Raw genomic sequence first — 288,358 nt, 5'->3', positions numbered from 1 at the left:
TATATTGGTCAGAAAGTTCTCATTAAAGCTCATTCATTGTCACATAAGAAGAAACACTTGAGTCACAAATTCTTTCTAGTTTACAATGTACCTTACAGAATCCTACGTATACCACATGTTAATTGCGTTGAAGTTGAAACTCTGCGTACTAGGAAGAGTAAAGTTTTACACCACATTTCACATGTAAAACCGTTTATTGAAAGATAATCTGCTTTTTAACTTTGTCTTTGCCATATAACTTTTCACTTTACATTACTAGTATGCTTTGTCAGACGTAGAATCTGTTAACATGCAACAATGTTTGAAGTTAAATATCCGGTCAAAAACCAAGAGAACTTATTTAAACAGAAATTACGAATGCATTGTCATTGTGAACAGACGACACAGTGTTATTGTGTGTGTACATTCTTGCTTGTTAGTTGCACGATTACGTAACGACTATAAGGCTCACATACTTAGAACATATACTGCTAATGAGATTTTAATGCAACATTTTGGTTTACTTGAAAATACATTCTGGATTTAAAGTACTTTCTGTGAGATACCAGATGACTCAGTGGTTAGTTTATGTGACAGCTACACGATTTTATCACGACGCTACTAATGAGTGACAATTTACAATGTTGCTTTTGCGGTGTATCTGTTTTATATCTGCGCAGTTTTTCTGAATTCTTCTGGAAAGTAAAACATGTTTTAGTAGTAACTTTTGTGGTATAGCAACAATGAGACAGCGTTTTTCGTGGCACAACAATACGTTACTGTACAGTACTTTCTTCATCACGCCAATAAGCATAATAACTATGATATCTATACACAAAGCATTTCACTTTTGTTTATCATGAGGTAAGTACATTGACTTCTGCAGAACTTAGCTTTCGGAGGACGATAACTACGACACTTCCACAGAGATTATCTTACAACAAGACGCACAGTTTAGCGCTACAGTACACGTATTTGAGTGATTAATTTTGTACTTAAAACATTTATTTTTAAAGATATTTGAAGTACAATGATAAAAAGGTTTTCCGTGATACACTTCATTCCATTGCTGTAATCTGTAACACCTGAGGGTATAATTACATTAATCCTCAGGGGGGTACACGCTTACTTTGTGTACCATGTGTTTGGCAAGCACAAGGAGCCGTAGCTAATATGATATTGGCTTATACAACTTTACACATTGGTACCATATTTCTCTAACACATAAATTACACAGCTATCTTATCATTTAACTGGAAGAGACAAACATTTATTTTACTACATCAGTGACAGATGTTTACGTAATTACACAGTTGAATGACTTCACACTTATGAAACTGTATTTTGATTGTACTTTGTGAACTGTTCATATTTTTTTTTGGAACCATTGTGATACTACAAGTGCTTTGAATGATGTATTTGGTATGGGATCATGATTTTTAAAGTACGTTTGAGGTAGATGACTCTTTTGACATGAGCAGAGAATTTTTTTAGGTTTTGAAATTATTGGAGGAAGCTTCGACGATTTTGAGAATTGACTACGATGTTATCATATTATTACGACGACGATGTGTATTATGCTTTGAGATATGTTTATGATCAATACGATGATGCTACCGTATATGAGAAATTTGATTACGCTGCTACGTATTTTTTATGATGAAATATTAAAGAAGTGTCGACGAATATGTATCTGTGTGATAAGGTAAGGAATAGTAGTGGTTAGGGACTCTGATTTGTGGAAAAGGTTGTTGGAAACCGAGAATCGTACTTTAAGAGTTATGAAATGTGTCTGTATGCGATATATATTTATATATATTTACAGGATTTTGTTTCTACAGATTTGAAACGCAAATTCTCGACCTGTGAAATTTTTATATGAGACTGTCACTGTAGTGCAAACTGGTGTCGTAAATATTTCCGTAAGAAAGTTAAGTGACCACCTGCACGTAATGCATCATGGGCACCCAGCTGCGCGACAGTCGCCTGGAAAAAAGCGTTGTGTGTACCTTTCAGAGGCACAGGTGGAAAAAAAAAAAGAGACCATTATCCTCGCTATTGACATTCCTTTGTAGAAAGTATCGCAAATACGACACGCTCATATTGAAACATATACTGTGGAGCTCTTAATTTATGATATTTACTAAAATTCCTAATGAAATGATGAGAAACATTTCACGGCTATTGTCTTGCTAGTTGAGAGAAATGCCATATGGCTTGCTTTGTGTATTTATTTACTCATTTTGTTTAATATCTAGTTTCTAGCTGCACTGCAGCATTGGTTAAAATAAAATTTAGTAGATGTACTAATACAGTTATTTTATGCCTACAGATCCAGTCAATTATAAATTTATGATCTACTTCCAAGAAAACGAGGGCACATAAATAGACATTTCCCTTCACAGGAATTGCATAAATAATTTTTTTTACGATTTGGTAACTTATCTGCTAGCGTAAGTTCTTCTGATGCATCACCCTAGTGTTAAGATGTGACATAGGTATTAAACATGGCCATTTTTACTGTAATATTTTTTCTGCTTGAGCTATGTCATGTTTAGATATAAGTTATTGCATTTGCTGCTGCTGTTTGCCAGGCATAGTGCTACTAAATTTCACTTTACATTACTCTGTTAAGCCAGTTTTACTACTGATTTATTTTTCTTATTGCTGCACATTGGCTCATATTAGTTGTAATTTTGCATTTTATCTGTTAATTTATATTTACTGCTGCTTGCTTTGCAAATTGGCATTTTTTTGTCATTGCTGTTTGTGTTAATTTGTTATGTGCTGCTGCATTGCCTCATCCCTTGGTATATATATATCTGAGCTCAGTAGATTTAAGTTAGCTTAAGAGGAGGTAGACTATATAAGAAACTAACTATGATGAATTGGAAGAAATGCATTGAGAATCTATAAGAAAATGGTTTGGCCAAACAAGTAGTGTACAGTGGAGAAAAATTATTTTTGAAAGAGGATGTGAACAGAATTCAGAAAGCAGGCTTAGATAGGACTTTTTGAGAATAATGTTGAACGAAGGGAGATCTCCATGCAAAATACTGCAGTAAAACAAACCCTGTCCTTTCCTTTTGTCTTATCCCTCTATGTGTTTGTGTACCCTTGTGTATTTGTGTTTTTCCTGTCTTTATGTGTTTAGCTGATGTTGTTATGTTGTAGAATTTTTCTAATACTATGTTAATTACTTTGTAAAGATGTTTAGACATTATTTGTTATGTTTTGTTTTAATGCTCATGTGTAAAGTTGATGTTTCCAAAGTTATTCTGATCTTTTATGTATGTTCTCATGTCATAATTCCTGTAACACTGATGTATATGTTATTTCGATTCTCTTGTAAAGCCTGTACTACAAATGTTATCTGTATTGTTATGTTCTTGAATGATGTATTTTGTACCTTTGTAATTGTATTCTCGTGTTATAAAATTGTAATTGACACCGGTTCATCATATTATTAACTTGTAAGTTACATTTCACTGCACATGTTTCTGTTGGTCATAGTATATGCACAATATGTGAAAAAAGAGGACTGTTAGTGCTCCCATGTGTGTTGATAATTCAGCAAGGGACTGGATAACAGCATTGCTGGTTCTAAGGACAATTCCAAAAACTTTGTGAGTGCACAAGTGGTGGTTATGGACTTGCTATATTCTCCGCAAAACTCTTTGATGGTGATGGTGCACCTGCACAGTCACAACGGATGGCTTCTAGCCATCTCTACAAGGACTACAGTGGGTCTGCATCTTTGATGGCCCACCGATACCATTATTTCTACAAGGAGTACGGTGGATCTGCACGTTTGATGGCCCACCAATACCATTATCTCTACAAGGACTGCAGTGGGTCTGCACCTCTGGTGGCCCACCAATACCATACTCTCTACCAGGACTACAGTGGTCTGCTCTGTGATGACCTACCTACCAATATTCTTCAAAACTTCGACTGGCTCTGCTGTGGGTTTGCTCTGTTGTGACCCATTACCTGACAGCATGTCAAGAGTCAGCATTGTCTTTCTGATGGAAGGACAGCACAACTTCTTCAAGACTGCATGGAAATCCACTTCTCCCATGTGCATTATCTTTTACTGCTCAGACTTTGAGAAAAACACTGCAATTTTACTGTGTTGAATGATCAGGTCGGTCTTTATGGACTGTGAGAAAATTTTAGCTTATGACCAACATTGAATCAATAAGGGTGTGCATTTGATATCTTTGTTATTGTAATTATGAAAAATTTTATCAAATCATTATTGACTACTGTCCAAAACAATTTGTAAAATTTTTTGTGGGGAGCATGGGGGCTAAAGTAGGCTGTTTGTGTTTTCTTATTGGCAATGTTACGTAGCGCTCTGTATGAAAATCACTGGCTGTGCTGTGTGCAGTCTGTGGCTAGTTTGCATTGTTGTCTGCCGTTGTAGTGTTGGGCAGCTGGATGTGAACAGTGCGTAGCGTTGCACAGTTGGAGGTGGGCCGCCAGCAGTTGTGGATGTGGGGAGTGAGATGGCGGAGTTTTGAGAGCGGATGATTATGGACAGAGACGGTAAATTTGTGAGACTGGATGTCATGAACTGCTATATATATTATGACTTTTGAACACTCTAGAGGTAAATACATTGTTTGTTCTCTATCAAAATCTTTCATTTGCTAGCTATGCCTATCAGTAGTTAGTGCCTTCAGTAGTTAGAATCTTTTATTTAGCTGGCAGTAGTGGCGCTCGCTGTATTGCAGTAGTTCGAGTAACGAAGATTTTTGTGAGGTAAGTGATTTGTGAAAGGTATAGGTTAATGTTAGTCAGGGTCATTCTCTTGTAGCGATTACTGAAAGTCATACTGCGTTGCCTTAAAAATATTGTGTGTCAGTTTAAGCACAGTCTTGTATAATTTTTCAAAGGGGACGTTACAACTGCTACATTTTTTAGAACGCGATTCTGCTGTCTGCTGAAGTTATCAATCTAATGGAACTTTGAACATAATTCCCTTCATTTCTCAATCCAAAATAGTCACTTGTGGAAAAAGGGCTAACTTCTGCTACATTTTGTTCTTTTCCGGTTTGATAGACGGCCAGGCACCAGATGCATCTCGAAACTTCTGTGTTATGTAAGGGGAGAGCGCATCGTGCCAAAATACGTCAGAAAAGTATTTACTACATTAGCCGTCGTATGGTAGTGGTTTTTTTATTCTTCTTCATACCTTGTTTGACAGCTTTAGCTCAAAATTTACCTGTCAGCAGCGGAAAGCGGCGTTACCTGCTGTGCAGTATTGTAAGTTTTGCACCATTGCACTATGAGCCGAAAGTATTTTCTTGCGATTTTCTTATCGATGTTTGATCTGACTGCTTGTAGCTCTTTCACAGAATGGATAAAAAGGTTGCAGTCAGATGTACTGGAGCTGCGAACCACAACAGATGCTCTTTCAGGGGTCAGCACATTACCACAGAGCTAGCAAAGAGGTGTAAGTTCTGGCTTCCTCTTAAGAGGCAAATAGTGGCTAGAACTCGTAAACCGCTATTTAAAGGACGAGAATAGTTGCGATTTCCACGTGCAACGACTTTCCTGGGCTGAAATCCGTAAATTTGCAATCTTTTGTTACACTTCAAGCAATAATTACTCAGATTATTCAATCGAAATGACATGAAAAATCAAGTGAACTTTGAGGCTTAATTCCGTGCACACCAGGAAGCAAGTTGCCGATCACAGCGTTGCCAAACATATCTTGCCTTGTTGCCAAATCTCAGTTACAATACCAGCAGGAAGAAGATGAACCGATGTGATTCTACAGCGGGCCTGTTAGTGACCATAGCTGGCGTCTCCAAGTCGCAGCTGCTACGGCCTGGAATACACAATGCGTCTGATTCCCATTTCTGTTACTAGCTTTAGGGACTTGAGCGAAGTTACTACAGGCCTGGTAGTGACCATAGTTGGCGTCTCCAAGTCACAGCTGCTACGGCCTGGAATACGCAGTGCGTCTGATTCCCATTTCTGTTACTGGCTTTAGGGACTGGAGCGAAGTTACTAATAATACTGAGAACTGACTGCAAACTAAGCATCATAAATCAGTAACTCTTATAATTGTTTTCATATTTCTTTCGTCAGTGTACTCAAAACTAAGAAACTCATTCACAGACGTTTTCGTGCCTCACCGATAGTCGAGCACAACAAACAGATCAAAATGAAAATATAATGTGTGTGTGTGAGAGAGAATTGAATCATGGTATGTAGCGAAATCTTTCATTAAAATGACACGTTCCACATCATTAGGAAATGTCCTATTCTTGATCTATGAAACAAGTATTAATCTAATTAAATCTAATCTAATCTATTAATATCATATTGCTGACAGGCCATGAAGAGCCATGAATTACCGAAATTTTCGCCAATATCAGTAACCAAATCTAAACTTGAAAATAAAAGACGGCAGCTTTTGTAATAAACCGGGACCCTTTCGCCCCTGTTAACTAACCACGAAAGATGTCTGATATACCTCCATTCATGAGTAACAAAGATGAAGCGCTTGATGTGAAGTTCTGTGATGGAGATACGAACCCAACACGTAATCGGATTGTTAACTAAGTAAAATCAAATGTTAAGTATCGGTTTTTCTTACCAGCTGCTAGATGTTTGGATCTAAAATATGGATACAAATCATTTTGCCTGAGCGACAATCGAACAGCACACCTACCGCATCATCCACGAATATAGCTTCAGCATCAGTTGGTTACTCACCAACAGTAAGATGATTGCGTGTTTCACAAAGAATAACAACACCTATTGCGATTGTTGGGAACACATGAACAGACATTAAAAACGCATGTTAATTTCCACTAGCAGGCAGGTGTGCACTTGATGGGGCTTGAAATGAAATTATGAATATTTTTGTACTGGATCAGGATTCGGACCCACATACTTACCTTTGGAGGAGACCTAGAGAAGATTGCAGTCTTGGGAAAAGGAACGAAATGATTGAACTATACTGTTCCGAGAGATTCAGATCCTCGGAAGAGGAGATACGAATTTGAATCACAGTCCAGCACCAAATTTTTCAACGTCTATATTTCAAAGAAGTACAAGTGAAATAAGAGCCCTGTTCCTTTAAATAGCTAACGGTTCATCAAGTAAAATAAAATTTTCTAATGTAAGTAAGTTTACTGGTGACAGTATTTCTGCTTACCATGACTTCCGTCTATGTCATTTCCCAACGTAAACCGCCTCTGCCGAGTTGGTAATGAAGGAACGTGATGTTTAATGCGGATTCTGTATTATAACGTCTTTTCTTTGAGGTCACCAGAGGTAAAGTAAATCTGTTTGTGCCTCTTAAAAGAAAAGGCCTGAACCCACGCATTGCACCTGTGATAGTTCGTTCCACCAGGCCATTGTGGCCACATTTGCCAGTAACGGATGATGTGCGTAGCTTAGAAAATTAGTCACGGTGGAAAAATTGCAAGTTTATTAAATGGTTAAGGAGAAGCAAGCTTCTGACGCGGAGATTATGCTGTTCTCATGTCAGCAGGATGTAAAGACTCTATCCTCTATGTGAGGACATTTTGAAATTTTCACTAATTCAGCTAATTTCTTAGTTCAAGGAAACCCACTGTGAAGTTTGAAGTGACCGCATAATTCGATTATTACCGTCATTATTACTATCATTTTCTTCATACCTCTGCTGGAACACATGATTACTATCATTTTCTTCATACCGCTGCTGGAACACATGATGCCTTTTGGTCATTATAGAAGTAATTGCTCAAGAACAGGTTCTTTCCCTGTGTACGGAATCCTTTTCATGTTAATATCAAACATCAGCAATTACTCGTAGATTACATTATAACTAAAGTAATTGATGAAGACGTTACTTTATAAGAAAAACGCGCTGCCTTTCTTCATTTACTTGCGCTTAGAAATGGCTGTCGAATACTGCCAAACCAAAATCCTAAGGATCGTGCTGCCTTCCGACATAAGCCGCTGTCAGTTCTTCCATATGATTTGGTCGACGTGACGTGACCTGTTTCATGTTGTGTATGGCAGAATGTTTTAGAAGATCAATTGTTTTCCTTTGCAATAAACAGAAGGATTTCATTCTAAGCTATCCACGTTCAAAATTTTCGCAATATTATTTCAAATTTAATATTCGCTTCTATAATGTAGGAAAGTATTTCGCAGTTGGAAAACCCGCATCCGACTCATTGACCTTACACTTAGTCGCTGACCATAAATTCTAGCTCAGAGTGACACCAGATTAAGTAACCTGATGTAGCGAAGACTGTTTGCCAGTGCTCTTTCTCACCGGAAAATACGCAATTCACTCATTGGGCTATATAATTATACTGTAACAGTATTTTCTGTGTGTATACAATGAATACGGATGGTAGAATTTAGTGGTTCTCTCTCTTCCACCTCTGTGTACAATATGCCTCACCTAAACGGGCCCTTTAGCATTATATGCTCTGGGCAGTGCAACATGATACTGACAACAGTAATGTGCTTATACTGACAACTTCACTGTTCGTTTTACGTGATTTTGTAATCATTTAAATAAAACAACAAGACCTTCCAGCGGGAGACATTTCATCCCCCTTTTCCTTCTGTGAAATTTGTCAGTAAGCTTTTCGCCTTCCAACCAGCGACATGCGGCAGAGTGCGGCCGGTAAACGATTCACAAACCACGATTTAGTGCCGTTAAGACGATTTCTTTAAACATTGTCGTAGCTGAAGGAATTTAGTTTCTTCTTAAGTCCTCTTGTGCAGCAACGTTCACAAATATCTCAAATAGGAAAATCTCTTTATCCAGGTATGAATGTTGTAAAACAAACTTCCCACAGTTTGCGTCAGGTTGATCTTTTCGTCTGATAGCACTGCGTAAGTATTTTGTCTAAGAGGTACCACAAGTAGTGTTCCTGTAGCTGTGGGAATCGTTGGTTGAAAACGAGTTTAACACCAATGGGTACAGTACTGCTAAATATTCAAAATTATTATCAACTTAAGTGTGAGTTCATGCACAAACAGATTTACTTTACGTCTGGTGACCTCAAAGAAAAGACGTTATAATACAGAATCCGCATTAAACATCACGTTCCTTCATTACCAACTGGGCAGAGGCGGTTTACGTTGGGAAATGACATAGGCGGAAGTCATGGTAAGCAGAAATACTGTCGCCAGTAAACTTACTTACATTAGAAAATTTTATTTTATTTGATGAACCGATAGCTATTTAAAGGAACAGGGCTCTTATTTCACTTGTACTGCTTTGAAATATAGACGTTGAAAAATTTGGTGCTGGACTGTGATTCAAATTCGTATCTCCTCTTCCGAGGATCTGAATCTCTCGGAACAGTATAGTTCAATCATTTCATTCCTTTTCAAAGACTGCAATCTTCTCTAGGTCTCCTCCAAAGGTAAGTATGTGGGTCCGAATCCTGATCCAGTACAAAAATATTCATAATTTCATTTCAAGCCCCATCAAGTGCACACCGGCCTGCTAGTGGAAATTAACATGCGTTTTTAATGTCTGTTCATGTGTTCCCAACAATCGCAATAGGTGTTGTTATTTTTTGTGAAACACGCAATCATCTTCAGAATGAGATTTTCACTCTGCAGCGGAGTGTGCGCTGATATGAAACTTCCTGGCAGATTAAAACTGTGTGCCCGACCGAGACTCGAACTCGGGACCTGTTGGTGAGTAACCAACTGATACTGAAGCTATATTCGTGGATGATGCGGTAGGTGTGCTGTTCGATTGTCGCTCAGGCAAAAAAATCTGTATCCATATTTTAGATCCAAATATCTAGCAGCTGGTAAGAAAAACCGATACTTAACATTTGATTTTACTTAGTTAACAATCCGATTACGTGTTGGGTTCGTATCTCCATCACAGAACTTCACATCATGCGCTTCATCTTTGTTACTCATGAATGGAGGTATATCAGACATCTTTCGTGGTTAGTTAACAGGGACGAAAGGGTCCGGGTTTATTACAAAAGCTGCTGTCTTTTATTTTCAAGTTTAGATTTGGTTACTGATATTGGCAAAAATTTCGGTAATTCATGACTCTTCATGGCCTGTCAGCAATATGATATTAATAGATTAGATTAGATTTAATTAGATTAATACTTGTTCCATAGATCAAGAATAGGACATTTCCTAATGATGTGGAACGTGTCATTTTAATGAAAGATTTCGCTACATACCATGATTCAATTCTCTCTCACACACACACATTATTTTTTCATTTTGATCTGTCTGTTGTGCTCGACTATCGGCGAGGCACGAAAACGTCTGTGAATGAGTTTCTTAGTTTTGCGTATTCCAGGCCGTAGCAGCTGCGACTTGGAGACGCCAGCTGTAGAATAACATCGGTTCATCTTCTTCCTGCTAGTATTGTAACTGAGATTTGGCAACAAGGCAAGATATGTTTGGCAACGCTGTGATCGACAAGTTGCTTCCTGGTGTGCGCGGAATTAAGCCTCAAAGTTCACTTGATTTTTCATGTCATTTCGATTGAATAATCTGAGTAATTATTGGTTGAAGTGTAACAAAAGATTGCAAATTTACGGATTTTAGCCCAGGAAAGTCGTTGCACGTGGAAATCACAACTAATGTCGTCCTTTAAATAGCGGTGTACGAGTTCTAGGCACTATTTGCCTCTTAAGAGGAAGCCAGAACTTGCACCTCTTTGCTAGCTCTGTGGTAATGTGCTGACCCCTGAAAGAGCATCTGTTATGGTTCGCAGCTCCAGTACATCTGACTGCGACCTTTTTATCCATTCTGTGAAAGAGCTACAAGCAGTCAGATCAAACATCGATAAGAAAATCGCAAGAAAATACTTTCGGCTCATAGTGCAATGGTGCAAAACTTACAATACTGCACAGCAGGTAACGCCTCTTTCCGCTGCTGACAGGTAAATTTTGAGCTAAAGCTGTCAAACAAGGTATGAAGAAGAATAAAAAAACCATTACCATACGACGGCTAATGTAGTAAATACTTTTCTGACGTATTTTGGCACGATGCGCTCTCCCCTTACATAACACAGAAGTTTCGAGGTGCATCTGGTGCCTGGCCGTCTATCAAACCTGAAAAGAACAAAATGTAGCAGAAGTTAGCCCTTTTTCCACAAGTGACTATTTTGGATTGAGAAATGAAGGGAATTATGTTCAAAGTTCCATTAGATTGATAACTTCAGCAGACAGCAGAATCGCGGTTTAAAAAATGTAGCAGTTGTAACGTCCCCTTTGAAAAATTATACAAGACTGTGCTTAAACTGACACACAATATTTTTAGCGCAACGCAATATGACTTTCAGTAATCCCTACAAGAGAATGGCCCTGACTAACATTAACCTATACCTTTCACAAATCACTTACCTCACAAAAATCTTCGTTACTCGAACTACTGCAATACAGCGAGCGCCACTACTGCCAGCTAAATAAAAGATTCTAACTACTGAAGGCACTAACTACTGATAGGCATAGTTAGCAAATGAAAGATTTTGATAGAGAACAAACAATGTATTTACCTCAAGAGTATTCAAAAGTCACAATACATATATAGCAGTTCATGACATCCAGTCTCACAAATTTACTATCTCTGCCAGATCATCCGCTCTCAAAACTCCGCCATCTCACTCCCCACATCCACAACTGCTGGCGGCTCACCTCCAACTGAGCAACGCTAAGCGCTGTTCACATCCAGCTGCCCAACACTACAAAGGCAGACAACAACGCAAACTAGCCACGGACTGCACACAGCACAGCCAGTGATTTTCATACAGAGCGCTACGTCACGTTGCCAATAAGAAAACGTAAACAGCCTACTTACACAGTGAATGTACTCGAACTCGCGTCATCATATCGACAGTGCACGACACCGACACTGACCCTTCCCTACTAGCTCACGTGCAGTTACTGCGGCTCCAGAAGTCAATAACAAGTCCTCCAGGACTTCCGCATTGCACAGTGCTGTGACATAATGCATATGGCCGGGTCTAGACTTCTGAGAGACAGACAGTTACAGGTTTTCTTTTGCACTGCACGACGTTTTCAACAAACAGATAGCGCAATAGAGTAGCTCAAGTGGAAAGGAACACTTCCTAATTAAATTTATGCACCCTACACTGTTGGTAGCTCTGTGTCGGTGGCAGTTACATGATTGTATTTGGGTAATTACAAAATAGAGTCGAACGTATGCAGTGGGTAGCCGAGCCAGCTAGTTCATGGCGGTTCGGTCAACCAAGTAAATGAATGTAGTGAACATGCTACAAACCACTACAGGGAACCTGTGTGTCAGAAGTCTCATCCAGTGTGGCGCAACAGCGTTACGGTAGAGGAATGACTCGTAGGGAAGATCGTTCGGTGGTCTGTTGGATTGATGTTCGGTTTTCATTCTTGTAGTCTGGGTTCGATTCCAACTTCTGCTGATGGTTTTTCAAAGGGTCAGACATATTCTATTCTCTTCTGCCTACGCCAAGTGAAAAAGGTATAATAGCATTGTGGTCTGAACTTCACATAAACGTGATATTCTTTGTCTACCGAGTAGACGTTAGGTTGAACCACAATAAAGTCAGAAGTGGCGATGTGTAGAAACTCTGTCACCAGTAACCTGTCTTATACTAGTTATTTATTTCTAGTGACGAAACAAACGCTACGTATGGTCACAGGACACTTATTCCATCTTTTATTTGAGCTTCTGTGTGTCGATAAAGTTTGTTCTGGACTGGGAATGCAAGTCAGACCGCCCTTAACGTGGAATTTGATCCGTTCGGGTCAATACGGCTCGACTACAATTTGTCGTTTGTTCAAAACTGTAGATTCCTATTTCCACATATTACGCTTGAATGGCCCGGCACTAAAGTTTTCATTATGTGTCATCAAGCTCTAGCATGAGAATACCTATCCGCTGGTGGATAATAATTTTGATTTTTAATGTATTTTCATTCGTTGTCAACACTAACGATATCTGACGTTTTTGACTCCCAGTGAGACACAGAACTATTTGCGAGATCACTGTAAGTTCAAGGATGTTATTCCGAGCTGCTGGTGGAGAAAACTTCGCTAGCTGACGTCTCTTTGTGTGTAGTCTACAACGACATGTGTGGGGTTCGATTCCCAGTCAGCACTGAACTCTTCGTCATATTATTTCTAGTTCAAACATGCTCACATGTCGCTGCTGGAGTAACAAACCCATATTAGACGTTCGTTTTCTCTAGAATATAACAACGATAGGTGCCGGACTGGAGTCCAGGGAAGGAAAAAATTAATGTCTCGTCTCGTCACTTCAGTTAAAACATCTAGCTACTGCCAAGGAAATCCGATATGTCACAGTTGGTTGTGTTTCGATATCAATCCGATTAGGTCCTGGGTTCGAATTCCTGTCCAACGCAAAGCTTTACCTCACGGCATTTCAAGTAAGTTACTTGTGAAGAAGCAATATTTACCATTTCTCGTAGTTCGTTAACAGGGACAATAGATGCTGGATAGTAATTTGCGTCCGTTAAAATGTTTACGCTATGTAATTTAAAGTTGATATTTACTAACTGATACTGTCTAAAATCGAGGTATACCACTCTCGGATTGCCTTGTCAGGAATGAGTGTTAGTTTCCGTCAGTCACGAAATCTTTGCTTAGTCTGCATGACCTGGGTTTGAATCCATATGCACAACGAGACGGTTCCTCGTGTCATTGAAAGTTCATACATATTCTCAACTAACTGCTCGTGAATAACTTAAATTTGTAATGTCATTTGGTGTTAAATAATGAGAACGGTATGTTACTTTGAAGAGGAAATCATGACTACGGCGAACTTACTACGTGCATTACCTATCTGACGTAATAATGAGAGTGGTAACATTTCAAGTATGTTATATATTGCAGTATATATGAGCCTACAAACATTAAGGACACTCTTACTTGTCATAAGGTGTTCCCTGATATTTTTGGTATCGTGGTATTACTTTACAGGCCGGCCCGTGTGGCCGTGCGGTTCTAGGCGCTTCAGTCCGGAACCGCGTGACCGCTACATTCGCAGGTTCGAATCCTGCCTCGGGCATGGATGTGTTTGATGTCCTTAGGTTAGTTAGGTTTAAGTAGTTCTACGTTCTAGGGGACTGATGACCACAGATGTTAAATCCCATAGTGCTCAGAGCCATTTGAACCATATTACTTTATATCTTGAGTTATTGCGATACAGAGCATTGTTTTCTAGTGGTGACTTGTTGGAACCATTTTCAATAGTCAAACGACTGTACCGAGGAGCGATTAGAGCACCTGCTAGACAGCTACGTTACGTGGGTTGCTTGCGAATCAGGGGAAATGCAATTCAGGTCGTTCGGATACTTTTGAGCACGACTGGACGTGTTTGAGAGCATATTTCAGAGAGAGAAAATGTGTGAGCAATAGGCGTAGCTAATACAGTTGATGATAGAATGTCAGGACGCAAATTGAGTTTTGGTAAATCTGAGCCTTCGTATATTTCGAATAATACTTGCAGACAAAAATTTTTCCGCCATATTTACAATCGATGAGTGGAGGCACTTCATACAATTGTGTTAAAAAGAAAATTATAAGATTCTGGTAATACCCTTTAACTGATATATAGCACGGATCTCTACGCCTATCCAGTCTTGCACTCGCTAAGTAACTGTTACTGAGTTTCAGACTTCTGACAATGTCTCGACAGAGAAGGCATTTCTTTGCGGGGTTTGGAGAACTTGCGCGCGTGAGACTGCTATAGCATCTACTTCACACATGCAGTGCAGTTGTGGGAAGCAGATTTATTTTCACTAGATGCTGTAAAGAATTGTCTGTCCTAGTCAGTCCTTCAGCGCATCGTCGGGAAGTAACTTCGGAGGCAGTGAAAACGAGAACCGGATCCTTGTGCGTCAAGGTGATTGTACATTACAAGCTTTTTCAGTGTTGTGACTGTATTTTTGGAGAAAAAAGTTAATCGGGATAACAAACCCTAACAATCATGGTGACTATAGCTGGGATCAAGAACGATGGCAGACGAGTTTCGACTTGCCCTGCGCATCTACGCCACGCTTTCTCAGACAGCCAATGAGCGTTCATTAGAGTTCTCTGCGTTCTGCTGGCAATATCGTAGCCAATGCGAGTACTTAACGTGATTGCAGCGAGTTATTTAGTAAATTTTTATTCCATTAGTTGCGAGTTGTCGCTGCGGATGGTGGTGTAAGCAACAAATTCTGCAGAAGCAAGTGAGAGACATAATTTGCAGTATACGCACTTCCTTCAAGCGCAGAGCACGTGTATTCACCTATCGCAACTGTGGCTAGCAGCCGACAACGATGCAATATCCGCCCGTCTCTCGAGCTACGCGAAACGCTATCGTTCGTGGAGCGGACTATAATTTCAGATATGCCCTCCATTATCAAACCATCTCCTGCAACGTAAGTACTGAAGCGTAATATAAATAGTTGTTGTTGCTGTGGTCTTAAGTCCAGAGACTGGTTTGATGCAGCTCAATGCTACTCTATCCTGTGCAAGCCTCTTCATCTCCGAACGACTACTGCAACCTACATCCTTCTGAATCTGTTTAGAGTAATCATCTCTTAGTCTCTCTCTACGATTTTTACCCTCCACGCTTCCCTCCAATACTAAATTGGCGATCCCTTGATATCTCAGAACGTGTCCTACCAACCGATCCCTTCTTTTAGTCAGGTTGTGGCACAAAATCCTCTTCTTACAATTCTGTTCAGTACCTCCTCATTAGTTATGTGGTCTAGCCGTCTAATCTCCAGGATTCTTCTGTAGCACCACATTTCGAAAGTTTCCATTCTCTTTCTGTCTAAACTGTTTATCGCCCATGTTTCATTTCCATTCATGGCTACACTCCACAGAAATACTTTCAGAAAAGACTTACTGACACTTAAACTTATATTCGATACTAACAAATTTCTCTGCTTCAGAAACGCTTTCCTTGCCATTGCGAGCCTACATTTTATACTCTCTCTACTTTGACCATCATCAGTTATTTTGCTCCCCAAATACAAAACCCATCTACTATCTTAAATGTCTCATTTCGTAATGAAATTCCCTCAGCATCACCTGATTTAATTCGACTACATTCCATTATTCTCGTTTTGCTTTTGTTGATGTTTACCTTATATCCTCCTTTCAAGATACTGTCCATTCCGCTCAACTGCTCTTCCAGGTCCTTTGCTGTCTCTGACAGAACTATAATGCCATCGGCAAACGTCAAAGTTTTTATTTCTTCTCCATGGATTTTAATACCCACTCCGAATTTTTCTTTTGTTTCCTTTACTGCTTGGTCAATATACAGATTGAATAACATCGGGGACAGGCTACAACCCTGTCTCACTCCCTTCCCAACCGCTGCTTCCCTTTCATGCCCTCGACTCTTATAACTGACATCTGGTTTCTGTACAAATTGTAAATAGCCTTTCGCTCCCTGTATTTTACCCCTGCCACCTTCAGAATTTGTAAGAGAGTATTCCAGTCAACATTGTCAAAAGCTTTCTCCAAGTCTACAAATGCTACAAACGTAGGTTGCCTTTTCTTAATCTATCTTCTAAGATAAGTCGTATGGGCAGTATCGCCTTGCGTGTTTCAACATTTCTATGGAATTCAAACTGATCTTCCCGAGCTCAGCTTCTACTAGTTTTTCCATTCGTCTGTAAAGAATTCGTGTTAGTATTTTGCAGCTGTGACTTATTAAACTTGACAGTTCGATAATTTGCACTGCTATCGACACCTGCTTTCTTTGGGATTGGAATACAACTAGTACATTTGCAAACAGCCACAAACGGAAGTCACGAGTAACACGTACAAAATCATCCATAGCGTATTAACAGTGTTTCTTTCCAAACACCATCAGGAGAAAAAGCATTGTTATTTCGCTATACATGATTTTGTACATGCCACTCTTGATTGCCGACTGTAACTATTTGCAAATGTACTAGTTGTATTACGTTTCTGTACTTACGGTGCAGGAGATGGTTCGATAATGTACACCATGTCCGAAGCTAGCCACTGCAAATAAAGGATACTTGTCATCGCAATTTCGAGACAATTTCAAGTAACAGTTTTAACTAAAATGAGTTACCGAACCATTTTTTCTGCATCATGCTGGAGGTTCATAAATAAATTTTGAAATTTTGTCGACAGGCATAGGATTAATCCTGACTACTGAAAAACATGCTCACTTTATTCATAATAATTGATTGCTCCATCACTGTTTGGTAGAACAACTTCATAGTTAGAAACCAAAAGCTCAGAAATGTGAATGTTCTACAGTAGTCCGCAGCTCGTGGTCGTGCGGTAGCGTTCTCGCTTCCTGCGCCCGGGTTCCCGGGTTCGATTCCATGCGGGTCAGGTATTTTCTCGGCCTCGTGATGACTGGGTGTTGTGTGATGTCCTTAGGTTAGTGAGGTTTAAGTAGTTCTAAGTTCTAGGGGACTGATGACCATAGATGTTAAGTCCCATAGTGCTCAGAGCCATTTGAACCGTTTTTGTTCTACAGTATATTGTTAATTTAGTTAACAGCTTTTCGGATTATTTAATAATCATCAGACAATAATCGTTGTCCAATAATGACCTCTTAAGCCAAAACCACTTAACTACAATAAATAAATCATACTGTACAATATCTACAATTTTCTGCTTCTTATGTATTAAATTACTCATTTGGTTTTACTGATAAGACAATGGGATCTATATGTGAGAAGAGAGTATATTATGAAATTATTTCAGGAACAAGTGCTGAAATCCTTTTTGGTAGATGGACAATAGAAAGGGCCTAATTGCGAATCTGTGTGTTTTTATATTATACAGGCTTTTCAGTTAATGTATACATAGAGCCTGATAGTAGCTGCACAGCACAAGGTTGTATAACAGTCTGTTATTAACAGACATGCATTTTGGTCTTCCCACACCACACTTCTGTTATTTATGAACGCCCCACTGAAGAACAAAAGGACATGAAACGCTCGACCGGAATTAAAAGACATACACTTTGTAATCGATTTCGGTACTAGTGTAGTACTCAAAGAATTGAAATGATTTCTTTTACGTCATTTGCTCGCTATAGAAACACCTTTCAGATTTTGATATCACTTGTGGTAGCCCCGAAGATTTTACCTTCGCCAGGGTTTCTGCTTCATTCGTTATAGTGGAGCAGCATTGACAGCTGGGTTTTACCCAGTGTTATTGTGCGCTTTTCAGTTGAATTTTGGCATGCTTCCTGTTTGCACACCAAACTTCCTCGAAAATCCCCTGACGCGCGGTCCGCTGATTCCATTCATCCTGCAAGCTAGCGTCACACCCCACGTTATGAAGAGACGTGATGTGGATACATTCAACTGTTAAGCGACAGAGCGCATGAATGCAACGGCGCGTCCTTGCTGTCTCCATTCGAGCACCGATCACGGAAGATATTACAAATGATTCAGATATTTTCCACCGAATGTCTGTTTAATGACAGTTGTCATCGCACAAATCTGTGGCGCAGGTCCTCAACAATTTATCGAAAAAATTTGATTGTTTTGTACGAGTTGGAGTGTACAGTAGCACTATGCAAAAATTTTTAGTTCCTGTGTCGGCTGTTGCTGGGATGGCAGGAATATTTTTGCACTGTACTTTAATGAATTGTGTACCGTCACTGCAATGTAGCACAGTAGTAGACTGTTACTTTTTGAACGTTTTTTGTAACCATTTATAATATCTACTAGATTGGACCAGACACCATTTGTTACCTTTAACAAGGTGATTAGAGTTGGAACAGTTTTTGACCTGCTTGTCATGCTCGTGACCGTAACGCGTGGCTGTGGATGGAGATGGGATGCGTCCCTTTTCCGTTCTATAGTTGTGATTGCAATACGCGTTCAGATGGTGAGTATGGAAGTTGGTTCATCAGGCACATGACAATTTTGTTACTTATAAAGGGGATCTATATTCCTACTCTAACAAGATTAACACTGTAAACTCTTTTCTATGCAGTTTTATTTCGTCAAATAGAACATACCGTTTCCTCCGTGTACAGCAAGAAGATTCATTCTCAGCAACAACCCTGACTCAACTGATAAAAGCCAAAACTCTTCTCTATATTCGTTCCACCATGAGGCGTATTGGGATTATCACAGAATTAACTCGTAACGTACAATAAATGTGGCACCAACTCCGCTTGCAGTAAGCAAATTCGTCCTCAGTCAACTAAAATTTACTTTTCAATGCATCTACATCAACATGGATACTCTGAAAATCACATTTAAGTGCCTGGCAGAGGGTTCATCGAACCATCTTCACAATTCTCTATTATTCCAATATTGCATAGCGCGCGGAAAGAACGAGCACCTGTATCTTTCCGTACGAGCTCTGATTTCCCCTATTTTATTGTGGTGATCGTTTCTCCCTATGTAGGTCGGTGTCAATAAGATATTTTCACGTTCGGAGGAGAAAGTTGGTGATTGAAATTTCGTGAGAAGATTTCGTCGCAACGAAAAACACTTTTCTTTTAATGATGACCAGTGCAAATCCTGTATCATTTCAGTGACGCTGTCTCCCATATTTCGCGATAATACAAAACGTGCTGCCCTTCTTTGAACTTTGTACTCCGTCAGTCCTTTCTGGTAAGGATGCCAAAGCTACGCAGCAGTATTCTAAAAAAGACGGACAAGCGTAGTGTAGGCAGTCTCCTTAGTAGATCTGTCACATGTACTAAATGTCCTGCCAATAAAAAGCAATCTTTGGTTAACCTTCCCCACAACATTTTCTATGTGTTCCTTCCAATTTAAGTTGTTCGTAACTGTAAAACCTAGGTATTTAGTTGAATTTACGGCTTTTAGATTAGACTGATTTATCGTGTAACCGAAGTTTAACGAATTCCTTTTAGCACTCATGTGAATGACCTCACACTTTTCGTTATTTAGGGTCAACTGCCAATTTTCGCACCATTCAGATATCTTCTGTTTTGATCTTCTGATGACTTTATTAGTCGATAAACGACAGCGTCATCTGCAGACAAACTAAGACAGCTGCTCAGATTGTTTCCCAAGTCGTTTATATAGATAAGGAACAGCAAAGGGCCTATAGCACTAGTTCTGTAAGTACTTGTGTGTTGATTGATATTTGTTATGTGCTACGCGTAGAGATTTGTTTTGCAAGTAAATGATACTACTAAAAATCACAGTTTGCATCTCCGAGATGCAAAAATATGGTGTGTATTCTGCCTAAAATTGAAGATGCTAATAACAAATTTGATGGTGTACGTACTTGCGATCCATGAGTTCCCTACTTGTGATAGAGATTTACAAAACGATTGTTGTGAATGAATACAGTAACACGGATTCTTGCGGAAAGTATAAGATCTAGACGTAATATACTATAGTACTGTATTGAAAATTAGCGCAGTAATCTCACATTTCGATCGACGCTTTTCTTGCCGTATCTTGGGCTAACCATTTACAGAAATTTACAGCGATGTCAATGTGATATAAATGCAAATAGTTTGATATTTGCTCGGATACGACATTTCTGCATTTTTATTACTTGTACTGTAGTCGCATGACTATGTATTTCTTATAGTTATCTGCAAATCTGCTGTTTCTAGTAGCTTTGTTATATCTGTCTTACTTCATTGATTTTTATGGTTTTTTTTATTCGAATGATATCTCAACATTAGTCCCCATTTATGGCAGTGCACTCGCACTTGAGAAAAGAGGTGTTCAAAATCCCACCCAGTGAACTACACCTATCTTTTTTCTAGTATACTTCAATCAGATGACGTGAATACCGGATTATTCCTTTGAAAACGGTATTTCCTAGCTTCTGCTCTACCGTTGTTGGGTCGGGGCTTGTCCTCTCTAATGACATCACTGCCGGGATGTTCAATCTTAGTTTTACTTCCTTCGCTCCACATTTATAGATTACTGTTACCTCAGATTTCTTCCTCAGTTGTTTCTTATGGCGTGTATGACTTTCCGTCGAACCGCTTATCTAGATACGTTTGTAGACTGATGCGTCGAATCAGATGGAGGTGTGCGACAGGGACTCATTTATTATCTTCATTTTGCAGACCGTCGACATAGCAATTACATTTTACACTTCTGTCTCTTCCATTTACAATGCTGCAGATGCAGTTCACAGCTAACTTCTAGCTATCCGGTTGCTCTGTGTGTGTGTGTGTGTGTGTGTGTGTGTGTGTGTGTGTTTCCTGATTTGTGACACTCTACATCTACATATATACTCCGCTACCCACCAAGCGGTATGTGGCGGAGGGCACAATTCACGCCAAAGTCGTATTTCCTCCCCTCTGTTCCACTCGCGGAACACATCACCAGATCTTCATTTTCTGTTATAGGGTCGGAATTATTGTAGAAGATAACTCGGAGCTGTACTGGAAAGTTCATCATTATACAGCCCGTAATGAAAAGGTATCAGGAGTACTTCGTCAATTTTGTTCGTCAGTCATTGTAACACTTCTCGAAGAAAGTATCACACAGGTAGACAAAAATCCCACCAACAAATTTCGAACTGAAATTAAAGCTGTCCCAGACATAAGACTCTCTTGCCCACTGAAAAAGAAAAACATTAGTGTAAATGCATGAATCCAGTACCTCCACGCCGAAGTTTACAGGTAAAAGCTCACAAAAAGATCTCATCTCAAACTCAATGTATTATCCAGGCTATAAGATTCTACAGAACTCAACAAGACCCTAATGGACAATTTCGGGTTTAATTAATCCGTAAATAATAACCGCACACCTGCCAATGACCTGAAACACATGCACATTACTAAAAAATTAAACAAATTCTCTAGGTTTGGTTTGTTTGGGGGAGGGGACCAAACAGCGAGGTAATAGGTCCCATCGGATTAGGAAAGGAGGAGGAGGAGATTAGTGTTTAACGTCCCGTCGACAGCGAGGTCATTAGAGACGGAGCGCAAGCTCGGGTGGGGGAAGGATGGGGAAGGAAATCGGCCGTGCCCTTTCAAAGGAACTATCCCGGCATTTGCCTGAAGCGATTTAGGAAAATCACGGAAAACCTAAATCAGGATGGCCGGAGACGGGATTGAACCGTCGTCCTTCCGAATGCGAGTCCAGTGTGCTAACCAATGCGCCACCTCGCTCGGTCAAATTCTCTAGATGCAATCAGCTGCACACTATCATCCCCTATTAATGATGCAATAAGTGTTACTATAGGGAACCTAATAAAGGAGTACAAAATAGTGACTGACGCAGCAAACTATTTTACTTGTATTGGAGAGCTCGTCTTCCTGAAAGAAAAAACCGACTTCAGTCCTCATAAGCCTAAGTCGTTGTTTCTGTGTGTGACTACTATCTTTGAGTCAACTTGGTGTTGTGGCGCACTGGTTATCCTGAGCACTATTTTCTCAAGATTTTCCCATGCATTAATACATTACTAGCCGGGTTTTAATTTTCCATTTCAAATACATGGTTTGCAAAAGCTCAGACTTAAAGAAGGGGATCAGCCTTGGTCTGTTGAGGGGAACCTGTTGGCATTCAACTGGAGTGATTTCAAGCAATCACGGAAAAGCAGAGAGCGGGATGGAACTTGACGATTAACTAAAAATGGTTCAAATGGCTCTGAGCACTATGGGACTCAACTGCTGAGGTCATTAGTCCCCTAGAACTTAGAACTAGTTAAACCTAACTAACCTAAGGACATCACAAACATCCATGCCCAAGGCAGGATTCGAACCTGCGACCGTAGCGGTCTTGCGGTTCCAGACTGCAGCGCCTTTAACCGCACGGCCACTTCGGCCGGCTGACGATTAACTGATATTGTGTAATGAACCGGAACTGAAAACTCTGAGGCTCGTCCATCAAGCATATTTCTCTTACAGGCTTAGATATCGAACAAGACTGCTACAGTGCGGTCGAATTATCATCTCTCACAGCCCCAGGAAGCTGAGTTTAAGGAAAATGAGGGAGCAGAAACACCGGGTGTACTTTAGGGGTACTATCTGTACGACTATGAAATCGATTTAGAGAATCACACAGTGGAATTCTGATCATAATGACTTTTACTTCACTTCATACTACGAGCGAACTACTGAATTAGTTAACACAAAAAATACTCTAATTCTCGACTGTAATTTAACTTAAACTCACCTACTATCTACCCAATCGAAACTCCTCACCTTGCGACAGAAAACCCACAATTGTCTTGTACTACTTAAACTACTAGCAGGCCTATACACAAATTTCACTCCTACGTCATACTCTACAGCTACAAGACCTTAATTCGACCTAGCCTCTCCTTTGCCAATTCGGTATGGATTTTCGTGCCGCCAAAATGCTCTCACTGCCTCCAAATCCACGTCAAGCAGTCTGCCTCGTTTCAGCTCCTGCCTGAACTTTCTCCGTGTGTTATATCCTATCTCTTTCTCCACAGTGAAAACCACCGGATCTTCTACAATTACCGTAAAGTTGATGCCAATCACACATCATATCCCAACGAAACTTTGACTACCTATTTCTACCTGACGATGAAATTCCCACACTCTAAGAACCTGGATCAAGGTCTTCATCACTTCGTTTCCAAAACACTCAACCAGAGAAACCGCGTACTTTCTTCTCACTTAATTTTCAAAATCAGCATTCCCCCTTCTCATCCATCTCTACTCCCCATCCCTGCTCATCGATGGTCACACAACCATGCATCATCGCTATCACCAACAATGTAAAAACGTCGTTGGAAAACGTCAGTTTTTATGTACGTACTCATCATGACAATAGGCCTAGTTGCTTTACAAAAATCTCATAGAAAGTCAAGTGCACATTTATTTATGATCAACGTGTAATGTTAACGCTTTTAATTGTTTTAAGCGCTTTATTGTTTAAACATCTTTGGCTGAAGAGTGGGTGTAAATGCTATTGCTGTCAGCCAATATTTAGCCCGTGGATGAAAGAGAAGAAATAACAATGAAGAAAAATAAAACTGGAAATACTAATGCGTCACATTTCGAAAGCCAAGAGTATCTAATACAAAGCTGTCCAGTTCTGAATGACTATTAATAGAATAAATTAAATTTTTAACCCTCTCGAGTTGACGGTACTTCCTTCAGACTTTCAGGAGATAATAGATAAATATTCCTTTTGTCCTGTTAGCTAAGTTAATATACGTTGCTCTGTGGCTGAGTAACAGATTTATTTAGCTGTCTTATACATAAGTAAACATCATGCTGGAATTATTATGTTAATGTGAATTATCACAGATTCCCTCTCATTCAAGATACTTCAGATGAACATCAAGTGGCTCTTCGGGAAAGACGTCCTCAGTTTCTCACCCCACCCTACTCCAAACAGAGAGTGGGTGTAAAGGGATGGAAACTTAAATTAAAGCTTAAGTTGAATTCTTGTGAGCGTTCGTTTTAAACCAATTAGCATCGAGCACATGATTGTAAACCCTTACGAGCTACCCGTCATTACAAGAAAGAAACGCAGTGGCCCGTCAAACTGTTATTATCTTTTACGATACTGTACTGGGTGCAAAGCTCAAAAGCTGTCATCGGCAGCGTTTATCGGAGCGACAAGTTCGTTAAGGAGCATGCGGTAAACCGGACGCTCTGCTGCCTTCATTGCTCAGCGGTTATGAGTCAGAAGGAATGAGCAACAACCGGCGGTGAGCCACGGCAGATAACCAAACAGAACGCCTTCATTAGTTGTGCTTTAGCAGTCGTTTGTCCGCAGCGAAAGTCTGCATCATCCCAGCTGTCCTACTAGGTACTACACAACCCACTGTTTACTGTAGCAATCATAACATTGAAAACAGATCTGTTTCTCTTATTCCCCTTGCAGAAACGACAGCACAGTTCTGATGCAGAAGAGTGTAGTCAGTTTCTTGCCTGAAACAGTTTATTATAGTTACTTGTAATTGTTCCATCTATGACATCTATACCGTGACTGCCAGTCACTAACGTTAATAGTATAGTTGTTGTGATATGCCCAGTTCTAGCTGATTTGACAAACCAGCAAGAAAGACTTTCTATAATTATCTCCAGTGATTTTAACGACTGTAAAAGGTGGCTCTATAGAAAGATGGGAGGAGACTGCTCAGTTGGGAGGACTAAGTGAACCAACCAGAATAGATTCTAGTGTCCAGTTCAGACGTTCAAACAGTGCCGCAGTTAGTACCAACTTGATGGATAGCTCTGTGAAGAACAAATGTGAATGAGCTGCTTATCGATGCGAACTGCAAATGGCTTTGTGAATTGTGTTCTGTCGTATAGAGAGTACGCGTGTTACAGGTGAGACAAACACTGACTCACTGCTAAATAACGATATCACACGGATACTTGAGAGTTCTGTTGGCACATAATCGGCCTGCGAACTGGTCGTGATGATCCCAGACTCAGGTCTCGGTTGAGACTATTCTCTGAGCAAAGTTCTGCCCAGGTTTAACGCTTTTCATCTGCTTTATCAAATCCATTAGATGCACGAAGGTCACGTCCACCTCTCTCAGCCCCCGGTACTAGATATCTGGCTAGATATACAAAGGCATGGATCTTAGAAATCCAACTGATTCTTCTACTCTGTTACTTATCGAAAATCATTTGCACACCTTTCGGAAGTTGTTGTTGTTGTGGTCTTCAGTTCTGAGACTGGTTTGATGCAGCTCTCCATGCCCTCTTTCGGAAGTAAAAATAGGTTAATGAATTTGGAAACAGAATAAAATATATCAAATGAGACGCAAAGGGTTATTAAAAGGTATCATCTGTTTCTTTAAAACAGCTTACATGGCGACGTAAACATACGGCGTCAGTTATATCGTCATGTAAACTGCTTTACATGTCTTATGACACCTCATAATGGTCTGAAGACCGCAACTAGTCGGAAGAAAGAAGCATCTACTATCAGCTCTTGGGGGCGAACTGCCACGTTTTATTAAACAGTTGCGTACTGTGATATACCACCTACACAGAATATATTCATTTTCATTTAAGTCCTATTAGGACCTTAGCAAGATCATTTTCTATTTACTTTCTTTTGGAAAAATGAGAAAAGAAAAAAAAGTTGTCTTGCTCGGTAAATTCTGCGAGCATATCGTCTCTGTCGTATCTGGGTATCTCCCACTATATAAAATTTTGTTTCACACCTAATTTCAAATGAAAATGGTCCTTTATTGTATTGTCGTAGGAGTTTGCTGCCATTTATCAATTGCGTTTTCTGAAATAATTACACTTACTTCCTGGCACATTTGCAGAACTTATACCACGGACGAAGTATGCTCTTGTCCCAACTACTTTGTAAGCGTGAAAAATCACGATTTCATGAAAACGGACACGTCTCTCTGATTGTGTTATTATGAGAAATAATGAAAGAAGAAAGATTAGGATATAAATGCCGTCGATCTCGGGATCGTCATAAGCGAAGTACTTTGTCAGTTGCACCTAACATTCCGACGCGTGGGCTTCAGTGAAACCCCATAAAATTTCAATGAGGATTACCAAATCGGAATTTTGGCTTTGTCTCCTTATTAGGAGCAGAACGTCTCAACCATTTCGTTAACCTGTTTCTGCAGAATCATTATCATTAGCTTAAATCCACCTTAAGACGTCTAGAACAATCAATGTGGAACGAGGTGGGATACTGAAGTACTGAGAAGTGATGATCTACGATTGAAATTCTCTAAGTGCGTGGATACTGCGGAAATGAATATTACAAACTGGCAGTTTAGCTGAAGAGGAATCGGTATGACTTAAAACGACAACCACGGAAATTGGACAGACAAATATAGGCATAAGGAAGGTAACCGAAAAGAATCATCAATAACAGAAGAAATACTTCAGTTAATTTCGTTAATCATAATCGATGTTTTTGGATAACTTGCAACAGTATCATTCGTGATTTAAATAATGAAAAACTGCAACAGTTACTTATTTCTCATCCATAGCACAACGTGTCTCTAGAATTTATTCTCACTTTCAAGTGCATTTATTTGCATAAATATTTTTTGTGATGTTTGCATGTGTGATTTTCTGCCTCTCTTGCGCTGTAGTTGTCTTTTTGAGGTTACACTACAATCGGAAAATCGGACAAATGAACCTTGGAATGTTTTTTGATTGTAAATAATAGAGATAGAATTTTTGTTTTTCCGGTACAAGTAGTGTGTCTTCTTCATTACACAGAATATATATACATCTCTCTCTCTCTCTCTCTCTCTCTCTCACACACACACACACACACACACACACACACACACCCAAATCAAACTTTCACTATTTATTTTCGTAGTCAAAACATGCTACAGTGATATTATGACACTATGGTTTCACAAAGCCTTTATATACAATCAGAGGTGTTACATTTTTAAGGATTACATTATATACACAAAGCCGTCAGTCATCAAATTTATTCTAGCGCTATTGACTGTTGAACTATCGATTGTATTACTGTTTCGTTATGAATGCTGAGTAGAGTCTATGGCTGTAATATATACATTTATGGCAATTACTTCAGTTATCATATGAGGAAGAAAAAATTGGAAAATTAACTGTTTCGCTATCTAGTTTATCATTGTAAATTTTTTCTCTCTGATTTTTGTGATGTACAGAATTTTCCAGTTCCACCATTACATCCATTGTATGTGATATTTGGAAGTGGTGGAATGTTTTAAGATCTCTTATACGTTTTTGAATGTGTGTCCGGAGTTTTTGTGTGTTGCTGTTGCTGATTTTGTAAATACAGTTGATTGACTCAAGAAGCAAGTGCAGAAGTGTTCAGGAAAAGACAGGAATGTTGTTGTGGTCTTCAGTCCAAAGACTGGTTTGATGCAGCTCTCCGTGCTATTCTATCCTGTGCAAGCCTCTTCATCTCCGAATGACTACTGCAACCTACACCCTTCTGAATCTGCTTACTGTATTCATCTCTTGGTCTCTCTCTACGATTTTTACTCTCCACGCTGCCCTCCAATAATAAATTGGTGATCACTTGATGCCTCAGAACATATCCTACCTACTCATCCCTTCTCCTAGTAAAGTTGTGCCACAGCTTCCTCTTCTCCCCAATGCTATTCTGTACCTCCTCATTAGTTACGTGATCTACCCATGTAATCTTCAGCATTCTTCTGTAGCAACACATTTCAAAAGTTTCTATTCTCTTCTTGTCTGATCTGTTTATTGTCCATTTTTCATATCCATACAGGGCTACGCTCCATACAAATATTTTCAGAAAAGACTTCCTGACATTTAAATCCATACCCGATGTAAACAAATTTCTCTTCTTCAGAAACGCTTTCCTTGCCATCGCTAGTCCACGTTTTATATACTCTTTACTTCGACCATCCTCAGTTATTTTGGTGCCCAAATAACAAAACTCATATCCTACTTTAAGAATCTCATTTCCTAATTTAATTCCTTCAGCATCACCTGATTTAATTCGACTATATTCCATTATCCTCGTTTCGCTTTTGTTGATGTTCATCTTACACCCTCCTTTCAAGACATTGTCCATTTCGGTCAACTGTTCTTCCAAGTCCTTTGCTTTCTATGATAGAATTACAATGTCGTCGGCAAACCTCAAGGTTTTTATTTCTTCTTCCATGATTTTAATTCCCAGTCCAATCTTTTTTGGTTTCCTTTACTGCTTGTTCAATGTACAGATTGAATAACATCGGAGATATACTACAATCCTGTCTCACTCATATCTCAACCACTGCTTCCCTTTTACGCCCCTCGACTCTTATAACTGCCTTCTTGTTTCTATAAAAATTTTAAATAGCCTTTCTCTCCCTGTATTTTACCCCTGCCAGCTCAGATTTTCAAAGAGGGTATTCCTGTCAGCATTGTCACAAGCTTTCTCTAAGTCTACAAATGCCCATACAATTAACCTAGCTTCTGAGATAAGTCGTATGATCAGTACAGCCTCGCGTGTCCCCCATTTCTACGGAATCCAAACTGACCTTCCCAAGGTAGAAGCCTTCTACCAGTTATTCAATTCGCCTGTAAAGAATTCGTGTTAGTATTTGGAACCGTGACTTATTAAACTGATAGTTCGGTAATTTTCGTACCTTTGAACAACTGTTTTCTTTGGAATTGGAATTATTGTATTCTTCTTGAAGTCTGAGAGTATTACGTCTGTGTCATACATCTTACCCACCATATGTAAGAGTTTTGTCATGGCTGGTTCTCCAAGACAGTTAGTAGTTCTAACGGAATGTTGTCTACTCCCGGGGCCTTGTTTCTACTTAGGTCTTTCGGTGCTCTATCAAATTTTTCACGCAGTATCATATCTCCCATCTTATCTTCATTTACTTCCTCTTCCATTTCCATAACATCGCCCTCAAGTACATTGCTCTTGTATATATTCTCTATATAATCTGCTTTCCCTTCTTTGCTTACGGCTGGTTTGCCATCTGAGCGTCCGCCACCGGTAGCTGAGTGTTCATCCCGACAGACTGTCCGATCCTAAGGGCCCGGATTCGATTCCCGGCTGGGTCGAAGATTTCCTCCGCTCAGGGTCCGGGTGTTGTGTTGTCCTAATCATCATCATTTCATCTCCATCGACGCGCAAACGGTCTACCCGACGAGAGGCCCTAGTCACACGACATTTACATTTACCATCTGAGCGCTTGATATTCATACAGGAGGTTCTCTTTTCTACAAAGGTCACTTCAATTTTTCTGTAGGCTGTATCTACCCCTAGTGATATATGCTTCCATGTCATTACATTTGTACTCTAACCATTCCCGTTTAGCCGTTTTGCACTTTCTGTCGATCTCAAGTATTCCCTTTCGCCTGCTTCATTTACTACATTTTTATATTTTCTCCTTTCATCAATTAAATTCAGTATCTCTTGTGTTACCCACGTGTTCCTACTAGCCCTCGTCCCTTTACCTACTTGATCCTCTGCTGCCTTCATTATTTCGTCTCTCAAAGCTGCCCATTCTTCTTATACTGTATTCCTTTCCCCTGTTCTTGTGAATCGTTCCCTAATGCTCCCTGAAACTCTCTACAACCTCTAGTTCTTTCAGTTTATCCAGGTCCGATCTCCTTAAATTCCTACCTTTCTGCAATTCCTTCAGTTTTAATCTACAGTTCATAACCAATAAACTGTGATCAGAGTTCGCAACTGCCCCTTACAAGACAAGACTACAGCAATATAATTCACTAATGAATGAAATAAATAATAATATAATGAAGCAAAAGTGGAGTAGCTACAAGAAAATGCGAGGTAATCGAAAACGCAACCTTTGTTGAAATTAAAGTGAGGATGTCAACGTTAAGAGTGCAAGAAGAATTGAACTGTTAAAAGCAGAGGAGAGAGCGGATTGACAGAAAGTATACGATAATTGTCCCTACAAGGGACTGTCGGCTAAGGTGATAGAAGAAGAAATGGAAGACGATTCGGAAGACAGAGGTGATGCTGTATTACAGCTAGAGTTGGACAGAGCATTGATAAACTTACAATCAAATAAAGCAGGAGGTATGGTTGACATTCCTTCCGAATTTCTAAAATCTTTGGGGGAAGTGGCATGCAACGATTGTTCAGGCTAGTGGTTAGACCCTTTATCACTAAAGAGAGACCATGAGACTTTCGGAAAGATGTCATCCGCAGAATTACGAAGACAGCAATGGTAGATAAGTGCGATATCTATAAAACCGTCAGTTTAACAGCTCATGTATCCAAGATGCTGACAAGAGTAAAGGCAATCGAACATCTGTTTGACGACGATCAGTTTGTTTCTAGTAAAGGTAAAGGCAGTTTTGACATTGGAATTGGCAATGGAAGCAAAACTTGAGCAAAATCAAGCTACATTTATAGCACTTGTCGACCTAGAAAAACAATTCGACAATGTAATACAGTGCAAGATGTTCCAAGTTTCACAGAAAAATAGGTGTAAGTTAGAGAGAAAGACGGGTAATACAGAGTGAGTCAGAAGGGGTGATAATATTAGTGTTTCTGAATAAAAAATGTCATATAAACATATGTCCAGTGCTTAACAGTTTGTAACCTCCCCACAGAAATATTAAGTAAATGAACCAAGTGTAACCTCAAAACGGAAATAATAATTAAATGAACTTTAAATATTGTAACCTCTGAACAAAATTGGTTCCCATTTATAACCTCTGTGCAGAAATACATTAACATTTGATGTACCCACAAAATTCTTTTCCCGTTTTGTGTTAAGTTCGAAACAGAAAAATTAAAAAAAAAACAAAATAAAAAATATTCAGCAACCTGGTAAATTTTAGGACGACAGCAGCGCTGCGCCACGGCCCTGTATTCTGAATAAAAAAGCAAAAATTCTTACCTCAAAAAAAAAAAAAAAACCGGCGAATGTATCTGCTCTTACCAAAAAAAATTTTCGGCACAGCTCCGTGCAATGCTGGCGTATGCTTTGTGATTCGTGAAAGGAATGATCATGCATTGGATAAATTCTTTACATTGAATTGAATGCTTTTCTTTTTGTTTTATTTTTTAAACAATTACTTTGTTGTTGTTGTTGCGGTCTTCAGTCCTGAGACTGGTTTGATGCAGCTCTCCATGCTACTCTATCCTGTGCAAGCTTCTTCATCTCCCAGAACCTACTGCAACCTACATCCTTCTGAATCTGCTTAGTGTATTCATCTCTTGGTCTCCCTCTACGATTTTTACCCTCCATGCTGCCCTCCAATGCTAAATTTGTGAGACCTTGATGCCTCAAAACATGTCCTACCAACCGATCCCTTCTTCTAGTCAAACTGTGCCACAAACTTCTCTTCTCCCCAATCCTATTCAATACCTCCTCATTAGTTACGTGATCTACCCACCTTATCTTCAGCATTCTTCTGCAGCACCACATTTCGAAAGCTTCTATTCTCTTCTTGTCCAAACTAGTTATCGTCCATGTTTCACTTCCATACATGGCTACACTCCATACAAATACTTTCAGAAACGACTTCCTGACACTTAAATCTATATTCGATGTTAACAAATTTCTCTTCTTCAGAAACGATTTCCTAGCCATTGCCAGTCTACATTTTATATCCTCTCTACTTCGACCATCATCAGTTATTTTACTCCCCAAATAGCAAAACTCCTTTACTACTTTAAGTGTCTCATTTCCTAATCTAATTGCCTCAGCATCACCCGATTTAATTTGACTACATTCCATTATCCTCGTTTTGCTTTTGTTGATGTTCATCTTATATCCTCCTTTCAAGACACTGTCCATTCCGTTCAACTGCTCTTCCAAGTCCTTTGCTGTCTCTGACAGAATTACAATGTCATCGGCGAACCTCAAAGTTTTTATTTCTTCTCCATGGATTTTAATACCTACTCCAAATTTTTCTTTTGTTTCCTTTACTGCTTGCTCAATATACAGATTGAATAACATCGGGGAGAGGCTACAACCCTGTCTCACTCCTTTCCCAACCACTGCTTCCCTTTCATGCCCCTCGACTCTTATAACTGCCATCTGATTTCTGTACAAATTGTAAATAGCCTTTCGCTCCCTGTATTTTATACCTGCCACCTTCAGAATTTGAAAGAGAGTATTCCAGTTAACATTGTCAAAAGCTTTCTCTAAGTCTACAAATGCTAGAAACGTAGGTTTGCCTTTTCTTAATCTTTCTTCTAAGATAAGTCGTAAGGTTAGTATTGCCTCACGTGTTCCAACATTTCTACGGAATCCAAACTGATCTTCCCCGAGGTCCGTTTCTACCAGTTTTTCCATTCGTCTGTAAAGAATTCGCGTTAGTATTTTGCAGCTGTGACTTATTAAACTGATAGTTCGGTAATTTTCACATCTGTCAACACCTGCTTTCTTTGGGATTGGAATTATTATATTCTTCTTGAAGTCTGAGGGTATTTCACCTGTCTCATACATCTTGCTCACCAGATGGAAGAGTTTTGTCAGGACTGGCTCTCCCAAGGCCGTCAGTAGTTCTAATGGAATGTTGTCTACACCCGGGGCCTTGTTTCGACTCAGGTCTTTCAGTGCTCTGTCAAACTCTTCACGCAGTATCTTATCTCCCATTTCGTCTTCATCTACATCCTCTTCCATTTCCATAATATTGTCCTCAAGTAAATCGCCCTTGTATAAACCCTCTATATACTCCTTCCACCTTTCTGCCATCCCTTCTTTGCTTAGAACTGGGTTTCCATCTGAGCTCTTGATATTCATACAAGTGGTTCTCTTCTCTCCAAAGGTCTCTTTAATTTTCCTGTAGGCAGTATCTATCTTACCCCTAGTGAGACAAGCCTCTACATCCTTACATTTGTCCTCTAGCCATCCCTGCTTAGCCATTTTGCACTTCCTGTCGATCTCATTTTTGAGACGTTTGTATTCCTTTTTGCCTGCTTCATTTACTGCATTTTTATATTTTCTCCTTTCATCAATTAAATTCAATATTTCTTCTGTTACCCAAGGATTTCTATTAGCCCTCGCCTTTTTACCTACTTGATCCTCTGCTGCCTTCACTACTTCATCCCTCAAAGCTACCCATTCTTCTTCTACTGTATTTCTTTCCCCCATTCCTGTCAATTGTTCCCTTATGCTCTCCCTGAAACTCTGTACAATCTCTGGTTCTTTCAGTTTATCCAGGTCCCATCTCCTTAAATTCCCACCTTTTTGCAGTTTCTTCAGTTTTAATCTACAGGTCATAACCAATACATTGTGGTCAGAGTCCACATCTGCCCCTGGAAATGTCTTACAATTTAAAACCTGGTTCCTAAATCTCTGTCTTACCATTATATAATCTATCTGATACCTACTAGTATCTCCAGGATTCTTCCAGGTATACAACCTTCTTTTATTATTCTTGAACCAAGTGTTAGCTATGATTAAGTTATGCTCTGTGCAAAATTCTACAAGGCGGCTTCCTCTTTCATTTCTTCCCCCCAATCCGTATTCACCTATTATGTTTCCTTCTCTCCCTTTTCCTACTGACGAATTCCAGTCACCCATGACTATTAAATTTTCGTCTCCCTTCACTACCTGAATAATTTCTTTTATCTCGTCATACATTTCATCTATTTCTTCATCATCTGCAGAGCTAGTTGGCATATAAACTTGTACTACTGTAGTAGGCATGGGCTTTGTGCCTATCTTGGCCACAATAATGCGTTCACTATGCTGTTTGTAGTAGCTAACCCGCACTCCTATTTTTTTATTCATTATTAAACCTACTCCTGCATTACCCCTATTTGATTTTGTATTTATAACCCTGTAATCACCTGACCAAAAGTCTTGTTCCTCCTGCCACCGAACTTCACTAATTCCCACTATATCTAACTTTAACCTATCCACTTCCCTTTTTAAATTTTCTAACCTACCTGCCCGATTAAGGGATCTGACATTCCACGCTCCGAACCGTAGAACGCCAGTTTTCTTTCTCCTGATAACGACGTCCTCTTGAGTAGTCCCCGCCCGGAGATCCGAATGGGGGACTATTTTACCTCCGGAATATTTTACCCAAGAGGACGCCATCATCATTTAATCATACAGTAAAGCTGCATGTCCTCGGGAGAAATTACGGCTGTAGTTTCCCCTTGCTTTCAGCCGTTCGCAGTACCAGCACAGCAAGGCCGTTTTGGTTAATGTTACAAGGCCAGATCAGTCAATCATCCAGACTGTTGCCCCTGCAACTACTGAAAAGGCTGCTGCCCCTCTTCAGGAACCACATGTTTGTCTGGCCTCTCAACAGATACCCCTCCGTTGTGGTTGCACCTACGGTACGGCCATCTGTATCGTTGAGGCACACAAGCCTCCCCACCAACGGCAAGGTCCATGGTTCATGGGGGGGACAATTACTTTATATTATAAAAATTATTATTGGGGCATTTTTTAAAAGAAATTGGATGACAGTTAACATACATTACTAGATATGCGCAAGGCTGCTTCTTTACCTTCTACAATAATACTCATCCTCCACAGTCCCGACCAGAGCAGACTGCACACAAGCGCAGACACACGCAGACTCCTGCCGACTACTGCCGACTCACGCAGACTACTGAACACTACTGCCGACTAGCGACAAGCAACAACTGACTACATACTGCTCTCTGGTCAGAGACTCTCCTCTGCCTTGCCTATTGCAGGCAGCGCATACATCGCATACCTCTTACAAGTTCTGGGGGAAACTAATGAAAACATTGGAGAACAGGAGAAATGCATGTTGTTGTTGTTGTGGTCTTCAGTCCTGAGACTGGTTTGATGCAGCTCTCCATGCTACTCTATCCTGTGCAAGCTTCTTCATCTCCCAGTACCTACTGCAACCTACATCCTTCTGAATCTGCTTAGTGTATTCATCTCTTGGTCTCCCTCTACGATTTTTACCCTCCACGGTGCCCTCCAATGCTAAATTTGTGATCCCTTGATGCTTCAAAACATGTCCTACCAACCGATCCCTTCTTCTAGTCAAGTTGTGCCACAAACTTTTCTTCTCCGCAATCCTACTCAATACCTCCTCATTAGTTACGTGATGTACCCACCTTATCTTCAGCATTCTTCTGTAGCACCACATTTCGAAAGCTTCTATTCTCTTCTTGTCCAAACTAGTTATCGTCCATGTTTCACTTCCATACATGGCTACACTCCATACAAATACTTTCAGAAACGACTTCCTGACACTTAAATCTATACTCGATGTTAACAAATTTCTCTTCTTGAGAAACGCTTTCCTTGCCATTGCCAGTCTACATTTTATATCGTCTCTACTTCGACCATCATCAGTTATTTTACTCCCTAAATAGCAAAACTCCTTTACTACTTTAAGTGTCTCATTTCCTAATATAATACCCTCAGCGTCACTCGACTTAATTCGACTACATTCCATTATCCTCGTTTTGCTTTTGTTGATGTTCATCTTATATCCTCCTTTCAAGACACTGTCTATTCCGTTCAACTGCTCTTCCAAGTCCTTTGCTGTCTCTGACAGAATTACAATGTCATCGGCGAACCTCAAAGTTTTTACTTCTTCTCCATGAATTTTAATACCTACTGCGAATTTTTCTTTTGTTTCCTTTACTGCTTGCTCAGATTGAATAACATCGGGGAGAGGCTACAACCCTGTCTCACTCCTTTCCCAACCACTGCTTCCCTTTCATGCCCCTCGACTCTTATAACTGCAATCTGGTTTCTGTACAAATTGTAAATAGCCTTTCGCTCCCTGTATTTTACCCCTGCCACCTTCAGAATTTGAAAGAGAGTATTCCAGTTAACATTGTCAAAAGCTTTCTCTAAGTCTACAAATGCTAGAAACGTAGGTTTGCCTTTTCTTAGTCTTTCTTCTAAGATAAGTCGTAAGGTTAGTATTGCCTCACGTGTTCCAACATTTCTACGCAATCCAAACTGATCTTCCCCGAGGTCCGCTTCTACCAGGTTTTCCATTCGTCTGTAAAGAATTCGCGTTAGTATTTTGCAGCTGTGACTTATTAAACTGATAGTTCGGTAATTTTCACATCTGTCAACACCTGCTTTCTTTGGGATTGGAATTATTATATTCTTCTTGAAGTGTGAGGGTATTTCGCCTATGTCATACATCGTGCTCACCAGATGGTAGAGTTTTGTCATGACTGGCTCTCCGAGGCCATCAGTAGTTCTAATGGAATGTTGTCTACTCCCGGGGCCTTGTTTCGACCCAGGTCTTTCAGTGCTCTGTCAAACTCTTCACACAGTATCTTATCTCCCATTTCGTCTTCATCTACATCCTCTTCCATTTCCATAATATTGTCCTCAAGTACATCGCCCTTGTATAAACCCTCTATATACTCCTTCCACCTTTCTGCCTTCCCTTCTTTGCTTAGAGAAATGCATGTGATAGTAAATAAAACACAGTGATCTAATGTTTTGTTTAACTGTGTACATTTGCTCACAAAAGATGTTCAAAAAGTCCTCCGTCAATTAAAATGCATTTTGCAGCTCTTGTGGACACCTGCTATATTGCTGATCTGAGCTCATTCGTACGGGCCTTTACTCGAGCTCGCGCTTGTAAAATACGAGCTAGAAGTTCGTCCTTTGTGTCCACTCTGCACTTGTAGAATTTGCTCTTATGCCAACCTCACAAACATTAATCTAAGGCAGTAAGATCGGGTGACCTCGGTGACTGGTCCAACGACCAGGATATGTTTCAGTGAGGTACTGTGTCACTGGCCTTAAGGAATGTGCAGAAACTGCGTCGTGCTGAAAGTACATACGACGGCGTGTTGGTAAAGGAATATCCTGCAAGTATTCTGGTAACACATTTTGAAGGAAATCAAGATACCGTACTCTATTAAGACGGTTATCTAAAAAAAGTAGATCAATTATTTGGTCATGAATAATACAGCACCATACGTGGTCAGAGAAGGCAACATTTCGTAACCTAATTTCGCTTTGATTGTATTCCCACGTGAGTGCTGGTGAAGGACATGCAACTGACAACTGTATGTCGGATTCCGTTAAGAAAAGGGCATATGTCCGTTTGAAGTTTTTCGTTCAGAATCACCAATAGTCACTTCTCAAAGCATGTACCTTTCCTCCTGATTCACCCTGTGTATAATAGCAAGAAGAAAGACGAAAAAACAGAAGCACGAAGAAGTGCTCACATTAAATATGTTTTCGAAGAGATGCAGTTATTCGGTCCTACTGCTTAATTTATACATCGAAGAAGCAATGACGGGAATGAAATGGGAGTAAAATTCAGGGTGGAAGGATATCAGTGACAAGATTCACAGCTGAAACTGCTATCGTCAGCAAAAGTGAGGATCTATTAAAGAGAATGAACAGCATTATGAGCCCACACTGTGGATTGAGAGTAAACCGATGAAAAACGGGAAGTTGTAGAAATGAGATTAGTGACAAATTTAAGGTATGAAGTGATTCTCCGCAACATCAGCGAAGAGAGGAACATGTGGAAAACACTGACTAAGAGACAGGGTGGTATTGATTAAGACACCAAAAAATAAATTCCGTGGTACTTAACTGAGCAGTGGAAGGTAAAAGATTTAACGGAAGGCTGAGATTATAAATAGTTCCAGCAAATAACTGACGAAGTTGAGTGCAAGTGTTGCTCTCAGATGAAGAGGTTGGAACAGGATACACACAGGAATTTGCGGCGGGCCGCATCTGACCTGTCAGATGACTTTTTTAAAAAAATCTGTGCTTTCTTTGATTCAGTTGTTTAACGGCATAGCAACTCCCAGAGAAGAATTATTAGACTGAATTTCGTTTGCCCTATCGTAAATCCATGTACGTTTCGTCTCTGATAAGTTCCGATGAATAATTCAAGGAGGGAAAGCCTAATGATTGTGTTCAGAGTGCTGAAATCGTGCTGCAGTTTTATAATTATAAAAGTACTAGCTGCGTCGCCCGGCGTTCCCCGGAATGTTTATTATTTGCTATACAAAGTGATTGGCGCTGTACCCTGTTGATACTCATAGCGAATGCAAGCTGCGTAGAAAACTGCAATCGCTTTAAAACGAAGGGGAAAATTTGAAGGTAATCGGTCAAGTAAATTTCGTGATGTTTGGTAACAATGTTTATCCTTTAAAATTATATGTAGCTTTGTTTGTTGAAATTATATATAGCCTACGTCCGTAAAAGTGGGGATTGTGTAGAAATTTGAAGTAAATCGGAGAAGAACTTTCAAAGATATTTGGTAACAAGCTATCGCCTATATGTATTACATACATATAAGTTTCAAGTCAGAATACGAAATCTTATGTAGACAGTGATCTTCCTCTTGTCTCGAAGAAAGTGTCCAAAGAAGAATACAAACAAACGGACACTCTTCTTCATATATATATATATATATATATATATATATATATATATATATATATATATATATATATATATATGAATATTAGAAAGAGCCTTATTCACGAAAATATATATTTTGGAAACAGACTGCCTTACTGCCTTCCGTTTCGAAAAGATTGCGAGAATTGGTGAGAAGATTCTGGTTCATGTAGCTCCCAATATTTTTGCGGACCTGAGAGGCGTAGGTTAATAAGTCATTTGCTGACTTCATTGTTTCTTAACTGTCTCGGTGATCTCAGTTCTGGAGGAAAAATTGTGTATGGCGAAAGATTGGAAAGCCTGTTTGACAACAGGTGAGGCGGGTGCAATGCCCTCGACAGCGCACTCCCCCTCCTCCCCCCCCCCCTTCCGCCACCCACGGGCGCACGTGACAAGGGGGTGGGCTGGATTGCTCGCCTCGTGGCAATTCCACCGGGACCTTAAATTGCCCGCCACACTTCGCTAAAACATACTTTCATTCCCCTAGCACCCATGTGCCGCTGCCCCTGGAAGCTATTAAAACCGCAAGCCCAGAGCACTGTTTTTTCAGACTATGTTTACTGTACTTCTAGGCCCTTGCAAATCTAGGTAAAATAATGATACTTCACACTGTCTCATCTACGCAGAAAGACACTGCGTGTTCCAAACTGTTTATTTATTGTTCATTACCTAAGTTAACTAGGAGCTAGTGCGAAGTGAGGTCAGTTGCCTGTGCTGGAGACGTTGTCATGCTGATGGTATGTAAGATTCTGGCGGACCTTCCCAGGGTTTCTTGCGTGGGTGTTCAGTGATGTCATCCTTCACGGTTTTGCTTTGGATATTATTCTGTCACTAATCAATTTTGCGAAAACGCTTTTTCACTTCCGGATACTTAATTATTCGTCTCGGCCAGTACAAATTAGTTTCATTCATGATAACTAAAGATAAATGGAACAGAAGGGTGGCAGTGTTCGGTAAAGAACTAGTGAAGGATGTTTACATGTGGCACGAAGTTGTTAGATAATTGCATCTAATACAACGCAACACAATAGTAAACTAAAATTAGAGCTTTTATTTAACAATGAAATTCGCCAACAGTCGAGCAATTTAGAAGTTATTTTACTTTGACCACCAGTTTCCACACTCCATTTGCCTTATTAAGGCCCCTACATAATACAAAGAGTATACTTGTATATCAAGGTAAACTGCAGCAAGCTTTACAGAGAGTGACGGATAATAACAAAAGCACTTAAAACTAAAAAATGAAAACAGGACCGTTAAGATAAACTTCTGTGTACATCCAGCACAACAGAATGAAATGCGTACGTACTTGTTAGTCACGAAACTATTTAACATCACGGATTTATAAGAGAACATGCCAGACATTAGAAAGACCAGAACTAGACAATATACAATCAGTAGCTCCGCAGAGCAAAGCTTGTCAAACTTTTTAAAGTGAAGTCCTATGTAATTCTTATAGATGAGGACCTATCCACATTTAAGGCAAAATGCCACACTGTAATCTATGAAGTACACAATAACGTGCATATAAACGGCCTTATTACTATCACAACTGCCGCGTGGGATTAACCGAGCGGTCTGGCGCTGAAGTCATGGACAGTGCGGCTGGTCTCGGCGGACGTTCGAGTCCTCCCTCGGGCATGGGTGTGTGTGTTTGTCCATAGGATAATTTAGGTTAGGGACTGATGACCTTAGCAGTTAAGTCCCATAAGATTTCACACACATTTTACTATCACAACTGGTGACTTTTACCATGCGACATTTAATATTAAATGAGGATAAGTCCCCTATACACTAGGTGTTTTCTCATCTATAAGAATTATATAGGTTTTTATTTTTTTTAAATTGACATGTATGCACACATTTTATTCTGTTGTGCTGAATGTAAACAGAGATGTATCTTAATGGTGCTATTTTCATATTGTAGTTTTAAGTAGTTTAATTATTTCCAGTCACTCCCCGTAAAGCTTGCTGTAGTTCACCTTGATATACACTCCAAGTATACTGTCTTTTATTGTGCAGGGGCCTGAAGACGGCATAATGGAATGCCGAAACTGGTAGTGAAAATAAAATAAAATAGCATCTCAATTGTACGGCTGTTGGCGACTTTCGTTGTTAAATACTTGACCAGCCGCTGTCCCCGGTCCACAACGGATCAATAGAGACCACAATTATACCTTGTCGACGGTAAATCTGAAATGAGGAAAACGATATTTCATACGACTGTGGTAGTTCAACAATAGTGTACAGTACATTACGACTTTCGGACAAAGATTCTGAAACAATAAGTGCAACAACAGAGATGCTGAACAGTTACTTTTCCGAATTTCAACAGGAGGAGACACGAACAGACTTCAATAGGCGTAATGGAAAAAAATGGAAATTTGTGGTAAGGACTATGGGACCAAACTGCTGAGCTCATCGGTCCCTACGCTTACGCACTACTTAATCTAACTTAAACTAATTTACGCTAGGGACAACACACACATTCATACCCGAAGGGGGAAGCCTCGCGAACCGTGACAAGGGGCCCCTAGACCTCACGGCTACACCGCGCGGTTAGTCGTAAAATTATAGATGTACTTTTGTGTACTATTATGCAAACTATTTTAATAACACAAACAGACAAGGTGAGATATCAGTTTTAAAAACATAGTGTAGTGTATTATATGAGTTCGTGATGTCTGTTCCCTCGGACAAGTCGGAAAGAACAGACACCAGGCGGAATCCGCAGCTGTGAAACACGTTACTTAATCTGAAGGAGGGGGGTGGGGGGAGGGTGGGGGCGGGGGGGGGGGTGAAAGGAGAGGGAAGGGGTATTGATATCAGCTGCATCAAGACTTTGTGTGGCATCAGTGGCGACGTGAAAATGTGTTCCGGACAGGGATTCGACTTATTTAGGAAGAAAATATGTAAACTAATTTGACGATTTGGCCATCTTAATACCATTGTGACTCGCCAGAACTACGACGGGCTGTGCAGAAGTTTTCCTATACTTCATAGCACCTACGTTTGTCGGTGCGTCTGTGTTTTTGATTCTGTGGAGAAGGGTAAACAACAGAGAGTTTCATTAGGCAGATGCAGTGGCGCATTAATACTCAGATATTATAATTTCTCAACTTATATTTTACGTTTCACACATTTATAGACATATTAAGTGTATATATACTCCTACAGCCATGTTTATTACGTAAGTATGCTTAGCGTGGAACGGCACTGTTTGCTCCGTCTTCGTAAGTGATGGTGTCTGTTCTGGTCACCTCTAGCAAGTTGGAATTTGTATGATCTTTGTTTAGTTTAAATGCTAATGCGTTCTTTCACGTATGCCTTGGTAAGTCATACTATAAAATTGTTTTCAGCTGGGGAGTGGTATCAACTTTAATAATATTTCATTTCTTTAACTCGATTATTTTGTCGTTCCGCAGCATAGCGATGGGAAAGTACCGTGTCCAACCTATATATCATTTCAGTTGGCGTGGATCTCTTAGATGTGAATTTATCCTATATTTTGTATAAGCTCGTGTTAGAACTCTTTTCTGTAATCAGATGTGGTTTCATTTCGCGAATTTCGTGTTCATTGTAACGTGTGAAAGTGTGATTGTAACCATGCGCTTCTCATGTGATATATTGAGCGTTCTGCTTCGGTTACTCGTTCTTCTCTTATTGTAATTTGTTTTAACAACTTTCCGTAAGAGTGTAACTTTGTTTTAGTCGAATATATTTCATTAGTTTTGTGTCTTACATTATGCCTGTTATTTGAATTATGCCACGTGCCTTTCAAACACGTGGTGAACGCTTGGCTCAGCGTTATTATTTATTCAAGATCGTTGTTCAACCTTTATTTCAAATCATGTGTCAGTTTGTTTTATTTCTAAATGTTTTCGTTGTTTTCGTATTTTCTAACCGGGGAATGTGTGTGCGAGCTAGTGACTACGCGGTTGAACGGTAAAGCTACACACTTCAAAAAAAGTTCTGTATCACCTCGGATCCGAGAGTTACGAAACCTGTACAGAAAACTGGAATAGAGATCAACATAAACATCATTTCCGCACTTTTTATTGCTCATGAAAATCACACACTGCATGTTGTACTACCATACAGCTAGGCCTTCAATGGTGGTGGTCCAGATTGCAGTGCACACCGGTACCTCCAATACCCAGTAGCACGTCCTCTTGCACTGATGCATGTCCGTATTCGTCGTGGCATACTATCAGCAGGTCCATCAAGGGACTGTTGGTCCACATTGTCCCATTCCTCAACGGCGACCCCTCAGAGTGGTTGGTGGGTCACGTCTTCCATAAACAGCCCGTTTTTAATCTATCCCAAGCATGTACGATCGGGTTCATGTCTGGAGAACATGCTGGCCAGTCTAATCGAGCGATGTCGTTATCCTGAAGGAACTCATTCACAAGATGTGCACGATGGGAGCGCGAATTGCCGTCCATGAAGAGGAATGCTCGCCAATATGCTGCCGACACGGTTGCACTGTCGGTTGGAGGATGGCACTGACTTATCGTACAGTCGTTACGGCGCCTTCCATGACCACCAGCGGCATACGTCGGCCCCACATAATGCCACCCCGAAACAGCAGGGAACCTCCACCTTGCTCCACTTGCTGGACAGGGTGTCTAAGGCGTTGAGCCTGACCGGGTTGCCTCCGAACACGTCTCCGACGATTGTCTGGTTGAAGACATACGCGACACTCATCGGTGAAGAGAACGTGATGCCAATCCTGAGCGGTCCATTCGGCATGTTGTTGGGCCCATCTCTACCGCGCTGCATGGTGTCGAGGTTGCAGAGATGGACTTCGCCATGGGCGTAGAGGGTGAAGTTGCGCATCATGCAGCCTATTGCGCAGAGTTTGAGTCGTAACACCACGTCCTGTTCAAATGTTCAAATGTGTGTGAATTCCTGTGGGACCAAACTGCTGAGGTCATCCGTCCCTAGACTTGCACACCACTTAAACTAACTTGTGCTAACGACAACACACACACCCATGCCTGTGGGAGGACTCGAACCCCCGGCGAGAGTGGCCGCCCTTTCCAGTCGTGGCCACTCCGCGCGGCCGACGTCCTGTGGCTGCACGAAAAGCATTATTCAACATGGTGGCGTTGCTGTCAGGGTTCCTCAGAGCAATAATCCGTAGGTAGCGGTCATCCACTACAGTAGTAGTCCTTGGGCGGTCTGAGCGAGGCGTTTCATCGACAGTTCCTGTCTCTCTGTTTCTCCTTCATGTCCGAATAACATCGCTTTGCTTCATTCCGAGACGCCTGGACACTTCCCTTGTTGAGAGCCTGTAACACCAATATCGATTGTAAGTAGTTTATACTGTGTAATTCTATGTATGTGTCCATGAAGTGGTTGTTCTTTGCTGATTAAGTTCATTGAGTTGTGAAAGGAAAGTTGATATGTGTAACATATGTAACATAAAATCTTAAAAAAATGTTTAAAAATAATGACATTTTGTAAATTATGCTTGTTTATAAAAGAGAATTTGTAATTTGAATATTGTTTCATACTTAGGGAAATTGCATGATGTAACTCAAAAGACGTAGGGAACCCTCTCCGCTACGGAAGAGGCTTGGCGCGTGGGAAAAGGTGGATCTGGAGGTCAATCTGGGCGGCAAGAGAGAGAGTGCATTACACAGTCAGTGGCTAGTCGTTATACTGTTAACAACACGGGTGCCAAGTGGGGCATTTTGGAGCCAATTTATGTTGAAATTGCCTCGGATGCGGTTTTGGCTGTCGTATGGTGCTCTTGTTACCATGGAATGGCTCTGAAATGAAGGAAATACGTCGCCAAGAAGAATTTATAAAGAGCATTCGACTCTAAGAGCATGGGACCTCTTAGCCGTCAAGTGCTTGCCACCATTGTTGCGCCACTGCTCCACCAACTGCAGGAATTCAGATATGTATTAGAGTATGGACCAGTTTGCTTGTGTGTGAGTGTTTTTCAATAATAATGTCAATGATAAAAATTTGTGTATGAACTCTGAAACTGCCCTTTTCATGGAACCAAACAGGGTCCTATCCTAATCGTGTTAAAGACCGAGTATCCTGTTTATGAAGAACCACTAACTTATTTCTATTTGAATGTGCCTAAGTTTCACTGTTAAAGCATATAAATGTTGCTAGTTAAATTACTTATTTCACAGTTAAAGAGAGAGGCACACAATTTATAATTTACAAAAAAACTTTATTTTCCTTTGAATTGTTTCTACTTTGAATGTGCCAAGATTTTAGTGCTAATGGGCATAAATGTCATTAGTTAAAATCACTTGCTTCACAACTAATGAAAGAGGCACACATTTTTGAAACTGCTTGAAACTTAACTTTACCTTGAACTCATTTCTGAAGTTAATTAAGAATATTGTTAGTGTAAATTGCCATAAAGCATTGAAAGATAAATAACCTGAAGTGGAGTTGGAAATCAGTGTTAGTGTGATGCAAATTGCTTATGAAATGTGTGAATAGTTTGCTTATAAAGAAGTGACTGTTTATGGGTACCCACAAGTTAATTTAAATAGTAGTTTTGCTAATGAAATATGAAACATTTCCACAGTAGAGTCAATATAAAAAGTCTATATACAGTGTCATTTAATTGCATTAGTTAAATCAGGACTCTGTTCATGCTCAAATTTGGTCTTGTGATGCCTTTGATAACATTTGGTACGGAATCGGTTAATGGTTGAGATGATAATTATTATTAATAGATGTATAGAGCCATTTGTCTTAGTGTGTTTGCCAATTAGGCGACTGATAACTACTGCTATCTACTGTTCAGTTCGTCTGGTAGTTGTGTGTGTTCACTGCACTTTACAAAGAAAGAAGAAAAGAAAGTTTCCTTTCGTAAAATTATAGTTAAATTATTTGAACTTAATATTCTAAATTATTATGCCTAATTACGCTGGCGACCGTATATTCATTCTTTTATGTGAATTTAATTACTTTCTTAACTTCCAAAAATTAAGTCTTTCAGTTTTTCTACTAATTGCAATTGTGCGAAATCATAGATAGATACCTTCTGTCCACTAGTCAACACCGCCAAATTTTAAAAATTCATCGCAGAGGGTAACGCTAGTTGTAATGAAATGTTATACTAACGCGGAATTGTAGCGCATGCGTTATACTTGGTTTCCCTGTGACAAGACTAGAAGTTCGGTTAACAGGGAGCTTAAATATTATACAAGGGCAATTGCCTTATAAGGCCTTCCTGGCACAAAGTAACAATGCGGAAGCGATCGAACCGCCGAATTGACCGTCTAGGCATGGTTGAACTACAGACAACACGAGCCGTGTACCTCCTTCCTGGTGGAATGACTGGAACTGATCGGCTGTCGGACTCCCTCCGTCCAATAGGCGCTGCTCATGCACGGTTGTTTACACCTTTGGGCGAGTTTAGTAACATCTCTGAACAGTCAAAGGGACTGTGTCTGTGATAGAATATCCACGGCCAACGTCTGTCTTCAGGACTTCTGGGAAACGGGGTGACGCAGAACTATTTTTGATGTGTGTAATTGCTCCTTGGCCCATTTTGCACGAATGTGGTGTACTGGATTATGCTTATTGTTTCTTCTCTGTGCGTGTGTGGATTATTGGTACGGATGGGCATGTGCGTGTAGTTTGACGAATCCTTCCTTTCTTATGAACCCTATTTTGTTCCCATTTGTTGCGGTTCGGTTTATGAATTAGGTACTGTAATGAATATCAAGCATTCCTTTGCAAAATCCGTGAATAAATGTGCAATAGTATCTCAACTGTGATACTAATCTTACTTAGCATAATTCATATATTTCTGACCTGTCCTCTTTAAGGTCGCCTGATTACCTATGACGGTTTGATTTTTTAATATTTTATATGTTAATCTGAGAGGCCATAATATAAATTTAATGAAATCAAGGAAATAACTTTCCTGACATTTAGTGTAGTATTAGTTGATTTAATTACGCATCAACTCATAAATTTAGCTGATCGAAACTTCCTCCGTGCAAAAGAGCACTAGACTCGCTTTCATTCTACCCTCGAATGGATTACTTAATTGAAAACGGATAAGTATCATTCAAAGTATCTCGATGTAGAGCGTGTTTCACCACTTTCACTGTCGTCTGAATCTCGCCAAATACACAGAGTCTGCCCCTCTTCTAGAATCTACCAACTCCTTACACATGGCGATTTTGAACAGTTTGGAAAAACTGCAAGAAGTGGTCCGTCCAAGGATATGGAACAATTACGGTCAACCAACAATCTCTCTCTCTCTCTCTCTCTCTCTCACACACACACACACACACACACACACACACACACACACACACACAAAAGTGATTTCCATTTCAGAGGCTGTTTTATGGAAATTAACAATCCGGAAATGCCACATTTGTGACAAGCATTGGCGCGAGCGGTTTACTTAAACATTTTAGTGTAACCAAGATACTTCGGAAAATATGTTAGTTTTGTCATTCACTTCTTTCACAGAGACCATTGTGGATGCTTTAACATGGTATTTATTCATCTGGGCGTTTATTTTAGTTGTCACTTTCCATATACATCTGTATCAGGAATTTTGTTTTGATGTGAAACTCATGTACCAGCGATTTATAGACAATATAGACTAATCATCAGGTACACAACGTGCCTTAGATCTCAGTTTGACAACGGAGTGAGTAAGACAGATGTAAACAAGTAAGTACATTTATGTGACAAAGATTGCGAAGGCCATTTACTATAGCAGACCCAAAGAAATTAAAAAGACTTTTGCTGGACAGGAATTTTACATATTGTGTGGAACGGGTCTGTTGCTGGTCGAGCAAAAGGCCAACACGTGAGTGTAATTGTGCTCTTACGTATGTTAGTACTGTTTTACCTTTTTCTAGATTCATCTTCGTAAAAGCTTATCTCACTCCACACAATATACAAAACCAAAACAGCAACCACTGTGAATAAACACATGCAGACCTAAGAAAGCCATTGAAATACGCTATATTTTCTTCGTCAGCCGCAGAACGGCTTGCACCAATACAGAAATAACTATCACTGGATGGAAATATATACACTACAGCCGTCCGTGGTGGCCGAGCGGTGCTAGGCGCTTCAGTATGGACCCGCGCGACTGCTACGGTCGCAGGTTCGAATCCTGCCTCGGGCATGGATGTGTGTGATATCCTTAGGTTAGTTAGGTTTAAGTAGTTCTCAAGTTCTAGGGGACTGATGACCTCAGATGTTAAGTCCCATAGTGCTCAGAGCCATTTGAACCATATACACTACAATAATTTCATACTAACGATGTTCGATAGCTGCCGACAGACATTAGTTTGACTGTATCGCAACTGATAAAAGTGAACAATAAAAATAAATTTGCATACTGTGTATCTACGATTCATGGGTGAAACTGTTAGAATCTGTGTCCTTGGAGAATCGTAATACCGCTGAACTTGTGGTATGTATCATAATAAGAACGAAATCACCCAGTAAATTTTAGAATTTGTTTTGATTCTGGTTGTATGTTCTGTGGATCATAGTTTCTACCTCTCATTATGATGTGGAACGAGTCAGTTTTACAATTATAGCATACTTTATTTTAAAAAATTATGGCGACATGCTGACCTTTTACATGATTTGCTGTGTTATTTCTTATTTAAATTAGCTTGGAATTGGAATTCGTGTTTCTGGAGCCAAACTGACGCTACACATTTTGACGCGATTTTTTTCGCTGAATGGACAATGCCTGAAGAGTACTGTGGAAGCAAATTGTCAGTTCCAAAGCCGGAGCCACATAAAGAAATGAATCTCGTAACACTGACAGCCCAATTTATTATATGCAGGATAAGCGGTTTCGAGTCCATATTGCTGTAAGCTTAATATGATGTTTCAAAATGAAAGATGAGATAATTAGATCTTATTATCAACAAAGTATGTACGATAAAGACATTAATACAAAGTACAGTAAGAGACAGATTAACATTTTGTATTAATATGCAATTTACATGAGCCCCTCTGCGTTAAAAGCAAATGTCAGGTCGGTACCCTACGTCGTGCCTCACATGAGTAGTCGCAGCAACGTCAATATTAATACATCTGTGTTCCTGAAGTGACTCAGCCATGAAATGTTTAATAATTATTGTTGATAATCACAAGGTATGAAGTATAATGACTTCAGAGAACACAGGCAACGAATATGTTAAACACATATGTCTTACTGGAGGAAAATTTCATATCTATTTTGTTTTGAAACAACAGCGTACTCTTTCTTTCCCTTGAACTAGACCGTCGTGTTGGGACTGAAGTGAGTGGTAAAGAACATAATACATTATAAACTTCTGATGGATGTAATGGATGATGGAGCCACGTTCCTCTCAACGTGGGTCAGAGCAAGTCGGTAATTACACGGCAGTTAACGGCAATCTGACTATACAGAAGTAAAGGACGGCTCTAAAAAGAGCTGTTCCTGATTGGCGGTAATAGAATAAAAAAGTTTCTACACGATTTCCTAACAGCAGAAATGATACCTATAAATTTTACTCCAGCAGATTACGGGAAATTAAGAATTTAGGGGCGGAGATGACAAGGACGGTGAGCAATTTCTCTTTCCCCTCAAATGAATCATATAGTGAGTCAACCATCGTATACAAAATAACTAAACAAAACAGCTGGAAATCTCTCAAATAAAAGGGAAAGCAAATCACGATTCGGTAGAGAAATGTATTCTAGGAACACTCACATATATATGGAAAGAGCGAGAAGACTGGTCGAACTTCCAGAATGCGAGAGAAATTGCTAGCAAAACGATCAGAAATGCCAAGAGAAGTAGATGGAATGAGAAACTTGGAGAAGCAAACACAGCCTTCAAGAAACACAAATCATGAGTCTTTTTCATAGAAATGAAAAGCAGAATTAAAGGCTTCGAGGTAAAAGAACCCTTCGTAATAGGACAAGACGGCACAATAGAAATTGACGAGAAAGAGATGTGCTAGGAAATGGCTAGGTATTTTAGGGATTTGCTGAATGCAGAAGCACCAACAGTAAAGTGGGCACACTTAATCTCTAGGGAGGAAAGTCAGGATAATCTAAAGAATGTACCAACCATTGCAGCAAAGGCCGTTAAAAACCTCAAAAACAACAAGGCATCAGGCAATGATGGTATCTGTGCTGAAGAAATCCATTGGGGTGGGCCTGAAATAGAAAGAAATATGTACAATATAATAATGGATATTTGGAGAAGTAAGAAAATACCCATAGACTGGAAAGAAGCCATTGTAATACCACTAAACAAGAAAGGGGACAAAAAAGAACTGGATAACTATAGGGGAATCTCTCTCTTCAACATATGGTACAAGGTTTTGTCGAGAATCTTGGTGATCAGAGCTGAAGAACAACTGGGGCCGATAATAGGAGAGTACAAGTGTGGCTTTAAAAAAGGGAGTTATTTGGAAAAAAGCATAATAGAACACAGACACAAGAAAGGAAAAAAGACAATAGTGACGTTTGTGAACTTCCAAAAGGTCTTCGATTCAGTGGACAGAAGTACTCTGCTTGATGTGTTAGAAGATAGAGGACTGGATGCTACAACACACCCAATAATAAAGGAAACGTTAAGCGACACTATTGCCAGCATCAGGCATAGCAGTACGCTGTCAGACAGACAGGAGTCCGGCAAGGGGATGGACTGCCACCAATTTTATTTAACCTGGTTTTGGACGAAGTAGTGAGACAGTGAAGACAACTAAATAGTAACCTGAAGATCAAAGGTGTCCAAATAGTGTACCATATCAAACACAATGCAACAGTGGACTGCCTGGCATAAAAATCTAGCCTAAACAGCAGAAAATGTCGGACTGAAGATTGCACATAAGAAGACCAAGACATTGAACACTGAATCTGACTGGAAGATTGGTGGCCAAGTGGTTGAGAATGTCAACAGTTTTCGTTATTTGGGGGAGAAGATAACTGGTGGCATACAGAGCAACAGTAGCCCAGTAGACAGGGCACAGCTTTTGCAGAAGCTTAGGTATGCAGTGAAAACATCATATGGCAAGAAAAATCTGTCACTGAATACCAAATTGCGACATTACACAGCATCTGTAAGAAATGCATCAGAAACGATCACACTCGCCAAGAGAGCTTGTATACAGTTGAAGAAAGAGGAGCGGAAAAGTTTGAGAGACGTATGGGGCACCAATAAACATGGGGATATCTGGATACACAGAACACGACAGGAACTGTATGAAAATATTGAACCCATATCGAGCGAGGTACGGAAGAGGAGTTACGATTTGTTGGGCACATCATGAGAATGGACGAGGAGAGGTTGACTAAGAAGATAAGGAATGAAAAATGTCATACGGGAAACAACTGGGTGAAGGAAGTCAGAGATGACTGGAAGACTGTAGGAATAAAAGAAAGGAATCTGCAGGCAGTAGTACAGGACAGGGAGAAGTATAAAGGGTTGGTGGCTGGTCGCAAGTGGCCGGACACCGAAATCAAAGTTATCTTAAAAAAAGACGAAAGAAACAGAAGAAGCGAGAGAATGAAGAGGTATTGGGAAGAAAGAAGACGTGCAAAACAAGCCGCACGTGATCCTGAAGGGTCCTAACGAAGCAGAAGAAGAAGATATGGAAAGATGAATCGTAAAGTAGATAGTTTTCACAACAGGGCGTACTCCAGTACACTACACGTGGTATCGAACCATTTCACGATCGATAGTCACATTCATGTAAGACCCATGAGCAACATGCTGACATAAAGTAAGTGAGAAAGAGTGTATTAATTCGGAAAAGCAGAAAGCATCGATAACTCGTTACAGGACAAGGCACATCGATATTCCACCGATACATGTCATCCAGAATACCACCAAAACTAGCTCAAATGCCAATTTTGGCCGGAACCAGAGGACAAAGACCAATGCTCCTGGCTAGCGCGAGAATTACTTACTAGCGGAAACAGCCCATTGACCGTAAGTTGTAACAGGCCACCCAAAGATAGTAGTCTGGTGATAGCGACATAGCACTATAATGGCCAAAAAGAGAGAGAGTCTGACGCTTTTAAAATAGAACATGCAACAATAAAACAGTTGTTATCACTCAAATATTTGTAAATAAGGAAACGGATTTTTGTAAAAATGACAGCAGAGCTCACATTATGTTTCACATGGAGAGAGACATAGGTGTCGCATTTTCAGTAAGAAACACAGTCTAGGTTGCATTGACGGCAGAAGCATTATTTTCGGGTTTCGCCTTTTTGAGGCATCTTCAGAATTTCTGCATGGGAAAAATTCATAAAAACAGGTTAGGGGTGTGGTCCTGTCTAGCATGAGAAAGTGGTAAACATTTTTAAATTCTATGTAAAAAAATTTGCCATCTTCACATGCTAGATAGGACCATACCCCTAACCTGTTCTTTATGTTGAAATTATGAAGATGCCTCAGAAAGGCGAAATGCTTCACTAAAACTTCTGCTGTCATTGCAACCTAGAACGTTTTTCTCACTGGCAATACATCACTAAGGCTTTTGCACCATGGTGGTAGAGTGTGAGGGTTTATATAAATCTAGCAGACTATTGTGCAGATATGCTCTGTCTTGATTTCGACAGGCCAAAATATTAGTAACCCGCTTGGAAGAGCACACGTTGCTTTGGAGCGTTGTAGTCGCTGTAGAACTAGTACCAGGCCGTCATGTGACTTTCCAGAGGTGACGTAAGTCATTGCAGCGAAGTGATGTATTGCCTCCACTGAAATGTATGGAATCAGCACAGTAACAATGATCAACGTGGAGACGTGACAGAAAGGCAGAATCGAGCGAGGTAGCGAAGTGGCTAGCACACTGGACTCGCTTTTGGGAGGACGATAGTTCAAATCCGCGTCCGGCTATCGAGATCTAGGCTTTTCCGCGATTTCCCTATCCCGGGATGGTGCTTTTGAAAAGGTACTGCCCATTTCCTTCTCTACCATTAAACCAATCCAAGCTTGTGCTCAGTCTCTAATGACATCTTTGTCGACAGGACGTGAAACCATAATTTCCTTCTTTTTTTAGAATGGCAGAAGGAGCTATGGTGATTGCATGTGCCCATATCCATAAACTGAAAAAGTTGCCCGATTTAATAGTGTGTTAATGCAGTCTGTCCGACGTTCCTAAAAGAAATTTTGTACCACTCGCAACCACGTAACATTAAGGTCGTAAAAAGGAAACCTACACCGACAGGGATTAGAGACCAATGTTGCGCCTTGACCGTGTCAAGGATTTAAAACCCGACAGGAATTGCTGCTGTTAGTGAATTCAGGTCGATTCCAACCACTTTCAGAGCGAACACAGCAAATAGAACAGCATGAAGGTCAAGTACCTTGCAATAGGCCGTTGTTCACAGCGGCACAAAAAGCTGAACGTCTTCAGTGGGCCAAGCAACATAGAAATTGGGCAGTAATTGTCTGGAGGTATGTAGTGTGGTCTGACAGTACGGAATTTAGCAGCTGTTTCAGATGAATCGGAGCCGCCAGTGCACCACCGTCTCAGTGAGGCTCTAAACCCTCAGTGTGAGGTTATCGTGAATATGAACCAGAATGTCTATTACGACATTCTCGGTGACCATGTGTTGTCGTTTCAAAAAAATGGTGCAAATGGCTCTGAGCACTATGCGACTTAACTTGTTAGGTCATCAGTCGCCTAGAACTTAGAACTACTTAAACCTAACTAACCTAAGGACATCATACACTTCCATATCCGAGGCAGGATTCGAACCTGTGACTGTAGCATTCGCGCGGTTCCGGACTGAAGTGCCTAGAATCGCTCCCCACCGCGGCCGGCTGTTGTTGTTTCAGCCGGCCGGAGTGGCCGTGCGGTTCTAGGCGCTTCAGTCTGGAACTGAGCGACCACTACGGTCGCACGTTCGAATCATGCCTCAGGCACGGATGTGTGTGATGTCATTAGGTTAGTTAGGTTTAATTAGTTCTAAGTTCTAGGCGACTGATGACCTAAGAAGTTAAGTCGCATAGTGCTCAGAGCCATTTTTTGTTCAAATGGCTCTGAGCACTATAGGACTTAACATCTATGGTCATCAATCCCCTAGAACTTAGAACTACTTAAACCTAACTAACCTAAGGACATCACACAACACCCAGTCATCACGAGGCAGAGAAAATCCCTGACCCCGCCGGGAATCGAACCCGGGAACTCGGGCGTGGGAAGCGAGAACGCTACCGCACGACCACGAGCTGTGGACCCATTTTTTGTTGTCGTTTCTTCACCATATTTATGATGAGTGTGTTGTGGACAGACCCATCTCCCAAAGTGACAATGGCCTTGTTAATGGGACTGAAAGCTTATGTCCCTGATTTGACATACGCCCTGGCATTCTATTCCACCTCTACTGGTCCACCATAAACCCAATCTTAACCCATGAATACGTCTGGAATTGTATGGAAGGACTAATGCCACAGCATGTGAAACGTAGCAATCAACATCTCCGCAATCTGGTGGCTCTAAAGGATGAGTTAATTTATGAAAAGCTCAGCTGAATATGGCGCACATGAAACGAGGACCCTCTTGCTCGTGCTACTGAGGCTACTGTGTTGGTCAGCGGCTGCCGTCCAGAACGCAGCGTTCAGAGCACAGCATTCCGTTTCCGAGTTGTAGCGACTTAACTTTTTGTTTCAAATGTGCATTTCAGTTTACAATCTTAAACCTCTTGCCTATTTGTACTTCTATTAGACACAGTTTCGTGTTTAAACTACTGACTAGTGTACATTTGCGCCATTTGTTTTCCGTAAGGCGTTTGTTTTCGTGTGAGTAGACAGTTACAACTGTAGGATTTGTTAGTTGGTTAGCAGCTCCCGCCTAGGGAGCAGCGCTTCAGAGTACAGCGTTTTGTTTGTGAGTTCCGCTTTTAATCACAGTTTAATCTACAGTTCCTCTCACTTAGGTTGCAGAGGGACTGTGATTGCTGAGTTCAGATACACGCTGAGTTATTGCCCATCGCTCGCAGCACCAGGCGCTTCTGACTGCTGTCGCACAACTTGAGACTGTTGCCAATGGTCATCGCTGAAGGGGGGAGGGAGGGGGAGGGAGGTTGGGGACAATGCCCCACATGTCCCTCGATCGGTCCACTACTGTGATGGCTCCGCGTACCGCCCACACTGAGGATGATCCTTCATCCGTGGTCGAGTGGGAAGTTGTTACAAGGTGTGGCAGGCAGCGAAAGACTTTCCGGGGAGACGATTAAAAGGGCCTCCTTGGTTCGTCTGACGAGCAGAGTTCGGGTGTTACCTTTGGCTGACCAAGTCCCTGAGCCAGATGATGTCGTTCGCCGTGTTCCGAAGGAAGCTTCCGGTCTGCAAGATATGGACATTCATGGAGGCTGCGTTTACTGATAGTTTGGAGCTCCAGTGTCAGACACTTAATAAACCCATTAGATATGTGGCTGTCAAGGAGGGGAAGAAAACCAGAGTACACTCTGGATGCGGAATGAGCGCTTCGAGATGCCATGAGGAGTACAAGGTGGAGCCAACTGCAGATAACGATTTGTGTCGCTTTCAATCAGAATATAATCTCTCTGCTTTTGGGCACCTAGCTGAAGCGAAGATTATCATCCTTGCTTGAAGGCTGAGCTCACCATCTGTAGCATCATCGAGAGGACCGAATGCTTACCTTTGGTACAGAGTCCAATGGAGGGTCTGAATCAGAGGATTAGACGATTCTGCTATCGTGTGAGCTGTAGATTTCTTGACTTACGCCATAGAGAGGTGGAGTTTCGGATTAAGCTTAATAGGTCGGGTGTCCACTACAAGCAGGAGGCTGTAACACGGGTAGCGGGAGTTGTATGGAATGGAGTGGGTGGTTTTTGAGAGTAGAGTGCCTTGGCAAAGTGCATAAAGGATTTCACTTTCAAACGGTGCAGGACGAACACAGGAAGAGGGTGGACTTAGCAACAATCAGTACTGTAGTTGTAAACTGCCATAGCTGTGGTGGGAAAGAACCAGAGCTGCAAGCGCTAACAGAAAGCACTAAAGCTGAAATCGTTATAGGTACCAAAAGCTGGCTAAAGCTGGAGATAAGTTCAGACAGAGTTTTTACAAAGGACTTAATACTGTTTAGAAAGGATAGATTAAATACAGTTGGTCGTGGCGCCATTGTTACTGTTAGAAGTAGTTTCCTTGCAGCGCAATGGAAGTAGATAGTTCCTATGAGTTAATATGGGTAAAGTTATACTTGGCAACCGAAATAAATTAACAACTGATTCCTTTTACCAACTACCCGACTCCGATGGTACAACTGCTGAAAACTCGAAATGAAACTTGAGTCTCATCACAAGTAGATACTCCCCTCCCTGGTGCTTCAATCTAACACTGTTTGCTGGCGAAAATACATTTTAAATGCTGGTAGATATAAATATATAAAACATCTTCAGATACTGAACTACATGCTTTCTCCGAAAATTATTTTCAACAGTTAGTTTAGGAGCTCACACGAAGTGTAAATGCTTGCGAAAATATATTTGACCTATTAGCAACAAAAAATCCTGACGATATAGGGAGCATTTCATATACATCTACATTTATACTTCGAAAGCCACCCAACGGTGTGGTGGTGGTGGTTAGTGTTTAACGTCCCGTCGACAACGAGGTCATTAGAGACGGAGCGCAAGCTCGGGTTAGGGAAGGATTGGGAAGGAAATCGGCATGCCCTTTCAAAGGAACCATTCCGGCATTTGCCTGAAACGATTTAGGGAAATCACGGAAAACCTAAATCAGGATGGCCGGAGACGGGATTGAACCGTCGTCCTGCTGAATGCGAGTCCAGTGTGCTAACCACTGCGCCACCTCGCTCTGTGTGTGGCGGAGAACACTTTCCGTGCCGCTGTCATTACCTCCCTTTCCTGTTCCAGTAGCGCATGGTTTGCGGGAAGAACGACTGCCGGAAAGCCTCCGAGCGCGCTCGAATCTCTCTAATTTGACATTCGTGATCTCCTCGGGAGGTATAAGTAGGGGGAAGCAACATATTCAATACCTCATCCAGGAACGCACCCTCTCGAAACCTGGAAAGCAAGCTATACCGCGATGCAGAGCGCCTCTCTTGCAGAGTCTGCCACTTGAGTTTGCTGAACATTTCCGTAACACTATCACTCTTACCAAATAACAATGTGACGAAACGCGCCGCTCTTCTTTGGATCTTCTCTATCTCCTCTGTCAACCCGATCTGGTACGGATCCCACCCTGACGAGCAATACTCAAGTATAGGTCGAACGAGTGTTTTGTAAGCCACCTCCTTTCTTGATGGACTACATTTTCTAAGGACTCTCCCAATGAATCTCAACTTGGCACCCGTCTTACCAACAATTAATTTTATATGATCATTCCACTTCAAATCGTTCCGTACGCGTACTCCCAGATATTTTACAGAAGTAACTGCTACCAGAGTTTGTTCCGCTATCATATAATCATACAATAAAGGATCCTTCTTTCTATGTATTCGCAATACATTACATTTGTCTATGTTAAGGGTCAGTTGCCACTCCCTGCACCAAGTGCCTATCCGCTGCAGATCTTCCTGCATTTCGCTACAATTTTCTAATGCTGCAACTTCTCTGTGTACTACAGCATCATCCGCGAAAAGCCGCAAGGAACTTCCGACACTGTCTACTAGGTCATTTATATATATTGTGAAAATCAGTGGTCCCATAACATTCCCCTGTGGCACGCGAGAGGTTACTTTAACGTCTGTGGACGTCTCTCCATTGAGAACAACATGCTGTGTTCTGTTTGCTAAAAACTTTTCAATCCAGCCACACAGCTGGTCTGATATTCCGTATGCTCTTACTTTGTTTATTAGGCGACAGTGTGGAACTGTAAAACGCCTTCCAGAAGGCAAGGAAAATGGCATCTACCTGTGAGCCTGGTTCTTACTTTTTCTGGGTCTCATGAACAAATAAAGAGAGTTGGGTCTCACACGATCGCTGTTTCCGGAATCCATGTTGATTCCTAAAGAGTAGATTCTGGGTTTCCAGAAATTACATGATACACGAGCAAAAGACATGTTCTAAAATTCTACAAAAAAAAAATGGCTCTGAGCATTATGGGACTTAACATCTGAGGTCATCAGTCCCCTAGAACTTAGAACTACTTAAACCTAACTCACCTAAGGACATCACACACATCCATGCCCGAGGCAGGATTCGAACCCGAGGCCCTTAGCGGTCCCACGGTTCCGGACTGAAGCTCCTAGAACCGCTCGGCCACACCGACCGGCAAATTCTACAACAGATCGATGTCAGAGATATAGGCCTATAGTTTTGCACATCTGCTCGACGAACCTTCTTGAAAACTGGAACTAACTGTGCTCTTTTCCAATCACTTGGAACCTTCCGTTCCTCTAGAGACTTGCGGTGCACGGCTGTTAGAAGGGGGGGGGGGGGGGGGGGGCAAGTTCTTTCGCGTACTCTGTGTAGAATCGAATTGCTATCCCGCCAGGTCCAGTGGACTTTCCTCTGCAGTCTAGGGGACTGATGACCCCAGATGTTAAGTCCCACAGTGCGCAGAGCTATTTGAACTATTTGAACAGCTTTGGAAAAAAGGTGTTTAGTATTTCAGCTTTACGCGTATCATCCTCTGGTTCAATGCCATTATCATCCCAGAGTGTCTGGATATGCTGTTTCGATCCACTTACTGATTTAACGTAAGAGCAGAACTTCCTAGGATTTTCTGTCAAGCCGGTACAAAGAATTTTACTTTATATTCACTGAACGCTTCACGAATAGCCTTCCTTACGCTAACTTTGACATCGTTTAGCTTCTGTTTGTCTGAAAGGTTTTGGCTGCATTTCAATTTGCAGTGAAGCTTTCTTTGCTTTCGCAGTAGTTTCCTAACTTTGTTGTTGAACCACGGTGGGGTTTTCCCGTCCCTCGGCACGTACCTGTCTAAAACGCATTTTACGATTGCCTTGAACGTTTTCCATAGACACTCAACATTGTCAGTGTCGGAACAGAAATTTTCGTTTGATCGGTTAGGTAGTCTGAAATGTGTCTCCCATTACTCTTGCTAAACAGATAAACCTTCCTCCCTTTTATTATATTCCTATATACTTCCATATTCAGGGATGCTGCAACGGCCTTATGATCACTGATTCCCTGTCTTGCGCTTACAGAGTCGAAAAGTTCGGATACTGCGATTATTGGTCACATGGTCGTTGTAGCGAGATTAACCACAGCAGCATCCAAATCCATCAAAATATTCATTTTAAAAAGCAGATAAAGTTTCTTTTGGTGTCTACCTAAAATAGAGACTTCACTCCCTCCCTTTTAACTACGAAAGTGTAGACGAGATATAGCTTAAATTCAAAGAAATAATATCTGAGGCAATTGAGCGATTTATACAAAATAAATTAATAAAAGTTTGTGCCGATCCCATAGTACACATAACAGGAGAGAACACTGTTGCAGAAGCAATGAAAACAGCATGACAAATTGAAAAGAAATCAGTATCTCCAAGATGACAATGTTTCACTGAAACTCGAAACTTAGAGCGGACTTCAATACGAGATGTTTTTAAAAGTTTCCGCAATGAAACTTTGTCTCGAAGTCTGACAGAAAATCCAAAGAGATTCTAATCGTATGGAAAGTACACCAGTGATGAGACACAACCGGTATCTCCACTGAACAATATCAATGGTAAATTACCGATGACAGCGCCACTAAAGCGGAGCTATTGACAAAGTTTTCAGAAAATCCTACACCAAAGAAGACGAAGTAAATCTTCCAGTATTCTAATCGAGAACAACTGCCATCATAAGTAACTTAGAAGTAGATATCCTCGGTGTAGCGAAGCGCCGGCCGCGGTGGCCGTGCGGTTCTAGGGGCTTCAGTTCGGAACCGCGGGACTGCTACGGTCGCAGGTTCGAATCCTGCCTCGGTCATGGATGTATGTGATGTCCTTAGGTTAGTTAGGTTTAAGTAGTTCGAAGTTCTAGGGGACTGATGACCTCACATGTTAAGTCCCATAGTGCTCAGAGCCGTTTGAACCGTTTTGTAGCGAAGCAGCTTAAAGCAGTCAATACAGACAAGTCTTCCGGTCCACAGCATCACAATGAGGTTCGTTTCGGATTGTATTGATGCAATAGCCCCATGCTTAGCTATCATATACAACCGCTCCCTCGACGAAAGATCCGCACCAAAATACTGGAAAGTTGCACAGGTCACACCAGCACTCAATACAGGAAATAGTAGTATTCCGCTGAATACACACACGTATCACTAACGTCGGTTCACATTACGATTTTGGAGCATAGACTGTGTTCGAATAGTATTAATTACCTCGAAGGTAACGGTCTGTTAACACACAGTCGGCACGGATACAGAAATGTTCGTTCTCGGGAAACATAACTACCTCTTTATTCGCACGAAGTAATGAGTACTTTCGACAGGGGATCTCAAATTAATTCATTATTTCTTGACTTCCAGAAGGCTTTTGACACCTTTCCTCACTAGAGACTTCTAATCAAATTGCGTGCCTATGGGACATCGCTTCAGTTGTGCGACTGGATTCGTGATTTTCTATCAGAAAGCCACAGTACGTAGTAATCGACAGAAAATCATCGAGTAAAATAGGAGTGATACCTGGCGTTCACCAGTGTTATAGGCCCTCTGCTGATACTAATCTACAAACGATTTACGAGATAATCTGGGCAGCCCTCTTAGATTGTTTGCAGATGATGCTGTCATTTATCGTCTTGCAAAGTCATCAGAAGATCAAAACCAATTGCCAAATGACCTATTAGACACGGTATCTGAATGGTGCGAAAGATGGCAATTGTCTCTCAGTAAGGAAAAGTATGAGGTTGTTCACGCAAGTAGAATAAGAAGTCCATTAAATTTCAATTACACGACAAATCACACAAATCTAAAGGCTGTCAGTTCGAATAAATACTTGAGAATTACGATTAAGAACAACTTGAACGGGAACGGTCAGATAGATGTTATGGGGAAGGCAAACGAAAGACTGTGTTTTATTGGCAGAGATGCAACAGGTCTACCTAAGAGACTGCCTACACAACGCTTGTTCGTCTTGTGCTAGAATACTGCTGTACTGTACGGGATCCTTACCAGATAGGAATGACGGAGGAGATAGAAAAAAATTCAAAGACGTGCAGCTTGTTTTGTGTTATCGTGAAATAGAGGAGGGTGTGTCGCGGATATGATAAGCGAATAGGGATGGCAATCATTGAAACAAAGGCGTTTTTCGTTGCGGCGAGATCTTTTCACGAAATTTCAACTATGTGCTTTCTCCTCTGAATATGAAAATATTTTATTGTCGCCATCATACACAAGGAGAAATGATCATTATAATAATTTAAGAGAAATCAGAGCTCGTGGAGACAGATGTAAGTGTTCGTTTCTCCCACGCACTGTTAGAGAGTGCGGTAGAAAAATAGTTTGAAGGTGGTCCGATGAACCCTCTGCCAGGCACTTAAATGTGAATTGCAGAGTAGACATTTAGGTTTACAGTTCAACACTAAGAGCCGGTGTTAGGCTATATTAACATGGAGACTATCGGCGAGGCTGATTCTGTGTGCAATGTCCTTAACAGTAGAACGACGGGAGAGACGTAGAAAAAGGACAGTGTTCCTCATAGCGTTTTACTGGGTTTGGTTACTCAATGATGCATTCCAACAGGAATAAAGTGGAAGTATGTTATTGGAAGGCGGTAGGAATAGGAGAGTCTGGTTACTCAATGATGCATTCCAACAGGAATAAAGTAGAAGTATGTTATTGGAAGGCGGTAGGAATAGGAGAGTCTTTCGGGATAAGAGGTTTTCTGCAGTAAAAACGAACGATAAAGTATATAATACTTGGAACATACCTTTCGGCGTGCCAGAATATTTTATAAGTAGATTCTTATACTGAATATATTGATTATGATTGGAACAACTTGTGTGTTATTAAAATATTTCGTCTTGGATCGTAAACCAGATAATAATATTTCATTCAACTTATAGAAAAGAAGCAGTGGGATTTAATAGTTAAGGAGCGTAATAGAGGAAAAGAGGCCACTAGTGACAGATGAAAGTGAAGTACTATGTCGACCCCAGAAATTAAAGCGCAGATGAAACTTGGGTTATTATTCAAAAACGCATTCAGTGAGGAATCAACTCGAAGAACGAAGCTGGAAGTCACTACGAGCAGCAGACTCTTTCGAAAGAAATGACAGTAACACAGACAGTGCTTGAGAAAAAAAGACAAGCACGCAGAATGGGAGGAGGAAGGGAAGTTTCATGGATTAAGCGAGCATTTGATTTTATTTCAGTGATAGCAAAATCCGGCAAAACTTATGAGGAACCTGGCACCATAAGACCACTTATCAGAACGACACTGTGCATCATCTGGCCTAAATGCATGCACTGATTGGGCCGTGTTGCAGCTCGCATTGGTGCCGTTGGTAGGTTGGCATCGTGTAATAGGGATAATGGCGTCTCGTTTTCTTCTTGTGTTTACTGGTGCCACTGCGTTTGCTAGAGTTGTCTGTCCGCGAGTGGCAGCAGCAGCGGTTATCGATATCTAGTACCATGGTACTATCTTTGGAAGAATGTCAAGTGTTTTCCGGGTCGGGTGTGTGGGGAGTTCGGTTGGGACGGAGCAGCAGCTAGCACTGCTGGCGGCACGCAGGGACTGCCGGATCGAGGGGCTGTAGTTGCGAGGGCCACAACCTCATTGTCCACCGGACCCAGGACGTTTAAGTTGAGTGAACACTAACCCAGTAGTGAAACCTTCACTATTTTGAGATCGCGCCGTTTGTTCGCTCGTTGCTGCTCGCAGGGCCCCTGAGACGAAGAGCAATGAGTGGAGTGTGTGGAGTTGGTGAAATTAATTAGCCGTCCTCCACGTCTTATTACTTATCATTGAATTCCTTGTATTTATTGATGAAGTTCAACCAGCGGTATTTTTCTGCCTAGTGGCCGCTAACGCCCCAGTTACCTGCCCTGGAGTTCAGCGTATTTTCGCGGCAGCGTACATTTCCTCGCCTTGCCGCTGCTGTCTGGTAAGGCGTGTAGTTCGACAGCCTCCTTCATCGTGGTTCGGATATTTTGTTCTTTTGGACTACGTTGGTCGTAGTGGTTCCTTCTGCTTCTGGATGTTCTAAACACCGGACTCTGAAGACGCAGTGCTGTCTGTCGGTTCCGCCTTACCTGGGTTATTCCATCGTTGTGTTGTTTACCAGACGTTAGGTGATTTTGCGAGAGCGTTGGTTCGTGTTTAAACTCTCACTAGTTTGAGTTGCCATCCAGTTAAGTGAATACAACTCTTGGCTGCCTGTCTCATCGGTTACGAAGTTGACCGACTTTCCCAGGCTGATCCTTGGAGCACTGTCTGACGCCCACTTCTCTTTTCGTTTGAGCAGATTGTGATAATTTTTTTAAAATTTTTTTGAGTTATTACTATTGGCACCTTCAGCCGATAAATAATTTGAATTTCTGGCCAATAAGGCCAGCAACTTGCTTAAGAATTTTTATTAGAGCTTGTGTCTTAACAGTCAAATTTGATAATTGTTCCTTATTGTCTACCTCATTGGCAATTGATTCCAAATGAAGTGTACGTCATTTTTAAAAAAAAACAGCAACAAATGAGGAACCAACGGTAACTGAGTAAGGCCTCGTCCACACCGAATGCTGCCTTTCCCTAAGTCCCATGTTTCACTGATCCGGTTTGGAAGGGAGTCACAAACCGCTGTATCCTCTCCTGAGGCAAGCTGTTTGGGAACTCCTGTAACTGGTTGGTTGGTTGGTGTCCTGGATGCTGGCACTGGGACGGAGTTGAGAGCTTGTTTGATGCTTGTTCCGTCGTTGAGAGATCGGAATCTTGCTCCCCACGGCGGTACCTCAATGGTTCAACATCGCACAGTTCATAGAAACACGTGCCACCTGTGGACGTGCACTAACCTGTTGTAAAGTGGGGCCACGGTACTGTCGCGTGAGAGATAACACATGGAGACGCATAATGTCCGTGGCGTACGATGTGACGTTAGAGCTCCTTCAGTCACTACCAGCTGTGACATGACGCCCGAAGCAACACGGCTATGCCTCTGAAAAACATTCGAAGAATGGGATGTTTCCCTAGGTATCCACCATCGACTCCATTCATCAGCAGTCCATGCTTTCCACTCCAAACGCAGCCACTTGTGTTGGTGTACTAAAGGCACCCTACACACAGGACAGAAATTTCCTAGTCTGCCTGCTACCAGTTTCCAGCCACCAGTGCGGTTGACACAGAATGTTACAGTTAGTCCATTAATTATTCTCTGATTTCAAGAACACATGTGAAGAGGTTATGATATGCCTGGCGCACAATATGTCGACTCCACATTGCCGTGGTCAGACGTGGTCCACTGTACCCTTGATGACGAGTAAGCCTGCCGCATGTTCCTATTTAGTCCACCATCGAGTCACTGTCACATCCGAATAGCCCACAAATCTGGATATTGCACGTTCCAACCAGCTGGCCAAATGGAGGCCCTCAGCGATGCCCCTTTTGACTTCATTCATTGCTGACAACTCAGTCCTTCACAGTGACCATTCAGTAGCTGAATCTGTGCAAGCCACTTATTATAACCCAACTGGGGATGGCGTCATCACTAAACGTGAACAACGCTTATGCGTTGGGGTAGTCATTCCACCCGTCACAGAGGATTGTAATATTTTATATACCCATCGACGGTGTGTACGTCTATGCATTTACGTTGATCTCCGACTATGTCTTCTGGTTGCTTCACTTTTTTTTTGTCAGGCAGTGTATGACAATATGCTACGGTACAAGTTAACCAAATAAAAAAAGAATACATGGTACTTGAATGGTGTGGTCTGCTGTTACGCTATCCAGTTCCAGCCCAGAACAGCAGCAATCAGTAGCGGCGATGGCACGCCGAGAGACCCCTGCGCTGTGCCTGTGAAAGAGGAGTGTCTCGCGGCAGACAGCCACAGACCGAGTGAGTCAGCAGCAGCAGTAGCGGCAGGGTCACGTGCCAAGCGCAGCCTTGATCCCGCGCCTGCAGTCAAAACAAAGCGTCACAGCTGGCAGGTATTATCCACAAGGTGAAGCAGCACTGTTACACAGGATGCGATGACGCTGTATTTGCGTTTAACGTTTATGCTTATGTCACAAGCCGGCTTTGTACCTAAACGTCGGAAAATGTAAGGAAGTGACAGAGTGGCAAAAAGGGCCAATCCTGTTTGCCGGTGCCCGTAGCCACAAGGTTGTGCAATTTTCTGGATTTGTCTACGAGCAGCAGTGTGAAACACATGACCACGAAACACGACGTCAGAATTGTAGTCGAAGATCCTGACTAAGAGGGACAGGAGGCGCGATTCACGGCTTCTGAATCGAACCCGACAGGAATTGCTGCAGGCAGTGAATGAAGGTCCATCGCAAACTCTTAGGGAGAGAACATTGCAACGGGAACTGCGTGTAATGAACATTTGGTCTCGTCACATCGCAAAAAGGCCATTGCTCGAACAGGCACATAAAGAGGACAACAAAGAAGTTGATCGAGCTGGAATAATATGGACCGGTTTTTTGAAAGCTCCCCCACCCTATTACATCTCGATTGGGCTGAAAAATCATCAGACTTGAGCCCCATATAAAATTTGTGGGCAGGCTGATATAGCGGGTAAAACGCCAACATCAACATTCCCGCAGTTTGGCGGACCTGCATGATAAAATCCTCAGCGATTGACTTAACCTGGAAGAAACGTACCTACACAACCCTGTGGACTCATTTCCTAACTGAGTACAGGTGGTTATCAAGTCTAGAAGTGGAATCACACGGTATTAAATTATTCTTCTCTTGATTTTTCTAGATTAACTGTTTTTTTCCGGTGAGCTTATTTTGTATTCGAGCAGAAGGCACCACAGGTACAAAATATTTCATGTCATTGCACTTGATTTGTGAATGACGAATGAAGATACAAATAAGTAATCGAAACTAGGCCGATATAATAACATCTCCAGTATGTAGTTATTATTTTTTGTGCCGCGGGGAGTGGCTGCGCGGTTAGAGGCGCCATGTCACTGATTGAGCGGCCCTTCCCGCCAGAGGTTTGAGTCCTCCCTTGGGCATGGGTGGGTGTGTTGTTCTTAGCATAACTTAGTTTAAGTAATGTGTAAGTCTAGGGACCGATGACCTCTCAGCAGTTTGGTCCCTCAGGAATTCACACACATTTGAACATTTCTTGAAACAACCATGAGAGACTACAAGAAATCCCGTGTGTCCCCAACGCAAGTCTAGTAGTTATCGTTACGTGCCGCTTATGAAGATACGTTTTGTTTGAGGATCATCGCTTGCAGAGCTGCTCAGATCTTAGTCGAGAAAAGGTATCAGTAGAGAGTGAAATACAATCATATTCCTTACGATTAATGAGCGATATTTCTGACTGGCTAATGAAAGGGCACTGTTTGTTGTGTTGCGAAGAAGGGCAAGAAATGTCGCACATATTATGATATGACAGCATTGCTGGACTGCTGTACTGTTGTCCGCGGAGGCTGCATATTTTCGTAGTTAGCGCCTGCCATTCAGGATAGCTGTAATTCGTTGCACTCTATGTATATTGCTCATGACACGTCTTATACACTGAAGCGGCAAAGAAACTTGTACAGGCATACGTATTCAAATACAGAGGTGTGTAAACGGGCAGAATACGGCTCTGCGGTCGGCAACGCCTATATAAGACAAGAAGTGTCTGGTGCAGTTGTAAGATCGGTTACTGCTGCTACAGTTATCAAGATTTAAGTGAGCTGGAACGTGATGGTATAGTCGGCGCACTAGCGATGCGAGACAGCATCTCCGAGGTAGCGATGATGTGAGGATTTTCCCGTACGACCATTTCACGAGTGTACCGTGAATATCAGGAATCCGGTAAAACTTCAAATCTCCGACATCGCTGCGGCCGGGAAAAGCTCCTGCAAGAACGGCACCAAAGACGACTGAAGAGAATCGTTCAACGTGACAGAAGTGCAACCCTTCCGCAAATTGCTGCAGATTTCAATGCTGGGCCATCAACAAGTGTGTCAGCGTACAAACCATTCAACGAAACATCATCGATATGGGCTTCGGAGCCGAAGGCAACTCGTTTAACCTTGATGATTGCACTAGACAAAGCTTTACGCCTCACCTGAGCCGTCAACCCCGACGTTGGACTGTTGATGACTGGAAACATGTTACCTGGTCGGACGAGTCTGTTTTTAAATTGTATCGAGCGGATGGACGTGTACAGGTATGGAGACAACCTCATGAATCCATGTACGCTGGATGTCTGCAGGAGACTTTTCGAGCTGGTGGAGGCTCTGTAATGGTGTGGAGCGTGTGGAGTTGGAGTGATACGGGATCCCTGATACGCCTAGATACGACTCTGACAGGTGACACGTACGTTAACATCGTGTCTGATCATCTGCAAACCTTTGATGTCCATTGTGCATTCCGACGAAATTGGTCAATTCCAGCAGGACAATGCGCCACACCACACGTCCAGAATTGCTACAGAGTGGTGCCAGGAACAACACTCTTCTGAAATTAAACACTTCCGCTGACCACCAAACGCCCAAGACATGAATATTATTTTATACTAAAAAAACTAAAAACCCGCCTCGATTGCGAAAAAAGCGCTTAACACCAGGTGCTTTTTTCGCAATCGAGGCGGTTTTTTGGTTTTTTAATATATTAACCAACGATTGCTGACGCGCTGCGATGTTGAAGGTTCATGAATATTATTTATCATATCTGGGATGTCTGGCAATGTGTTGTTCACAAGAGGTCTCCACCCCCTCGTACTCTTACGGATTTATAGACAACCCTCCCGGAATTCATGGTGTCAGTTCCCTCCAGCACTACTTCAGGCATTGGTGGGGTCCATGCCACGTCTTGTTGCGGCACTTCTGCATGCCTGAGGGCGTCTTACGCGATATTCGGTAGGTGTACCAGTTTCTTTGCCTGTCAAGTCTAGTTGAGACTGAGTGTGTGTATATGCTCCTTGGAGTCAGTACCAGTTAATAATAGACTGCCTTGTCTCTCTCGTTAAGTGCCACCTAAAAATATTTGTTACATTACGCACTGGCTTCACAGAACATTTACTTTGCACCGAAGAAATGGTTCTTGAGTCCACAGGAATAGTTACACGGCGTTTAAAAAATCTCATCTGATGTCACAGTGCTATATCTTATGGGAACCAGTGAAAAAAAAAAAGCTCCTGCTGGAGCGAAAAAAAGGCGATATGTTCCTCTTTAAGAGACTCTGACAGAAAAGTGGTGACCCAGCTACCTCGATACTAGTTCCACGTTCTTCACTAAAATTTTTGAATGATAAGCATATTCGAGCTAAGGCAAAATAACCACCTGAGATGCACAATTTGCATGAGAAGTGTGATATGTTAAAATGTTGGCCCTGTACTCTAGGATTGCTACAGTATCCAGCACTTCCGACAGGTATACAAATAGTCGGTAGGTCAAGAGTTCCCAAAACATATGGCCCCTTATCACCGTGTTCAATAGAACAATAGAACCGCAGATATGACCCCCCAATGGTTCAAATGGCTCTGAGCCCTGTGGGACACATCTGAGGTGTCATCAGTCCTCTAGAACTTAGAACTACTTAAACCTAACTAACCTAAAGACGGCACACACATCCATGCCCGAGGCAGGATTCGAACCTGCGACCGTAGCGGTCGCGCGGTTCCAGACTGAAGCGCCTAGAACCGCTCGGCCACAACGGCCGGCAGAATGAGAGTGACTTGCAACAAATCTCACATATAATTTCATATCTTTACGAAACGTTTAGACGCTGAGACCTTCCACGTAAAAGGAAAAATAGCTTATCTCCTACCAGTACTAAATTTTCGATGTTCATGCAATGACAGTGCCACATCAGCCATGACGGTTTAATTTATTACGTCTTTGCTGTTAACTCTATTCGTAACATGTTTTGCATACAATATTCACATGAATGACTGATCAGCCTTGAAAATTATATCATTGTAAGATACGTCGTTCAGGAGATATGATGTCATAAACACTGAGATGCTTGAGAAAGCATCGCATCACGCAAGAAGCTTTAATTTATTACTCCTTTACTAGTGGCTCTATTCGTAACGTATTTTCTAGGCAGTATTCGCATGTACCGCTGAATATGTCCGCAATATTATGTCATTTTGCGACTCATAGTTCAGTAAATACGACGCCATAAACATTAAGCTGCCTGAAAACGAAACTGCAGGGCGAAATTCGGTAGAGATACAGGTGAAACTGTGTACAAATATGAGAAAGATGTGTGAAATACGTGTGATATGTGCGTACGTGGGCGAAGTCGCGGGTAAAAAACTGCTCCTGAACCCCTAAATAGATTACAACCAAATTTGGTAGACGTACTATATGACATCTGCAAAGAAATACTGTGGGTGTAAGAACCACCAATCTGCTACTGGGTGGTGGTGATAACTTGGTGATGGGCTGGAAACGGGGAAGGAGGAGAGGGACACAGGGAGAGGGAGGGGCAGATGGACAGAGACAGGGGGAGGAGGTGACAGAGGGAATGGAAAGTATGAGATGGAGAGAGAGACGGCACAGTATATGGACAGAGATGGGGAGGATGAGAAGGTAGATAGAGAAAGAAGGCAGGAGGTGGAGGTTGACTGACAAAAGGGGGGGGGGGTGGTCACAGAGCGGGGGAAGGAAAAGGTGGATACTTAGCTAGACTAATGCAAATTTAAATCTAACCAAGTCTTTTCTGAAGGTATTAGTGCGGTCTTGTAAGAAAGTGAAGTTCAGACGATAAGAAATCCACAGAACAAGAGAACAGAAGCTTTTGGAATGTGGTGCTACATAAGAATGCGAAGAATTAGGTGGTTACATCGAGTAGCTAATCGAGAGGTACTGAACCAAATTGGTGGAAAAAGGAATTTATGGCACAACTTGATTAAAAGTAAAGACCGCTTGGTAGGAAGTAAACGTCCATATTGGTAATGGAGAGTAGTGTGGAGAATAAAATTGTAGAGACAGAGCAAGACATTAATACAGTAAGCAAGTTCAAACGGATGTAGGCTGCAGCAGTTTCTCGCAGATGAAGAGGCTTTCAAGGGTAGACTAGCGTGCAGATCCGCATAAAACCGGTCTTCGGGCTGGAGACCACAACAACAGTAGCAACAAACATTCCTTCAAGGCAAACGTTGCGTACTGAGTGCCTGTAAGTCAGAATTTGTTTCTTTAATTCCAGTAGATGATCACAAAAATTGTAGTTTCAGTCCATGACGGCCATCTTCAGAGCTGACTAAAATATACGAAGCCTTACATCTGTATATATAAAAGGCAATGTGCTGACTGACTGACACATGATCACCCAGCACTACTGATAAGGAAAGAAATGTGAAATTTGGAGAGGGCGTTGATCTCATACTTAGGCGTCGTTCAAGAAAGGATTTTTTGAAATGCCTTCCCTAATGGGGTCAGATGGAGGATGAAAGGTTTGTTGAAAAATTTCGCTGATAAGCAATTTTGAAGCTAGACGTACGAAGATTGGTATTTGGTATAAAGAAATGCCCGTTTCAGCATTTTTGGAAATTTGACCCCTGAGGGGGTGAAATAGGAGATGAAATTTTTTATGGAAATATTTGATCATGCAAGCATTTTTGAAGCTAGATCTATGCAAGATTTGTATTTGTCTTCCCTGTTATAAATAAGAAAATACCCACTGACTGTTTTTGGAAACTCAACCCGTAAGAGTGTGAGATACGGGGTGAAATCTTTTATGAAAATATTACATTGTGATCTATGAAACCTAGTATTTGACTTCTCGGTTAGAGATGAAGAAATGACGTGTCCCACTGTTTTTGGAAATTCGGCCTGTAAGGATGTGAAGTATGGGATGAAAATTTTAAGAAAATATTTCGTTCTATTAAAAAAAAAAATATTTTAAGCTGAATCCATGGAAATTGGTGATTCAGTTCTTGGTTGGATACGAGGTGTTCAAAAACTCTCTCCGCATTGCCGCATGATTGTTAGCCGAGAGTACCGTGTGCAGCAGTGAATATACCGAAATGAAACTCAATGAAATACAAGCTATTACTTTATTGAATATTCATTTTACTTACAAATTTTCACATTAAATGTTAAGTGTCCCCCCCTATTGTTGAATACACAGTTCGATTCGTCTAATCATGTTTCCAAACACAAGCTGTAACATTTCTTCTGTAACAGAAGCAGTGAAAGTGGCTATTGCAGTATTCAGTTCATCGATGGATTTTGGATAGTTTTTATAGACAGTTGCTTTCGCTGCACTCCAGAAGAAAAAGTCAGAGGTTTTACGTCAGGCGATCGTGGAGGCCAAAGTCCCTGTGAAATTATGCGATCACCAAAAACATCAGCAAGCAGTGACAAATGGTTCAAATGGCTCTGAGCACTATGCGACTTAACTTCTGAGGTCATCAGTCGCCTAGAACTTAGAACTACTTAAACCTAACTAACCTAAGGGCATCACACACATCCATGCTCGAGGCAGGATTCGAACCTGCGACCGTAGCGGTTGCTCGGTTCCAGACTGTAGCGCCTAGAACCAAGCAGTGACATTGAAACGCGAGCTGTGTGCGCGGTTGCACCATCTTGTTGAAAATAACCGGCTAACAATCATACGGCACTGCGGAGAGACTTTTTGAATGTTGGGAGAGTCCACTTGAAGGGAAGTGACCGAGGCAGGCGAACAATCATATGGCACGCGTGTCTGACAATCATAATACGGCTCTGCGGAGAGACTTTTTGAACACTCCAAAAGAAATACGTGTTAGAGGCATGTTTAACAAAAGCTTTGGACTCCAGCTACCAGAAGCACCGGATGATCAAAAAGTCAGTATAAATTTGAAAACTTAATAAACCGCGGAATAATGTAGATAGAGAGGTAAAAATTGACACACATGCTTGGAATGACATGGGGTTTATTAGAACAAAAAAAAAAGTATTGCTAGACGTGTGAAAGATCTCCTGCACGCGTCGTTTGGTGATGATCGTGTGCTCAGCCGCCACTTTCGTCATGCTTGGCCTCCCAGGTCCCCAGACCTCAGTCCGTGCGATAATTGGCTTTGGGGTTACCTGAAGTCGCCAATGTATCGTGATCGATCGACATCTCTAGGGTTGCTGAAAGACAACATCCGACGCCAATGCCTCACCATAACTCCGGACATTCTTTGCAGTGCTGTTCACAACATTATTCCTCGACTACAGCTATTGTTGAGGAATGATGGTGGACATATTGAGCATTTGCCGGCCGTTGGTGGCCGAGCGGTTCTGGCGCTACAGTCTGGAACCGCGCGACCGCTACGGTCGCAGGTTCGAATCCTGCCTCGGGCATGGATGTGTGTGTTGTCCTTAGGTTAGTTAGGTTTAAGTAGTTCTAAGTTCTAGGGGACTTATGACCTCAGCAGTTGAGTCCCATAGTGCTCAGAGCCATTTTATTGAGCATTTCCTGTAAAGAACATCATCTTTGCTTTGTCTTACTTTGTTATGCTAATTATTGCTATCCTGATCAGATGAAGCGCCATCTGCCGCACATTTTTTGAACTTTTGTATTTTTTTGGTTCTAATAAAACCCCATGTCATTCCAAGCATGTGTGTCAATTTGTACCTCTCTACATTATTCCGTGATTTAATCAGTTTTCAAATTTATACTGAGTTTTTAATCACCCGGTACATTCGGAAATGACCATGCTGCTATGGAATTAGTTAGCGTGAAAAGTCTTGGAGGTGTCGCAATTTGTGAACAACATAAAAATTCGATTAAAAAAGAAAAAAAGATAAAAATAAAACAACTGTGAAGACAATGCAGTCTACGCGAGCTACGCAGCGGGCATTAAGCTGGTTATTGTAGTATAGCTGAGCGAAAGTTGCATCGTCGAGAGGTATAATGTTAGAGAGTTATTTCCATTGACATCTGCATAGTGAATACTACAGATAGTATCAATGCAGAGAGGAGTCAGGCATTTTTTCGCGTAAACACAAGACTGTGACACGTAAGGCAGGCCTGGTGAGGCGACGTAAGGCGTGAGTCACGGCAGACTGTTGGCAGAGACCAGACAGAGTGCCGGTGACGAACTGCGAGCGTTGGGGGGCAGATAGCGCGCGGCGAAGGGTAGTCAGTCCAGGACACCACACTTGCATATCAGCTCGCCGGCCGTTGACCGCTGTTTGTCCGCAGGTGACTGACTGCATGCGCTGTTTAAGCCTTCGAAGCACAGGCGCAATCGACAAACTGAGTCAGCCAGTGCGATCGCGTCCTGGCACCAAGAGCTTCTCAAAATCGAAACCCCGCTCTTGAGGTCAACTGTTTGCTGCCTGGAAGGCTTGAAATTCTGTTAATTGTTCTTAACTTTTATTAATAACAACCTTTCTAAATTGGTGCTGATGTATAAGTAGGGTCCACAAGCTGAAAGTATCTTCTAGCACAATCATAACGCTGCGCGGAATGGCCGCTCGGTTAGAGGCGCCATGTCACGGATTGCGCGGCCCCTCCTGCCTGAGGTTCGACACCTCCCTCGGGCATGTATGTATGTGTGTGTGTGTGTGTGTATGTGTGTGTGTGTGTGTGTGTGTGTTGTTCTTCGTATAAGTTAGTTTAAGTAGTGTGTAAATCTAGGGACCGATGACCTCAGCAGTTTGTTTCCTTAGGAATTCACACGCATTTGAACACAATCATAACAATACCAAAGCATTTTCAAAAATGGTTCAAATGGCCCTGAGCACTATGGGACTTAACATCTGAGGTCATCAGTCCCTAGACGTAGAACTACTTAAACCTAACTAACCTAAGAACAGCACACACATCCATGCCCGAGGCAGGATTCGAACCTACGACCGTAGCAGCTGCGTGGTTCCGGACTGACGCGCCTAGAACCGCTCGGCCACAACGGCCGGCGACGCATTTTCCGTAATATGTGAACACGGAGAAGGGGTACTTTACAACCACACCAAAAAAGTTTTTAAAAGTACAAATTTCGTTAACTGTCTTTGAGTTTTACACACAACATAATTTTTAAAGATATATAAATGTGTAACAAGGATCCTGAACTTGAAACTGTGAAAATGACGAGTGTTACGAAAAGTCACATTCATTACTATGAGTTAAGTTCAAGGGTTGCGTTTTACTGAAAATTCAAGCCGGCCGCGGTGGCCGGAACCGCGCTGCTCCTACGGTCTCAGGTTCGAATCCTGCCTCGGGCATGGCTGTGTGTGATGTCCTTAGGTTAGTTAGGTTTAAGTAGTTCTAGGTCTAGAGGACTGATAACCTCAGATGTTAAGTCCCATAGTGTTTAGAGCCATTTGAACCATTTTTGAAAATTCAAAACAATTAGGGATCTGGTACAATACATCATTAAAAAACAATACTTAATTTATTTCAAAATTTTAAAATATAAACTTCATGACTATATTACGATACTACTAGAAGGTGGGCATAAAATACCCCTTCTTGATATTGTTAAGGTATTTAATGGCCTGAAATTCACAGCTAGGTACCTTAAAGAAGCACTATGATTAGTCCAGTCGACACTGGAAACCACACGCGGAAGAAGGATAGACTGTTAGACGTGAGAGGCCAGACGGCCCGTCTGACTTGGCAGTGGTAGGAGCGGTGGCGACAGCTGCGGTGAAACCTAAGTATTCGATTAGGTATGAAATGCTACGATAATCATTGACGGCTGATACTACTCTGTACTCACAGAGAATTCGAAAAGCCAGAAATGCATGGATGACGACAATAAATAAAGAAGTGTATCTCAATACTGGAGTGTGTCAGATCACTGGCAAGGTAACATCAACAACTTCACCTCATATCTGAAGGAGGAAAAATGCACATCTGCAAGATATCACAACCAGGAATCTATCCCGAGCGAAAATTGAGGCCATAATTCCAACAGGACAAAGCTCTACCCTTATGAAGATACAGATTCTAATCTTCGGTGCGCACCGTTTATTTTGTCACTCTCTCCGCCACACTGCAGCCGCCTAATGCTAGGGCGCCAAGTAGCGCACAGTGGAGTGACAATCAGGGGCCTACTATTCACGTGATGTTGAAAGTGAGGAAGAGGAGAGGCGAGTGGACACATCTGTCGAATGTGTTTCGAAATCTTTTTCGATGACACACGTTACTCTATGCAAAAAACCAGTAAGTAATACGACAAAGTAATATGTCAATCTCACATACATATACACTCAATATTATTTTACCAGTATCTGATACTGACATTCAGCAGTTCTATACGCTTCAAAGCGAAAGTGAGTAAACCGCATCCACGGAAGAATTATTATGGAATAGAGTTGATGGTTTTCGATTTATAATTTGATCACGCCAGTCGCGCTGAAGAATAGCGCATCTCTTGCAAACGTATTTTTAAAAATTAAAATAAACAAATGCACAACACTGATTACACTAATTAAATACAGATAAGCTACTTCTTTGATGAAATTCTCATCCATTTTGGCCGAGCGGTTCTAGGTGCTTCAGTCCGGAATTGCGCTGCTGCCACAGTCGCAGGTTCGAATCCTGCCTCGGGCATGGATGTGTGTGATGTCCTTAGGTTAGTTAGGTTTAAGTAGTTCTAAGTCTAGGGGACTGATGACCTCAGATGTTAAATCCCACAGTGCTTAGAGCCATTTGAACCTCATTCATTTACACTGCACTCGTGAATCGCAATATAAAAATGTTCAGAGTAAAGTGATCTCTGTCACCAGATAGAGGTTAGAAACAGCGATCTTTGACACAAGTGTCACAACAGTATTTCACAAACTTCTAACATAGTTCTTGTACAGCATTGGTGAAGTTTTCCTCGTTATAAAATGCATTTTGAAGAAATGCAGACAGTTTTACCCTTTTTTTTTTTTTTTACTAAATGCCGTTCGTTAGTTTCAACATGTTGCTGACTTGTATTTAAAAAAATATTTTGAATTAATATGTTTGAGAGCTTATAGGAAACGAGCATAAATGCTGGGTTTAGATCAGAGAGAGGCCTTAAGTAGATCAAGAGCGAAAACGCCATCACACAGTCGACATTTAATATCAACTGCGTGGTATCCACTTCATAAATTCCCCGGGATGGCGCACGTGTGCTATCCATTAGTACAAGGGACACGTCCTTTGATCGTATACTATTATCGAATCAAAGGATTTTACTAAGCCAGGTATAAATGGCCACAGAAAGGTGTTCAGTGAAGGTAGGAATCACTTTTCAGAATCGTTTCGCAGTTATAAATGTGAAATAATGTTCCATGACAAAATCACAAATTTGCACACTGATAAGATGTTGTGTAGGGTTAACGTCTTTAGCTAGTAATGGAAACAATCTCGGTCTCGGATTCGAGACTCGCCACTTCTTATATTTTAAGTAAAAATCATCAGCAATGGTGGCGAAGGTTTCTGGCTTAAGAAGTCACCCTCGTTTTGCCAATTGCCTTGTCAAAGAGGGCAGAGGAACGGACAGAGGTTCAGGCATTCACTTGCCCTTGGGGTGGGAAACTGCCCCCTAACAGATGGAAGAATCAGCAGTGATCAACGTCATGAGGATGCAGAAACAATGGAAACCACTGCATTATTTGTATCCACAGGGCACGTCGCTTGAAACTGAAAAAATGTCATGATGATCTCTCCATTGGTAAAGGATTCCCCAATAGTCCTCCATTCGGATCTCCAGGAGGTGACTGCCAAGGGGGAGATGACTATGAGAAAAAGATTGAATAACTAACAAAAAGATAATGTTCAACGAATCGGGCGTGGTATATCAGAAGCCTGAACGTGCTACGAAAGCTAGAAAATCTGCAAAGGCAAATACTAAAGCTCAGTCTAGATGTAGTGGGGGTCACTGAAGTGAAGTGCAAAGAAGACAAGTATTTCTGGTCAGTCGAGTATAGGATAATATGAACACCAGCAGAAAATGGTACAATGGGAGTAGGATTAGTTATGAAGAGGAGGGTAGGGCAAAGAGTGAGTTAGTGTGAACAGGTCAGTGATAGGGTTGTTCTCACCAGAATCAACAGCAAATCAACACCGACGCAATAGTTCACGTATACGTGCCGGTGTCGCAAGGAGAAGATAAAGATATAGAGAGAGTATATGAGGAAATTGAACGGGTAATTCAGAATGCAAAGGAAAATAAAAGTTCTCTTGGTAGCAAGAGTCGAATAGGGCAAAGACTAATTGAGTTGTGCAATAAAATTCAGTTAGCAATATCGAATACTCTTTTCAAAAATCACAAGAGGAGAAGGTATGCTTGGAAAATACCGGGGACACCGAAATTTCCAGGTAGATTTATTATGCTTGGGCAGAGGTTCCAAAATCAAGTAACAGATGGTAAGGCTATTCTATCACTTGTGCCTTATCCCGCGGTTGCGCAGGGTCGGCCATGGTTAATCGGATTTGGCATGTTAATTTAAGGGGTGGCCGGATGCTCTTCCCGCCGCCACCCCTATGGGACAGAATTAGTGTACCCCAACTTTCTGCATCTAATGTAATTCATGGAATGTGCGAGCTGCGTAACTGAGGTGGAACGTGGGTGGCTCAAATGGCTCTGAGCACTATGGGACTTGACTGATGACCTCAGGTCATCAGTCCCCTAGAACTTAGAACTACTTAAACATCACACACAGCCATGCCCGAGGCAGGATTCGAACCTGCGACCGTAGCGGTCACGCGGTTCCAAACTGACGCGCTTAGAACCGCACGGCCACACCGGCCGGCGGAACGTGGGGGCCAGCCCGGTATTCACCTAGCGGGATGTGGAAAACCGCCTAAAAACCACATCCAGGCTGGCCGGCACACTGGCCCCCGTCGTTAATCCGCTGGGCGGATTCGATCCGGGGCCAGCGAGCCTACCCGAATCCAGGAAGCAGCGCGTTAACGCTCTCGGCTAACCTGGCGGGTAACGGATTGTAAGGCTATCCAGGACCATATACAGACTCAGATCACAACTTAGTAATGATGAAGAATAGGGTGAAGTTTACTAATATAGTGAATACTTCCACAGGCAGTTTGCTTGAAGAGGAATGACATCGCTAAAAAGGGCAATCACAGAAATTGGAAAATATAAAACATAGGTACAAGGTAGGAGAAACCTTGTGGAACAGAAACAGAAGAAATAATTCAATTGATCGACGAAAGAAGGATCTACAGAAATATTCAGAGAAATTCAGGAATACAAATATACAAGTCAGTTAGGAATGAAATAAACAGAAAATGCATGGAAGCTGAGGTTAAATAGCTGCAGGAAAAATGCGAAGGAATAGAAAAAGAAATGATTATCGGAAAGACTTACTCAGTATATAGAAAAAAACTTCTGTGAAATTAAAAGTAAGGGCGAGAACGTTAAGATTACAATGCGTGTTACACTCTTAAATTCAGAGGAGAGAGTTGACTGGTGAAAGTAGTACATTGAAGGCCTGTGTGAGGGACAAGGCTTGTCTGATGACAGTGCCAGAAGAAGCAACAGGAGTCGATAGGGAAGAGGTAGAGAATATAGTACTAGAATCAGAATTCAAAAGAGCTATGGACGACTTCAGATCAACTCAGGCAGACTTTCCATCAGAATTTCTTAAAAGAAAACAAGTATTCAATTTGGTGTGTGGAATGTATGAGACTGGCGATATACCTTCAGACTTTCGGAGAAACATCGCAAACACAGTTCCGAAGATAGCAAGGGCCGACAAGTGCGAAAATTATTGCACAATCAGCTTAGCATCTCACGCACCCAAGTTCCTGACAAGAAAAGTATACTGCAGAATGGGAAAGAAAATGGAGGACTTTTTAGATGACGATCAATTTCGCTTTTTTGAGTCATCAGTCTTCTGACTAGTTGGATGCGCCCCGCCAAGACTTCCTCCCCTTTGCCAATCTCTTCAACTCAGGATAGCACTTGCAGTCTACGTCCTTCATTATATGCTGGATGTGTTCCACTACAGTTTTTCCCCCTCTACGTCTTTCTCTAGTACCATGAAGGTTATTCTGTGATGCCTTAACAGATGTCCTGCCATCTCGTTCCTTCTTCTTGTCAGTTATTTCTACGTATTCTTTTCACCGCCGATTCTCCGGAGAACCTCCTCATTCCTTACCTTATCAGTCCACCTAATTTTCTAAATTCTTCTGTAGCACCACGTATTAAATGCTTCGATTCTTTTCCGATTTTCACATAGGCCATGTTTCACTATCATACAGCGCTGTGCTTCAAACGTACATTCTCAGAAATTTCTTCTTCAAATTAAGGCCTATGTTTGATACTAGTAGACTTTTCTTGGTCAGGTATGCCCTTTCTGCCAGTGCTAGTCTACTTTTGATCTCCTTTCTCATTCTGTCATTGGTTATTTTGCTGCCTAGGTACTAGAACTGCTTAACTTTATTTGTTTCGCGACCATCAGTCCTGATGTTAAGTTCCTCACTGTTGTCATTTTTACTTCTTCTCATTAATTTCCTCTTTCTTCGGTTTACTCCCAATCCATATAGGTTTCAGGAGAAGTAAAGGCACCATAGTAGAAGTTCTGAGGTTGCAGTTCATAATGGAAGAAGGACTGAAGAAACACCAAGACACGTTCATGGGATTTGTCGACCTTTAAAGGCGCTCAAAAACGTCGAATGCGACAAGACATTCGAAATTATGAGGAAAATAGGAATAAGCGTAAGCTATAGGGAAAGACAGATAATATAGAGTATGTAAAAGAACCGAGATAGAACTACAAGACTGGAAGACCAAGAACGAAGCGCTGTATTAAAAAGGATGCAAGACAGGAATGTAGTCTTTCGCCTCTACTGTTCAGTATACGTCGAAGAAGCAATGACAGAAATAAGAGAAATGTTCAAGTGTGGGTTTAAATTTCACAGTGGAAGGATATCAGTAATAAGAGTCGCTGATGTCACAGTTATCCTGAATTAAAGTCAAGAAGAATTACAGGATCTCTTGAATGGGTTAGTCTAATGAGTACAGAATGTGGACTGAGAGTAAATCATCAGCAATGGCGACCGAACTCTCCCGGCATAAGAAGTCGCCCTCGTTCTACCAACGGCCATGTCAAAGGGGGTGGAGGCGCGGACACGTTCAGGTTATTTTCTTGCCCTTGGGATAAGAAGCTGCCCCTAAAATGCGGAAGAATCAGCAATGATGAACAGCACTAGGTTGCAAAAGGCAGTGGGAAATACTGTATTCTACAGGACATGTGGAATGAGAAGTAGAAGAAATGAGAACAGTGAGGAACTTAACATCATAACTGGGGATCAAGAAGTAGATGAAGTTAAGGTATTGTGCTACGTAGGCAGCAAAATAACCCACTATGGACAGTGCAAAGAGGATGTTAAAAGCAGACTAGCACTCTAAAAGAGGACATTCCTGGCCAAGAGAAGTCTCCTAGTATCAAACTAGGACTTCATTGGAAGAAGCAATATCTGAGAATGTACGTTTGGGGCACAGCATTGCGTGGTGGTGAAACATGGGCTGTGGGAGAACTGCAGCAGAAGAGAACCGAAGCATTTGAGATGTGGTACTACAGAACGATGTTGAAAATTAGGTGGACTGATACGGTACGGAATGAGGGAGGTTCTCCGTGGAATAACCAAGGAAAGGAATATTTGGTAAACACTGACAAGAAGAAGGGACAGGTTGACAGGACATTTGTTAAGACATCAGGGAATAATTTCCATGGTACTAGAGGGAGCGGTAGAGGGTAAAAATTGTATAGGAAGACAGAGATTGGAGTACATCCAGCAAATAATTGAGGACTTAGGATGCAAGCGCTACTCTGCGATGAAGGGGTTGGCACAGGAGAGGAATTCGTGTCGCGTGACGGGCAGCATCAGACCAATTATATAAGAAAACTTCCCTTTAGTATGTAAAGAGTGACAGTGCTGGAAAAATTCTTACATTATTTGATTTTCAAACAGCTGAGCAAAACTGAACGTACTGAGACAGTCCTCTCTTTACTTATTCTGATAAACACTAAACTGACACACAATATTTTTTTAGCACAACGCAATCTGACTTTCAATAATCCCTACAAAAGAATGGCCCTGACCAACAATAACCTATACCTTTCATGAATCACTTACCTCACAAAAATCTTCGTTACTCGTACTACTGCAATACAGCGAGCGCCAGTACTGCCAGCTAAATAAAAGATTCTAACTATTGAAGGCACTAACTACTGACAGGCATAGTTAGCAAATGAAAGATTTTGATGGAGAACAAACAATGTATTTACTTTAATAGTGTTCAGAAGTCATAATATATATATCAGTTCATGACACTCAGTCTTACCAATTTCCTTTTTCTGACGGGCACACTTCCAGATCGTCGGCTCATAGTAACTAACCTCTCCAAACTCTGGCATCTCTCTCGCCATATGCACCACTGCTGGCGGCTCACCTCCAACTGCGCAACGCTACGGGCTGTTCACGTCCAACTGCCCAGCACTACACTAGCGAATATTCCAACAATGAGTCCAACCAGCCACAGACTCCACACAGCGCAGTCAGCGATATTCATACAGAGCACAAGGTGGCGTTATCAACATAAAAACCTAAACAGCCTATTTACAGTGACAACAAAGTAATGGAAACGGTGTGGTCAGTAGTTCGCTGAGAAGTGTTGAAGTGCCAGCAAAGAGTGCCATGCATCGCTTAGTCCGATAACGGCGTAAGATAGGATCTGTTTTGAACAAGTCGGAAAACATTCGTAAACGTGCCCGCACATCAGAAAATGTGATGAGTGGTGGTCATTTTCAGCATCTGCTACAGTCAAGTTAGTACCGTATTTTCTTTACTCTACTGTGTTTCTTTGTATCCTGGAAGTCTGTTCTCCGGGTCCCTTTCATTTGGCTCCCCTTGTAGAAACAACATCGTTCAGCGGAGTAAAACGTCCAGAGCAAAATTAGATTTCACTCCACTGTATTTTTCCATAATGCGAAAAGTTAAGCGGTTGTAGGCGACTTGCCTACAACAAATAATCGCATAGCCGTCCGGTATAATGAGTTAACGAAGTAATATTTATTCGTGAAAACTCACAATGAGAAGAAACTAAAAACAACAGAGAAGTAACAAAAACTAGGAGATCCTATAGTCTTACGGCAAAGATAAAAAACAACACATGACCAAAAAAAAAAAAAAAAACTCTGGCGCACTTTTGATCTCACTTTGCACCAGACATGAAAAATATCACTGCCACACGGTAATCAAAATCATTAACTAACACTTATAGTCAGTCATTACATTTAAACAATCACAATCTTCCGTGCTTAGAGCGGTACAAATCATTACTAATTCACGTACAGATACGAACAGAACAGAAGTTTTTGAAGAAAAATTTTATTCATCTTTGTACCGTGCCGGCGAATGCTTTGGCGTCAGCATTATCCTGCCACGGCTGTCGACTGCCCACTGCTAGCGACCAGCTACTCAGTTCACCGATCCTTCTCCAGCACCGGCGCTTCGCAACTTACTCTAGGGTTTCTGCAACAATTTTCAGTTCATCTACATCTGCATGGATACTCTGCGAAATACACTTAAGTACCTAGCACAGGATTCATCGGACCACCTTCACAACAGTCCTCTATTATTTCAATCTCGAACAGCGCACGGAAAAAACGAACACCTATATCTTTTGGTGTGAGATCTGGTTTCCCTTATTTTATTATGATGATCGTTTTTTCCTATGTAATTCGTCACCAACAAAGTATTTTCGCATTCAGAGGAGAAAGTTACCGCCGCAACGATAAACGCCTTTGCTTTAATGATCTCCACCCCAAATCCTGTATCCCGTCAGTGACGCTCTGTCCCTATTTCTCGATAATATATAACGTGATGTTCTTCTTTGAACTTTCTCGATGTACTCCGTTAATCCTGTCTCGTAAGGATCCCACACCGCGCATCAGTACTTTCTAAAGAGGACTGACAATCGCAGAGTAGGCAGTCTCTTTAGTAGATCTGCAGGCCGAAGTGGCCGTGCGGTTAAAGGCGCTGCAGTCTGGAACCGCAAGACCGCTACGGTCGCAGGTTCGAATCCTGCCTCGGGCATGGATGTTTGTGTTGTCCTTAGGTTAGTTAGGTTTAACTAGTTCTAAGTTCTAGGGGACTAATGACCTCAGAAGTTGAGTCCTATAGTGCTCAGAGCCATTTGAACCATTTTTTTAGTATTTTCTGCGTCTTCTAAGTAGTCTGCTAATACAACGCAGTCTTTGGTTCGCCTTCCGCACAACATTTTCGATGTACTCTTTCCAACTGAACTGCTTGTAAATGTAGTTCCTAGCTACTTAGTTGAACTTAAGGGGTTTAGATTTGACTGATTTATCGTGTAAGTGAAGTTCACTGCATTCCTTTTAGCATTCATCTGGATGACCTCACACTCTTCATTATTTAGAGTCAATTGCCAATTTTTGTTTCACACAGATATCTTTTCTAAAATGCTCGGTTATTTGTTTCGATCTTCTGATGACTTCACTTGACGATAAACGACAGAATCATCTGTAGACAACCTAACACGACTGCTCAGATTGCCTCATAAATCGTTTATATAGCCAGGAACAGCAGAGTGCCCATAACACACACTGAACAGGCCAAGGAACTGGTACACCTGCCTAATATCATGTAGGTCCCCCGTGAGCACGCAGAAGTGCCGCAACACGACGTGGCGTGGACTCGACTAACGTCTCAAGTAGTGCTGGAGGGAGCTGAAACCATGCATCCTGGACGGCTGTCTACAAATCCGTAAGAGTACGAGAGGGCCTGGAGATCTCTTCTGAAAAGCACGTTGCAAGGCATCCCAGATATGCCATACAATGTTCATGTCTGGGGAGTTTGGTGGCCAGCGGAAGTGTTTAATCTCAGAAGCATGTTGCTGGAACCACTCTGTTGCAACTCTCGATGTGTGTTGTGCCGCATTATCCTTTTCGAATTGCCGAAGTCCGTCGGAATGCACAGTGGACATGAATGGGTGTAGGTGATCAGACAGGAAGCTTACATACATGTCACCTGTCAGAGTCCTATCTACCAGGGGTCCCAGTCCAACTGCACACGCCCCACACCATTACAGAGCCTCCATCAGCTTGTACTGTCCCCTGCTGACATGCAGGGTCCATGGATTCATGAGGTTGTCTCAACACCCGTACACATCCATCCTCTCCATACAATTTGAAACGAGACTCGTCCGACCAGGTAACATGTTTCCAGTCATCAACAGTCCAATGTCTGAGTTAACGGGCTCAGGTGAGGCGTAAAGCTTTGTGTCATGCAGTCATCAAGGGTAAACGAATGGGCCTTCAGCTCCGAAAGCCCATATCGATGATGTTTCGTTGAATGGTTCGCACGCTGACACACTTATTGATGGCCCAGCATTAAAATCTGCAGCAATCTGCGGAAGGGTTGCACTTCTGTCACGTTGGACGATTGTCTTCAGTCGTCGTTGGTGCCGTTCTTGCAGGATCTTTTTCCGGCCGCAGTGATGTCGGAGATTTGATGTTTAACCGGGTTCCTGATATTCACGGTACACTGGTGAAATGGTTGTAAAGGAAAATCCCCATTTCATCGCTTCCTCGGAGATGCTGCGTCCCACCGCTCGCGCGCCGACTATAGTACTACGTTCAAACTCACTTAAACCTTGACAACCTGCCACTGTAGCAGCGGTAACCGATCTAACAACTGCGCTAGACACACTTGTTGCCTTATATTGGCGTTGCCGACAGCAGCGCTGTATGCTGCCTGTTTACATATCTTTGTATTTGCAAACGTATGCCTATATCAGTTTCGGCCGGCCAGTGTGGTGCTTCAGTCTGGAACCGCGCGCCCGCAACGGTCGCAGGGTCGAATCCTGCCTCGGGCATGGGTGTGTGTGACGTCGTTAGGTTAGTTAGGTTTAAGTAGTTCTAAATTCTAGGTGACTGATGACCTCAGATGTTAAGTCCCATAGTGCTCAGAGCCATTTGAACCATTGTACCAGTTTCTTTGGCGCGCCAGTGTATTAACAACTTGAAAAGTCCCACTTCTCCAGCAAGTGCTTACGTTCTCAGCAGTCTATACAATTTGTCATTCTGACATGCTTAATCGATCTCTGAAAACGGCCGATATAAGCGGACCGTCACAGCTCTACGGGATCTGTTTATCAATGAGTTGTTAGACGGCGTTAGCGTGACGTCTCCGGGGCTGACTGACTTTTTGTTAGGTGAGCTTATTAGCTAAACGAGTGGGCAACGAGCGCAGGCGGGCGCGCGGCGTGAGCGGTGCGCTGTTTATTTACGGCCGGCGAGTCCTTGAGTGGCGTGACCGCACAGTCTGCCAGCACCCAAGGCCGCCGCCGGCTCCTGGCGGGAAGACCCATTCATTGGCCACGCCTGCTGCAATCAGTCCCGTCTCTGCCCGACGCTCAAGACGCCTTAAACCCAGGTCGACTCAGTGTCCAGGTAGAGGCGATGTTTGAGGCAGATGTTTTGTAGGTTTTTCAGCATACGACGGTTCAACGTCAAAAAATTTGAACGAACGCGTCTTTCGTGTGTGGTATACCGGATGTTAAACAATTTAGTCGTGCTTCAAAAATTTTAAACGATTATCAAAGATCTAACAAATTAAATGCGGAAAAAAAACAATTGACCTGCCCGAGGTCAGATCGGGGCATAACTCGTCTGTCGGTACAACACGCCCCAGGCGTAGACCTCAGGCCCCAGCCCAAGGCGACAACAAGGCAAGAGAGAGTCAGTTCACAGCTGCAACGTGCGCAGCAAACACACTCTTTGAATAGCGAAACGGTAAAACAAAGCTAAAGACTTCCGCTCAGCTTTGAAAGATGTCGTATTGACAGCGGGTACAACCACGGGAGTAAACAAAAATGTAAAGTTATTTATACATTAAATGTAAAACAAGAATCACCAGAATCTTAACAAATGCAAAATTCGCTTTCAAAACTTGTATCCACAACTCAAAAAGTACCTTGACCCTTCCTACTGAATGACTATTAATTAGCTTAATATTTACATTAGGGGGTTGTAAGTACTTTAGTTAATAGTACTGAACCGTGATTTATTTTCAAATAATATTCTTAAGAATTTGTTTTATTTACTAGCGATTCATCAAGAACATTAAGACATTTAATCTCACTAGGTAAGCATGGAAGTAGTTGCCAGGGAGTAAATGATGAAATCATAACCAAATTCCTTTTAAAAAATGGGAATTTTATTCACTTTAATAGTGCCTAAAAGAATTTTTTAAAAGAAACAGATTTAAAATTATAATCAGAAAGCACCCTCTAAATATCAAAGTTACAATTTATTTAGAGGCAGAAAGAAACAAGTTTTGACTGTACGAGCCTTCGGGCAGAGAATCTTTTGACACGGCCATGGTTACGACCACTCACAACAGCCTCTGAAAGACTACACTAGTGCAAATTTGCAACACACCATATTACTTTAAACTAAGAGTTTTAACAATTTACACAAGCACACAAACTATGCACCCCCCGTAGGAGGGATGGAAATGGTACAGAACACTAACGATTAAAATATTAACCTTGCCACCGAAGGTTCAAATGGTTCAAATGGCTCTGAGCACTATGGGACTGAACTTCTGAGGTCATCAGGACCCTAGAACTTAGAACTACTTAAACCTAACTAACCTAAGGGCATCACACATATCCATGCCCGAGGCAGGATTCGAACCTGCGGCCGTAGCAGTCGCGCGGTTCCGGACTGCGCGCCTAGAACCGCGAAACCACCACGGCCGGCACCGAAGGTGCAACTTGATTTTAACTTATAAGAAAAGTCTTCTGGTGAAAGGGTGGCAACTTAATATACTAAAATGATCATTTAAATAAAAGCCCATGACACGCAATCTTATATAAAATTCTACAAGGTTGACCAAACAAGAGTCAAGATGCTCTACAGTACACAGATACTGCCTCTCAAGATCATAGGCAATAATATCAAAGTTTCGAAAGATCAAAACATATTTCAGGTATTGGGCCATTACATTCCAAGCAATAAGTTGGTCAACACACCAAATCCGACAAACATGACAGAGGCAGTTACTAACGTACGGTAGATTGATAGGGAGATTACCGAACAACCCGAACCGCAGGTTGCTCTAACCCGCCCCTACTCCATAAGGGAAAAACGGACCACCCAATTTATTAACAACCACCTTCCCGCGGGTGGGCAAAAGGAGAAGGATGGTGGGATGACCCCAAAGCAAAACGGCTGGTGACCTCACCAAGAAAATAAGTATAATTTAACAAGAGTGAGTCAAACAACATACCACCAATCACTTAACTTCTAATAAACTGCGATTTCTCGAGAGGACGTGGCGCAGCACCCCCAAATCGCTGTCCCGAACCGCCCGCTGCCAGCCGCTTCAACGGACGCAGGAAGGCGCGCCGATCTCCCGTCTCACAGCGTCGCACCTCGCACCGGCCAGACCGATGTCGTGGGTTGACTCCTGTTGCTCTCGTGTCGACCGCGAAGTCACTACCCCTTGCTATACGCCGCGGCCCACTGGACTCACGTGGCGACCTCACATGCGCCGACGCTCAAGACGGACAAGTCATCTTGTGTCTCAGTGTGCGACCGACCAACCGATCGATCCAACCGCCAATGACCATTGCCTGAGCAAACTCGAGCAGACTAGATGCAGGAACTAAGCCCCGACCGGGCGACCACTCGATGAGTTCTCTTACTGGCGGAGTGGAAAGACTCTCAACCTTTAAGGTTGATTCGAACGACAGACATACTAGCACTCCGAACGACAGACAGACACTAACTGCCTAACAAATGCGGACGAGAGACAGACTAGCAAGCTGGGGACGAGAGACTGACCCAGACTGACCCACTGGCGAGCTCATAGCGCCCCTTAAATGCACGTGAACAGGCAACCTTTCCCCTTTCCCACCAGAGGGAGACACCAAAGCTGCGATTGATTGCCACAGCGGCGCCACCGCCAGAATCGGAGGGCGACTGCTTCACACTACGCGCTGCGGCGCGCTCTTCAAAACAGCAATTTTTACCACGGCTCAAGTACTTTAGTTAACCTTGTGTAATTCTCCTTGTACAGCTTCATACATAATTTAATAGATGTAAGAAATGTTTGAGTGTCATATAAAATATTCCACTTATCCAGTTAAACAGTAGTTGTGCTATCTAAGGAGGGAGATATACTACTGTCTGCAAGAACCAAGTCACTGCCGGCCAATGTGGCCGAGCGGTTCTAGGCGCTTCAGCTTGGAACCACGCGACCGCTACGGTCGCAGGTTCGAACCCTGCTCAGGCGTGGATGTGTGTGATGAGCTTAGGTTAGTTAGGTTTAAGTAGTTCTAAGATCTAGGGGACTTATGACCTCGGATGTCAAGTCCCATAATGTTCAGAGCGATTTGAACCATTTTTGAACCAAGTCACTATCACTGATAAAAGTGGATCCCCTTTCTTAAGTTCAAAACAGTGGTAAGATGATATCTAAAGTCAAAATTGAGCACGGGTCGCAAGTCCTTAAAATAAAAATCACAAGAAAACATCCGTTATAAATTTCTACTTAAAATCGGGCGGCCAAAATAAAAAAAAAAGACGTGTAAACAGATTAGCTAATTTCCATACACGAGGGAGATGAACACACGACAGTGGCCTGTTCAGATAATGACAGTTAAATGCAAAATGCGGGAATGCAGCACAACTGAAGTTGGAAACCAAACGGAAGCCCAGCGCCGAGCTGCTTCAAACAAATTGCAGACGTCCGGGACAAGTTTCTGGCGACACTACAAATGACGTTTACCTATAAATAGAAAGAGGCGGCACATGTTCTCGACCAGGAAACCAAAGAAGGCTTATTCCGGTGTCCGGAAAAATCCCACGATCAAGGCGTTCCGAGCGACTGGAGCAGCCCAGAGTACGATCCGTAGGCTTCGCCGAATTGCGTCAGCTTCTCCAGGAGGAGCCCCGTGAACTAGCACGGCCAGGAGCGGGGTAACATCGCCAAGCACATCACGACAACAATCACACCGTCCTGTACCGTAAACGCCGGCTCCCGACGCTCACACCAGAAAAGCCGTACGCCAGCAATACTGGACAATGGCTCCTCAGGAAGCACGTACGCTCCTCCGGACACCACACCAAGCCCCGCCGGCTTCGACCACCTCTATTTCGCTCGCTCTACTTTTTCCTCCTACCACAGAGAGAGAGCAAAGACCCTTGAACCATCAAAGAAATTTCTCAGCTCACCGGGCGCGAGCACGGTTGGGAGCAAACACAGCGCTCTTATCAAGAAGCTGCTCAAAAAACGGCAACATCGTGTTTAGTGTTGACAGTAAACTGAATGAGTGCGCCCAAGTCGTGGTACGAGTGACAGTCCCAGAACATCACAGAACAACCTCCACACACTGTGTGTTTGACGCCTCATTAGGCCGTCATCATTTGAAATGAGACAAAATGATGACTTGCGGGGCTAGACTACATGCCTCATATTATGTAGTGTGTGTGTTGTTTGGCTCGCTGAATACGAGTACTGTGTGTGTCTTTGGATGTAAAATTAAGCGGGTGGACTGAATAACAAATGAAGAAGTACTGAATCGAGCCGGCCGGGGTGGCCGAGTGGTTCTAGGCGCTTCAGTGTGGGCACCACGCGACCACTACGGTCGCAGGTTCGAATTCTGCCTCGGGCATGGATGTGTGTGATGTCCTTAGCTTCAAAATGGTTCAAATGGGTCTAAGCGGTATGGGACATCACAAACATCCATGCCCGAGGCAGGATTCGAACCTGCGACCGTAGCGGTCGCGCGGTTCCAGACTGTAACGCCTAGAACCGCTGGGCCACCCCGGCCGGCAATGTCCTTAGGTTAGTTAGGTTTAAGTAGTTGTAAGTTCTAGGGGACTGATGACCTCAGAAGTTAAGTCCCATAGTCCTCAGAGCCATTTGAACCATTTACTGAATCGAAATGGGAAAGAAAACAAAAATTCATAGCACAGCTTGACTTCAAGAAGCATTCAGTTGATAGGAGATGGTAATGGAGGGAAGAGTTTTTGTGTGTGTGTGTGTGTGTGTGTGTGGGAGAGAGAGAGAGAGAGAGAGAGAGAGAGAGGGAGAGAGAGGGAGAGAGAGAGAGAGTGTGTGTGTGTGTTTGTGTGTACGGGAGACAGAGAGGTGGAGAGGGGGTGAGGGGCAGAGAGGGAGAGAGAGAGAGAGAGAGAGAGAGAGAGAGAGAGAGGGAGAGAGAGAGAGTGTGTGTTTGTGTGTACGGGAGACAGAGAGGTGGAGAGGGGGTGAGGGGCAGAGAGGGAGAGAGAGAGAGAGAGAGAGAGAGAGAGACAGAGGTAGGTAGGGAGTTAGTACGAGCAAGGAAAACTATAGAGGAAGACAGTGACCAAGTCCAGGTGGATTTAGGAAGCAGTAATTACACAGACTAAGAGGATTGCACAAGACTGACCAGCATGGAGGGTTGTATCACACCAGTCACCAGATTGAAGACGAGAAGAACAACTGGAATACTGATGACGTACTTCCAGATGGTGCTGTATGCCTGCTAATGTGCTGACGTGAGCGCCTGCTTCCAAAGCTGTTAACGGCCCAGGACAGTGCGGGTGACGCTGCGAGCTAGCTCTGCGAGGCAGCACTACAGGCCTGCGCGCACACTTCTGATGTCACACACTGGTGGCCGGGTCTGTATCGGAACGCTGCTGTTAAGCACTCTGCCTCTATACGAACTTTACGAGTTTTAGAGCTGAGACCGCATAGGGATTCTCGTGCTTTCCTCTTCTGCGTGCCCTTGAAATGAAAGTATGGAAATTTATATCTTTGCGTAAAGTAACTGAACAAAACTGCCCTATGATATTTCAAGATGTAAAATTATTTTGACGATTTGCCTTAAATACGCGTTTCTAGGCTCGAATACAAACTGTAATTTTAAATTCTGTCTTTTACCTCAAGAGCTATGTTTTCTTGCAGTAAAAAATCGGTAATATGCAGTAACCATCAGACGTTTTCGGTTTTAAATAAGGCAGCTGGAGCTCCTACAGAATTTAAGAATTTGTTTCCCTAGTTATTTTCGTAAATTTTCCTCTTCACTTCTTCAAAACTTGCTGACACCACACGAAACTCAAATCATTCGACGAAATGGAGCACCTCCTGACCTAATGTTTAATAAAGCAAAAAACCCGAAAAAATATTTTATTTCCCTTTTTCTCCAGAACTTTAGAACCTTAAACAAGAAAAGATTGTTTCTCCTATATCCTTGACTGAAATTCGTGTCACAGAGTTAATTTAATCACAATGCACTTACATCGAAATTCTGCTTTCTATACTGCTTAATCTGTCGAACACTGAATTCATTGCCGGCCGGAGTGGCCGTGCGGTTCTAGGCGCTACAGTCTGGAACCGAACGACCGCTACGGTCGCAGGTTCGAATCCTGCCTCGGGCATGGATGTGTGTGATGTCCTTAGGTTAGTTAGGTTTAATTAGTTCTAAGTTCTAGGCGACTGATGACCTCAGAAGTTAAGTCGCATAGTGCTCAGAGCCATTTGAACCATTTTGAACTGAATTCATTAAAGCAATTTTCTAACGTAGTTTACTCAAATTGAAATTATTTCCGAATAAAACTGAACAAAATCATTCTGTAGCTCTTCCAAATAAAAGTGCTGGAAATGATAAGGAATACTAAACATTTTCGAGCCACGCTAATTAATATAACTATTCTGTGTGACAATAGTTGCTTCGTATTAACCTCGCAGCAATGGTCTAGAATTAAGAAACAAATTATACTGGTACATGATACATAACTGCTTGCCGGCCGCGGTGGCCGGGCGGTTCTAGGCGCTCAGTACGGAACCGCACGACTGCTACGGTCGCAGGTTCGAATCCTGCCTCGGGCATGGATGTGTGTGATGTCCTTAGGTTAGTTCGGTTTAAGTAGTTCTAAGTTCTAGGGGACTGATGACCACAGATGTTAAGTCCCATAGTTCTCAGAGCCATTTGAACCATAACTGCTTTCAAAAAGAATTGGCAAATGTGGTGCAATGGAAACAAATAACACGCTATAAATTTTTTGTCATTTACTTATCCTTTAATGATGCGTAGACACAAATTCCTGTCTGGAAATAGCTGCAATCCAGCGATTTCTCAACTTCACACATTTGGGAAATCGAAACATGTGCACATTCATGCCTTTTTGGGATTTATAATCTCCCTCACAAAAGGGAACGCAACACTTGTATCCCATATTTCGAAGAACTGTAGGCGAATAGTTTATGAAATATATATCACTATCACGTGCCACACACTTTCAACACAAAATACACGCCAACACGACTGCCGACTGCAGATAAGATGGCCAACAGTTTGTGACGTCACGTGCTAACAAGGTCGCTGTGCGTAGGGATTTGTATCTAGATGGCTTTGGAGGCAGGCGGCTTCGTGGCGTCACTGGAGCTGACACGATGCCGACGAGGAAGAGGCGGTGGCGCGTACGTCACAGCACGTGACATTGCAGGTCTTACGAGTGCCAGCAGCCGTCTCGGGCTGGGAGCGAGTAACTAATTCAGACGAGTTGAATAATTCTTGACTGCGTGTTAAGAGCATGCAACTTCTCAATAGCACACGACAACATTAAGACCTTTAATGGGTACCTTTTCAATTAAATATTGATTTTCTGTAACCCGTGCACGGAGGCGAGCGTTCGCGAAGTGTGGTGGACAAATCGATTCGAGGCCCGCGAGAAAGACAGGCCGCGGTGCGTACGTCACGAAGGTAGTCCTGCGCTCGCTTGCTCGCTCAAATCAGCAGACAAACTATGTTTCTACACCTGTTAACTCTTAACTAGGCGTGTCCACACAAACGAAAACTGAATCTTCTACTGGAATCCACTATTATGGAATCTTACTGTTATTAGTCCTATAATGATGGGAAGTCCATGGGCCTACTTATAATTTATTACGGCTGTACTGGCGTACAATAATCAAATCATGCTAAAATGATTATCAGTTGCATAAGGCACCACTTCCAGCATGTAATGAGTAGTGTTAAGCAGAAGAGACTAAAGTCTATAAACACGCCGTTATACCATTTATAGCCGGCCGCTGTGGACGAGCGGTTCTAGGCGCTCTAGTCTGGAACCGCGCGACCGCAACGGTCGCAGGTTCGAATCCTGTCTCGGGCATGAATGTGCGAGCTATTCTTTGGGTAGTTAGGTTTAAGTAGTACTAAGTTTTAGGGGACTGTTGACCTCACATGTTAAGTCCCATAGTGCTCAGAGCCATTTGAACCCTACCATTCATATCGAGTATTGATCTTCAATTAAATTTTTCTGTAGTACTGTTAATCAGTAAGACTTCATAGCAGCAGATGTTAGTGGAAGATGCAATTCTCGTTAGTACGTACACGCCCAGCTGCCAGTTAACAGGTTTAGAAACGCATTTTGTCTGCTGAGCTGAGCGAGCGAGCCAGTTCAGGACTATCTTCGTGACGTACGCGCCGCGGCCTGTCTTTCTCGTGGGCCTCGAGCCGACTAGTGTGATGCCACAAGCTCGTTGTGGGGCCCGTATTTCTTGTGGGCCCCGCTGTGAGCCGAGGGCTGGCCAGCACATACGTTACTTGGCGCCTGCTGTCAGTGCCCCGCCAGTACCGGCTGTCTGGGACGTCTTCACATCATTTGTGTCCTGCTGAACAAAGAATGTTTGGTTCTTTCATACGTTCTGACTAACAGCTGTCAGGCTTCTATCAAGCACCCACTCACCAAGCCAGTATTCACCTGTGTCATCAGGTCTGACTTTCGTCTGTCCCAGCCAGCAGCCAACGAAATGTCTGACCACCCCGTGCTACAGTGTTCTCGTACTGCCCTGCATGAAATACCAGTATATCTGTTTGGTAATTGTTAATTATTTGAAAAATATGCTTGCTGTATATTATTTGCATACCTGTGGCAATAATAATCACGCGTGGCGCAGTGGCCGGGTGCAGGTCTTACAAATGGACACCACTTCACTGACCTGCGTGTTCAAAAAATGGTTCAAATGGCTCTGAGCACTATGGGACTTAACATCTATGGTCATCAGTCCCCTAGAACTTAGAACTACTTAAACCTAACTAACCTAAGGACAGCACACAACACCCAGCCATCACGAGGCAGAGAAAATCCCTGACCCGGGAACCCAGGCGTGGGAAGCGAGAACGCTACCACACGACCACAAGATGCGGGCTGCGTGTTCCTAACCCACCCTAGATATCCAACAGGGGAAAGGGGACCTACAGCTCAACGTGGAATCCGAACCACCTGTCATTCCTGGTGACTCCTCACATCGTTGAGAAATCACAGCTAGAGTAAAGGCGGAGTAAAAATTTCCTCGATACAACCGGTTTTCGAGCCCGCGGCCTCGTGGTTTCTACAGTCACTAGGCCCGAGCATTACATATCTACCAGAAGCTATGATTTGGTGTCAAAAAGCTAGGCAACCAGTTCGTGTTGCACTAACTGAATATCACACTACTGTTTTCACATCATGTAAAGATATTTGCAGTCACTGATGAGAATATTCATAGCTCCAGCGTCGGCAGTTCAGCGCGTTCACGTGCCCCGTTAATTGCAGTCATGCATCAAAATGGAGCACCTCTCCGTCCTGCACAGACTGTTACAGCCAGATGCAGTGCTTAAGCCGAGTGAGAAAATCAGAATTGGTCAGTCGATGCACTACTATCACTTCGTAAGGTTTCACTACGCACACAACAACTCTGTGAGTGCTGACACGGCCGACCGCGGTGGTCGTGCGGTTCTAGGCGCTCCAGTCCGGAGCCGCGCTGCTGCTACGGTCGCAGGTTCGAATCCTGCCTCGGGCATGGATGTGTGTGATGTCCTTAGGTTAGTTAGGTTTAATTAGTTCTAAGTTCTAGGGGACTGATGACCACAGCAGTTGAGTCCCATAGTGCTCAGAGCAATTTGAACCATTTGAAGTGCTGACACGACGTACCAGTCTGAATGCTCTGTTCCACACTGATTTTCTTGAATTTCTTCCCAAAGGCTGCTCATAACTCATATCGTTTATTCCCAGTTACATGCTACACACACTGTCGGAGCAACGGGCCTAGGCGCTATGTGCCTACCCCAACCTGCCCGTGCTGATGCTGGATTACTTGCGTCGCCGGAGATAGAACGTGTGTCGTACATGACATGCTGTGTATGATGAAGTAAGCCAGCATCTCGTGGTCGTGCGGTAGCGTTCTCGCTTCCCACGCCCGGGTTCCCGGGTTCGATTCCCGGCGGGGTCAGGGATTTTCTCTGCCTCGTGATGGCTGGGTGTTGTGTGCTGTCCTTGGGTTAGTTAGGTTTAAGTAGTTCTAAGTTCTAGGGGACTGATGACCATAGATGTTAAGTCCCATAGTGCTCAGAGCCATTTTTTTTTAATTATGAAGTAACGTACGCGCCAGTTTCCACTTGAACACGGGCGTTGAACCTTTTCTTACTCGGAGCTCCCGTGGCGTCGCACGAAGTCGCACTCGCGGCCGCGACCACGATACACGCACACTTAACTAGCATTCCAATGCGGCGGCTGTGGCGGCGCAAGCCACGCAGTGGTAGCTGTGTGGCGGTCCAGTGGCACTCCAGCCATGTCGCGCGCTGGTTTTTGTCTTAGCTTCTGCGCGAGAACAGATACATTGCATTCAGATACATTCAAATAGTGGAATCTGACACATGCACGGCTAATATCACGTAGCTTCTCATAACAAGTAAGCTTTCTCGGCCGGCGTCTTCATTAATTAAAACTTCCGGGCTGAATTGCCGTGGTCCATATGTAAAACTTCTTCCTGACGTTTCGTTGCCTACTGCGGGCAACATCTTCTGAGGTGAGTCGACGACTGGATGGTAGGCGCTGGAGGTCCCGCTTATATAGAGCGCTTAGATGGCGCCACCACTAAGCACGTGTTTTCGAAGTTAAAACTATCTCTGGTTAGTGCCATCTCTCTCGATTACAGGTAATCGATTGTCACTTCGTTGGTACCAAGTCGACCGCCATATCCGTCTAGTTTTAATCCGAAAATATTTTTTTATTAAAATCATTTTCGTGCTTGTAGATCTCTATAGCTTCTCTATACATGCGGGTATAATAATGTGAGGTCCTAGCTATCACGTTTGTCTTACTAAATTTTATTTAGTGATCACCGTCTTTGAAAACGTGTTCCGCTACAGCTGATATGTCAATTTGTCCCAATCTACAGTTCCTTTTGTGCTCCGTTAGGCGGGTATTAACACTCCTTTTAGATGTTCCAATATAACCCATGCCACAGCTACACGGAATTTTATACACATCTTGAGTAGCTAAGGGGTGTCGTGCGTCTTTCACCAATTCAGGAAGGAGAAGAAGTTTTATATATGGACCACGGCAATTCAGCCCGGAAGTTTTAATTAATGTATCGCGTAGCTTGTTTCGCCACAACCGCTGCATTGCACCTTACATGATGGGCTGTGCGCGAGTCATTATAGGCGAATTACTCATCTGGAATTTTACTCGGGAGCTTTTATTTGCCTATGTGCATAATTCAGTGAGCTATAGAACGTGTAGCGGTCGCGCGGTTCCAGACTGAAGCGCCTAGAACCGCCCGGCCACTCCAGCCGGCTATAATGTTCTTAAAATCTGTCTATATAGTGATCGCCAGTATCGTCTTCCCCTAAATCAAGCTTTAAATTGTTGTTACTCTATTACTGTTAATGGTCTGTACCTCAAGAATGTCTCCGAAATCTGGCCTCTAGACTGGACAATGTATTCTACAAGGGGTCTGTGGCGTCACAGAATAAATTCGGTGTAAATGCCAAATTTTTTAAAATCCTACCTGGCGAACTCAAAGCCTAGGAAGCCAGCTCGGGACCGGTATTCCAACTGGAATGTCAACATGGCATACCGACGATGTAGCGGAAGCATCGTCACACGGGCTCCAGACGAGGAGGCAGTATGAAACGACACTCGTTACCTCAAGCACCAGAGCACCACTGCAACAGTCAAAAGTTGCAGGGAGACCCAAGCTCGGCGACCCAGAATAAATACCAAACCACTGACGCGTGGCAAGGAACGCTGACGAGACCAATAAACGAGATCAAATCAGTTCATGCACCCAGAGCCACCACATCATAGCCATGAGCTTTTGGAGCTCAAAGGCACATCCAGTCGTGTCCCCAATCTGACCGCGTTACCAAAACCAGAGAGAATGATCGTCTATTGAGTTTCACTGAAACCACGGCAAGCTGATCGACGATGGTCTGCCTGCTACCTGCTTGCAAACTTTAACCATCCAACCTGATGAAAACCATAGTCGTCGTATGTCGTTGCTGCCTGATGGGACAGGTGATCAGAAGACTGGTGAGATGCCAGCCCTTCTCCCACAGAGGGTCAATCGCGGATGGTCTGCGAGCTGTCATCCGCGCACTGCCCAGGCTTGGCACAGTTGCACTTCCCCTAGCGAGTCGTCACCAGCTTCTGGTCTATGCATGGTGGATGTCCAGCGTGTAACCTTCATGCCAACTGGTATTCTGGAAGACACAGTCAGCTATTCTCACCTAAGCCCACGACGAGCTGTTGAAAGGTGGCTACACTGAGCCACAGCGCCAGAGATTGCGCCAAAGAGTATTATTCAGCCGCCTCCACTGGCAGTGCTTGGGGAGAACTCGTTGCAGTCAGTGCTTGTTGAGATGTGCTAGTGAAAAGTGCTGGTCGAGAACTCGTAGTAGGCAGTGCTTGCTGAGATACGATACTGAAAAGTTCTTATTGAGATGTGGTAGTAGCGAGTCGGTGTGGAGATATATTGTAATGATTAGAGTGATTTTGGTCAATATATGAAGGTAAAAGAAAAAAAATTTTTCCTTTTCTTTTTATTATCTCAATGTCTTAAATAATGCAGCATTACAGGTTCAGTCAACAAAGCATCTGGCTTGTGTTCTTGTATTAGAGTGTAATTCTGTTTTCCTTACGCAATTATAGTATTTCTATTTTTTAATTACGTCAGTATAAATGGTGTTTGAAATTTCTTGTCTTATTGAAGAAGAACCGTGCCAGATGTGTACGTTGAGTCATACTTCCACACACAGAACAGTTACACTTGTGTTTTGGTTTCGTAGGTTTTATAGTTGCTGGGGACTTAATTAATTAATTGTGTTAACGAAAATTTTCATTTCATTCTTTGTTGTTGTTCTATGCAGTCAGATTTCGTAATAATACTAGTCAGGGCCAACCGTTTACGAAACAGCGTAATCGGACATACAGCCACCAAAATTAAAAATGATTTTCAAAATAAATAATTAAGCCCCCATGCACGTGGCGACCGCTGCTTCGGATCGTCCCTTGGAAATCTTCTGATTGTAAAAATAGTAGACAGTAGTATTGTTGTAGTAATTTGTAGTTTAGTAATTGTAGTCTATATTGCATGTGTAGATTTGGTAATTGGCATTCTTCTAATGGTATTTTTCAAAATTTAATTTGTGTTGTCTTGTCTACGGGTTTGACAATTTAGTGCAATTATTTCAATTGTTCGATTAATCGTGTTTGAGGGAAACATTTCGTGTAAATGGTATTGTTGGAGATAAAGAGTCATTGTGTGTAATTTTCGTACAGTGACTAGTTTTGTATGTTTTGTAAATCATTACGCGATCGATGAAAAAGGCAAAAATGATGGATAGTGAGAATGACGAAGTTGTTAACATGGCGAACTCGCCAACAGAGGAATACAGTACCATGAATAATGAAGTGGAAAACAAATTAATAAGTCGGGAAGATAGTCCGGAACCATTTCAAAATTTTTCTCAATCAGAAAATTCGCAGAGTACGAGATTAACGACAGAAGATATGGAGCAGTTGATGAGTGCTATATTAAATTTGGGAGCACGAATGGAAACACGGTTAGACTCACAAATAGGAACAATTAAAACAGAGATGGGAACTTTGGCAACACGGTTAGGCTCACAAATAGGAACAATTAGAACTGAGATGGGAACAATGGAAACACGGTTAGACTCACTTGGATCACAGTTAGGATCTGAATTAAAAACAGAGATAGGGACAGTTAAAACTGAGATGGGAACAATGGAAACACGGTTAGACTCACGAATAGGGACATGTTTCAAAAATATGAAAGATGAATTAAAGAAAGAAATCAGAGAAGAAGTACAACCGATTTTGAATTCTCATAATAATAGATTAGTTGCAGTAGAAATTAGACAAAAGGAACAGGATAGAGAAAAGGAGGAAAGAGATCGCGTGATAGTACAGAAATTTTCAGAGTTAAATTTACAACGCGTACACGATAAGGAAGAAATATTTGAGAGAATCGAGGAATCCGTACCAAATGACAGAATAAATAACCTAATACAACAATATGAACAGTTAACTACCAAATGTGTCAATACTGAAAACCGAGTCGGCCCGCATCTCGTGGTCGTGCGGTAGCGTTCTCGCTTCCCACGCCCGGGTTCCCGGGTTCGATTCCCGGCGGGGTCAGGGATTTTCTCTGCCTCGTGATGGCTGGGTGTTGTGTGCTGTCCTTAGGTTAGTTAGGTTTAAGTAGTTCTAAGTTCTAGGGGACTTATGACCACAGCAGTTGAGTCCCATAGTGCTCAGAGCCATTTGAGCCAAAACCGAGTCGCGACACTTACGGAAGACGTAAATAAACAGAAAGAAAAAAATAGGTGACTTATCGGAAAGAGTTGAGGAGATTTCAGACAAATTGACAAATCTTAGTTTACATGGGGACAGAGATTCGGATGATACAGCTCCATTACCATTTGCAGAAACCGAAGAGTACCAGAACATAAATAAGCATGTTGAAAATCAGGGAAAATTTAATGAACGCGTGAAAAGGGAATTTGAGGCATTAAAAAAGCAACTCAAACAAACTGAAGGCGAAATCGTAGGAAAAGACAGCAAAAGAAATTTAGAATCACAGATAGCAGAGGGGTTTGAAGAAAATAATTTATTTCATTTACGAGAAGCAATAAGAGAGCGCCAGGCGCGCGAACTTGACAATAATCGACATTGGGACTGGGACAGGAGCGGTAGGTCTTTGTCGCCACGAGGAGAAAACTTTGACTTTCGGAAATTTAAGATCTTCCGCAATTCTAAGAATGACATACATCCATGTTCATGGTCAGATCAATTTATGTACGCACTCCCGCCAAATTTGCCACTAAGTCACAAACTAGAAATTATGTGCAGCTGTTAATGTCCTCAGGGGATTCACTACTCTAAGTGAATATGTGCCGTAGCGTGCATAGGGCTCCGAGCTGTAGTGGTGCTATTTCCCTTTTAGTTTTCTGCACCGCTGCCTACTCTTTTACTATTCTTTGCATCTGTCAAACCAACTCTTCGACTATCAATCTATCTAGACAGTAGATAAACAATAACCGGATATGACTATTTTACCTAAATGTGATGTCGGAAATTACCGTTTGGACTTACTGTACCTTCAGCAGCATTCATTCCTAGTTTAAACGAAATTTTACCTTTTTATCTTCGTGACAATATTACTTCATATGTTGACGATATTCTTATTGTTAAACGTTCTTGGAGTGAGCACAACAAAATTTTGGATTCATCATTACGTATTTTTGCAAGAGGTGGCATTACAGTGAACTTGGAAAATCTGAATTTGGTCGTTCTCAGGTGAAATTTCTCGGCCACATTATTTCTACAGAAGGTATTCTTCCTGATCCAGAAAAATTAGACGCTATTCGTAATTATGCTGTTCCTACCACAAAACGTGAGGTTCGTAGTTTCCTTGGTGTCTCTAATTTTCTTAGACGCTTTGTTAGATTGGACGATTTGGCCACACCTCGTTCTTGCGATCTATCTGGAAAGTTCTTTTTAAACGAAAATCGCTCGACAACTCTGTTTGGTTAGTTTGTATTCCTGATGAGTGGGTTAATAAGCTGATTTGGTATACGCATTTCGGTTATGCACACTTTGGTCCCAGAAAATGCTTTCATAAATTACGGGAAAATTGCTACTTCAGTAATATGGAAAAACGTATTCTATCTGTTCTGGCCAAATGCAAATTATGTCAAAAGGCTAAGCCGCCAACAATTTCTCACAGAGCACCGATGTTTCCTATCATTCCAGCGAAATTAAAGGTCATGGCTGCAGTTGATTTGTTCGGTCCAGTGGTTCGATCTAGTAATGGTTTTGCGTACATTTTCGTAGCAGTGGAACTGACATCAAAATATGTGTGTTTTACACCGTTACGCAAAGCAACAGCTCGTTCAGTATCTAATGCTTTCATTAACCATTTTCTTAAAGAAGTTGGTCATGTTGATAAGGTTATATCAGATAATGGATCACAGTTTCGTTCTAAAATTTGGCTTCGTACTCTACGGCGTCGTAAAATTAAACCAATTTTCATTTCACTTTTTCACCCTCAATCTAACGCTTCAGAGAGATGGATGAAGGAAATCAATAAATTGTGTCGTCTTTATTGTCATCAGAATCACAGAACGTGGGATCAGTATCTTCATATTTTTCAAAACATCCTGAATGAACTTCCTAATGACTCAACTTCTTTACCGCATATACTGATATAAAAAAACAAAGCACCGACAAATCGCATATCTGAAATCGTTCCTTTTCCACCTTCACGGAAACTGCGGCATTCTGAAGTTGTGAACCTGGCTCTACAAAATATTGCATCTGCGGCTGCTAGAAGAGAGAAATCAGCTAAACATCCTGGTCGTTTAAAAATCTTGTCAGTTGGTCAGAAGGTGTTACTTAAGTCTCATCGTTTGTCTCACAAAGGAAGAGGCTTGTGTCGCAAATTTTTTCTGCTTTATAACGGTCCATATAGAATTCGCAAAATTATTCACGATAACACTGTTGAAGTAGAAACTCTTAAATCACGACGCTCTAAGGGAATACATCATATATCTAACGTTAAAATTTTTGTGGAATGACATACTTGTGAGAAACTAACAGCTACATGTAAACACGCAGAGAGTACAAGGATACCGCGCTGTGTTTTGGCGGCGGCATATACTCAAAGCAACAGTCAAGTCTGCGCGCCGCACAAGGCAGTCGTTGACCGCAAACAATTGCTTCCTACGTCACGGGCCTACAGCTGATCGAGCGCTCAGTGCGAATGCACTGACAGCCGTAAACAAATACACAGTTTAATTTCTCCGATTAAATTCAGTATAAAGCTATAGTGACTTGATGAATTATGTAATTAACATTCAATATTTTTCAGGATACGGTTCTATAAAATATTTAAGAACTTTAGGTAAATTCTGTGTGTCTCCGACGTTAAGAGGACTTGCTATCGAGAAAATTTCAGAAAGAATGTAATTTCGAAGAAGAAACTAATAAACTAAAAAAGGTAACTATTAATTGAGTTCATTTTTCAGGTAACATATTTCCACTTAGGCACGTACTTTAGACGTAATTTGCTGCCCGCGATTACGTGATTCATACTTTGTGCTAATTTCATGTTCTATGAATTTACTTGTGAAGCGACGTGCTTGCGTACGTTAACTGATTTTGACAATGATTATTAATGAACTGGGTTGTAACTTGTGTATATTATGCATCGCTTGGCTGCACTGTTTTTTCACTGATGTCATATTTTTTTAATTATGTGCCTGCTGTGCTTATTTATTTAAATTATAATTGTCACCTGATTAATTGTGCTGATGTGGTTAGGTATGTAAGTTATACTTTGTGATTTATCTGCTTGCGCCTTCATGTTTACTTATTAAGATTACATATGAACATTTATTTGGTTATGCTTATGTGATGCTAATGACCTGTTTATTATGTTAGATAACATATTTGCTGCCTTGCTTATGGATTGCATATTTACACATTTCTGTTTTGTTGTCATAGTTACTCTTTAATTTGGTATATAGAAATGCTGATATACTGTGAATGTACATAGAGTTCAGGTCACACTATTGTATTAATTATAGATTGTTCGCTTGGCGGAGCCTCGTTGTAAGAATTGTGCTGCATCCACTTGTTGACATTCTGTTCTCTACTGGTATATTTACTCGCTATTGCTTGCTTTGCTTACGCTCAGTGCTTTATATTTTTAAGATAAGAAAATGAACTGCTATAATTCGACATAAACGACATTAGTACAAGAAACTTCATAGAAGTCACATGAGCTGGAGGTTTTATGAAAGCTGTATAAATGTATGCTAATAGGAAGGAAGCTAACGACATGACATACCAAAACTAGGTTTAGACCATTGACAGTTATTACACTGCATTTTTCGTGAGCAATTGAAACAGGAAGTGACACTTGACACAAGAAATACTCCACATGTTTACTTCTGTTTGCCATAATTCTTGAAGTGGTGTACACACTGTGAAATATTATGATCATTCACGCTCCGTAATCGTACTTAATTACTGAGAGTTATTCGAACTAAGTCTGTTAGACGTCATGTATGCATTTCTTTTGTTTATAATTCATAATGAGTAGAAGATTTGGCTCAGATGGATTACACAGAGGTTGTGTGTTGACAGTGTGTCTTCGGATTGTATGGGATGATGAGGTTTGCATTAGGATTTTATCTGTACTTGTTCTAGGAGACTGACTAGAGGAAAGAGTTGTTATGGAAGTGAAATGATATTGGTGCTAAGGTTTATATGTATTGAAGAGGTATTATTGAGGTATTGAGATTATGTGAAGAGATATTATTGAGGTATTGAGATTATATGAAGTTGATGATTATTGGAGTTTTGGTGGACAAGAGGTAAGGTAAATGATATTGATGATAAGATGTATATGTATCGACGTAAGAGGTATTATTGAAGTATTGAGATTATGTGATGCTGATGAGTATTGGAGTTTTGGTGTATAAGAGATAAAGTAAGTGAGGAGCATATTTTTTTTGTTGGTCTATATGGAACAAGGAGGATGAAGATAGCAGACTAGAACACTAAAGTGGAAGGAAGATTGTCTACACACACTTTGTTAAATCACTAAGCAGTATATACTTTTTTTTGAAGAGAGGAAGTATTTGCATATCTTGGCACACTGACAGTTGTTCAGCAACAGTACATTTGATTTGGCTTGGCAAACATTGGTCTTGACATGATGACTATGACGTTGACTTAACTATTATTGACTGTTATACATTGCTGCCACTACTACTTGATACACAAGATGAACATCAAATTTTGACAGAATTGCATTTACACAGTTAACACTATTCAATTACACAGTAGAACTTAATGTGGATGAAAGATGAGTGAGTGTGTTTTGGGTGTTTTCCTTTCCTAATCCTACCCACCTATCTCCTAAATATTATTTTATTTGTTTGTAGTGGCTTGCACTGACACCCATAAATATTATAGGTTTACTGGTATTTGTGTATTTGTAATAGTTAATATGACAATTATCTGATATCATTTGTGTGTTTATTAGAATTTGTATGTTTAGTGTAAGAGCATTGTAAAAGCATTTGTATGTGCATTCAAACTATTGTTCATGCCTGAACTGTCTGATTAGTGATAGTGAATATTATGAACTGTTACCTGCACTTGTTCAACATTGATGTGTGACACTTAGAAATGTTTAATTTCTGCTGATGAACTGTGTGATTAGTGATAGTGAATGTTATGGACTGTTACTTGTACTTTTTTTACATGATTGGTGGCACTAGGACATGTTTAATTTCTGCTTATAAACTCTGATGAGCAGTGTGATCAGTGATAGCGAATATTATGGACTGTTACTTGTACTTTTTCTACATGATTGGTGCCACTAGGACATGTTTAATTTCTGCTTATAAACTCTGATGAAACTATTATGTAAAGCCACATGTATGAAAGAATTTGTATTGCCTACTGTATTTTATATACTAGGTTATTGAAAGGTCAGTGCAAAGCCAAAATTTTAACTAATTATGTGATATTTAGGTATTAATATTATCTTTTATTTTTGTCTGTATTTTTGTGGACGAATTTGGTGGTATTTTCACCACCAATGCTGGCAAAAATACCATCAAATTCTGGCCCGTGGAGGAGGGGCATATGAAAGGTGGCTACACTGAGCCACAGAGCCAGAGATTGCGCCAAAGAGTATTATTCAGCCGCCTCCACTGGCAGTGCTTGGGGAGAACTCGTAGTAGTCAGTGCTTGTTGAGATGTGCTAGTGAAAAGTGCTGGTCGAGAACTCGTAGTAGGCAGTGCTTGCTGAGATGCGATACTGAAAAGTTCTTGTTGAGATGTGGTAGTAGCGAGTCGGTGTGGAGATATATTGTAATGATTAGAGTGATTTTGGTCAATATATGAAGGTAAAAGAAAAAAAATTTTTCCTTTTCTTTTTATTATCTCAATGTCTTAAATAATGCAGCATTACAGGTTCAGTCAACAAAGCATCTGGCTTGTGTTCTTGTATTAGAGTGTAATTCTGTTTTCCTTACGCAATTATAGTATTTCTATTTTTTAATTACGTCAGTATAAATGGTGTTTTAAATTTCTTGTCTTATTGAAGAAGAACCGTGCCAGATGTGTACGTTGAGTCATACTTCCACACACAGAACAGTTACACTTGTGTTTTGGTTTCGTAGGTTTTATAGTTGCTGGGGACTTAATTAATTAATTGTGTTAACGAAAATTTTCATTTCATTCTTTGTTGTTGTTCTATGCAGTCAGATTGCGTAATAATACTAGTCAGGGCCAACCGTTTACGAGACTTCGTAATCGGACATACAGATACTAAAAATATTTGCATTTTATTTAATTAAGCCCCCATGCACTGTCTATGAGAATGCTGAGGTGTAGAGCCTTATTACACTACTCAACGTAAAGCCGTCGGCACACAGACCGTGCATCCGAACGTTGAGCGTTGAGCGTGCCGAGTTTCTGACGTCATAGCGTGGAATAGCACATTCGGCAGTCTTTCCGAACGTGCAGAGCAATATCTGGCATGTCAGATATTCTGAGCGTGGGTCTGAGCGTTGACCAATGAGATGGCACAACGCTACCTACGTCACACGCACGCCGTCTCCCTTCAGTACAGAGTTGTGAGGCGCCATATTGGCATTCATTTCAAGCATATGTGTATATATGACGTTTCTGAGCACCACCAAATTGAGAATCACTAGAAAAACCGTTGTTAGTTGTGTGATTCGTTCCAATAAAATAATGAGAAACATCATATTCGTGGCAAAATAATCATTGTAACTTGCGTTTTATGATAGTAGGCTATTTGAAGGCAGCGACACACTGAAGATCCGCCCAAAACGTATTGTTCTTGGTACAATTTGTTATAGTTAAATTTCAACTAATAACATAATTATCTACGATGAAAGTTTTTAGCAAGCGGTGACACAATATGATTACGTACAGGAAGCTTGTTGTTGGATTAGCGTAATAGGTAGCATCTCTGTCCAGTAAGGAATCTCTCTTGGTGCAGTGGTTCGCATCCTAACATTTACAATTTTTTTTCCTAACATTCGAGTTTTTATTAGGTTCTGATACTTTATTATTAGTTTAATATAAGTATATCCCATAATATGTGATGTTATGTAAATATAAGTACACCTTTTTTTGAGGGGTGACTTTGTTCGATTGGCTTAATCTACAGGACAGCTTGTGCTACTTGTATGAAGATATTTTGCTCCTTTTTCTTTTACGCTTCGTAATTCACATGTTGCAAAGATTCTGCTACTGGATAGGAACAGTGATCATGTAAGACTGACCCTGGGGTTTTACTAAAATGTGGGAATGATGAAATAATGTTTATCTTATGTGGAGAAGTTTTCCAAATTTGTGCCGCACTGTTTGTAATGGAACTTTTATAAGCCTGTGTCCTTGTTGATTGGACATGGTACATTCCTTTTCGTGGACGATGGAGGAAATGTGCGTTTTAATAGAGCTAACGTGGGAATTTTACGCGCGCCCGTTGAGTAAACAGTGTGATTTACAGACTAGAAACATCCCTCAACTTCCGCTGGAGTGCGTTGCGGTCGCGTATACCACGCTGGGGGCCCACGTACCGTATGCACAAGTCGCATCGTTCCTGAGCGTTCAGCAGCACGTTGAATTTGGCTCGCTCAACGTTAACGTTCGACAGCACGGTTCATGTGCCGACGGCTTATGGAGCTGAGTGACACATGCCGAGCTCCACACTGCCGCTTGCACAACAACGTACGGCCGCAGCACACTGACCTTCAGTTCCGACGTCACGAATCGCTGAAGAGGTGCATCAGCGATTTTTCGTGGCATATGCTGATGCCTCGCCTCCGTGCAGCGGTCTGAGGTGGCTTTAAACTGAGGCCTTTTGCCCAACGTAGTGCAGAGGTCTTTTTGCACCAACTCGACCTGTCAAGGACTCAGCCAGTTGTTGGAAGTTCACTGCAGAAATATTGAGCCATGCTGCCTCTTAGGCTTCCGTAACTCCGAAATTGATTCCAGTGCAGGATTGTGTGCACGAACTTACCTCTCGATTAGGCCCCATAAATATTCGATGGGATTCATGTCAGGCAATCTGGATGGGCAAATCATTCGCTCGAAAAGCCCAGAATGTTCTTCAGACTAATCGCAAATAATTAGGCCCAATAACGCTCGCTATCATCCATAAAAATTCCACCGCTGTAGTAGCTGAACATTTCCAGTCAATGCTCGGTTCATCCGGACCAGGCGACCCAGTCCATTCCACACCATTATAGTGCCACCGCCAGCTGGAGGCAACGCCTTATTGACAAACTGTGACGTGTGGTCTGCGCCACAGTCGAGTCCTACCATCCGCTCTTAGCAAGTGAAATCGGGACTGATCTGACCAGGCCACCGTTTTGCAGTCGTCTGAGGTCCAGCCGGTATAGTCACGAGCCCAGGAGAGGCGCTGCAGGCGATGTTGTGCTGTTAGCAAAGGCACTCGCGTCGATCGTCTGTTGCCATAGCCTATTAACGCCAAACATCGCCAATCTGTCGTGTCGAATACGTTCGTCGTACGTTCCACATTGATTTGCGCGGTTATTTCACGCAGTCTTGCTTGTCTGTTTGCGCTGACAATTCTACACAAAGATCGCTGCTCTCAGTCGTTAAGTGAAGGCCGTCGGCCACTGCGATGTCCATGGTGAGGGGTAACGACTGTAATTGGTGTTCTCGGCACAGTGGCGAAATGCATTCCGCGTTCAGTATCTGTTAATTGCCGTCGTGCGGCCACAATCACGTAGGAAACCTCTCGATACGAATCGCCTCGGTAAAAATGACAATGCCAATGCACTGCCCTTTTATGCCTTGCGAACGCGATACTCTCGCTGTCTGTTTATATGCATATCGATACTCCATGAATTTTGTTACCTTAGTGCATATATCTCTAAATTCATCCTATCAAGTAAATGTTGTTCAAGGTAGCACTGTGTCTCTGATGCCACCGGGCATTACTCTGGACCACTCTCCCTCATTCTGCGCTTGGCCTCATACTTACAAAGCGACACCAGATTCCTGAGTCATAGCACTGATGTAAGAATTGGCTGTCACATCAGGACTTCGGTGTCAGTGGAACTACATCTGCAGCATCGACCATCATCTGGGATTAGTGGCACGATGTGGTGGGCTGAGAGAACATTTCCTTTTTTAATCGCCTTTTTAGGGTATGTGCATATCTGTTTGGCACATGTCGAGCCACAGAGCCATCAATAGTATCTTGAAAGTGTCATCTGCTAAGCCGCAGGAACCTGCAGACTTATCATTGTTTAGAGGGACTGTCAGGGAAAAGTATTTAACGCAAGTGCGATGTAAATTTTGTAATCTGTCAGGGCATGAACTGCTCTGTACCAAGGCTGTGCTAATCACATGTAATACTGTTAGACGATGTGGCCATATACCACAGGATTTTTCCGTGTCCACCAGGGAAATGATACGGCGAACGAATTGATGCATAATTGTCCGCAGCTCGTGGTCGTGCGCTAGCGTTCTCGCTTCCCGCGCCCGGGTTCCCGGGTTCGATTCCCGGCGGGGTCAGGGATGTTCTCTGCCTCGTGATGACTGGGTGTTGTGTGCTGTCCTTAGGTCAGTTAGGTTTAAGTAGTTCTAAGTTCTAGGGGACTGATGACCATAGATGTTAAGTCCCATAGTGCTCAGAGCCATTTGATGCATAATTATTTTCGTCTGGATTATTCTTTCGCCCCTACTGTTCAAGGCCAAAATCGAAGAATCAATGATGGAGAGGGTTTAAAATTCACGGTGAAAGGATATCGATGATAAAATTCGCTGAGACATTGCTATCCTCAGTAAAAGAAGAATTGCGGGATGTGTTCCCAGTGGTCAGCGTAGATGGCTGCTACGCAGAGGACGAGCGATCGATTCCAAGTACTATCACGGATTTTTACGTGGTGGGAAGGCTGGAAAGGAGTTACTTGACGTAGCAGTAGCGGCTCCAGGTTTGCAAACCCGAGCGGCGTGCTGACCGCATGCCCTCCACACTGCCTTCAAGTACGCCACTGTACTGACTAGCCCGCCTCTGTTCAGAACGGCAGAGTTTTATTATTACTTGAACGTAATGGTCTAATGAGCACACCCTATGGACTGAGAGTAAACGAAAAAAAAGACGAAAGTCATGAGGAGCACCAGAAAAGAAATTAGTAAATTAACATAAAAAGTGGGGATTACGAGGTGAAGGAGTTCTAGTATCGTGCAAGTAAAATAAAACGTCTGCCTCATATTCCCAAAACCATTTAACGGTGTATGACGGAAGATGCCATAAAATGATCGCCCCTTCCCTGCTCATAATCGGAAATGGCGCCTAGGAAGAATGGTTGTCGGTAAGCTTCCGCATTAGCTTTAATGTCCCGAATTTTCTCGTCGTGGTCATTTCGTGAGCCGTGTGTGGGACGAAGTAATATGTTGTCCGACTCTTCTCGGAAGCTGCTCATTCGAAATTGTAATAGTAAGCCTCTCCGTGATGCATGACGCCTCTCTTGTAACGTCTGCTGTTGGAATTTCTCGAGAATCTCTGTAAAGCTCTCGCGCCGGTTGAACGAACCTTTGGCGACACGCGCTGCCGTTCGTTCGATCTTATCTATCTCTTCTATCAGTCCGGCTTGATAAAGGTCCCTGATTGATGAACAGTACTCAAGAATCGCTCGATCAAGTGCCTTGTAAGGCACTTCCTTCGAGGATGATTTACGTTTAGTTAGCTGGCGACTATTTACAACTATTGACTTTGGTGTGTAGAATGTGTGATTCAGGTGATACACCATCTGGCGTTGAGAAAAACATCATCCACACATTTCCGAAGATTGCAAGAGCCGACAAGTGCGAGAATTGCCGCACGATCATCTTAACAGGTCATGCATCCAAGTCGATGACAAGAATAGTATACAGAAGAATGGAAAAGAAAATTGATGATGCGTTAGATGACGATCGGTTTGCGTTCAGGAAAGGTAAAGGCACCAGAGAGGAAATTCTGCGCTACGGTTGATAATGCAAGTAAACCCTAAGAAAAATCAAGACACGTTTTTAAGATTTGTCGATCTGGAAAAAGCCTTCTGCTGTGTAAAATAATGCAAGATTTTCGAAATTCTGGGAAAAACAGAGGTAAGCTATAGGGAAAGACGTGTAATATACAATATATACATGAGCCAAGAGGGAACAGTAAGAGAGGAAGACAAAGAAGGAAGTACTCTGATTAAAAAGAGTGTAAGACATGGCTGTAGTGTTTCGCCCCTCCTGTTCAATCTATATATCGAAGAAGCAATGATGGAAATCAAAGAACAGGAGTGGGATTAAAATTCAAAGTGAAATGGTATAAATGAAAGGATTCGTTGATGGCATTGCTATACATAAAGAAAGTAGCGCTTTATTCGCATGAAGTGTTGAGTGCTATTGACAAGGAACTTCAGATCAATTCCGTATTTCTGGATTTCCCGAAAGGTTTTGACACTGCAGCTTATAGTGATATTGCGTGCTTATGGAATATCGTCTAAGTTATGTGACTGGATTTCTGACTTCGTGTTAGAAAGGTTACAGTTCGTAGCAGTTGACAGAAAGTCATCGAGAAAAACAGAAGTGATTTCTGGCGTTCTCCAAGGTAGTGTTATAGGCCCTTTGCTGTTCCTTATCAATGTACGAGACAATCCGAGCAGCCGTCTTAGGTTGTTTGAAGGTGACGCTGTCGTTTATCAACTAATAAAGACGTCAAAAGATCAAAAAGACTGCAAAACGATTTAGAAAAGATATCTGAATGGTGCGGAAATTGGCAGTTGACGGTAAATAACGAAAAGTGTGAGGTCATCCACATGAGTGGTAAAAGGAACTCGTTAAACGTCGGTTAACGATAAATCAGTCAAATATAAAGGCCGTAAATTCAACTAAATACCTAGGAATTACAATTACTAACAACTTAAATTGGAAGGAACAGATAGAAAATGTTGTGGGGAAGGCTAACCAGAAACTGCGTTTTATTGACAGGACACTTAGAAAATTCAACAGATCTGCTAAGGAGACTGGCTACACTACGTTAGTCTGCCTATCTTTACCAGATAGGACTGACGGAGTACATCTAAAAAGTTCAAAGAAGGGCAGCGCGTTTTGTATTATGGCGAAATATGGGAGAGAGTGTGACAGAAGTGATACAGGATTTTGGCTGGACTTCATTGAAAGAAAGGCATTTTTCGTTGAGACGGAATCTTTTCATGAAATTCCAATCACCAACTTTCTCCTCCGAATGAGAAAATATTTTGTTGACACTGACCTACATAGGGAGAAACGATCACCACGATAAAATAAGGGAAATCAGAGCTCGTACGGAAAGATATAGGTGTTCGTTCTTTCCGCGCGTTATACGAGATTGGAATTACAGAGAATTGTGAATGTGGTTCGAACCCTCTGCCAGGCACTTAAATGTGATTTGCAGAGTATCCATGCAGATGTAGATGAATCAGAGGATCTGCTGAATGAAATGAACAGTTTAACGAGTGCAACATATGGATTAAGAATAAATCGAAGAAAGATGAAAGTAATGAGAAGTCGGAGAAATCAGAACAGTGATAAACTAAACATCAGGGTCGGTTATGACGAAGTTAAGGTGTTCGGCTACCTAGGCAGCAAAATAACCCACAAAGGATGGAGATAGAAGGACATAAAAAGCAGTCTGGAACTGGCAGAAAAGGCATTCCTGGCCCTGAGAAGTCTACTGGTATCTTATATAGAGTTCTTGAGGAAGAAATGTACGTCTGGAGCACAGCATTGTACGGTACTGCGACGTGAACTGTGAGAAAAATGGAAAAGAAGAGAATCGAAGCATTTGGTATGTTGAGCTGTAAAAGACTGTTGAAAATAAGGTGGATTGATAACGTAATGAATGAGGAGGTTCTGCGCAGAATCGAACAGGAAAGGAGTCTACTGAAAACACTGACAAGAAGAGGGGATAGGATGTCAGGACATTTGCTAAGGTTCAAATGGCTCTGAGCACTATGGGACTCAACTTCTGAGGTCATTAGTCCCCTAGAACTTAGAACTACTTAAACCTAACTAACCTAAGGAAATTACACACATCCATGCCCGAGGCAGGATTCAAACCTGCAACCGTAGCGGTCTCACGGTTCCAGACTGCAGTGCCTAGAACCGCACGGCCACTTCGGCCAGCATTTGCTAAGGCATCAGGGTAACTTGCATGGTACTAGAGGGAGCTGCAGAGGGTAAAAACTGTAGAGGAAGACAGAAATTGAAATACATCCGTCATATAGTTTAGGACGGAAATCACAACAACTACTCTGGGATGAAGAGATTGACACAGGAGAGGAACCAAACCAGCCAAAAGATCGATGACGCAAAAAATGACGCACGAAGCAAGGAGAACGTAAAAGGCAGACTAGGTCTCGGATAGAGGACATTTCTGACCGAGAGAAGTGTGTTGTTATTTGAGGACGAAATTTCTCAGAATGTACGTCTGGGTCACAGCATTGCATAGAAGCGAGACATGGTCTGTAGGGAAGTCAGATGTGAAGAGAATCGAAGCGTTATAAGTGTGGTGCTGTAAAGGCCGTTGAAAATTAGGTTTTCCGATAACATTACGAAGGAGGTACTTCTCTGGAAAACTGATGAGTCTAGGAAAATGTGGAAAACACTGACAAGCGACAAAATAATAGGATATGTGACATGACACTAAGGATAAACGTCCAACGTACGTGCGGGACCTATAGAGGTTAAAAAATGGTAGGCGTTGGATGAAAGTGCTACTCTGAGATAAAAAGACTGGTGGGGAGCAAAATTCGTGGCGGGTCACATGAAACCCAGGAAAAAGGGAAAAAGGAAAGGTCTGACCCATGTACAAAGCCACACTGAAACCGCGACCGGTTCTAGCATTCACAAGAGCCAATAGAGCGAGCCTAGAGACGCGCTCTAGAATGATACACTACTGGCCATTACAACTGCTACACGACGAAGATGACGTGCTACAGACGTGTAATTTAACCGACAGGAAGAAGATGCTGTGATATGCAAATGATTAGCTTTTCAGAGCATTCACACAAGGTTGGTGCCTCTGGTGACACCTACAACGTGCTAACATGAGGAAAGTTTAAACCGATTTCTCATACACAAACAGCAGTTGACCGGCGTTATCTGGTGAAACGTTACGGTGATGCCTCGTGTAAGGAGGAGAAATGCGTTAATCACGTTTCCGACGTTGATAAATGTCGTATTGTTGCCTAACGCGATTGCGGTTTATCGTATCGCGACATTGCTGCTCGCGTTGGACGAGATGCAATGACTGCTAGCAGAATATGGAATCGGTGGGTTCAGGAGGGTAATACGGAACGCCGTGCTGGATCTCAACGGCCTCCTATCACTAGCAGTCGAGATGACAGGCATCTTATCCGCATGGCTGTAACGGATCGTGCAGCCACGTCTCGATTCCTGAGTCAACAGATGGGGACGTTTGTAAGACAACAACCATCTGCACAAAGAGTTCGACGACGTTTGCAGCAGAATGGACTATCAGCTTGGAGAGCATGGCTGCGGTTACCCTTGACGCTGCATCACAGACAGGAGCGCCTGCGATGGTGTATTCAACGACGAACCTCGGTGCACGAATGGCAAAACGTCATTTTTTCGGATGAATGCAGGTTAGAGTTACAGCATCATGATGGTCACATCCGTGTTGGGCGACATCGCACATTGGAAGCGTGCATTCGTCATCTCCATACTGGCGTATCACCTGGCGTGATGGTATGGGATGCCACTAGTTCAGTGTGCGATTTGCAGGGGGGGATGGGGGGGATTTCACCCCATCTGCATCAGACCATCCCCTCTTTTGGTTTTAGTTTATGCATCCCAACCTGGTATGTTTATTTCCCACGCACTGGAGTAAAACTTTACATACAATTTAAATTTGTGGAGCCGAACACTGAAAGTTTTTAATACAGTCTTACTATTAATACTATTAATATGTTTGCTTATTAATTTTGAAAAAGTGTTGTGCAGTAGTTAAGCATTTCAAAACATTTAGAGCTAAATGACAAGGCGACGCACGCCACATTTCCGTAGCATGCCACAGTGTTGCAAGACGTCGCCCCAGCGTAAACGAGGCTTTAGAGCCAGGTCTGTATTGTATGGTGGATTTGATGTGTTGCGTACGAAGCTAAAATCTGCAATCAGACTCAAACGTCGTGGAAAACTGTGAAGAGGTGTCATCCTGCAGCAAGATAACGCTCGCCCACATTCTGCCAAACGGGCAGCCGACGCAATAAAGGAGTTAAGATTCGAGGTGCTGGAACATCCACTATACAGTCCAGACCTGGCTCCAAGCATTTTCACATGTTTGAACCCTTAACGGAAGCACTACAGGGAAGAAGATTTGAAAGTGACGAAGACGTCATTTCTGTGGTGCTAAATTGGTTACAGATGCAACCGAAAAACGTATTTTCTGATGAGATAAAAAAAACTCGTAAAACGTCGGGAAAACTGCAATAAAGTCCAGGGAGGTTACGTAGAAAAATAAAGCATGTTTCAGTTTACTATCATCAGAATAAGTACAGCTTTTCACAAATGTGCCTTTACTTTTTGAATTTCACTCGTATACCTGTATGTAGATGATTTTGTAAATAAGCTTTACCTATAATGTACTTTTAAACATATAACAAGGGATGGCTTACGTGCATACACGTGAATAGTGAATTTCGGCATTAACATCTATTTATAAATAACTGTTTAACCACGGGTAACGCCACGGTCCAAGCAAGTAACATGTGTAATTATACTAACCCCCTAAGACATCCCCCCCCCCCCCCCGCCCCACACTGGTAAAAGCACAAATCGCACACTGCATTGGTTACACGTCTCGGTCACCTCTCGTTCGCATTGACGGCGCTTTGAACAGTGGAGGTTATATTTCAGATGTGTTACGACCCGTGGTTCTACCGTTTATTCGATCCCTGCGAAACCCTACATTTCAGCAGGATAATGCACGACCGCATGTTGCAGGTCCTGTGCAGGCCAATCTGGATACAGAAAATGTTCGACTGCTGCCCTGGTCAGCACATTCTCCAGATCTCTCCCCAATTGAAAACGGCTGGTCAATGGTGGCCGAGCAACTGGCTCGTGACAATACGCCAGTCACTACTCTTGATGAACTGTGGTATCTTGTTGAAGCTGCATGGGCAGCTGTACCTGTACACGCCATCCAAGCTCTGTTTGACTCAATGCCTAGGCGTATCAAGGCCGTTATAACGGCCAGAGGTGGTTGTTCTGGGTACTGATTTCTCAGGATCTATGCACCCAAATTGCGTGAAAATGGAATCACATGTCAGTTCTAGTATAATACGTTTGTCCAATGAATACCTGTAATACCTGTTTATCATCTGCACTTCTTCTTGGTGTAGCAATTTTAATGGCCAGTAATGTATATTACAGAGTGCCTTGACTGACTCGGTTTGTCGTTGTAACGATCAGGCAGTAATAGAGTAATCCATGGGGTTTGGCGATAAATTTTGATTCCAAGTACTGTACAAAATAGCGTAAGCGTGTAGACTATACAGCGAGACAACTTGGCGCCCCGTGGCGGGGCTGCGGTCGACTATGCTCGCATTTCGCGGTACGCCTTTCAGCAAGTGTGCCGTGTGTCGCACTTCAGTTGGCCGCTCACGGTAGCGGTGTGCGCTCGTAAATGAGCAGCAGCTTCCGCGTCACGTGTGCGACAGCAGCTGTCGGTCGTCGGATCGGCAACAGCAGCAACACCAGCCGCCGCCGCCGCCGCCGCGGCCGGTGAATGGAGTTCAGTGACTGCGGCTTCGCCATTCATGGCAACCCGCCCTGCCCCGGCAGGCAGAGCGCAGGCGGGCAGAGCGCGGCCCCAGCGCCGGCAGGAGCAGCGGCAGACGAGGCGGCGGCGGCCGCTTCGCGAGAAATCCGCCCGCAGTCGGGTCGCCGCCGCTGGCGCCGCGCGGAGCCCCATACTGCTTCCTCTTCCCGTTGCCTAACCTGCGTCTGGCTCGCTGCGCTGTCCGGAGGACGGTTCGTGGGGTCATGTCTGCCACCCTCCCCAAAAAATCAGTTTAGCAAAAATATCTGCATTTGAACGAACATGCACAGAGTGTGCCGAAATTGTTCGTTAAAACTAACGCAGCTGCTAGAGAACATCAAAACTAATATACACTACTGCCCATTAAAATTGCTACACCACGAAGATGACGTGCTACAGACGCGAAATTATCCGACAGCAAGAAGATGCTGTGACATGCAAATGATTACCTTTTCAGAGCATTCACACAAGGTTGGCGCCGGTGGCGACACCTACAACGTGCTGACATGAGGGAAGTTTCCAACCGATTTCTCATACACAAACAGCAATTCACCGGCGTTGCCGATGAAACTTTGTTGTGATGCCTCTTGTAAGGAGGAGAAATGTGTGCCATCACGTTTCCGACTTTGATAAAGGTAGGATTGTAGCCTATGGCGATTGCGGTTTATCGTATCGGGACATTGCTGCTCGCGTCGATCGAGATCCAATGACTATTAGGAGAATAAGTAATCGGTGGGTTCAGGAGGGTAATACGGAACGCCGTGCTGGATCCCAATGGCCTCGTATCACTAGCAGTCGAGATGACAGGCATCTTATCCGCATGGCTGTAACGGATCGTGCACCCACGACTCAATCCCTGAGTCAACAGATGGGAACGTTCGCTAGACAACAACCATCTGCACGAACAGTTCGACGACGTTTGCAGCAGCATGGACTATCAACTCGGAGAGCATGGCTGCGGTTACCCTTGACGCTGCATCACAGACAGGAGCGCCTGCGATGGTGAACTCAACGACGAACCTGGGTGCACGAATGGCAAAACGTCATTTTTTCGGATGAATCTAGGTTCTGTTTACAGCACCGTGATGGTCGCATCCGTGTTTGGCGACATTGCGGTGAACGCACATTGAAAGCGTGTATTCGTCATCGCCATACTGGGGTATCACCCGGCGTGATGGTACGGGGTGCCATTGGTTACACGTCTCGGTGACGTCTTGTTCGCATTGACGGCACTTTGAACAGTGCACGTTACATTTCAGATGTGTTACGACCCGTGGCTCTACCCTTCACTCGATCCCTACGAAATCCTGCATTTCAGCAGGATAATGCACGACCGCATGTTGCAGGTCCTGTACGGGCCTCTCTGGATACAGAAGATATTTGACTGCTGCCCTGGCCAGCACATTCTCCAGATCTCCCACCAATTGAAAACGTCTGGTCAATGGTGGCCGAGCAACTGGCTCGTCACAATACGCCAGTCACTACTCACGATGAACTGTGGTATCGTGTTGAAGCTGCGTGGGCAGCTGTACCTGTACACGCCATCCAAGCTCTGTTTGACTCAAAGCCCAGGCGTATCAAGGCCGTTATTACGGCCAGAGGTGGTTGCTCTGGGTACTGATTTCTCAGGATCTATGCACCCAAATTGCGTGAATATGTAATCACATGTCAGTTCTAGTATAATATTTGTCCAATGAATAGCCGTTTATCATCTGCATTTCTTCTTGGTGTGGCAATTTTAATGGCCAATAGTGTATTTCCGTAAGAAAAATATTGCTGTGTGGTCCGAACAAGACAGAGCCAGGGCAAAAGCACCACAGGCGCAAAGATGTGAGCTGGTACCAGTGCCATAGAGGCTCGCCACTCGCTCGAATTCCACCAGCGCCAAGGGTGGCGCCCAGGTTGAAGATATCGCCAATTGGCAGCCGAGTGCCATCCGCCAGTAACCGGACGACAACGGACAGAAGCGTTCTCGTTAGATAGATGAGCAGCTTTCGCTCACTTAGCTACATATTGTCGTCCAGGGCTGACAGGGAACGGCGTTTAGTGAACTCTTAGAACTGAACAGACAGCTGTTGTAAAACTGCATTTGTTGCATTGTAAGTTTACCTCCTACTATTTGCACTTAGCCGGCCGGTGTGGCCGAGCGGTTCTAGTCGCTTCAGTCTGGAACAGCGCGACCGCTACGGTCGCAGGTTAGAATGCTGCCTCGGGCATGGATGTGTGTGATGTCCTTAGGTTAGTTAGGTGTAAGTACTTCTAAGTCTAGTGGACTGATGACCTCAGCAGTTAAGTCCCATAGTACTCAGAGCCATTTGAACTATTTGCACTTCGCCTTTGGGGGTCTTTTGCGTTATATTACAAGTTGTGTTGCAGATTAATCATTCTATAAGTCACAAAGATATGTAAACCCTTCTTAACCCATTTGTGTGATCTTTTTGCTAATTTGTTGGAGTGTTGTAGAACCTTCGTTTTCCTGTCCTGTTACCTGACACTGGAGCATAGCTGTGTAATAGTGGCAGGGAGAAATTGTCTTATCTGTGTACTGCACCAGAAACCGTTTCACGAACTCACAGACTCGGCCTACCGTAATAACAGTGGCCACCGGTGCTCCACAGCACTAGCGATGAGGCCTTTACAATACTGGCGACGAGGGTCTACAAAACACATGGACTCTGAAGTCAACTTATAATTTTTGGGAACATTTTGGTAGTCGTGTTGACGTAAGCTGTTGCATCTGTGTCACTGTTTGGTAATGTGTACTGGCATTCAAAACTGCCCCATGTATAGATGGTTAAATGCACGTCTAAAAAAAAATGATTCAAATGGCTCTGAGCACTATGGGACTTAACTTCTGAGGTCATCAGTCCCCTAGAACGTAGAACTACTTAAACCTAACTAACCTAAGGAGATCACACACATCCGTGCCCGAGGTAGGATTCGAACCTGCGACCGTAGCGGTCACGCGGTTCCAGACTGTAGCACCTAGAACCGCTCGGCCACCCCGGCCGACCTCCATGTTAGACAAAGGATGTACAAAGAGCTTTGAATAAGTAATGCAACCAATTTTTTTGTGAAAGCAGGTTGGTTTTATGCATTATTCCAGCACTTCATAGTATTCTCTGCTCTTTTGGCTACAACCCCCATTTTTCAACACAGTCTCCGCTCAATGCGACTGCTTTACGCCACCTTAATGGAAGGGCCTTTACGCCCGCATGGTACCATTCTCCTGCTCGACGTGGGAGCCATCGTCTTGCTGCATCAGTAAGCTCCCCATCATACACGTACTGTTTCCCACGGAGTGCATCCTTCACTGGGCCAAACAGATGGAAGTCGTAAGGTGCGACATCAAGACTGTAGGGTGGATGGGGAAAACAGTAGAGTGAATGACTGTGAGTTCCTCTAGAGTGCGCAGACTTGTGTTAGACCTTGCGCTGTCTTGGAGAAGGAGAAGTTCGTGGTCACTCCTATAGCAAACCAGTGTTTCCCTACGATCGATTGGAAAAGACTGCGGAACAGAAGCTAAGTCAGGAACACAAGCGTGGTTCGTGATCCAAACGTAGCCAGAGAGGGAAAATTGGAAATTTGTGCTAAGGTCTTATGGGACAAAACTGCTGAGGTCATCGCTCCCTAACCCTACACACTACTTAATCTAACTTAAACTAACTTACGCTATGGACAACACACACACACACATGCCCGAGGGAGGACTCGAACCTTCGACAGGGGCAACCGCACGGGCCGTGCGAGGCACCTCAGACCTAGCGGCTACCCCGCGCGGCCCAGAGAGGGCTTTATCTTCCAAGAAGAGTATGGATTACCCTAAACCATGTGAGGACAGGCGATGGAAAAGTAGAGAGATGATGACAACATGAGGCTTCTCGAACGACCTTGAGTGCGAGTGTGAACTCTACCAATCAATGGATTACCTGATCGAGTGCACTGTGTATAGTTGTAGTGATGAACCTGTGGGCACACATAAACTCATGGACAATGCCGCTGACTGGCTTAAGAAAATAACTCTTACTGTCTAAAATTTTGTATTAACTTACGCTGAATGTGTCTTTTTTATGGTGTAATCTCTACATCTACATCTACATTTATACTCCGCAAGCCACCCAACGGTGTGTGGCGGAGGGCACTTTACGTGCCACTGTCATTACCTCCCTTTCCTGTTCCAGTCGCGTATGGTTCGCGGGAAGAACGACTGTCTGAAAGCCTCCGTGCGCGCTCTAATCTCTCTAATTTTACATTCGTGATCTCCTCGGGAGGTATAAGTAGGGGGAAGCAATATATTCGATACCTCATCCAGAAACGCACCCTCTCGAAACCTGGCGAGCAAGCTACACCGCGATGCAGAGCGCCTCTCTTGCAGAGTCTGCCACTTGAGTTTATTAAACATCTCCGTAACGCTATCACGGTTACCAAATAACCCTGTGACGAAACGCGCCGCTCTTCTTTGGATCTTCTCTATCTCCTCCGTCAAACCGATCTGGTACGGATCCCACACTGATGAGCAATACTCAAGTATAGGTCGAACGAGGGTTTTGTAAGCCACCTCCTTTGTTGATGGACTACATTTTCTAAGCACTCTCCCAATGAATCTCAACCTGGTACCCGCCTTACCAACAATTAATTTTATATGATCATTCCACTTCAAATCGTTCCGCACGTATACTCCCAGATGTTTTACAGAAGTAACTGCTACCAGTGTTTGTTCCGCTATCATATAATCATACAGTAAAGGATCCTTCTTTCTATGTATTCGCAATACATTATATTTGTCTATGTTAAGGGTCAGTTGCCACTCCCTGCACCAAGTGCCCATCCGCTGCAGATCTTCCTGCATTTCGCTATAATTTTCTAATGCTGGAACTTCTCTGTATACTACAGCATCATCCGCGAAAAGCCGCATGGAACTTCCGACACTATCTACTAGGTCATTTATATATATTGTGAAAAGCAATGGTCCCATAACACTCCCCTGTGGCACGCCAGAGGTTACTTTAACGTCTGTAGACGTCTCTCCATTGAGAACAACATGCTGTGTTCTGTTTGCTAAAAACTCTTCAATCCAGCCACACAGCTGGTCTGATATTCCGTAGGCTCTTACTTTGTTTATCAGGCGACAGTGCGGAACTGTATCGAACGCCTTCCGGAATATATTTTTAACATTCATCTTGTAAATGCCGGACAAATAAACAAATCGCATAAAGACGCTATGAGCAATATTTGTTTTGACTGACTCCAGCTACACATTGTAAAAACTAAATTGCAAATATCTGCCGAAAAACGAAAGAATATGAGTGGCTCTTTGGAGGTATATCGTATATATATATATATATATATATATATGAAGGCGTGCTGAAAGTAGGGTCTCAGACTTTTTTTTTATTAGAAAACTCGTAGACCTTTTAAAACAATCGTAATTAACATTCTACATCTTTATTCTTCTTGTCATGTATTTGCAGCCCCCTGCCGCTAGAAGGCTCCACACGTCCATGCCCGAGGCAGGATTGGAACCTGCGGCCGTAGCAGCCTCGCGGTTCCGGATGAAGCGCCTAGAACCACTCGGCCACAGTGGCCGGCTAGCGTGTAACAGTGTGGTGTGTAATGCATCTGTGTCTGTGCCTGAGAAAATACGTGCTGTAATCGAGTTTCCAATTCGAAGAGTTCATCCACACATGGAACACCCTCTCCTTCAGCGTGACAGTGCCAGACCACACACGAACGCTGCGACATCTGAAACAGTCCGACGCCTTGACTTCACTGTCATCGAAAGTCCAACTTACAGTGTCGTCGTGGGCCCCAGACGATTTTCATCTGTTTACAGAACTTAAATAACACCTTCGTGGACTTAAAAAAAAGTGTGAAATCTAATGGGACTTAACTGCTAAGGTCATCAGTCCCTAAGCTTACACATTACTTAACTTAAATTATCCTAAGGACAAACACACACACCCAAGATCGAGGGAGGACTCGAACCTCCGCCGGGACCAGCCACACAGTCCATGACTGCAGCGCCTCTGACCGTTAAGCTAATCAGGCGCGGCGAGGACTTCACTTTGATAGTGATGGAGCGGAGGAAACAGAAGCGAGGCTGTGGCTGCATCAACGAAGTCAGATGTTCTACAGTGGCGGTATCAACAAACAGGCTGACGTTGCTAGAAATGTCTACGCAGCTCGTGGTCGTGCGGTAGCGTTCTCGCTTCCCACGCCCGGGTTCCCGGGTTCGATTCCCGGTGGAGTCAGGGATTTTCTCTGCCTCGTGATGACTGGGTGTTGTGTGCTGTCCTTAGGTTAGTTAGGTTTAAGTAGTTCTAGGGGACTGATGACCATAGATGTTAAGTCCCATAGTGCTCAGAGCCATTTGAACCATTTTTTTTTGCTAGAAATGTGCTCGTCGCCTGGGTAAACAAAGAATGAAGATGTAAAAATGTTAATTAAGTTTCTTTGATTTAAAAAGCTGTAAGACTTCTCACGTAAGAGATTCGGAAACATTACTTTTCAGCACGCTCTCATACAGACTTGCAAATGTATCACCTAACTTTCGGAGATGCGACTTGCACGAAAACGAAGTCTCGAAAATAGGAAGGAAACAGACGCTATATTAATTTTTAACACGGGATGCTTTTCACTTTCCTGGTTATGCCCTCCTCTCAATTGGAAGTTGGCATAGCCGTTGTCAGCAGACCCGTTTTCACAATCCAGAACAAAATGAAGTACCGCTAACGTTTAACATTCGACATAATGTTGTGCAGGGGGACTTACGACCGTCATTTGAATCACTTAGTACACGCTAATCACCGCTTTATGTTGCTAACAAAATAAGTCCATCTATTGTTAAAACCTTTTTATTAAAGCATTTCTACAACAGCCCATCATGAGGATATCAAGGAGAAACATAATGTTGAGTATCGTCTTAAGTGGTGCCTATCGTTACGTTGGTGCTCACCAGTGTTACGTGCCTGTCAGCAACATGTAACTATTTGTTTTCATTGGGGCGGAGTTCTCGGGAAGTTGCTGGCCAGACAAAAATTCGAACATCATCCTTATCGCGGTAGGTCATGATAGCACTAGCAACAAGCGATGTTGCGTTCAGCTTGTGTCCCCATTACCAGCTGAGCCAACCACAAGTTGTCGTGTTGCGTACTCATCATGCCTGCTGCTGGTCCCATACAGCGATAGCGAATGCAATACGGCAAGGTCCATTCTCGTCTCATCCTCCTTACATGAATACTCTCATAGTGAAGCTGCACAAAGAACTGGGACGCTACTTTTCGTGGCGTCACTCTTGCGCCCAATGTCGCAACGGGCGCACCACTGTCAGTGTCTGTGTTATCGCCTCGAGGTAAGCCGCAACGATTGTCGCCGTGCTTTCGTGGTGCTGTACGCGTCATCGCGCTGCCCGTGTGTATAGACGTCTTCCTGAAAACAAGTCGATACCCTGACGCAGGGCATGTGACACGGCAGTACAATCATGCAAGGCCAAGCGAACAATCTGTCTGTCCCCTCGGGCGCTAGTCGCTCGTGGCCGCTGAGTTCCTGCATGACTCTGAGTATGCCCCCTTCTGAATCTAGCGATCACATTTTGATCGGATTTGGTAGAGTATAGGGGTTGTAAATTTGCGTCCCAACAGTTCAATCCGTGCGTTGTACAAGCGTTGAATGAAATAAAAAAAAAAGGGGTTTACGGGCGGGATTAAATGTCGGCGTGGGACGGTATCAATGACAAGCTTCGTTCATGACACGATCATCCTCAATGAAAGTGAATAAGTGTTGCTGGACGTGTTGAGCGGAATGAACAATAGCACACACTATGAGCTGAGAGTAAATCTAAGAAAGACGAAAGTAATTCGAGTAGCAGAAATGAGATTAGCGATAAACTTACCAACAAAAATTGAAGACCACGAAACAGACAAGCACAGCAGCTGAATGCATAAATGCTGTGTGAGATCTCACGGCCATTTTTTAATGCACTGAGAAACTGATATCAGACTTGAGCACTGTATTTTTTAATTTTATACTACCTTACGCATTTCGGCCTTACTCCATTCTCAAAGGCCCTACAAGAGAAATAAATAGAAGGGTATCAGTGAAGAAACACTGGTACAATTGCATCAAACGTACATAGTAAAAACGCAAGAAGCAAGCACTCAAAAACACACGTTAATAAAATAAGTGAATTTTCCACGGTAAAAAACGGAGGAGGTAGAACTCACCAAAATATCTGTAATATACTCTGAGGTAAAACGAAACTGAATTTGTTAAAAGTTCGATACAAAATATATGGCCCACATTACCTGATGACATTTGAGAGCAAACTAACTTACTGTCCACATCGAAATATTAGTTGAACAAGTCCGCCAGATGGTAGTACGATTCAGCGTTTATGAAAAGTATATGTTCTGAAAGACAGAAGTAGTGATACAATTGATTGATACAATATAGCTTTAAATAACAAATACTATTCTGTTATTTTTATTACCTCACCTACTTTATTATCTAACAAATATCCATCTGGTGCAGGGAGACTGGCGAAAATTATCACGACAAGATGGCGTCAACGTATAAAAATGATAAATAAAATAATAAATTGCGACAGACGCCTAATATAGTAGCCACAATTGTATGTATATCGGCGCCAAACTCGGTCTATTAGTATTACAAACATAAGATTAGCCGGCCGGGATGTCCGAGCGGTTTTAGGCACTACAGTCTGGAACCACGCGAGCGCTACGGTCGCAGGTTCGAATCCTGCCTCGGGCATGTATGTGTGTGATGTCCTTAGGTTAGTTAGGTTCTACATCTACATCTACATCTATACGGCGCAAGCCACTCAACGGTGTGTGGCGGAGGACACTTTACGTGCCACTGTCATTACCTCTTTCCTATTCCAGTCGCGTATGGTTCGCGGGAAGAACGACTGCCGGAAAGCCTCTTTGCGCGCTCGAATCTCTCTAATTTGACATTCGTGATGTCCTCGGGAGGTATAAGTAGGGGGACGCAATATATTCGATACTTCATCCAGAAACGCACCCTCTCGAAACCTGGACAGCAAGCTACACCGAGATACAGAGTGCCTCTCTTGCAGAGTCTGCCACTTGAGTTTGCTAAACATCTCCGTAACGCTATCACGCTTACCAAATAACCCTGTGACGAAACGCGCCGCTCTTCTTTGGATCTTCCCTATCTCCTCTGTCAACCCGACCTGGTACGGATCCCACACTGATGAACAATACTCAAGTATAGGTCGAACGAGTGTTTTGTAAGCCACCTCCTTTTTCTAAAGACTCTCCCAATGAATCTCAACCTGGTACCCGCCTTACCAACAACTAATTTTATATGACCATTCCACTTCAAATCGTTCCGTACGCATACTCCCAGATATTTTACAGAAGTAACTGCTACCAGTGTTTGTTCCGTTATCATATAATCATACAATAAAGGATCCTTCTTTCTATGTATTCGCAATACATTATATTTGTCTATGTTAAGGGTCAGTTGCCACTCCCTGCACCAAGTGCCTATCCGCTGCAGATCTTCCTGCATTTCGCTGCAAATTTCTAATGCTGCAACTTCTCTGTATACTACAGCATCATCCGCGAAAAGCCGCATGGAACTTCCGACACTATCTTCTTGGTCATTTATATATACTGTGAAAAGCAGTGGTCCCATAACACCCCCCTGTGGCACACCAGAGGTTACTTTAACGTCTGTAGACGTCTCTCCATTGAGAACAACATGCTGTGTTCTGCTTGCTAAAAACTCTTCAATCCAGCCACACAGCTGGTCTGATATTCCGTAGGCTCTTACTTTGTTTATCAGGCGACAGTGCGGAACTGTATCGAACGCCTTCCGGAAGTCAAAGAAAATGGCATCTACCTGGGAGCCTGTATCTAATATTTTCTGGGTCTCATGAACAAATAAAGAGAGTTGGGTCTCACACGATCGCTGTTTCCGGAATCCATGTTGATTCCTACAGACGAGATTCTGGGTTTTCAGAAATGACATGATACACGAGCAAAAAACATGTTCTAAAATTCTACAACAGATCGATGTTAGAGGTATAGGCCTAGTTTTGCGCTTCTGCTTGACGACCCTTCTTGAAAACTGGGACTACCTGTGCTCTTTTCCAATCATTTGGATCCTTCCGTTCCTCTAGAGACTTGCGGTACACGGCTGTTAGAAGGGGGGGGGGGGGGGGGGGGCAAGTTCTCTCGCGTGCTCTGTGTAGAATTGAATTGGTATCCCGCCAGGTCCAGTGGACTTTCCTCTGCAGTCTAGGGGACTGATGACCTCAGATGTTAAGTCCCATAGTGCTCAGAGCTATTTGAACTATTTGAACATAAGATAAAACAAATTTACACAGTACAGTTTGAGTTTTTACAGTCCAGAATCAGGCGAAATCGCCGTGATTACTGACGCAATCATCCCATGGACGCACCAGGCTGAAGATAAGCGTTTGATAAAACCCCTTGAAGAAGTCCGTAACTGACTGCTGCACATCCCCGTCCGACAAGAATCATTGATCCTTCGACGCCTTTTTTAAGGGACCGAAGGGCTGATAAACGCACGGCGAGAGATCAGTACTATAGGGCGGGTGCTCACTTGTCTCTCACTTGAGTTGGCGTAACGTCTGCGTTACGACATTTGCGGTATGAGGACGTCCTTTATCATGAAGCAGCAGCGCCCCTTGGAGCACCATTCCACAACGGTGGTTTCAGACAGATATGCTGCCCCATGCACAGTCTTTATTCTCCAGAGGATGCCTACTGGTTTTCTTCTTCAGCGGCCAAGGAAAGAACTACTGCACTTTGGTCCTGTTTGGACGTATTTGGTAATTACGTCACCATAGTTCACGATTCCACATTTACCGTGGAAAGGCACGAATGCCACACTAATTCCTTCTCTACGTGTCGTTGCTTATATACCCCGATCTGAGTCGCGCTACGTTGCTGTAGCAACGCCCTCAAACGGAAACTTTTTTATTGTTCCTTATACTATGTGAGGGCTCTAAGCACTATGAGACTTGACATCTGAGGTCAACAGTCCCCTAGAACTTAGAACTACTTAAACCTAACTAACCTAAGGACATCACACACATCCATGCCCGACCGTAGCAGCCGCGTAGTTCCGAACTCAAGCGACTAGAACCGCTCGGGCACAACGGCTGGCGGAGCAACAAGATACTGAATGTTAATATCGCAGTAATTTTCGATTTCGCAGATGTGCTCTTTCGAGCAGACGTCCTTTATCTTGTTTATTGTCTGATTTTTAGTTCACAGTAAAGATATCCCTCCGGCTTACTGTTTCACTCCCTCCATTCCTCCATTCAAAGGCAACACACGTTAGCAGATACGCAGGTGGTTGTAATGGTTCTTTATTTACGTGACCATTACGGCACTCCAACCCCAGTTCTCGATACCAGTAATATCGTACTACTTTTCTGCGATTTAAGAGACGTATTTTTGTGACAATATTCACATTTGGTTTTATTATCGGATAGGTACTCCGGTATATCGATATATCACAGTGATATGGTTCTTGTGTGTACTCATTTCTGTGAGACTGTCATAATCTTTGACTTACTTGTAAGGGTTCTGGCTCGGATGAGCAGAGGGCAGTCTTTGTTTCACTTTGCAGAAGTTAGGTTGTTATTTCGCTTTGTAAAAGGATAGTCAAGTCTTGTGTTTGGTTAAAGTGGAAATTAAATATATGAAGATTGATAAGAAACTGTTTTCTTGATGATGTGACAATTAAGAAGAAGTATATGTGAATCTACAAGAAGTTTAATAAACACATGGATCGTGAACATCAAGTCAAAAATTATTTCTAGCATACCATTGTTTGATCATTAAGAATTTCATGAAATCACATTTGTTAGGTCTTCAAATATTGCTAAAATACAGATCTGGACCTTCTAGCAGTCAAAGTGGAATCACCCTAGAATCAACAAGATGATCCATAACAACTTCGACGAAATCTACGTGGGAACCCATTCAAGATAAGTGCCAAATTTAATGACATTCTTACAGTGACTTCATTATTTCCATTCTGACGATACCATCCACAGTCATAACTTTGTTGTTGCCCGATAAAACGAACATATGCTGCGTGAGCAACATTATTAATCTGATTTCTAACCTACTTTGCAAGTGGTGGTATTGTTAGATGGTGTATACAGATGATCTGTATACGACGACACCTAGCTTAGTAGAGAAAGGCTGTCAAAACGGCATGACGTGGCTGAAGAAAGCAATACCAATCGAGATGTGTGGTGTAGGGAAATTGCGGAAATCAGAGATGCCGGCCGCTCCTCCAAGACTGAGTCTCTCGTGTCTTGACTGCTGCACAACTGTAGGTATTGCGCCCTCGTGTCTCTAGAAAGACGTCACACCAATGAGACATTTTTTATCTTCTTAAAGCAAGAGAAACAGCGGACACGGCCTTTCATAATACTGTCATAAAGTATTTTTTAAGCAGACCTCACATCGATTCATTCAGTTCTGTACATCAATATGAAGCTCAGAATATGTACTGAAGCGTTCGGTACGTCTCGTCCCCGCAGCTAGCGTGGCGCTGTGAGAATCTGTAGTCGAGGTCACGGCTGGAATGTACGCTCTCCAAGCCACATGCGGCGCTCCAGGCAGACTACGCAACTTAATGGCACCGCTGATTCTCAAGGTATCACTTATACGGGACCCGGGTCACTGTCGATACTGCTATACCTTTGAAACTACTCTCAACAAGGATCTCGCTTTGATTCTGAGTTGTAACCGTCGCTATAAGTAAGTCATTCAGTAAAACAGAAACGATATCTGGCGTTCCCCAAGGTAGTGTTGTAGGCCCTTTGCTGTTCCTTATCTATATAAACGATTTGGGAGACAATCTGAGAAGCCCTCTTAGGTTGTTTGCAGATGACGCTGTCGTTTGTCGACTAATAAAGTCATCAGAAGATCAAAACAAACTGCAAAACGATTTAGAAGAAATATTGGAATAGTGCGAAAAGTGGCAGTTGACATTAAATAACGAAAAGTGTGAGATCATCCACACGAGTGCTAAAAGGAACGCGTTAAATCAGTCTACACGATAAATCAGTCTAATCTAAAAGCCGTAAATTCAACTAAATACCTAGGTATTACAATTACGAACAATTTAAATTGGAAGGAACACATAGAAAATGTTGTGGAGAAGGCTAACCAGAAACTGCGTTTTATTGACAGGACACTTAGAAAATTCAACAGATCTGCTAAGGAGACTGGCTAAACTACGTTAGTCTGCCCTCTTTTAGAATACTGCTGCGCGGTGTGGGATCCTTACCAGACAGGACTGACGGAGTACATCGAAAACGTTCAAAGAAAGGCAGCACGTTCTGTATTATCGCGAAATATGGGAGAGAGTGTCAGAGGAATGATACAGGATTTGGGATGGATATCATTCCAATCACCAACTTTCTCCTCCGAATGCGAAAATATTTTGTTGACACCGACTTACATAGGGAGGAACGATCACCAAGATAAAATAAGGGAAATCAGAACTCGTACGGAAAGATATTGGTGTTCATTCTTTCCGCGCGCTATACGAGATTGGAATAATAGAGAATTGTGAAGGTGGTTCGATGAACCCTCAGCCAGGCACTTAAATGTGATTTGCAGAGTATCCATCTAGATGTAGATGTAGAAGTAGAAGAAATGATATTGAAACTATTGTCTGTAATTTTGACGAAGTTACGGTGACAAAATCATCTATTTGTGGTGACTAGTTTCAGACATGACGAAGATTACCAAAGCATTGCCTATAAGTAAATTGCAGCAGCTGTTACAAACTTTCTTTATAATGGGCAATTTCACGTACAGAGAACATAATCCTTGCTTTGGCACACAAACAGTTATATACCTTCATATAAAATACTGATACGTAATACAACCAGCACATTTGCAAATAGCTAAAATCGACAATCATGGGTAACATGTACAAACTTATCTCCAGCGCCTTAACAGTGCTTCTTGCCAAACAGCAGTAGGACAAATGATACATGACGGTATGACAGCTCAACTACCTTAAACTGGTAATACTCTCCAGCATTAACCAAAGTAATACATTTAGTTCTTAAAACGTACATCTAATTCCAGTCTACTAATACGGGGGTCGTTCAATAAGTAATGCCCCACACTTTCCTAAAAAGACATTAATATACGTAAACAACCGTCCTTGTTGGTGATTCACATTTGATTTTTGTTCTGTGCGCCGGCGAAGTTTCTAACCGTTCTGGCATATGGTAGAGCCGTAGTACAGCGTTAAAATGGCGTCTACATACGATTCACGTTACAGACAGCGTGCTTTTATTGGATTCTTGTGTGCAGAAAAAGAAACCGTGGTGAACATCCACAAACGTTTGTGTGCAGTGTTTGGCGATGTTGTAGTTGATAGGAGTACAGTTGGGTGATGGGTAAAGAAAGTTACAGCCTGAGGAAATGCAGAAACAGAGCTCCATGATCAGCCACGCTAAGGGACGTCCTGTCACAGCCACTGCTCCAGACATGCTGAATCGTGCGGATGCCATTATTCGTGCTGACCGGCGCATCACAACGACAGTTGGCTCCACAGTTGTTGGTCAGCACTGGAAGTGATTCTGCAATGATCGAGACTCTCGGATGTTCAAAGAGGGGCTCATGATGGGTTCCACGAATGTTCACAGTGGACCACAAGATTCAAAAAAAGGACTTCCATCTCTTTGGGCCTCTTAAAAATTCTCTACATTGAACACACTTTGAAGATGACGAAAGAGTCAGTCATGCGGTGACAACATGGCTACGACTACAGGACAAGAGCTTTTACCAGCAGGGAATACATGCTCTTCCACAACGTTGGCGTACGGCCATAGAACGTGATGGAGACTACGTAGACAAATAGGATAAGGGCAATACATGTTAATGTATATTGTCACCAAATTCTGACTCTTAGCAATAAATATGTTCTGATAAAAAAAATGTGGAGCATTACTTATTGAACGACCCTCGTAAAACGTAAAATGCTTAGCGTCGTCAAACGACCTACATTAAATTACAGCGGTATACTACTGCGCAACTGTAATCATATAACAGAATGTTTGAAACTGTCGTGTCCAGGAATCCTGCCTACTCAGTTCGCTAGACAAACAATAAAACAACTCATATTAATGAATTTTATTACAAAAACAAAATTACAGATACTTAAGTGTGGCAAGTACACAGATGTGTCGCAAGAAAAGGGCGACATATGAAATAATCAGTCTTTACAGTGACTGCTGATCTCTAACTGACAAAAGTCTTCTCTGAACTGCTATCGAAGTGCCTAAAATGGACGCTGCTATCCAAGTCGCTAAAATAGAAGCTGCTATCCAAGTGGATAATCTTGAAGCTACTCTCCAAGTGCGCTGTCACCAGGCGGTCGAGGCGCTTATGTCCTCTTCACCCAGGGGCCGCTGTTGTCACGTTGTTATCCTGGAAGGGAGGTCGGTGAACATACGATTGGCTGACTTCTTCTCACAGCCTTCTCTTCCCAGTCATTCCGACTGGCGTGCCGGCGCTTGACTTTAATCGTAACAGAAACATTCTAAGTAAACGTCATGTAGTAAAACAAAAAAGAAAACAAATAGACAAAATGGCATGAGAATTGGGGCATGACTATGGTACGCTACATTATGGCCAAATTTGCTCTTCCCAGAAGAAACCTATGATTTAGATTAAAAGCCACGATCAAATCATAGTGCTTAAGATGATAAGTCAAAGAAATGTGATGACCACACAATTTATGTGTTTCAGTCTCGTCCAGGATTTAGAAAAATACTTACGTAGCAAATACGGTAAAAATGACATTATAATTATAGATGAGCCTTTGTTTGATAGTGAAAGCATAAGAAAACAAATCCGTATTTTGGAGATAGACATGTGAAGGAACTGAAATGTTCAATTAAAAACAATGTAAATGTGGGTGAACGTTAAAGCCCAGCGCCGAGAAAAACATAAATATACGAGGTACTACGAGAAGAACAAAATAAGTTTTGCGTTTATTATGCCGTCAGTGTGTGTGTGTGTGTGTGTGTGTGTGTGTGTGTGTGTGTTGGTACACATTGATGAGGTAAAAAATTATGACCACTTTCTTAATAGCGTATTGCTCCACCTGTCAAAGCGTAACACAGTAGTGACTGTGGGTGACATGGATCCGACAAGTCTTTGGTGTATTTCCGGAGGTGTGTGGCAACATATATCTATGCTCAGGTCCCGTGAATTAGGAGCCGTGGTTTGTGAACTCGGAGCAGCCGCCCGATAGAGTCCCATATGTGTTCGATTGCCCGCAAATCAGGGGAATTCGATGGCCAAGACATCAACGTGAGTTCATTATCAGGCTCCTCAAGTGTAGCACGGTTGTGGCATTGTGACACGGACAGTTAGCCTGGTAGAAGACGCTACTGTCGTCAGCGAACATATGAAGCATGAAACGTTGCAGGTGGACTGCAATAATGTTGACATAGTCTACAGGTGTCATGGTGCCTTCGATTATTATCATAGGTCCCATGGAAGACCAGATGAATGTCCCGCATAGAGGTGTGCTGCACGTTTCGAGGAGCCGTTCGGCTGGAAGACGGCAAATCTGGACTCGAGTACCGACTTAGTGTAACGTGAAACATGATTCATCCAAAGTTTCTACTGATCCACGACTTAGTTTGGATGTTCCTGTGCCCACTACAGTCTTAATGGACAATATCGTTGGGTTATTATAGGATCACGTGGATCCGCCAGGATAGCCGAGGGCGGCAATGCCCTGCTTCCTGGAATCGGGTAGGCGCGCCGGCCCCGGATCGAATCCGTCCGGCGGATTAACGACGAAGGCCGGTATGCCAGCCAGCCTGGATGTGGTGTTAGGCGGTTTTCCACATCCCGCTAGGTGAATACTGGGCTGGTCCCCCAGTTCCTTCTCAGTTAGACGACTCACAGACATTTGAAAACGTTCGCACTATTTCATGCTCACACTAGACACAGACAGCTGGGGTACACTGCTTCCGTCCCGGGGGGTTGGGGGTGGCGCCAGGAAGGGCATCCGGCCACCCTCTGCAGTTAACACTGCCAACTCCGTCATAACAAAGCCGACTCCGCGTTGGAGCGGGACAAAGGCCCGAGAAAGAAAGAAAGAAATTATAGGATTACGTGGGCATAGTCTGCTGCAGAGCCCAACATTCAACAAGGTACGTTATGCGGCGTGCTCCGCAACATTTGTGACTGCACCAGGATTGTACTCTTTCGCCAGATCTCCCACACATCGTAGCTTATCCTGTGTTACAGGGCGAGCAAGCCTTCGAACTCCATGGTCTGTGACGAGGCGTGGACGTTGAACACCTTGTCGCCTACTTATGGTTTTACTGTCCGTCAACCTCATTTTAAAGACAACGACAGTAACACGCGAAGAGCAGAAATACATGTAATAAGAAGCAAAATATTGGCTGACTCTAGTAGGAGCGTGCACTGTTGGAATTGTGACGGCAAATCACATCGTGATGTACAACCCCTGCCTTTGTAATGTCTGCGATTTGTGTTAGGTGAGTATTTCTACGATGCTTTTGCGCTTACTGTACAAACTGCTCTTTTCTGGATCTTCTGTCACCTCTACTAAGCCGTCTAGTAGGGATGGTAAACTGGAGACCAGTGCTCATGCATTTAGTCTAATTGGGGGGAATGCAGTTCCTGTCGATTCTTGTAGTGAATCTCAGTCTAGCACCTGACTCGCCCAGGGTTGGCTCTATGTGGTGATTCGCTTCAAAATATTTAATGGATGTGAGTTTTCATGAGTATTCCGAAATCGTGTAATCAATCAGTAATCTATCCTCACATATAAAATGTAGCCGGTGGTACATTTAGAGTCTTTATGGGTTGTGGTGAATGCTAATCATTTGTATACCTAATCATGCCGCCTTCATGGTGTTGCAGTTTTAACGGGAAAGCAGGAGGATCTTGCAATCGCAACGTCATTTGACTGGTTACAGACTCCCGCATGGAGGACAGAAATAGGCATTCGTGGCATAGAGAAGCAATTGAAAGAGCTGAAAGCAAAAAAAGTCGCCAGCTCCAGATGGAATCCCAATTCGGCCGTACAGAGAGTACTGCGTGGTGCCCTTGCTTAGATTAGATTTATCGCGAATCTCTCACTCAGCACAAAGTCCCAAGCGACTGAAAAAAAAACCGCAGGTGACTGTTGTACATAAGAAAGGCACAAGAACGGACTAGCATAACTACAGACCAATACTATTAAGATCAGTTTGCTGCAGAAAATTTGAACACATCGTCAGTTCGCTTATAATAAATTCCCTTGAAACAGAAAAGCTTCTGTTCACAAATCAGCACAGATTTAGCATCGACTTTTGAGAAATTCAGCTTGTCCTTTTCTCACACGATATCGTACGAACCATGCATGGAGGTAAACAGGTGGATTCCATATTCTTCCTAGACTTCCGGAAAGCTTTTCAATGCTGCCCCACTGCAGACTATTGACGAAGCCACGAGCTTATGGTTATGGTTCCCAGATACTTGAGTGGCTCGAACGCACTTTAAACCATTTAGCTCAATACGTTGTCCTCGATGGTTAATGTTAATTAGAGACAAATGTATCGTTAGGAGCGCACCAGGGAAGTGTGGTACGACCGCTCTTATCCTCTGTATACGTAAATGATGTGACGGACAAAGTGAGCAGCAATTTACGGCTGTTTGATGATGACGTTTTGGTGTGCTTGAATGTGTCGTTGAGTCCCTGTAGGAGTATGCTAGATGACTTAGAATTCCTAGTTGGTGTGATGAATGGCTGTTACTTCTAAACGTAGAAAAATGTATCCAGAATGAGATTTTCACTCTGCAGCGGAGTGTGCGCTGATATGAAACTTCCTGGCAGATTAAAACTGTGTGCCGGACCGAGACTCGAAGTCGGGACCTTTGCCTTTCGCGGGCAAGTGCTCTACCGACTGAGCTACCCAAGCACGACTCACGCCCCGTCCCCACAGCTTTACTTCTGCCAGTACCTCCTCTCCTACCTTCCAAACTTAAAAGAAGCTCTCCTGCGAAAGGCAAAGGTCCCGAGTTCGAGTCTCGGTCCGGCACACAGTTTTAATCTGCCAGGAAGTTTCGTAGAAAAATGTAATTTAATGCGGATGAGTAGGAATACAGCATCAGTAGAGTGCTGTTTGACACGGTCACTTCAATATAATATCTAGGTGTAACAATGGAAAGCCATATGGAATGGAACGAGTGCGCCAGGTTGGTTGTATGGAAGCCGAATGCTCGACTTCGTTTTAGGGAACTGGGTGTCTGTGTTGTCCTCATGATCTCATTCCCATTCGGGAAGTGGCGAGACTGGAAACGGAAAGATGTGGAACTTATACTGGCGCTGATGAGGACGGTGTTGAGCGCCCCACAAACCAACATCGTCATCATCATCGACTTCGTTTTATTGGGAAAATTCTAGAGAAGTGTAGCTTACCCATAAAAGAGACGGCATGTAAAACGCTGGTGTGACCCGTTCTTGATTATTGTTGAAGCATTTGAGATCTCCAGCACATCAGATTAAAGGAAGACGTAGATGCAATTTAAAGACGTGCTGCTAGATTTGTTAGAGGAAGGTTCAATCAGCAAGTATTGCGGAGATATTTTCGTGAACTTAAATTGGAATTCATGCGAGAAATTAGGGCTCGTACGCAAACTTTTAGACACTCTTTTTTCCCTCGTTCTATTGTGAATGGAACAAGAAAGGTTCAAATGGCTCTGAGTACTACGCGACTTAACTTCTGAGGTCATCAGTCGCCTAGAACGTAGAACTAATAAAACCTAACTAACCTAAAGACATCACACACATCCATGCTTGAGGCAGGATTCGAACCTGCGACCGGAGCGGTCTCTCGGCTCCAGACTGTAGCGCCTAGAACCGCACGGCCACTCCGGCCGGCTGCAACAAGAATGGAAATGACTAGTAGTGGTACGTGGTACCCTCCGCCGTGCGCCGTATAGTGGCTTGAGGAGTACGCATGTAGATATAGATGGAAATATTGTCAATAACAACGGCCGCTCAATACTCCCTTGGGATACGCCCAAGCCACATTTACATCTGAAAATTCCTTTCCGTTGAAAACAGCACCCTTTGTTCCTAATGCTTTGAACTGGAATCATATTGAGATTTCACAGTGAAGTCAGCACACTAAACTCAGTAACTGAGAAAGAATGTGAAAGAAACGCGGGTTTCTCACTTACACGTCTACGTATTTTGGCACTACATTTTTTAATTAATTACATTTTGCATAAATTTATAGAGCTGCTCTGGCAATGTGGATGGCGAGGGCGGGTGGAGGTTTTAAGACCATGCTGGAAGTTTTGTGATTTCTGCAGCAGTGGTGCCGACGGGTTTCTGCAAGCGGCTATCCGCGTTACTTCCTGCCGCCAAAACGTTGCCGCATTCCGCCCCCCGGGGCGGTGGGGCCGTGCCCGCCTTTGGCAACCTCTTGCGGTGAGAACCAACCGACATTTCCGCAGTTGTGCCAGTACTGTTAACTTTACGGCTCGCCTAGCGGTTCATTGCACCCTGAGCACGTCAGTGTGTAGCTAACTTGTTCCCGTGTCAGGAGGACAATTTCTGTCCTGACAGAATCCTTACTGCTGTCCTCCCATATTGCGCAAATCGCGAGTAGTGTCACAGCGCGCCTAGAAAGTCCCTTGGTATGAGTACCACAATGTTTTTCAGGATCTGTTTCCAGCCTCCTTTACATTACGAATATTAAGGAAAGTTCTATTAACAAATGGCTCTGAGCACTATGGAACTTAACTTCTGACGTCCTCAGTCCCCTAGAACTTAGAATTACTTAAACCTAACTAACCTAAGGAAATCACACACATCCATGCCCGAGGCAGGGTTCGAACCTGCGACCGTAGCGGTAGAGCGGTTCCAGACTGTAGCGCCTAGAGCCGCTCGTCCACCCAGGCCGGCTTCTATTAACAGCACGCACTGTCTAAAGAGTCTGTGTTGGTCCCAATTGGCGAGCAAATAGCACTGGCTTGTCTTGTAGCACTGCGTAGTTGTACAAAGACCAGGCATTTGCTAATGCTCCTCCATTCTTTCTTAGTATTCAGGTAAGATTGCGTTTTTGTTACGATCAAAAATATCACAAACACCCAGTAATTTAGGAAGTGTTAACCAAACAGTCACTGTGGTTTGATTTATTGCATTAGCTGTTAAGTCTACATTGTACTACTGCTCCTTTGTCTACGTGTTAGTAACTGTGGTGAGATCGAACAATATATTTGTCAACCACAGAACATTGCGTCAAGCATACTCATCGTTGCGGCCGTCAATTCAGAAATACCTACTGCCGAATAGCAGCAACTGAGAGAGTCGCAAAAGCATTTGAAGTAACCAGAATAGGTCTATACAGCCTTACTACGGGAGTGCTGGAATTCAGTGGAACAAGCGTGCAAATGTGCATGACCATTTCTGACATGTCATCTGCCAAAAGAGATAAAATTGCTGCCAGATGACAGAGGAAAGCGAAGGGGTCGAAATCTGGAGTACTTTCATAGCTTATCACTGGTGAAGAACGCTGTCGAAGTGAAGCAGAAGCGTAAGGGGAAGTAAAACAGAAAGAGAACAGATCTCGTGGAACAGAAAAACTTCGTTTCACAAAAATAAAATTTGTAGTAGGTCCTCAGAAAAATCGTTCTCAAAAAAGGGGTAGAGACATTCTAACAGAATTATTGTGGTCCTTGGGAGAGCAAGCCACGATAAGACTATTCCACCTGGTGTGTAACCGATACAGAGTATTATGGGTATACTGTCAACAATGGTGCCTCAATATGTACCCACTTCAATGTAGTAGTTTTACTCTTCATCTAACAACTGTCCCGAAAACATGACACATAATTTATTATCTGATATTTTCTGCACGGTCGTAGCTGCACCATTAAGTGGACTACGCCTGTCAGTATAGACTAATCGTTTTGAATCCATGCACCCACACTTAAATACTTGACCTGCTGCCAAGGAGAAAATGAGCATTAATTGCTTGCTCTTGCCACTATCCAACCTGAAAACATACTACTCCTAATAGCTATAATTTTATCTGTCTGCAAATGAAATAAGTACTGATGTAATGTTGTTCAGTACACTGTGCTCAGTAGCGAATAAAAATGTCTGCATTTATACCCATAATGCCCTGTATGAGACAGGCAAAACATCTTTAGACTTCAATAAGAATGAAATTATCTCAAATCCAAAGAACGCAATTGATGACGGGTGTGAATATATTAATCGTTTTAATAATTAATCATCGTTACAAAATACTGATATGAACTGTGTACGGAAGAATTAAAAAACTGGTAGAAAGGGACATCAATGTAGGAGCAATTTGGGTTCTGGAGAAATGTCGTAACACGCGAGACAGTACTCACCCTACAACTTATATGATACGTTAAGGAAAGCTAACATACGTTTATAGCTTTTATTGATTAGAAGAACGCTTTTGACAATGTACAGTAGAATACACACATTGCCATACATTGACAATGTACAGTAGAATACACACATTGCCATACTAAAGACAGCAGGGATAAAGCAAACGGAGTGAAAATTTATTTACAGATTGTACAGAAAAAAAACTGCATCTATAAGATCCAAAGGACAGGAAAGGTAAGTAATGGTTGAGCTGCCCACAGTGTAATTCAGTCTGTACATTGAGAAAGCAGTAAATCAAATTAAAGGAGAAATTTTGAGATGGAATTAAAGTACAGAAAGAAAAATAAAAACTTTGATAATTGTCGTAACATAGTAATTCCGCACGATGGTGCAAAGAATTTGGAAGAGCATTCCAGTGGAATGGGCAGTTACTTGCAAAGAGGAACTGAAAAATGTAAAACAGAGATAATGGAATGTAATCGAATTTAATCAGACGATGCTGACGGAATTAGATTAGGAAATGAGACACTACAAATAGGAGATCTGTTTTATTACGGTATACTGATAATTTTTACTTTTAGGCCGTCAAACTACAGCTGAATGAAATACAATTTTCGTGCCATATGCATTTTGCCTTTGTTCTCTGCAAGGCATCTTCAGTGGCCTCAAATATGTAGATATTTTTACTATGTAGTTTATATTTTGGGACGATGTATATATAGTTTAAAAACAGTTATGGCGGATGGTTTTTCTATGGCGTATTAATATTTTAAATTTTACTTACAGGGTCCGTGGATGATTTTCTACATGCTGTGGTTTTATTCAATTTTAAGCGCTCTTCTTCTTCTTATAATTGCCGTTTGGGTATTTTTGTTTTCCACAATTCACAGTACTAGGATCTGAACACTTGTTTGATGCCATGTTTTGATGTGTGTTGCCGACTGTCGGATATTATTACCGAAGATCGAATATTACTGCCAGTTGTACATTTTGAGATAAGTGTGGTCTGTTTGTGTATGCATGTGTAGTGTGTGTGTGTGTGTGTGTGTGTAGGGGGGGGGGTGACGAGAGGGCGGGAAGAGAGAGAGAGAGAGAGAGAGAGAGAGAGAGAGAGAGAGAGTGGAAGATATGTATTTGTTGTAATGTATTGCATGTGCAAGAGAGATGATTTTTGTCTTATAATTTCCTTTATTAGGTGTAATAGGGAGTCTGTACTGATGTGTGTTTGTTCATTTATCACATGTTTGTTTTCAACAATGGCTTTGTCGTACACCAAACAAATAATGTCATCCACATATCTGCACCAATATATGATTTTAAATCTTTAATAACTGGTTATCTTTTCAGTTATCTAGTTTTCTAGATGACTGATAAAAATGTTTGCTAATGTCCCTAATATTGAGGATCTCAACGGCAGTCCATCGCTTCGGAGATAATATTCATTCTCGAGTTGGAAGTAGTTTTGTTTGGTTGGTAGTCTCAGCATATTTGTTATTTCTGTTATTGCTTCTATAGTAAGGTTGGTGTGCGATGTGAGATTTTGTTCTATGATTTCTATTATTTCTGTGATTGGGATGAAAGTATACATCTTTTCTATGTAGAATGAAATCAGTGATGTTATATGTGGCACCTGCATGTTCTACATATGTTCTATTAGGTGTTCTGTGTTTATCACTGTTCTGTTGCTTTCTGTTTTTTAGTGTTTTGTGATTAACTTTTTGCAGACGTTTGGCTGTGTGGTTTTTTGGGGCTTTCCTGAAGTAAATAACAGCTCTCATTGGTGTACCGTTTTCATGTATCTTTGGTTGGCTGTGGAATGTCGGTGCTTGTGGGTTTTTCTATGCTACGTAATATTTCCGTTTATCAGCGAGTGCATGTTCAATGTTTTTCCGTGTTTGTTTCAGGTTTGCCTGATACGTTTAACTGAGTCTGATTTAAGTTTTTGTATGGCGTTGGATCTTGTGTATTCCTTAGTTTTTGTGATGTATGCCGGCCGCGGTGGTCTAGCGGTTCTGGCGCTGCAGTCCGGAACCGCGGGACTGCTACGGTCTCAGGTTCGAATCCTGCCTCGGGCATGGGTGTGTGTGTGATGTCCTTAGGTTAGTTAGGTTTAAGTAGTTCTGAGTTCTAGGGGACTCAACACCTTAGGTCATGTCCCATAGTGCTCAGAGCTATTTTTTTGTGATGTATTGTTCTTTGTACATAAATACTATTGCATTTCCCTTGTCTGCTCTTGTTATTACAATGTTATTGTTCATTAACTTTTGTTTTAAGGTTTTCATGCTGGGTGCTTCTGTTTCGGTAGTTCTTATGTGACTTCTTTGTTTGTTTTATTATGCTTTTTATTTCTTTTTTACTAATTCTCTTGTCAGACCTATGTTTATTTCACAATTATTTTGTTGTTCTTCACATGTAGGATGTGTTCAGTTTCTACAATGAGATTTTTTATGTATTGGTTGTTTAACTTGCTGTTGTTGCAGTATTTCAACTCTTTTTCCAATAGCATTTTTTTCGTGTAGTTATGTGTCTGTTAGGTTAACTAAACGTGGGTGGAATGTGTGTTGGTGTTGTTGTGGTTTCACATTCCAAATGTAAATGTATTTTTGTGTCTTTTTTATTGTTAGTTTCATTATTTTCTGTTTACGCTTGTTTTGTAAATGTTTCAATGTTATGTACCTTGGGGTTCAATTTTTTCTATCAGTACGATGAGAACTGTGCTATTTCTGAAAGAGTCTCACAGAGTATCATGTTTAGGTATTGTTTTTTGAATATAGTATCTTAATCTCATTTAGCAGCCTATACTGTTCTGCAAAACTGTTTTTAACCTTTAGATTAATGTAATTTGAAATTAAATCACTCTTTTTGCAAGTTTTGTTGAATTTTATGTGCTGTATCGTCTTATGAAGCCTCAGATGTATTTTCTTGAACGTGGTCTACGTGTTGACAGGGAGTGCTTGACAGTGATGTGTTAACATCTTCGACTTATTTAGTTTTGTCGTCCTCAGTTACAAGTAATATTACGGTAACGTAACATACAGATTGTCTGTACCACGAAAAAAAAATTAAAGGGGAATTTGTTAGCAGCTGATATAAATTTACGTGTTAGGAAGTCTTTTCTGAAGGTATTTCTCTGGAATGTGGCCCTTTGAGGAGTGAAACGTGGATTATAAGCAGGTCAGACAAGCAGTGAACAGAGGCTTTTGAAATGGTATAGAAGAATGCTGAAAATTAGATGGGTACAGCGAGTGATTAATGAGGATTTAGTACTGAATGTAATTGGAGAGAAAGGAATTTATGGCAGAATTTTATTAAAAGAGGGGAACGGTTGACAGAATAAATTCTCAGAAATGAAGGAATCGTCTGTTTGATAATGGAGGTAAATGTCAGGATTCAAAATTGTAGAGGGAGAACGACAGATGTATACAATAAGCAGCGTCAAATGCGTGTAGCTTGTCGTAATTATTCGGAGATGGGTAGGCTGGCACTAGATAGAATAGTGTGGACGCCTGTATGAAACCAGATTTCGGACTGAAGACCATCAGAACAGTTCCAACAACGATGACTGAATATAGCATGATAAATATAAGGAAACGTGGCGTGGATCCAGATTATGAAGTTTTAGGACGTTATATCTATAGCTGCTGCTGAAAAGTTTGACCTGTGAGTTCTTGCCCGATTAAGTGCACCCTTATATACCTTTGCGGGTAAGTATGCGCAATTAAGGATTACGTACTCTCGTTCTTTTTGTGTCTATCTTAATAGTTAGTATGCTTTTATTGTTGCAACGATTGATGTGTAGGAGCTTAAAGGACAGGTAAATAGATTGCCACATTCTTCCTTAATTGTTCATTCTTACCTGAACTTCTCTTGCGAAAATCAACGAGCTTGGAGAAAATCCATATGCACAATAAGCAAAGCTCCTAGTCATTCTAACTGGTAGGTGGGGATGCGCATTACTGAACAAACATAAGGAAGTGGTGTGAGTTTGAAAGTAAACCAAAATAAATCGAAACCAATTCACAGTAAGTTGAGTTCACCGTAGATCATTATAAATTTGCTAGTCTTCATTTGCCAGTACCACAGCGTTTGAGCTGCAAGTGCGTGCATTACCTGCATGAAATATCACATGGCCTGAATTCACTTTTCACAGCGGGCTGAAGGCCCGTGGCGTCACGTCACACGAGCAAATAATGTGTGAAACTTCATAGGCTATTAAAAAAAATAAAAAAAATAAAAAAATAAAAAAATAAAAAAAATAAAAAAACTGCGATCCTACAGAAGAAATAAATTCTGCTTCCAGTTCATAGTGTTTCCGATAATCATCCATCATGTGAACTATAGAAAAGACGTCCGGGAAAGCCTGATTGATTTAATTAAATAATAACTTATTATTACCAATTAGTCTCTGATTCCACGTTACCGATTATGTCATCAGAAAGGTACCTTCAGAGAGAATGTTGCGCCAGCTGACCAACTGACCACCCATGAGATGACGGTAACTGGCGCACGCAGTGCGACGAAAACTTCTAATTCTAACATACATCAAACAAAAAGAATACAGCGAAAAGTGAGTATTATAACTGAATTAATCGGACGAATTAGAAACTGTGAACATAATATTCAGTAACGCGATAAAATTTGTACCAGTAATTTCCACTTATCAAACAAGGATGCAAACTCTACATCTACAGATATCATTTGCAAACTCCTGTTAACTGCATGGCAGAAGGTACTGTACTTTGTACCATGTATTAAGATTTATACTCCTATCGCTGACGCATGTAGCGCGAGCAGGATGTTTGCCTAAATGGCTCTGCAGACTCTGTAATTAGTCTACGCTTGTCTTCGATCTCTGCGGGACCGATAAGTACACGATTGCAGTATATTCCTGGTTTCCTCTCGTAATAATAGTTGTTAAAACCCGCTAAGTAAGATTTCAGGGTGTGATAGACGTCTGTCTACAAGGACCTACCAGCTCAGGTTTTCCACATCTCAGCGACACTTTTTCGTGAATCAAATAAACCTATGACCATTCGTACTGTCTTCCCTCGTGTACGCTCAATATACCTTGTAAGTCCAATTAGAGATGTGTCCCACCCAGTTGAGCAAAATTCTAAGCTGAGCTTGAGACAAATAGGACAGTACAGACAACGCTGTGAATGTCACTGCTTATTGATGATAGAAGTCTGTGGCAGCTGCGGCTCCACTGCCACTGTCAGTCAGGGCCACGGACCTCCCACGAGTATCACGCTCTCCAACTCTTCCGGCGAACGTGATGTCGGTCACGCAGCCTCCGCGCCACGGCTTGTAGGCAACCCACCGTATAGCTCTGCTGTGCGTGTAGCGGATCTCGTTTCCCGCGAGGCGCAGGGATCATTAGCCTCTAACGTTGCGCGTGCTAGGGAGGCCAAGTGGAAGAAAGCCTTGTTTACTATCCTCTTCGGACGTGGGAGCCTATGGACTGGCCGAGGATTTCGGGATGGGCAACACTACTCAAGCGGCCGAAAGTGGCGCTCGCGCGGAACATCGTTTTTAGCAGGTGGTCTTTTTTTTCGTCTGCCATAGTAGAAGCTCGGGCTCTTGGATTTCTAATGAAGCAGAGCTGAGTGAGTATGCTCTTTCTTTTTGCGAACGAAATTTTCATCACTTGATTTCAATCCTTCGCTTTACCTCCTGCATACCAAGCGGAGTGCTGCTGTACCCCAATATAACTATTTTATTAATTGTGTCTGTGTCAGATAGTTTATGTTCTTCAGACTGTGTGACATTGTTAAACTGTCCCCACTAAACACTACCATTGTTGAATTCTCTGGAGCAAATTTATCTATATAACAAATAATAACCGAAATGTTTATTGAATAATAAGGTCCTTTGGCACACCGTTTGGGATTTCTTGTGTCAAGAAAACACACATGTAGATATGCAGTTTGTAGAAAGTTATGTTGGTACAAGTGTGAAATGAATGTTTTAAATTTGATTGCATTGTTGCGTATAATAATATTCAATGAAATGTGTTTTTCTGTTAGTCATTTCCTTCAGTTCGGCAGTTCTGTTGCTATGGCACGTTGTGTTGTGAAACGAACATGTCGAAAAATCTAAAATTACAGAGGAAATATGATATACGCCATGAACGGGATCTAGAAGAAGTAATGCAAGTAACAGAAGCAGATTCAGGAGACAGTGACGTGGAGGTTATGTGTCCAGAAACAGAAGACAATATGGAAGAAATTGACATAGTTGAAGAAGTTATTGAAGGAATGGGCAAAGAAGAAGTGATTGATGAGATTCAGATACCAGAGGGAACTACATACAGCAGCATGTAATGGAATGATATGGCAACCAATTGACAAACAACGAAGCAGATATCAGAAACAGGATATTTTGTCTAAATCTAATGGTATCACAAGGATTTCCAGGATTGTGTCTTCGATTACGGATACTTTTATTTTGTCCATTACACCTAAAATAGAGGTCAATGTTGTAGAACACCCAAATCAAAAAGCAGAGACATTTATAATTTTTGGAATGCGATTCATCCTTCTCAGAAATGTAAGTGGGTCCTAATAAGTTCGAAATAAATCTTCGGTCTCATAGAGAACCTTGTGACTATGGGAGCACTGAAAGCTAAGAGGCAACTACTTTCTATGTTATGGTCCGCGGAACCTACGCGCCAAGGGAAAATATTTCCAGCTTCTCTTTCGAGAAATAGATTTTCTGAACTTCCTTCTTACATCACATTTGACGGAGACAAATGGGCATATTTTGTGAATTTAGAGAATTATTTACAACTTTTGCACAGGAATGCTGTGTATACAATTATCCAAGTAATCATTTGACAGTGGATGAGCAACTGGCAGCTTTTCGTGGGAAATGTCCGTTTATGGTTTACATGAAGTCCAAACCAACTAAAAAAAAAGTGCCCTCTGCGATGTTAATGTTTGTTTGCTTTCAACTTGCAGGTATACACATGGCAAGATGGATCTATAGAAAACAATCAAGATGCTAGAATTGTAATGGACCTTACTTCTCCTTCAGAATTTGGATGCGGTATTGCAACGGACAACTTTTTTACGAATGTTCCTTCGGCACCAGAGCTCTGGAACAAGGGCTAAATTTGGCTGTACTCCTAGAAAAAAAACCAATCCGAGATCCCATGTGAACTTCAACAGTTGACACTGAAATCATCACGATTTTCATCTGTGTTTGCATTCAAAGAAAATATAGTCCTGGTATCATACGTCCCTAAAAAGAAAAAAAAACAGTAATTCTTTTGAATTCTGAACATCATGATGATAACTGCGACACAGAAAACGAAAAGTTCAGACCCGATGTTATTCTACACTGAAATAAAACGAGAGGTTCTACTGATACAATGGTCGAAATGATGAACAGTATTCGTGCAATCGGACAACCAAGCGATGGCCATTCATGCCATTCTTGTATATGATTGATACAGCAGCCGTAAATGCCTACACTATTTGGAAGACAAAAATCCTGACTGGAAATCTTTTGTACACGACTAGAGAAGAAAATTTTGTTAGATGTACGACAAGAATTCATAAGGCCTCGCGTGAAGTAAAGAATACAGAAGCTGAATGGAATGCTCGCGAGCAGGAGAACAGCAATGAGGGAATTATTGTTTTGTGAAGATGCAGGCCCAGTGACACAGCAGTCAAATTCATTGGAATCTCTGCAAGGGACTGCCAGTGCTGGACGTTGCAGATTCTGTACTAGGAAAAAACATCGGAAGTATTAACCAAATACAGAAAGTGCTATTCTTTTGTGTGTAGTGAACATGCAGTTATGAAAATGGAAAAAAAAATTGCATTGATTCGAATTGAAAAGTGCGTGATCACTAACAGTCATTGCATTTGGAAAAAGACTTTAAAATTTAGGTAATTTGTTACCAACACACTTGAAGCAAGATTCATTTTCTTATTAGACTTTTCTTCTTCTTCGTTTCACCCAACTTTGGGGTACGTTGAATCAGTCACTTCTGTGTGTTCTGTGCCTTTCTTTTCGCCCAGTACTGCTTCATTCTTTCTGATCTTGCTTTTCTTTCCTCATCAGAGATGACAATCGTTCTTTTCTTTCTATTTTGGAGCTGGAATCCCTCTTTTCTGTCTTTGCTTATCATTTTTGCGGTCCTGTCTGTGAGCATTTTTTCTGTGATGTGTAGTTCTCTTAAGTCTTTCTCTGTTTGGATAAACCAATTTGGTTTGGATTTTTTATTCCTGAAGTAGTCAAACATTCTTTTTGTAAGTCTATTTGGGTTCATTCTGAGAATGTGCCCATAAAACTCAATTCTTCTTTTCCTCATTGTATCCGAAAGTTTTTCTGTGGTTTTGTAGAGTGTTTCATTTTTGGTATGAATTAGTTTGTCGTTATGAAATTTGGGGCCTAAAATTTTTCTCAATATTTTTCTTTCTTTGATCTCTAGCCTTTCAATTGGGCCATGGTTAGTGATAGATAATGTCTCAGCTGCATATAGTGCTTCTGGTTTAATGACTTTTTATTATAAGTATTTTTAGTAAGCTGAAAGGCTAGTTCAACTTTGTTTCTTCTTAATTCTATTGCTTTTTTCTCAAGGGCGTTCCAGCTAATCCATTCACCAAGATATTTGAATTCTTTAACAATTTCGATCTTTTGGTCTCTTACTTTAAGATATTTCATTGGCTTTTTTATATTTGTGATTATTTTCGTTTTTTCAAAAGAAATTTTAAGGCCTATTTTCTCTGCTTGTTTCTGTAATTCGAGGATCTGTTCTTTGGCTTCTTCCCACGTTTCAGCTAGTAGGGCCATATCATCTGCAAATGCTAGGCAATTAACCTTGTTGCCTTTGTTTTTTGTTCCTAGTCGGATTCCACTATTGATTTTCTTGTTCCATTCTCTTACTATTTTTTCTAGGGCACAGTTAAATAACAATGGAGAGAGTCCATCACCTTGTCGTACTCCAGTTTTTATCTCAAATAGGTCTGAGAGTTCTCCCATAAATTTAATTTTGGAGTATGTGTTGGCGATGGTTTCTCTAATTAGGTTTGTAGTTTTATTGTCTAGGTTCCATTCTTTTAATATGGAGATTAGAGATTCCCTGTCTATGGAGTCGTACGCCTTTTGAAAGTCAATGAATGTGATGACATACGCTTTTGCTCTCGATTTTTGGTAGGCCATAAGATTTTTAAGATTTAGAATTTGTTCTGGGCAGGATATTCCCTTTCTGAAGCCTGCCTGGTATTCTCCAAGTTGACAATCTAGCTGGGGTTCTGCTCTGTTCAAAAGGACTTTAGACAGTATTTTGTATGTTACGTCAAGGAGCGAAATCCCTCTGTAATTGTTGGGGTCTGTTCTGGATCCCCTCTTATGAATTGGGTGAATGAGGGCCATCTTCCATTCATCCGGAATTCTTTCTGTTTTCCATATTTCTTCAAATATGTTTTGGAGAGATTCTATGGCATTTCTATTGACATTTTTCCACAGTTCAGCTGTAATTTGGTTCTCTCCCGAAGCCTTATAGTTTTTGAGATTCAAAATGATTGATTGTAGTTCCTCGACGGTGGGTGGTTCTGAGTTAGGACTTGTTGAAGTTGAGTTGCTGAAATCCATTTTTTCAATTGGTTCTTTACAGTTGAGAAGGTTTCTGAAATATTCCCTCAAAATTTTGCAATTATCCCTGTTGTTGTGTGCAATATTACCATTTTTATCTTGTAATTGGAGTGTCGGTGGGCTGTACTTGGTTATTTTTTGTTTAAAAGTTCTGTAAAAGCTCCTAGTCTTGTTTTTGTTGAAGTCTTCGTTGATCTGCAAAAGGAGTTGATCTTCTTGTGCTTTTTTAATTCTTTTGAGGTTTTTACTCACTAGTTTTCTTACACTCAGGAAATTTTGCCTATTATATTCATTTTTCTGAGATTGCATCTGTTGCCATGCTTTCTTTCTTTGCTCAATAAGTTTGTCACATTCCTCTGTCCACCATGCGTGTTTTTTGATTTTGGTTATAGGTGCTATTTGTTCAGCTTTGGTTAGTAGGCTTTCCTTCATTTGATCCCAATTTTGGTTCCTTATATCTTGAGTCGCGAGGGGAAACTCCTTCGAATTCATTATCTTTTCTGGATCGTATCTTCTGCTTTTGGGTTTACTGTTTCTATCTTTCCTTTTGGGGATAATTTTGAGTTTTATTTTAGAAAGATAGTGATCAGAATCCAAGTTTGCTCCTCTGAGTACTTTGACATTTTGTATTTCTGTATGGTGTTTCCATTTTATCGCCACATGATCAAGTTGAAATTCACCCAAGTGTGGGTTTGGTGAGGTCCATGTCTTCTGTTTTCTGGGTAGTCTCTTAAAGGCTGTGGATTTCAGGATCAAGCCATGCGCTTGGCAGAGTTCTACTAATCTGACTCCATTTTGGTTAGTTCTGTTGTGCGCTGGGTAGTTTCCAACAATATTTTTGTATTTCTTCTCTTTTCCTACTTGAGCATTGAAGTCCCCCGTAAGTATGATGTTGTGTTTGTCTGGGATCTTTTGCACCACGTCATCTAGTTGTTCCCAAAAACGTTCCACCTTTTCCTTATTTTTCCTATTGTCTTCATTTATGGGGGCATGTGCATTCACAATTGTGTATACTCTATTAGCAGATTTAAAAGTGAGTGTGGAGAGTCTTTCCGATTGTGATTGAAAGCTGATAATGGAGTCTAAAATACTTTTATCTATTATAAAGCCCGTTCCGAGGTGGGGTGTGTTTTTCATTATTCTTTTGCCTACCTTTCCTTTGTATATTCTGAAACCTCCGGAATCAAAATTGTTTTCATCTATGCATCGAGTTTCTTGTAGTGATGTTATGAGTATTCTATGATGTTTGAGGGTATCTGTAAGATGTTTTAATTTTCCTGTTTTTAAAAGAGAGTTTACATTGAAAGTAGCTATGTAACTTGTTTTTTTACATTTCAATTTGCTTGATGTCTTATCATGTCCCGATTCATCTCTGTGCAATGCTGCAGACTCCCCAGAATCCGATAGTCTGCTTGCGCACCTTGGTGCGGTGGATTGTCCACCTGGGGTAATTTGTTTCACATTACACTCTTCCATGATTGATAGTATTATGTAAGGGGTGACTCTTCGAGCCACAAATTTACAACCACGGTTGTTAGCCCTGGAGGTTTTTCCCAGCAGCCCCTAACCTGGGGAACAGACGCTGACCAAAGACCGCCCAATGTGAGACAGTCGCCTTTGGATTTCTGGTCCTGTGTTGGTCCACGGGTGGTATTTTATTTCCCACCTACCCTACATATCTGTAGAGCTTTCCCCTATCCGCCACCTGGGGACGCGCCCGGTAGGGGAACAGGTTCCCCCTCGGGTATTAGACTTTTATTTAAAAGATTATTCTTTTTCCAGTTCTGGGCTATTGTATGTGATTACCTTTGTTTCTACACATGAACCAAGTCTAACATTATATTTGGCTTTGTCCTACTCTGGTGTCTCGTTGTTATACCATGTTATTCGTGTAGCTTGGTACGCAGAAGGTTGAGGCAGTAATTGGTTGACATACAGAACAGCCTTTAAAGGATTATTACAACAACACTTTGCGATCATACCGTCCTCATGATGAAATTTTTTGTTTTGTTTATTTCCTTGTTACTGTATGCCTATTAATATGCATCCATAATATCACAGAACATCAACGCATCAGTGAAATTAGTGACCACTGCTAACGGTCCGAGCCTACTTTTAGTCTAACAGTGCTGGCTGACCGATAGCGCAAATCGAGACAGCGCGGTTCCTTCCTAGCTTGCGCACAGTTAAGATTGCTCCTCGCGCCTACGAAATGAATAGAAACACAGTCCCACTATGTGATACATAGCATTCTTTTGTAGGCTGCTTTGTCAAAAGATGTTTATTGACTGGATACGACTATGATAAGTTGGTGTTCATTCGAGTAGCACTCTTAACACTATCATCTGGGCCCCATAGTTTCAGTTAATATGGATTAAAATGGACACAAACTATCACATTAGACATTTTGTAAACAAGAAAAATTACAGCTAAGCAAACGGGAGTGCTACTGCTTACACATGTAATATTTATCGGTTTCAGGGCATCTGCCTACACAGGAAACGAAACATTTCTCTAAACCACAGTCTTAATTTTTTTCTGCAAGATGTCTAATGAGTAATGAGTGAGTATGAATTTGTAGTAGGACCAGCTGGGAACAAAGTTCCATTAAAAGCAGCCGAAGGGTTGGTGAAATGAGTCATTAATTAATTTTTAAAAATGCGAAGTAGTAGCGTGTTTAATTCTGTGGAAAAATACAGATAATTCTAACGTACTCATCTACATCTGTAAGACATCATTAGTTACTGATTTTATCATTTGTTCGTTGACCTCAGAGTTTAATTTCGCAGCCGAGTTACAAATTATCTGTGTCAAATTGTTAATTTAAATATATTTCAGTATTTTTCGTAGGAGATACGGCTTATTGCAGTACGCAGGGATTACTAAATGGACAAGATATTTAATTACGATGTAGTAGGGACCTACTGGTTTTTGAAGCACATCGTTACCATTGAGGGTGCGTAACGTGGTAGTTTTGAAACATTGTCGTCGTCACCATAAAAACACGATTCGACTCTGAAATTATCATTCACCGCATTATTCTTAACGACGCACGGAATTTCACTTTATCCATTCACCAACAACAATAACACAAATAGAGCATTACAGTGTACAAGCACACATAACAGTCACCATAAACCGAAAAACGTTTGCCTCGTAAGTCGGCGATTTGATATCAAGTCAAAAGGTTGGCAACAGACGCAAATCGACATTACAGTCAATGAAAACAAAAATAAAAGGGACTCGTTCTCATTTCCAGGCTGAAGTTAATTTTCTGTTCGTTGACGAGAGAGCCGTATACAAATCGATAGCTTCACGGTCTCTACCTATGAAAGAAATAATAAAAACTCTTATGAATTTTGGTATGTTGTGTAGTGCCTGAGATACTTAACTATATCGATATACGTGGACTGCTCTTTGTATGACAATTAGCAACAGGTTTGTACATACACCAAAGCAAACAGTGCACGAAAGTATTGGCTACTACACGTCATGGAAGTTAGAACAATGCTATTTGCTACAAGTAGGTAAGATATTTGAAATCATGTTATTGAGTTATTATTGTTAAAGTATTGTTGCGAGTGAGTTGAGAGGAATATAGATTACGGTTTCATGTCTAGCCGACTATGAGGTAATTACAGATGAAGCATAGGACTGGCAACAAAACCAGCCGTTCCCTTTTCAAAGTAACAACATCGGCTTGCAAATAAGCGATTTAGGGAAAACATAGAAAACCTAAAGTTTGATGGCCATTCTAAACTCGCTCCTTCAGTTTTATCCAATGAGCCGCCTTGATCGATGTTACCAACTGCAGATTAAAATTCTGATTTTGAAAAGTCTTGATTTGCCAGAATAGCTGTAAGGCTATTGAAATTACGTTTCTCGGCCAAACAGAGCATCCCCACGTATCTATATGCTATGAAAAAGGCCATAAACAGGCCCAGTAACCACAAACAAAAAACAAGCCTCACCTACCCACAAAATATTCGCCACATAACCTATACCTACGAAGCACGATATTAATCGCAAGTCATGCGTCCAAAAATGAAAACTCAAAAGAAACTCTCTACAAAGAAGTCAATTTGTAACGCCGGAAATGCATATCCTCCTATTTCCATCTATTGTACTATTATTTTTTTTCCTTGTTTTGTTACCTCAAGATATGACATTTCTGTCTCTTTATATATTGTAATTGTTTTACTGTTTGTATATATATATATTTATGCACTTATGTCGATGTATAATTGGTTTGTTTCGTAAATATTATTTGTATTTTTACGCTGGGTCTTGCCTAGGGAAAACTGCTATCGAACGATTACATCGATGGGTCGTGTGAAGAATCAAAGTGTGTAGGATCTTTGGTAGTGTTAACTCTGCCGCGTGGAGCGGGCAGGAGTCTGGCTGGAGTAGCGAGTGGAGCAGGTGTGTGGTGTGAAGCTCCCGCGAGTTGCCGCGCTTTCGGGGTTTGGCAGCATGTAATTGCGCTCGACTTGCGATGATAGTTTCTGACATGGTGTCGCGGACGGGAAGCATTAGCTGGCGCACATCAAGAGCCCGTTTCGTCTGGTGACCGTGTCGAGATGAAGGCGCGCCAACATCCAGCTTCTGCAACAGCGACGGCCGACAATGAGTGACTGTCGCCACATCCTCGATCGACGGCTTCAAACCTTCAATCAACCAACAAGGAAGACTGGAAGCACGTAAAGTTTTAGAACTGTATGGCAGACCTCAGCTTTTCAAACTGTTCAAATCACAAAATTACAGCAACGTAGCATGAACCTTTGTTGCTCATTGTCCCAATTGCATTGCCAAGCAGGGTCCCTTCTTTTTCCGAAATGAACCCGAGTGTCGTTGAAATTCAAACGCCAGCATAATTCCATTTCACTGCTTTAATTTCAAAGTTCACTTTAAGTATTCATAGCTGGCTACAATATTTAGATTACACATGCACAAATTAAGAGTGCGAGTTTTGTTACCGTATTTTAGGTTGCCTGTGACTGCAGCTCAGCTTGGTACGTACTAAATTTTACTATTGTTAATTGTTCAGAGTCATTTAATTCAAGGTCAAAGTTAAATCTCTTATTTCTAAATTGCGTAGAGTCAAGTTGCTTTTGAAATGATTGTTGAGGTAGTCCAAGACTAACCGTAGTTTACTGAATTTCGACGTGCTTCAGAAAGAAAGCTCACTATTAACTTCAGTCACTAAATTAACTTTCGATTTTCCGGTTTTATTAATTCTTTTGCTAAATTAAGTGTAGCGAAATTTATTACTTCTGACAAACTTTCAGTTTTCACACTACACGTGTCAACCTCCAGTTGCCACGCTTCTAGTGCTAATTATATGTGTAATAACCTTTCTTTTTCAGTTACTATAGTAATTGTCCTTAGGACTGGCGACCGTAACTTCCCCCAAATCTCAAATATCTAATTACCGCTAGTTAATTCTTAACGTAACGGCCGCACATTTACTTTCTTCATTAACTTTACCCCTTTTCAAAATTAATTTCCACCAGTTTCATTTGCATTTTTCCTTTCATTTAGATGTAACCCTTTCCTCCCTCTTTACCGACAGATTAACTTCGGTGACGATTGCTTTTTCCCAAATTTCCATTAGGTACACGCGGTTTAATTTTTCACTGTCATTAAGGTGGATAAGTGAGGGGGAGGTTACAAATTGTCATACGAAGTTGTATCTTTGGTGTCTGCAAAAAATTCTGAAAGTAGAATATAGAAATCGTTGTAAAAGGAAGTACAGATGAATGTTCAGGAATATATCCTGTACTTGTCACCTGCACAGTAAAGTAATATGAATAGAGTAACGTCCTATTTTTTCCCAAAGACTGACGGATTGTATGGAGGTACACATGACATATGTGATATGAAAATCTATAGTTAAAGGGACATGGACACAAAAAGCAACCAGATTTATTTCTAAAATAAGAGTAAAGGAAGAAGAGTCACCATGGAGTACAACTATAATATGTGTGGGAGTGCTAGTGAATCAACAGTGTAAGTTATTTACAAATCATATTAGATGACACCCAAAAACGTTCAGTAAACAGTGTTCCGTCACACATTTGTGTATGTATAACAGTTCGTAGCTTCATATTGAGTCATACATTGTCTGAAACTTATTGATGATCTTGCACCTTTATCATTTTATCTGACAGCGGCATCGTCGAGTCCCTGGCCAAATATGCGAAGGGGAGCTACATCTTCGGGTTACTTTACACAGGAGGAACCCATCAAAACATTTCTAGCAGAGAACATCATGTGCCAGAAAAAATTTCTAATTACTTTCGTTATCACAGAATCTTAGATAAAGTCGGCGCTTTCGTTGTAGCGATACAAGTTGAAACGTCCCCTTTGAACAATTTATACATGACTGTGCTTAACCTGACACACAATATTTTTTAGCGCAACGCAATCTGACTTTCAAAAAATCCCTACGAAAGAATGGCCCTGACTAACATTAACCTATACGTTTCACAAATCACTTACCTCACAAAAATCTTCGCTGCTCAAGCTACTGCAATACAGCGAGCGCCACTACTGCCAACTAAATAAAAGATTCAAACTATGGAAGGCACTAACTACTGATAGGGATAGTTAGCAAATGAAAGATATTAATAGAGAACAAACAATGTATTTACCTTGATATCATCATGTATAAATATAGCAGTTCATGACAAATTACAAATCTCCGCCATCTCTCTCCCCACATCCACCACTGCTGGCGGCTCACCTCCAACTGCGCAACGCTACGCGCTGTTCACATCCAGCTGCCTAACACTACAATGGCGAGAATTACAACAATGCAAAGCAGCCACAGACTGCACACAGCACAGCCAGTGATTTTCATATTGAGCGCTACGTAACGTTGCCAATAAGAAAACATAAACAGCCTACTTACATAGAGAAAACATAAACAGCCTACTTACAAAGTCTTGTCTGCTGCCTTAGCCGATTGCGTTAACGCCGTGCGCGACGACTCGCTCTCTCGTATGGTGTTCAACACGTAAAGTAACTTAGTGAAGGTAGGCATGAAGCACAAAAAACAACTAAAATGCCGACGTTTCGACAATCTTTGCAGCGGTCCTCTTCAGGGTGGCTAACTGCTGGACTCTGCTGATTGTCTTTCCCTGTATAATGTCTTATGTCCGTTGCCAGGTGGCTACTGCCACTACATTCTAGGATGCCATTGGACAATTCAACTAAACATTACTGTGAAGGGATGACTGTACGGTAGGCTATTGCCTGTGCTACATTGTCAGGTAATTTGTAGGCAATAGCGAAAGGCAGCTTGCACCAAGTGCGAGACGTTGATGCCACAAGGCAGTTCTCTCCTGACCTCTTGTTAATAGCGTTGAACCCGAGCCGAATGGCGAATGCGTGTGACCCACTGCGATGGGATTGGTGATTACCTGGGCGTCGGTAACTAGTGGCCATCCTCCATATTTACGCTATTAAGGCGCGTAATTATTCGGTCAGTCTGTCTAACTTCTCGCTTCTGCATCAACGGCTGGCGAGCAAGCACACGAAGTTCCTGAAAATTGATAGATCCGCCACAATCCTGATGGTGCTGAGCTGTAGCTGACTTTTGTCATCCCAGCCGTACATAGCATTCATGCCCCTATATGATAGTGCAAATCGATCTCCTAAGTTTCACCAACGTAGACTTTGCCACCCTTCATCGCCTGCTGTGTGGGAAGCATCTACGGAATCCTTCGTGAGCCTCAAAAGATTTCAAATCTTACGGACACTCTCGTATATTAGTTTAATTCCTCCACGTCGCAGAACCCCGTCAACATCGTTGCTGATGCCACTCACTGAAGGTAAGCGAGTTACGGGAAAAACTTCTTTCCTTTGTTTTATTTCACTGTAACTGGTAGCTCGTGGTATGTTCTTATTCCTATATCCATTCACAAGGAATATTGTCCGCAGCTCGTTCAGTTAATGTGGGAGGTTTCAGAGTCTGCTAATCCGATGTCACGTAACACAGCGTTCTTTTTTGCTGGATGGTGGTGCAACTTCGGAAGTAGATATCTGTTGGTGTGCATCGGTTGGCTGTACAGTTTTGTGCCCTGAAATGGAATCACTCTGTTACTTTCACTTCCTAACTGATTGGCTCAGATATGTGGATGATGTGTTTATTGACTGGCACCACTAAAACATTAGATCCATTACTAGAATACTAAAATTTCCAACATAATAAACTTCAGTTCACAATGGGCCTGAGAAAATCTTTTACAATTACTTGGACCTTAATATAGGTATTAGCACAATGAGACACTTATTTAGTACATATAGTATAGCCATAACTACAAATACAGTAATCCCTGCAACCTTACAACACCCACACAGCCACAAACGCGCAGCTTTTCGATGGTGCATCACCTCACGTCTGTTCTATTATCTGAACCTGCCTTTCAGACGGAATTACAGACCATCGAACACATCGCTTCCAGTAATAGCTACAGGCCTGCCATAAATGATAATATACCACGAATAAAGAAAATCGTAAAATTACATCACTTCTGTATGAGAGGAACAGAAAACAGTCAGTTGTTACTAGAACTGGCAAAATTTCACACAAACCTAACCTCACAAAAACTTTGAAGTCTCCTAACCACAGACTTGCAAAAATTTTATTTAATAGTAAAGACCAAACTGCAACAGTTGACAAAGGGAGGAGGTGGTGGCGTATTAAACACATGTAAGCTCTATCGAAAACTCTTTGTTGGTCAGTCAGGATGAGCTGTGGCATTTAGGTTATCTGAACGTGAAAAAACTTTGCCTACCATCTTTCCGCAGAAAACTACTCATATGACGTAGAAAGTGAAGTTTTACATTCTGTAAAGAAAAGCAGAAAGATAGCCCTACTGGAAATATTGGAAATCAACTGACATATGACACAGAACGCCAGCTTAGATTTAAATGACCAAACACAGTTTCCTTTTTCTTCGCTGTTAAGTTCTAGTTCAAATACTAGATTGAAATTGCAAATTCGGTTTTGTTTTTCATTGATTGTTAAATGTATCTGCTGGTACAATCTTTGTTCCTTTTTTGCTTAATGTTACAGTTTCTGCGTGAAAAAACCTGTACTTTGCTATTTAAACACGCTACGTGTCAGCATTTCACAATTTTTTATGTGCTGCGTAACTAATATCTGCATTAATAGTGCGTCTTTTTATTTGTGTTTGCGGCATTCGGTCTTCACCTGAGGTTGGCGTATGAAGCCAAAATCCGATTCGTGGGCAGATAAATATAATTTTGCTGAACACTAGAAAGTGTTTCTTACTTACTACTATCTGAGAACCCGGTGTTGCACAGGTATGTATTTATTCCAATCTTTTTTTAGTCCATCTTCTTCTTACCCCTCTTTCTGTGCATCTCCTTCTTCTGTCCAGCTCTTCTTCTTTCCTCTCTGTCTCCTTCTCCACCCTTCTCTCTCTACGTTATAGCCCTCACCCAATGGGAGTTTGTTGGTTATTACCCCACATTATTTCTTTCCAAATTAGTAAGCAATATGAGCAGCAAGTTTGGCTAACTTCGATCGAGGGATATAGAAGTATCTTTGTACCCGTGGACTCTGTATTTCACATCTATTTAAAACTTGTCACACATATTTGTATACGTATTTCACGAGTACCACTAGCGAATTTCGCATTGTAGTTACTTTTTTTTCACCTTTATGACATGAAATCTCCTGGACTATGTGTCGTACAGTGATAAATTTTGCAGGTACATCCAGCACTGCATGTGGACACCGTATGTGAAATGTATTGCGAGTTAGTAGTAAAGAAGCAATAAATTAAAAGGTCATGGCTGATGCTGCAGGTTTACTGCGTGAACAATGGTAATGCAGTAAGCAAAAAACTTCTTTTTCCTTTCATCATTTTGTGGAGGATGTCAGCGAGAAAAAGTCTCGTAAGGGTTTGAAATCATGTGAAATGTTTGTTGCAACGTACCGAGTGGTATTCTCAAACACTGAATGAATATAATCTGGCTGTTTGCCAGTCCTGAGTTACGCTCATTCTGAACGCCCCCCGTTTCTTTGAGAGGTGGGTGGATTTTACCCCCAGAGAGGTCTTTCCAGACAGTAAGTGATATGTGCACCAAGTTTTGTTGAAATCGGCCCAGTGGTTCAGTAGCAGATGTGGAACACAGATGCATACATACACATACTAACATACATCCACTTTTACAATATGTATATGGATGTTCCTAGTATGAAAGGACGAGCCGTTATTTCTTGACGCCCAGGGTGCGCCCGATTACTTTTCTCAGTCGCAATATTCGGGGAGGCTCCTTTCATGTACCTCTGGCAAAATGGGGATGCATTGAAGAAAACAAAACGCAGTGTGACTGCGGGGAAGAAAAGACTGTTCGACACACGCTTCGGGGTCGACTGTGTCCAGCCACCTGCACAGAAGATGAGATTCACCAGGTAATGGTAAATGCACCGGCAGTGGCCAAATTTTGGTCAAAGATTATATAAACTGTGTTGATCTGTCAACAATTGTATAATCTGCGTTTCTGAAACGAGAATAATAATACGATAATAATAATAATGGTTGTAACGTATTACTATCTTTACGACGTTTCTCATCGAGCCATATACGTTATCTCGCATTTCTAGCTGCTTCTCTCACACAAATAATGATAAAAACCCAGAAATTCAGGGTCGCCACCAGCCCAAGCCCTTCCTAAACATTTAGAGAAAAACGGAGCTGGAAAATTATTAGTTTAATTACTTTAATAATTTAATTCCAAGTATGAAAATTTATTTAAGTAGCCAGATAAATAGCACTCCATGTCGTGCATGAAGCAACTTGACTAATACAGGATTGGAAATCGGGGTAAGTGGGTAAGATCAACACTACAGAATTTATCTTTCACGTAGAGTATTTATTGTATCTAAGTATTTGGTTGCACATCCCAACTACACATAACTAGTGCCTGACTAGCAATACAGGGCTATTACAAATGATTGAAGCGATTTCATAAATTCACTGTAGCTCCATTCATTGACATATGGTCACGACACACTACAGATACGTAGAAAAACTCACACAGTTTTGTTCAGCTGAAGCCGCACCTCAGGTTTCCGCCGCCAGAGTGCTCGAGAGCGCAGTGAGACAAAATGGCGACAGGAGCCGAGAAAGCGTATGTCGTGCTTGAAATGCACTCACATCAGTCAGTCATAACAGTGCAACGACACTTCAGGACGAAGTTCAACAAAGATCCACCAACTGCTAACTCCATTCGGCGATGGTATGCGCAGTTTAAAGCTTCTGGATGCCTCTGTAAGGGGAAATCAACGGGTCGGCCTGCAGTGAGCGAAGAAACGGTTGAAAGCGTGCGGGCAAGTTTCACGCGTAGCCCGCGGAAGTCGACGAATAAAGCAAGGAGGGAGCTAAACGTACCACAGCCGACGGTTTGGAAAATCTTATGGAAAAGGCTAAAGCAGAAGCCTTACCGTTTACAATTGCTACAAGTCCTGACACCCGATGACAAAGTCAAACGCTTTGAATTTTCGGCGCGGTGGCAACAGCTCATGGAAGAGGATGCGTTCAGTGCGAAACTTGTTTTCAGTGATGAAGCAACAATTTTTCTTAATGGTGAAGTGAACAGGCACAATGTGCGAATCTGGGCGGTAGAGAATCGTCACGCATTCGTGCAGCAAATTCGCAATTCACCAAACGTTAACGTGTTTTGTGCAATCTCACGGTTTAAAGTTTACGGCCCCTTTTTCTTCTGCGAAAAAAACGTTACGGGACACGTGTATCTGGACATGCTGGAAAATTGGCTCATGCCACAACTGGAGACCGACAGCGCCGACTTCATCTTTCAACAGGATGGTGCTCCACCGCACTTCCATCATGATGTTCGGCATTTCTTAAACAGGAGATTGGAAAACCGATGGATCGGTCGTGGTGGAGATCATGATCAGCAATTCATGTCATGGCCTCCACGCTCTCCTGACTTAACCCCATGCGATTTCTTTCTGTGGGGTTATGTGAAAGATTCAGTGTTTAAACCTCCTCTACCAAGAAACGTGCCAGAACTGCGAGCTCGCATCAACGATGCTTTCGAACTTATTGATGGGGACATGCTGCGCCGAGTGTGGGAGGAACTTGATTATCGGCTTGATGTCTGTCGAATCACTAAAGGGGCACATATCGAACATATGTGAATGCCTAAAAAAACTTTTTGAGTTTTTGTATGTGTGTGCAAAGCATTGTGAAAATATCTCAAATAATAAAGTTATTGTAGAGCTGTGAAATCGCTTCAATTATTTGTAATAACCCTGTATTTAAGTAAGAATTACGTGAGAATGTAACAGAGCACAGTACAGCAAGAAAAAACACAGAAAACGGGGGTGGGAGACAATGATATTATCATCTCCTTTGCATTCATACCATACACATATCTCAGTGAGATTCGCATTACGGTTCTAAGCATGCACTATTCTGGACAGAGGTTTAACCAATGCACGAGGTTGTGCGATAATTATTCAACATACTAAGTGCGTCTGCTGCTTGCAAACGACCGAACTAGAGCACGTGGTGCATTCCGAATCAAACTGTTGTGCTGCTTTGTAGAAAGCGCACAAAAGAACAGATATTCTTGCAGAAATTATAGCTCATTAAACAAGAAAACTGTTAAAATAAAGCCTATTTCGGTGCCGTGGTGGACCAGAAGAGTCACTGATTACCAAACACGTGGCACAAAATCGACACATAAAGACAAAAGCAACTACCACAAAATATCAGGTTAAAGTCGTTAAAAATCATACCCATTTCGACACAGTATTACACTCACGTACTGTTGAAGTGACCCTAACCAGCTTTTCCTAATCATATTTACCGTTTGAAATTCTAATTCATCGTTGTTCAAAATGAACGAAGTAACTTCCACAGTTATAACTCAAACATCCGAATATCACCTATTTAAAGCAGCATAATTATGGCACATTTGAAAAAATAACTCGCTTCAGACGCTTCAGTTAAGCTGAAATTCTTAAGTATTTCAACATAACGAAGTCCTAACTGAACCTGCTTCCCATCACCTGAAACCACCCTTAAGAGCTATGATCCGTTCTCACCAAGCGCTCACCGAAGAGTGCCACTTTCTCTTTCGAGATTATCTAGCTCGCCGTGCAGCGAAAGCTACCAGAGGGGTAGCCCTCCGTCGCCAACCTCACATACAAAAACAGCCTTTGACACAGCCTTCGACTAAGATGGGTAAACCTCTCTGTTCATGTATTGGAAACCTAAGTTGGTCATCCATTGCTCTCCTTCGAACGAGAAGCAACATCGTCTGCTCCCAGCAGACGATGACCAACTCAGCGCTTCCCGCAAAACAAAACACACAAATAATATTCAATAGGCCTTATTTGAGTGCTCAGTCCCTCTGGAAGAGTTCATGAATTGAGCTAAAATCAGGTAGTAAAGTGAATAAGTTGTACCGAATTCGACAAGCGTCTTGTGAAACGACGTTTCATAATATTTATGAATTATGTATTTTTATGTACGCTATTAAGGTTGTCATGAAATTTACGCAATTCTGCGCCGGTACAATTAACGCGTCGTCCACGTATTTCACCCAAAAACGTGGCCAGAGCGACACGAAATTTATCGCTGTACGCTATCTGTTCCAAGGCTTCTATGCATACGTCAAAGCACATCTAGGTGCGTACTGCAGTCGTGCCTAATATGAACAACATTGGTGACTCACTGGTTGTTTGATTCCCTTGTGCCGCCAATGAAGCTATATGTCTCACACAATACCGAACTGCAGTTGCCGGGGGCACAGTGGTGTGCGTCTGCGACAGGCGTCGGTAACGCTGCCGGTTCTCTTCAGCCGTTTCCAGAAACGATCAGTTCTCGTGCGACTTGCACTTTTACTTAATCTCGCGTGTGATCTGACCGACATAAATCAAAGCGAGTGGCAGGTGCGGGAACTGGGCTGGGCGGCATAAACTGCCCCGGCCGGCCGCTCTACTTGGCCAGCCACCGCTCGCGCCTCGCCTCGCCTCGCAGCGCTCAAGGTGACCAGCGCGAGGCCAGGCGGCGCGAGCAGACGAGGGCTGGCTGACACTGCCGCATACATTAGCGTCAGCTGCCGCCGCTCAGGGAGCTGTCTGCCGCCTTCCCCCAGACGTCACCTCTATGCATCACACATCGGCAAGAACTCTCGCTTTGGTAGTGATGGAGAATTTTTCACAGAGTACGAAGTATAATCATCTTCAGTCTTTCGACTGGTTTGATGCGGCCAGCCACGAATTCGTCCCCTGCGTCAAACTCTCCGTTCCAGAGAACCACTTGCATCCTACGTCGTCACATACCCTAATGCCCACTAAAATTGCTACAGCACGAAGATCACGTGCTACAGACGCTAAATTTAACCGACAGGAAGAAGATGCCCTGATATGCAAAAGATTACCTTTTCAGAGCATTCACACAAAGTTGGCGCCGGTGGCGACATCTACAACGTGCTGTCATGAGGAAAGGTTCGAACCGATTTCTCATACACAAACAGCAGTTGACCGGCGTTGCCTGGTGAAACGTTGTTGTGATGCCTCGTGTAAGGAGGAGAAATGCGTACCATCACGCTTCCTACTTTGATAAAGGTCGGATTGTAGCCTCTCGCGATTGCGGTTTATCGTATTGCGACATTGCTGCTCGCGTTGGTCGAGATCCAATGGCTGTTAGCAGAATATGGAATCGGTCGGTTCAGGAGGGTAATACGGAACGCCGTGCTCGATCCCAACGGCCTCCTATCACTAGCAGTCGAGATGACAGGCATCTTCTCCGCATGGCTGTAGCGGATCGTGCAGCCACGTCTCGATCCTTGAGTCAACAGATGGGGACGTTTGCAAGACAACAACCATCTGCACGAACAGTTCGACGACGTTTGCAGCAGCATGGACTATCAGCTCGGAGACCGTGGCTGCGGTTACCCTTGACGCTACATCACATACAGGAGCGCCTGCGATGGTGTACTCAACGACGAACGTGGTTGCACGAATGGCAAAACGTCATTTTTTCGGATGAATCCAGGTTTTGTTTACAGCATCATGATGGTCGCACCCGTGTTTGCCGAGATTGCGGTGAACGTACATTAGAAGCGTGTAGTCGTAATCGCCATACTAGCGTATTACCCGGCGTGATGGTATGGTGTGCCATTGGTTACACGTCTCGGTCACCTCTTGTTCACATTGACGGCGTTTTGAAAAGTGGACGTTACATTTCATATGTGTTACGACCCGTGTCTCTACCCTTCATTCGATCCCTGCGAAACCCTACATTTCAGCAGGATAATGCACGACCACATGTTGCAGGTACTGTACGGGCCTTTCTGGATACAGAAAATGTTCGACTGCTGCCCAGGCCAGCACATTCTCCAGATCTCTCACCAATTGAAAAATCACCTACAGCGATATTTTTAAGTTGGACATTAAGCTACACTTTCACCAAAAATGAGACAACTCCGTCAATTAGTTTGCCAGTTATTGACTCTTAAACAGTGGATACATTGTTTTGGACCCCTCTGTATTTTAAACGCAGCGGCACGCGGGCAGTTTACAAACTTAACATTTTCGTAAATGTTTTCACCCTTGACCCGAAAACCAATAATCATACCCTTTCGGACATCAGATAAATCGCTTAGTTTCAGCATTACGTCAACGACTGCACTGTTTTCTGGGTGCCCCGGACATGCTTTATGCTAAATGACACAAGTTTACTGTTACCAGTCACTGTTTATCTCCATGACGCGCTTCAAAGTTTAAACCTCCATTATCAGGTGGATTACATTTGGTAGTATTTCAGTGTGTGTGTATGTATGTATGTATGCATGTGTGTGTGTGTGTGTGTGTGTGTGTGTGTGTGTGTGTGTGTGTCATGTGAGTGTGTGTGTGTTTGTGTTACGATTGTTCTGACAGAAAACTAAACGTGTACCTAACAGTAAAAATAAAAGAAGTAAAACAGAGTACCTCCAGCGGTCAGAGGTTCCTTTAACTGTCGTAACACATCACATGTATAATGCCATATTTTGTAGACAAATATGGCGTCGGGAAACTGTTAGGTGCAAGGATCATATAGCAGAAGAGAAACATTATAACAAAGTACAAAGAATATACATAGTAACAACATTATTACAGAATAAATTTCAAAGCATTTTGCATATCTTTGTTTTGAGCTGTTGAATACAAGCGTTGGAATAAATATTTCAGGTGGTATATAAATCCGATTTTGTCAAGTTAATATGTAAGTAGGCTTTTAGGTTTTATTATTGGTAACGCCACGTAGCGCTCTGTTTGAAAAGTCACTGGCTGTGCTGTGTGCAGTCTGTGGCTAGTTTGCATTGTTGTCTGCCATTGTAGTGTTGGGCAGCTGGATGTTAACAGCGCGTAGCGTTGTGCAGTTGGAGGTGAGCCGCCAGCAGTGGTGGATGTGGGGAGAGAAATGGCGGAGTTTTGAAATTTTTAAGACTGGATGTCATCAACTGCTATGTATATTATGATTTTTCAACACTATTAAGGTAAATACATTGTTTGTTCTCTATTAAAATCTTTCATTTGCTAACTATGCCTATCAGTAGTTAGTGCTTTCCGTAGTTTGAATCTTTTATTTAGGTGGCAGTAGTGGCGCTCGCTGTATTGCAGTAGTTCGAGTAACGAAGATTTTTGTGAGGTAAGTGGTTTGTGAAAGGTATTCGTTAATGTTAGTCAGGGCCATTCTTTTGTAGGGAATTTTGAAAGTCAGATTGCGTTGCACTAAAAATATTGTGTGTCAGTTTAAACACAGTCATGTATAATTGTTCTAAGGGGACGTTCAAATATAGCTTAAACTTCATACGATTTTGTCAAGTCAATATAACTTAACTTTATATAATAATGAAACATGTTTAACCTCTAAGTACAATAATTTTGTTGGTTGCCGTGGTAAAATTATACATTAATACAAATTTTGATTGGGATTCACAGATGGAAATGAAAGGCTGGAGGCGGAGGGAGAGGAAGAGAAAGAGAAAGTGAGAGGGAGAGAGATGGTGAAAGGAATGATTGGATGAGGACAAACTTTTCAAAGTATGGGTTATTAAGATTAAAGCTACTTATATTACATGTAACAACCGCCTAAAGGTTGGGGTAATACAGTGGTTAATGCTTGCAAGTATGCAGATGGATGTACAGTTTGTGCCATTAGTTGATGTACATATAGTTTCAAGCTGACAGAGGTCACAAGCTGTTGGTGTGATGATTTATTTGTAAATGAGGTCAATCCCTTGTACATTTGGGGGATGTCATGACAACATAACTAAATACACTCCTGGAAATGGAAAAAAGAACACATTGACACCGGTGTGTCAGACCCACCATACTTGCTCCGGACACTGCGAGAGGGCTGTACAAGCAATGATCACACGCGCGGCACAGCGGACACACCAGGAACCGCGGTGTTGGCTGTCGAATGGCGCTAGCTGCGCAGCATTTGTGCACCGCCGCCGTCAGTGTCAGCCAGTTTGCCGTGGCATACGGAGCTCCATCGCAGTCTTTAACACTGGTAGCATGCCGCGACAGCGTGGACGTGAACCGTATGTGCAGTTGACGGACTTTGAGCGAGGGCGTATAGTGGGCATGCGGGAGGCCGGGTGGACGTACCGCCGAATTGCTCAACACGTGGGGTGTGAGGTCTCCACAGTACATCGATGTTGTCGCCAGTGGTCGGCGGAAGGTGCACGTGCCCGTCGACCTGGGACCGGACCGCAGCGACGCACGGATGCACGCCAAGACCGTAGGATCCTACGCAGTGCCGTAGGGGACCGCACCGCCACTTCCCAGCAAATTAGGGACACTGTTGCTCCTGGGGTATCGGCGAGGACCATTCGCAACCGTCTCCATGAAGCTGGGCTACGGTCCCGCACACCGTTAGGCCGTCTTCCGCTCAGGCCCAACATCGTGCAGCCCGCCTCCAGTGGTGTCGCGACAGGCGTGAATGGAGGGACGAATGGAGACGTGTCGTCTTCAGCGATGAGAGTCGCTTCTGCCTTGGTGCCAATGATGGTCGTATGCGTGTTTGGCGCCGTACAGGTGAGCGCCACAATCAGGACTGCATACGACCGAGGCACACAGGGCCAACACCCGGCATCATGGTGTGGGGAGCGATCTCCTACACTGGCCGTACGCCACTGGTGATCGTCGAGGGGACACTGAATAGTGCACGGTACATCCAAACCGTCATCGAACCCATCGTTCTACCATTCCTAGACCGTCAAGGGAACTTGCTGTTTCAACAGGACAATGCACGTCCGCATGTATCCCGTGCCACCCAACGTGCTCTAGAAGGTGTAAGTCAACTACCCTGGCCAGCAAGATCTCCGGATCTGTCCCCCATTGAGCATGTTTGGGACTGCATGAAGCGTCGTCTCACGCGGTCTGCACGTCCAGCACGAACGCTGGTCCAACTGAGGCGCCAGGTGGAAATGGCATGGCAAGCCGTTCCACAGGACTACATCCAGCATCTCTACGATCGTCTCCATGGGAGAATAGCAGCCTGCATTGCTGCGAAAGGTGGATATACACTGTACTAGTGCCGACATTGTGCATGCTTTGTTGCCTGTGTCTATGTGCCTGTGGGTCTGTCAGTGTGATCATGTGATGTATCTGACCCCAGGAATGTGTCAATAAAGTTTCCCCTTCCTGGGACAATGAATTCACGGTGTTCTTATTTCAATTTCCAGGAGTGTATTATGGTAAATATTAAGGTGTGTGTGTGTGTGTGTGTGTGTGTGTGTGTGTGTGTGTGTGTGTGTGTGCACTGCAAATTTAATAACATAAGCAGCTGCTTCAAACAGAGATGATACTACTGTAAATATTGTCATTTTTGTCATTTAAGATGGATTCAGGTTGTTTTGTTTGGTATGCTCTCCACTGCTGGTGCTGCCACCTTCTGTCTGTGAGCGATTATTGCACGGTGAATACAGGGGGTGGCCACACTGATGTAACTAGACAGCCTATCATCCTGTAGTCTCCAGTAGCTTCTTAATGAGTAACAATGTAATTACATTCTGTCTTTTTTTATTGCAGTTACCATTGTTTCTATGAAAATACTGTAAAGCAGAGAAAAAGTGTATAGTATGTTGCCACCAAAACGGACAATACAAAAAAAAAAAAATGGTTTGTCTCAGTTCTTTGAATTAATGTCGGCTGATGCAGAGAATCATCAGCAGGAGAAGTATTTCGCTCTCTGTTGTTGCCAGCCAGCTAAGTCTCACTGCATTGAGTCGAGGTGAGCTAAGAAACCTGCATGTTATTTGCCTCTAATGCCTGATTTCTTCATGCAATAGCGTGTGGTGGCTTCGGCTTCAGTCACATTAGGTTAAGTAGCTTTTCCTATTCTGCAGTCAGTGCTCTTATTCAATAGACACAAGCCTACCGTTTCAGCATATCTTAATGTCAGTCTGTGGAATGTAAAATGTCACCACTTAGCCTTTTCTGGAAGAAGGTGTGAGAAAAAAAAAATGCTCAGAAATACGAAGCCATTTTTCCTTAGGTAGGTAGTCTGGACACGTTTTCTCAAGGAGAAGAGCGACAAGAACTGCTGGCTATGGAAGGCAATGAATAAAACACTCTCGTGTGCAACCGATGCTATTAAGCAGGACGGAAGCAAAGTATCGCCTTATCCATGCGCACGCCTCCACACCTGGTTTTAATACAACAAATTTAATCAAGAAGAGTTGTCTTTGGGATAGTTGAGAATCCTGCATATCGATTTAACACAATCACCATCTTTAACAAAGCATGCAACGCCAATACCCGTTTATCCTGGCCATATAGTTAGAATGATTTTCTGAAGCGATTGTTAAGAATAAGCCGATTGGATATCGTTATACATTCTCAGCAATGTCTGATTTCGCTAGTCGAAGGACAATAACTCGAGCTTACGTACGGACACACCAGTCGTATCAGAGCTTTTACACGAACTTCTGTTTAATATTTTCTTGACTTATTGCGGATCGATAATTTCATTTGCGATCTATGGAAGGTACATAACCTTTTATGTTTTTCTTTATAAGTATTTGTCTTGTCTTCGTAGTTTTGTAAAATGTTCTTTATCACGGGGGATCTTCTCTATGGATGTATTAAAACGAAAAGTATGGTATGTCTATTCTCATCTAGATTTAGGCCTCGACGCGTCCACACAGTACAGAAATGATTGCGCACCCATTTCTCTCGCAAACATGAGTTTTGCGGTAAAGTGCTCCCTAGACTGCTCAATAAGACACTGATGCTATCATAGTTGCTCTACTCTGTGGGGGAAAAGAAAGGTGGTTGAAAAATTAGTTCAAGAAGCATCAAAGAACACTCACAAAATCTTGTTGAGAGAATTGAGCCTAGAGGAGAAAAAAAAGAGAGATTTGATGAATTATTGGAAATTTTTGTCCCCCATGCATAGGCACCTGCCACCCCCACCCCCTCCTCCACCTCCCCTGCAAACTGGATTACGTAGCTTTACGCGTTCCAAAACTCTCATACGCTTCTATAAGTGATTTCCCGTGATTCCGCTAAACCTCTCGTTTAGCCAAATGTAGCACTACGTGGCTGGTCGAAGTGAGACAAAACTATAGCTTAAGCAGTTCCTATCTAATTATTTGTTTTTTTGTAATAAAGTAATTTACCTATAGTAAATATTGAGTGGATAACCATCAACTCTCTAGGACACAATAACGTTTTTGTGTAGTCAATAAAATTTAGTTGTTGTGGTACGACAAGTCTCAAAACTGACCAATTTATTCACATCAGTCATGGCAGTTTTAGAGTCTTGCCTTTCCTAGGTGCACTTTTGTATGGTTAGCACACTGGACTCATACCCACGTCTGGCCATCCAGATTTAGTTTTTCTGTGATTTCCCTAAATTGCTCCAGGGAAATGACGGGATGGTTGGTTTGAAAGAGCACGGTCGATTTCCTTCCCCATCCTAGACATAGTCCGAACTTGTGCTCCGTCTCTAGTGACCTCCACGTCGACTGGACGTTAAACCAATCATTCTTCCTCAAATTTCTGCGAACGCCCATATCCCCATGATCAAAACAAAATATTACAATGACAGCCGCAAATCTACCAAATCAGCGCTTATCTATTAGGTTACCAAACTTCGCTACTGCCAATTCTTTCGAAAACTTTAAATCTGAAAGCGTAGTTTCACCTTAAAGTATTTGAGACATAGTATTGGTTGCTATGTTGGATCATCATCACGGATTTTTAAAATTTTCTGCCGATTTTTATTTAGGAGAAGAGCTGTACTTACACAGGAGCGGGTGTGGGGGTGGGAAACATTCTAGCACAATTGGGCTATTTTTTGAATTTCCCGTCAAAATTCTAATTTCTCGCCATTTTATACAGAAGGTAATTGGCCTTTGTAAGAAGGGGGAGGGCAGTAGATGGGGAGACCCGATGATGATGTCGATGACGTCATCAGTGACACACTTTGCACCATAACTCCCGATACATACCTACTTATAGACGCGATATAAATGCAAAACAATTTGTGTGTACAATTTACCACAGGTATCGTTCAACTTCCGAAGTGTTTTTGCAACTGAAATTTTAACATCCAGGAATAACTACGGAAACGGCAAGCTACTACTGTAGACTTCGGTCCACAGAAGAATTCTAACGATCTTTAAGGGTCGCACTTATCTAGTCGTACTTATCTCCCACCTGACAGCAGACTGTCAGTGTAGTCCCAGGATCCGCTGCGACAGTTCTCACAAGAATGCGATAACGTCTCCCAGGTGCTCCGTCGTAATTAATCGAAAGCGTTATTTTCGCTGCTCTGACGAACTGCGAAGTGGGACCTCAGTATACGCCACTTGTAATTTGAAAACATATTTTGGCGTATCTGATTCGCAGAATCCTTTTTTTTTTTTTTTAAAGAAAAAGCATATTTGTGCCATCACCTGTACAGTTGCATGTTTATTTCCTACCGGTTTCGATTGTTACAATCGTCTTCACAGGAGAAAACAGTTTGTATCCAGTGTGAAAGTGATTGTATTAATCGAAACCGATAGTGAATTAACATGCAGTTGTGCAGCTGGTGGCACAAATGTATTTTTTTTTTTTCAAATTATCTGACAGCTATAGACAGTCACCTACGAAAATCGCCATTATAAAATGTTATTAGTAGTAAAATATTTCCTGCACATAACTGCCAAGCCTCAATATCTTTATTTTCATGATTTTTATTCATTTTATTTCAAGAGCTATCCGTCGTAATACTTTCGTAAAAGCGCAAGGACGTCCCCAGTCACAGTCCAGCTCGGAACTTGCTGTCTGGAAACGCTGACGCTCACGCAAGGGGCTCGTGACAGGGAGCAGCGGCCCGGCGACGTGTGTAGGTAGCGAGGGGCCGTTGGCAGACGCGTCGGGATGGACATGTTGTAGTAGCAGTCGTGTGAGAACCAATCGTTGATTCTGATCCGATGCTTGTTGCCCACAAAACCCGGAAACATCGTAAGATTCACTCATTTTGCTTCTCATTTCGTTCTGGTTTGTCGCTCCCAGCCGCCGCAGCTCGCCCTTACGTCGCCTCCGTGGCGAGGCCGAGCATTCTACGCAACACACTCGTCGTAGTGTAAGTCACCTTATCCGGGTCGCCGCAGTATTTGACCCTGTTCCAAAAGCAGCGGAAAAATGCTCTTATCGGAGCACAAAAAAGGTCGATAAACTCCTGTTTAAAAAAATGGTTCAAATGGGTCTGAGCACTATAGGACTTAACATCAGAGGTCATCAGTCCTCTAGACTTAGAACTACTTAAACCTAACTAACCTAAGGACATCACACACATCCATGCCCGAGGCAGGATTCGAGCCTACGACCGTAGCAGCAGCGCGGTTCCGGACTGAAGCGCCTAAAACCGCTCGGCCACAACGGCCGGCGCCTGTTTAAAAGACTCCGACTGAAAAGAGGTGAACGAGCTGCTTCATTCTACCTTCAACACCTCTAAAAATTTTCTCAAAAATATATTAGACTTCTTAACACGCAGCTCACCTTTCACTCTCACGAGCTCCCATAACTGCAGATCGCTCACACCCACTAGTCGCTCATAACCGTCCACTCCCATTTGCCCGCTCTCATTCAGTCATTCAGTCAAACTCATTGTCATTACCTCTTTGTGTCTCTCTGGCACTATCCCCTCTCTCACAGCCACGGTGTCCTTCGTTCTTCACTACTAGTACCGTTTCCTCTTACTAACTCCCTCTCACTTTCTCTTGCTGCTGCCATCTCATTCATCCACTCACACTGCTGCTGCCTCGCCTCAGTGTCAATATCTCTCTCTTCCTCGTCGTCATTGCCATAGAGTCTCTCTTTCATTATCAATGATTCTCTCCCACTTCCACTCTCTCCTTCTCTCTATTCGTCTCCCTCTGGCACTGTCTCCTTCACTCTTTTCCTAGCACTGTTCTGTTACTGTCAAATACGTTCCGTTGCAACTGTGTCCCTCTCTTTCTCTCACACTGACATTGTCCCCTTCGCTCTTTCTGCACCACAAACAGTGTCTACTATCTTCCAGTATTTATTACTTTTCCTCCTCTTTCCCGCTGCCATTGTCCCCTTCTCTTTCAGCATAAGAAAGCACTTACGTGTTTGCAGGCCAAAATTTGTGGGCAAAATTTTAAAGATGCTGAGGAAGGTAGAACGAGGCAGCTGGTACCCCACTTTTGAATCAGTCTCTTAAACAGGTGCATATTCGCCTTTCTGTGCTCCGGTGGGAGCCTTTTCCATTGGTTCCCATCTTTTCCCCATTTTTCACGTGAAAAGAACTTCGTAGGTCAATAAAATTTTAAACCGATATAACGCAAAACTGATTTTCCACATCAGACTTGATTTTACGTGCACCAAAGTTTTACATGTGCTTAAGTACCACAACATAGGCCTCCCAGAACCCTTCTGATGATAACGGAGACAGTTTAGAGCATATTTCTCTGTGCTACGTCAATTTACAAGCTACGTTTTCGCCTCACACAGCAGTTTACGTGAGTGTTTTCGTGTACAAATACGAACTTTGAACCCATAAACGGATACAGATATTGAGAAAATTTTCAACGTTGTTCGAGTCTGGAATATTAGGAATGTATCGTAAAAATTATGATGATGCATAGTTTAGAACCATCTGCTTTCTAGATCATCTGCAGATCGCGGTTTTGTAATTACACAATTAAATTACAATTAAAACGTGACTTTTTCTTGTCTCTGTTATTCACTCCTCTTAACGTTTAGTACTCACGAGGCACTTCTTCTCAGTCGTCTCTAGTGTATATGGCGCTGTCCACAGCCGTTTTCGAATGCGCGATTCGGTTTTGGTACCCAAAAACAATTTTTTTTTGGAGCGTTTCTCGACACGGACAAATTTTATTTTAAAACAGGAAGATGGCACTTATAGATAAACGCATAGAGAATATACGGTTACGATTTGAGCGATATGCTATGCTTATTTATTTAGATATTCTCTATTAACGATGAAAGAATTATAAAAAATACTTTTTTTCGTTTTCTCTCAGGAACGGCCCATGAACTTTTTGGTGCCTCCATAAGCCCCTTAAGATGCACCGTAGACCACATTTCACAGCAATAGAACCAACTGATTTGCTCCATTTGCCTATGCTGGACTACAGGAATGTTATAGTAAAATGATCATTCTGTTGTGGATATACAACTGGTCCCTTGCCCTAGGGGTATCCAAAACTCTTGACCCTATCTTTTTGTCACCAATAGAACTCGAGGTACGAGCCCCAGAAAAATCTCGTTTTCAGGAGAAGTGTTTTGGAACATACTGGCAGCGCACACTGTCTAATGCGTACCGATACCTCCCCATCCCCTCTCAGTCCAAGATACTGTCACACATCTGTAAGACCTGGGTACAGTAACAACTACCATTTGCATTCATTAGATGGCTTGAATCTAAAATGCCTCTAATCATTTAAAGAACTCCGTTCCATTTCCATCCAGAGCAGATATAGGCCTGTAAGTTTAACTTTGCAACTTACTGGCTGATAAGTACAATTACTTAGCAGCCTTCTGCACTAACGAACCCACATATTAATACTGTGGTTACGGGACCAACGTAATCCAGGTAAGAGCAATTACCGACTCAGCCTGACTATCTGAAAGAACCCTGAGACAGTGGGAGACTAAATATCTACTACTGCTCTAACTCAAGAACATATTAGAAGCCACTCGTTCAGCGTAACAGAATATTTCAAACCGACACCATGTACTATCGTCCGACCAAATTTAGCTTCTCCTCATGAAGCCTATAATCACTCTGCCAGCGGTTTGGATATGGTGGTCGACTTCAGAACAATATCGTCTTTATACGTGGGTTGGAGCTTCAATAGTGATAGCTATTTACTTACAACCGATACAAAATACAGATATCAAAAAATGTTTTGCATCACTTCGGTTCCCAGAACTTCTGAAGAAAGATGTTGACTGTGGATATTGTATCACAGACACAGTCCCATTGACTGTTCAGAGTTGTCACTAAACCCGCCCAAAGATGTAAACATCCATGAGCAGCGCCTATTAGACGGAGGGGGTCCGACAGCCAATCAGTTCGTCATTTCACGGGGAAGGAGGTACACGGCTCGTGTTGTCTGTAGTTCAGCCATGCCTAGAGGGTCAATCCCACGGTTCGATCGCGTCCGCATTGTCATTTCATGCCAGGAAGGGCTCTCAACAAGGGAAGTGTCCAGGCGTCTCGGGGTGAACCAAAGCGATGTTGTTCGGACATGGAGGAGTAACAGAGAGACAGGAACTTTCGATGACATGCCTCGCTCAGGCCGCACAAGAGCTACTACTACAGTGGATGACCGCTACCCACGAATTAAGGCTCGGAGGAACCCTGACAACAGCGCCACCATGTTGAGTAATGCTTTTTGTGCAATCAGAGGCCGTCGTATTACGATTCAAACTGGGCGAAATAGGCTGCATGATGCAACTTCACTCCCGACGTCCATGGCGGGGTCCATCCTTGCAACCAGGATACCATGCAGCGTGGTACAGATGAGCCCAACAACATGCCGAATGGACCGCTCAGGATTGGCATCACGTTCTCTTCACCGATGAGTGTCGCATATGCCTTCAACCAGACAATAGTCGGAGACGTGTTTGGAGGCAACCTAGTAAGGCTGAACTCCTTAGACACATTGTCCAGCGAGTGCAGCAAGGTGCAGGTTCCCTGCTGTTTTGGGGAGGCATTATGTGGGGCCAACGTACGCCGCTGGTGGTCATGGAAGACACCGTAAGGCTGTACGATACGTGAATGCCATCCTTCGATCGATAGCGCAACCATATCGGCAGCATATTGGCGGGGCATTCGTCTTCATGGAATAGAATTTGCGCCCCCAGCGTGCACATCCTGTGAATTACTTCCTTCAGGATAACGCCATCGCTCGCCTAGAGTGGCCAGCATGTTCCCCAGACATGAACCTTATCGAACATGCCTGCGATAGATTGAAAAGGGATGTTCAAGGACGACGTGATCCACCAACCACTCTGAGGGATCTACGCTGAATCGCCGTTGAGGAGTGGGACAATGTGGACCAACAGTGCTTTGATGAACTTGGTGATAGTATGCCACGAAGAATACAGGCATGCCTCAATGCGAGAGGACGTGCTACTGGGTATTAGAGGTACCGGTGTGTACAGCAGTCTGGACCACCACCTTTGAAGGTCTCGCTGTATGGTGGTGCAACATGCAATGTGTGGTTTTCATGAGCAATGAAAAGGGCGGAAATGATATTTATGTTGATCTCTACTCCAATTTTCTGTGCAGGTTCCGGAGCTCTCGGATCCGAGGTGATGCAAAACATTTTCTGTGTGTAGATACGCGTTTCAGAATATTCACCAGCATTGTATACAACCCGTTGCCAGCGATGTGGAAGTCATTAGAGACCCTTAGCAGCACTTTGTTTAAAAAATGAACAATTCTGAGAGAGAAGCGGCGATACTTGCTGCAAAACACTCCCATATTTTGCCGGACAATACTCGGTTGCATAATGCTCAAGTTTTCACTGATTTGTTCGACCGGTCGGCTGGGAAGTGCTGTGCCACCTACTATACTCCCTGAACTTCAGACCTTGTGAATTCAGCTTGATTCTCAGACTGAAGGAAGCATTTCATGGTATTCCCTTCAGGACTGCTACGGAGATGCGTCGGGCAGTGGACCACTCCAGTCGAACTATCAACACAACTGGCTCTTCTAGTGGTGTTTTACGAATTCTGCATCGCTGGTAATGTGTTAAACACAATGCTGGTGGTTACTGTTAAGCACGATAATACTTTGAGACATGTACCTATTTTGTTTCAGTTATAAAAAATAGTTGCTATTATTAGTGTTCCAGCCCTCGTAAGTACTCGCAGAATAGCACTGGACAGAAATACTGGAGGGTTATATCTAAAGTGCGGCTGCTCACGGAGGTATAGAATTGGCTGTAATGACCTGTGACAGCGAAACTTGGTAGATATACAAATGCCTTAATGTGAAGCCGATTTGTGCTGGAAATGAAATTAGTTCCACTAGTGGCCAGCAGCTGGAAATGTTCCACTGTACACTGTTTGTATGACGGTGTGACATCCATACTGTCGAAACTTCCTGGCAGATTAAAACTGTGTGCCCGACCGAGACTCGAACTCGGGACCTCTGCCTTTCGCGGGCAAGTGCTCTAACCAACTGACCTACCGAAGCACGACGCACGCCCGGTACTCACAGCTGTACTTCTGCCAGTGCTTCGGTAGCTCAGTCGGTTAGAGCACTTGCCCGCGAAAGGCAAAGGTCCCAAGTTCGAGTCTCGGTCGGGCACACAGTTTTAATCTGCCAGGAAGTTTTATATCAGCGCACACTCCGCTGCAGAGTGAAAATCTCATTCTGGAAACATCCCCCAGGCTGTGGCTAAGCCATGTCTCCGCAATATCCTTTCTTTCAGGAGTGCTAGTTCTGCAGGGTTCGCAGAAGAGCTTCTGTAAAGTTTGGAAGGTAGGAGACGAGGTACTGGCAGAAGTAAAGCTGTGAGTACCGGGCGTGAGTCGTGCTTCGGTAGCTCAGTTAGTTAGAGCACTTGCCCGCGAAAGGCAAAGGTCCCGAGTTCGAGTCTCGGCCGGGCACACAGTTTTAATCTGCCAGGAAGTCTCATATCAGCGCACACTCCGCTGCAGGGTGAAAATCTCATTCTGGATCCATACTGTCATCTGACAAGCCATGACATGAGTGGGCCGGTCGCAGTGGCCGAGCGGTTCTAGGCGCTTCAGTCCTGAACCGCGCGACCGCTACGGTCGCCGGTTCGAATCCTGCCTCGGGCATGAATGTGTGTGATAGGTTAGTTAGGTTTAAGTAGTTCTAAGTTCTACGGGACTGATGACCATAGCTGTTAAGTCCCATAGTGCTCAGAGCCATTTGAACCATTTACTGATTGTGTGTTGTGATTTCACAAGCATCTTTATTACTTGTCCATTGTTCTTCGGAGAAGATACACTCAGAGGGCATTTCAGGTGTACCTTGAAGTCTGAACGTTATCGAGAGCTCTTTGTACAAGACGTGCTCCTTCTTTGGATATCACTGTGTTTATGCAGCATGGGGCAACACCTCTTCTCATTCGACGAGTGAAAGATCTGCTTAATGCAACCTTCCACGAAGGTGTTACCTCCAGAGGTTTTTCAGATGCAAGGCTGCAAGATCACATGTTCTGAATCCATGTGACTTTCGGCTATGGGGATCTCTAAAAGAACGCGTTTACTAGTGACACGTTTGATCTCTATCTGATCTGGAGGCCAGTATACAGAAACATTTTGCATCACTGGAACTGCTACGAGCAACTGTTGATCACGTAGGGTTTTACGGATGCAGCATCTCGCCGACGCCTCCGGTTCTCATACTGAACAAACTGTAAGCTGCTGTTAATAATAAAATCATCGTTATGTCTTTCTCACTTGTTAGACCATTTCCGTCCACCTATTGTTCCTAACCGAACACATGAAAACATTTCTATACGTCTTCCTTGCATTCACAGCATTAGGTTGCATCTGGTGGCCACAACTGGTACTCAATTTTTTTCCAGCGTAAATCGGTTCCACATTAACGCATTATCGCATCTACCAAGTCTCACAGCCATACGATGATTACAGCCAACACCGGACCTCTGTGAGTAGTTGCACTTTAAATATAGCTACCCGGTATGAGATGTTCGCTTAATATGAGCAAGAGGTCGAGAGTAACAGTGTAGCTTTGATAATTCAAAGAAAACCGACGAAAGAGTCCATTCCTGTAAGCCTGTTCATCTCTGAGCTATAAAGAGGAAAAATTACGATGCGTGATAGAGCAAAGTGTTGGTGAGAGCGTCAGGTTAGGGAAAATGCCGGTGGGTGGCGTAAGAAGCTTCAGAGGCCACGCCGAAACACACCCAGAATACAGAACTCACTCTGGAGCAGGGACGTGGGGCGCCCGCAGGGAGCACATCCGCGCACATCTGCGTTTTGTTCTCGAGGACAGAGGTCGATGACTTTACTCCTCTGGTGCCATTATGAGACCCTCTTCGTCACCAGGTGAGTTCTCAGCAAAGAACAAGGAATATACGTGTGTCCGTGCGCGCATCTGTGTGTGTGTGTGTGTATGTGTGTGTGTGTGTGTGTGTGTGTGTGTTGTCAGAGAATAGTGAGGCCGAAAACCAGCGTTTTCCAGCAGCTGAATGTGTGGCTTAACGAAAGTATTCTACATTTCGCTCCCCAAAATAAAGACTACAGAGACTGAAATTGTCGAACAAATACAGCGCCTAAGCTCTAACAGCTAGCTCTGACGGCCATCTGCATTAAGTTGCGAGTATTCTGGACGGAGCTGTAATGTTTAGCAGCGTTGCATGGCGGAAGGTAGATTCTGTGAAAGATCGATGCTTTTTCTACAAATCCACCCTTTGAATTTTTTAATTTATTTGTTATTTTGGAACACACTTTACTAAGCATATTATTATGACGCACAGTTTAGAACCGTCTGCTTTCTATATCATCTACAGATGGCGGTTTTGTAATTACACAATTAAATTAACATTAAAAAGTGACTTTTTCCTGTCTCTGTTATTCACTCCTGTTACCGTTTGGTACTTACGAGGCACTTCCCTTCAATCGCCTCTAGTTTATATGGGGGTGAGGTCAAAGAAACTGTATTAGTAAAATAAATTCTGACTGCGAACATTTTAGGTAAAGTTGAAAGTAAGATTTCTATAAAACCCATTTATAAAAGTTCTGATTCAACTCAAGTTTCACTCAAGTGTTAGAGAGAACAAAGTTCCAAGCTGTCAAGTTTTCCTCTGTGGAATGGTGGAGAAGACTGGTCCTAAATCACTGTAAGACTATATACAAGGTGTTTGAGGACGAGTAGTAAATACACGATCTAGTCACACTACTGTCATCACCGCCTATGTTCGAAGTCAACGTGTAATAACCACTCAGCACTAGAACCAGCACTAGCAGTGGAGGATATACAAAGTGAGTCGGGAGGTCGCGAAAACAGTAACGTCATTTTTTTTTTTTTTTTTTGTAAAACGGGGCGATTATCTGACGTCTGAAACAGATATGCTTATTGTGCCTACACCTCGATCGATGTGGTCCCACAGATTCTCGATTGGTTTTTAATCCAGCGAGTTTGGTGGCCAGGGAGTACGATATACTTATTCTGGTACTCTCTGAAACACGCACGTACACTGCGAGCAGTGTGATCCGTTGCATTGTCTTGCTCGTAGATGCCATGGTGCCGAGGAAAAACAAACGATGTGCAGAGGTGGACGTGGTCTCCAAGTATAGAAACATACTTGTGTTGATTAATTTTCCCTGCCAGTTTGACGAGATCACGCACGAAAAGTCACGAAAGCATTCCGCAGACCATAACGCTCCCTCCTCCGTCCTGTAAGTATATCGTACTCCCCTGGCCACCAAACTCGTTGGATTAAAACCCAATTGAGAATCTGTGGGACCACACCGATCGAGCTGTAGGCACAATGGATCCTCAAGCGAGATATCTAGTGCAGCCGGCCGATATTGGAGACGGCATGGCTCCACATCTCTGTCGGTTTCTTTCAGAGCTTCACTGACCCTCTTCCTGCACGTCCTGCACCGGTCCTAGCTGTGAAAGTGGTTATTCATTTTAACATGTTATCCCATTAATGTGACAGGAGAGTGTATTTTAGGATATGGTAGTATAAAGTAATTCGAATAAAACATTTCTTATAATAAGTGTAAGATTTTTATTGATTACTGAGATACAGCTATTTGAATGTAACCCAAACAATTACACAAAGTTCTAAGCGAAGATAAACGATTGCGTTCAAACTTGACTTTTATAAATTCCACCTGTGACTTCGAAGCAATTTCGAATAGTGTTGACAACACCACAAGTAGTTCTTCTGAGGTCGTCTTCTCGCTTAACGGCATCACTATTCATAATCCGAACATCTATTCGTCTCTTGTGTTTGTTGTATCTTCGTATCCTATGTCTTTCAATCCACCCCACAGGTCAAAATCTCAAAGGTAAGGTTCGGGGCCTTGGTGACCAAGAAATGTAACAGTTTCTGGCTACCCGTCTTCTGAGAAATTTTAAGTTTAAGATATTTGTCAACCGACGACTAGAATGTGCATTCTCCTTGTCATGCTGGAAGAACACACCCTTCCTTACAGCCAAAGGATCCTCTGCCTATACATCAACATCTACGTACATACTTCGAAAGCAACAGTTCGGTGCGTGGTGGAGGGCACCCTTACCACTACTAGTCATTTCCTTTCCTGTTCCACTCGCAAATAGAACAAGGGCTCCGCATGAACCCTAATTTCTTTTATCTTCATGGTCCTTACGTGAAGTATAAGCTGACGACAACAATCGTTCTGCTGTCAGCTTCAAATGCCGGTTTTGGGGATGTTGTCAGTATTATTCCACGAAAAGAACGTCGCCTTCCGTCCGTGGATTCTCGTTTGAGTTTCCGAAGCACCTCCGCAATACTTAGGCGTTGTTCGAACCCAATGGTATCAAATCTAGTAGTCTGCTCCGAATTGCTGCGATATTCTCCTTCAGTCCCTATCTGGTGCGGATCGCAGACACTCGTGCAGTACTCAAGAATCGTCGCACTAGTGTCGCAGGTGCAGTTTATTGTAAAGGTGAACCCCACTTCCCTAAAATTCTCGCAATAAACCAAAGTTGACCACTCGCCTTCCCCACTATAATTCTTACATGCTCATTCCATTTCATACGGCATTGCAACGTTAGACTAATGCTGAAATCTTGTTTTCTAGACACTCTAGGTAACGAGCCCAGCCAAATGATGCTTTAATACAGCAGGCTGAATCAAGTGTCAATTATACCACACGTTCTTGAAAATGTGCCTGTACGAAGACATATGGGTTTTAGTCGAATGACATATGATTTACGATTGTTGTAGATACTGTCGCGAGTGAAAGTGGCCTTCCGCGTGGGGTAGCCGTACGGTCTTAGGTGCCTTGCCACGGTTCGCACGGCTCCCCCCGTCAGCGTTTCGAGTCCTCGCTTGGGAATGGGTGTGTGTGTTGTCCCTAGCATAAGTCAGTTTAAGTTAGATTAAGTAGTGTGTAAGCCTAGGAACCGATGACCTCAGCAGTTTGGTCCTATAGGAATTTACCACAGATTTCCAGAAAGTGGCTTCCTCAGTAAACAATATGAATGGAATTATTCTGCTATTTTCAGTTAGCAAACGAAAAAGTCCAAACGTTTATCGTCATCGCCAAATCTAAGTTGTTGAACTTCCTGTACATGATATGTATAAAGACAGTGCATACGTCATGTCAGAATTATTCTTGTATGCTTGTTGAAAGAACTGGTTCTCCTAACTAAATGTCTTTTATTCCATCCACACTATTTTAACTTGCGATTTCTGATTAAATACGTTGTGACTGCTGGCACTGCACCAGTGCGCGGGTTAGAGAAACACGAGTTGAATGTAGTAGTCTGGCGCACTTAGTACTAGCCGCAGCAGCGTTTCCGTTACAGAACCCGTACACAAATACCTTATCGGAATACTCAGCATCCGTAATTTCGTGTCGCATGCGTGAGGAATACTGTAGAATTGGCAAGCAAAACACAGTCGGAATCACAGCTGAAAAATGCAATTTCGTAAAGTTCAAAATCACAACTTGAACTTCAAAAGAACATAATAGTTGCCAAATAAGCCCATAGCAACTGGAGTGTCAACACTCATGACGAAAATTTATCTCCATAAGCAACTGTATCTCAGTAACGAATAGAAACAAACAAAAATTGTGTGATATCTTTTATTCTAATTCATCTATACTGAAATAGCCTGTATTTATATTGATTACTAACCGTGTACCCGGCATTTCCCGGGCATATTCGTATATCACTCTTGTATCAGTCCAACTCCTTCTCCTCTCTCTGTCCACCTCTTTCACCACTCACTTTCTGTCCATCTTCTCTTGCCTCTCTCTCTCTCTCTCTCTCTCTCTCTCTCTCTTCCTCTCTCTCTGTCTCTCTCTCTCCTTCTACCCATTTCCTGCTCTTTGTCCATCTGTCCTCTCCTCCCCCACCTCTCTCTGTTCTGCTCCGACTCCCCCTCTCTCCCTCCATCTCCTATTCGTCCCTCTATCTGTCCATCCCCGTCTCCGCCTTTCACGGTCAATTACCATTTTACCACCCCCAACCCCAATAGAAAGTTGGTGGTTCTTCCTCCCCCCCCCCCCCCCCACAGTAATTTTTTCAAGATAGTAATATGTGAACCAATTTCGGTTAAAATTGATCCGGATGTTAGGTTTTTACCCGCGGCTTCGCCCGTGTACGTACTTTTTTTTTTTTACGTATTTCCCGTATATTTAATGTATTTCCCCATTCCCTTTGAAAGGCGAGTGGTCCTTTCTATCCAGCCAGTAGGTAATACACTCCTGGAAATTGAAATAAGAACACCGTGAATTCATTGTCCCAGGAAGGGGAAACTTTATTGACACATTCCTGGGGTCAGATACATCACATGATCACACTGACAGAACCACAGGCACATAGACACAGGCAACAGAGCATGCACAATGTCGGCACTAGTACAGTGTATATCCACCTTTCGCAGCAATGCAGGCTGCTATTCTCCCATGGAGACGATCGTAGAGATGCTGGATGTAGTCCTGTGGAACGGCTTGCCATGCCATTTCCACCTGGCGCCTCAGTTGGACCAGCGTTCGTGCTGGACGTGCAGACCGCGTGAGACGACGCTTCATCCAGTCCCAAACATGCTCAATGGGGGACAGATCCGGAGATCTTGCTGGCCAGGGTAGTTGACTTACACCTTCTAGAGCACGTTGGGTGGCACGGGATACATGCGGACGTGCATTGTCCTGTTGGAACAGCAAGTTCCCTTGCCGGTCTAGGAATGGTAGAACGATGGGTTCGATGACTGTTTGGATGTACCGTGCACTATTCAGTGTCCCCTCGACGATCACCAGTGGTGTACGCCCAGTGTAGGAGATCGCTCCCCACACCATGATGCCGGGTGTTGGCCCTGTGTGCCTCGGTCGTATGCAGTCCTGATTGTGGCGCTCACCTGTACGGCGCCAAACACGCATACGACCATCATTGGCACCAAGCCAGAAGCGACTCTCATCGCTGAAGACGACACGTCTCCATTCGTCCCTCCATTCACGCCTGTCGCGACACCACTGGAGGCGGGCTGCACAATGTTGGGGCGTGAGCGGAAGACGGCCTAACGGTGTGCGGGACCGTAGCCCAGCTTCATGGAGACGGTTGCGAATGGTCCTCGCCGATACCCCAGGAGCAACAGTGTCCCTAATTTGCTGGGAAGTGGCGGTGCGGTCCCCTACGGCACTGCGTAGGATCCTACGGTCTTGGCGTGCATCCGTGCGTCGCTGCGGTCCGGTCCCAGGTCGACGGGCACGTGCACCTTCCGCCGACCACTGGCGACAACATCGATGTACTGTGGAGACCTCACGCCCCACGTGTTGAGCAATTCGGCGGTACGTCCACCCGGCCTCCCGCATGCCCACTATACGCCCTCGCTCAAAGTCCGTCAACTGCACATACGGTTCACGTCCACGCTGCCGCAGCATGCTACCAGTGTTAAAGACTGCGATGGAGCTCCGTATGCCACGGCAAACTGGCTGACACTGACGGCGGCGGTGCACAAATGCTGCGCAGCTAGCGCCATTCGACGGCCAACACCGCGGTTCCTCGTGTGTCCGCTGTGCCGTGCGTGTGATCATTGCTTGTACACCCCTCTCGCAGTGTCCGGAGCAAGTATGGTGGGTCTGACACACCGGTGTCAATGTGTTCTTTTTTCGATTTCCAGGAGTGTATGTGTACCAATTTTCATTGAAATCGATCCAGTGGTTTAGGAGGTGATTTCTATAATATGTCTGGATTATAGTAGCGTTGTAGTGTTAACTGCGTAAGCTCGAACGAAATATTGTCTGAGTTCTCAAGAGGGTATCTGTTGGCACCTTACCATCAATTCTTTGCAAGGTGGAGAGCGTCCAAGGTCTTTTATACTACATTTTTTCAGGACGCGCTGTGCGAAGGTCCAAAATCCAGTTGATCACCTCAGTGGCATCGGGATCAACATGGAGCACTTGTTCAGTTACAGTAGGGCTGGGGAAAGAATCAGCCGTTACTTCGTTTAAGAAGAGGGCCCAGTACTTGAGTGGGAAACTACGGGAAAATATAAATGAGGATGATGGGACGCTCACATCTCGAATTCTCGTCTGCGATATCAATCAGTCCACCTCTAATGGTAGTATCATCGAGGGAACGATAAACCGTAATCTTCTTTTCATCTCACCACTCCGCAGCTTCCTCAATCATAACACAGCATTGTCTTCTTATACCTTCACTTACAATACTCTTGCTTGTTATGCACTTAATTATATCTCTTTGTTACCCGCGCGAAGTGGCCACGCGGTTAGAGGCGCTATGTCAATGACTACGCAGCCCCTCCCGTCGGGAGTTCGAGTCTTCCCTCGGGCATGGGTGTGTATGTTGTTCTTAGCATAAGTTAGTTTAAGTAGTGTGTAAGTCTAGGGAACGATGACCTCAGCAGTTTGGACCCTTAGAAATCCACACACATTTGAACATATCTCTTTGTTGACCTACGTAACTATTTTTTTCTGTGGAATGCATGAATAGCTTGTCAGCTGTAATTTTCCATATTTTTTTGTTCCTGCAGTATGATCTTCTCCCTTGTTCAGTTATTCCTCCACACAAAACTTCGTATTCTTAATTTCAACTCCTGTTTATTATCGTTTAACGTGTCTTTTTTGATATGCTACAGCCAGCGAAACTTCTCAAAAACGTCATAGTTGCAGTCGAAATCTTCCTTTATTGCACCACCTAGGTCATTATGAAAGAATGTTGCCATCAGTTTTCTGACTGTTGATTCATATGATTTCAAAGACTTTTCAACAATAGCTAAGCAATGTAACAATAGTGATGAGGTACACTGCCTGGAATGGGAGTAATTTGAGTCATTTAATGCATGACTGGTAAATAAGTAGCTAACGTGCACATGATGATTAAGAAAGCCGGCAATCGTTAGTAAGAATTTAGAGACCAACTTGATGGTTGTTTGAAAGGGACAGACCGGACGCACCAAAAATTGCATCATAATAAAGGTAATTATCATGTTCATAGTATCATTAATCGCATCCCTGTTTCTGTGTTAGTTTCTGATCTTCTCCAGTGGCGGTTTCAATTCCTCATCCGGCCATATTATAGTACACTGCAGAATGACTCCACACGATAAGGTGGAACCTTATGTACAGTGTACGACGATCGGCTAGCCATGCCAGTGTATTTCAGTACTACCTGTAAAACGTATTCTATTGTTGATGGCAACGATGCATGACGGGTCTTATTTGACACTACTGCAAAACCGTTACATGTAGGCTATTTTAAATAATTTTATGAGACCCAAAGATGACTAGAAGGTCGTAATCGGTATTGATGAATAAATAGCTACTCGAACTTAAACAGAAACTCTTGGCAGTTTTTAAATTTTGACCCTTTTCTAATATTCGACACACCTTTTACAAAATCTAAGGAGAGCTCGAATACAGATTGGTACAGCAATTGTCGTCGTAGGAAAGCTGGAAAGGAGAAGAAAATAGTAGTGAACAAGATATCACAATTAATAGAAGATTAAACATTTGTTTCTCCAAGTGTACGAACAAAATCGTTCGAATGGCTCTGAGCACTATGGGGCTTAACATCTATGGTCATCAATCCCCTAGAACTTAGACTTACTTAAACCTAACTAACCTAAGGACATCACACAACACCCAGTCATCACGAGGCAGAGAAAATTCCTGACCCCGCCGGGAATCGAACCCGGGAACCCGGGCGTGGGAAGCGAGAACGCTACCGCACGACCAAGAGCTGCGGACGTGTACGAACACTCATTACATATAACGCAGCGAGATATAGAGTGTAGCGCATACAATGGCAATAAGGATGAGATTCTCCGAATTAGAGCACGAATGATGATGTCGGAGTCGCGACCAGGCGGCGTCTGATTAGCGTCAGGTAGCGAAGACGCTCCAAGTGCGAGAGGGCCGGCTGGTATCCGACAGCCGTCCTGCACTCAAGAGCCAAAGAAAAACGTACACCCGCCTAATATCGTGTAGGCCTCCCGCGAGCACGCAGAAGTGCCGCAACATGACGTGGCATGGACTCGACTAATGTCTTAAGTAGTGCTGGAGGGAATTGATACTATGAATCCTGCAGGGCAGTCCATAAATCAGTAAGAGTACAGGGGGTGGGGCTGGAGATCTTTTCTGAACAGCACGTTGCGAGGCATCCCAGATACAATGTTCACCTCTATGGAGTTTGGTGGCCAGCGGAAGTGTTTAAACTAAGAAGAGTGTTCCTGGAGCCACTCTGTAGCAATTCTGGACGTATGGGGTGTCGCATTGTCCTGCTGGAATTGCCTAAGACCGTCGGAATGCGCAATGGACATGAATGGATGCAGGTGATCGGACAGGATGCTTACGCACGTGTCACCTGTCCAAGTCGGCTCCCATATCACTGCAACTCACACACCCACACCATTACAGAGCCACCACCAGCACATGCAGGGACCATGGATGCATGAGGTTGTTTCCATACCTGTAAACGTCCATCCTCTCGTTACAATTTGAAAAGAGACTCGTCCGACCAGGTAACATCTTTCCAGTCGTCAATAGTGCAATGTCAGTGTTGACGGGCCCAGGCTTAGTATGGTGCAGTCATCAAGGGTACACGAGTGGACTTTCGACTCCGAAAGCGCACATCGATGATATTCCTTTGAATGGTTCGCACACTGACACTTGTTGATGGTCCAGCAGTGAAATCTGCAGCAATTTGCGGAAGGGCTGCACTTTTGTCACGTTGAACGACTCTCTTCATTCGTGGTTGGTCCTGTTCTTGCAGGATGTTTTTCCAGGCCGAGCGGTCTAGGGCGTTGCAGTCATGGACTGTGCGGCTGGTCCCGGCGGAGGTTCGAGTCCTCCCTCGGGCATTGTCCTTAGGATAACTTAGGTTAAGTAGTGTGTAAGCTTAGGGATGATGACCTTAGCAGTTAAGTCCCATAAGATTTCACACACATCTGAACATTTTTTTGTTTCTCTGGCCGCAGCGATGTCGGAGATTTGATGTTTCACCGGACTCCTGATATTCAGGGTACACTTGTGAAATGGTCGTACGGGAAAATACTCACTTCATCGTTATATCGGAGATTATGTGTCCCATCGCTCGTGCGCCGACTATAGCTCGCTTAAATCTTGACAACCTGCCATCGTAGCAGCAGTAACCGATCTAATAACTGTGGCAGACAGTTTTTGTCTTATGAGGGCGTTGCCGACCTCAGCGTCGTATTCTGCCCTTGTGCGTATCTTTGTATTTGGATACGCAACCCTATACCAGTTTCTTTAGCGTTTCAGTGTATATAGCGGCAGCAGAGAGCGCTCATGGTTCAAATGGCTCTAAGTACTATGGGACTTAACATCTGAGATCATCACACATCCATGCCCGAGGCAGGATTCGAACCAGCGACCGTAGCAGCAGCGCGGTTCCGGACTGAAGCGCCTAGAATCGCTCGTCCACAGCTGCCGGCTCATAGTCCAGAGCTACTGTGGGCCAGCGAGCGACCACCACTAAGTCTGCTGGACCCCGCACAAGTATCTGACTCAAACTTGCAGTTCCGTTGCCATCTTAAAGACAGATATGGCATGGTACCGATACATCGTATAAAGTGTTATCAATATTTAGAGTGGTTCGTTTGACCGTTAGGTAAGTGCCATAATACCAAAGTTTGGAAAAAGACATTCCTTTGATCTTTTCAATGAGCTTATCGCATCGTTCATCAACTTTAAGTTGGTCGGCGATTCGGAATGCATGTTAAACTAAGGGTCCCAATATAGCTGGCTCCTTAACTCAGTTCAAACTTCAAAAGAAGGGAGTGCCACTGTCTTCTCCAAAGGTCATACCTTGTAAAGCACAGCGATGATCATGACAGCTGTGACGACAGAGTGAAAAAAAAACAAAATGGAGAAAAATGCTTTTCAATAAAAATCGGGAAGAAAATTAACAATAACTTCTGTATGAGTTACATGGATATGTGAAGACTATCCACAATAAGCAATTACGAAAGATCTGAAATCCGAGTTACGCACGTCAAAAAAAAGGTACAAAAATTGGAGTATCTCCTCGACAGCAACAAACTCAGCTGCAATACTCTGCCTTTATGGGAAGGTTCAAGAACTGCATTAGAAATCGACTGCTTTGTTGAGAAAGGATTATGAAGAGATTTTGGTGGCTGACTAGCTGCAGTCCGTCTCCCAGACGTGTCCTGCAGGTGCTGCACAGAACTCTGTGACATGCCAGTCCAGTCAGTGCAATGATATTTCCCCGTAGGAAATTAAACCGTTATAGCAGCTTCATACGGCCGAGAACTTTAATTTATGGAGACGAAACATAGAATATCTATGTCTCAAGAATGTCGTTCTTCCGAATATGGTTCATCATTTACAATGAGGTAATAAAAGTCATGGGATAGTGATATGCTCAAGTCCAGATGGTGGTAGTATCGCGTACAGAAGGTATGAAAGTGCAGAGCATTGGCGGACCTTTCATTCAGGTGATTCGTTTGGAAAGGTTTCCGACGTGATTATGGCGGAAATTAATAGACTGTGAACGGGGAATGGTAGTTGGAGCTAGATGCATCGGACACTACATTTCTGAAATTGTTGGGGAGTTGAATATTCCGAGGTACCCAGCGTCAAGAGTGTGCTGAGAATATAAATTTCAGGCATTGCCTTTCACCACAGACAACGCAGTTGCCGATGGCTTTCACTTAACGATCGATACCAGCGGCGTTTGCGTGGAGTTGTCAGTGCTAATAAACAAGAAACACTGCTTGATATAACCGCAGAAATCCATGTCGGATGTACGACGAACGCATCCGTTGGTAAAGTGTGGCAAAATGTGGCGTTAATGGGCTATGGTAGCGAGTGCCTTTGCTAACAATACGACATCGCCTGCAGCGCCTCTCCTGGACTCATGACCATATCAGTTGGACCCTAGACGACTGGAAGTCTGTGGCCTCGTCAGACGTGTTCCGATTTCAGTTGGTAAGAGGTGACGCTAGGGTTCGAGTGTGGCGCAAACCCTAGGAAGACACGGGCCAATTTGTCAACAAGGCGCTGTGCAAACTGTTGGTGGCCCCCTAATGGCATGAGTCGTGTTTACATGGAAGTTTCTAGGTTCAAAATGGCTGAAATGGCTCTGAGCACTATGGGCCTTAACTTCTAAGGTCATCACTCCCCTACAACTTAGAACTACTTAAACCTAACTAACCTAAGGACATCACACACATCCATGTCAGAGCCAGGATTCGAACCTGCTACTGTAGCGGTCTCGCGGTTCCAGACTGTATCGCCTAGAACCGCTCGGCCACCTCGGCCGGCGTTAGGTGGTATCCCATGACTTTTGTCACATCAGTGTATCCACAATGCAATCTTGGCTATCCGGCCCTCATTAATCCGCTTCTCTGGCTCATCTTCTTTCTTTTTGATACCCCGAAGGTAATAGCGGCAACGACCAGCAAGGACAATCATTAAATTCAAATTCAGCCGTCTGCCTTACCGTACTTGTCATGGTATCAATTAACAGGTTAATACTGAGTTGTACAATACTATATTGGCTAGATTGATTGCGGGTATACAATACCATAGAAGAGAAGAAAGTTGGTGGTGTCCACGTACAAAAATTCTTATTGAATAAGAAGATGTTTTATAGACAATTTGGTGTTGTAACTTAGGAGGGGTTCGACTGGATGAGTAACTGAACAGGAACAGAAGAGTTTTATTTCAGATTGATGAGAAAGGACGTTATTGAGTCAACACTGATGAGATATCGGAAAAATTTACAACCGGCCGTTTGTGAGTCCACTGACGCAATTCACACATGACTAAAGACACTGACAAAAATGTCGACACGTCGCTGTTCGTTGAATGATTTACAACCATTCTAGTACGTTCAGTCGTAGGTGTTAATGATGAAAATAGCTCGATGCAAAGTAACATTGAAGATGGATATTATATGATTCCTGATGACGAAGTTGCTGTAACTGCATTTATATGAATTGTTTTACCTTGAGGTCAAATATCATTCTGAGGTGCAACAGTAATTACTAATTTATTATCAGCAATTCCATATTTAGGAACAGACTTAGTTCAATGAGTATGGGGGGAATTTGCTGTTGACAACGCGGCATTAAATCGATTCTTTACATTTCATTTTGTATTACCATTTATTATCGCAGCTATGGCAGACAATGACGACAGTGATGATATATTACCTGTTGATCAATCTGAGAACATTATGATACACCCAGAGCCCCTACAAAGCTGCAGAAAATGATGGTTTATTAGTAACGGCAGGAGTAAACCAATGTTGATGAAACACATGCGTGATCTTGCTGCACAACGAGATACGAATCCAGCTCAAACCAATCTCATTATTTCAGTGTTTGAAACTCACGTTTTTTTAACATCTACTCAAAATTTAGAAGCAAATAATGTGTAATTTAGATGTTTATGTGAAAACAGACCGTATGTGTCATTTAACCTACATCCTAATTTTTAACGGAATTTCCGCAGTACCGAGATTTAGAGATGGCCTACGATCTGCCGGCTTGTGTGGCCGAGCGGTTCTAGGCGCTACAGTCTGGAACCGCGCGACCGCTACGGTCGCAGTTTCGAATCCTGCCTCGGGCATGGATGTGTGTGATGTCCTTAGGTTAGTTAGGTTTAAGTAGTTCTAAGTTCTAGGGGACTGATGGCCTCAGAAGTTAAGTCCCATAGTGCTCAGAGCCATTTGAACCTACGATCTCACCTAGTACACATAATCGAGAGTCCACTCTACCTACTGGTATAAACAGCACTCGCTCGAACGCCAGCGACAATGAGAAGTATCGTGTGCCGCTACGCAAGAGTTCTCTTCTGATGATACTCTTGTGGTTCTATCAGCTATCGCATTCCACTTAAAGGAATTTACGACGTGAATTATTTTATGGAGAGAGCGAGTCTCCTTTACTGCTATTTTTTCTCTATGTGTTAGTGATTTTAGTGACAACATCCATTCTCATATGCGGATAAACCAAAACGTATGACCACCGGCTAAGTAGCGTCTTGGTGCACGTTAAGGAATGCAACGCAGAGCTAGTCTGAGTGACAAGGATTCTAGAAATCCTTGGTAGAAGTGAAATGTATTCGCAGTTGCGAGTATGGTCTACCACCAGCTGTATAATAGAATGACAATGAAACTTCGTGCCGGACTGGGACTGGAATCCGTATTTTCCACTTACCGCATGCGTTCGCCTTACCATTTGGCTATCCGCGCACGATTCACAGACAGACCCAAAGTTCCATATATCGTCAATCATGTGTGCACAACCTGTACTCGTACATACATTATGTATGTTCCCGTGCAGGGGAGACATTCTACTTGAACGAAATTAGAATTATACATTAATACCTTTAGCTACCGACGGGCATTGATATACGAGTATATCAATAGGAACAGTTGAAAATGTGTGCCCCGACCGGGACTCGAACCCGGGATCTCCTGCTTACATGGCAGACGCCCTATCCATCTGAGTCACCGAGTGAACAGATGATAGGGCGACTGCAGGGACTATCTCGCGCACGCCTCCCGCGAGACCCACATTCTCACCTTATATGTCCACACACTACAATTGTAGTGTCCCTACCCAACACACTCATTACTCGTGGAAGACATTCTTAGCGTAAGAGGTCGGCTAATACGTGTGCATCCGCTCAGAAGAGGGAGGTCATGTCCGAAGTAACAGACACCATGTCCATATAAGTATATATTTTACTTGAAAGCCGCTTGCCCGATGTCAGCGGTTAAATACGATACTGCCAGTGCCTTTGTTATTACCAATTATTATGAATTTGCATTGTAATTCGGAATAACACAGGAACTTCAATATCGTATTTATTCGTCGACACGAGGCACGTGACTTTCAAGTAACATGTCTCCCTGTGCGGAAATATACGAGGGCGGTTCAGAAAGTAACCTCCGATTGGTCACAGTGCGGGTTGTGGGGGGAGTAGCGACGCCATCTGTGCGTTCACGCACTCAACAGGTCAGTCGGCATCAAGCCGTGGTCGAGTGAACGTCGTATCTGCGCTAGTTTAGTTTTTGTGGCAGTTTGAAATGTGTGCTGCAATAGAAAACCCCGCCAAATGTGAAGTGCGTGCTGTCATAAGGTTTTTTACAGCCAAAGGATATTCTGCAGCAGCTATTCATCGTGAGCTTCGTGCCGTGTACGGACCAAGAGTTATGAGTGAAGGAGTTGTCCGTGAATGGGTACATTTATTTAAAAGTGGACGAGAAAACGTTCATGATGAAGAGAGGAGTGGTAGACCATCATTGGTGACTGACGAACTCGTTCAGACAGTTGATGCAAAAGTTCGTGAAAATCGACGTTTCTCAATGTCGGAGTTGTCTACTGGTTTTCCACAGATTTCTAAGACTCTCTTGTACGAGATAGTGACAGCAAGATTGGGTTACCGTAAGTTCTGTGCACGATGGGTGCCCAAAATTCTTACCGACCACCACAAAACTCAAAGAATGGCCTCTGCATTAGACTTTCTGTCACGTTATGAGGACGAAGGAGAAACATTGTTAAACAGAATCGTGACCGGTGACGAAACCTGGATTAAGTACGTGAACCCTGAGACAAAAGAACAATCAAAGATGTGGGCACATTCAAATTCGCCTACCAAACCAAGAAAAGCCTCGCAAGATTTTTCTGCCAGAAAACTGATGGCAACGGTGTTTTGGGATGCCAAAGGGGTGTTGTTGGTTGAATTCATGGAACGTGGTACGACCATTAATCAAGACGTGTACTGTGAAACAATAAAAAAGTTACGACGGGCTATACAGAATAAACGCCGTGGTATGCTGACTTCCGGTATCGTTTTTTTGCACGATAACGCCCGTCCTCACTCTGCTCGCAGAACAACGGCCCTTCTTGAGTCCTTCAGGTGGGACGTTATCAACCATCCATCTTACAGCCCAGACCTGGCGCCAAGTGATTATCACCTCTTCATGCATTTGAAGAAATGGCTCGGGTCACAGCGGTTTGATGACGACGAAGAGCTCAAAGATGCGGTCACAGGCTGGCTCCAGGCACAAGCGGGTGATTTTTACGCAGAAGGAATTTCAAACCTTGTGAAGAGATACGATAAGTGCCTCAATCGCTATGGAGACTATGTAGAAAATTAGTGCAAAGATGTAGTTGTAAGATGTATATATTAAAATATTTTTATTTAACTTGGTGTATTTTTTTAAATCAACCGGAGGTTACTTTCTGAACGGCCCTCGTACATAATGGATGTACGAGTACAGGTTTTGGACACATGGTTGACGACATATGGAACATTGGGTTTGGCCTTGAGTCGTGCTCGGATGGCCAAATGGTAAGGCGAACGCTTGCGATAAGCGGGAAATCCGGGTTCGATTCCCGTTCCGACACGAATTTTCACTGCCGTCGTTCCAGTATACAGCTGATGGTAGTCCAGATTCGCAATTGCGAATACATTTCATGTCTTTCATCACGGATGTAGTCGCAGCAGTGCCTGAAGGAACTTTGCATCGTAATTCGGAATATCGTTAAGTCCTTCGTAGGCACAAAGGTGACGCAATTCCTGTCGTTTGTGATTGCGGACCTGTCCCTGGAAGCGTCCCGGATGTATTCCATCTGACTCATACCAAGCAAATTTCACTATCATGCTCGTCAAAACACCTGCAGCATGAATCCAGGTGTCCGCAGCTCGTGGTCGTGCGGTAGCGTTCTTGCTTCCCGCGCCCGGGTTCCCGGGTTCGATTCCCGGCGGGGTCAGGGATTTTCTCTGCCTCGTGATGACTGGGTGTTCTGTGATGTCCTTACGTTAGTTAGGTTTAAGTAGTTCTAAGTTCTAGAGGACTGATGACCACAGATGTTAAGTCCCATAGTGCTCAGAGCCATGAATCCAGGCTTGTGAAACGGACAGTTATCCTGCAGGAAAATACCATCGCTATCGTGGAGGTTATGAAGCATGCAGGGATTCCACTCGCCAACAACAAAGTTCACGTAGTTCACAGCTGCCACGGAGCTCTCGATAACCACTACAGGTCCAGTGGAAGTCTAGGAGGATGTCACCCATAGGTCAATGCTTCCCGCTCCACTCCCACGGGCCTACGTATTCTGAGCAGGCGTTCACCTGGATGACGGATTATCCTGACACGACCATCGCCCAGACGTAACAAAATACGTTATTAATGCGACCAAAAGACATATTTCCACTGATCCATGGTTCCGTTCCTGCTGTCACGTGCCCACTGCAACCATAAGTGACGATGCCTTTAGTCAACATAGGAACACATACATCTTGTCCGTTGTGGAGCCCTTTGTTCAACAATGTGTTCTGAACCATGTCTTTCAAAACAGTCATGCCTGCACCAGCGTTCTCCAGTATAGCCAGACCTGGCACGGATCAGTGTCTGTCTTGCTTTAAAGAACCGGCTGCCAACGCTATACACGTTATGTGATAAGAAGTGGACGTTCAACACCTTGTCGCCCACTTACGGTTTCACTGTACTTCGTCTGCCTCCGTAGCTGAACGTTCACCGCAGCTGACTGCCGTGAGCGGGACCCGGTTTAGATTACGAGCAGGGTCGGAGATTTCATTCGCTCGGCGACTAGTTGTTGTGTTGTCTTCGTCATTATTTCATCATCATCAACGCGTAAGTGGCCGAAGTGCCGTAAGATAAAAAAGACTTGAAGTAGACCGCCGGAAAAGTGCACTAGGCGGCATAACAATGCCAAGCCAAAAATACCATACTAACATTCCACTACAATTCAACCACTTTCCATTGATGCTCACGATAGTAACAAGCAAACAACAGAGCAGCTTCGCTGTTATGGTGATGCTTGTTCCCAGTTGCCAGCTCATAACAATCTGTTCTTTGTCAAAGTCGTTTATGGCAACAGATTTCCCAAATTGCGGCCCCATACTGCCACTAGAAAGATGCCCCATTCGTCCTGGCTTCGCTTATATACTTTCCTTACTGTATCACATGCCCACAATGCTACCAGAAGGCACTGAATGTCGTGCTGTGCAGTGATTGTAATGTTCTGGCTGTGGGGTGATTCAGCTGCTCCTACCTATTGGTTTTATGCAACCCGCAATGCCTTCAAATACGATGCAGAAGAATTTCATATTCTCTAGCTCGCTACATGCACACTGTTAGCCTTTTCAAAGCAGTGAACAGGACCTTTTTGTAGGAAATTTAATGTCGCTGAATTTTGTAATGGAATATGTTTTCGCTAGAACCTATAGTTTTCGAATTATTCGAGACAAACGTAAAAGAGACCTTCAAACGCGTTTTTCTTGAATAAGTCGAAAACTATGACCTCTAGTAGAAACGCATCCCGGTACGTAATTTAATTACATTAAATGTCCTACGAAAGGTGCAGTTCTTTTTATCTGTGGGTCTAATAACTTGCATGTAGCGATTGAGGGAATATGAAAATTTCTCACGTGGTGTGTTAAGGTATTGCACATTGCATAAAACTGACAGGTAGGTGGAGCTGAATCACCAATATACATGGATATGATGATGATGATGATGTCCCATACTCCGCGATGGAGCGTAGGGGAACGATGCGGGAGACCCGCACTGCCGTACTAGGCAAGGTCCTAGTGGAGATGGTTTGCCATTGCCTTCCTCCGACCGTAATGGGGATGAATGATGATGATGAAGACGACACAGCAACACCCAGTCATCTCGAGGCAGGAAAATTCCCTGATCCCACCGGGAATCGAACCCGAGACACCGTGCTCGGGAAGCGAGAAAGCTACCACGAGACCACGAACAGTGGACATACATGGATTTATACATATACAAAAAATTTTAATTTTTAGCCCAGGATTGGAAATTCTCTACAACTGGAAACGCCTTGCCCCTTTCCCATTCTAATGGGTGTTTGGCTAGACAGTGCAACGCAGTACACCAGCCTACCCTGCTCTCATGGTGAGGAACGGAAAAAAATATCAAACATATAATATCTCGGCTTTGCATGTTAGTTGTGAGAGAAGTGTGGAGATTTGCCGAAATTTACAACATATTGCATCGATGATTGCATTTGGATTCTTCTCTGCAGTTATGAACCCTTGGACCCTTGAAGTAGGCGAGGCATAGACTGCAGTCCCAGTGGCACTGAATACGTCACAATATGTTAGTTCAAAGAGTTAGGAACGGTTCGAACACGTAGGATATATTCAGGGTAGATTAATGCTATCGAAATGAATAGCAACCACTTCCCAACAGAACTGATATCTAGCTGTCAACGTATCACTAAATCCAAAGATCTCTGGAACAGAACTGCCTACAGTGCTACCAGTTGCCTCATGACACTTACGCGATAGATTATTTATCGGATGCTTTTTTTCTCGTTTATAGTATTACATACAAATAAACTTTAAAATGCACACACACACACACACACACACACACACACACACACACAACCTTTTTTTTAAATTTTTATTTGCGATAACACACACACACACACACACACACACACACACACACACACACACACACTTCTAACAGTGAATGAAGACTCTTCAAGCCACTTTAAGTGTTATATACTCCTTTACTGGACTGGGAACAGCCCGCAGCTCGTGGTCGTGCGGTAGCGTTCTCGCTTCCCACGCCCGGGTTCGATTCCCGGCGGGTCAGGGATTTTCTCTGCCTCGTGATGGCTGGGTGTTGTGTGATGTCCTTAGGTTAGTTAGGTTTAAGTAGTTCTAAGTTCTAGGGTACTGATGACCTCAGATGTTAAGTCCCATAGTGCTCAGAGCCATTTGAATTTTTGACTGGGAACAGTATTGGTTTCGCACTGTTGTAGGTGCATCCTGAGGTTGCAACGTTCTTTTCTTTTGTAATAAATTTTACTATTACGTTGAATGAATGTCTGAACTGTGGTGTGGGTACTGAACTCGAATTATCGTGTACCGTATTGTAAATGCAAGTGGTGTGCTTACTCTGAGTGTTGTTGGCAAAAATTTACTCTTTACACGAATTCATTGTGCAGTTCAACTCCCAATACTAATAAAGAAATACAGTCACTGCAAAGTACATTCAACCCCTTAATCACTGAATGATCTGGCCCTGTTCAAAACTGATAACTTTGTTCCCTGTGCACATAACAACAAATTAATTTGTCTTACCTCTAGAGCAGCAACTGAGTAACGCGATATATTCTGGTCTCTCACAAAAAATATAAATATGCTAGTTATGGCTCAGCGATCTGCAATGCCGGCTGTAATATTTTGAAATGCACATGAAATTGTTTTGGTTGGTAAACGAAAACATTTATGAAAATCAAACTTCTTTAAAAAACATACGACCTGGACAGGAAGGCGGTACTGATTATGGTGAATTACTAACACTGAGTGTTTCTGCAAAATTATATTGCAAGTTAAGTTTGTCTTTTCAAAAACATCAGACAGTTGAAGTTACATTACTCACAATTGATCCACAAACAATAATATTTAAACAGCAAGTATTATTGAACTTCATTCATCCAACACAAAAGGGAATCATCAAATTAAATATAGCTATGTTGACAAATATTAGAAACATTACGAAGTGAATTATCTAACTAGCCTTTTTAACAAAGCGGTTTACTTACATTCTAGGGTTACTCAACAATTACAAATTATCAGCCAACTCATCTGTACTAACGCGCTGGAAAAAAAAAACATGATTATTTAACACCTTTACCTTGCTTACATAAAGACTTTTGCTTCCGAGTTCAACAATATTGACATACCTAAATTAATGTAACACTTGGTGGCTCCATACAGCACACCACAAAAACTGCCTACTCCATCATCTTTCCTTCACAGACAGCTACCTACAACTCCGGCCGGCGGTGATGCAGTGATTAGCCCTCAAACAGTCGGGAAGCTATGGGATTCACAGTGAATGAAGGCTCTTCAAGCCGCCTTAACTGTTATATAGAGTTTTATTCGACTGGGATCAGTATCGGTTTCGCACCTTACAGGTGCATCCTCAGGTGATGCAATGATTAGCCCTAAACAGTCGGGAAGCTATGATGTCCCGTAGTTCAGTAGCAGATCGAAGATGTTGATCAATTACAGGCTGTAGTCAATAGTAAAACTGGCATTAAGCTGCAATAGATGGATGTCAAAATGAACACACGACCACTAAGCAAATGTGAAACCGGCGACCGTTTGTTATTCCACTGCTTCGGACTGGTAAGCGGTGGTTTTGTACTAGACGCTCATACTGGCAAACATTCATCCTCAAGTTTGATCCCATAAATCATGTGACTCACGACGGATTTTTTGCAGACACACCTCAATAAAAAGTACAGAATAAGTTTGCACCAGCAGACGTAGAACCAGTACGGGAAACATACGCTGCACAGCTGTTGTATGTTGCATGCAATACACTGGGTCCTGAGAAACTAAACCGGAATCGAGCTTGCTTCATGTCAATGAAGAACCGCGTATGCAGGAAATGTTAGACAGAATAAAAAATAGTATGTAGTATATAACTTATGTCCGCTGCTCGTGGTCTCGCGGTAGCGTTCTCGCTTCCCGAGAACGGGGTCCCGGGTTCGATTCCCGGCGGGGTCAGGAATTTTTCCTGCCTCGAGATGACTGGGTGTTGTTGTGTTATCTTCATCATCATCATTCATTCCCATTACGGTCGGAGGAAGGCAATGGCAAACCACCTCCACTAGGACCTTGCCTAGTAAAGCGGTGCGGGTCTCCCGCATTGTTCCCCTACGCTCTGCAAAGAAGCATGGGACTTCATTTCCATTTTTTTTTTCCATATAACTTATATCAGTCTTCTTCCCTGCGAGATTTAGCTAACAGTACTCTCACCTGAAGACAGCTGCCAGATAGACTGCTGAGTAATGATGTCAAGATTACTGGATCACGCTGTGTCAAGATGATAATACGATAAGGGCCGAAAAGATATTTATCAGTCTTATGACTAGTCTAGTGCGGTACGCCACGATTCCTCTCCTTTGCGCCGGCCGCTGTGCCCGAGCGGTTCTAGGCGCTTCAGTCCGAAACCGCTTTGCTGCTACGGTCGCAAGTTCGAATCCTGGCTCGGGTATGGATGTGTGTGATGTCCTTAGGTGAGTTAAGTTTAAGTAGTTCTAAGTCTAGGGGACTGATGACCTCAGATGTTAAGTCCCATAGTGCTTAGAGCCATTTGAACCATCTGAACCTCTACTGTGCCAACATATTCGTGCCAGAATAGCACCTCAATTATTTGTTAGATATATTCCAATCTATGTCCACAGTTTTTACTCTCTACAGCTCGGTCAAGTACCATGAAGTCATTCTTCCTTCATGTCAGTGTCTTCAACATTCTCCTCTTTTCACCGGTTCTGTGGGGTACCTCATTTCTTGAAAGGTGCTGAGTTTTAGACTCTCAATAGCCACGATTTTCTTTCTTTCTTTCACTTGTGCCTTTGTCCCACATGTACGCAGGGTCAGCATGGTTAATCGGATTTGGCAATGTTAGATTAAGGGGTGGCCGGATGCCCTTCCAGCCGCCACCGCGTACCCCCCAGGACGGAATTAGTGTACCCCAAGTGTCTGCGACTAGTGTAATCCATGGAAGAATGTGCAAGTGTTCAGATGTCTGCGAGCCATGTAACTGAGGCGGGACGTGGGGACCAACCCGGTATTCACCTAGCGGGATGTGGAAAACCGCATAAAAACCACATCCAGGGTGGCCGGCACACCAACCGTCGTCGTTAATCCGCCCGCGACCGGCGCGCCTACCCGAGTCCACGAAGCAGCGCATTAGCGTGGCGGGTTTCTTAATCGCCACGAAGTCTCACCTTATTTCTTATAATATCAGTCCACTTCATTTACAACATCCTTCTATAGCACCCGCTTTCAAACTCTTTTGTTTCTTCTTTTTCAATTTCCACGATTCACTTCCCTAAAATTCTGTTCTTCAGGCGTACAGACTCACAAAATTTTTCTTCAAATTATGGTAATTGTTCCATTCAAGTAGACATCTTCTGGCCAGCAATGTAATTTTTGCCCGTGTTGGTCAGCTCTTTATATTCTAAATTATAAATTCTTCCCGATTCTCGCTTCTGACAAAGGTTTTCGAAAGGTTTCAGTTGGTCGTAAGGCATAATTTGGAATCGGTAATCTCCTGTCCCATTTATTCCCAACTGGCAATCCGTCTGGCCCATTAATAGTTTGCCTGGTACCTGGCCGAAAAGCGCTACTCCTTATGAATCGACTGTATAGCAGACAGCCCGCTCTTGTCTTTACAGGATAAAAGATAAAAGGAAGGAAAATCTTAAGATCTTAATCACAAATGTACTCTATATGGGGGACATTCAGTACAGGTAGCACGATTCCCAATTGGCAATCCCTCTGGCCCACTACCAGCTCGCCTTCTAACTGGCCGCAAGGAACTGCGACTTTTGAATGGACCGTTCAGCAAACAGCCCACTCTTCTTTTTAGAGCATAAAATGTGAAAGCAACGAAAAAAATCATAAGTTTTAAATCACGAATGTACTCGACATGGGGGACACTAAATACAGGTAGCACCATTCCAATTACAGACGATACTTGACAAGCTGGAACTTGATCACAGTACGAAAGCGGCTGTACAGGAAACTCGAGGGTCAGTACCAGAATCAGTGTCGGCGTTAATTGCGGCGGCGTATCCGTTTGCCCGCGCCGCCGGTGCGCCCAGTGGGGAGTTAATCTCATTCTGAGCGCGCCCGTGTCCGTCGCCCTCCGTCATCAGGCGACGCCGCGGCGTGGCGGTAATTTGGGGCCAGTGGGAGCGACTCATTACGATCGTGGGAGTGCTGGCCGCCGCCGCCGCCGCCGCCGCCGCGCCGAGGAACAGGTTCCTTTGCGCATGCGCCTGCCGGCTTTGGTGCAACGCCTCGCCACGAGCAACGACCCGGCCAGGCCGCGGCGACCGGCCACCAGCTGCCTCAGCCCCACTGAGTAACACTGGCTTCACTGCACCCGAGGAGAACGTGACGTCATTTTGACGTCACACGCTGCATCGAAGACTACGAGAGCTCTCTATCGACTTTCATTTAGGAGGCGCCATATTAGAATTCGCCGTTCTTATTTAAATCTCGTGTTTTTTTACGTTATAACTTTTGTCCCATGAATGTTTGCTGTTTCAAAACAACTGCACAATGAGGACCTCTCGAAAACATATTTTTACAGCTAAAATTTTTTGTAATAAAATAACAAAAACGACATATTGATTGTTAAGAATTTTCGCACTTCTACATCCACATGGATACTCTGCAAATCACATTTAAGTGCCTGGCAGAGGGTTCATCGAACCACCTTCACAATTCTCTATTAGTCCAATCTCGTATAGCGCGCTGAAAGAACGAACACGTATATCTTTCCGCACGAGCTCTGATTTCCATTATTTTATCCTGGTGATCGTTCCTCCCTATGTAGGTCGGTGTCAACAAATTTTCGCATTCGGAGGAGAAAGTTGCTGATTGGCATTTCGTCGCAACGAAAAACTCCTTTCTTTTAATGATTTCCAGCCCAAATCGTGTATCATTTCTGTGACACTCTCTCCCTTATTTCGCGATAATACAAAACGTGCTACCAATCTTTGAATTTTTTCGATGTACTCCGTCAGTCCTATCTGGTAAGTATCCCATACCGCGCAGCAGCATTCTAAAAGAGGACGGACAAGCGTATTTTATGCAGTCTACTTAGTAGGTCTGTTCCATTAAGTGTCCTGCCAACAAAACGCAGTCTTTGGTTAGCCTTCCCCACTACATTTTCTATGTGTTCCTTTCAATTTAAGTTGTTCGTAACTGTAAAACCTAGGTATTTAGTTGAATTTACGGCTTTTAGATTAGACTGATTTATCGTGTAACCGAAGTTTAACGACTTTCTTTTAGCACTGATGTGCATGACCTCACACTTTTCGTTACTTAGGGTCAACTGCCACTTTTCGCACCATTCAGATATCTTTTCTAAATCGTTTTGCAATTTGTTTTGATCTTCTGATGACATTATAAGTCGATAAACGACAGCGTCATCTGCAAACAACCTAAGCCGGCTGCTCAGATTGTCTCCCAAATCGTTTGTATAGATAAGAAATACGTGGTTGATTTCGTATTATAGCTTGGGTGTTATGAAAGTATGCCATTTCGAGGAAACAGTGAACTGAAGATTTATCACAAGTATATCGTTCCTGGTACAATTTTTTATAATTAAACGTCAAGTAACGTCATATCGGCAATTAAAACCTTCGGGAGATCTAACGTGAAGGATATGTTCCTATGTTTCAGAAGTTTCAGAAGTTCACTATGGTATAGAGGACAGGGGTGTAAATTCACAAAGTGTAAAGCAACTGGTTCGAGCTCTGCAAAAAAAAGAAGTAATTCATCTTCGTTTCCAAAAGGTCCCGGACTTCTATTAATTCACCAGAACTATGCTCCCTGTCAGAGTGAGCTGCCATTGCGTCATTTACAAATTAAGGATGAAACACATCATAGCACGTAATTATCCAAAACACGTTGACCGTATAGTAAAACAAACTAGTAGTCTGAATAAAAACTATATGAAAGATTGACAAATTTGAAACAGAATTAAAAGATCATCAATAAAATACGAAAGACAATTCACAAGCTAGTCATTTTAGGAGACTTCTTTTCCAAACAAGAACGTCCTCAATAAGTACATAACCAGACAAAAGAAAGATGTTTCCTCACACAGGGAATAATAATTTTTCTCACAAATTAGAATATACTTCACACAAACAACACACTTCTTTACCAACTTCAGGTAATTCATACGTAAATAACGAGTATGAAGTTTGCAGATTCCCATTTTCAAAGAAAGGAAAGGCGGCAAAATTATCCGAAATTGCATTGAAAGTACAAATTAAAGCTGCTGCTTTAATACGTCTGCTATAATGGCTACCCAACCTTTCTAATTATACACCAGCTCCTTTGGGGTTACACACGCCTGGTATGAGAGTTCCCGAGGAGGGGGGGAGGGGGGGGGAGGGGAGTCCACTGGTGGCCGAACCGCACTGTAACTCTGGGTTCGGTGTGGGACGGCGGTGGGGTGGGTGGACTGCTGTGGCCTGTTGTGGGGTTGTGAACCACAGAGGGCTACGGCGGGACGAAGCCTCTCTGTCTTTTCTAGGTCTCCGGCTTAATACACAATACACAGGCTCGGTCAGCTGTAAGCACCGCCGTGTTTCTTACTCTCACTTCTAAAATGTTCGGGTTAACCAACGGTAGCTGTTTGTAGATTTCGGTGACGGTATCTCACAATCGTCAGAGGAGCTCCAATCGTTTCTGTGTCCATTCTACTCCCTCGGATGTTATCTTTAAGGAATGTGCATTTCGAAGAATTCTGACTGCTTGCAGTTCTGTCCACAATACGAGTTCTTCAGGGGTTCTGCTAAAACAGCACGCACTCCAGACCATACACTGTTCGCTGAGAACGGACTCCACTGTCCCCTAACAGCCTAGAGATACAATCCGTATTCTGATTTCTATTATGTCCAGCGCCAAGTTGGCTTCCCTCAAAGCACTGTCCAGTCCGACCGCCCGGGGAGATCTCTCAAACATGTCCGAGCAGCTCAACGTATCTTTTGTGAATTCTGCCGGGTTATGACCCTCGATACGTCCGCTCACGTACAGGTAAGTGCAAAATGCAAAATGCTTTCTTAGAGACGTCTTACTTATGCGAACATGCATCTAAACATAATAAATCGTAATCTTCAATTTAAGTAGTGGCAATCACTGTTACTGACTCATATTTCATTTATTGGTGGGTATTAATTTATTCCGAGTTGACTGGCCTTTTTATTTAAGTTTACATCAGTTAAGGGACAGTTTGAAAAAAAAAGAAAGATTGCTTAACAAAGATTACACCAAAGATAGATAAGAAGTATATTAACATTAAAGAAAAAAAGAGGAGCTGAATGAATATCATGAGCACAGACGAGAAGTCACTACTAAGCAAAGAAAGAAAAGCTGAAAGGTGGAAAGAATACATAGAAGGGTTATACAAGATAAATAAAGACAATATCGTGGAATTGAAGACGATACATACCAACAGCCTTAATTTCATTAATTATTTGATTTGGTTGCGGTTCCATCTTGCGTAAATGGAATGTCCATCTATGTATATGGAATAATGAAGTGAGAATGCGGTAGCCTATCCCTGATGTTACTCTGTCTGTACACTGAGCTGTTTGTAAAGGGAACTAAGAAGTTCAGAAAGGAAATTACAGTTCAGGGAGAAGAAATAAAAATCATGAGCAATGCTGACGACATTGTAATTCTATTAGAGATGCCAAAGGAATAAGAAGATCAGCTGGATGGAGAGGATAATGTCTTGAGATGAGGTTATATGATGACTCAACAAAAGTAAACTAAGGGTACTGTAATGTAGTAGAATCAGTTCAGGCGATGCTTCGACAATCAGACTAGAAAATGAAGTATTAAAATAGTAGAAGCGTTCTACTATTTGGATAGCAAAATAACTGACGATATCCGAAGTAGAGAGCGTATTAAATGCAAAGAATGTTCAATATTCACTGGGTAAATACAATAACCAAGAGATACTGAATCGGATTAGGGAGATTAGAAATTTATTGTACACCTTGAGTAAAAGAAAGGATCGCTTGACAGTACATACCCTGAATCATCAAGGACTCCTCAGTGTGGCAGTGAAGAGAAGCACTGAAGGTAAAAGTGTAGACGGACACCAGCGCTCGAATACAGTAAGCAGATTCAAATGGATGTGGATTGCAGTAGTTACGTAGAGATGAAGAGGACACAGGACACAGGACAGACTATCGTCGGGACGTGTAGCAAACCAGTCTTCAGATTGAAGATCATAATGGAAAATCTCAATCAAGTGAATTTAAACTGGGGGGAACGCAGTAAGTGATGTGCGAGAAGGAATGGCGAGGGAGAAAATGAGGAATACGACAGAAACACCAATAACTGAGAGAGGGGAAAAGAAAATAGTGTGAGTGAAAAACCAAACTTGGAAGAAGCGTGAATGGGAAAATATGTAGGCCTTTGGTTTACTTCTCGATCCATATGGGGTTGTAGTACAGGACAGTGTGGCAAATTAGATGTAGGACAGTCACTTACTGAACATGAGAGGAGTTGTAGATGGGAAAAATGGAGATTTCACCTTTGCTGAACAAGGTCTTAATACATGTCATTCTGCCGTTCTTGTGATATTAAATTTGATGTTCTCCATAGAGCAAATAAAAGCAGAGAACGAAATTACTTGAAATTCTGGTATCAGTAAACCCCAGTCACTAAATTCTGATTTAATGATCAAATACAGCTAAAGTGTCAGCAGCTAGTTAAGGTTTCTCTCACTGTAAGACAATATAACTGTGGTAAGCAGTATTGACCCGTGGTCTAGGGATAGCGTCTTTGATTCATAATCAAAATATCTTCGGTCCCGGGTTCGATCCCCGCGACTGCCTAAATTTTGATAAATAATCAGCATTGGTGGCCGAAGACTTCCGGCATAAGAAGTCAGCCTCATTCTGCTAGCGACCTTGTCAAAGAGGGCGGAGGAGCGGACAGAGGTTCAGGGCACTCTCTTGTCCTAGGGGTGGGAAATTGCCCCTAAAGGCGGAAGAATCAGCAATGATCAACGACATGAGGATGCAGAAGGCAATGGAAACCACTGCATTAAAGAGACGTAACGTGCATCCGCAGGACATGTGGCCTGTATTTGAAGAAGTGTCATGATGATCTCTCCATTGGCAAAAGATTCCGGAATAGTCCCCCATTCAGATCTCCGGGAGGGGACTGCCAAGGGGGAGGTTACCATGAGAAAAAGATTGAATAATCAACGAAAGGATAACGTTCTACGAGTCGGGGCGTGGAATGTCAGAAGCTTGAACGTGGTAGGGAAACTAGAAAATCTGAAAAGGGAAATGCAAAGGCTCAATCTAGATGTAGTAGGGGTCAGTGAAGTGAACTGGAAGGAAGACAAGGATTTCTGGTCAGATGAGCATCGGGTAATATCAACAGCAGCAGAAAATGGTATAACAGGTGTAGGATTCGTTATGAATAGGAAGGTAGGGCAGAGGGTGTGTTGCTGTGAATAGTTCAGTGGCTGGGTTGTTCTAATCCGAATCGACAGCAGACCAACACCGACAACGATAGTTCAGGTGTACATGCCGACGTCGCAAGCTGAAGATGAACAGATAGAGAAAGTGTATGAGTATATTGAAAGGGTAATGCAGTATGTAAAGGGGGACGAAAATCTAATAGTCATGGGCGACTGGAATGCAGTTGTGGGGGAAGGAGTAGAAGAAAAGGTTACAGGAGAATATGGGCTTGGGACAAGGAATGACAGAGGAGAAAGGCTAATTGAGTTCTGTAACAAGTTTCAGCTAGTAATAGCTAATACCCTGTTCAAGAATCACAAGAGGAGGAGATACGGGAAGATTTCAATTAGATTACATCATGGTCAGACAGAGATTCCGAAATCAGATACTGGATTGTAAGGCGTACCCAGGAGCAGATATAGACTCAGATCACAATATAGTAGTGATGAAGAGTAGGCTGAAGTTCAAGACATTAGTCAGGAAGAATCAATACGCAAAGAAGTGGGATATGGAAGTACTAAGGAATGATGAGATACGTTTGAAGTTCCCCAACGCTGTACATACAGCAATAAGGAATAGCGCAGTAGGCAGTACAGTTGAAGAGGAATGGACATCTCTAAAAAGGGCCATCACAGAAGTTGGGAAGGAAAACATAGGTACAAAGAAGGTAGCTACGAAGAAACCATGGGTAACAGAAGAAATACTTCAGTTGATTGATGAAAGGAGGAAGTACAAACATGTTCCGGGAAAATCAGGAATACAGAAATACAAGTCGCTGAGGAATGAAATAAATAGGAAGTGCAGGGAAGCTAAGACGAAATGGCTGCAGGATAAATGTGAAGACATCGAAAAAGATATGATTGTCGGAAGGACAGACTCAGCATATAGGAAAGTCAAAACAACCTTTGGTGACATTAAAAGCAACGGGTGTAACACTAAGAGTGCAACGGGAATTCCACTGTTAAATGCAGAGGAGAGAGCAGATAGGTGGAAAGAATACATTGAAAGCCTCTATGAGGGTGAAGATTTGTCTGATGTGATAGAAGAAGAAACAGGAGTCGATTTAGAATAGATAGGGGATCCAGTATTAGAATCGGAATTTAAAAGAGCTTAGGAGGACTTACGGTCAAATAAGGCAGAAGGGATGGATAACATTCCATCAGAATTTCCAAAATCATTGGGGGAAGTGGCAACAAAACGACTATTCACGTTGGTGTGTAGAATATATGAGTCTGGCGATATACCATCTGACTTTCGGAAAAGCATCATCCACACAATTCCGAAGACGGCAAGAGCTGACAAGCGAGAATTATCGCACAATCAGCTTAACAGCTAATGCATCGAAGCTGCTTACAAGAATAATATACAGAAGAAGGGAAAAGAAAATTGAGAATGCGCTAGGTGACGATCAGTTTGGCTTTAGGAAAAGTAAAGGGACGAGAGAGGCAATTCTGACGTTACAGCTAATAATGGAAGCAAGTCTGAAGAAAAATCAAGACACTTTCATAGGATTTGTCGACCTGGAAAAAGCGTTCGACAATATGAAATGGTGCAAGCTGTTCGAGATTCTGAAAAAAGTAGGGGTAAGCTATAGGGAGAGACAGGTCATATACAATATGTACAACAACCAAGAGGGAATAATAAGAGTGGACGATCAAGAACGAGGTGCTCATATTAAGAAGGGTGTAAGACAAGGCTGTAGCCTTTCACCGCTACTCTTCAATCTGTACATCGAGGAAGCAATGATGGAAATAAAAGAAAGGCTCAGGAGTGAAATTAAAATACAAGGTGAAAGGATATCAATGATACGATTCGCTGATGACATTGCTATCCTGAGTGAAAGTGAAGAAGAATTAAATGATCTGCTGAACGGAATGAACAGTCTAATGAGTACACAGTATGGTTTGAGAGTAAATCGGAGAAAGACGAAGGTAATGAGAAGTAGTAGAAATGAGAACAGCGAGAAACTTAACGTCAGGATTGATGGTCACGAAGTCAATGAAGTTAAGGAATTCTGCTACCTAGGCAGTAAAATAACCAATGACGGACGGAGCAAGGAGGACATCAAAAGCAGACTCGCTATGGCAAAAGAGGCATTTCTGGCCAAGAGAAGTCTACTAATATCAAATACTGGCCTTAATTTGAGGAAGAAATTTCTGAGGATGTACGTCTGGAGTACAGCATTGTATGGTAGTGAAACATGGACTGTGGGAAAACCGGAACTGAAGAGAATCGAAGCATTTGAGATGTGGTGCTATAGACGAATGTTGAAAATTAGGTGGACTGATAAGGTATGGAATGAGGAGGTTCTACGCAGAATCGGAGAGGAAGGGAATATGTGGAAAACACTGATAAGGAGAAGGGACAGGATGATAGGACATCTGCTAAGACATGAGGGAATGACTTCCATGGTACTAGAGGGAGCTGTAGAGGGCAAAAACTGTATAGGAAGACAGAGATTGGAAGACGTCAAGCAAATAATTGAGGACATAGGTTGCAAGTGCTACTCTGGGATGAAGTGGTTAGCCCTACAATCCCATGACTCCTTCTGCCCCTCCCCCCCCCCCCCCCCCCCCCAACCCCGCCGCACTCTTTGCTTGTTCATGATACCTGACCTGGTAAAGACTGCGTCGGCATCGAGACACACCAATGTTGAATTTGTATCTGTCCTGAGACACCATGACCGGCCTCATTTGAAATCTTCTGTTGGGAGAGTTAATTTGGAGTTGGAACGGCTGCTTGTGTTGGATGCGGGGGCTCATATTGGTGTGGTTCCTGTTGATTCTCTCAGTAGGTGGGACTATACCAGGCATGGCCTACATCTCAACAGGAAAGGGAAGGGCAAACTGGCTGGGGTAATAGCAGGAAATTTAAGGGGGGGAGCCACTGCCATGAATGGTAAATTACCAGTGGTTACAGGTGTTGGAGCAGCACCTTTTTTAGGATAGGTAAGACAGAAAGATGTCAAGTTCTACGAGAGATCAGGATTGAAACAAATCTTCAGTTTAGGAAAGAAATTAAGCAGCACAATTCTAGCACATTGGATCACCAATCACAGCTGTCAATTATAAATTTTCACCAATCACCAGAAATTTTATCTCCACCAAGTTGTATCTCAGTCCCAGGTAATTGCGTTCATGAATTGAAGTCACCCACACCAGTTGACATAATCTGCCTCTCTGAACACCATGTGACCACTGGTATAGGAACCAGCCCTAAGCACAATGAGAAACTCAGACAGGAGATTACTGCAAATGTTAGAATAAAGAAAGGTTCTCGTAAAAGCATAATTAAAAATAATGTAAGTATATTTCATCAAAATATTGGGAGTTTGAAGAATAAAATAGATGAGCTTCTGGTTTGTTTAGAAGATTTAGAAGCTGAGGATGAAATAGATATATTATGCCTGTCTGAGCATCACATTGTTACTGATATGGATAAGGTAAATGTAAGTGGATATAAGCTCTCTGCACATGTAATTAGAGAAAATATGGAAAAGGACGAGTTGCCATATATGTCAAAAGTTATCATTGTGCAAAAAGTATAGAAACAAAAAAAGTTTTGTGTAGAGAAACATATAGAAGCATGTGCCTGTGAGCTTAAATTAAATAAAGGACATTTATAATTGTAACTATATATAGGTCCACATCGGGAAATTTTCATCTATTTCTGAAAAATTTGGATTCCTTGTTGTGCTATCTGTCAGACAGGGGAAGCAAATTATTATTTGTGGGGACTTCAATGTAGATTCTCTGAAAGAGGGCAATAGGAAAAATGACCTTGAAGTATTACTTGGTTCTTTCAATTTGACACCCGCTATTGATTTTCCTACTTGGGTTGTAAAGGATAGCAGCTCACTGATAGATAACTTCTTTTAGGCCAAGATAAGTTTAACCAGATAAATGCTCAGCCTGTTGAGAATGGTCTTTCTGATCATGGTGCACAGCTAGTTACAATATATGACATAGTTCCATTCAGCAGTACTAAAGAGTCCTCCAAAGTAGTACATTCAGTCAACGATTTAACATTTGCAAATTTCAGGGAAAGCCTACAGCAGTTAGACTGGGATGAGGTGTACCGTGAACCTGATGCCAATTTAATTTATTTCATGACACTTTTGTAAATGCATTTGAAAACTGCTTCCCCAAGAAAATAGTTAAATATACTCATAACAAACCATGTAACAAACCATGGATTTTTAAGGGTATAAAAATATCTTGTATCTGGAAAAGGGAAATGTATCTGACAGCAAGAAACTATCAAACATTATAAAAACTACTATGCTATATTAAGAAAAGTTATTAAAAAATCCAGAAGTATGTGTATCATGTCTGAAATCAGCAACTATGATAACAAAATTAAAACAATTTGGAATGTTATTAAAAGAGAGAAAGGTCAACCAAGAGCACAGGAAGACAGTATTACCATCAAAGTGAATGAAAACCTTATGAACAAAAAGTCAGAAGTTGACAATATTTTTAATAATCATTTTCTAAATGTTGTGGATATAGTAGGACCCAGGTGTTCATTAGAAGATGCTAGGCAGTTAATGGAAGAGGCCATACCCATGCAATTTGATACAATTGAAATCTCACCCACTTCTCCCTCTGAAATTAGGAAAATAATAAACTTGCTTAAAAGCAAAAACTCACATGGAATTGATGGCATTTCCAGCAAAATACTAAAAGCTTGTTCTCAACAGATAATTAAGATTCTCAGCCACCTGTGTAATAGCTCTTTGCAACAGGGCATTTTCCCTGATAGACTGAAATATGCTATTGTTATACCTTTGCATAAGAAAGGGGATAGATCTGATGTCAACAATTACCGTCCAATCTCCCTTCTAACAGCTTTATCCAAAATTTTTGAGAAAGTAATGTATTCAAAAGTAGCTTCACATATCTGTAAAAATGAAGTACTAACAAAATGTCAGTTTGGTTTCCAGAAAGGTTTTTTAATAGAAAATGCCATATATGCTTTCACCAATCAAATTTTGAATGATCTGAATAAGCGAACACCACCAATTGGAATTTTTTGTGATCTCTCAAAGGCTTTTGATTGTGTAAATCATGAATTCTGCTAGACAAGCTCAAGTATTGTGGCATGAGTGGGACAGTGCACAAATGGTTTAATTCGTACCTAACTGGAAGAGTGCAGAAAGTTGAAGTAAGCAGTTCTCATAATATGCAAAGATTAGCACATTCCTCAAACTGGGGAACTATCAAGAATGGGGTTCCACAAGGGTCGGTCTTGGGTCCTTTGTTGTTCTTAATATATATTAATGACTTGCCATGAAAAAGCAAAGTTAGTTCTCTTTGTTGTTGATACAGGTATAGTAATCACACCTGACAAACAAGAATTTACTGATAATGTCTTTCAGAAAAGTACTAAGTGGTTCCTTGTAAATGGACTCTCACTGAACTTTGATAAGACACAGTACATACAGTTCCGTACAGTAAATGGTATGACGCCATTAATAAATATAGACCTTAATCAGAAGCATATAGCTAAGGTAGAATATTCAAAATTTTTAGGTGTGTCCATTGATGAGAGACTAAATTGGAAGAAACACATTGATTATCTGCTGAAACGTTTGAGTTCAGCTACTTATGCAATAAGGGTCATTGCAAATTTTGGTGATAAACATCTTAGTAAATTAGCTTACTATGCCTATTTTCACCCATTGCTTGCATATGGCATCATATTTTCGGGTAATTCTATAAAGGCACATTTGCATGCCGTGCGTGAGTTTCCTCGGAAACGCGAAATCTTAATTAAATAATTAATCTCTGACAAATAAATAAAGCCTATGGCACAGAACTGCAGCGCTATGTCGCTGATAAAACAAAAAACACAATTACGATACTCTTATGTTTCATTAAGAAGGGAGAAGTCTTGGATAAGTGGTGCGGGAAGCACGTATATTTCATTGTCTGGCACACCGCCATATTTGATGTTATATAAGAACACTGCGAGTTGCAATCTTACTAGGCACTCGATTCTGTAAAGAATTTATATTTACGAAAGTAAGTAGAATTATTTAACTGTAGGCTTATTGGTTGAATATATCTGATTTAACTAACTGTGTAAACTTTTTATGTTTAGTAGACAGTCACCTCTGTACGACTTATTGACATGGCTGGCAAAATTACTCTAATATTGAGAATTTAGATTTGAGTCCGCACCTACCGCAGCAGTCTTTGGAAACGATTTAAATACGAAGTCCGATTATTTGAGTCTTATTTCACGGTCAACTACGAATAACATTGCATTTACGAAAAAGCCATTGTCAAGCGTCTGATACCAAATAATTAAACGTCCACGTTCCAGATAAGCAAATATTAATTACAACCAATCACTATCATACAGATAGAAAAATTAATATTTTATTTTATTTTATTTTATTTATTTTATATTGGCGACCGTGACAGGACTTGTTATTTTGTCATTTGTTACATTGTTCTCTTTGTTTCATGTGAAAAATCAACTTTCTGGACCTGGACTTGACTATATGAGACATAACAAAAATCTGAAGATATTTGCCAATTATAAAATTTTGCGGGAAGACGCAATGAAGCTTCCAGCAAAATAAGGTAAGACGCAGCATCTTTGCATTGGCGGGCTTGACCAGACGCATAATTCAGTGTATTAGCTCTTCAGTAGATTCTGTAGTATTTCTTTCGCGCGTAGCAGTTTTCAGTGACAAATTTCATTCTCAGTACTTTTCCTTAAACAATAACTTCTGCAACAATACCAATACACGAGTGTACAATATGGCCGACTTCTGTACGATACGTTGTAACACGGACAGCAGCCATTAACAATAATCCCATATTCAGTTTACATTTCTAAATTAACAAACAGCCATGTTGCTACGAGCGATTCATGCTCAACTGCATTTTATTTTAAAACCAGTGTCAAACATTATTTTCTTGAAACATATATCACGTGTGGCATGATCATAACTAGAAAACAATACGCAAAGATGGAACAGCAAAGACATACTATTCAGACGCAATCCGACTCGGACGAGAGACAAGTGTTAGAAAATGACTTTACGACAGCAACCGGTAGTGACGATTCATCAAATATTGACGCAAGTGTTAACGGAAATTTTGACAATAGGCCGTCCACTACAAAAATTTCAAAGTCTCAGTCAGAGCCCATGTTAATACATGACGTCACGTCTAATGACGCGGCGGGGGCAGAGACCTTGCAAACAGTAAACATTGCCAACATGTTACAAATGCTAATGAAACAGAACGCGGAAAACATGGCAACCTTAAAGACACAGTTAAAGACACAAAATGACGAAATTAAATCTGATCTCATAGCAATCAAGACAGGTAATGACACTTTATGTAAACGTGTAGAACTTATAGACGCCACACTGACCAAACAGATGACTGAGCTCAGTACGAAATTTTCCAAGCTTAATACGATACAAGAAAAGACTACAAATGACGTAGCACTTTTACAGACACAATTAAAAAACCTTAATGTCACGTGTGAAGCTCTTACTGAACAAATTCAAACATATCCTTCAGTACACGACAACCTTGAAAAACGAATTACTGACGTGCAGAATAAATTTGACGATGTTGAACAACACCTGACTGATATCTTACAATCTGATGCCACAGCTCATTTTCAAAATATTAATAAAGAATTTCATGATTGGGTAGAGAACAAAGACAAACATTTTGATAGATACATTTACCAACAATTGTGCACGACTCCATAGCGGAATACATCACTAATAACAAACAGCTGATTAGTGACGCAGTACAATCCGTCACTGTACCCATGAGACAATTCACCGATCAACCACAGTCTGAATGTAACGAAGATATCAGTCAAAATGTACAGTTCAGAAACCAATATACATTCGAGTATGACGCACACATACCGCACACGACAAACACACAAGAACAAAACACACCACGACTACAACACATACCATGACGTGCAACCACAAACACAAGCTATTATCATGGTAAACCACAGCAACATTATCGTAATTACTCGCCAGCTGAACACTGCAGTAATTACAGTGGAACAAATCCATATCATAATGCAAAGGAAGAAGAAAGCTTAATAAAACACAGGCAATTTCAGGCTTTTATCCCAGAAAAACGAACCATTCATCCGGTGATTTTTCTTAAATCTTTTAGTAACGCATTTCCACGCACTTGGAGTGACCGGAAAAAGATTTCATATATTATCGGTTACATCCAAGGCGATGCAGCTGTCTGGGCATACAGTCAAGCTGACGTATGTACCACGTACAGTGAGTTTGAGCGTGCCTTTCTGAACAAATTCTGGTCGCAATCCGTCCAGGAGCGACTCAGGAGACAAATTTTAGAAACTTTTAACAGTAAAAATGGTAATTTACGCAGATATTTTGAAAAATACTTGAACATGGGACATTTTTTAGACGAACCAGTCGCAACACGTGATATACTCCGTGCGTTGAAGGCCAAATTGCCTTTCAACATTAAAGAAAAACTCTTACATATTCCGGATGACGATCCAGATTATTTTTTAACAGCTTTAGATTCGGTCGACATGTTACTAGAAGATCAGCGCTTCGCGCGGCAAAACAGCAGCCACAATGTTTATACTAGTGGTATGCAAAACATGCAGGCTTGCCAACTCAATTCTGGCGCGCCCACAGTTGGATACGCGGTACAGCAAAAACAGCAAACTCACATGCCGTCTCAATACGGAAATCAAAATCAACACGCGTATTCCAATACGAACAACAGTTACAACAGTAATAACACTCCATGCGGCAATCCATACAAAAGGCACCGCGGTAATAACAACAACGGTAACAACGGATACAAATGTAACAACAAAAACACGAACAGAAATAGAAATAATAATAACTACGAGCCAAGCCAGCATCAAGGCTGGACTCGTAGCGATCAATACCTTCATTCAGACACTGCTTTACCACAGCAGCCACCAGGACAAAATTGGAGCATACCTTACGACCGACAGGTAAGTTATAATGCGCAACAGCAACAACAACCGCAAAAGTTTGGAGATCACAACAGGCAATATCCTAATGTGAATATAATAGAAATGACACCTGATACACAACCTCAATCTGTGTCAGTACCTAATACAAATGCTAATCCAACAAACTAGAAACAGTCACTTCTATGCCCCGGGTCGTGGCTGAAGAATTCTTGGGGGGCGACTTCAATGTTAATCAGTTATTTGACACCACAATTGAACAACAAAATATTGATATGCCTAATAATTCTAAACAAAAACTACCTGTTTTATTTATAAGATACAGCCACAATGACAATATATCAGATGAACTTTTGCAAGACAGTACACAATGTCGTTCAAACACAAATGAAATTGTTTTAGCATCTACTACTGGTGTAGTAGGTGGGATTCCAACTACTATTATCTTAGATACAGGTGCAGCTGTGAGCGTTTTGTCTTTTAATTTCTATAAAAAGATGTGTGAATTGGAGCCTGTGCCTGAGTTTCCTGCCCAAAACTGTAAAATAACTACTGCTCTAGGTAATAAGTCATGTAGGGTTACGAAGCAAGTTTTTGTAAACATTAAAATAGGGAATGGAACCGTACAATGGTCATTCCTGGTTGTACAAAACCTTGTGACAAATTGCATATTAGGAATAGATATTATGAGCGAGAAGGACTGCATTATAGACTTCTCCAAAGGTAAATGCATTTTAAATGATAAAGGCAGTGTAATTATTATTGATTTGGACAGGAGAACTCTAAAGCATGACAAACACTGTACAGGGTACAAGGTTCAGTTAGTACTTGACAATGACATTCAAGACACGCACACACACTCATCTGACACAGAGCTAATGGACTTGAAAACGTTGCTTGATCATAAGATAAATGAAGCTACAGCTCTCAGTGTACATGAACGTATAAAACTACAGGAAGTGTTATCCAAATATTTACAAGTTTTTACCAAACGATTAGGTGTTATCAACACGTATGTGTACAAGATTGAAGTTAAGCCTCACAAGATCTTCTACCACAAGACATATAACGTACCGTTATCTCAACGACCTGCTGTGTGGCAAGAATTAAAGCAAATGTTAGTCTGGAAGGTCATTGAACCATCCACCTCACCTTACTGTAGTCCTCTACTTGTTGTCAAAAAATCAAATGGTAGCATTAGGCTAGTGTTAGACGCACGAGCAATTAATGAAATAATTTTACCGGTTCACACAAAACCCGAAAATTTAGAAGAGCAATTACAGAAATTTCTAGATGCAAAATATTTTTCCACAATAGATCTCGCTAATTCATTTTGGCAAGTAGGTATCACTCCTGATTCTCGGAAATATACTGCATTTATGTTCGGGGGGCGAACCTATCAGTTTTGTGTTCTACCCTTCGGATTGAATGTCAGTTCTGGGGTATTCATTACAGCCCTGGATACCGTGCTTGGCGATGATTTAGTTGAGACAGTCACACACTATGTAGATGATATACTGATAGCTACACAGTCTTGGAATGAACACGTTGACACACTTCAAAAAATTTTAGAAAAATTTGCACAAGCTGGAGTCACAGCCAATCTTAGAAAATCAAAATTTGGTTGCAGTGAGATAAAATATTTAGGACATATCATTAATTCACAGGGCATACGTCCTGATCCCAGTAAATTAGAAGCTATCAGAAACTTTCCTAGCCCTCGAACTAAAAAGCAGTTAAAATCATTCCTTGGGCTATGTTCATTTTTCAGACGTTTTTTACCACAACCACTTTTGAACAGTAAACATCTGCTAAATCTACTCAGAAAGAATCAAGTTTGGATCTGGTCGGAACAGTGCCAGAATGACTTTAATACAATTAAACATGCTTTAGTGAATGCAAACATATTGAGCCATCCAGATTTCAATTTAGATTTTTGTATGACTTGTGACGCTTTACGTACTGGCTTGGGCTGTTGCTTATTTCAAGTTGTAAAGAATAAAGAAAAGGAACAGATAAGAATTATTGGGTTTGCAAGTCGTACTCTAGCTGAATGTGAGCGTACATACTCCACTACTGAGTTAGAAATACTTTCCATAGTCTGGGCATTCAAGAAATTCAATTATTATTTATTTGGAAAACGCACAGTAATTTATACCGATCACCAGGCCCTGACATTTTTGTTAACTTGTAAACTTGTACATCCTAGACTATCACGATGGGCAGTTACACTTCAGAACTACTCTTTTGAAATTAAGTACATAAAAGGTAAGGACAACACCATTGCCGATGCTTTGTCTAGACTTCCACAAGGTATGAATGAAACCAACAGTGACTTAGAAAATATAAATGACTACAGGATTCTCTTAATGCAAGACAAGCAGTATCACCAATATTATATTGATATGTGCAGAAACATGGCTAAATTACAAAAATCTGATCCTCACTGGTATAAGATAATAACATTACTGGTAGAAAAACACAATCATCCTTTGACTAGGTATTACAAGTTACACAATGATGTGTTATTTTATCGCCGACATCCAAATGCTACTAACCGGTGTGTATGCATTCCCAAAGAGTCTGAACGTAATCTGATTTGGCACACACACTTGGTTTGGGGCCATTACGGGACGAAAAAGTGTTTGGCAAAGCTCAGCACATATTGTTATTTTAGCAATATAAGAAGAAAAATTTACAGGGAACTGAAAACATGTGTCATATGTCAAAAATCAAAACCTCAGAATTTATCCACAAAAACAGATTTACATTCTATTTTACCGAGTAAACCCCTGGAAATTCTATGTACTGACATCAGTGGACCGCATCCAGCAAGCTCTGGAGGTGTCAAATATATCTTAGCTTTTTACGATATATTTTCTAAACATGTAAAACTTTATGCTTTAAAATCCGCCACTGCAAATGCTATAATACGAAGATTCTCAAGTGATTACCTGACGCACGTGGGAAAACCTAAAGCAATTCTGTCAGATAATGCAGCATACTACTCTGGGTACAAATGGAGAAATTTCTTGAAGGACAATAACATTAAAAGTATATTTATTTCAAAGTTTAGTCCACAATGTAACGCGACTGAAAGACTTTTCCGAGAACTAAACCGATTCATGAGGACCTATATTTCAGCAGAACATACTAATTGGGTGTCCTACCTAAGTCTTTTCGAAGACGTACACAATAACTTAAATATTTACAATACAAATTACACACCTAACGAGATCATGTTCAGTTGCAAACAGAACGATCAATGGATAGAACCATTACCTAAGTTGTCAGACAAGGAAATCACACCTGAACAGAAAATAAAAGAAGTATTGACTACACTGGCACATCACGCACAGATACGAAACAAACATCACACAAACATAATAAAAAGAAAACAAAAATTCAAGGTAGGAATGCTTGTACTACTTCGTACTCATCAGAAATCTGTAGCACTCAAACGACGCAATGCTAAGTGGCGTCTGCTATATGAAGGACCTTATATAATTGTTAACATACCGCATCCTGGTGCGTATCTGTTACAACATCCTAGAACTAACAAAATTATCGGGCTATACGCACACCGAGATCTTAGAGCATTTCATGCAAAATAATGTCAAAGTCATACCCATGAAAACATTGCTAAGCAACTCGCAAAACTCTGTTTGCTACAACACAGATAATAAGTAGTATAAAAATTTTCATTTCAGCGGTTCCAGTGACGCAGTTGAAGACAGAAGAACTTTTCTTTCAACGCCGCGGCACCACCGAGAAGACTGAATATTAAAGTAAAATTTATGTTTACGTAGCAGTGAAGGATATATTAATTTTTCACGGAACATTTGTGACTGTAGGTACCACTGACTTGGTATGACACCTGACGAACCGACAGACGTCATCTGTGAAGCGATCTTTTACTTCGAGAAATAGATTAGACGCACATCTCTCAGCAAGAAAAGCATCTACCAGTAGCCAAGGCCACACAGACACTATACACACACGCACAAAACGCGAGGAATCGAACAGTTTTCCGTCTCTTATTATTTTGAATATTTATTGAGTAGTGAAAACGCCTTGTCTTGCCTACTGATGTAATGAATGTTGTGTCTAACCTATCTTAATTTCAGATGACATCACAAAAAAAAAACATCGATAAATCCCAGCAAAACCGTTAAAGAGGACGTAAATATCTGCAATTCATGTAATCAAATGTGACACAATGTAATAATTTATAGCTATGTAATGATGATGCAAACATGTTTATGTGTAACTGTATTATGTTTATGCTAAGAAAATATGTGACGTGTATATGTATGATTACTTATGTTTTTTTTTTAACTGATGTATAATGTAACTGTTACTATGTGAAAATTTGAACAATAACGAGTGCCAAAATGTAAAAAAAAAAACTTAAAAAAAAATGCGTAGTGAACCACTGTTCACGGACATTAACGTACATTACTAAGTCTGCAACTACGCAGAAACCTATGTGAAAGAAACTGTTAATGACATTCATGATGCATCGTACCTTTGTAAACGCGATGAACGATTTCTTCGATAAGTAATAACGAACACTTAGGTGAGCTATATTAAAAAAATAAAAAAAAAAAAACATCTGGAAATGTGAAGTGCGTAATTGGTGCATCGTCTAGTGACATTACTACAGTATCTAACTTCAAGATGTTAACTGGATTAAATGGTCACAACGTGCCTGTCCAGAAAACAACACGACGAGTGGAAGAATTTTGGTTGGAACTTCAGGGAATGGAATGTTCTCGAAATGTGGCGGACACACTTACCTGGACTATCCAAGGATCGACGCCAGCTATGTGCCGTCCGAGGTTCTGCAACCAAGCTTCCACGGAATATCGAAAACGACTATAATGGAAATAGGAAATGGACATGCTTATGTATCAATCACGTTGTTATACAGCGATGTTACTGTGATAAAGAAAAAAAAAAAAACTTTACCACGACGACACTAACCTGTGAAAAATTATTGTGCAGCAGATGAATATAAACTGTAATAACGACACGATGTGTATAGGTCAACGCACCTGAAACAAAAAGACATTTTTCTTTGAAGTGCAATACTATGTAACTAAGAACATTCAACAATCTAAAGTTGTATTGTATTATAACAAATATTGTAATTTTAAAACTAAGTTACCTGTCATAGAATGTAGTCTTCATATGTAATCTTTGTGGAATATTTTCTTTGTGCAACGACTAAGAAATGCGCGCGCACACGAACAATATGAACTGCAATACTGTGCCGCGTGATCTAAATTTACGATATAACGGCAGTGCCGGAGGCATACTGCCGCTTCTGCGCATGCGCGCCCTCTATTTTGCCAACATAAGAACTTTTACAGCGCACGCGCGTCATTCAAATTTTGTATATAATATACAGTATAATGTAAGTCATGTAAATAGTTGTAGATAACTTAGATTTTCTTGTGGCTTTAGGTGAATTGCTCGCCTGCAGGTGTGTCCTTTCGCCTCGCAATTTAGGGGGCAATATAAAGGCACATTTGCATCCCGTGCGTGAGTTTCCTCGGAAACGCGAAATCTTAATTAAATAATTAATCTCTGACAAATAAATAAAGCCTATGGCACAGAACTGCAGCGCTATGTCGCTGATAAAACAAAAAACACAATTACGATACTCTTATGTTTCATTAAGAAGGGAGAAGTCTTGGATAAGTGGTGCGGGAAGCACGTATATTTCATTGTCTGGCACACCGCCATATTTGATGTTATATAAGAACACTGCGAGTTGCAATCTTACTAGGCACTCGATTCTGTAAAGAATTTATATTTACGAAAGTAAGTAGAATTATTTAACTGTAGGCTTATTGGTTGAATATATCTGATTTAACTAACTGTGTAAACTTTTTATGTTTAGTAGACAGTCACCTCTGTACGACTTATTGACATGGCTGGCAAAATTACTCTAATATTGAGAATTTAGATTTGAGTCCGCACCTACCGCAGCAGTCTTTGGAAACGATTTAAATACGAAGTCCGATTATTTGAGTCTTATTTCACGGTCAACTACGAATAACATTGCATTTACGAAAAAGCCATTGTCAAGCGTCTGATACCAAATAATTAAACGTCCACGTTCCAGATAAGCAAATATTAATTACAACCAATCACTATCATACAGATAGAAAAATTAATATTTTATTTTATTTTATTTTATTTATTTTATAATTCATCACTGAGGAATAAAGCATTTATTGCACAAAAGCGTGTAATCAGAATAATAGCTAGAGTCCACCCAAGATCATCGTGCAGACATTTATTTAGGGATCTAGGGATATTCACAGTAGCTTCTCAGTATATATACTCTCTTATGAAATTTGTTATTAACAACCAAACCGAATTCAAAAGTAATAGCAGTGTGCAAAACTACAATACTAGGAGAAAGGATGATCTTCACTATTCAAGATTACTGCCACTAAAGTCTTTGATCACTTACCAAATAGTATCAAAAGTCTGACAGATAACCAACAAGTATTTAAGAAGAAATTAAAAGAATTTCTGAATGACAACTTCTTCTACTCCATAGAGGAATTTTTACATATAAAGTAAGAAAAAAAGAAAAAAAAACAAAACAAAAATTATAATTTTTTTTAATAAAGTTGTTATATTAACTTAATTATGTTGTTAAATTAACTTAATTACGTCATTTATTGGAAAATTTGACTTGTTCCACATCATTATGAAATATCGTATTCATGATCCATGGAACTAGTATTAATCTAATCTAATCTAATCTAATGAGCAATTACTTAAACCAAGCGATGTGACACAGTGCTTAGCAATGGACTCGCATTCGGGAGGATGGCAGTTCAAATAATCGTCCGCCCATCCAGATTTTCGGCATTTCCCTGAATCGTGTAAGTCAAATGCCGGGACAGTTCCTTTGAAAGGGTACGCCTGATTGCCTTCTGCACCCTTCTGCATAATTTTCCAATAAGAACCTGTGATCCGTCTCTGCTGGCTTCTCTGTCGATAGAACGTTTAACTCTAATTAGTTTACATGTACTTTTCTTTTCAATAGATCCATGATGCAGAACATCTTAGAAAAACAAGAATACACAATAAATAATTGTAAAGAAAAGTAGATATGGTAATGTACCTTCCACAGATCCGAAGTGAAATAGTCTCCATGAATGCGGAATGGGTCAAATAATCCTCAACACCTTTTCATTTACGAGGTAATAGCAGACTTTTCATACAACATGTACATTTTCAATAGACAAAATTCTATCTGACAACTCTTGGCCTATTGTATCCATCCACAATCAAAGTGAAAAATCATTTTACAGACCTTATTTACGAAGATTGTATTACAGCACAGGATTTGTACAGATGTCACATTGTAGATGTACATAATGCTCGCATTATTTCATATTATTAGTTTCGTATACACATCAGTTGGTTCTACTAAGAAATGCGTCACAGGAGTAGTAGGAGTTGGCCACCAAGAAATTTTTTAAGCTTCTATTTAACAGCGCTTTATTACTAGTTAAACTCTTTATGCTTGCTGACGCGGTATCTTTTCTATTCGTAAAATTTCAGAGAACGCTGGCAAAAGTGAAATTGGATGTAGATTTGATAACATTTCTTTACCTCCCTTCTTAAACAACGGTTTAACCTCTGCACATTTCTGCCATCCAGGAAATACTCCAGTGAGAAATGATTGGTTGCACAGTTAATATGTTACTAAAGTCAGAAGTCATTAACTTTGTTGATATTTTATCAAAATCACTAGAAACCAGTGACTGCTATTACGGTGGACAATAATTCTACTGGCGTAGAGAGGCCCATATTTAAATTATTGAAGTTATTTGTACTCATAATGAATGGTGTGAGATAGTCCATATCTTTGTCTACTGCACCTGAAGACCATTTTTTTCAGTAACATTTGTGAAATGCTTTTTAAAAAATTTCACAACAATGCAAACATGTTTTAACAATGTATCGTTAACTATTAATGCTATCTGTGACTCTTCATGTCTGATTATACCAGTCTCCTCTTTCACTATAGCCCATATTATCATTATTTTGGTTTTAGATGTGCTTATCTTTTTCTCAAAATGCATTTCCATTGATGTCCACAATACTGTTTTCAATATTTTGAAGTATATCTTGAGTGACCATTACAGATTCCTTATCTTTTTACAAGATACCTTTAGTTCTTGAGTAGTCCTGGGGTTCTTTGTAGACTTTGGTCTAATCTGGGTTAGTTTTGGAGAAAACAGTATTCAAATAATGTAAGGACTTTATTAATATAAGTGTTGCATTTTTCGTTCGTGACATGAGCACTGTACACAGTCCTCAAGTTCACGTCTTTGAGGAGTGTCCTAAAATAATAAATCTTTGGCTTACTGACTATTCTCTTGGACACAGATTTCGCAGATATTATAACCTGTTCAATACTATCATTTAACATAAGTAACTGCATATCATGATCTGAGAGGCAACTGACTCACAGTTTTCTAATATAATTTTGTTCATTACATCTTTCTAGGAAGATATTAACAATAACTGTTTATCAGCAATTAGTTACTCTAGTTGGGATGTTTACAGTGGGAATTAAATTGAACTATAATTTTACTGCCTGTAATAATTTCTTACTGAAATACTTTTTATGAAATCTACATTAAAATCACCAGCAACCACTTTTTAGAAACTCTGCACTAAAATAACGAGCAACCGCTATTTCTTTGTTTTGCTGTTAAATAGGCCAGTAGAGCTTCAAGGTGATTTATGGGGAGCTTAAAATTACCTGCAGGTGCTTGTTCTATGCTTACTATTATGAACGATTTATTACGAAATCCCAGTTCTGTCACACATGCTTCTGTATGCTGCTTCAGCAAAATTTATGAATTTATATATTCTTAAATTTATGACAATTCCTTTTGAAAGTGGCAACCCCTCGTCTCTCCATTTCTGCTCTTCAAAAGTGAGATGCTAACCTAGATTCTGTTTCACTTAAGGTATCTATACAAGTGGTCACCTGATGTTCAAAGATGCAGGTTATGTTAGCTGGGTTTGATTTCCCTAATTCATCACTGCAAATGAGTTGTTCATTAGTTTTATTCTTGGTAGTTGAGTGCTTTGATGCAATAGAGATTGTTGGTATTTCTCACAGAGTGAGATAAAAATTCTGCTGACTGCTGAACATTTTTAATCACCAGCTGTTTGTGCTGATGCAGTATTCCACAATTACGTTGTTTACTATATTTCTCAAATTGAAGGTGAGAGGCACCCACATGCCTTGCTCATACTGTGGCATGAAGCAGTCAGGCCTGCAAGATGAGTGGTTTGCCAAGCGAGTGGATTCATTCTTATTTATCGAGTAATATGAACTCTCGTACTCTCAATTAAGTTACAAATTATCCTCCTGTATGAATAATACGCAACGGAAACGCACGTCTGACTATCAGTAATTTACAGAACTCTGACTGTTCACTACGCACTGGCAATACCACATTTTCTTTTTGTCTTTTATTTAACGGCTTTTATCAACACATGGCCGCCGCACTGAATATGAATGGCGCACACATTATAAATTCGGGACATCATGACAACATACAATTCGAAGAAAAAGTCCACCAATCTTTTTCTTTTCACTATCTTATTTACTCCGATAAATTCTATAACCTAAACACACAAATTCTATAACGTACAACAATAACACATGAGAAATTCCGCCCAGTGGGCATGGTTTTACATTGGTGTTTCTCTACCTTATGGTCTCGTAAGTATTCAACGCTACAGTGCACTTTCTGGATAGGATGGTGGATCTTTTATTATACCTCACACTTCGACTCTCACAATCACCATCACGAAACTTTCCTCCAGACCGAGCGGTACCGAAGGAACAAGCATAACCCACTAATCCTTTGAAACTACCTTGCTACTCTCCCATGCAAACCACACATACCCAAATTACATGGCATACACCACACTACGACATGGAACACAATACAATGAATAGTCACAACACTATCACTTTCAGCTTTCCCACTTCAATTAGTATTTATCCCAGTTTCACACGACACTGCCCCACTTTGTAATTCTACTTTCCTACTATGAACTCTGGAGATATATGCACGTCTTCCTGTGCAATGCAAGCCAAGTGGAGGGACCGATGACCATGGCAGTCTGGTCCCTTTAATCCCCCAAACCAACCAACCAACCAAGCCAAGTGGCGTTGCTGGATAGACGGCCGACTCACCTTGCTTCTCTCTCAGAGTTTGAATCTAGCGTCACACGGAATCATATCACGCAAAGTAATATTAAGAACATATTCATCACACACGCGAGTCCTCAACTGATACCATGGACGAGTACTTCTCTTTATCCTTTGTCTCATACACAGGTTGAGACTCACACAGTACTCACCACGTGGAAGTACTCGTCTCTAATTTCAAGTCCTGCACACGCCTTTTCTTAAATATTTCAACTTATGGTACACACGCTATTTCTTAAATATTTCAACTTATTGTACACACGCTAGTAATTCAGCTTAACTTAAGCACACGGAAGTATTTCAACTTATTGCTACACGTGGTTTCATTGTGACCGTTGGTCACTTCCGAAGATTACTACAATCCCATTAATATTATCTGCCTGACATTTAATTCTCCCCACAAAAGTTCCTGAAATAGAGAAATTATTATTTCAAACTACTCTTAAATATTCCACATGCATACCATGTCTCCACTCTTTTGTCTTTACGGAGCACAACTAAAACAGGTCTTAACAGCACAAGATCCAGCGGCAGAGTGCTGAAACATGGCCGTTCTTCCGGTCATCTCGCACCTCTGTCGAGGTGGGGGAAGACCATGCTACCCTATTGGTCAGCCACACTTCAGGCGCTCAAAGCTCAGGTAAATTTCATCTCTTTGGTCCCACCAAAGGTGGCCAAAGGATCGTCTCAAAGATGATCATATATTCACATTCACTATCTGCGGTTAGCAGACGACCATACATTCATTCATTTCACAGATCTCAACAAACTGGATGTAGGGATTTATTTTGAGGGAGTGCACATGTGATCAATTAAATGAATAAATTGTCATTCTTTCCCACACTGGTATCCGGCTTCGCTGTATTAATTGAAATTGAGTTATTATTAGAAAAATTACGTTGTACTGACAAGAATAATGAAGTGTACCTATTTTCAATGTCGGGCGGTACCGTACCCTTTCAAAGGTTTGTTTCAATCCTAACTACTCTTAAAGCTCTGTTTCTTTCTTTCCTTCCTATCCTTTAAGCGGTGCTGCTTTGATACCTGCAACAATCGGTATTTTACCACTCATGACAGTGCCTCAACCTTTAAGGTCCCTGCTGTTAGCCCAGCCAGTTCCCCCCTACCTTTCCTGTTGACATGAAGGCCAGATGTACTGCAATCCAATTCACTAACAGAATCAACAGAAACCACTCCAATATGTGACCCTGCACCTGACGTAAAACAACTATTACAACTCCAAATTAACTCTCCTGGTAGAATTGTTCAAATTAGTCCAATCATGGCATCTCACAACGGATAAAAGCTCAACACTGGTATGTTTTGATGGTGATACAATCTTTACCATGTTGCAGTCTATATTGTACCAAAGATCTTTGTCAGTACTTCTACTCGGCCCTTCCACTATACCCACAATGTTTTCTTTGCTGAAGTCTTCACAAAGTGACTCTCACCTCTGTGACTTGTCCCATACCAGCACTAGATTTGAGCAAAATTAGTTGACCTGATACTAGTTCAGCCTTCACATCTAGCAAGAGAACTATTTAACTACAAAACATTCCTTCTTTGTATTTACTTTTCAGTGTACTGCTGAAAGTCTTTTGTAACCTGTGTACATCTAGATCTGTCTGAGGTAGCAATTTACCCTCCTTTTCTAGTATTTTCGTCTCTCTACTACATAACCTACAAAACTACTCAAGAGCCTCATTTTCTTCGCCACTGTAGTCACCCCAGTTAAACAAGATACAGCAGGAACCACACCAAAGCCTGGAACCAACAGTTCTCTGACAAATCAGGTACTTTTCAATGATGAGAAAAATAATATTTTAGCGAGAATAAGTTAATTAAATCACTATAAACAACAAAAAAACGCGTTATCAAAAATTTTACCGATCTACAACTGTATGTAAGCAAACTATTAATGCAAAGCGCCTAAATCAAACAACTCAAACCCTACGCTGCGTTCCGGAAATAATAACTAAATAATGAAAAGCTACTCTCTATTTAAATTGCTGGAAAGAAAAAAGAACAATTATACGAGATGCTTCAAGTTTAGCGCGTCAAAATGTAAATAAGAATACGACCACAACCCAACGCTACCATTGTTTGTGTTTTCCTAAATGATACTAACGACAAGTGAAATGGTTAACAGTTAGGTAAAAAAAGTACGCTGGTACACGTATTTACTGAGTAACCTGTGCTAAATTTCCTCTTAGAATAATCTAGGTAACTTACTTTTTAAGAGAGCAAAAAACTCGCGCAGCTCCCCCGGTGCATGGCTGCCAACCTAAATCCTTCTTCCTTCCCTCCTTGCTTCATGGTAATAGAACTGTTTAACTCTGAGGCCACCAATTTTGATGCTAAGTTGGTCGCTATTAATATTTTTGCCACTCTACATTTCGTTTTCCTTCTATTTAGTCTCTACCCATAGTGCATGTTCATTAGACTGTTCATTCCATTCAACTCGTCCCTCAATTCTTGCACATTTTCAGTGAGGATAGCAATGTCATCAGCGAATCTTATCATTGATACCAATTCACCCTAAACTTCAATATCACACTGGAATCTTTCTATTATGTCCGTCATCGCTTCTTCAATGTTTAGAGTGCACAGTAATGAAGAAAGACTGTAGCACTGTTTTACACTCCTCGTCATCCGCACACTTCGTTCTGGGTCTTTTATTCAAATTGCTTATTCTTAGTTCTTGTACATATTTTACATTAACTGGCCTTTCATACAGCTTAGTCTTATTTCTCTCACGATTTTGAACAAGTTGCCCGACTTTTCTTCAGTGTTGCTTTCATTATCAAAATCAACCTCTAGAATCAACTGTCTGGTGCCTTTACCTTTCTTAAGACCAAAGTGGTTATCATCTAACGCATGCTCAATTTTCTTTTGCATGTCTCTGTACAGTATTCATGGTAGAAACTTGGATAAATGAGCTGTTAAGCTGATTGTGCGCTAATTCTCGCACTTGTTGGCTCTTGCTATCTTCGGAATTATGTGGATGATGTTTTCCAAATGGTTCAAATGGCTCTATGCACTATGGGACTTAATATCTGAGGTCATCAGTCCCCTAGACTTAGAACTACGTAAACCTAACTAACCCAAGGACATCACACACATCCATGCCCGAAGCGAGATTCGAACCTGTGACCGTAGCGGTCGCGCGGTTCCAGACTGTAGCGCGTAGAACCGCTCGGCCTGACTTTGATGTATGCTGAGTCAGTCCCTCTGAAATTATTTCTTTTTCGATTTCTTGTCATTTTCCATGTAGGTATTTCACCTTACCTTCCCTACAATTCATATTTATTTCATTCCTACGTGACTTATATTGCTGTATTCCTGCCTGTGTCAAGAGTTCTTATGGAAGCTGTTGTAAGCCTTCTATGATGTAGGAGAGTACTCTTAAGTGACACAACAGTTGATTAAGATCTGCTCAGTTTCACATTCATGAAACAGAGTCCATAGTGAGACAACACCTCTGGAGATCAGCTATGGCCATTGAGAAACCGTGACGCATTGGAATGAGGTACTTCCATTTAGTCTACTCTTCTGTGTGGCTCTCATAGACAACTTCAGGTATCAACTAAATTTCCGATGCTAGGTTCCGGTACGCCATTGATATAGTTTCGTTTGCTGTTGTGTTGTTGCGAGCATTGTAGTAACTTAAGGAATCTCATTCTCGACTTCAGTCATGAAAGAGTGTTCTGGTAATCAAACAGAGGATGGCAGGCGAGAAAAGATGCCGTTTTCGTTGCCCCCTCACCCCGTCTGAGAGTGCAGTTACAGGTTTCGGCCGTTCCCTAAGAACGGTGGATCACTGGCCAACTGGTGCACCCACGAAGCACTAAAGAAACATGCGAATCACGTGGGGTGTGTATTGAGTCATATTTTCAGAAGCAATAAAGGTTAAAAATAACGCAAACTTCTAAAGCCCGGTAGATGTAAGCACGAGAGAAATCGAGTTTTGTATTGGGGAATATTTCGACTTACAATGTTTAGTTTCTAGACTGCTTTCTGAGCAGCAGTAAACAGTGTGTTACTTTTTGATTGATTTCTGTGTCTTGGGATACCACTACATTTCTGTTTGTTCAGTATCTGCAGCTACTGAACTTGTGCACAGACCGAACTCTAGGTTCTTAGACAAGGGATGTACCTTATACAACAGAAGCACTGACAGATTTCGAAGTAGTCCTGCTGGTAAAATTTCTCCCACTACTACGATTTGATAATGATGTTTGCTTTGGTTTGGTTTGTGGTATGCTGAACTACTACGATTCGAACCAACTACCTCGTTGTCGACATTCGTTAGCGCTCAAGGTTAAGAGGGCATCTACTGACTCAGAGCGTATCCTTAATATTTCGCTATTTTATGTGGGGTAATGTGTCCACATTTGCAATACGAAGCAAGCTATATCCGTAAAACGTCATGCCCTACCGTTGATTACTACTGTAAATAATGGGGTTGTAAATTCCACAAGAGCTGTTTCGTTTTTGATTGTTCTCTGTGACTTTCCTTCCCTTGAGTTACTTCATTCGTTCATGTGCAAAACTTTACTGTGGTGTTCCCTTAGATGAACGTGCTGGAAGTTTAGCAGACACCAGACAGATTGCACTATTTTATTACTAACAATTACTTGGCCGTCCATTGCTTTCGGCTGGCACCATTAACTTATCTGCGACGAGCAAGAAACTAAACACCTTCCAAAAAAATAAAATTCGAAAAAAGTGGTTTACGGTTATCGTTGGATTACTGTAGTGCACTGTCATACAACATCATAGAGAAAAGGGAAAATTAAAACACCTCGTTTCGTACATGATTGTGATGTTTTATGGTCTTTGTTACTTAATGGACACATAAGATCCATAGATGTGTAATGACTACGTACCTTATTCGCGCGCGTTTCACTTTCGTTTTGTCAGAGGTCTGAAGTAAATACTTGGCTACGCTATAAACATGGTTGTTCCAGGTATCGTGTTCTACAAAAGGTTGACCTTTTGAGCTATGCCTGTAATGCTGTGATGAGAATTCCTTCTCTGCCTCCGAGGAGTAACGTGTGTCAAACAGGAAATGAGTTTTCTTCTTCTCTTTTTTCGAGCGTTGTTATGTTCTCTGATTATAACACAGCAGTAGGAGCTGAGGAAGAAATTACACGTCCGTGACTTTCCGAGCACCAGAGAACTCCTTCTAACTGGGAGTCGTTACCCCGAGGAACAATCATCACCCCGGCAGGAATGGACTAACAACACGGGGCGTGGCCAGACGCCGATGTCTTTATGGTCACCGTTCACAGATAATCCAAGTACGTCGCGTTTTCAGATTTACCCAAGCAATACCTTGTTAATCAGTTGTCTGGCTGAAGATAATTCCTTCCTGTTGCGAAAATCACAAAATATGGAATTTAAACGACCCTACTCAACTAAGAAAACTGAAAAGACTGTCGTTCTTAATACACAGAGCACAATACTTCTAGGGCAGATAATGATATGAAAGAACGTTACACATTACATAGCAACAATAAAATATGCGCTCGTCTTACTGCGACAAACTAAGTGAACTACACCTGTTAAACTGAAACTCTTTCGAAAAATGTACACGAATGTTCGTGCGAAGTGACAACACAATTTATGCCCTGGAATCTATCCCCAGACAGTAAATGCCGTACAGTGATAACATTATCGTACTTTCTGACTAACGACAAGAGATGGCAAGCTCACTCAACGCGCAACAAAAAGAAGGAAAAGTTACTTGGAAGTAACAGAATTGAATTCTGAACATGAGCATGAACGGCTAACCATATACTACACAACCTGAAATTACATTAAGTCGCAACTTGTAGGTCCGGTATGTGCAAGGGCAAACGTTTCTGTTGTTTGTTACCTACGTTGCCTAATAACCTGCGAGCATTTAGCGTGTGCGGTGAATACAACGATTTGCAGATTACATAGTCTCCTCTGCACCAAAATCTCAGGGAAACTGCATCAGCGCCATCTTACCTGGTTTACTAAAAACCATACACATTATAAAAGTGGATGTACATACAGGGTGTACATAAAGTCCGGGAACACTATCAATTATTTATTGCACAAGAACTAGACATTGTACAGATGTCATACATATTGCATTTTAAAGAGAAACTCTGAAAGTTTCATTTACAAACATTCGATATGAGAGCCATGAGTGAACCGGCAAACGTCAGTACGGTAATCGAATTCTTGCCATACCCGTCCCAGCATGGCATCGTCGACTGTGGCAGTCGCTTCCCGTATTATCTCTGCTACGTCACGTGGTGGAGGCGGTACTTACACCAGATTTTTCATGTGTCCCCACAAAAAAAAAGTCACACGGAGTAAGATCTGGTGATCGGGGAGGCATTTCATGAAACAGCTGTTCCCTTCTGTAGCACGGCCATGTTTGCGATTAGCGCTGACTATCTGCAAATTGTCAAACTACGATGTAACGGTATTCATGAAAAAAAAAAGGTTTTTAGGGTTTCTCTTCAAAATCACACATGTATGATATCTGCACACTGTCTGGTTCTTGTGCAATAAATAATTGAAAGTGTTCCTGGACTTATATGTACACCCTGTATAGACCGTTCATGATATACGACGTCATACACATTGAGCTGCGTGAAAATGAAACTGTAGGGCGAAACCTGCTTGAGATACAGATGAAATATGTGTACAAGTACGTAGGAAATATGTTTAAATATATAAGATATATATCTGAAATATACACACAGGAGCAAAACCACAGTTAAAAAACCTCATCCAAAACCCCCGGAACGATTTGAACCAAATTTTTTACACGTATTAGCTACGATCTGAAAAAAATACTTTGGGGGTAACGATCAGTAGCCTCCCATTGCAGCGGACGCTATAACGCGGGGAGAGAAGGGGAAGGAGGAGATTCACAGAGAAAGGTAAGAGGAGAAGATGGACAGAGACAGTGGGAGGCAGAAACAGACAAAGAGAGTGGAAGGAGATGGTGAGGAGAGAGAGGAACGGAAGGAAGTGACCAGACACGGCGAAGAGGAGCAGCTGGAGAAGGGGAAAGAGGAGATGTACAAAGGGAAGAAGAGGAGGAGATGGAGTTAAAGCGGGAGTAGGAGATGGACAGAGGTGGATTGAGCAGATGGACAGAGGGGAGGGGGGGGGGGAAGCAGATGGGACAGAGACAGGGAGAAGGAGGAGATGGGCAAATAGATGACTAGAATAAATACGTACCTAGGCTATGCTGGAACTCGGCTAGTCTTTTATAAAACAAGAAATTTTAGTAGGGAACGATTATGCAATGTAGCTCCTGATCAGATGCAACACGAATAAAACACGTTACCCCTTGGAAATACGTAAAAATTCCAATACGGATGCTGTAGCGGTTCGTCTATGACGACCACTTGTACGTCAGCTTTGTTCATTCAATAAATACTCGTAATAAATAATAATACTTAAAAACATTAATAATTATAAAATTGGGAGGGGGGTTTCTATAAACTTTGATTATATTTAATCTTCCCTCAGAGACCACGTACTACAGCCACAGTAACCCAACCATTACCATGTTCATTAGCGTATGCGTTCGTAATTCAATACGCATGCACAGAGGACGGAAGGGCCTTGCAAAATGACTTGGGCATCTACTCCAGTCTTCGTACTAATAGCAATACTATCAATAGCTATACTGAAAGGCGTGGGCGCGGTCTCCTCCTGTAACAACGCGGCATCACTAGTATGTGTCAACACTGCTATGCGTGTTTTTCTGTGCAGCGTGCTAGGTACTTTGCCTTGCCCATTGGGCGTTCTACAAAGCTGTGCTTTAGTTTTACAAGCACAGTGAACCTCTAAATTGATTGCGAGGTCTGATAAGGACCGGAAGTTGCTGCTAGATAAGGAACTGCCACATAAGAGACGTCTCTCTTAAGACGGCGTCAGTCGTCGAGCAGCAGCATTGACAGTTGATGGACAAGTGATGTCGCCTATTGTAGGAGGAGAAGGCGTTCGCACTTTACAGTATATAAAGCTATTGATAATATTGCTATGGGTACAAAGAATGTGTAAGTAGGCTGCTTAGGTTTTTTTATTGCTAACGCCACGTAGCGCTCTGTATGAAAATCACTGGCTGTGCTGTGTGCAGTCTGTGGCTAGTTTGCATTGTTGTCTGCCATTGTAGTGTTGGGCAGCTGGATGTTAACAGCGCGTAGCGTTGCGCAGTTGGAGATGAGCCGCCAGCAGTGGTAGATGTGGGGAGAGAGATGGCGGAGTTTTGAGAGCGGATGATCTGGACGTGTGTCCATCAGAGACGGTAAATTTGTAAGACTGGATGTCATGAACATATATATATATATATATATATATATATATATATATATATATATATATAATGACTTTTGAACACTGTTAGGGTAAATACATTGTTTGTTCTTTATCAAAATCTTTCATTTACTAACTATGCCTATCAGTAGTCTGTGCTTTCAGTAGTTAGAATCATTTATTTAGCTGGCAGTAGTGGCTCTCGCTGTATTGCAGTAGTTCGAATAACGAAGATTTTTGTGAGGTAAGAATTTATGAAAGTTATAGGTTATTGTTAGTCAGGGCCATTCTCTTGCAGGGATTTTTGAAAGTCAGATTGCATTGCGCTAAAAATATTGTGTGTCAGTTTAGTGTTGATGAGAATAGGCAAAGAGCGGAATGCCTGAGTACGTTCAGTTCTGCTCAGCTGTTTGAAAATCAAATACATATGTAACATCCCCTTACAAAACTTAATGAATTACTGTGCTGATAAACCTCTTACATTATTTGATTTTCAAACAGCTGAGCAGAACTGAACGTACTCAGACATTTCGCTCTTTGCCTATTCTGATCAACACTAAACTGACACACAATATTTTTAGCGCAACGCGATCTGACTTTCAAAAATCCCTGCAAAAGAATGGCCGTGACTAACAATAACCTATAACTTTCATAAATTCTTACCTCACAAAAATCTTCGTTACTCTAACTACTGCAATACAGTGAGCGCCAATACTGCCAGCTAAATAAAAGATTTTAACTACTGAAGGCTACTACTGATAGGCATAGTTAGCAAATGAAAGATTTTGACAGAACAAACAATGTATTTACCTTAACAGTGTTCAAAAGTCATATATATATATATATATATATATATATATATATATATATATATATATATATATATATATATATATCAGTTCATGACATCCAGTCTTAAAAATTTACCGTCTCTGTGGACACACGTCCAGATCATCCGCTCTCAAAACTCCGCCATCTCTCTCCCTACATCTACCACTGCTGGCGGCTCACCTCCAACTGCGCAACGCCACGCGCTGTTAACATCTCACTGCCCAACACTAAAATAGTATATTTCAACAATGCCACCCAGCCACAGACTGCACACAGCACAGCCAGTGATTTTCATACAGAGCGCTACGTGGCGTTACCAATAAAAAAACCTAAACAGCCTACTTACAAATGGAGTAGGTGCATCAGTATATAATGTATTGAAAAGCATTGCTGAGCGACCAGACGATGTCATATGTAGGAGATTAACCATGTGCTAATTTGTTTAAAAAGTGTTTCACAAAAGGAACTGTATCGACGCTACGCGTTATCCAGAAGCGCCAGGGAATGGAGTAACTGGAGAGGACTGCATATACAAAGACAGCAGAAAAACAATACTTCGGTCGCCATAGTGTTTGCACTCAATCGTGAATACAACTAAGATATCATGACAGACAGGGAATATAGGGCTTACAAGGGGAGGTCGCCAATTGGGACACGCCGGTTTCGCCCAAATTGCGTGTGTAGAAGGAGGTGCCTTAAATACTTCGCCTGAGTGGGCCTTAGGAAAGGAGAATATGCTCTCGAAATTTTTTACGATAGCACTATATACCTTATTCAGCGATTCCTGGGATCAATCCCAGGTGCTTCCTAATTTTTTTTCTGTTTTTTCTCATTGTTATTTTACTTCGTTTCTTCAGATTCTTCAACTATTTAGCGTAGAATTTACATACATTCAAGCTTTCGAACCAAATATAAAACAGTCATATCGTAAATGACGTACAAAAAGGTTAGAAAATAAAATATTATTCTTATTATGTATATGACGCTAACAGACGTTACCCGAGCTGACCGCTGGAATCGCATGCGTCGCGTCAGCTATCAGACGGTAGTGGATTTCTCACCAGTGAGTGTCGCGACTGTATGTATTAGACTGTGCTTCTATTGTCAGTTCGCAACGATTCGTGGAGCTGTGAGTATCGTCGCGCCAAAATCATAAATGGCAACCCAACAAAAAGTGACTGATAATCTCTGAACGTTTGATGAAGATTTCAAACCAAACTTCACTAGTGCTCTTTCCTACGATTTTTCAATTAATAAAGAAAAAGGAATGATCACTGACAATCCTCCTATGTCCTTCAGTCCTACAGTAATATCCATAGGTGAAGCAATTTCAGAGGCAGTTATCGACGTTATGAATACGCATTTCATAGAGCACGACGAAGATCTGATACTATGCACAGAGCCTGATGAAGAAAATATTTATGAAGAGGTACGTGGAACATCTCATTTTATATCTCTCTCTCTCTCTCTCTCTCTTTCTCTCTCTGTCTCTCTCACGTTTATCATATGCAGTCTCTTTTTTTCTGGCACTGGTGACTTCTTCAAGTACAGATGAGGATTATACTCCTGAAGATTTCTCCACGAGTTCCTCATGTACATCAGCATCATTGTCTGACAAGAAGAAGGTCCTGGAATTTGCTGACGTTCATCCGAGATGGAAATTTGCGACATTGCAGTCTAGATTCCCAATTCTAAACAAAAGCGATTATCTTAAAATTTGGAGGAAAGAAGTACACCAAGGTGGCACCAGACTTGAAAAGTTGTCCTTAATTGACTCAGAAACATGGGAAAAATTTCAAGATGCACGACGCTGCTATGAACAGGTGACGACTAGAACCCTACAGCAATGGGCAATGACCGCTGCATTCCCGTATTTGTCGGAGAGTTTTCACTTCCGTGCTTCTAATACTTGGGCTAAATCCTTCAAGAAAAAGTATTCGATAAGGCAGCGAAAAATCACGAAATTCGTCAGTAAAAATGATGTCACAACTTTGGACGAAACAGTGGCAGCAGCAGAGAAGTTTCGTATGTCTATGAGACATTTCAACATCGACTATATAATTAACGCCGATCAGACCGGATCCCAGTATGAGTCAACGTACAACAGGTCTCTAGATGTCAAAGGTGCAAAGACTGTTATTGTGAAGAAACTCAATTTATCGAGGACCACCAGCTCTTACACAGTACAGTACACTTTAACCGCTTCAGGGAAACTTTTACCCCTTGTGTTTTTATGTTTGCAAGAGCCTGCGAATAAATTAGGTGCTCGGGTTGCCGCCACTGTCAAAAAATTAGAAGAAGAGTACGAAAATGTAGTCGTTACTTGTTCCATGTCAGGGAAACTAACAAAAGAGCTTTATGCAACATTACTGGAAAAAAAAAAAACATTGAAGCCATACGTCGCAGACAATAAATTTCTTCTGTTGATGGATTCTTGGAGCGGCCAAACAGATTCAACATTGTATAATGAGACATTTACGAATGAGCTAGGCGAGGCAATGTGGACCATGAAGGTCATTCCACCGAAATGTACACCGCTGGTTCAACAGTGTGATGTATATTTCTATCGCCAAGTTAAAAATCTAATTAAAAGACTACAGAGTGCCCCTGAATTGCTCCGACAACAGCGAGAAATATCATCATGAGAAGAAGCAATTGAAATACATTCGATCGTGCAGCATCAAATCAGTGCTATGATCCAGTACGCTTGGTTTGCATTCAAACTGATAGCGGACAAACCGTCGTTTCAAAACGTATATGAAGTGTCCTTTCCAATGACGCAGGTTTCGGCAAAATGTAACTGCTCAAACAATGCCTTCATAAAATGTGCCTGGTGTGAAACATATATATGTTTCACATATTTCTATGATAGATGTCTCCATATAAATTGCAAACCCTCTACTGTGATAATGAATAAAAAGTAGCGCACTAATCACAAGAATCCTTGGAAACTTTATTTTCATTAACACTTTCGCCTAATTATATATAAATATACTGCTTGAATGTGTTTAATTTCTACGCTAAATAGTTGAACAATGGAAGAAACGAAATAAAATGAACATGGGAAAAAACTGCAAAAAAAGGAAAGCACCCGGGGGTTGATCCAAGGTAGCCTGTTTCGTATGCAATGCGCTTTATCATTACGCTACGCCGTTAACGGCAAAGAGAACGCTGAGTATGCTGTCGCCAAAATTTTCGAGAGCATTTTCTCCTTTCCTCAGGCCCACTCAGGCGATTCCTTTTTTTTTCTTTTTTTTTTAAATGGACTTGTAGTCCGGGGTGATATGTTACAATACAGCATCACCGGTCTATTGCGGTCTAACTGTGTTGGTGAGGCAGTAAATTTCCACAGGGCAGTGACTGCGCCACTGCAATTCACTTTGGAGGTGCGGCGGTGGGACTTGTAGTCCCGTACCACCCTCTGACGGTGATAGTACTACATGAGTCAGGCAGAAAAATTTTGCCTAACATGGGCAGGTGAAGGTGTGATTGCAGGCGATTCCAATAGTTAGCTCTTCTTATTGGTAGACTGGTATTATTTGAGCGAGAGAAACTAGGAAAAACTGAAAGATGTTTAACAGCCCATGTGTGAGTATCCTATATCCTCTCATGTCAATATATCTGTCATTATTTGTAACATTCGGTCGTAAACTTATCGATCTGCTTCGTGGCAGAGCGCATATTACGTTAATGCAACTAGCGCTGGTTTAGTTGGGTCCCGTATTCAAGAGTAATCGCTGACGGCTGACGATGCTTTCATCAGCAGTGATTGTTTTTACTTGGCAAGAGAGCTTACAAGGGAAAGCAGTCATTCGTCGCTCTTAGACACAATATAAACTAGGCAGGGAGAAACGAGAGCGAAAATAAAGAGGCATCTGTTTTGGCTTTGATGCCAACAATCAGCAATTTCCGAAAAATAATGGTCGAAATTTCGAAGCCACTTCATCAGTCCGCTCGCACAGCGTGAAGTGAGTCGTTATTCCAGTGGCTAGAAGCACAGTTTCGAATTTTTGCGCCCCATGTACAAATCCAGTGTGTTCTTTTTCTCTCGTTTGTTGTCTCGGTAGTAAGTTACATCAATATTTTTTGACGTCGTGAAACACAGTGGAATCACTGACGAAAGAAATGAGTATTTAATGTCGTTTTAAAAATAGATTTTATCATTACAAATATTATACAGTCTTGTTCAAGGTGGGGCAAATAAAAAGGGCTCGGGGAACAGAGCTCCGAGGCACAGAGAAACACAGTAGGGGAAAAGAAATGCAACGCTAACCTGACTATAGAAGACGTTGAAAGTGACCAACATTCATCTCTTGGCACTTTCGGGCCCTATTTAGCAAGTTGCTAAAGGTGGATCGAAGCTGGACTGCTGGAACTGCTGCAGTCTCATCCGAAATGTTCTGCTACTGTTCTTGAAGGATATGACGATAATTGTGATGTACCTTAGACTTGAGGGCTCCCCACACGAAGTAATCGCCCACTGACAGACCAGGTGACCTGGGTGGCCATCTAGGGTCGCGACCAGACTGGCCTCTGCTAACAACTCTGTCAGGCGTGAAGATTGTGTAAAAGTGCTCCAAGGTTCGTCCGGCTGTATGGGCAGTTGCTCCATATTGTTGGGATTAACTGTAGGTCTCTTCCTTCTCCGTTAAACCTAACACTGCATAATGTAGCATTTTTGCATGTAAGTTATTTGCTTGTAAATCTGTAGAATTCCAACAGATGGCAGCAGTGCTTGTGTCAGAGTGTCTCTTTGACTTCTGTCAGCTTATGTGTAACATTGTTGTTTCTTAAATCTCTCAAATCTCTGTTGTGTTGTTTGTTGTATCTTTGACAAACGTATTCTGTGATCTATAATGGCGGCTGTCTAGTGATATTGAATTAGTGTCTGCATTTATGAAGCAAATACGGACTTTTGAAGTCTTCAAAAATCAGTTTTCTACAGAAAAGGTATTGAATTATAGACACCAATGTTGAATCTGTGTTTTCTTTTGGTTCTAGTGGGGAAAATATGTCAAAATATAAGTGTAGCGTTTTTGCTACAACATGCAACAAGGGTATTTTTACTATGTACAGTAATTGCCAGATTCGTTTATTTGTAGTTGTTTCTTACATAGAAAATTGCTATTTGAATCTAAATAAAAGTTTTGTTGCTAATGGAAGTAGTAATGGATGTTATTTATTTTTGTTTTACAGGCATGGACGTACAATTCATTGACGACAAAGGTCGGAAGAGAAAGTTAGAGGAGGACGATATTCTTGCCATCCTTGAGAGGCCTTTTGGAAGTGAAGCTGATTTCTCTTCTGATCACTCAGTTGCTGACCCCACTGTAAACATAGACACAATAGTTGGCAATATTGAGGAGCATTGTCCAACAGACTCTGAATCTGACAACTGCAATAATGAAACTTCACATGTCTCCACAGTTCCAGCACCAGATTCCTTGCCTCATATGCCTAATATGAATGATAAATCTATCAAGGAAGAAGCTGAGAAGAGATCATGTAACATGGAAGTTGCGTAGTTTTGATTTACCAGTTGATAAAAAAATATTCAAGGAGAACCTCCATCTACCAGATGAAGTTTGTGCTTCGGAAACACCATTTCAATTCTTCAAATATATGTTTACAGATGGGTTACTGAAGCACATTGCAGAACAAACAATATTATACAGTGTTCAAAAAGATACAACAAAGTCTTATAATACGAACTCTGAAGATCTTTCAAAATTCATAAGAATCTGTATCTTATCATCAGTCAAGTCTGCAAGAAACACTAGGCTGTATTGGAACCCAGCCGTAAGGTTATCTGTGATATCTGAAACAATTTCAGTGAATAAATTTGAGAAACAGGCAGTTTTTGCATTTGAATGACAACACCAAGGAAGTCCTCATGATCAGCCAAATTTTGATAAGCTGCATAAAATTCTTCCAGTCACTAAAGAAACAGTTTTCCACAATACCACTTGAAGAGAATCTTGCAGTAGATGAGCAGATGCGTGCAACAAAATCAAGGCACCATCTCAAGCAATACATGCCTGATAAGCCACGCAAATGGGGCTACAAAATTTTCATGTTGTGTGGTATGTCTGGATTCACTTATGATTTTGAAATTTACACTGGACAGGAAAATCTTCCAGCACACCACTTGCAAGATGAACTGGACTTAGGTGACAGGAGCAATGTGGTTGTCAGATTAGCACGATCTATTCCAAAGCATGTGGGTCATAAGTTGTACTTTGACAACTACTACACATCTTTAGCTCTGATGACATACTTGGTTTCTCAAGGAATTTTCTCTCTGGGAACTGTTCGGAGAAACAGAATTCCAGACGGTAAACTTCCAACGGATGATGATTTGCGAAAGGAGTCAAGGGGAACATATGTGGAGTATGTGACAAACATAAGTGGAACAGATGTATCCTCTCTAGTATGGAAAGGCAATAAATGTGTAACATTACTGTCAACATATGCAGGGGAACTACCGAGGTGTGCAGCCAAAAGGTACAATCGCAAGAAGAAACAGAGGTATGTAATAAGTGTTCCTTATGTGATACAGGAATATAACAAACAAATGGGGGATGTGGACCTCCATGACAGTCTGCTTCGATGCTACAAAATTGTAATGAGGAGCAAAAAATGGTACTTTAGACTATTTTGTCATCTAATAGATTTTGCAACCATCAATGACTGGATTCTCTACAATCGTGTTGCAAAGCAAAACACAGGTTTAAAAACACTGAAATTGTCTGAATTCCGCACGGACGTTGGGAGAAGTCTCTACAAAGTACGAGGAACACAAGGAAAGCGAGGTAGACCAACATCCAGTCCTTAGAATGATGTGAAAAGGTCTCCTGTTGCAGTTCAGCCAACAGTTAATGTACGGAGAGATGGTGTTGGTCATTGGTCAAAACTGATGGAAAAGCGTCAACGTTGTAATCGTGCCAGCTGCAAGGCATTTACGGTAGTCCACCGTGAAAAGTGTGGAGTAGCACTGTGTGTGAAGAAGAACATTGATTGCTTCAAAATTTATCACATTGAATAAGGATCATTTTTTACAGTGTTTGTTTCTAAATATTTCATGGTGACTAACAGTTTTGCAAAAATATTTTTCTATATTGGGCTGAATTACATGTTAGAAGCTATGAAATATTGATTGTACAGTTTGTTAAATGGTGCTAATCTTACCGATTTCATGTCACACTGCATGATGCAGTATTTTTGCACAATATCAAATATTAGTCTCACTGCATGATGTATCGTTTCCGCATTTTTTTCGATTTTTACCCATAATGCAGTAATAAATGAAAATTCAATAAATCTTAAAGGTTATAATTCATTTCTTCTGCTCAAAATTACTGAAATAATTTTTTACCACTATTTAATAACTAAAAATAAATGTAGGGTTGCTGTCGCAAATGATTTCATTATGCCCGGGCCACTTCTAGTTGCCCCACCATGTATAATTAATGTCAGTTCAAAATTAAAAGGATATAAATTCTAGTATTTACTTTTTTGCTTTGGGTTTTACTTTCGAAGCTTCAAGGGGACCAGAGCGTTTCCCAATACCTATTAAAAAACATTCAGACTATAAAAATTCGAAGCACCACGAACAACATGCCAGAATCACATTTTTTTGTGTGAAAATAATTAGGAAAAGATACTCATTAACGCAAGTAAAACCCTCGCGATCTGGCGATCATTTCACGGCAAACTATGCATATCGGAACATTTTCCTCAATACTGGAGCCTGAAACTGATTACGGATCAAGCCATGTATTTTAATTGTATCAGGTCCCCTTGTGATTTCCCTTTCCTGTCCGATGAAAACAGGGCACTTCTGTAATAGACAATTTCATTCTTCACCTGTCAGTAAAAGTATACGTTGCAGGTTTGTCATGAAAGGCATACACTTTGGCAGAATTACTTTTCATGAAAACGTCGGCATTCACATTTCATCATAGTGATCGTTTGGCCCACCCCATGAGTCAGCAACGTAGAGAAGCGGCTCCATTTTTACATAAGGTTGCAAAACTTTGTCCAGAAACCGAAGATAAGTTTCTTTTGTGAGATCTCCAGATGTTGTGGCCGTTATTTTCACATATTGTTGACGTTCCATTTATTGGTTTGCGTCTTGTCGGAAATGGGTACCAAATTTACCACTAACAAACAAGAAAACTGTTCGTAAATTGTGACATTAAAGCTGCTTTTAAAAATACACTTCAAGACAAAGAAAAAAGACGAACCACGAATGAACTGTCCGAAAAGGACGGAAATCGATGGAGATGACGTACATGTACAGACCTACAAATGATTATAATTTCAGAAAAGTTGGATGATTTATACAAGAGAAAGAGCTTCGCACACTGAGAAAGTCACTAACGTGTTGGCTCGCGTGTGGCCTTTGTGCGAGTAGTTATTCAGCTTGCCATTGATTGATAGAGTTGTTGGATGTCTTGCTGCGGTACACTGTGCTACATTCTATTCAACTGGACATTAAATCGCGAAAAGTACGAGCTTGCTGTAGGTCTTATCTATTTTCAGTTAAAATTACGACAATCACTGGCCATTCTGCGATTGTAGTTAATTTACGTGCACGATTATTAGCATCTATCCTCCCGACCCACTATGTCAGATGTTCCAAGGTTTTATTTATATTGATATAGAATGCCACTTTTTTATCTATGATTTTGTTGTAAGAATATTAATGGTGCCAATGGTTGCCGTTTGTTTAGCGATCATTCTGCAGGAATAAATCAAAGTAATTGTAACATGTGTCTCATTTAACAACCATAAGTTTCCCTATTCATAATTTTGGAGGGGGGGGGGGGGAAGGGTGGAATACTCTTGCTTATTTAATAGATACCTGCAAGGTCTCAATTCACTAACCTGGTGCGTCAGCCAAGAAATACAAAAGACGATCCATAGCAAGAGAAAATCGTGCAACATCTCTGAGTGAACTCGAAAAATAATTTCAGCTGCTAATCGACAGTGTAAGCTGACTATAAATGAATTCATTGCACATGAACATACAATAAACAATAATGTTTGTCTAAAGTACCAAAACAAATTAAAAGAAACAAATAAAATTGCTAGACCAGAAAGGCTTAGCTTTGTCAACGATTTACACGTGGTAAGAGCAACTCTCACGAACGATGTAAGCAAAACCATACATACAACTAGCACTGGGCAATATCTGATAATGACTATGAAAATAAACATAAAACTAGGTTTTCTTCAGTATATGCACATGCATAGTGGTAATAAAAGCCGGCCGGAGTGGCCGAGCGGTTCTAGGTGCTACAGTCTACATCTACATCTATACTCCGCGAGCCACGTTACGGTGTGTGGCGGAGGGTACTTATTGTACCACTATCTGATCCCCCCTTCCCTGTTCCATTCACGAATTGTGCGTGGGAAGAACGACTGCTTGTAAGTCTCCGTATTTGCTCTAATTTCTCGGATCTTTTCGTTGTGATCATTACGCGAGATATATGTGGGCGGTAGTAATATGTTGCCCATCTCTTCCCGGAATGTGCTCTCTCGTAATTTCGATAATAAACCTCTCCGTATTGCGTAACGCCTTTCTTGAAGTGTCCGCCACTGGAGCTTGTTCAGCATCTCCGTAACGCTCTAGCGCTGACTAAATGTCCCCATGACGAATCGCGCTGCTTTTCGCTGGATCATGTCTATCTCTTCTATTAATCCAACCTGGTAAGGGTCCCATACTGATGAGCAATACTCAAGAATCGGACGAACAAGCGTTTTGTAAGCTACTTCTTTCGTCGATGAGTCACATTTTCTTAGAATTCTTCCTATGAATCTCAACCTGGCGCCTGCTTTTCCCACTATTTGTTTTATGTGATCATTCCACTTCAGATCGCTCCGGATAGTAACTCCTAAGTATTTTACGGTCGTTACCGCTTCCAATGATTTACCACCTATGGCATAATCGTACTGGAATGGATTTCTGCCCCTATGTATGCGCATTATATTACATTTATCTACGTTTAGGGAAAGCTGCCAGCTGTCGCACCATGCATTAATCCTCTGCAGGTCCTCCTGGAGTACGTACGAGTCTTCTGATGTTGCTACTTTCTTGTAGACAACCGTGTCATCTGCAAATAGCCTCACGGAGCTACCGATGTTGTCAACTAAGTCATTTATGTATATTGTAAACAATAAAGGTCCTATCACGCTTCCCTGCGGTACTCCCGAAATTACCTCTACATCTGCAGATTTTGAACCGTTAAGAATGACATGTTGTGTTCTTTCTTCTAGGAAATCCTGAATCCAATCACAAACCTGGTCCGATATTCCGTAAGCTCGTATTTTTTTCACTAAACGTAAGTGCGGAACCGTATCAAATGCCTTCCTGAAGTCCAGGAATACGGCATCAATCTGCTCGCCAGTGTCTACAGCACTGTGAATTTCTTGGGCAAATAGGGCGAGCTGAGTTTCACATGATCTCTGTTTGCGGAATCCATGTTGGTTATGATGAAGGAGATTTGTCTGGAATCGCGCGACCGCTACGGTCGCAGGTTCGAATCCTGCCTCGGGCATGGATGTGTGTGATGTCCTTAGGTTAGTTAGGTTTAAGTAGTTCTAAGTTCTAGGGGCCTGATGACCTCAGAAGTTCAGTCCCATAGTGCTCAGAGCCATTTGAACCATTTGGTAATAGAACACAGACCACGCCGTATTCGTTGTTCATCCCACATTGCAAGAAATATATTGCCAGTGAAAACGATACAATCTGCTGTGTGTTGATAAGAGTTATCAAAGTGGATATGCAGTCAGATGTGGAGCCTTCAGTACACGGGATTTTAAGTTTGACCGGTTCTTGGTGTTACTCGAGAGGACTAGGGTACATGTCGGCACCAGTTTCCGTATTTTCCGTTCTCTATAATCATCTTCTTCAATAACAGGGGCAGCAACATGACGCTACATTTTACACGCAGTCATGACTGGCACCATGATTCAAACTGTATATTCGTTATTGTCGTCATCATCATCAACAACAGGAGTAGCAGCAACGAAAGCAATAACATGATTGCATTCTACATGCAGTCATCACCGGCATTATGAGCTTCTGAATTAGCATACAGCCGAAAGAATGCAGGGAGTGAGCAGTGTGGAAAGGGCGAATGATGCATCGTCATTTCTTATTAGTTCTCTCTAATGATTCAGACATTCTCCGTAAGTTCATTATTCTCCTTTATAGAGATCATATCGTCCATCAGCACCAGAATACGACATTCTTTTCTGACAGACAGATTACCCCCTGCCAGAATGGGCAGGGCTAAGGCTGCTTGTAAAAGAGGAGTCAGTTGCAATAAGGAAGCTGCACATGTCTGGAACTTGTGACCCCTTCTTGGAGTAAGGCCTTGACTCGCTAGACATAATGTATGAGATTAGACCGTAACTCAGAGAAGAAAAGAAACGCACACTCAAGAAATGTTGTACGTCCTACCGTAAATAAAGCCGTTACACGTCCGACAGACACTCCGGCCTGAAGGTGTAGCGCACTGGGCACTTCGGGCCGCAATGTACGCACTCAGTTCTATTTCTGACTGCTGAGGATCGTTGTACAATCTCCCAAACTCACGCGTTGTAGTAGCCAAGACCGCGCATCCACTTGTCGGAAGAAAGTATCTCGCTCTGATCCATCAGAGCCACTAGTTTCACCAATTCTAGGAGATGTCTCGCAAGTACGCAAATGCTCCATTTCCTCAAGCTCGAATATTTGCATCGGCGAAATGCGCTTACTTCTTCCCACAGTTACGGACTAATCGATTTTCCCATTTCCCTGCTGCAGGCCATTTAGCACTGTCAGACCCTGTATTCCACCAACTGGTTGTACACTCCGACTATAGAAGCGCTCTAAAAGCTCTATGCAAGACCCAGTGAAGCAAGAGGACAAACAGGTACACTTTTCAAACCCGTCAAAGCTACTACAAAGTGTTAATTGATATCAGATCAACCTGTTCATTTGGATAAAAGCGTAGATTGGTACAGAAGGTAATAAATGGGGTGATGAACTCGCTAAGAAAACTTCTCGCGAAGAATCACTAACGAATACTTAACATTATTTCAGAAACATATCGTCCATCCAGAATCCTGAAGGTTGCAAGAGCAGATAAACGGGACAACCACCGCGCAATGAACTTAACATCTCAAGCATCCAAATTACAGACAAATATAATACACAGAAGTACGGAAGAGAAAATCAAAGACCTGTTGGATACGACCCGTTTGACTTTGAGAAAAGTAAAGGCACTAGAGAGGCAGTTCTAAGGTGTGCTTCATAGTGGAAACAATACTGCATAGAAATCAAGACACTTCATAGGATTTGTCGACCTGAAAAAAGCACACGACAGAATAAAAGGGTGCAAAATGTTTTCAATTCTGAGAAAAATATGTGTAACACCTAAGGAAAGACACGATACGTATAAGAACCGAGATGGAACAATATGATCAGAAGTCCAAGAAGTAGGTGCTGGAATGAAGTCATTCTCTGGTACTGCTCAGTCTGTAGGCCTGCATAGAAGAACCATTCACGTGAATAAAAGATAGTGTCGTGTTGGCAGAAGAGCCAACACCGTGTTAGTAGTGGAGGCCGAAATGCACGCGTTTTAGCTCAAGCAGGCTGGCGTGAGGAGGGAAGGACTATACTGACGTGAGGTCTGGAACATGACAAGGAATTAGAATTCAAAAAACCTACGTAATTAGTTTTAAACTTAATTTTAATCCATTAATGATGAACGTCACTCTTGACGGTACATGATTCACAATATTATCTGTTCAGATTGTAGTAACTGAAAACGGCGCCTTGCTAGGTCGTAGCAAATGACGTAGCTGAAGGCTATGCTAAACTGTCGTCTCTGCAAATGAGAACGTATGTAGACAGTGAACCATCGCTAGCAAAGTCGGCTGTACAACCGGAGCGAGTGCTAGGGAGTCTCTCTAGACTAGACCTGTCGTGTGGCGGGGCTCGGTCTGCAATCACTGATAGTGGCGACACGTGGGTCCGACGTATACTAACGGACCGCGGCTGATTTAAAGGCTACCACCTAGCAAGTGTGGTGTCTGGCGGTGACACCACAGATAGCTTCATAAAAGGTATTATAATTCAGGTGAAAGGATATCAGTGGTAAGATTTGCTGATGACATTGCGATTATCAGTAAAAGCGAGGAATTACAGGACAAAACCAATGTTATGAACAGCCTGATCAGCACACAACACGCATTGAGAGTAAACCGAAAGACGAAAGTAACAAGGAGTAACAGAAATGAGGTTATAATTGCGGTGTCTGTTCTTTCGAACATGGCCAGAAGAAGAGACCCCAGATATATTATTAAGGCGAGGCTGACCAATGATCTCTTCAGTGCAGACTCACACCATGCTGGAACTCATACGGGAATCGACGAAACGCCTCGAGTAGTGGGCAGGGACACTCCGTCAGTAGTGTGTGTATAAATTGAGAATTTGGGTCTGACGGGAGGTTTGCTACGGTAATCTGTGTACCTGCGATGACCTCTATGTCTGGATGGCTCAGTGGTCAGAGCATCTGCCTAGTTAGCAGGAGGCACGAGTTCGATTCCCAGTCTAGCACAAACTTTCAACTTTCCCACTGATTTAAATAATTGCCCATTAGCAGCTAAATGTCATTAATTCCTTTGTGTAATGAGAAATGAAATTAGGGCTAATTTTAATGTCGAAATCGACGACCATGAAGTGGACGAAATTAAGGAATTCTGCTACTATATAAGCAAAATAACGCATGGCAGACGAAGCAAGAAAGACGTGCAAAGCAGGCTGGCAGATACAAAGACGGCGTTCCTGGCCAAAAGAAGTCTACTTGTATGAAACATAGGCCTTGATTTGAGGAAGATTTTGTGAGTGGTTTGGAGCACATCATTGTCTGGAAGTGAACCATAGAAAAGAAGAGCATGTCAGTGTGTGACAGGCAGTTTTGTAAAAGGAGCTTGAAAATTAGATGGATTGATAAGATATGAAACGAGGAAGTTTTCCAGGGAATCAGCTAATGGAGGAACATATGCAAAACACTGAGAAAAAAAGGACACAACGATAGGTCTCGCGTTAATCCACCAAGGAGTAACTTCCTTGGTACTAGAGGGAGCTGTAGATGGTAAAAATGTAGGCTACACAGAGCGGAACCCTTACATCCATACATATTCTATAAAAATGTATCTATGTATGTAGGATCCACATCTCCCCCTAAACCAAGTTTAAACCAAACTTGGTACATGTACCATTTACTGTCTGGAAAGAAATACTGTGAGTGTAAGAACCATATACCTCTCATAGGGGTGGGGGTGAGTTGTAAACGAAGCATAGCTTACATGGGCCAATATCGTGACTGTACTCATCCAGTATTTGAGAAAGAGAGCACTGGGTGACTTGCAACAAACTTTACACATAATTTCGCAAATTTTTTCGCTGACAATCAACTCTATCCTGCACTGAATGTATCTGCATCATCATAAACATTGAGATACATGAAAAACAGCCTCATCATGCATGACGGTTTAATTTATTTCTGTACTACTAAGCCTATTTGCAGCACATTTTGCAGACAGTATCTGCAAATACCACTGAATGTATCTGCAAAATTAAATCACTGCACGACATTTAGTTCAGGAGATATGATCTCACAAAGATTGAGCTGCGTGAAAAGGAAACTGCAGGACGAAATTCGCTAGAGACACAGAAGAGATATGTGTGTAAATATGTGTGATATATGTTGAATATAGGTGAACTGTATGTGAAATGTGTGAACCAAGCCATGGGTAAAAAGCTCCTCTGAACTCCTCTGCCGATTCCAACCAAATTTGGTACGCATACTACTGTCTGAAAAGAAATACTTCCTATTGGGTAGGGATAATAACATAGTGATGGGCAGAGAAAGAGGAGAGAGGAGATGGACAGGCAGAGAAGAGAAAGGCAGAGATAGACACAGATATGAGAGGTAGCAAGAGGCAGGCAGGGAGAGTGGAGGAGCAAATTGACAGCGAAAGAGAAGGGGAGGAGATGAACATAGAGGGGGTGGAATAGGAGATGGGCAGAGAAGAAGAAGAACAGAAGATTCACAAAGCGAATGGTGGGAGGAGGTGGAAAGGGATAGGGGGAGAAGGAAATGGGCACAGAGCAGGAGAGGAGACAGTGGACAGAAAGTGGGGGTTCCAGCAAATGGACATAGAGGTGGGGGAGGGGGGAGAGGAGCAGAGGGCGGGAGAGAAGGGTGGAAGGAACAGATGGAGAAAACAGGAGGCAGGAGCAGAAGGACAGAGAATTGGGGTGGGGGACGGAAGAAGTGGACAGAGGGGAAGACGGGGTTTAGGGGGAGATGGAGACAGAAAGGGTGAGAGTGAAAATGGAGGATAGAACAGTGAAATAGGTACACGCCCAGGCAACGTCGGTTACTCAGCTAGTATAGCCATTACATTCTTGAAGACGCTGGTCGCATGAGCTTACGTTGTGGGTGGCAGAACGTTCGCTTAAAGTAGCTTTTCCAGAAACGGGTAGAACTCTCAGAATAATAGTCGAATAACCTTTCTGTATCAGTGCCTCGTCAGTAAAATTGAATATAAATTATTATGAATACTTTCCGTATTCGTGTATAGCCACTGATTTATAGTTGGCGTTTGCAGAAAAGAGAAGAAAAGCGCAGAAGGGAAAACATGTAAGATCTAGGCACATGGTCGTTCAGTACTAATATTTAAGTGCCTGTCTGTGTAGCTGTGTGCGTGTAATTTTGTGTTCGAGAGGCGCAGCCGTTTACCCCCGTTTACTGACTGGAGTCCGTACCAACCAGACATGAAAACAGACACCAGACGACCTCGGAAACGTACTTCTACCGTCGTAACAGACACGCTTCTAGTGTCGTATCATGCCATATGCCAAATGAAAATGAAACTAATATGTTCAGGGAGCAATTATGAGAAATCTTGGAAGAGAGTCGGCTTTGTTCTCGCGACACCCTGTTGCCATCGTAGTATATTTCAATTAGGGGGGGTTGGGGTTGTTTTGGGGAAGGAGACCAGACAGCGAGGTCATCGGTCCCATCGGATTAGGGAAGGACGGGGAAGGAAGTCGGCCGTGCCCTTTGAAAGGGCCTGGAGCGATTTAGGGAAATCACGGAAAACCTAAATCAGGATGGCCGGACGCGGGATTGAACCGTCGTCCTCCCGAATGCGAGTCCAGTGTTTAACCACTGCGCCACCTCGCTCAGTTAGGAATCATGAGATAAGGTGCTCACAGAGGCATATAGAAAGTCATTTCCCCCGATCATACTACAAGCTGAAATGAGTAGAAACTCGATAATATTGGTTTAATTTATATCGCGCCATGCACTATACAGAGTATATATATCCACGCATATTATAAAATTGGATGACGTATGTATATATGCATGTATATATTTTTGTTCTACGTCTCCTCCTACGTCATGAGACCAAACTTTGTTCACATATTACTTACTGCCTGGAAAGAATCGCTGCAGAATTGCATCATTATACGACACAGTTCAGAAGATGCGTCGTAAACAACAAGATGCGTGAAAATGAAACTGCAGCTTGAAATGCGCTAGTGAAATATACAAATACGTGACAGATATGTTAAGGATATGTTAAATATTTGTTTCGTAAATAAAATCACCTGTTCTTACTGCTACTTATTTTTCCCAGATGCGTTTCGCCTTTTTCTTGTTCTAAGACATCATCAGTGGGATGGTTTACTGTAATCTGCGTTTCCTCTCATTTGGTCTGGAGGTCGCAATACCATTTTATTTCTAGTGGCTAGCGTTGCTACGTCTATATCACGGGTTCAGGGGTTCAATTCCGGCCGGGTTGGGGATTTTCTCTGCCTGGGGACTGGGTGTTTGTGTTGTCCTCATCATTCCATCATCATTCATGAAAGAGGCCAGATTGGGCTGTGTACAGATTGGGAATGTGTACGGACGCTGATGACCGCGCAGTTGAGCGCCCCACAACCAAACATCGTCACATCATCATACCATTTTATTACCGACTTCCAGACCAGATGAGAGGAAACGCAGATCACAGTAAACCATCCTTCTGATGACGTCTTAGAACAAGAAAAAGGCGAAGCGCGTCTGGGAAAAATAAATTAAGTTGAAGCAAGAAAAAGCGGTTCAATTTACGAAACAAGTATTTTTGTTCTTGCTGCGGAGGACGGCCACGCAAACAAACTTGATATGTGAAATATATTTGACATGCGCGTACGTGGCCAAAGCCAAGGGTAAAATGCTCATTCTAAAACCCTGGAAAGATTTCAACCACATTTCGTACACATATTGTTTACGATCTGGAAAGAAATACTTTGGGAGTAGGAATCACCAGACCGCTATTGAGGCGATGGTGATGAAGTTGTGTATATGTACGTGTGTGTATGTATCTGCGTGTGTGAGTCCACAAATACCTGCTGCTGTGCGTAACGAATTTGATTGAGTTGAACAAGCTACGTGTGGCCGTACGGGGCCTATTCGCCTGTTTGTCTAGAGCACCTGTTAGCGAGCAGACATGCGGCCGGCAGCTGACGCAGTTGGCAGAGAGATGAAGCCTTTGGCCGCGGCTGTGTGTGTGTGTGTGATGCTTTGGCAGCGATAAATAGCCTGCGAGCTATATATGAGCGCTGGGTGCGCCACACGTTCGCTGCGCGTGGGCGGGCCAAGTCGTCGGGAAAACTCAGAATCCCTCCCAGCGTTGCAAACATGGGCCGCTGTAAGGCACTCTTCTGCCTGCTGTTTACTTCATCCAGCACCAAACTTCCTACGAGAAGAAATATTAATTGTGTAACCAAGTGTCTCTTATGAAACTTTCTGACAAATTAAAACTGTTGGCCGGTCCGAGGCTCGAAATCGAAATCCTTGCGTTTCGCAGGGAAGGGCTCTACCAGCTGAACTGCCCAAGCGCGTCTCACGACCCTTCCTATACTTCCGCCAGTACCCCATCTCCTGTTTTCTCGAAACATCACCCAGGTTGTGCCTAAGGCATGTCTGGGCAATATACTTTCTTCCAGAAGTGCTAGTCCGCGAGTTTCGAGGGAGAGCTTCTGTGAAGTTTGGAGGGTATGAGATGAGGTACTGAAGGAAATAAAACTGTGACGACGGGTCGTAAGTCGTGCTTGGATCCATCAGTCGGTAGAGAACCTGTCTGCGAAGATCAAACGTCACAATCTAGCATACAGTTTTAATCTGGCAGGAAGTCTGGAATCGGGCGAAACTGTTGATCGCTCTGGAGTGAAAATCAACGGTCCAGTCAGCCTTATGTGCCAAAAAAATTACTGGAATCCGCCAAAAATATAGCCGACAAATCAGAACTCTGCGTTTAGGTTGTGTTTTACGAGTATAATGTTAGAAGTGCTTCCAAAATTCAAGACGTATAGGCAAAGGTAGTCTGTATCCTGCCAAGTCATTGGGAATGGTTAATTACTTTTTCAGAGCCACAGTTACTACGTAATGACACTAATAGATAAAACAGCGGGGAAATGGGTACAAGCCCCTGATTGGCAGGCACAAACAACATTCGTCGTGCGCGCCAGTCTGGGAGCGATACAGCTCGAAAAATGCTCTACGCTCTGCGCACTCGTGAGCGATAGATGCACAAAATTCTGCCTGGGCACTCTTCTACTTGTGGATAAGTTTCATTATAGTGGTCACAACATTTATAAAATGTTGTGTATAAATTACCTTGCTCACTGTCGTCGCTTTCTCCTACAGAGGAACAATTCGTGGTCTAGCTGTTTTAGAACAAACATATAAAACAAAAGCTTCCGAATGGTTAATGAAAATACCAAACGAAAAATGCTCCTATCGGAGCACAAAAAATGTGAATATGTTCTTGTTTATCTAAAAGACACTGACTGAAAAATGGGGTTACAGCTACCTTATTCTGCCTTTTTCTGCAACTTTAAAAATTTTCGGAAAAATTTTTGCATGCGAACGTAGTTGCGCTTTTTAACATTCAATTCAACTCAAACTCCCAAATGTTCTTCTAACTGTAATTCACACTTACTAACTCATTGCTGCATGTCTCTCATACCCATCCACTCGCAGGTGGCCTTTCTCGTTCATTCATTCGGCCCAACTCATGACATTATCTCGTGGTGTCTCTCTGTTGTTCTCTGCTGTGTCACAGCCATAGTTCCTCCGTTCTGTCCTTGTAGTACAGTGTCCTCTTCTAAAGAAAATGGTTCTCTACTTCTAAAAAAAACCTTTTAAATGATAAAACATGACTTATATAAGGAATCTGATTACCCCTGTTAGTCACGGACGAAAAAGAAAAAAAATTAGGTTATTCAGTACAATTATTATATAGATGCGATAAATCACTTTAACGGGGTCCGAATGAACAATTAAAGTCAATATAGTTCCAGTAAACCCGCAAAAGTAAAAACAAATTATTGTAGGGGCCTACATAGACATCGTGCATCTGCTAGATGCCCACGAAATACGTAATTATGTTTTGAAGCTGACAGCCAATGAGAAAATAGGCGCAGTTTTCAAGCAGTAATGGTGGACAGCATCAGCTGGTAATACACGTAATTTTATGGTAGCTAATTTTACTACACAAAAAATAAAATATATACTCCCTCCAAAAGAAGTTACAAACAAACATTAAAATAAAATTATAATGAACATCTAAACGTCTGAGAAGAATTTTGAAAGAAAATTATTAATTGAACTTTAATTTGGCGGGTTTTCAACACTGTCAACAAGACGAAATAATGGAAAGAATATTTATTGGAACTAAACAAAATTGAGATATTGTGACAGTATTTTTAAAATAGTTAATTTAACTGCAATTGTCTTTAATTTTGAAATGAGAGAGAGCGTAATAATTTTCTTTTAATGTCTTGACTGTTGCTGCAGGCAGTGCGATGACGACAGGAGTGGTCCGCGCGGACGATATGTGAAGTGAATCCTGGTTCGTGGCGTGAAGATAATGATGGCTCCTCCTGTTTGATTAATATTCCAGTTACGGCGGTGGTCCACGTCTCCGTTGTAGTCGAATCAGCTGGCAGCATTGGCGCGATAATAATAGTTCCAGTATGTGCGTTGTCATTACGCGCGCGAAGTTTTATTATTAAAAGTTTATTAATCACATGATGCGGGTAGGTCGGAATTATGCAACGTCTTTAGTATTTACGATATATATCCGGTTAATGCCAATACTTCGCACAGTTCTTTCACCGTGTTGCCACAGGAAAACAGCCACATGTGTTTATCACTAAACAGACCGTTAAACATCAGTTCAATTTACGTCGTCGTCTTTAAGATAGTTTGGACGATATAATGAATGTTTCTTGATCAGATCACAGCACTGTTCTCTTACTTAACATTTTGGTTTGTTCGCTTTCACGCAATTCTAAGAGTTAGTGTCTCCACACGACAATGGTGTCTGATGCATGGCTAATGGTCACAAGTTCACACAGTTTGTAAAATCGTCATCGCAAACTCTTGATATACTTTTCAGGTTTCACTGTTCACTTAATAGTGCACGATCTCCTATTAACACAGGGGACGCACTGTAATTAATTGTTCCTCCGTGTATCACCGTCTTTCACGCCGAACTTTGCCACGTTTTTCCACCCGCGAACCGGCCACGTACCACACCAACTCGCACGCTCTCTATCGATAGTCGTTCGCTCTCTCTCTGACACAGTACTTCTCCTAGCCTAACCAAAGATTTACAAAGCATATAGAACCAGAACATTCATATTCGTAAAATATAAAATACAAAACAGTAGCAAAATGAATGAAGAAACAATGTAACGTATTAATAAATAAAGAATAGTTGAAATAAATGATACATACGATGACAAGGTAATGCACAAAAGAAAAAAAATGTTATCGACTTTCGGGGAAAGCAATGTCTTTACATGTGCCCCCCACTTTATCATGAGATTTTTATTCTTTTTTAGCTTCGTTTATTCCAGGTTGAAAACCGGTGGCAACTTCGGCTTTATTATTGCTGCTGATTATTGCTGCTGACGTTTTTGCACATGCTGTATGCAATCGGCAGGGTGTGCCGATGTGCGGCAGGGAACGGAGGTGGAGATATAGGTGGCAGTTACTTGTCGTTGAGCAGTTCACATGGTTCAAATGCTCTAAGCGCTATGGGACTTCCAACATCTGAGGTCATCCGTCACCTAGACTTAAAACTACTAACTAAGCTAAGGACATCACACAAATCCATGCCCGAGGCAGGATTCGAACCTGCGACCGTAGCAGTAGAGCGGTTCCGGACTGAAGCGCCTAGAACCACTCGACCACATTGGCTGGCTGTTGAGCAGTGGAAAGCAGATCTAGGTCGGCTGCATTCCACACGTTACGGAATCCGCACGAGCAAGCAAAATACAAAAAAAAAAAAAAAAAGAGTCTTAAACTTGTAACTAACATACCTTATACTGTCGCAACTATCAACCTCGTAACGTCATAATGATAACGCCCCATCCGTATATCCGATATTCACTGTATTTGTATGGATTCCTATAAAGGCCGGAAAATCTTAAATCAATCTTCGTCACATGCTCTTTGATCTTTTTAGAAAGTGCACATCCAAACAGGCCGGAAAAATATTACTCTCTTCCTTAAACAGTATAACGGTCGGTGTGGGTCGCTGTAGATGGTGCAGAGCTGGTACCAGGCGGTCATGTGACCCCACCATCGCTGGCTTATGTCATGGTAATGAAGTCATATGTATGTGACAATTAGTATTATAAAATCAGCACAATAAGTTGGGTTGTCGCAGAGACCTTACAGAAACGACTTATCGTGTTCGGACATGCCCACGGTCACAACGTGATTAAAGCCACCCCATTAGTCGCTGAATGAACACGGGCTGTCCAAATTGTCTACAAGGAGCGGTAATAACGACAACGACTGGAGACTAGGTATTGTTATTGACAACTGGTTTCAAATCCGACGGGAAATGATGCTGTCGTGAATACATGTCCATGTCGACCAGTGTACAAGAGAAAATTACTAAGGGAACTGCATGCAACGAAGACCTGGAATTATGTAGCGCAAAAGACGATTTCTCACAGCAGTGGCTAAAGTTTCATGTCTTTAGTGATCTAAACAACGCAGAAACGGGACAGGACCTGATTGAAGACGTTTAGTGATCCGATGAGTCACAATTTTGCCAGTTTTCAGATAATACGAGCCGTCGTGTGCGCACGCGACCCGATGAGGTGTTTAACCGGTGCCGCTAGTTGGCCCTGGCTTAACCCCAGAGTGTGCAGGGTGTAGCTCACGGCCGCGTGGGATTAGTAAGTAGTGTGTAAGCTTAGGGACTGATGACCCTAGCAGTTAAGTCGCATAAGGTATCACACACATTTGAACATTTATTTGTAGCTCACGCAGGAACTTGAACTATGATGATGTTTTTGACGTGTTTTTCAAACTTTTTCAGGTCACCGTGAATATGGATCAGAACTTTCTTTTCAACATCTGAAGTCGCTTCTGGACTTCTTTCGTCCTTGTCCTTGTCCTTGTCAGGGCTAGAGGCGGCGTTGAAAACCGGTGACAGCTTTGGCGTTGTTATTGCTGCTGACTTTTTTGCACAAGCTGTGTGCAGACGGCTGGATGTAGCCGTTGTGCGGCAGCGAACGGAGGTGGAGGTATAGGTGACGTTTCATGATAGTAATTGATTTTCTGTTCGATATGCGTAGCTGCACTAGTGCTTATACTTTCAAGAATGTGTTCTTAAGCCCATAATGCAAGTTTGAAGTGTTGTCGTAAAAGATAAGTGGTTCAGGTAGGTGCCTTCTTTTAATAATTTTCCGTCATATATCCTACTATTAATGTACTTGTTTAGCTTTTCTGTGGCTCCTCCAAAGCATTTATCTAATGTTTACCAGGACGACTCAGTCAACAGGTCGTAGGGGTTTCCTTCTCCCATCTTTTCCAAACGGCGTAATAACCTATCTTCAGAGACAGTAATATCAATCTCCTTCCCTTGGGCAACAGCCAACTAGCCGCCAATGGAACACAACGCAACGCTAGGGAACATCTAGGGTACGACACGTAAAAGTGAAAATCTAGTGACGTTGCCTTCATCAGATTGTTCTAGCGCATTCCGACGGTGTTGCAAACTCGCTTATGTATTGGTAGGTGTTTGTTACTTACTGCCATTTATATTTTAACTTACAAACTTACTCTCATTACACGTTGCAATGGTTACATGAACTTGTATCTGCCCAGTTCTCCCGTGAAAAAATTACAATCTGTGAAAGACAATTTTAATAAGATCTTACGACATATGGCCAACGTTTAGTATATCCTTAGTGCAAATAGGTTCACAAAGAGAGTTATCTTTCTGAAAATTATTTGAACAATCGCCTGTAACAAGAAAACGAAATGCAGGTATTAAGAATACAAGAATTACTGTAGAATGGTGATGTGGACTGCTTTCTAAATATCGTTGTTCTCTGTATATATGTTCCAGAGCAAATAAATGGTACAATTATATGTTAAAATGTTTCTTCGACGGTTTACCTGTCCTTTCAGTTTCCTTGAATGTAAAACTTTTACCATGACAGCATTCTCAAGAGCGTTCCTTATTGCTGAGATGAAATCGTATCGTTGCACAAGATAAGCTAGCCTTCATAACTTCATTGTCATTGTTCACCGCTGAGGAATGCAATACTGTGTGATAGTCATGTTCTGTCTAGAGTTAACCAAGAGACGTTTGGCGTTCACTTTTAGTTTCGTGACACAGCCTTCCATTTCTGTTTGTTCAGTGTGAATCGATAATTTCTTTAACTTTTCTGTGATATAGACGCGCTGGTACGGTAGATCGGCGTGTTCGATTAGAGAGCTGGGTGCCCTTTCTGGCAAAAGAAGTCATACTCTTTCTGCCAAGAGCCTTGTCAAAGTGGACAGAGGAGGGGACAAATAATCAAGGCACTATCTTGCCCTTGGGGTGGCAAGCTGGCCGTAAAAGATGAAATAATCAGTAATGATCAACGACGTGAGGATGCAAAAGCAATGGAAACCTCTAACATTCTGCGTGGTGTCTGTTGTTCTATGTCGTGTCTCCCTACCACTTTCGCGCAACGACGCTCTGAGCGTGTTTTTTAGGGAATTGACTAGTTTGACCCTGGGACCTGTTGCTGGTAAGGAAACGCCAGACCACACATGACATGTAGAGTTCAGAAGAGTTCAGTGAGACTAGCGATGATATAACCAAATACTTAATGATTTCAGCGTCAGCTCCGCTGCACTCCCTGTAAAGGAATCTTAATACTAACTAAATTTAGTGGAAGGGCTTCAAGGCTTTCCTATTTTTAGTTAGCTGGTAAAATAACGTCGAAAACGCAGTTAAATTTACCATTGGAAATTTTATTCTACTCACAAAACATTGTTTATAAATTGCACTATTGTTAAAAGGAAATGTTTTAATACAGAATGATAAAAACCAACTGTGTTCAGCAAAAATGTGAACGAATATTTCCTGAATGGGTTTCCAAGTTCTACAATGGATCGAAGGATTACCTATGCCATATCACATCTATAATCTAGGTTTAAATTAAGTTTCACAAAAGAGAAAACTATCAAAATGGTCTACAGTGACCCTCAATTATCTTTAATTACTTATCTAACTTGTCGTAAATTACAGTGGCTGATGTGGCTTCTCAATAATTATATAACAGAAAAATCACCATGTTTCATATTTTAATGTACATAGCAAATGTGAATGCCATGAGCTTCAATTGACGATCGACACTAGTATTACGTAAAAAGGGGATGTAACAGATGAGACTTCTGCAGTTCTGAGTGAAGCCTTATGCGCTCAAAAATGCAGCATCGCGTGTGTTCATTACCTTGTCAGTGTTCGTCATGGGGCGGCGGTCGGCGCAGGTCCATACAGCTCGCCGTTTCTGAAGCAACTCTTTTCTAACTTCTCCTTACTACAATTTACCGAAGTTGGTTTTATAAAAAACTATCTGACTGTGTTTTCATCTGACCAATCAGGGTCTCAATGTTAACCTTAAGCTCTGCCTGCAAAAATTCTGTCTATCCATGAGAAACGTTATACTTTTCGTGGTGGAGCAATGTTTTTAAAATTTGCAACGTAACAGAGACGCAAAAAAGTCTCACGCTAAAACTTGCAGCTGGTGTGGCCCTTTTAGTGTTGTCGTAAGATCTATACTGTTCTTCTGGAGGGCTCTATCTTTTAACGTGGGCTGGGGGGTAGTCCTGGCGGTTACTTTTCGTGGCGGGGCAATGTTTTTAACATTTGCAACGTAACAGAGACGCGAAAAAGTCTCACGCTAAAACTTGCGGCTGGTGTGGCCCTTTTTGTGTTATCATAAGATCTATACTGCTCTTCTGGATGGCTCTAGCTTTTAACATGGGCTGGGGGGTGGTCCTGGTGGTTATCTGCTGACGTGGGTGTCCGTCCCTTATCGTAGGGCCTTCTAGCTTAACACGGTTCTCCTCTCGGCTTCTGTTCTCATTTCTCCCCTCGGAACTGCGTCTGTCTCACCGTGGGAAGGTATGACATGCATTTAGGCATTCTTGTGTTAGTCTGTGGTATTCCATTTGCCTACTCGTTACTCGTATTACTTTGGTTAATTTAATGTCACGATTTATTCGGAGCTATGTGACATACTACTGGATTTGCTTATCATGTCAGGGTTTTCATGGAAGGTGTTGGATTTGCCTGACATCTCACAAACAATTGCATTAAAGAAACATTATGTACATCCACAGCACATGCGGTCTGTAAATGAAAAAAGTGTCATGAAGATCTCGCCATTGGCGGGAAGATTCCCGACTAGTCCACATTCGGATCTCCGTGAGGGGACTACCAACGGGGAGGTGACCATGAGAAAACAAGTAAATAACTAACCACTAAATAACTAACGAAAGGATAGTGTTCTACGAGTCGGGACGTGGAATGTCAGAAGCCTGAATGTAGCAAGGAAGCTACAAAATCCAAGGAGGGAAATGCTAAGTCTCAGTCTAGATGTAGTGAGAGTAGTGAAGTGAAACGGAAAGGAGGCAAGGATTTCTAGTCAGATAAGTATAGGGTAGTACCGAAGCTGCAGAAGATGGTGTAAGGGGAGTATTATTCGTTATGAACACGAAGGTAGGGCAGAGAGCGAGCCATTCTAATAGGGTTTTTCTCATCAGAAACGACAGATAACCAATACTGACAACAATAGCCCAGGTATACATGCCCAAGTCGCGAGCAGAAGATGAAGAGATAGAGGTAGTATATGATGCTGAACGGGTAATTCAGCACGTAAAGGGAGATGAAAATCTAATAGTCGTAGGGGATTGAAATGTAGTTGAAGGGGAAGGATTAGAAGAAGGAGTTACGGGAGAATATGGGCATGGTACTACGAATGAGAGAGGAGAAAGACCAATGGAGCTCTGCAATAAGTTTCAGCTGCTAATAGCGGACACGCCATTCAAGAATCACAAGAGGAGAAGGTATATTTACCGAAGGGCGGAAGAAAAGTTAATATTTCAGATAAACTACATCATGACTAGGCATAGGTTCTGAAATCAGATACTGAATTGTAGGGTGTATCCAGGAGCAGATATAGACTCAGATCACTATTTCGTAATGATGAAAAGTAGGCCGAAGTTGCACAAAGAAGTGAGATACGGAAATACTAAGGAATGATGAGATATGCTTGAAGTTCTCTAAGGCTATAGACACTGCGACAATGAATGGCTTAATACACGGTTCAGTTGAAGAGGGGTAGAAATCTCTAAAAAGAGCAATCACAGGAATTAGAGATGTTCAAATGTGTGTGAGTTCCTATGGGGCCAAACTGCAGAGATCATCGGTCCCTACTTAAACTAACTTAGACTAACCTATGCTAAGGACAACACACACATCCAGGCCCGAGGGAAGACTAGAACCTCCGGCGGGAAGGGCCGCGCAGTCAATGACATTGCGCCTCTAACCGCGCGGCCACTCCACGTGGCGGAGTTAGAGTGAACAACATAGCTATGAGGAAGCTAACTGCGAAGAAACCACGAATAACAGAAGGAGTACTTCAGTTGTTCTAGGAAAGAAGCAAGCACAAAAATGTTCCGGGAAATTCAGAAATACAGACATGAATTAAACAAGGCGTGCAGGGAAGCTAAGACGAAATGGCTGAAGAAATAGAAAAAGTGTCGGAAGGAATACAGAAAAGCCAAAACAACCTTTCGTGAAATTAAAAGCAAGTGCGGTAACATTAAAAGTGAAATGGGAATTGCACTGTTAAATGCAGGAGGGAGAGCGAATAGGTGGACTGAGTGTATTGAAGGCCTCTATGATGGGGAGGGATTTTCTGATGACATGATAGAAGAAGAAACGGGAGTCGATAAGAAAGAATGGGGAATCCAGTACTAGAATCTGAATTTAAAAGATCTTTGGACGACTTAAGGACAAAGAAGGGAGAGAGGAGGATATATAACATCCCTTCGGAATTTCTAAAATCATTGTGAAAGGGGGGGGGGGGGGGAGGGAGTGGCAACAAAACGAATATTCTCGGTGGTGCGTACAGACTGGCGAAGTACGATCAGCTTTCCATAAGAAATGTCATCTATGCGATTGCAGAGATAGTAAGAGTCGGAAAACGAGAGAATTATCGAACAATCAGCTTAACAGCTCACGCGAACGAGTTGCTTACAAGAATAAAATACAGAAAACGCAAAAGAAAGTGAAGGTCTGTTAGATGACAATCAGTTTGACTTTAGAATAGGTAAAAGCATGGGAGAAGTTCTGACGTTGAGGTTTGTAATGGAAGTTAGACTGAAGAAAAGTCAAGACATGTTCATAGGATTTGTAGAGCTCGAAAAATTTTAGACAATGTAACAGGGCGCCAGGTGTTCGAAATTCTGAAAAAAAAATCGAGGTAAGCTGTAGGAAAAGATGGGTTATACAGTATGTACACTAGCTAAGAAGAGACGATAAGAGTGGAGCGAAATGCTCGCATTAAAAAGTGTGTAAGACAGGGATGTAGCCTTTCGCCCCTTATGTTCAATCTACACATGGAAGAAAGGTTCAAGAGTGGGATTAAAATTCAGGGTGAAAGGATATCAATGATCAGATTTGCTGATGACATTGCTATCTTCAGTGAAAGTAATACCGTTTCAGCGCTATGGTCAAAGATTATCTATCAAAAATGCTTCATTTTGTTATAATTTGTCATAGTTAATTTATAGATACAGTCTTTAGACATTGTATAACAGACATGGAGGCCTGATTGCCATGCTTTAACCATAGCTAAGCTTATAACATCTTGAAGCGTAAAGAGAAAGGTAGGATGTCTACGTCCCCTGTGTTCCAAATTTTTATCACCTATTTTTTCTAAAAATTTCTGGATCTTTCTTATTTGTTTAGTAGGAATATTACCAGGACTTCAGTTTCAAAGGCCAACAAGGGCAATGAGTGATATTTTCACAGCTGGCCAGAAATCCTAATGTAACCGCCAGTCTGTGACTGAAAGTAAACGCAAGTTACACACTGGAAGTTTTTGCTTTTATCAAACTTTGTGTAGTTTATATATACTTATCTCTTGGTTTTAAGGATTGCCGCATGTTTACCTTTGAAAAGATCTGTTCTTCCATTCAAATGAGATTACGAATCTTGATATCTATGCGATGAAGTACAGGGTGATCAAAAAGCCAGTATAAATATGAAAACTGAATAAATCACGGAATAATGTAGATAGAGAGGTACAAATTGACACACATGTTTGAAATGACATGGGGTTTTATTAGAACCAGAAAAATACAAAATTTCACAAAATGTCCGACAGATGGCGCTTCATCTGATCAGAATAGCAATAATTAGCATAACAAAGTAAGACAAAGCTAAGATGATGCTCTTTACAGGAAATGCTCAATATGTCCACCATCATTCCTCAGCAATAGCTGTAGTCGAGGAATAATGTTGTGAAGAGCACTGTAAAGCATTTCCGGAGTTACGGTGAGGCATTGGCGTCCGATGTTGTCTTTCAGCATCCCTAGAGATGTCGGTCGATCACGATACACTTGCGACTTCAGCTAACCCCAAAGCCAATAATCGCACGGACTGAGGTCTGGGGACCTGGGAGTCCAAGCATGACGAAAGTGGTGGGTGAGTACACGATCATCACCAAACGACGCGCGCAAGATATCTTTCACGCGTCTAACAATTTTCTTTGGTTCTAATAAAACCCCATGTCATTCCAACCATGTGTGTCAATTTTTACCCCTCTATCTACATTATTCCGTTGTTTATTAAGTTTTCAAATTTATACTGACTTTTTGATAACCCGGTACATTATTTCATAGTGATAGTGGTCAATACAACATTGAGAATATGGATATTATGCATCCAAAAACCCTCATTAGACACTATACATTAAATATATCTACATCTACATCTTCATCCATACTCTGAAAGCCACCTGACGGTGTGTGGCGGAGGGTACCTTGAGTACCTCTATCGATTCTCCCTTCTATTCCAGTCTCGTATTGTTCGTGGAAAGAAGGATTGTCGGTATGCCTCTGTGTGGGCTCTAATCACTCTGATTTTATCCTTATGGTCTCTTCGCGAGATATACGTAGGAGGGAACAATATACTGCTTGACTCCTCAGTGAAGGTATGTTCCCGAAACTTCAACAAAAGCCCGTACCGAGCTACTGAGCGTCTCTCCTGCAGAGTCTTCCACTGGAGTTTACCTATCCTCTCCGTAACGCTTTCGCGATTACTAAATGATCCTGTAACGAAGCGCGCTGCTCTCCGTTTGATCCTCTCTATTTCTTCTATCAACCCTATCTGGTACGGATCCCACACTGCTGAGCAGTATTCAAGCAGTGGGCGAACAAGTGTACTGTAACCTACTTCCTTTGTTTCCGGATTGCATTTCCTTAGGATTCTTCCAATGAATCTCAGTCTGGCATCTGCTTTACCGACGATCAACTTTATATGATCATTCCATTTTAAATCACTCCTAAAGCGTACTCCCATATAATTTATGGAATTAACTGCTTCCAGTTGCTGACCTGCTATATTGTAGCTAAATGATAAGGGATCTTTCTTTCTATGTATTCGCAGCACATTACACTTGTCTACATTGAGATTCAATTGCCATTCCCTGCACCATGCGTCAGTTCGCTACAGATCCTCCTGCACTTCAGTACAATTTTCCACTGTGACAACCTCTCGATATACCACAGCATCATCCGCAAAAAGCCTCAGCGAACTTCCGATGTCATCCACAAGGTCATGTATGAATATTGTGGATAGTAGCGGTCCTACGACACTCCCCTGCGGCACACCTGAAATCAGTCTTACTTCGGAAGACTTCTCTCCATTGAGAATGACGTGCTGCATTCTGTTATCTAGGAACTCTTCAATCCAATCACACAATTTGTCTGATAGTCCATAGGCTCTTACTTTGTTCATTAAACGACTGTGGGGAACTGTATCGAAAGCCTTGCGGAAGTCAAGAAACACGGCATCTACCTGGGAACCCGTGTCTATGGCCCTCTGAGTTTCGTGGACGAATAGCGCGAGCTGGGTTTCACACAACCGTCTTTTCGAAATCCATGCTGATTCCTGCAGAGTAGATTTCTTGTCTCCAGAAAAGTCATTATACTCGAACATATTACGTGTTCCAAAATTCTACAATTGATCGACGTTAGAGATATAGGTCTATAGTTCTGCACATCTGTTCGACGTCCCTTCTTGAAAACGGTGATGACCTGTGCCCTTTTCCAGTCTTTTGGAACGCTACGCTCTTCTAGAGACCGGCGGTACACCGCTGCAAGAAGGGGGGCAAGTTCCTTCACGTACTCTGTGTAAAATCGAACTGATATCCCATCAGGTCCTGCGGCCTTTCCTCTTTTGAGCGATTTTAATTGTTTCTGTATCCCTCTGTCGTCTATTTCGATATCTACCATTCTGTCATCTGTGCGACAATCTAGAGAAGGAACTACAGTGCAGTCTTCCTCTGTGAAACAGCTTTGGAAAAAGATATTTAGTAATCAATTTAAAACTGAAAATGGGATGAAGATTCAACTGCGCTAAGGAATAATATATAGTAATGTGTACGTTATTCGCCGTTGAAGCCATCGACGAGTCTAGAAGTTTCTTTGCGGTATTATCCGCTATTCTTCGACTTTCGCTAGCATAGTTGACGCAGCCATTTTACACGTGTCAATTTCCGTAAAGAAAACGTTCTTTTCCTTTTCGTGGCAGACGCCGCAGCACCAGATGCCGCAGGCTGCCGCTGGAGAGCGCTGAGGTCGCAGATCACGGTGAGGATCACGTTCCGTGAGACGTAGCAGGTCGTCGCACAGAGTGCAGCAACCACGTCCAGCGCAGCGTTCAGCATACCTCGCGATGAGAAACACGTCCATTGTGACGACGGCATTAGACTCTTAAGAGTTGATTACATGGGGTAATAAATGGTTGTTTTGGAGATTTACTACTTTCATTTTGTTGAATGCTGGCCTGTGTTACACTTTACCAAATAAACTTAAAAAAACATGGGTCTCATTAAATGTTTTATTGATCTTCAATTACGCCTGTCAAATGTAAGAAAATACAAAGCGTGAAAATAAGCCAATAAAATTCATGTGTATGATCAGATGGAAGTTTTTGAAGGATACAGTGTTATAGATGACATCAGTTGAGTAAGTTTTTAAAATTTCTTTCCTGTTAGCTCATTCTGAAGAGCTGAAATCAGTGACTTTTTGCAGTTCACTTTTGATAATAATCAGTATTAATCACTCGCGGTAACTGAAATCTATAGCGTTAGAGCAATAAAGAATAGCGCAGTAGACAGTACAGTTGAAGAGGAATGGACATCTCTAAAAAGGGCCACCACAGAAGTTGGGAAGGGAAACATAGGTACAAGGAAGGTAGCTGCGAAGAAACCATGGGTAACAGAAGAAATACTTCAGTTGATTGATGAAAGGAGGAAGTACAAAAATGTTCCGGGAAACTCAGGAATACAGAAATACAAGTCGCTGAGGAATGAAATAAATAGGAAGTGCAGGGAAGCTAAGACGAAATGGCTGCAGGAAAAATGTGAAGACATCGAAAAAGATATGACTGTCGGAAGGACAGACTCAGCATACAGGACAGTCAAAACAACCTTTGGTGACATTAAAAGCAACGGTGGTAACATTAAGAGTGCAACGGGAATTACACTGTTAAATGCAGAGGAGAGAGCAGATAGGTGGAAAGAATGCATTGAAAGCCTCTATGAGGGTGAAGATTTGTCTGATGTGATAGAAGAAGAAACAGTAGACGATTTAGAAGAGATAGGGGATCCAGTATTAGAATCGGAGTTTAAAAGAGCTTTGGAGGCAGAAGGGATGGATAACATTCCATCAGAATTTCTAAAATCATTGGGGGAAGTGGCAACAAAACGACTATTCACGTTGGTGTGTAGAATATATGAGTCTGGCGATGTACCATCTGACTTTCGGAAAAGCATCATCTACACAATTCCGAAGACGGAAAGAGCTGAAAAGTGCGAGAATTATCGCACAATCAGCTTAACAGCTCATGCATCGAAGCTGCTTACAAGAATCATATACAGAAGAATGGAAAAGAAAATTGAGAATGCGCTAGGTGACGATCAGTTTGGCTTTAGGAAAATTAAAGGGACGAGAGAGGCAATTCTGACGTTACGGCTAATAATGGAAGCAAGGCTAAAGAAAAATCAAGACACTTTCATAGGATTTGTCGACCTGGAATAAGCGTTCGACAATATAAAATGGTGCAAGCTGTTCGAGATTCTGAAAAAAGTAGGGGTAAGCTATAGGGAGAGACGGGTCATATACAGTATGTACAACAACCAAGAGGGAATAATAAGAGTGGACGATCAAGAACGAAGTGCTCTTATTAAGAAGGGTGTAAGACAAGGCTGTAGCCTTCGCCCCTACTCTTCAATCTGTACATCGAGGAAGCAATGATGGAAATGAAAGAAAGGTTCAGGAGTGGAATTAAAATACTAGGTGAAAGGATATCAATGATACGATTCGCTGATGACATTGCTATCCTAAGTGAAAGTGAAGAAAAATTAAATGATCTGCTGAACGGAATGAACAGTCTAATGAGTACACAGTATGGTTTGAGAGTAAATCGGAGAAAGACGAAGGTAATGAGAAGTAGTAGAAATGAGAACAGCGAGAGACTTAACATCAGGATTGATGGTCACGAAGTCAATGAAGTTAAGGAATTCTGCTACCTAGGCAGTAAAATAACCAATGACGGACGGAGCAAGGAGGACATCAAAAGCAGACTCGCTATGGCAAAAAAGGCATTTCTGGCGAAAGAGAAGTCTACTAATATCAAATACCGGCCTTAATTTGAGGAAGAAATTTCTGAGGATGTACGTCTGGAGTACAGCATTGTATGGTAGTGAAACATGGACTGTGGGAAAACCGGAACAGAAGAGAATCGAAGCATTTGAGATGTGGTGCTATAGACGAATGTTGAAAATTAGGTGGACTGATAAGGTAAGGAATGAGGAGGTTCTACGCAGAATCGGAGAGGAAAGGAATATGTGGAAAACACTGATAAGGAGAAGGGACAGGATGATAGGACATCTGCTAAGACATGAGGGAATGACTTCCATGGTACTAGAGGGAGCTGTAGAGGGCAAAAACTGTAGAGGAAGACAGAGATTGGAATACGTCAAGCAAATAATTGAGGACGTAGGCTGCAAGTGCTACTCTGAGATGAAGAGGTTAGCACAGGAAAGGAATTCGTGGCGGGTCGCATCAAACCAGTCAGTAGACTGATGACGAAAAAAAAAAAAAAACTGAAATCAGAAATGGCACTTCTGTCTTACGTACATTTCTACGAACGCACCCGGACACCGCCATAGGCTTTAAAACGTCCGAAAGGTAGCGGCTATACGTACCAGAGGCTGTGGGCTCCAGGTGTTCGGCCTCTAACACTGTGGGCGAATGAAATTTGGTAATGACTGATCTCCTCGGAGCCTCCGCACATGGGTACGTCGACAATGATACCTGGCAGTCCATAGTACTCCAGACGTCGCCCATGTATACGCTTGTCTCACTGCAAAACAGCCTAATTTCTTGATGCAATGTACGTGACATGACTGATAGTGTACGGCTGTGCGAATAATACACTGGAGAGGCAAAGAAACTGGTACATGTTTCTAATATATCGTATAGGGCCCCCACGAGCACGCAAAAGTGCCACAACACGACGTGGCGTGGACTCGACTAATGTCTGAAGTGGTGCCGGAGAGAATTGACACCATGAATTCAGCAGGGCTGTCCATAAATTCGTAAGGGTAAGAGGGGATGGGAACCTTTTTCTGAACAGCACGTGGCAAGGCATCCCAGATACGCTCAATAATGTTAATGTCTGGGGAGTTTGGTGGCCAGCGGAAGTGTTTAAACTCTCAAGAGTATTCCTGGGGCCACTCTGTAGCAATTCTGGACGTGTGGAGTGTCGCATTGTCCTGCTGGAATTACCCAACTCAATCGGAATGCACAATGGGCATGAATGGATGCAGGTGATCAGGAAACATGCTCATGTACGTGTCACCTGTCAGAGTCGTATCTGGACGTTCTAGAGAACCCATATCACTCCGACTGCACACTCCTCACACCGTTACAGACCCTCCTCCAGCTTGAACAGTCCCCAGCATACATGCAGGGCCCATGGATTCATGAGGTTGTCTCCATACCCGTTCACGTCCATCCGCTCGATGCAATTTGAAACGAGACTGGTCTGACCAGGCAACACGTTTCCAGTCATCAACAGTCCAACGTCGGTGTTGACGGGCCCAGGCGGCGAGTAAAGTTTTGTGTCATGCAGTCATCAAGGGTACATGAATGAGCCTTCGGCTTCGAAAGCCGATATAGATCACGTTTCGTTGAATTGTTCGCACGCTGACACTTGTTGAAGGCCCAGCATTGAAATCTGCAGCAATTTGCGGAAGGGTTGCATTTCTGTCACATTAAACCATTCTCTTCAGTCGTCGTTGGTCCCGTTCTTGCAGGATCGCAACGATGTCGGAGATTCGATGTTTTACCAGATTTCTGATATTCACTGTACACTCATGAAATGGTCGTAAGGGAAAATCCCCACATCACCGCTACTTCGGAGGTGCCGTGTCCCATCGTTCGTGCGCCGACTATAACACCAAGTTCAGTTCGAAACCACTTCAGTCTTGATAACCTGCTATTCTAGCAGCAGTAACCTATCTAACAACTGCGTAGGACATTTGTTGATTCGTAAGGGCGTTGCCGACCGCAGCGCCATATTCTGCCTCTTTACATATCTCTGTGTCTGAATACTCATGTCTAGACCAGTTCCTTTGGCGCTTTAGTGTATGTCCACCCTCTCGTCGGGCGCTAAACGCGTGTGGCCTTTGAGGCCTTGCATGGCGTTCAGTATGGCCTTCCTGAACTCACAGATTCCATACGCCCATGACAGTGTGTGATGCAGACCAGTGCGGGCAGCAGTATCGCGCAACGGCAAACTGGAGTACAGGACAGAAGCTTGCCGCCTTCTAATACCGACACATGTTGGTTGATATTTCTCGTTCTTACACCAAGAAAAAATCTTCTCACAATCAACCAACATTCAAGAAATATTTTTGAATTAACAACCTGCTGCGTAGTTTCTTCTGATATACAAAATGACGATGGCGTTACTGCCACCTGCTTTGTGCGCTCATGCTGAAATGATAATCATTTTCATATCGAAGCGTGTAGTACAGTGCACGCCAGTTTGACGTTTGTTGCCTTCTGCCTTCATGGTATTGCAGTTATAATGGCCAGTATTGTATAAACATCCTAGCTCAGGACCCCCCCTCACCCTTCCCCCCTCCAAAAAATGGACAACATAATATGTATTGACGGTAACGTTTGCCTCGTCTTCAGGGTGGACTAACTTAGGCACAGTTGGAACTGCAAGAGGTGAACCTGCGGCCACATCACTTTGCGTACGTGTTCCTCAGACGAAGAAATCATGATATTTTTTTCGGTTGGTGCATTGTGAATTGGTTTCTTTTGAAGTACGCATAGAGGGCTTCCTGGTGTTGAAGCTTAAAATCTGATCATAGCTAGGGAATCATCTACGTACGGACGGAAAAGGCCGCAGGAAGTTGATGAACGAGTAGTGAACTATATCAAATGTCTCAGAATACAATCATTCTAGCATGCTGAACGTGTTGTCAATGATCGAAGTGTTTGGTGTGAATCCACTTTGATAGTCTGTTAGTATCTCGGTGAATGGTTTTAACTATTGGTTTTAATTATAAGAGAATAAGTACGAACTGTACTTCTTAATTTACGGCTATTGATTCTATCTATTTTCCTTTTACCTTTCTCGAGAGTCAGACAGACGACTTTTGTACTCTAGTCCCTAGGCAAAGTTTTAGTTTTGTCAGTTGTACTGATAATTTTACAATTTTCTCTATTACTTCCTTATCTTTACAAAATAAATAACAAAACAATGTATAATAGCTAGCTAAAAGTTTAAAGAAAAAAATGTGCATTTGGATAGAAGTAAAGCTGCGAGAAATTTATGCGTGACGCTACTGAGAAATGTTACCTCTCGTGTGTCAAAAGGACTGAAGTGATTCGTCAAACAAAATCTGGCGATATCATTGTATGTGTCAATGTTGCACCATATCCAGAACTTTTGAAAAAGAAGTAAACCAATGTGCTGGCCGTTGAAATTACATTGGTTATGAAAATATTTGGCCTAATAATGTGGAATAAAAAATTACTTCATTTTATAAATCTTAACAATGGTAAGGGGAAAGAGAAGGTCTACATCAACATTTATAAATATTAGTAGGAACCTTGCCGGCATTTGCATGGAATGAGCTGTGAAACTATTGAAAAGACTGATCAGGGTGGCTGAATCAGGAAAAAAGCCCGAATCGTCCTTAGGTGAACAGCGCTTCCTACTTTCCAACTATTTTTCTGAAGTACAATTACCACAAGAGACTCAGGCGGTAAAAAGTAGTCCATCCGTAAAGCACTATCTGGGACTGATTAGCATGCGAACAAGAAAACATCAATTTGTTGCTTCAGTCACATTGTATTTTTAAAGTCATCTACGCAGTCCAGTGCAGGACGATACATAATCTTCTTGTCACATTACCGCCTGACAAACAAACGAACCGTGTAAAATGCATTGATACATTAGCTGATGCAAAAGAAATTCGACTTGAGTAAGACGGCATGACCATCAAAACGTATAGCGAACATTAAGATAAAAAAGTGAATCACTGCCCGAAACGATGAATTTTTGAGGGTGTGCAATGAAGTGTATCACAATACTGATGTACTCATATTCTATTAACTTACGGAAAATAAGTCTGAAAGTCTTTGTCACCAGCTGCCTCCAAGTTTCACGAAAGTCAGTTCAAAAATATGTGTTGAAAAGTATGCTCGCAACAGACAGAATATGTCTCTGTGTTTAGTAGATAACTAGCTACAAAACTCGTAAACTTGTGGATGTACCACGAGCTCAGGATCTTACATGATAGTCGAGATTTCACATCACATTGTAAACGAGGGAGAATTACAGGACCAGTTGAATGGAATGAACAGTCTAGTGAGCACACACGACGCTGGAGTGATATACTACAGTATTTATTATTTATTTCACAGACAAGTTTTTGGCTGTGACTGCTATATCAGGTACAAAGACCTTCTTACGTGATGACGACGTGACAGCCGAAAACAGGTTTATGAAATAAGTAATATATGTTGTAGACTATCTCAGAAGTTTCGGGTGTGTTTTCATTCATAAAGTGTAAAATACTCTATCAAGAACTAGCAGAACAGTCAGTCAGCGCAATATGCACTGACATTAAGCCGAAGAAAGACGATAGTAATGTGGAGTAACAGAAATGAGGCTAGCAAGGAACTTAACATGAAAATTGGGGACTATAAAATAGACGAAGTGAAGCAAAATAACAGCAAAATAACACATGATGGACATAATAAGAAGTACATAATAAACAAATTACAACAGGCAAAGAGAGAATTTCTAGCCGAAAGAATTCTACTAGCATCAAACATCGGGCTTAATTTGAGGAAGAAGTTTCTGACAACTTATGTTTGGAACATAGCATTGTATGGAAAGGGATCATGGGCTGTGGGAAAACAGGAAATTAAGAGAATCTAAGCTTTTGAGAGGCGGTGCAATAGAACGATGTTGAAAATTAGGTGGACTGATGAAACGTGAGGAATTATTCCGCAGAACCGGTGAGAAATCAGACATTTGAAAAAAAAGTAAACATTGACAAGAAGAAGGACAATGTGATAGGATATGTGTTGGAAGACATCAAGGAATAAATTACATTGTACTGGGAGGAGTCGTAGAGGGTAAAATCTGTAGGGGAAGACAGAGATCGGAATACATCCCACTTAGATGGTAGGGCTTGTAAGAGGTATGTGCTGCCTGCGATATGTAAGCTATAAGAGAATCTGAGACCAAAGAGCAGTGTTGACTGCAGTACGAACTGTGTAGTAGTAGCAGTAAGTTGTTGTTAGCGAGCAGTCGCCTGTCTGCGCTTGTCAGTCCTGTCTGGTGTATCATGTTGGCTGGGCCGGTCGCGGTGCAGCGATGCCGGAGCCTGAGTATTATTGTATAAGGTAAAAAAGCAGCCTCGCGCATATCTAGTAATATTATGTAAACTCACATGTAAATCTTTAAAAAATGTCCTAATAATAATCTTTGTCTAATTTCTAACAAGCATTCATTTCAATTTTAAGAATTTAATATTTTTTTAATGCATGATCATTCCGATTGTTGCAAAAGAAAAATCATTTGCTTCCTTTCATAAATAACAAATGTATAGGCCAGCATTCCACAGAGCTGTGCCGGAAAAGAGCTATTGTAAGAGCAGATAGTTGCCGACTTTATCGAGGTGAGAATTTTTGCTTTTTATTCAGAATTATCTTACAGGGCCATGACGCAGCACTGCTGTCGTCCAAATTTTACCAGGTTACTGAATTTATTTTTTATTACGAGGTTTAGGAATTTTTCTGTTTCGAGCTTACCTTAAATGAGAAACAAATTTTGTGTGGAGGTTAAATGTGAATGAATTTCTGTACGGAGATTATAAATGGGAACCAATTTTGTTCTGAGCTTACACTAAAATTGGAATCATTAACGAAATAATATTACATATTTTGTGGGGAGGTTACACTTAACATGAATATTATTTATGTTAACATTTTCTGTTGAGAGGTTGCAGTGAATTATTTTACGTGGGGGAGGTTACAGGCTATATTTTTTGTTCTTGAACCGAATTTCCCTATAGTACTAGTCCAATTATTCCCTACAGCAATAAATGGAAGTATGAAAAGCAAACTAATTTTACTGTATGATTGACATTTATTGCAGACAGTATTATAATCCAGAAAATAGGTGAATCCAGCATCTGTAAGAAGCCACGTTTATGTACTTTCATAAAGACTCCAATGAACCCTTCGTGCAATAATTCTTGCAGCGTCCGCTTTGCTCCGTAATTGCGCCACCGTTCCCCGAGATTACTGTCTCAGAGCGACCAGATCTGTAAGGAAACCTGACATTTTATGTTCTATGCACTGGAGGCCAATGAGTTTGAGGAGCAAGAGTAGCTTCTCTCCATAACGTGATCCGTTACATACTTGAATACCTGATCTGTATCTGTAACATTACGCATTTTTTTTTTGCAATTTTGGTCTTGTAGGTAATATTTTGCACAGTATGTCTGTTCGTTTCTCCTGATATTAATTTATCTTCTATTAACTGCACTTACGCTGCAATCGTGTAATGAGGAACTCTGAATAGTGTAAGAGTGTTTCACAAATGATGTACACTTAGGACTACTTGTACAAATTTAGTTTAGTCTATTATAATGAATTTTGTTTTACAAAAATCTTCTAATACCTAGACCTCGTTTACATAAGATGAACGAGAGTAGTAATGTACATGTTTATATTTTCTACCTTCTTCAAGCATTTTCATCTTGTATATTTATTTTGTAAGGCGCTTTTCTAAGGCTACTTTCAGCATCTTTGCTTGTTTACAGACGTGAATATGGTTGTCACTAACACCTGAAACTACCTTGCTACCTAATCTTAATTATCTTAAGTAAATGTAGTCTAGGCATTAAAAGATTCTTTTTTTTAAATTTTAATAAATTACATAAAGACCGCTTTTTTCCATTCCTGATAACGTCAGTCATTACTAATTTTGTTTAGATTCGGAATGTATACCAGTATTGTTACTACTGCATATACTGATTATTAAATTCAATTCTAGTGCCTGACATCAAGGCAAGAACACAGCCTTCGTGTCTTTCTCGGTTCCGCTTCTTAACTGAAGACCACTTTCATTACGAAAATTCATCAAGAAGTACTTGGGAAACCAGATCTCGGACCTGGACACTTGCATTCTGCTGTGCATCCTCTTACGAACAGGCATGTCTTGCGACTACTCTAGACCACTACCGCTCACCTACTTACGGTAGGTCACTCACGTAGTTAACAGGACTAGGACTCCTGAGAGGAAGGGTGTGGAGAAGACACAGCTTAGTCACAGACTAGAGAGCTACCTACTTCTCATTTCCTAAACTCCACAGAAGCTCTCAGACTTACGTACCTGGACAAGCACTCCTCGAGAGAACAGATGAGGTTTCACATTTATTATTATTATTATTATTATTATTATTATTATTACTGTTATAATTTATAGCTGTTGCTCACGGCCACGCTCGCATATCAGTAGTTTTGTTATGATAGGTGATGGTGAGTAGGTAAGCTACTGTACTGCTATATCATCACCTCATGTGTGTGCCTTTTTTGGTAATCATAGATCATGAATTGCAACTTTCTCTCCCCCCTCCCCAACGCATGATGATACTTCGGCATGCACCACATCATTGCCGAGTGGTGCGTAGAGAGACACGGGCAGAGGCGCGCATCTATGCATTATGCTATGAAGTAGCTATATATTATGCAAGGCGTACGTTATGCAACAAAGACTGTGTAAGGACTATATTCATTCTTTTAATCGTATCACGTAACACGTATCAAACAATCCAATAAAGTATTTTCATAAATGTAATACAGATCAAAAGTCAAAGAGTAAATTGCTTTTTCAAAAAGTGACTATTTTACCCTAATTTGTGTAATATTCTTCAAATCAATAAGTATCTTGTGCTACGTGATTTCTGAAGTAGCCTGTGTTCTTCCTCATGGTTCAAACTATCCTCATACGAACTTTCATCGAAATCGGTTCTCTAGATTACTTGTGCAAATGTAGCAAAGAGAGTTACTTCCGCATTTACAATATCAACATGGATAAAACTTTCAGCAACGATTTTTTTTTGGGTGATATTATTTTGATGAAATCAGACCAACACGGTGCCCCAATCTATGCCAATGTTACCCGTGAAAACCCCATAAAGGATATCAGTGAAAGAGATCAGCGTGTTCAAAGATACAGACAGATAACACACTTTTAGTAAAGCTTAATCATGATATCTTTCTTTTTCGTTGTTTGATTTTCATGAACTAAAGCTTTATAATCTCAAGTCAACAGTGGAAACACTGTGAAAATTTCTCTATATTTTGGAGAAGCTTGTTCAAACAGACAAACGCACAGACATGACAGTTTTGCACATTTATTATTATTACTATTATTATTGTTACGATTATTTTATTATTATTATTATTTCTTTCTTTTCTCAGACGTTCTGTCTGGTCAAAAATGCAAAGTGACGCGGACCTTGATCAAGCGTGACTTCCTTTTAACTGTGCGGTATACGTTATATTGCATTTAGGAACTTTCGGGTGATTGAACATGTATCAATAATTACGGATTTCTGTAGTTGTAGATATAAGTTTGGATGTAGCTGTATTGCATTGATGTACTGGTGGATATTGTGTGGTATGACTCCTGTAGTTGATAGTATAATTGGTATAATGTCAACTTTATCCTGATGCCACATGTCCTTGACTTCCTCAGCCAGTTGGATGTATTTTTCAATTTTTTCTCCAGTTTTCTTTTGTATATTTGTTGTATTAGGTGTGGATATTTCGATTAGTTGTGTTAATTTCTTCATTTTATTGGTGAGTATGATGTCAGGTTTGTTATGTGGTGTTGTTTTATCTGTTATAATGGTTCTGATGCAGTATAATTGATATTCATCATTCTCCAGTACATTTTGTGGTGCATACTTGTATGTGGGAACGTGTTGTTTTATAAGTTTATGTTGTAAGGCAAGCTGTTGATGTATTATTTTTGCTACATTTTCGTGTCTTCTGGGGTATTCTGTATTTGCTAGTATTGTACATCCGCTTGTGATGTGATCTACTGTTTCTACTTGTTGTTTGCAAAGTCTGCATTTATCTGTTGTGGTATTGGGATCTTTAATAATATGCTTGCTGTAATATCTGGTGTTTATTGTTTGATCCTGTATTGCAATCATGTATCCTTCCGTCTCACTGTATATATTGCCTTTTCTCATCCATGTGTTGGATGCGTCTTGATCGATGTGTGGCTGTGTTAGATGATACGGGTGCTTGCCATGTAGTGTTTTCTTTATCCAATTTACTTTCTTCATATCTGTTGATGTTATGTGATCTAGAGGGTTGTAGAAGTGGTTATGAAATTGCAATGGTGTAGCCGATGTATTTATATGAGTGATTGCTTTGTGTATTTTGCTAGTTTCTGCTCGTTCTAGAAATAATTTTCTTAAATTGTCTACCTGTCCATAATGTAGGTTTTTTATGTCGATAAATCCCCTTCCTCCTTCCTTTCTGCTTAATGTCAATCTTTCTGTTGCTGAATGTATATTTGTGGCATTGTAATCGCATAAGTGTATTGAGTGCTTCTAGGTCTGTGTTACTCCATTTCACTACTCCAAATAAGTAGGTCAATATTGGTATAGCATAAGTATTTACAGCTTTTGTCTTGTTTCTTGCTATCAATTCTGTTTTCAGTATTTTTGTTAGTCTTTGTCTATATTTTTCTTTTAGTTCTTCTTTAAGATTTGTATTATCTATTCCAATTTTTGTCTGTATCCTAGATATTTATAGGCAACCGTTTTTTCCATCGCTTCTATGCAGTCACTGTGGTTACCCAATATGTAATCTTCTTGTTTAGTGTATTTTCCATTGACTATGCTATTTTTCTTACATTTGTCTGTTCCAAAAGCCATATTTATATCATTGCTGAATACTTCTGTTATCTTTAGTAACTGGTTGAGTTGTTGATTTGTTGCTGCCAGTAGTTTTAGATCATCCATGTATAGCAAATGTGTGATTTTGTGTTGGTATGTTCCAGTAATATTGTATCATTAATTTGTATTATTTAGCATGTTGGATAGTGGGTTCAGTGCAAGGCAGAACCAGAAAGGACTTAATGAGTCTCCTTGGTATATTCCACACTTAATCTGTATTGGCTGTGATGTGATATTATTTGAATTTGTTTGGATATTAAGTGTGGTTTTCCAATTTTTCATTACTATGTTTAGGAACTGTATCAATTTAGGATCTACTTTGTATATTTCCAATATTTGTAGTAACCATGAGTGGGGTACACTATCAAAAGCTTTTTGGTAATCAATGTATGTGTAGTGTAGCGACCTTTGTTTAGTTTTAGCTTGATATGTCACCTCTGCATCTATTATCAGTTGCTCTTTACATCCTCATGCTCCTTTGCAACAGCCTTTTTGTTCTTCATTTATAATTTTGTTCTCTGTTGTATGTGTCAGTAATTTCTGTGTAATGACTGAAGTTAATATTTTGTATATTGTTGGTAGGCATGTTATGGGGCGATATTTAGCTGGGTTTGCTGTGTCTGCTTGATCTTTAGGTTTCAGATAAGTTATTCCATGAGTAAGTGTATCAGGGAATGTGTATGGGTCTGCAATGTAACTGTTAAATAATTTAGCTAGCTGTGAATGTGTTGAGGTGAACTTCTTTAGCCACAAATTTGCTCTTTTATCATTTCCAGGGGCTTTCCAATTGTGAGTAGAATTAATTGCTTGGGTGACTTCATGTTGCAAAATTATCACTTCAGGCATTTGTGGTATCATCTTGTATGTGTCTGTTTCTGCTTGTATCCACCGTGCATGCTTGTTATGTTGTACCGGGTTTGACCATATGTTGCTCCAGAAGTGTTCCATGTCTGTTATGCTTGGTGGATTGTCTATTTTAATGTGTGTGTTATCTATTGTCTGGTAAAATTTCTTTTGGTTTGTGTTGAATGTTTGGTTTTGTTTCCCTCTATTTTCACTTTTTTGTATCTTCTAAGTCGTTTGGCCAATGCTTGTAATTTCTGCTTCTTTTCATCTAATTGCTCTATCGTTTCTTGTTGTGAGATTTTTACCTAACCTTTTTCGTTTTTTTTCTGACATTTCATTTCTTATAAATTGTGTTAGCTGTCCGATGTCTTTTCTCAGTTTTTCTATTTTGATCTGTAGCCTGTGTTGCCATGCTGGTTTTGTGGGTTTCTTCTGTGTGTTGGTTGGTTCTGATCTCCGCCTAGTGTGTATATTTAGTGTAGTGAGTGCTCCTATATAAACCAGTAGTTGCAACTCTTCCATAGTTGTGTTTTCATTTATTTTGTTGTGTATGATTGTGTTGATAGTTTTTATTGTTGTTTCGACTTGTGGGTTATTTGGCGCTCTATGCAAGAATGGTCTAATGTCTGTATTTGTGTCTTTGTATTCTATATACGTCAGCTAAAATATCACTTCTATATCTAACATGTGTGTCACTTCGTGTTCTATTTGTGCTTGTTCTAGTGGCTGTCTTAAGATTTCGTTTTCCTGTGATTGTTTAATTGATGCGTGTTGGTCTTTGTTTGTTTGCTCTGGGATGTTTGAGTCCATTACTGTATTTTCTTCTTCTTCTGATTGCACATTATTTTGTTCCAGTATTTGTTGTACTTGTTGTTTGATGTTTTCTAATTCTGACTGGGGTATCCTGTTATTTTTGATTATTACACGGATCTGATCAGCTAGTCGTTGTTCTGCTAAAAATTTTAATTCTGGGTATCTGGTAATAAATGTTGTGTATACTTGCGATCTGTATCCAGTTGTGTTGGTTCCTAGGTTTGTTGCTTGGTAATAACAGAACATGAGGTGTCGATTAACTTCATCTGACCATTTCATCCTCTGTCTTTGTTTTCTTTCTATTATTATTATTATTATTATTATTATTATTATTATTACTATCATGGGACATTGCAGCACTTACACAATGCGTGTGGGTGATGCAAATGAAAACCTTGAAAGTGCTATAATTTTTTTAATTGTAAAAATGAACACAATTATACACTCCTGGAAATGGAAAAAAGAACACATTGACACCGGTGTGTCAGACCCACCATACTTGCTCCGGACACTGCGAGAGGGCTGTACAAGCAATGATCACACGCACGGCACAGCGGACACACCAGGAACCGCGGTGTTGGCCGTCGAATGGCGCTAGCTGCGCAGCATTTGTGCACCGCCGCCGTCAGTGTCAGCCAGTTTGCCGTGGCATACGGAGCTCCATCGCAGTCTTTAACACTGGTAGCATGCCGCGACAGCGTGGACGTGAACCGTATGTGCAGTTGACGGACTTTGAGCGAGGGCGTATAGTGGGCATGCGGGAGGCCGGGTGGACGTACCGCCGAATTGCTCAACACGTGGGGCGTGAGGTCTCCACAGTACATCGATGTTGTCGCCAGTGGTCGGCGGAAGGTGCATGTGCCCGTCGACCTGGGACCGGACCGCAGCGACGCACGGATGCACGCCAAGACCGTAGGATCCTACGCAGTGCCGTAGGGGACCGCACCGCCACTTCCCAGCAAATTAGGGACACTGTTGCTCCTGGGGTATCGGCGAGGACCATTCGCAACCGTCTCCATGAAGCTGGGCTACGGTCCCGCACACCGTTAGGCCGTCTTCCGCTCACGCCCCAACATCGTGCAGCCCGCCTCCAGTGGTGTCGCGACACGCGTGAATGGAGGGACGAATGGAGACGTGTCGTCTTCAGCGATGAGAGTCGCTTCTGCCTTGGTGCCAATGATGGTCGTATGCGTGATTGGCGCCGTGCAGGTGAGCGCCACAATCAGGACTGCATACGACCGAGGCACACAGGGCCAACACCCGGCGTCGTGGTGTGGGGAGCGATCTCCTACACTGGCCGTACACCACTGGTGATCGTCGAGGGGACACTGAATAGTGCACGGTACATCCAAACCGTCATCGAACCCATCGTTCTACCATTCCTAGACCGGCAAAGGAACTTGCTGTTCCAACAGGACAATGCACGTCCGCATGTATCCCGTGCCACCCAACGTGCTCTAGAAGGTGTAAGTCAACTACCCTGGCCAGTAAGATCTCCGGATCTGTCCCCCATTGAGCATGTTTGGGACTGGATGAAGCGTCGTCTCATGCGGTCTGCACGTCCAGCACGAACGCTGGTCCAACTGAGGCGCCAGGTGGAAGTGGCATGGCAAGCCGTTCCACAGGACTACATCCAGCATCTCTACGATCGTCTCCATGGGAGAATAGCAGCCTGCATTGCTGCGAAAGGTGGATATACACTGTACTAGTGCCGACATTGTGCATGCTCTGTTGCCTGTGTCTATGTGCCTGTGGTTCTGTCTGTTTGATCATGTGATGTATCTGACCCCAGGAATGTGTCAATAAAGTTTCCCCTTCCTGGGACAATGAATTCACGGTGTTCTTATTTCAATTTCCAGGAGTGTATGTCATTATGTGTCATTTTTCTACGTAGTCTCCCTGACGTTAAATCCTCATACCTCTTTCTTCGGAAGTTCATAGATAACACAATGAAAGATATTTTTTGGTCATGGGTGTTGCCAGACATGCACCGCGGTTTTAACCTCTTCATCACTTCTGAAATGCCTGCCTCTCATAGCTTCTTTAAGTGCACCGAACACATGGAAATCACTAGCAGCGAGGTCTGTTGCATAAGGAGGATGTACCGGACATTCAAATTTAACTGCCTGAGTAGTCACAACTGTCTCACTGGATGTATGCAGTCGACCATTGCCATGCTGTCGCAACACTCTTAAAGTCAGAAGTCCTAGTCTTTACTCCTGATTGCAGGGCGAAGTTGATTTTTCAGCATACCTGAATAAGAAGCACAGGTCATCAACACTCTTCTATTCATTTATTGCTGCAAAATTGCTCCATTTGCATCGCAGAAGAGAATGAGCATGACTTTCCCAGCAGACAGCTGAGTGCTGAATTTATTTGGTTTCGGCGATGATCTGTGATGCCAATTCTTGTTTGACCTTTCCTTTTCTGACTGGTGGTAACGGACCCAAATCTCATTGCCTGTAACAATTATTTTCCAGAACTGCATCACCTTCATCATGGAAACGATGCAAAAGTTCTTTACAGTCGTCGACGCAATGGTCTTTCAATTTGGGAGTCAACTGACTGATTTTGCAGACACCATACTGAAATGCAGTACGTTGTAAACAATGTTCAGCGTTGACCAACACTAATCTACAAACCTGTGGCTACTTCGTTCAGAGTTAGGCATCTGTACTCCTTTACATGCGCAACGTTATGGCGCAGCCCGCAAACAACAGAGCGTCTGCAACGATTATTTCTGTCGACTTCCAGAAGGCCTTCGACAGGATCGGTCACCGGTACCTGGTAAAACTTTAACAAGACTCGGTTTTGGCCCCAAATTCACGGAAGTCGTCAAAAAATATCACATCTAGAGTGACAGTAAATGGCTGGTTATCAGCGCCAATAAAATTGGAAAAATCTGCAAGGCAAGTGTGCTCCCTGTCGATGGCTTTATTCACAGTTTCACCAGCTGCGACATGGTCGCGAATTGAACAGTGATCCAATACTGTCAAATGTTTCTTTTTATTCCAGTCTTTGATCACAATATAAATTCCTTCGACGATCACGGGTTTCAGTCACTAACGGCCACTTCACATCTGCAATATAAAAAATATATACACATAGTGGGCAGTCTGGCTTTCAACACAATGCAGCGTTTCATATTACAATATACTATCATACAAACTGGGAAATGTACAGATAAAGTAAGGTAAAGCGTACCTGTTCTACACCATGTCCAAATATGATAAAGCCGTAATGGCATCGTCAAAACATATAAATACACTCAGCACAGCATCGTCACATAGGTCTAAAATATGGTGTGAAATAGGCCACAACGTCCACACAGTCATTTTGCAACTGTCGATATTGTACAAAACCTGCTGAAGTGCAGTAGCTACCAGAAATCTGTTTGCCTATATCCTTCATAGGTGTCTCTACTGAGGGCATAGATGTATTCTTCAGTTACGTAAGAACCATAATCAGATAAAAACACGTTAGATAAAATACATGTAACAGACTGTGTGGACGTTGTGACGTATTTTACACCATATTTTGGATCTATGTGGCGATGCTATGGTGAATGTATTTATATGTTTTGACGATGCCATTACGGCTTTATCATATTAGGACATGGTGTAGAACAGGTACGCTTTACCTTATTTTATCTGTAAATTTTCCAGTTTGTATAATAGTGTAAGACGTGTATATTTCTATTGTCTATCGTCAAATCACAATTTATGAAAGATGTTTATATTTTATTAATAGGATTAAGTAGGAATAATTAATATTTGTCATGTTGGAAATAATTGTGGTAGCACGGAATGTCTGCACCAAAGTATTGTTGACAAAAGAGACCGCAAATTGATATAATTTTAGAAAGGGCGGGAGAGACCGCGTATGGATACATTTTAAGAAAAGAGCGGGAAAGACCGCGCATTGATACATTTTGTAATGGTAGCAGGGATTGTCTGCACCAGAAAGCATTGTTGACAGGAGAGACCGCACTTCAGCGTTCGTAGAAAGTCAGTAGTAAGCGAGAAGTGAAGCGAGTCGGTAGCAGGTCTGAAGCGAGAGGTTGAGAGGAGCGGTGTGCCTGCCAGCCACTAGCTATGATTTACAAGAGATTATAAACGGATGTACAGAGACATCAGCTAACTATTATAATAAGAGGAACTAATGTTATTGAATTAATTTTTGAGAAACTCAAGACTACTGAAGATATGTTTGCGCATTGCTAGTTGTAAGATTATTGTAAAAAGTAAGTCCCATTTGAACGTTTGTAAAATCATTTCATTCAGAATATAATTAACTTTTGCCAGCAATATTGCATTTTTAATTATAATCCACCCCAAAAACCATCAACGTAAACTTTGCAAAATTTTATTGTTGTTAAGAAAAAGTTTAACTATGAATTATGTAACTTCAGACAAATTAATTAAAGAATAACGTCAGCTTTGCTATTAAAGAATAACGTCAGCTTTGGTAATAAATACAGCCACTTATGATGAAAGCCCACCAGCAGCTAATAGAGTATAGTAAAACAGAGTAAGTATATTCATGTCGCAGTTCGATGTAGCAGTCAGATGGCGATCCAGTAACAGTAAAAAAGGTAAGGAACATTTTTGGGTTATTGCAGATAACGACTGAGGGCCACACGATGACGACACATTCTATGTTTCGTCGAAATAATCAGAAAATCACTTTTAATAAGCAGCAATTAAATTTGTATGCGAAGATTGAGAAAGAGAATAAATTTCATAGGGAAGATTTCATTTGTTATTATTAAGCAAGAGATAGAAATCCTAAGGAAAGGTTTCATAGGTTATTGTAAAAGGGAAGGTTACATAAGTTATTGTAAAAGGGAAGGTTATCATTAACAAAAGAGGTATAGAGGAGACGGGAAGGTTTCAATAGTATATTGTAATATGAAATGCTGCATTGTGTTGAGATATAGACTGCCCACTATGTGTATATAATTTTTTATATTGGAGATCTGAAGAGGTCATTACTGTCTGAAATCGCTCATCATCCAAGGAATTTATATTGCGATCAAAGACTGGAATAAAAAAAAAAAAATTATTCACAGTGGCCCTCGACCCACTCCTCAGATAACTCGCCACCACCATCAAAGGATGCAAACTGCAGCACACGTTAGTAACATGCACATGGCATATGCTGATGACATGAGCATATTTGTGGAAGAAAAAGAAGACATTGACATAGTCTTCCCAATAATAGGCCGGCCGCTGTGGCCGAGTGGTTCTAGACGCTTCCGTCCAGAACTACGCTGCTGCTACGGTCGCAGGTTCGAATCCTGCGTCCGGCATGGATGTGTGTGACGTCCTTAGGTTAGTTAGGTTTAAGTAGTTCTATGTCTAGGGGACTGATGACCTCAGATGTTAAGTCCCATAGTGCTTAGAGCCATTTCAACCATTTGAACACAAAATAGAATCTTCCGGCAAGGCATCTGGAGCGAGAACAAACCCCAAGAAAACAGTGTTGGATCCGGTAGGGAAGGTGAGAAGAGAGGCCAAACCATGGTACCAGGTGACGGAAAAACATAAGGCGCTAGGTGTCCAGTTGCAGTATTGCCCACTGAAAATAGCCGCAGAAAATTGGCGTAACGTCTTAAACATCATCAGAGGGTTCGTGAGAGTCCATTCCAACAGACGCCTAACGTTAGAACAGAAAACACAGTTTATCAACGTGACGATCCTGGAGAAGGCATGGTACATGGCACAAATCATAAATGTACCGACAGAAACGGGCAAGTCCATAACAAGCGCTGTCTATTACTTGCTGTGGAGGCGGGAAATTTTTAAAGTGTCACTAGCTACCAGTACACTCACTAGAGAGGAAGGGGGGCTGGGATTGATGTTAGAACGAAATGCGCAGCACTTCTGCTCCATAGACGAATAAAAATGGAGGAGAGAAATGTGGACTGTACCACGTCGTCTCTATTAAAGCTAAACAAACCAAACTCTGAGGAAGCGCCGGTAGACGCCAGCCGGATACCCTTCAACATGCGCTACCTGAAACAGAATAACAGATAGAAGAAGCTACGCCTTACCCATTATAGCAGTTAGAGATATTAGAGATATGAGGACAGCAAGAAGAATCTATGGCGCACTACGGGGAAAACAAAGCAGAAGCAAGATAGATGCGAGCCTTCCAGGCCACGAATGGCCACAAATCTGGAGGAATGTCTCAGAAAGGGCCATACCTCCAGAGGCAAGAGACACGTGGTGCAAAAACACACATAAGAACACACCAACCAACGAGTGACTAGCACGCATCGGCATGCGTGAGTCTCCAAATTGTGAAGCGTGCAACCAGATAGACGCACTGGAGCACCGCTTCATAAGTAGGTCAAGCCAGGACATATGGGAGACCTGCAGGAAAATGGTGGCACACATGAACAGGTCGGATCACCGAACTATAGAAACTACAGCTCTCATCGTTCCTGCTGCAAAAAGCTTCCCACGACCCAAGCGTGTCGCGACCATGTGGACATCAGCGATGACAACGCATGCCATAATCGCAAAAAAAAAAAAAAAAACAAACAGAGACGGTGCAGTTCCTCACGGATCTCTGGGAGGAGCACAAGAGAGCCAAGAAGATAAAACGCTACCGCCAGACGTTCGAGAGCATTGTTGTCTGCCATCGTAGTGTTGGGCAGCGGCAGCTGGATGTGAACAGCGCGTAGCGTTGCGCAGTTGGAGATGAGCCGCCAGCAGTGGTGGATGTGGGGAGAGAGATGGCGGAGTTTTGTAATTTGTCATGAACTGCTATATATATTATGACTATTAAGGTAAATACATTGTTTGTTCTCTATTAATATCTTTCATTTGCTAACTATCCCTATCAGTAGTTAGTGCCTTCCGTAGTTTGAATCTTTTATTTAGCTGGCAGTAGTGGCGTTCGCTGTATTGCAGTAGCTTGAGTAGCGAAGATTTTTGTGAGGTAAGTGATTTGTGAAAGGTATAGTTTACTGTTAGTCAGGGCCCATTCTTTTGTAGGGATTATTGAAAGTCAGATTGCGTTGCGCTAACAAAATATTGTGTGTCAGTTTAAGCACAGTCCTGTATAATTGTTCAAAAGGGGAAGTTACACAGGTCTCGGTCACCTCTTGTTCGCACTGATGGCACTTTGAACAGTGGACGTTAAATTTCAGATGTGTTACGACCCGTGGCTATACCCTTCATTCGATCTCTGCGATACCCTACATTTAAGCAGGATAATGCACGACCGCATGTTGCAGTTCCTGTTCGGGCCTTTCTGGATACAGAAAATGTTTGACTGCTGCCTTGGCCAGCACATTCTCCAGATCTCTCACCAATTGAAAACGTCTGGTCAACGGTGGCCGAGCAACTGGCTCGTCACAATACGCCAGTCACTACTCTTGATGAACTGTGGTATCGTGTTGAAGCTGCATGTGCTGCTGTACGTGTACACGTCGTCCAAGCTCTGTTTGACTCAATGGCCAGGCGTATCAAGGCCGTTATTACGGCCAGAGGTGGTTGTTGTGGGTACTGATTTCTCAGGATCTATGCACGCAAATTGCCTGAAAATGTAATCACATGTCAGTTCTGTTATAATTTATTTGTCCAATGAATACCCTTTTATCATCTACATTTCTTCTTGGTGTAGCAATTTTAATGGGCAGTAACGTATAATCTATCGTAGATCATTCGAAATCGTGCACAGTTCCTGGAAAGAACCAGCACATTTCACATCCGTCTACAAGAAGAGTAGTAGAACTGATCCACAAAACTACCGTCCAATAGCCTTGACATCGGTTTGTTGTAGAATCTTAGATCATATTCTGCACTCAAATATAGTGAGGTACTGGAACAGAATGAGCTTCTCCATGCCAGCCTGCCTTGATTCCAAAAACATCGATCATTTGATACCCAACTCGCACTTTTCTCACATGACTTATTGAAACTTTTGGATCAAGACAGGCAGATAGATGAAATACTACTTGATTACCGAAAAACATTTGATTCAGTATCACATCTACTCGTATTGTCAGAAGTACTGTCATTTGTGACTGAATTTTTGGTAGGGAAAGCAGCTTGTTTTCTGGGATGGAGAGTCATCGTCACGTGTAGAAGTAACTTCGGGTGCGCCCCAGAGAAGTGTGTTGGGACCCTTGCTGCTCACGTTGTGTATTAATGACCTTGCACACAATACTAACTGTAACCTCAGACATTTTGCAGATGATGCCTGAAACAAGCAGCATAAATGTTCAGTCAGATAAGACTTCAAAGTGGTGCAAAGATTGGAAACTTGCTTTAAATGTTCAAAAATGTAAAACTGTGAACTTCACAAAACGAAAAAACATAGTATCCTGTGACTATAATATCAGCGAGGCACTTTCGGAATCGGCTAACTCGAACGGTAGGGATATGAAGTGAAATGATCACATATGCTCAGCCGTGGGTAAAGCAAGTTGTAAACTTCGGTTTATTGGTAGAATACTGGGGAAGCGCCATCAGTGTACAAAGGGGATTGTTTACAAATCACTCGTGTGACCGAGTGTAGAATATTGCTGAAGTGTATGGGACCCGTACCAAATAGGTCTAACAGGGGCTGTTGAACGTATAGAGAGAAGGGGAGTGTAGTGGCGTGGCAAGACAGCCCAGCCACTCAGAGGTAGCCGAAAGGCACGCGTTAAGCTCACGCAGATTGGCGTGAGGTCTGGAACAAGGTAAAGTAATTATCCTATAAAGAAAAGAACGTAGTTCTTGGAATACTTAACTTTAATCCACAATTGGAGAACATCGCTCTTTTTAGACATTATTACACTGAATATAAACTGGTAATGGCGCCTTGCTAGGTCGTAGCAAATGACGTAGCTGAAGGCTATGCTAACTATCGTCTCGGCAAATGAGAGCGTATTTGTCAGTGAACCATTGCTATTAACGTCGGCTGTACAACTGGGGCGAGTGCCAGGACGTCTCTCTAGACCTGCCGTGTGGTGGCGCTCGGTCTGCAATCACTGACAGTGGCGACACGCGGGTCCGACGTATACTAACGGACCGCGGCCGATTTAAAGGCTACCACCTAGCAAGTGTGGTGTCTGGCGGTGACACCACAGGGAGCACGAATCGTCACAGGTTTGTTTGAACCGTGTGAGAGTGTCACAGAGATACTGAAAGAACTAAACAGGCAGACGTGAAGATAAGCTATTCTGAGAAAGTCTACTACGAAAATTTCAAGAATCGGTTTTAAATGATGACTCGAAGAATATACTACAACCCCCTCCCCATTTATCGTTCACATAGGGATCGTGAGGACAAGATTAGAATAATTACAGCACGTAC

This window comes from Schistocerca serialis, chromosome 4, assembly GCF_023864345.2.
Source record: "Schistocerca serialis cubense isolate TAMUIC-IGC-003099 chromosome 4, iqSchSeri2.2, whole genome shotgun sequence".
In the NCBI taxonomy this organism is placed as follows: Eukaryota; Metazoa; Arthropoda; class Insecta; order Orthoptera; family Acrididae; genus Schistocerca; species Schistocerca serialis.
Note: the sequence above shows the minus strand (reverse complement) of the source record.